The sequence below is a fragment of the Tenebrio molitor genome, chromosome 2 (genome assembly GCF_963966145.1).
Source record: "Tenebrio molitor chromosome 2, icTenMoli1.1, whole genome shotgun sequence".
NCBI lineage: Eukaryota > Metazoa > Arthropoda > Insecta > Coleoptera > Tenebrionidae > Tenebrio > Tenebrio molitor.
Window position 1 is genome coordinate 26,383,236 of NC_091047.1, and position 232,613 is coordinate 26,615,848.

Sequence of the window (232,613 nt, forward strand, 5' to 3'; positions counted from 1 at the left end):
GCGTATATTGTGTCAAGTGTCAGCAATGGTGCCATAAGAGTTGTGCCAATCGAAAAATATGCTGTGACGATCAACAGCTTATGTGTGATTATGTGAACGATGAAGAAAACAAAAATGAAATACTCCATGTGAAAATCGAAAATTTAACAAGAAAAGTAGATTCAATTAAGGAATTGCTACCACATGAAAATTCTAGAACTTTTTGTCAAAACTGCGTCGACCCCGATAAGGCGCAAACAAAAAACAAAAACCTTATCGCCAACCATTTGAATCTGCAGTCACAAGTAAACAATAACATAACCAACAAACCAGCAGCGATTAACGCCAAACAACAGAGTTCCAGTAATGGCTCCGACAGTCAACGGAAACAAAATTTCTCTTCTTTTATTGAAATACAAAAAAAAAACAGCAGGACTTAATGAATGAAATAATCAATCTGGAAAATCATACATCATCTCAAAGTGACTCAAATCAAGATAACAACTCAGCAAGTGAACCCAAGTTTAAGACAGTACAACGAAGAAAACCGCGACAGAAATACAACATCGGTGAATCTGATGAAAACATTAATAAACGCGAAGCTTTTGTAGGTACAGTTAAGAAAAAAAACAAAAACAAGAAAATCTGGTTGTTCATCGCCGGTGCAAAAAGCCACGTAACCGAGAATATGGTTAAACAGCATATTTCCCCGAAACTAAAAAGTGATAGCTCAGAATGTAACGTTAAAGAACTACAAATATTCTATCAAAAATCTGACAATAAATGTTTTCTCAATGGTGTACAACCCGCATATAAAGAAGCTGTCTATGACAAAAATTTTTGGCCAAGAGGCAAATAAACAGACAATAAAACATGGCATCCCCCAGGGATCCATACTAGGGCCGCTTCTTTTTTTAATATATGTATATATAAATGATTTCCCTGCCACCTTTAGTGATACTGATGTAACACTCTACGCAGACGACACCACCTTGGGTATTCCGGGTGCAGAGCATAAAACCCTGTTTACTAAAACAGAAACAGTATTATTCACTTTAAAAACAGTAGGGGCCACGACAGACGGTATTAGTAACACCACCAAGTTCCTGGGAGTGCATCTAGACAGCACACTAACCTGGCAAAACCACGGATCTTATCTAGCTAGCAAAATATCAATAAACATATATATACTTCGTCGCCTGAGTGAAACGGTTACGAAAGTCATCCTGAGGATGGCCTATTTTTCTTTGATCAACTCTCATCTTAACTATGAGTTATTGTTGTAATATTAAATTTATATTTGATATTAATTAGTGAGCGGTTGTTATAAAAACAAACGAATGTTATAAATAGTTTTGAATAAAACATATAAGCAGAAAATCTGTCAATAGTTTATTGAATTAAACGGATTCTTCTAATAATACTACAAAGGGTTATGGGCCCAGGAGAATATTAAAAGAAAGAAGATTTAATAGAAGAAGATGAGTGGAAATGTAATAAGAATTGAACCACTGGGAAAAGAAAATTATGATACATGGAAACTTCAGATGGAGGCAGTTCTCGTAAAGAACGAAATGTGGGGATATGTAAATGGATCAATTGAGAAACCAAATAATGAAGAAAATACGATTTGGGAAGAAAACGACAAAAAGGCAAGAGCAGATTTAATCTTAGCGATAAATCCCAATGAATTAAGGCAAATAAAAAATTGTGTAACTTCAAATGGAATATGGAAAAAATTAAAGGAGCTTTATGAATCAAAAGGTCCTGCAAGAAAAGCTACATTGTTAAAACAACTGATAATGTCCAAAATGAATGAAGGAGAAACTATGAAAAATCACTTAAATAATTTCTTTAATATCATCGATAAATTAGAAGAAATGGAACTAAAAATTGTAGATGATCTCGTAACAATATTGTTACTGTATAGCATTCCAGATTCATATGAAAATTTCCGGATCGCAGTAGAATCTCGTGATGACGATGAGTTACCGAAGCCAGAAACACTGAAAATAAAGCTTACGGAAGAATATGAAGCAAGAAAAAGTAGAGAAAATCCAAATTCTCCAGGTGCTCTATTAATTAAAAAAATGTTATAAGAAAGAAGATGGACCAAAATCATCAAAGGAAAATTTAAGAAAAAAATAATTTGAAAGAAGCATTCAAATTTAAATGTCATTATTGCAAGAAAATAGGACATAAAGCTGAAAATTGTTGGTCAAAAGCCAAAGCAAGAAATGAAACTTCGAAAAAGGCAGAAGTTACCGAAACAGTTCTTCAAATCAATGGAGCCAAATCAGAAAGCCAATGGTGGTGTGTGGACTCAGGAGCGTCTTCGCACATGTGTTCATCAAAAGATCAATTTCAAAATATCGCTCAAAATGATCAAGTTCTAAATTTGGCAAATCACAGTTTCACAAAAATAAGAGGAACGGGAAATGTGAAAATAAAAGTGTCAAATGAAAATAATTTACGATCTGTCAATTTGAATAATGTCATGTATGTTCCTGATTTACGTTCAAATTTGTTATATATATATATATATATATATGTATGTGGAAAGGGACTTTCGGGGAGCTTTTTTATTCGTTGTCGTACGAAGGTGAGGATTTCACTAAAATTCATCTAATTTTTACCTGAAGCCATTTTTATAAAGAAAAGTAAAGAAAAGACAATTTTTGCAAAAAAAGTATGCAAAGATACTTATGGGGTGTTTTTTTTGGTTTGTAGCAAAGCTAGACGTTTGAAGGAATTTTGGGGAACCTTCAGGACTTTCGAGGACTTTCGCAGTAAAATTGGTTGCCTAAAATTTCAGAACTTTTTATTCTCTATTGGGACTTTCGAAGAACTTAAGTTAAAGCGAAAATAGTTGCTTAGCATATGCAGTCTTATCATCAAGAAAAAAATCAGCAGTATTAATTAGCCTCTCAATTAATTAAAAATACGTGAGGCAATTCTCTGCCTATACCGCATTACATTTCGGCCAACTTTATAAAAAAAAATATTCCTCTTTGTGAATTCACTTTAAAAAAAGATACTTTTATCAATTAATATCAATTTTAAGGTTATATTCTATTGGAAATGATGTTACAGACTATTTGGCCTTTCTCAGCCTTTTTAAAAAGATCTAATTATTTTGGAGACAAAGCTGACATTAACTTGCTATCCACAGGAATCCCGCTGCAACCCCATTCGTAAAAATGTAAAATATGAACCGGTTATAACCGATTTTACTTGATTGGTGATTAAAAAATATTCAAAATTCCTTGAAATTATCCCTATCACAAACGAATAAAAAAGCCGGATTCCGAATCATTCTTCAATTCCCGCAAAGATACTTTTGGGGAATTCGTGTTCCTCAAAAGTACCTTTACGTGATATGCGTTTTAGGAGTATGTTCAATTGGAAATGATGTTACAGACTATCCTGGCCTTGCTGAGCCTTTTTAAAAAGACCTAATTATATTGAAGACAAAGTTGTTATTAAATTATTATCAATAGCTTTACGTGATATCTGTTCTATTGGAAATTGTGTTACAGACTATGCTGGCCTTTCTGAACCTTTTTAAAAAGTCCTAATTATTTTGAAGACAAAGTTGTCATTAAATTATTATCAATAGGAATCCCGCTGAACCCTATTCGTAAAAATGTAAAATATGAAACGGAATAGGGTGACCCCTCTAGTATTTGGTGAAATATTTTTATAACCGATTTTACTTGATTGGTGATTAAAAAATACTCAAAATTCCTTGAAATTATCCAAATCACAAACGAATAAAAAAGCCGGATTCCGAATCATTCTTCAATTCCCGCAAAGGTACATTTGGGGAATTCGTGTTCCTCAAAAGTACCTTTACGTGATATCTGTTCTATTGGAAATTGTGTTACAGACTATGCTGGCCTTTCTGAACTTTAAAAAGTCCTAATTATTTTGAAGACAAAGTTGTCATTAAATTATTATCAATAGGAATCCCGCTGCAATCCCATTCGTAAAAATGTAAAATATGAAACGGAATCGGGTGACCCCTCTAGTATTTGGTGAAATATTTTTATAACCGATTTTACTTGGTTGGTGATTAAAAAATACTCAAAATTCCTTCCAATTATCCAAATCACAAACGAATAAAAAAGCCGGATTCCGAATCATTCTTCAATTCCCGTAAAGGTACTTTTGGGGAATTCGTGTTCCTCAAAAGTACCTTTACGTGATATCAATTTTAAGGTTATGTTCTATTGGAAATTGTGTTACAGACTATGCTGGGCTTTCTGAAACTTTTTAAAAATTGCTAATTATTTTGAAGACAAAGTTGTCATTAAATTATTATCAATAGGAATCCCGCTGCAACCCCATTCGTAAAAATGTAAAATATGAAACGGAATCTGGTGACCCCTTTAGTATTTGGCGAAATATTTTTATAACCGATTTTACTTGATGGGCGGTTAAAAAATATTCAAAATTCCTTGAAATTATCCCAATCACAAACGAATAAACAAGCTGGCTTCCGAATAATTCTTCAATTCCCGCAAAGGTACTTTTGGGGAATTCGTGTTCCTCAAAAGTACCTTTACGTGATATCAATTTTAAGGTTATGTTCATTTGGAAATTGTGTTACAGACTATGCTGGCCTTTCTGAACCTTTTTAAAAAGTCCTAATTATTTTGAAGACAAAGTTGTCATTAAATTATTATCAATAGGAATCCCGCTGCAACCCCATTCGTAAAAACGTAAAATATGAAACGGAATCGGGTGACCCCTCTAGTATTTGGCGAAATATTTTTATAACCGATTTTACTTGATTGGTGATTAAAAAATACTCAAAATTCCTTGAAATTATCCCAATCACAAACGAATAAACAAGCTGGATTCCGAATAATTCTTCAATTCCCGCAAAGGTACTTTTGGGGAATTCGTGTTCCTCAAAAGTACCTTTACGTGATATCAATCTTAAGGTTATGTTCTATTGGAAATTGTGTTACAGACTATGCTGGCCTTTCTGAACCTTTTTAAAAAGTCCTAATTATTTTGAAGACAAAGTTGTCATTAAATTATTATCAATAGGAATCCCGCTGCAACCCCATTCGTAAAAACGTAAAATATGAAACGGAATCGGGTGACGCCTCTAGTATTTGGCGAAATATTTTTATAACCGATTTTACTTGATTGGTGATTAAAAAATACTCAAGATTCCTTGAAATTATCCCAATCATAAACGTATAAACAAGCCGGATTCCGTATAATTCTTCAATTCCCGCAAAGGTAGTTTTGGGGAATTCGTGTTCCTCAAAAGTACCTTTACGTGATATCAATTTTAAGGTTATGTTCATTTGGAAATTGTGTTACAGACTATGCTGGCCTTTCTGAACCTTTTTAAAAAGTCCTAATTATTTTGAAGACAAAGTTGTCATTAAATTATTATCAATAGGAATCCCGCTGCAACCCCATTCGTAAAAATGTAAAATATGACACGGAATAGGGTAACCCCTCTAGTATTTGGTGAAATATTTTTATAACCGATTTTACTTGATTGGTGATTAAAAAATACTCAAAATTCCTTGAAATTATCCAAATCACAAACGAATAAAAAAGCCGGATTCCGAATCATTCTTCAATTCCCGCAAAGATACATTTGGGGAATTCGTGTTCCTCAAAAGTACCTTTACGTGATATCTGTTCTATTGGAAATTGTGTTACAGACTATGCTGGCCTTTCTGAACTTTAAAAAGTCCTAATTATTTTGAAGACAAAGTTGTCATTAAATTATTATCAATAGGAATCCCGCTGCAACCCCATTCGTAAAAATGTAAAATATGAAACGGAATCGGGTGACCCCCCTAGTATTTGGTGAATTATTTTTATAACCGATTTTACTTGATTGGTGATTAAAAATTAATCAAAATTCCTTCCAATTATCAAAATCACAAACGAATAAAAAAGCCGGTTTCCGAATCATTCTTCAATTCCCGCAAAGGTACTTTTGGGGAATTCGTGTTCCTCAAAAGTACCTATACGTGATATCAATTTTAAGGTTATGTTCATTTGGAAATTGTGTTACAGACAATGCTGGGCTTTCTGAACCTTTTCAAAAAGTCCTAATTACTTTGAAGACAAAGTAGTCATTAAATTATTATCAATAGGAATCCCGCTGCAACCCCATTCTTAAAAATCTAAAATATGAAACGGAATCGGGTGACCCCTCTAGTATTTGGCGAAATATCTTTATAACCGATTTTACTTGATTGGTGATTAAAAAATACTCAAAATTCCTTGAAATTATCCAAATCACAAACGAATAAAAAAGCCGGATTCCGAATCATTCTTCAATTCCCGCAAAGATACTTTTGGGGAATTCGTGTTCCTCAAAAGTACCTTTACGTGATATCAATTTTAAGGTTATGTTGTATTGGAAATTGTGTTACAGACTATGCTGGGCTTTCTGAACCTTTTTAAAAAGTCCTAATTATTTTGAAGACAAAGTTGTCATTAAATTATTATCAATAGGAATCCCGCTGCAACCCCATTCGTAAAAACGTAAAATATGAAACGGAATCGGGTGACCCCAATAGTATTTGGTGAAATATTTTTATAACCGATTTTACTTGATTGGTGATTAAAAAATACTCAAAATTCCTTGAAATTATCCCAATCACAAACGAATAAACAAGCTGGATTCCGAATAATTCTTCAATTCCCGCAAAGGTACTTTTGGGGAATTCGTGTTCCTCAAAAGTACCTTTACGTGATATCAATCTTAAGGTTATGTTCTATTGGAAATTGTGTTACAGACTATGCTGGCCTTTCTGAACCTTTTTAAAAAGTCCTAATTATTTTGAAGACAAAGTTGTCATTAAATTATTATCAATAGGAATCCCGCTGCAACCCCATTCGTAAAAACGTAAAATATGAAACGGAATCGGGTGACCCCAATAGTATTTGGTGAAATATTTTTATAACCGATTTTACTTGATTGGTGATTAAAAAATACTCAAATTCCTTGAAATTATCCCAATCACAAACGAATAATCAAGCCGGAATCCGAATTATTCTTCAATTCCCGCAAAGGTACTTTTGGGGAATTCGTGTTCCTCAAAAGTACATTTACGTGATATCTGTTCTATTGGAAATTGTGTTACAGACTATGCTGGCCTTTCTGAACTTTAAAAAGTCCTAATTATTTTGAAGACAAAGTTGTCATTAAATTATTATCAATAGGAATCCCGCTGCAACCCTATTCGTAAAAATGTAAAATATGAAACGGAATAGGGTGACCCCTCTAGTATTTGGTGAAATATTTTTATAACCGATTTTACTTGATTGGTGATTAAAAAATACTCAAAATTCCTTGAAATTATCCAAATCACAAACGAATAAAAAAGCCGGATTCCGAATCATTCTTCAATTCCCGCAAAGGTACTTTTGGGGAATTCGTGTTCCTCAAAAGTACCTTTACGTGATATGCGTTTTAGGAGTATGTTCAATTGGAAATCATGTTACAGACTATTCTGGCCTTTCTGAGCGTTTTTAAAAAGACCTAATTATTTTGAAGACAAAGTTGTCATTACATTATTATCAATAGGAATCCCGCTGCAATCCCATTCGTAAAAATGTAAAATATGAAACGGAATCGGGTGACCCCTCTAGTATTTGGTGAAATATTTTTATAACCGATTTTACTTGGTTGGTGATTAAAAAATACTCAAAATTCCTTCCAATTATCCAAATCACAAACGAATAAAAAAGCCGGATTCCGAATCATTCTTCAATTCCCGCAAAGGTACTTTTGGGGAATTCGTGTTCCTCAAAAGTACCTTTACCTGATATCAATTTTAAGGTTATATTCTATTGGAAATTGTGTTACAGACTATGCTGGGCTTTCTGACCCTTTTTAAAAAGTCCTAATTATTTTGAAGACAAAGTTGTCATTAAATTATTATCAATAGGAATCCCGCTGCAACCCCATTCGTAAAAATGTAAAATATGAAACGGAATCGGGTGACCCCAATAGTATTTGGTGAAATATTTTTATAACCGATTTTACTTGACTGGTGATTAAAAAATACTCAAATTCCTTGAAATTATCCCAATCACAAACGAATAAAAAAGCCGGATTCCGAATCATTCTTCAATTCCCGCAAAGGTACTTTTGGGGAATTCGTGTTCCTCAAAAGTACCTTTACGTGATATGCGTTTTAGGAGTATGTTCAATTGGAAATCATGTTACAGACTATTCTGGCCTTTCTGAGCGTTTTTAAAAAGACCTAATTATTTTGAAGACAAAGTTGTCATTACATTATTATCAATAGGAATCCCGCTGCAATCCCATTCGTAAAAATGTAAAATATGAAACGGAATCGGGTGACCCCTCTAGTATTTGGTGAAATATTTTTATAACCGATTTTACTTGGTTGGTGATTAAAAAATACTCAAAATTCCTTCCAATTATCCAAATCACAAACGAATAAAAAAGCCGGATTCCGAATCATTCTTCAATTCCCGCAAAGGTACTTTTGGGGAATTCGTGTTCCTCAAAAGTACCTTTACGTGATATCAATTTTAAGGTTATATTCTATTGGAAATTGTGTTACAGACTATGCTGGGCTTTCTGAACCTTTTTAAAAAGTCCTAATTATTTTGAAGACAAAGTTGTCATTAAATTATTATCAATAGGAATCCCGCTGCAACCCCATTCGTAAAAATGTAAAATATGAAACGGAATCGGGTGACCCCTCTAGTATTTGGCGAAATATTTTTATAACCGATTTTACTTGATTGGTGATTAAAAAATACTCAAAATTCCTTGAAATTATCCCAATCACAAACGAATAAACAAGCTGGATTCCGAATAATTCTTCAATTCCCGCAAAGGTACTTTTGGGGAATTCGTGTTCCTCAAAAGTACCTTTACGTGATATCAATCTTAAGGTTATGTTCTATTGGAAATTGTGTTACAGACTATGCTGGCCTTTCTGAACCTTTTTAAAAAGTCCTAATTATTTTGAAGACAAAGTTGTCATTAAATTATTATCAATAGGAATCCCGCTGCAACCCCATTCGTAAAAATGTAAAATATGAAACGGAATAGGGTAACCCCTCTAGTATTTGGTAAAATATTTTTAAAACCGATTTTACTTGATTGGTGATTAAAAAATACTCAAAATTCCTTGAAATTATCCAAATCACAAACGAATAAAAAAGCCGGATTCCGAATCATTCTTCAATTCCCGCAAAGATACTTTTGGGGAATTCGTGTTCCTCAAAAGTACCTTTACGTGATATCTGTTCTATTGGAAATTGTGTTACAGACTATGCTGGCCTTTCTGAACTTTAAAAAGTCCTAATTATTTTGAAGACAAAGTTGTCATTAAATTATTATCAATAGGAATCCCGCTGCAATCCCATTCGTAAAAATGTAAAATATGAAACGGAATCGGGTGACCCCTCTAGTATTTGGTGAAATATTTTTATAACCGATTTTACTTGATTGGTGATTAAAAAATACTCAAAATTCCTTCCAATTATCAAAATCACAAACGAATAAAAAAGCCGGATTCCGAATCATTCTTCAATTCCCGCAAAGGTACTTTTGGGGAATTCGTGTTCCTCAAAAGTACCTTTACGTGAGATCAATTTTAAGGTTATGTTCTATTGGAAATTGTGTTGCAGACTATGCTGGCCTTTCTGAGCGTTTTTAAAAAGACCTAATTATTTTGAAGACAAAGTTGTCTTTAAATTATTATCAATAGGAATCCCGCTGCAACCCCATTCGTAAAATTGTAGAATATGGAACGGAATCGGGTGACTCCTCTGGTATTTGGCGAAATATTTTTATAACCGATTTTACTTAATTGGTGATTAAAAAATACTCAAAACTCCTTGAAATTATCCCAATCATAAACGTATAAACAAGCCGGATTCCGAATAATTCTTCAATTCCCGCAAAGGTCCTTTTGGGGAATTCGTGCTCCTCAAAAGTACCTTTACGTGATATCAATTTTAAGGTTATGTTCTATTGGAAATTGCGTTACAGACTATGCTGGGCTTTCTGAACCTTTTTAAAAATTCCTAATTATTTTGAAGACAAAGTTGTCATTAAATTATTATCAATAGGAATCCCGCTGCAACTCCATTCGTAAAAATGTAAAATATGAAACGGAATCGGGTGACCCCCCTAGTATTTGGTGAAATATTTTTATAACCGATTTTACTGGATTGGTAATTAAAAAATACTCAAAATTCCTTCCAATTATCCAAATCACAAACGAATAAAAAAGCCGAATTCCGAATCATTCTTCAATTCCCGCAAAGGTACTTTTGGGGAATTCGTGTTCCTCAAAAGTACCTTTACGTGATATCAATTTTAAGGTTATGTTCTAGTGGAAATTGTGTTACAGACTATGCTGGCCTTTCTGAACCTTTTAAAAAGTCCTAATTATTTTGAAGACAAAGTTGTCATTAAATTATTATCAATAGGAATCCCGCTGCAACCCCATTCGTAAAAATGTAAATTATGAAACGGAATCTGGTGACCCCTCTAGTATTTGGCGAAATATTTTTATAACCGATTTTACTTGATTGGTGATTAAAAAATATTCAAAATTCCTTGAAATTATCCCAATCACAAAAGAATAAACAAGCTGGATTCCGAATAATTCTTCAATTCCCGCAAAGGTACTTTTGGGAAATTCGTGTTCCTCAAAAGTACCTTTACGTGATATCAATTTTAAGGTTATGTTCTATTGGAAATTGTGTTACAGACTGTGCTGGGCTTTCTGAACCTTTTTAAAAAGTCCTAATTATTTTGAAGACAAAGTTGTCATTAAATTATTATCAATAGGAATCCCGCTGTAACCCCATTCGTAAAAATGTAAAATATGAAACGGAATAGGGTCACCCCTCTAGGATTTGGTGAAATATTTTTATAACCGATTTTACTTGATTGGTGATTAAAAAATACTCAAAACTCCCTGAAATTATCCCAATCATAAACGTATAAACAAGCCGGATTCCGAATAATTTTTCAATTCCCGCAAAGGTCCTTTTGGGGAATTCGTGTTCCTCAAAATTACCTTTACGTGATATCTGTTCTATTGAAAATTGTGTTACAGACTATGCTGGCATTTCTGAACTTTAAAAAGTCCTAATTATTTTGAAGACAAAGTTGTCATTAAATTGTTATCAATAGGAATCCCGCTGCAACCCCATTCGTAAAAATGTAAAATATGAAACGGAATAGGGTGACCCCTCTAGTATTTGGTGAAATATTTTTATAACCGATTTTACTTGATTGGTGATTAAAAAATACTCAAAATTCCTTGAAATTATCCAAATCACAAACGAATAAAAAAGCCGGATTCCGAATTATTCTTCAATTCTCGCAAAGGTACTTTTGGGGAATTCGTGTTCCTCAAAAGTACCTTTTCGTGATATGCGTTTTAGGAGTATGTTCAATTGGAAATGATGTTACAGACTATTCTGGCCTTTCTGAGCGTTTTTAAAAAGACCTAATTATTTTGAAGACAAAGTTGTCATTAAATTATTATCAATAGAAATCCCGCTGCAACCCCATTCGTAAAATTGTAAAATATGAAACGGAATCGGGTGACCCCTCTAGTATTTGGCGAAATATTTTTATAACCGATTTTACTTGATTGGTGATTAAAAAATACTCAAAATTCCTTGAAATTATCCCAATCATAAACGTATAAACAATCCGGATTCCGAATAATTCTTCAATTCCCGCAAAGGTAGTTTTGGGGAATTCGTGTTCCTCAAAAGTACCTTTACGTGATATCAATTTTAAGGTTATGTTCTATTGGAAATTGTGTTACAAACTATGCTGGGCTTTCTGAACCTTTTTAAAAATTCCTAATTATTTTGAAGAAAAAGTTGTCATTAAATTATTATCAATAGGAATCCCGCTGCAACCCCATTCGTAAAAACGTAAAATATGAAACGGAATCGGGTGACCCCTCTAGTATTTGGCGAAATATTTTTATAACCGATTTTACTTGATTGGTGATTAAAAAATACTCAAAATTCCTTGAAATTATCCCAATCACAAACGAATAAACAAGCCGGATTCCGAATCATTCTTCAATTCCCGCAAAGGTACTTTTGGGGAATTTGTGTTCCTCAAAAGTACCTTTACGTGATATCAATTTTAAGGTTATGTTCATTTGGAAATTGTGTTACAGACTATGCTGGGCTTTCTGAACCTTTTCAAAAAGTCCTAATTATTTTGAAGATAAAGTTGTCATTAAATTATTATCAATAGGAATCCCGCTGCAACCCCATTCGTAAAAATCTAAAATATGAAACGGAATCTGGCAACCCCTCTAGTATTTGGCAAAATATTTTTATAACCGATTTTACTTGATTGGTGATTAAAAAATACTCAACATTCTTTGAAATTATCACAATAAGCTGGATTCCGGATCATTCTTCAATTCCCGCAAAGGTACTTTTGGGGAATTCGTGTTCCTCAAAAGTACCTTTACGTGATATCACTTGTAAGGTTATGTTCTATTGGAAATTGTGTTACAGACTATGCTGGCATTTCTGAGCCTTTTTAAAAAAAGCCTATAATATTGTAATTAGCATGTAGAACATCTCTTCGGTGCAGGCGATTTTTTTTTTATTTTTTTTTTTTTTCATTATCGTGTGGATGACAGACACTTTTTTTTTCTTTATCCTCGAACGCTACACTTCCGGATTGGCAATTTTTCAAGTTCGTACATTGTCAAAGAGAAATCCTTTAATTCGGTAATTAAATACATAGGATGCTGCAGTTCCGGATATTTTAATCATTTTACGGTAATATTCAATAAAATTCTGGGAGTGCCACGTTCACGAAGACAAAGTTAACATTAAATTATTATCAACAGGAATTCCGCTGAAACCCCATTCTTAAAATTATTAAATATGAAAGAAAATCGGGTGACCCCTAATTTAAAATATCCTTTCAAAGGTATAAGAGAATGCATGTTTTTTGTAACAGGTATTGGCTCCCATTTGCTATATAAATTCTTTAAAATGAAAGTTGCCAATTGCTTCCTAATGATAATGACATTTTATCAACTTTCTCATTAAAATATGTCTTCTAGAAAATAGAATTTGATCTGTCCGAAGTTTGTTTTTTCAAAAATTGTTTGTTTGCATTTTTTCGGATTTAATCCACCTTTTATGGGCGCACTATACATCCAACGATACTTTCAAGGAGTTCTTGTTTCTCAACAGTACCAATCTGTATCTAGGGGTCGCCTAACAAATTTCGAAAATATAATTTTATGTAAAATTTAATATTTTATAAATTGACGGGGAATGGGGTGTGGAACGTGTGCGGTGGAAGTCCTAAAATACTTTTCATTTTGTTCGTGTCATCTCCAATTAGACAGTTAATAAGCGTGGTACAAAAATAAATCAACAATACCACATCAACGGGAGTGGTGAGAATAGCGTAAACAGCGGGAAAGGCTCCATTTCAAGCGTTCCCTCCAGCGAAACAAAAAAATCGCGCGGGAAAGTTTTACAACTTCGGCGAAAACTGATCGTTTGATTTAATGACTCTGGCTATACAATATGTACTTATCAGGCCTGGAATGAAGATTACGTTTTTAAGATAAACGGAAAACACGATCTTAATATTACTTGAAGAGCCGATTCTATGCACTAACATTTTTGTCGAATTACTTTAATAAAAATAAATAAATTAGTCCAAACACATTAAAACACCATCTTGTCCGGGTTAATTATACAACTAGTAATACTTCTTATAATAATGAATTAATAATTAATTGAGAACGAAAAACCAACAATCCCACAATTTCAGAAGAATTGGGATAATATCAATACCAAACGAATAATTGCCAATGACTTAATCTTTAAATCACCTAGGACAGGTTGCACCAACGCCAGTTAAAGTTAACTGTAGGTTAAAATGTTTCATTACTTTAGTTACCTATTGCTATAACAATGTTTTCGTATATTTTAATCTATAGTTAAATTTAACTCTTATGGCCGGTTGCACCAACGTGAGTTAAATTTAACTACAGATTAAAATATACAAAAACATTGTTATAACAATAGGTAACTAAAGTAACGAAGCATTTTAACCTACAGTTAACTTTAACTGGCGTTGGTGCAACCGGCCCTTAGAGACGTGGCTCGTTATAAGGCTTTGCAATGCAGAAAATCTAAGTTACATGCAATACCTTCTCCTAATATTGGTACTCTTTTAGATAACACTTCCTTCCAAGTTTGTATTCGTTTAAGATTGGGTTGTAATCTTTGTACACCTCATATTTGCAAATGCAATACGAAAGTTGACGAAATTGGCATCCACGGTCTAAGTTGTTCAAAAAGCAGTGGTAGATTTTCCAGACACACTGAAATTAATTCTATTGTCAACCGGGCTTTGACTTCTATTCATGTTAATTCAACTTTAGAACCAAACGGACTGTCTCGGGATGATGGAAAACGCCCAGATGGGATGACTTTACTACCATGGATTAATAAAGGTCAACCTTTAGTTTGGGACATTACTATTGTAGATAGTTACGTTTTGAAAACTTCTGAGGTTTCAGGTTTTACCACTGAAATGGCTTGCAAACGCAAACATAGCAAATATAGTTCAATTATTTAATCAAATTACGTATTTAAAGGTTTAGCCTTTGAAACCTTAGACCCTCGGTCCAAAGAAGCCATCGATTTCATTAATGTCATCGGAATCCGCAAAGGTACTTTTGGGGAATTCGTATTCTTCAAAAGTACCTTTACGAGATATCAATTTTAAGGTTATGTTCTATTGGAAATGATGTTACAGAGTATGTTGGCCTCTCTGAACCTTTTTATAAAGACCTAATTATCTTGAAGACAAAGTTGACATTAAATTATTATCAACAGGAATCCCGCTTCAACACCTCTAGTATTTGGCGAAGTATTGCTTATAACCGATCCTACTTGATTAGTGATTAAAAAATACTAAAAATTCCTTGAAATTATTCCAATCACAAACAAATAATTCATTCTTCAGTTCTCGCAAAGGTACTTTTGGGGAATTCGTGTTCTTCAAAAGTACCTTTACGTGATATCAAATTTGAGGTTATGTTCTATTGGAAATGATATTACAGAGTATGTTGCCCTTTGTGAGCCTTTTTAAAAAGACCTAATTATCTTGAAGACAAAGTTGACATTAAATTATTATCAAAATTAATCCCGCTACAGCCCCATTCTTAAAAATGAATGAATGAAAGGGAATCTGATTGGAATAGCATAAACATAACCGGCATAACCAAAAATGTATTTAATGTCATCTCAAGTTAAAAAATCCGGTCAGTGCCAATTACGAGACAAAAAAACACCAGTACTTTTCAACTGTTTCATTGCCAACAGACTCAGTCATTGTTCATCACGTGAAAATAGAAATTGATCTTTCCGAAGATTTGTTTCACAAATTGTTTGTTTGCATTTTATCGAATTTAATCCACGGTTTATGGGTGCACTTTACATCGAAAGGAGTCCAGGGGTTGTTTTTTCTCGACAGTACCAGTCTGAATGCGCATTTCAACACCTTACTGTACATTATATAAAATAACACACCGATACGTTTTAATAAAAAAAATAAATAAAAATAACACCCTGTATAAAATAACACACCGATACGTTTTAATTGTTATTATTTAAATAAAACAAAATGCAAATTTTATTTTCAGTAAACAATCAACTGCTTGTAAGAAATACTGCTCAAAACCTACAAAATTAACATTTATTTCATCAGAGTACAAGATCGTTCCTAAGAATCTTGCCCGACTTACTCCTCCTTACAACACCTAATTAGGCCCCACATTTTAAACAAAGGCTACATTACATTTCGATTCTAAATCTATAAATAGTTCATTCTCTCGAAACCAGGGTCAAGCACCGATCAGGTGTTCAACATCGCCGTCCTTGCAATGGCTCGCAAGGTACTTTTGGGGAACTCGTGTTCCTCAAAAGTACCTTTACGTGATATGCGTTTTAGGAATATGTTCAATTGGAAATGATGTTATAGACTGTGCTGGCCTTTTTGATCCTTTTTAAAAATACCTAATTATTTTGAAGACCAAGTTGACATTAAATTATTATCAACAGGAATGCCGCTGCAAAACCCCATTCTTAAAAATATTAAATATGACAGGGAATCGGGTGACCCCTCTAGTATTTGGGAAATGTTTTTTACAACGGATGTTAATTGATTAGTGAAAAGAAAAATACTTGAAATTATCCGAATCACAAACGAATTAAAAAGCCGGATTCCGAATCATTCTTCAATTCTCGCAAAGGTACTTTTGGGGAATTTATGTTCTTCAAAAGTACTTTTACATCATATCAATTTTGAGGTTATATAGGTATGTTCTAGTGGAAATGATGTTACAGAGTATGTCGGCCTCTCTGAGTCTTTTTAAAAAGACCTAATTATCTTGAGGGCAAAGTTGACATTAAATTATTATCAACAGGAATCCCGCAGTAACCCCATTTTAAAAAATATTAAATATGAAATGGAATCGAGTGACTCTTCTAGTATTTGGCGAAATATTTTTTACAACCGATTTTACTTCATTAGTGATTATTAAACAGTACTAAAAATACTTGCAATTGTCCAAATCACAAACGAATTAAAAAGCACTGATTCCGAATATACCGATTCAATTCTCGCAAAGGTACTTTTGGGGAATTCGTGCTCTTCAAAAGTATCTTTACGTGATATCAATTTTTTAAGGTTATGTTCTATTGGAAATGATGTTACATAAACATGAATTTATATTATTAAAAAAACAAATCTTGAAGACAAAATTGACCCTAAAATGATATTAGGAACTAAAAATTATAAATAGAAAATGGAGTCGACTAACCTTTCGTTTAAAAAGTCTTTTCAAAGTTTTTGATTCAAATCATTTTTGTAAGTATAGACCACCCGGAGTCTCCTTGACATAGATTAAAGATTGCAAAAGTGGATAAAGTGTCCTTCAATAATTGAAATTTATTTTAATTCTTTACTTGCATTTTTTATTTTCTTAAGTTTTCACAAAAATAATTTTTACTTTTACAAAATTTACAAAAGGAGTAGTTTTTCAAATGGTTGAACGCAAAACGGCAAAAAAATATCATTTCCCGTAAGGGAACAGAAACTCCTTGAAAGGATCATTAGATACATAGTCAATGAAGATTATGTACCTAATGAAACTTTCAGGGAGTTTCTGTTTCTCAAAAGTGCCAATTCGTATGTAGGGGGTTACGGCACAGATTAGTAAGCCAGTTATGAGGAAAACAAAATTTTTGATTAGCCATTAATGTTGTGACAGTTTTTAAGATGATCGCATCATTTTAAAAAACTTCTACGAGATTTTGGATTTTGAAAGGAAAAGTTGTAGCGTTACGAAACGCCACAATGGCGATTGGCCGGAGTAGGAGGCCACGAGGTCCTACTTATGCTCGCGGGGCTAATAGATCGCAGTTCGAAGACCCGGAACTAGCAGTTAACGCACGGCATTTGGCAACGCGACGCGCCCACCCTGCCTTCAAGTTTTTTACGTCGCTCATTCCGGAAGCGGAAAGTTTCAATTTAGAGTCATTTGTGCCAGCCACCACGGGGGGGCTGGAAGAACACATGTTACCCCCGCAAATGTCAGGCTGAGGTGGCCTCACGCCTCTAGGTTGGCGAGCTGCAACCTATCTTTCAGAACCCCACTTTCACTTTCTCTTTCTCTTCACTTTCTCTTCTTCTCTTCTCAGCGATAGGTGACCGTACGGCAATGTTGGGTCCCTTTTCCTCTTTAGTAACTTGCCGGAAAGTCATCTCCTTCTTTTCAACCCCATCTTTCTTCCTGTCCCTTTTTTGACCTGCGAGTTACGGCAATTAACATCAGGATAGACGTGCACGACTTACCGACACAATACCGTCCAAAATCTGAATTCTCCCGCTCGGTATAATTTCGAGGTAAACAAACCGACGCCATGACGGTCCACCTGTCATGACACGCGCACGTGTAGTACCACCGGAAATGCACATTTTTGATTGCGCAGTACCACGCAAGCGCAGCCCGCCTTATAGCACAACTGAATAAGGTCGAGAATCGCGCGCGTGACGATTTTCGCGATTTATGGGACTGCGGTACCGAGATTAAAAATGCGGAAGTCGGACACTTCGTCGAGAGCCGTCGAAGCGACGCCAGCGAAGCGCCTTTTAGAGTTCGTGGTCGAGTGACCCCTCGCACTATAGAGGTAATTATCGTTCAATTTTGAATTCATTTCACTAAGACCATGTATTAGGGGTGGTTCGATCCAGTTTAGAGTCAATCCCGTTTGGATGAATTGATCCAGTACCGTATCGCAACTTTAGAGTACCGAAAATTTTTGAGTAAAGGAGTGCCGGAAGGACTTCGATTTAGCGCCAAGAACCCCCTTTTTCGCTGAAAGGTAATTACCGAATCTTCCGATTTTCACAACACTAACGACAATTCGTTAGGGGTCGTTCGCAGGGCGATTCGTAGCCAGATCGTTCGCAGGGCGATTCGTAGCCAGATCGTTCGCAGGGCGATTCGTAGCCAGATCGTTCGAAGAGGCGATCATTTTTTGGAACATCGTTCGCAGAGGCGATCATTTTTTTGGAGAACATCGTTCGCAGAGGCGATCGTTTATTTTGAGCACCGTATCGCCAAGGTCACACCGCAAGTCAAAAGGACGCGATTCGAGGAGACAACAGACCCGTCATAAAGCTAAGTCGCCATAATTTTTTTACCGCGGCATTGCAAAATTTAGGAACGCCTCGAATTTCTCGCTTCTCGCTTTCATAATTTTTGTATGTTCACTAATTTTTTTGAAACTTTGCAAATGTTTAGAATTTTTTTGTAAGAACCTTTTCATTCAATTTCCAATGTCAATTTAAAGGAATTTCAGTCAAATTTAACGTTCGGAACTTCACCGATTTAAACTTTCCTATCAGGATCAATTTTAATTTTTTTGTCAAGGTGACACCCCAATCTTGACCTTGGGTTCCATTAAGTTTACATTTAATAATTAGCTCGATCAGAAGGAAGTCTAAGTTCGGGAGGTTTCTCATCAGGAATCAAAACATCTTTTATTTCGTCGAAGAATATCATGTTTAGTTTAAGATTCGGTCACATGTGAAAGAAAAGCTTTTCTGGTTACGACCAAAGTAGATATTAAGGCCACCTAAAAGTACTGGTTCCGCATCTTTCAATTTTCATCTAGTAGTTACAAGCGAACCATTATCGCATTCGTGTGAACCAGTACCGAACCACCAAATACTGTTCTGTGGATAATTTTGCAGTAACCGAATAAACCAAAATTTGTTTAACGATCTAAAAGCGTTTGCTTTTAACTACCTTCGACGAGTAAGATCAGAGCACTTGTCCCGGCAGCTGGACAAGCAACAACCAGCTCAAGACAATAGCTGCCTGGCGCCCATTTTTTTAAAATCCGAACCCACGCCCTCTGCCCCGAAAAACCCCCTGGGAGCCCGGAGCTGTCACTGGCCAACTTTTGGTCACAAAGTGGAGGGTGAAAATTGAAAAAAAGTTACTGTTTGTTCGTCATCTGAAATTAGACAGTTAAGGTTTGTAGTATTTTGCTTTTTTGTACATAAAAAAAGTTTGCGGGTTGAAAGAGGGTGGGGGGGTATTTTCTTGTCACACTCTTAACATTAAAACTAATAATTCTTAGCGTGAACAATCAATGCTAAAAAACAAAAAAATTATGGGAGCAAATTTAAAAAAGGGGGTAGTTTTTCAAAGGTTTGAGGGTAAAAGAACAAAAAAATATCATTGCCCTTGATAATAGAGTTTATGTATCTAATGATACTTTCAAGGAGTTACGGTTTCTCAAAAGTACCAATTCGTGTGTAGGGGGTTGCGGCACAGATTTGTAAATAAGCCAGTTATGAGCAAAACAAAATTTTTGATTAGCCATTAGTGTTGTGACAGTTTTTAAGATGATCACAACACTTTAAAAAACTTTTACGACATTTAGAATTGTAAAAGTAAACGCAGGGGGTGAAAATTAAAAAAAATACCGTTGATCATTATCCGAAATTAGACAGTTAACGTTTGTGGTATTTTGCTTTCACAAACATAAAAAAAGGTTGGAGGGTAACTTCTTATCAAAATTGTTAACATTAGAACTAAAAATTCTTGGATTTACAAATTGTTGATTAAAACGGGATGAAGGATATGATTGATCATGTGGAAGAACTTATTTAAAGGCAGATTTTTATTATGCCAAAATAAGGATTGAAAAGCTAATTTAGAGTAATAATAATAATTTATAAACATTTTGTCAATTAAAATAAGGGTTGAAAACGAGTTTTATGGCAATGAAATTGCTGTCTATATTTGAAAATAATTTCGTAATGTACTTCACCACCTAGGGGACAATAGTCTAGTTAAACTCATTACAGTGTCGATACAGTGTTAGTTCATGTAGTGGGCAGCACATCCCAATGAGATCTTGATACCTCAAAGGTACCTTTCCGTTGCATGGAATTTCGAGGAGCTCCTCGAAATTCCCAAATTCTCCTCGAAAGTACCATTCCGTGCTAGAAATCTCCTCAAAAGTATCTTTCCCCATACATATATATATATGTATCATACTTTTTATTGTGACAAGTGTAAATACAGGTTTTGTATAGTGACACGAATAAAGATTTATTTATGTATTAAATATTGGTAGTGAGTGATCTTGTACTTTGTGATAATAGGTACGATTAGAGGTAGCTGTCATGACAATTTCATACATAGGTATATTTCAAAATAATTGACGTGTTAAGTGCCACTTTCAAAGACTGCCAAATCAGCAAGTAAGTGAAATAGAATTTTTTTTACATTTTTCTGACGTTTAAGGTAATCTCTTCTACACCGTAGTGCACCGTTAGTACGCCATTTTTGGGACACCCCTATATAGCATATAGTTTCTTGTACCACTGCCTGTCTGATTGTTTCAGGCAATAAAGTGACTTTCCAACCAAACACACTTTGTTTCCTTTGAATTTTCGTAACTCCTCTTCATTTAATATGTCGTTGAATTCACTTGGAACCTCCGTAAACACTTTGACCCGAGTCTTGCCACGGGAGCAAACGTTTTGTTAAAATCAATACCATGTTTTTGGCATTTTGGCACGAATCTGGTTTTGCGATGATCGACCGATCCGTCCTTCTTGAGTTTTGTTTGGTTTTGTTCGTAGAACCCACCTGGACTCGACTCAGTTTTCTTTCCCTGGGGACGATCTACAATTATCCAGGTTTTATTTCTTTTTAGAGCTTCGTATTCTGCGTTCGTTGATCTTTTTCAGTCGGCAGCTTCTGAGCTGGATAGAGCTTCTGAAACCGTCAGCGGTTCGGCAAACTCGATCAGACCAACTACATCATGTAATTTTCGTTCTCGTGATTTTCTTCTTCTTCTTAAAGCTCTGTCTCGTGTTTCATTGACCTCTATCATGTTGAACAGTTTTCGCGGTCTCCCCCGTTTGCCGGTAAGAACCTTCTTTGGTCGTTATAGATCTCTCAACATCATCACTGGGATTTCTTCTCCGTTTTCTTCTTCCACGAGAGTCTCTCCATCTTCTTCTAGATCGCAGATTGCTGCTTCTTTTTGCGTTTCGGGTACGTTGAATTCAATGACGTTTTCTGTGTTTTTCTTGAAATTTTACTCGTCGATGAAATCAGTAAAATAATTTTCGCGTTGATTACGTCCTGTGAACGTAATGTCTCTGCTTCGAATAACTTTTCTTGCATCTGGATCCCAAAGCCTCTACGCCTTCGAGTATCTGATAAAAATGCATTTCTTCCATTCTTTCCAGGCTTTTTATCAAGTGCAAAGGCTGTTGTCGCAAACTTTCGGAAGTAGCTGACAACTGGAGTTCTTCTCGTCCACATTTTAAATGGAATTTCACCTCCCAGGCTTCGAGAAGGACACCTATTCCCGATATGATTTGCGGTTAAAAGTGCTTCAGCCCAAAAACTTGCGGAGAGCCCCGATTGGATCATCTCCCCTATTAAATTTACTCCTAAAAAATAAAAAGGAAAAGTGTCAACAGACTTATGAGAATCTTATCTCATCTATCACCTGCTTGTCAACGATCCCTTTTCCTTTCAAAGGTGGCGTGGCTGCATTTTGTGCTCTGCGCCGGACTATAGCTACTTGCATATGATGAACACTAGAGGAGCTTCCCCGGCTACGAGAGCTCCAAGGAACGAATGATGAATGAAAAATATCTTAAAATTTGTTTTTAAAAAGGTCGCCTTGGCGAAAACGCCTACCCATTAAATGCAAAGGTATTACATACTTCGATGTGATGCATTTAAAACAAAATAAATCAAAGATTTTGAAAAGAAAGTTTTTTCTTATTCATTCTCAAAGAAAATAAATATTTCGAATCAGACAAAAGTTACATAATATTTTGTTGTTAGTTGTACCAGTTTTGTTCCATGGACGTCGAGAAATTTCATTTGAGTACTGCATTACCGCTTACAAGGATTTTGAGAAACATAAAAATTTACAGCTAACAAATCTCACACCCTTAATAAATGACTGTTACGGGCATTTCCTAGAAATTACTAAAAAAATAATTATTCTTAATTTAACACACCTATTTAGATTATTAGACTATTACAATACTCCTGGAATTTTGCTAGCGAGAACAACACTTCTATTAAATAATTCTGATTTCTTGTGTATAAATGGGTAAGGCCTCTTTCTTATTTCTCTTATTTTTATGTTTATTGTTAGCCAGCATAACCACGCCTTTAGTTCCATATCCCTAAAAATGTTAAATCTTGGCTACCTTCTTAGTGGACCCCACTTAGGATATCGACCACTTGCTCCAACAGCAAATGTTGTCGCGCCTTTCCAGAGTGAAGCCTACCGTGGTTTATTACTTTATTATTATGATTTCCCCTTCCGAATATTTAAAAATTCTGTCTGTCGGGGGGTTTTAGCCCGTCGTACCCTACAGTCATAGATGACCTAACCTGAAGCCAGAAATTTCTCAATAGTTATGATATAAATTTTTAAGACTCTCTTGTTATTTGTAACCGTTTTTATTAAATTCAAAATGAAAGCCATGCGTTTTCTTCTCTATTATCTCTGTAATTTCTTTATCTCGTTGCGGCACAGATGGCGGAAACTAAATCATTCCTTCCGGGTATATTAAAAGAAATCTAAAATTGAACAGTCTCTCCCCGACTTAACCTTACCGGTCGGGATATAAAACTGACGTGAAATATTAAACTGGTTCGCAGGACGACCAACAAAAGTGCAAACTAGTTGAAACTTTGCGTTTTGTTTAACAACATTCGATTAGCCATCCATCGTTCGATGAATAGAAGGATTTCAATTAAAAATTCCAACTGATTTGTTGACAAAGGCGACTCAAAAGGTGTTCTGTTTAAAATAGGTAATCCGTTTTCAGTAACTATGAGTATAATCCATAATTTGAGTGCTCGTATATTAATTACAACCATCGTAGAATCAAAGAGCATTACAAAATGTAGTCAAGTGGACTGGTGCTTGCTTTGGTAAAGTGTAGCTTCATCAGCTGTCAAAGGACAGGTGTCAAACATTACTTGTTCAGTGAGCATCAGTAGTGTGAATTACTTCTTTTTTGGAAAAGTACTCCATTTTACCATCCAGTGAGAGTTTTCCTGGATTTCGTAGTGATTTTAATTTAACGTAATAGTTTAATTTACGTTACGATCACGATCAAAGTGAGGTTATGTATCTGAAGGAAATGTCAAAGCATGCGTTTGTACAAGAAAGAAAAAGCACGGCTTACTTGACCAGATTTTTTCTTGAACACTTAATGCTTGCTTTCACTGCTGAAATGTGGCAAAAGTGTATCGACTGGCTCATAACTAATGATATCTGCATTTGCAGAGAGCTTTGTTGCGGTCAGTTCCATCCGCAGTATTTTGGCATTTGTGATCGATAATTTTTATTGAACAGATTTGGAAATTAATTCAAGCTTAGGTGACCATAGAGCCCACATCCAGCCTCCGGTTAAAATGTAGGTGAAAATGCGGTCGATCCTGTCATCGAGCATCGCGGTTTTGGGGTCAACCGGCCGCGAACAGCGTCATTTAATCCCCAAACAAACTGAAAAATATTTAAATTACACGTCGCTTCCATTTCCCATCAAGCAATGCAGTCAGATGACGTTTAATGGAAGGATAATCTGCGCGCTCTGCACGAGTATTTCTAACGGAGGCGGTTTTTACCTTTACAGCGGGCTCACCAGTTCGTAAAGTATTCCTATCGCACGTCTTGTATTTTTCTGTTAGAGAAACCATATTTGACATGCGAATTTCAGAAATTCGTTTTATATATCTTAACCTCGAGCGCCAGTAAAGCGACTTGGTTGTATTTTAAAGCTATGCGCGAACCCAGGTACATGAATATTTTCGAGCTTTGTACATTCTATGGGCCATACTTCAAACGGATTTTTCGTTGAAAGGATTTCATGTTTGTCAATATTTTACTTGGAAATTCGCCGAGTAGGGTTTCATGTGTGGAGTTCTATTCGCTCATTTGTTTTCCTATTTTTATTCGAACTTATTAAATGGCATCGAAAAAGAAATTGGTCGATGCGTTCCAAAGTTATGAAAGCAACACAAATTTTCATAACAAACATTTGAGGCAAAACAGGAATACTGAGTGCGCAGTCGTTTCATAACGTTCCACAATACCTATTTATAAAATATGAAAACTATTAACATTAAACATTTTTGTAAATGTCCGAACAAAAATATCCGAGCAGAGAAAAGTCAGTTATGTTTCGGTAAATTGATTTTATTCAGACTCGCTGCATTGTCAGTACCAATTAGATTAATGATATGTTATTACAAAACTGTCCATCATGATTATACAAATTGAAAGACAGTGGTGTGGAGCCTGACAGTTTAACTAGTTCATCACTAGCCGTTGGGGCTGCATGAATTCAACACCTATAAGTATTTTAATATTAAAATTTAAGAAAATCTATTTTGAAAAGTTTCTTGTCTCATTTCTTTCTCAAATATTAAACTAAAAATAAAATAAAATCTTCTAATCAAAAATAAGAATGAAAGGAAACTCAACTTAGCATTGAAATTATTTGCTCTTTAAAAACCGTGCTGTGGGAAATCTTTACTAGTGTTTCAACAAAGTTAGTTTAATTGATAAACACACCTTACGTCATCACCATGGTGTGTTGTAAGTGTAACATACCATTTGTACGGAACGTAATACTGTTTGGTCCAATTCCAATAATATTACATTTCACAGAGAATTTATCTCGTTGTATTATTATTATTATGTCCAAGGACAATCTAGTTGACAATAATTACAAATGAGAGAATCGATTTTGACAATCTATCTAGAATAATTACAATTATGTGAAATTGCAATGCTCTCCACGAGTAATTTGAAAAGCGTCTAAAAAGCGAAATAACAAAATTATTAACCGGTGCTACTGTGGTCCATGTGCATGGATGACAGATGTCAAAATCAAAAATAGCAAGATGGCTGTACAACGTTAAAAAGTAAACTTTAGTAGACTTTACTAATCTCATTGAACCTTCAAGTACTAATAATATTGCAACAAGAGAATTAGGATTTACTGATGAAAATTGTCTGTAACTGCAGCAGCAGCAACTGCAGAAGAAAATAAATGAGTTCATGTCCGATTTTTTGTATAATCCGCTTGAAGATAAAATAGTATATATCATTCAGAGTAAAAAGTCTTTTTGTGCTTCGCCCTGTTGCGACCTCGACTTCGTCTTGGTCTTCAATCGCTTAGCACAAAGAGACTCACTTCTACTCTTACTGATATAATCTACTATTGATCTGTACCTGCAACTTTTAAGAAACGGAAAGTAAACAATTTTTTGCTTAATCGGTAAACAAATCAGTGTATCAAGCCAATTGAAGGACAATAATGATACCGATATGACAAATAAGAGGCGACCACTTCAATTGCCGCTTTTACGATTCGACCGGCAAACATGTTTGGTAAGCGTAACATTATTTAAAGCAAGATTACATCGTCGAGTTCATAAAGAGAGAATAGGGTGGAAGACAATGTTATGAAATTTCGTATTCTGTTCAAGGGTGTGTAAAAAATTTTATCTTATAGAACATTAAGCGCCTTGCATACGTATCGGCTGTATTGTTTCGACAAGTGAGACGTAATTCCATTGTGGCAGGGGGATGGGCCAATGGCGGACTAATTCTGTTGACTAAGGGAGAGGAATGTTAAAAAGCGACAGTGTTAAACAGGAGATGCCCCAAGAGATGCAGGTACTGACTCGGCCCCTCTGTACAGACTGGCACGCAGGGATTTCGCCCGTGACGGGAATTTTGAATTTTTATTTTCGACACATAAGTACGTCCTGGGAAAACCGTGAATAATCACATTGTCCTTACAGGGATTAAAATAAAGAACAAACAACAAAGACACCGTTAGTATTGAAATATTTTCAAGCGCTGCTAAACTTCGTTTATTTTTTTGCCAAATCAAATTACACTTGACAACTTCACCCTTAAAGAAGTAACAAATTAAATTATTTATTACAAAAATTATATCTTGCTACATTTTTTAGTAACATACATTTTTCTGGAGAATCTTCAACATTCGTAAACTAATTGCTTTAAAAAAATGTGGAAATAAGCGTCCGAAAAAATTGCATCCGCAAAAGAGTTACTTTTCGTCCGCTCGGGAGTACGTAAAATTACCTTTTTCATTGAGGGTGCCTAAAAAATAAATTTGTAATTTTTCCAATGATGTCTTTTGCTTTGTAGTTCGTGCTGTCACCTAAAAATTTAATGTGCACCTCTGCCAAAAAGTGCCTGTTTTCAAGCCTCGGCTGCACCTCGGCCAGAAAACTCAGACTCGGAAGAAAAAGATTTGACCTTGATAGACAAATAACTCTTATTGATACATAGTCATAGCAATTTTATTGTGAACGGTACCTACCGCAAATCAAGAAGAAATAAGAAGAATTTCAATGTAAATATAGATATTATTTTAATGTTCTGTTGCAAAATTTATGCCACATTAACATTGGGTCAAGTTTAATCCCCCGCCTTTACAGCCACTCAGTGCATTAGTCCCATGCCCAGAATCCAGCGCACTTTTGTTGGTGTATTATTTTTGGATTATCATGTAAATGCGCCAGGACATTACCGGCCAACCTGACGAATATTACAATGATTGCTTGGCACGTTACAGGATTTGTTGTTTAAAAGCAAGGATACGATTCGGGGTGTTTCCTGGCGCACACAGTCGTCCTTCCGGTAGCATTGTCCCGGATTTATGTCCTGGCCGAGTACATTGTCCTGCTCCACTGTCTGTCTAGTGCACATACAATGGCCGCATTGCAGTACCGAGACTTGTTCCTCTCTAACCTCACATGTACATGTATTATTTAAGTAAGGCGTTCATACGCAGGCTGGTTATCCTGGACGGACGTAGATGGGTTGCGAGCGATACGTCCTCCACTCCTGGACATTATCTGCATCGCAGAGCTGCCATCAGGTAACTACAAATGCTCTGTTATTTCCCACAAGATAATTCGAGTGTGTGCTAGATTTGTATTCAAAGGAGGAGGCAGACAACAGCTACGTTTTAATCTAAATTAGAGTGGACGGCTCATTAATAAATTAAATGCTAATGTACCTGCTTGACTAAATATTCAGTTCTGTCGGCTTTGCTTGCGCAAGGAATTTCAGGCTCTCAATCATCCGGTCCTCTCGCCTCAGACGGAAACAAAATTTAAAACCAGGGGACGCTTTTCGTGAAGTGCTAGAATATGAAAAGATCAAGAAAAACGCTGATTTCCTTGTGTGTTTCACAAAATTGAAAAATCCTAGTTTGGAGATCATTTTACGCGCTTCAGTGTGGAAAAACATTGTAGGGTACAGTGATGGTACATTGATAAGTTACCGATGAAATATCCATACGATTGCACTTTTCAATTTTTACCGATCCAGATATTCGGTGGGGGAATCCATTGTGTTGCTGCACATAATGGAGGACGCGGGCCGGCGGCATAAAGCCAGAAATTATGAAAACTACAAATCAAAACGAGAACAAACAGAGCGGACGATAAAGTATGGTTACATTAAAAGGGAAGTGTCATAAAGGTGGTGGGGGAAGGCCGGACTACCGGAAGGTCGCTAAAATATTATCAGCGAAACAATAGGGGAACTTCCTGCTCACTATACAACAGCGCTACAATAAAACAAATTAAAAATATTACAGCTCTTAACTTGTGTTGCTGAAAGCGAGAAAGGGTGAAATACGCGAACATAAAACTGCACTGTCAGTTGTGCGAATGTTAATAAATGAGACGTGATGGGGATGACCGGAGAGGTTGTTTTCGGCAGGGGTGCTCCGACGGAGGCGTTTATTTAAACAATTCTCTTGTAAAGATAGTCTAATTAATGAAACGCCGCTTATTCTACCGGAAAACAGGTGATAATGATATAAGCTTTGTTGCCAACAGCTCAAAAATTCTGTTTGGATCGTGTTTGTTTTTTAACGCGGTGTATAAATACAAACAAAATTTCTGCAAACTTCAACAAATTAATTAGATTCGCCCGGGTACCTCCGTCATAACCGTAAATTTTGCCAAAAATTTATCGCCACCAATTCAGAGCGAAGCACTTTACATTATCTGCCTACTACAGAATGAAGACGTTTTATTGTGAGTACTCTTTTCGCCATAATTAAACACATCTTCATTTTTCCTGTACTCAGCAAATGTTGTGATCGAAAATTACTTATTCCATTATTCGAAAACCGATAGGTTTTCTAGTCGGTATGTTTTCCAAAAATTTAACAAAGTTTAAAAAAAATGCGAATCCCAATAACTTAAAAATTATGTTCTTCCCAACTAACGATAATAATGGTATAGTATTCATTGAGTGGATAATGAAAGCTATTACTCGTGCGAATGATTTTGTGTCACGAGCCGTAGGCGAGTGGCGTAATTCATTCGAGCGAGTAATACCGTCATCCGCGAGTAGAATACTATAGGTACTTTTTCTATGACTACGAAGAGAAATAAGTTTCATTATTAGACAAACTGAAACTGACGTTTTAAGATTGTTGCTTTGTATACTTTGTATACTTTGTATACCTTTGCATTAAAATTTGCGATTGGACTTCATAAACTAGTTGCATTGATATTTTCAGTGGGTTTTGAATTTTTTTATTATTCAACGGGCCGTAGGCAATGAGTCCCATTATCTAGTGAAAAACACTTTAATAATTACTGCATTATACAATAGGAGTAGAAAAAGATTGTTTCTTGAATGTTACTACTTCATATAACAACTTATAAACTAATCAAAATAAATAAGAAAATATTTCATTTATTTTCCAGAACTGGCTAAATAGCGATTTTTAGAGAATCTCTGAAGAAGGACAGTTTAGTAGTTCCACAAACTTAAAATCTGTAAATTTTACATTTTATGAGAATAGTAAATGATGTAGTGCATAGGAGTTTCTCACAAACACAGACAGAATAACATTTCTGATTTATTGACAGCTTACTGATAGAATCTACATTACAGATTTATTTGTAAGTTAATTAAATAATAATAATTATCGCCCGTTACCTTTCACGGGCTTTCGTAAATAGGCTTGTTTGATCTTTGATGCAAATTTATCAATTTTGAATGATAATTTGGTAATCCCATCCAATTACTGGTCATTAAAATGCAAAGCAGAACCTCGTTAGCGAATATGTGCATTATTTCGGGGAACAAGAACCGTCAGAAATTCAGCAAGTTCCTCGTCACTTTACAAACTTCACCAGGGAGTACCTGTATTGAACAATTCTATACAAATTACGATATCGCAGAGTTTGACTTGACTTCCCATTTTGTCAATAATTCTATCCTGCGGGAGAAACTTTAAGGAGCTTAATCAGTTACAGTAAGTTCTCTTGTAATTAACATATGGAATCAGCTTGCAGTGCAAACTTTCTCAAGAACCAAATAAACAAAATTTAACTGGAACGCTAACATATAATTACCGCCCTTACCGCAAATATAAAATGGAAATTAATTTTAAACAACCCACGGGCCATACTTTGACTGGATTTCTGTCTCACCACCGCGAATTTCCGATTAATTTCCTCACCATTATTTACCTAGCAAGTATTAGGAAGTCGCCACGATATTGCACTTGCACTAAATTATTATTGGGAATTTTCCGTATCACCAATCTGCATGATCCATAGTTTTAGAATTTGGTACGACCTAGGAAAAATTAAAAAAAATTATTTGACGAGCTAATAATGCTTATCTTATCATAATCCACGAGGGTGAAAGTTAAAAAACGAGCAGCAGGCGACTTTTTTAATCACCAGAGATAAGCATTATTTGCGAGTTAAATACTTAAATACGACGTTTTATCTACGACCTACGACTTTTTTCATAAAACACTTAGCTTACAAAATTTTTAAGATGATCTGTGACTTATGATAAATCACAAGTGACTTATAATAACTCACGGTTGTAATTTATGACTAGCATAATGTATCTGTAGTTACGTAAATAATAAACGTATTATTTAATGGTCGTAGATAAAATAAAATAATATTTAAGAAACATGCACGGTATAAGCAATTGTCTAATCATGTGCGTTGCAGAAATCCAACTCGAGTTGGCAAAATTAGCTTTCCAAACAAAATTCTCCCAGCTTTTACGCTTCCTTGTCTTGTCCGTGGAGTTTTTAATGAAAGGGGGATTAGAACGGTTGCTTGGCTCTTTGACGGTGCTGGTGGTGGAATACAGCGGATAGGTTTGCGTAATGTATGGATATTAAACGTCACAGGCTGCGAGTCATTTATAAAAAGGATGCGGGCTGGTGCTTCACAGTTCTAGACCTAAAACTCCCTTACATCCTCGACAGTGGTCTCATGTGAATTATAACGAGGATTAGCGCAATTTGAAGCTTAGATTATTGGCAGACATTGCTCACAACAGAGCGATGGTGCAATATATACTGGTAGATCCCTCCGATTTGACGTGATCCAACCCGCCCTTACGTGGCCCAAACAAATTACCCAAATTTGTACATGAGGGTGGAAATTAAATAATTGTTGATCAATGACAAGACATGGATGTGCGTATTACCGGTGCATCTCGTGGACACTTCTACTGGATCATTTCTCTGAGTGAGATAATTTACAAGGTGGAGGAGCGAGTAATGAAAAAACAAAAACAGTATTTTTTATGTCCCCAAAATTTATATCTCGACGTTTTAAGTACTGTCCGTGGGGTGGTCCTTAACTGAGATTCAAACAAGGCCGGAATAACCCCGACCTGCTCAAATGCGGGGTGCTTAGGGAAAAGAATCAAATGATACAAGGGTTACCGCGTTTATGTTGTCAACCCTCCGTTTTATTTCTTATGAGAACGTGTGTTTTTATATAAATAATGTATGACGTCGGCGACGCCAGCGCTATAATAATATTTTGAATTATTCACCTTTTTTGCAACATCCCCAAATGAAGGGGTAATCGCGACAATAAAAACAACGCTTTTATTAACGGAATTATTTCTCCCTCGTCTGATAATTTTTTATTGGAGCCGGTCGAGTCGGATTTCGCGAACGACGCACGTTTCGATTAATAAAAAATGCACACTTGCAGAAAAGTAATTAATGCGGAGATATTATTCATTTTGGTTTTTGATTAATGCCCACTCCAAAAATATTAATCAAAACACATGCGCTAGATTACTTTCGGTTCTGCCATTGACCCGTTATTTATTAGCTGCGTGTGAATTATGACGGATATGTATCATTTCCGATGAATTACTTTGCGCAAATATGAAATTAGCGATTATTCGAATATTAGTTTCATTAGCTTAATTGGCTGCTAATTGCGAGCTTTCCTGAATGGGGCCGATCGCTCAGTGTAAGGTGATGGAATCGAACCAACGAAATCTTCACCACCCAACATCGAAATTAATTGGGTGCCAATGATCCTCTTTCGTGATTGACTCCAAAATAGCATCGCATTAAGTACTGCAATGTTTCGATCACGAAGATACGTATTTTGGTTTGGGACAAATTTGTGTGAAAACAAAAACAAATTAATTATGAGAAGAACTGAAATGAATTTGACTACAATCATTTATAATGATTCTGTGTATGCCATCTATCCATCGCAAGGAAAAAGCTTTACGCTGCATAAAAAGTATCAAAAATATATTTTTTTTGTAAATGTCTTCTTATCTAATCACATATTGATAAATTATTTTATCTACGATCATCGGATAAAAGCAATTTTATTGATGTGAAAGCTCTAGTGTAAATTGTCATTTTATCCACCGATAAATTAAAAGAGAGCTCTTATTGGTTCCCAGCCATAGATATAATTGACAAGATCTTTTATCTATCGGACTTGGACCAATCAAATTTAGACATTGCAGTAACCTAACCAAATATGTACAGTGTGTCCCCGGATAGGTGAAACGACTCTTGTAAAAGATAAACAAATTTCGATTTATATTTTAATTTTTTGGGGTTTAGCACTGCTTGGTTAAAGACTAACTTTTAACATAATTTTAGTTTTAAAAAGTCAAGTATGCCTTGGAAAATTTCAAAAAACCTATGTTTCTGTAGAGTAAAGTGTCTTTTATGTGGTAAATACGACAAAAAGTTATTAGCAAAAGTTGTTTAGAATCAACATCTAGGCCCCTAGACAAAATTTCAAAATCATAGGCAAACTATGATTTTTCATTTTATTATTCAATGAGATTTCAATCAGATTTCTCTGCTACATTGAAAGCTCTGTAGGAGAAAAGCAAAAGATTCTCAAAAGAAGAGATTGATTTGGTCGAAAGACAATTATTAATAATCGAGCTTAATTTATCTGCAACTAAATGTCTACAAACTTTTGGTAATCTTCTAAATAGTTAGTAACTAAAGTGTTAAATTAATTATATTAGATTTTGTTTCATTATTTGTATAGTATTATACTGGCAAGTAAAGGTTTTTATCCACTCAAATGAATACAGCACAAGCCGCAGGCTTCTTTACTTGCTCATGTAATAATATACTATTTTCCACTCTCTACATGGTAAATACCTACGTTGTTATGACATAGATTTGATGGATATGGGTATAACTTTTTTGACCTAGCATTGGTTACTATTAACGAGGGATGTAAGTAACCACTTACCACCCTAGGGGATGTATATAACAAAAATTAAACGAAACAAAACACTTATATGCCATCTGGTAACGTTCCTTCGGTTTTTTTGGCAGGAGGAAGGAACAAGCAGCGTTTGCAGCCTCAGCAACTAACATTTCTCTTTCACTTTTGTTCAAATTCATTTTACAAACTTTCGACACGACGGCGACGCTTTTAATATTCACATTTTGTGTGATGAAAGCCTTAGCAACCAGCAACAGACATACTAATATTTTATTCAAATATTTAATAAATTAATAAAAAAAAACTATGCAATTTAAAATAGCTTTGAGAGTGGAAAAAGTGAATAAACAATTCGGGCGGTAAATATTTACCAGTCTGGGACTCTATTGCTAACCCTCGTTGTCTATCGGGTGCAAACACGTCACCGACTGGTAAATATTACTTACCCGGCTTAATGTTTAAATAACTTTTTTTTGTTGCACAATTATTGTATAAAGCCTGAAATTTAAGGTCATTTTCAGATTTGTAATCCAACAAAAAATTATGTAAATTCGGTCTGGTTCTAATAAAATTCAAGTTTGGTGTAAAAATCTAAGACACATGAAATTCTTGAAATATTAACGCAGAAAAATTAACGTAACGTAACACATTTCGAATCTGACAGAACTGATTGGCCGTTTGGTCAAGAAGGGTGTGAGACAGTGAAGTGTTGTCTAGGTGTAAATTCTAATTCTATAGCTATTTGTGTATTAAGAGGGCAAAGTGATACATTGTCGATTGAGAGATTTTCTCGAAATCGACAATGTACATTTGCGCTCGCAACACACACAAGATTTTTTCTACAATCGCAACTATGACTACTACATATTGTTTTATTTGGACCAAATCAATGTAATACCTTCTTAAAATCAGAAACTAATTATTCACAATATTGACATTAAAAGTACAAAATTACGGTTTTTGAAAAGTAATCCATGCTCTGGAAGTGTGCATTCTGGTTCTTTTGCTGCACTTACAATTTCGGGAGGTGTACACGAAAACGCTTCCTCAACAGTTTCCCTTTCTTCTACAGGCTTTTGAGCAATGTTTTTTGTAAAAGCACAAAGAACACCAACACAAACTGACACAACAATTTTTTCTGTTTATTCGTTGTCACTAGTTACAATAATCACTGCACATCTGATTTTGACAAAAAAATTCGAAGAGCGAGCGTTTTGTACATTTTTTCGCGCGTGAGCGACAAAGTGACAGTCCTCGGAAAACGTCTACTTTGCGTTGTCAAATGCAAGCGCAAAGACCTACTCTCTACATCGATTGTAGAAAAAATGATTTTTCTTTAACTTTTATTTGTATTCAAGATTTAATTTCACAACCATTATTAGTTCTTTTCTTGCACTAAACTTAGAATAAATTATTTTCTTTCAGAAATAATTTAAAAAAAACCAATTTATTCATAAATATCTGCACAAAATTGATTTTTATTTTTTTAGCACGTAGAAATTGAAAATATTCAGGAAACAAATAGTGCGTTGTATTCCTTGCGAAGGGGCCTTTCAAAGGAGGTGTTACTTGAACACCTTTACGTTTGAAAAAAAAGTTAGGGGTGGTCGTGCACTTCCAGGACCAGATATGCAAAAACCATATGCGCCAAAATGTGGGCAACGAAAACGAAAAACAATTTTTTAGAAAAATGTCCAAGTTACGAATTTTTTTCCATTTAAAGTTTCCTCACTGCATAGAACTGATGGTCATTATAACGGGTGTTTTTTTAAATTTGGCGTCGAAGTTGGCGTTGAAGAGTCGATTGTGAACGCACCACCGGATTACAACTCTGATCAGTTGTTTAAATGTAACCTCACTTTTTGCGTGTTTTTAATATTCAGTTTGAAAAATCAGTCATTTTTACGACGAATGGTTCATTCACAATCGACTCTTCAACGTCAACTTCGACGCTAAATTTAAAAAAACACCCTTTATTGATTTAACACTTAGATGCATGAAAAAGACTAACAATCATTTCTTATTTAGCTGTTGGTCCACCAGTTTTATTAGTGCTCTCAAAAACGTAATGCCGCCCCATAGAAAACAGGCATGTTCCGAAAGCAGAAGAGACTCCAAGATGACTAAAATAAATTTTCCTACGGCTCACATAGCCGAGTTATAAAGTCTTCCATTTCACCAATTCTAGAAGTTTGCCCTCAGGTTTACTAAAAAATCGGATAAGTTGCTAGCCAGCAGAAATAATTATTGAAATCGCAACAAAATTCGAAATTCAAAATCCCGACAACGCAAAATTGTGATTATCACTTGAGATAGGACTTTCTTTCTTTGAAATTCAGATTATCACATTACCCCTTATTTCTTTGGGGAGGAAGTTCTGGTACACCTCTATACATACATTTTTTAAAATTTCATTAAAAAAAGTTGACTATTTTTCATTGATTTAAGTGTTAGAAGTATCACTTTTTTTCACTTAGTGAAAAAAAGTTATGATGTCAGCAACTTTTTTTAACTGCTTGGTTTTAATCCATTAATGAACGATATACCTACGTATTCTACAGAGAAGTGATTTATCAAAATGAAAATTGATATAACGATTAGAACAACTAGTAACATTAAACCCACCTTTCTTTAGTCCACTAGTAATTTCAGGATCTTCATCTGAATCACCCATTTTGACTTTTATTGAGACTGACATAAAACTGACAAATTAATTTTACAACAATTAACATATAATGTTTCCTTAGTTACCACAACCGGCCACCGCACTTGACAAAATGGAAGCACAAATTACAGTTAAAATAGGTTTTGATTTATGAAATTTAAAATTTTTTTATAGACAACTCGTGTTAGCGTGCTTTTTTTTCATGCGTGTGGATTATTTAACTCGTCTACGACTCGTTTAATAAACTTCCACACTTATGAAAAAAAGTTGCACTTCTAACACTCGTTGTCTAAATAACTATTTTTAACCTCCTCACATTCATTGGTACGATTCTTCTTTTTCAAAACCTTGCCGATTAAATACTTGTGATTGTGAAAGTTGTCATCATTCAGAGCGCTGGTTATAACTGAATAAGTTATAATGTCTCCACTCTTATACAGGTTTATCGACCATTCTAACCTTACTTAAATTATTCAAATGGCACTGCCTTCCCCTTCCAACTTCTCCATCACCCCCTAATTTCTTCTTCAAGATCCCAGTCCGCATCATCGTCGTCCCTCGGACAAATTGCTTAGTGTCCGCGATCCCCCACAAATCGGTGCCGCATCGAAATTATTTATGCACTATTTTGGCCGCTTCCTGGAAACCGGTCCGATGGACCATCACCACGTGAATCCGTAAGTGGGTTTGGTAATTTTGAATGGAATTAAATGAATGTCGAGCGTGGTCCGGGCCTGGACGAGGGGTTGGCTTGTGTTCTTGACGGGCTAATTATTTTATTAATAAATCGAAAACAGAGCTTGCGGCTTTTGACTGGCGTCCAGGGCGCTGACCATTCCGGTTACTCCAGGTCCCCGCGCGTGTGTGTGAGTGTGTGTGTGTGTGCTGGGGGTTTGTATTCGACGTCTAATTAAGTGTGAAGCCAATATCAAAGTGTGCGTTGGGGTGAAGTAAAGACCGCTTCTGGTTATTTTGCTTACGCGGCTGCTACGCGTATCGCGCTCCAACGGTTTTCTCTTCTGCGGTTGGGCACTTGCGGGCCTGGACTGAGGCTGGTTCGCTTTGAAGTCGAACATATGGACGTTTCATATTCACCCGAAGTGAAGAAATTGAGCCAACGGCACACACTTATTACATACATTATCGAATTAATTATCAACTGTAATTAAGCGAACAAATTGTTAGGTGAACAAACATTTATAATAACAGTAATGGTCAAATTTACAGAACTGATTTGAAAATGAAAGTTAATTCTTGGAAGATGGAGAATCAAGTGAAATCAACGATGCATGCGATGATTGTACTCGTAGCATAAATAAAATATCTCATTACCTCATATGAATGTGTAATATTTATATAAAAATAAGAACAACAAATTTATACGTTTCGCCATTGGGGTCTTCTCATTTTCTCCTCCTAGAATATTGGAAGATAAAAATTGCAAAAAAAAATTGTGATACAAAAACAAATCGGTCAATGTTTACTTTAACTACTTCTGGAATTTTCCCGTTTTTTCTAGCTAAACAGCATCAGGGCTTCCTCCTGCATTGTTTTCCACCACTCAAACCTTGTGCAAATGAATTTTCCTTACCTTTTAGTTATACTAAGACATTGGCGCGACCTTGACGCGACCTTGAAACACAACAGGAGAGAAAAAAAAGGTATTTGCACAAGGTTTGAATGGTGGGAAACGATCTAGGAGGACGCCCTGAGGCTGTCTAGCCAGTAAAAACGCGAAAATTCCAGAAGTAGTTAAAGTGAACAATTACCAACAAATTTGTGGATTCTACCTTGTATTATTGTTTTTTTTTTGTAGTTTACTTCTATGAGAACCCATACCGTCAGAACTGTTATTTAAATGAGACGACTAAACACGCTTCACTTAAATTTTATTTAACATAACAAAACCCTGTTTTGGTAAAGTCTAGCCCCAACAAAACTTTATTTTACATAAAATTTAAAATCCAAAGAGATTTATTTCAAAATTATTTTTTTGTGAACATTTTACCCACTTTGTTTTCATCGTTAAAAATCAATATCGCACAAACGATCACTCCAAAGGTCATACTAGTGCATGGACATAAATTAGAATTTATTCTGTCTTCAAATTTGCAAAAAAATTAGGAGTTGCCTAAAAAATGGCTATTATTTCACTAGGTAACGATTGAGTCAATAATGTCCAGTGTCCGGACGAAATAGTACCGGACAAGTCGACCAGTACAACTTTGCGCAATCCCTCGCTCGCACATAAACACGATTCAGCTGGTTCGTTTTCAATAACAGGGAACCAGCTGAATCGTGTTTATGTGCGAGCGAGGGATTAAGCAAAGTTGTACTGGTCGACTTGTTCGGTACTATTTCGTCCGGACACTGATAATGTCTTATACAAATGTTGATATTTTTCGAGAAAAAGGGACTAAAAGTTTTTCAAAAAAAGTTTAGGAGCCACTGAATTTTATGAAGAAATGGGACAAAACAAAACATAGTAGACTTTTTTATTGTCATTTAATTCAAAATTAAGTCACTTTGACAAGAATCTCAATGTGATCTCAATCTTAACCTCTATTTAAATCACAAATGGCTTTCACCAATCTGCCACTTTTTTGATGTTTGATTTCATACTTTTACTCACAATTACAGTATTTTTACTTTGTCGTCTAGGTCACTGTTGTTTTCTGCATAATTTGCAGGCACAATTTTATCTTTACTTTATTAATTTTATCAAAAACTCTTCAAAGATGAAACTCAAAAAACTTTAACGATCAAAACTAAACATAACTTCGAATAACAGAAAAACGTGACATTTTAAGTTGGTCGTGCTCAAAACTACCCGGCAATTTTCAGCGGTTCCCAAATAAACTTTCATTATCTTGTAAATCATTAACATTTGTATAAGGCAAGTTGGGTTATTTTGCCTTCTTTTAACAGATACTACTTTAGGTTAAAATATCTGCAAATCTTTCAAAATCAGACTGTATACAGGGTGTATCTAAAATGCGTGTGTTAATTTTAACACGTAGCAGAGCCTGCTAAATAAAATTTCAATTTTTTTTACGAAAAAGCGTTACAAATTGCCTTAATTCAGCCTCCGAATAATTTTGATTTTGTCACAGGAACAAACAATCTCCAAGACAAACACTTCGAAGGGCTCGACACCGATCTGACAGTCTTGCGCGAACCGGTGGAAGTTTTAAATAGCTAATTTCGTTTAAAAAGTTCCGCGGACCTTAAACTTTGTTTAACGCTGTAAATTACTCTCTTTCAGACTTTAATAATACCCCAAGAATATGCATTGGAAGTGGAAAAATCTGCACGATTATAGGAAAGCACGTTCATTTTTAATATAAAGTCGAACATCAATTTAAATCACATTACACAACCTTAGTGGATTTACAAACGAGAACCAATTTATGAAAATCAAAACCACAAATTTATTTTTCGGGACTAGTCCGACATCCGTCTTCGTCCGCCGTCCTCGTCTGTCCCATGGATCCGCGTCCGTCGAGACGAGAGGAAAGATGCGTCGTGCACCTGCCATCAGCCATATTCTTATAAATGACGAGTCCATAAAGTAATCAGAACCCGACATCTGTATAATTTAAGAAATAATTCCCCAATATCGACAGAACTCCGCTCTTTTTATATATTCGTTTCCAACTTTGAACTTTCCCGGCCGACTTTAAGAAGTTATAAGAAAGCTTTATTACTTTTCTGTCGAAGAGTGGAGCTTTATATAAAATGCAAACACACGTACTTCGAAAATTTTCACAGGGATGGTTTTTGCTTTACACTTCATTGCCGCGGAAATTCGCGGATAAATAATGTTCCTGTGGTGGAAACTCAAAAACAATGTTGGCTTTTCAAATCGAATTTCCGCAGGGAGTTTAGGTCATCAACAGGAACTGGCCCCGCTTGCAATTATTGCTCTTTCTGGTTGGCGCTCTTGTCACATAAACTCGGATTTCTGCTTTGGATTTTGGAAATCGCCGAGCAATTTGCTTTCTGATATCTATACACTTTCTGAGAGAGATAAAGTTTCACTTGGAAAATTCAAATGAATTCCCAAGTTCTTACAATATTCTGACTTAATTTCAATACATTTCGTCAATCAAATTAGCACCAAAGAATAGTTATTTATGTAACCAGTTAGAAAATGCGTTATTTTGTGTAACGAGTGGAATATTTGCGGGACGAGCGCAGCGAGATCCCGCAAAATCACACGAGTTACACAAAATTGCATTTCCTAACGTGTTACATACAAGATTTTTTCTAATTTTGACAAAAAAAAGTTTCTCCAAACGTTAAACGAAGTAATGAATTTCATTAATAATAAATTATTATTGTGTTAAAATATCAAGTAGGTAAGTAGGCACGGTTATTTTGCTTAAAAACAAAAAATATGACAGTGTCAAATTGATGATACAATAAATTTTTCCTAACCAGTTAGGAAAGATTTTACTTTTCGTAACCAGTTACGAAAAGTGTGACGTTTCCCAACGTCAATTAATTTTGAAAAGTGTCACTTTATATGTCAAAATTAGAAAAAACGATTTTCTCTACAAGGAACAACAATTTTGATCACATTAGTTCATTTTCAAAAATAAACCGTATGCTATAATTTTAATTAATGTCATTCATTACAACTTACAAGTAATAAAAGCAAATCGTCTTTAAAATTATTCTCATGAAATTTATTGCACTTGAAAGTAGAAAAGAAGCCAAAATATAATAATATTGAATATAAACTATATTGTAATAAATTACGCAAATAGCCTGAAATTAATAATTTAACAAAATATGTTTTGGAAAAATTAATTTCTCATATCTGAATGAAAAGTAAACTGAATCTGAAGGAAATCATTGAACATCTGCGGAAAAAAATTAAAAGATAAGAAAATTAACAAATATACAGCGTGTCCCAGAATTGCAGAGGAATGCACATTTTCAAGAGAATGGATGTATAACACTCACAACTGGCCCTTATGGGCGGATGAAAATCCAAATATTATTGGAGTTAGAGGTTCTCAAGAAAAATTTAGTACTAATGTGTGGGCTGGAATAATTGATGATCGCTTGGTAATACTAATAACTTTAGTGATTTCACTTTAATCTAAGATTTGTAATGTTTGTATTTTTAGATAGGACCTTTTCGTCTTCCTCGACGTCTAAATGGTGAAGATTATTCAGATTTTCTTGAAAACAATCTTCCGGAATTATTAGAAGACATCGATTTAAACTTGAGGAGACAAATATGGTTTCAGCATGACGGTGTCCCTCCCCAAAATTCAAGGTTAACCCAGCAAGTACTGAATACATGGGATCCGCATAGCTGGCTCAGTCGAGGAATGGATTTTTTTCTGTGGAATCAATTTATAAAGACTACATACACCGTGAGCCATTGGACACTTTGGAAGAATTGAAAAACAGACTGCAGGAGTCTATTGCGGCTCTGATATCTGAGATGTTACGAAATGTTCAAAATAACTTGCTGCGACGAGCAACTCTGTGTATGAAGTGGGTGGAAGGCAGTTTGAACATCTTATGTGAAATTAATTGTTATTAAATACGATGGTTTCTAATAAAGGTTTTTATAGTTTTTTTTTTTGTGATCATGGAATTTCTTTAAAATAACCATCTATCTATGACATTTAGAAACGTCAGTATTGTCAAAAAAAATCATTCAAAGTTCGTTAACACTTGGATTTAGATTTTTTACATGGCTCACTTTCAACGACCTTAAGTTCAATTTGAAAAATTGTCTCCTCATTGGTCAATTTTAATAGTCTCTAACTCTTAAACCCTTGAAGCCTGGACATTTTTTTTTACAAATATGAGTTTCTTTAACGATTCTGTATCTGTCATACAAGGGTATGGCGCCAATTCTGGGACACGCTGTATAGATAATAATTAAGAGAGAAAAACGAAAAGAAAATAGCTATTTTCAATACAAGTGAGCAAAGTACTGCATTTAATCACGAGTACGGAAGTTGGGCGTCTGAGCCGAAGGCGAGGATCCCAACCGTAATTGCAGTAAGTGTATTTAAATCATCGCTTTCACCTGCTGCCTACCCCTTATTATGCCGAAAATCACTATTTTTTAATGTAAATAAATCAAAATGACAAAAACATGACAAGAGTAAAAAATGAGGTTATATTAACGTAAACTGTACATACCTATCATTATCTATCTGCATCACTATTTTTCATAACTGTTAAAATCACTGAAACAATAACTTCTACAAAATTAACCCAACAGGGAACTCACGAATACAGTTTTTCACAACAAAACGTGGAAACATTCACTTTGCTCACTAGTGAGAAAATATTTTTTCCTAACTAGTGATTCAATTGCCATCTTTGAACTGAACCACTGAAATTCAATGATCATGGAAAAAATAATTAACTGCAAGAATTTTTCTTTAAATGATTCTTAAAACAGTCATTGTCTTGTTTATTACTAAAAGATTCAACGTTTTTGAAGAATATTTTTTGCTGTTATACCAATAAAGTGTAGTTTAATTAATGAAAATAAGCCACGATTAAGCAGTTTTACTAATATATATCTTATAAAACAATAAAATCAAATACCTACTTAGTCCTTTTTATTGATCGTTTTATTTCTTTGAGTTACTGTTATATGTTTAGCAGGGTATTATTATAATTTAACTAAAGAGTTTATGCGTTTAATGAGAATTAATAAAAAATTTGAAAAATTAATAGAAAACCCCTTTCGCACATGTAAAATTCAAGTTCTGAGAATAACGTGAAAGATGCTAAAAAGCTGAATTTTTTTCCCTATAAATCATAATTTTTCAGACACTTTCTGCAGTAACATAGATTTCTCTTTTTATCACTGGCTCTCAGAACAATATTTTACAGATTTGCTGAACTAGAAACGAATATAAAATCACAAACTATGCCATAATTCATTCAAAACCATTTAACAAGTGAACAAGTGGGATAACTTGCGACACCTATCTGTTCTACTCTGAAAACTCCTCTCTCGTTAACTGCAAGAAAATATTACATTAAACATTTAAACATTAAACACATGAACAATTATTATATTAATCTTGATGTGGCAATATGTCTCGTGATAGATTTTAAATAAAGTAATATCAAATTAACAAATAGAATATGTGCCATCTGTCTGTCAGTGTTCGAAGGTAAAACATGTATTGATTTCTGTATTTAATTCACGAAACCTAATTTTTGTGTTTCTTGCTTACAGATTCCTGTAAATTTCTATAATTTTAATCACGACCTGCTGTATAATAACCGGCCTGTTCATTTCATTAAAAAAGCATTGCGAAAATGTTTCCGAGAAAGAGCCAATTTTTGCCGATGAGGGCGCCACAGTACGGGCGCTTCTGAAGAATAAAAATGCGGAAAAATAGGTTTAGACATGATGTTAGAGTTAAGATTGAGCACAGTAAGTTCATATTTTCTTTCTAAAACAATACTGAATACAATTGTATTTTCGTGTTTTTGATTTTAAATTCGAATGTCATTTGAACGAGAAAAACTCTCGGTGACAAAAACTTAAGATGAATAATATCCCCAAAAAGCGCCCGTACACTAGCGCTCTGCGGAGATCACTCAAATTACACTTTTGAACAGGCCGGTAATAATACAGCAGGTCGTGATTTTAATTTTACACGAGTGAAAAATGTAAAAAGATGGAGTTGCATTTATATGAAAAAGTGATATTATAAATTCTATTTTTTATTCCAGGAGCAAGAGACTAAAATAACCAAATAGATTATTAGCACAGACAATTAAACTATAATAAGACACTTCAATCCCATATAATAACTATGCCCATATAATAATGTTGGAATAGCTTCTACGGTGCTGCTCCGCACGCAGTTGGCCAAAACACTCCGTCGTATTTATTCGTAAAATTTCGACTATTACCGTTGTATTTAAAACAGTCAAAAAATATTTGTCAAATGTGACACTTTTCTGAGAAAAATAAAAATGTACTTTTTAAAGATATAAGACTTTCTGTGAATAAAAAGGTAGGAATTAGTGCCATTTATTAAATGAAAGTAATTACAATAGCCAACGTTTTCAGTATTGAGAAATTGTCAATAAGAAAACAATAAAGAAAGGAAAAAAATAACATTTTCTACTTTTTGGGCAATTTGTGAATCTGCTACGTATTTTATAAAGGTAAAAACTTAAGTGATGAAACTTCTTAATAAAGTTATACTTTCAGTTTCAATTCAAGACAAAAAGAAACCAAACAATAGTGTGTGCCCCCGGTACCTATTCTTTTAAGGAGCATGACAAGTTAAAATTGAAACTAAAATACACAGTGGGCCGAAAAAAACGGTACAAATTTTGTTCGTTCATATCTTCCTGAGTTATTAAGTTTTTTAAATGATTAATATACCAGTGAAAAACCCAATATTTATAGAAAAGATGAAGGCCTCTTGCTGTGCAGAGATAGTCCTAACTCAAAAGTTGTGCGTCATAACATGAAGACATGCAAAAATTCTGGTTTTGAAGATTACCTATCTCAACCAGATATGGTTCAATCAATATGCCCTCCATTTTTATTAGCTATCATTTGTAATCGTCTTTGTCCGTCCCCAATTGCAGAAGCTACATATTTGTCTCTGAGGTACCTGATTCCAGCATTCCGTTAATTGTTCAGGAGCCTTCAGCTCAAGGTATATGATATATTTATTAATTTTTGTATTATATGTCTGTGTTATATTGTGTGAATTTGGAACAGCTATATCTAAAAGATATGCTTGCTTTTGTTGTTTATTTAAAATAATAATGTCTGGTCTGTTATGCTGAATGTGAATGTCGGTTAAAACTGTGCGATCAAAATATAATTTGTAATTGTCATTTTCTAAAGAACTTTCTGGTTTATAAATGTAATGTGGTTGTGTATTCTTTAATAAATTGAATTTAACAGCTAAATTCATGTGTATAATTTTAGCGAATATATCATGACGTTTTTTATATTCGCTTTGAGCCAAAACGGTGCAAGAAGAAATGATGTGTTCAATGGTTTCCCCTTCAGTTCCGCAAATCCTACATTTATCGATGATCGATTGTAAACCGCATATGTGTTTTTTATAATTTCTTGTATTTATAACACGATCTTGTATTGCAAATATAAAACCCTCAGTCTCAGGATGAATATTTGATTTTTTAAGCCATGCATGAGAAGCTTGAATATTAATTTTTTCTACAGCCGTCAAAAAAACGTGACATTTTTTCATTGCTATCAAGTTGCAAACGACACTGTTTTTTAACATGATTAAAAAAAATTTTTTTGTTCGACACTGTCAGAATTTGAGAATTTTCTCCTGTGTGAACGGATTTTGATGAATTTGACAACTTGTTAAAACGAAACGTCAAGCTAATTTTAAAGATTTTAAGCGATTTGGAGCTTTTGGGGGGGCTCGTCGAACAAAAAAAACGTTGTATTCAACTCGTTCTTGTGTAATTTGCGCTTTTTTGACACTCCTAGAGCTTTAAAACTCTCGTTTCACTCGAGTTTTAAACTGGCCCACTCATGCCAAAAAAAGCCCAAATTACACACGAACTCGTTAAATAAATAACTATTTTTTAACAGTGAAAAAAAAATTTTTTTAACAGTGAAAAAAAATTTATGTTTTCTTCAATTAATTTTATTCAAACAGAATTACAGGCTATAGAACAAAACAAAGAGAACTATGGGTATAACTACAAATTGTTACAATCACTCAAACATCACTTATTATTGAAATAAATATTAATTGTGCATTTGGAGCCACTATTTCCTTCATTAATTCCAGAGGACTTCATTACAAATGATTCGTTCTTCTCACAGATGTTTTCGCACACTTCTTCGCACTCCTTTTTCACTTCCTCAGAAGTGCAAACCTGATTGTCTGAAATTTCGACAGCCATGTTCTGTTGATGGGAAGTGGAGGGTTGACAGTTTGAAATTTTATTTTGAAATTTTATCTTCTATGTCATCGATTGTCAATTTTACTAACTCTTCTCGACGACAAGCGCCACTTATGCCCAAAATGAGCACAACCTGTATCGAATCATTATTATTAACTTTGTTTATCTATAATATGATGTGTATATTCATTACCTTCTTCAATAACTTTTTTTCATCGGCAGCTTCTTCTATAAATTTACTAATATCTTCTTGTGTTCAAATTTTTGATTTTTTCCCTCGATAACCAACTGATTTGTTTTTGAGATAGGGCACATTGGTGGGAACTTTTCGGACATCGATGTTTTCCTTTACATTTAACATTGCTTTCAGCACGGAGAAGGTAGACCATTGTGTCGGTGGTTTTAGCTTTGCTGACTTTTCATCCAAATAAGCCAAAAGCACTTTCTCCGATATTCTTACTACATTTTTTGTCGTACACCATTCCCGAAATTGAATGTACGCTCTCTCATTTTGGATTTACGATTTTCCAGGTATTATGGTTGCAATTGCAGCATTTGCTCGCTCCGTTACTTCAGGCGGAGTATCGCTTTCCCTGTCATAGACACACTACGTTCTAAAAAATTATAAAATACGTGTAATTATAACGAAATTATAGGTAAATTCGTAATTCTTACCGAAGCAAATGTCAGATTTTTTCATAATAACAAAAAAACAGTTGCGCGTTCCCTATGTTACAAAATGTTTTCATGATAACTTTATATTTTGATGTTATTTCTGAATTATAATAATTTTATTTTCATAAATCTAGTTCTTTTTTTGACTGCTGTAGAAAAAATTTTTGTATTTCGTGCGCAATTCCTGTTTTAATGGCGCTTTCGAATGTCTTTTTTGTCTCGACCTGCGGTCTCGACAAAAAATTTGACATTCTCAAGCGCCATTAAAAAACACTCATTTTGCGCACTTAATACAAAAATAACTATTCTGGCTGTTCTAGCTGATTAAAATATCTCCCATGTAAAGACTTTTGTTTTATATTTGCTATAGTGTCAGGTATATTTGGCTCAACAATATCTGAAATTATATTATCACTTAAATTTAAAGGTGTGTAACCTTTATCCGCTGAAACCAAAGCATTAAAAAAAGTGTTATCACGAGCTCTATTGAGAAAATAATTTTTTAGTGAAGCAATTTGATTATGTTGTAGAATTTCTAGATTTGGAAAACCCCTACCACCATTTTCGCGTGGTAAATTAAATCTTTCAATAGCAGATTTGGGGTGATGTTTACAAAATTTTGTAAAGAGAACTCTAGTTTGAATATTTATACATATTATGTAAATTAGTTTTGGACCATTTTATAACACCAAAAGAATAGGTCAACAATGGAACAGCATATGTATTAACAGCTTTAATTAAATTATTACCGTTTAATTTTGATTTTAAAATAGATTTAATTCTTAAATAAAATTGTTTTTCTAAATTTTCTTTTATAATTGAATGTTGAATATGATTTGATTGATTAATATCTAAATATTTATAAAATTCTCCTTTATTTAAATTTTTAATGATTTCTCCTTCTTTAGTTATATATTCTAAATGTTCGTAATGACCGCGACATATTGATTGCGTTTTACACTTATCAATACCAAAACTCATGCCAATATCATTTGAGAAATTTTCAGTTATTGTTAGTAAAGATAAAATGTGATTCTTTTTAGATGCATAAAGTTTTATGTCATCCATATAAAGAAGGTGATTTAATTTGGATAGTGTGGTATTATTAACTCTAATATTGAAACCATATCCAGTGCTATTTAATAGATTTATCAAAGGATTAATGGCTAGACAAAACCATAAAGGACTTAAAGAATCTCCTTGATAAATTCCCCGTTTAATTTGAATAGGCTCGGATTTTAATTTAGTATTGTATATTGATAAATTTAAAGTAGTTTTCCAAAATGTCATAATATGGGATAAAAAGTTAATCAAATTCAAATTAATTTTATAAATTTTAAGAATTTTAATTAACCATGAATGTGGTACTAAATCATAGGCCTTTTTGTAGTCTATGAATGCGGTACAAATATTTCTATTATTTTTTCTAGCTTGTTCCATTATTACCGTATCTATTATGAGTTGTTCTTTACAACCAAAACACTCCTTAACACAACCTTTTTGTTCTTCATTAAGTATATTTAATTTTTGACAATGGTCGTAAATTATTACTTTAATGCAAGATGTCATAATTTTATAAATTGTAGGCAGACATGTGATTGGCCTATATTTTGATGGATTTTTAGTATCGGAATCTTTTGGTTTCAGATATATTATACCATGGGCCAAAAACTCTGGAAATGTGTTAGGTTCCCTAATAAATCCGTTAAAGTGATCAAGTAAGCATTTATGAATACAAGTAAATTTTTTTAACCAAAAGTTATGAATTTGGTCACCTCCAGGGAATTTCCAATTATGTGAACTATTAATATTTTTAACTAAAATTTCAAGGCTAATTTGAATATGATGTGGATTATTAATCTGGTATCTCATTTTCTAAATTAGGAATCCATTCTGCCTGATTATTAAATTGAACTTCATTTGACCATATGTTTGACCAGAATTCTTTAATTTCATTTATATTTGGTAGACCATTATTATTTTGAGTTTTATTATCTGCTAAATTTTTGTAAAACAACTTCTCATTATTTCTAAATAGTTTATTTTCAAATTTCCGTTGTTTATTATTTTTATATCTTTTTAATCGTTTAGAATAAATATTCAATTTTTGTAATAAAGTGTCTCTAATTTCTATTAATGTTTCATTATATTCGTTATATTTTAAACAATGTATTCTGTTTTTATTTAAAATCGATTTAATACAGTTATTTAGATGATTAGAATTTATACATTTAAATATTGAGTTATTCTACGTAAATCTCGTCTGATATTGTTAATGCGTTTAAATAAACGCATTAACAATATCTTCGTCTTCGTCTTCGTTCCCATTTTGGTAATTCTTTGGCTTTTATATTATTTGTCTGGTCAATTTCTTTTGAACCATTTAATCTGATAATTGTTAAAGCTCCACTATACAGGATGTTTTCGAAGTTGAGGTGTTCCTTTTAACATGTGATAGTATGCGTTGTTCTAAAGAATTTTAGCCAAAATCACCTTAGTAAAATGTGTACGGCAATGAAGATACAATAAGTTAATTTTTTTGAAATTTTTGAAACCGGTCCTGCTCAAATTTGCGCTGATTTGTTAAAAAAAAATCAAATGAGCATGGACGTTAATCAAAACTACTGTCAGAGTTGTCATCTAATTAGTTGAAATGGCTTTATTATTAGGAAAATAATGAGCTCACAGATATGTTGCAAATGCATGGGCAATGTTATCACGTTATCAGAATGCATCTGCAGCGTCCAGAGAGTATTGCAAAGCGATTTCCGGAAAGACACCATTCTGGGCCAGGTTAGTTATTAATCTAGTACAGCGGAGAAATGGACAGGACCGGACTTAAAATTTTAGAAAACAATAAAAATATACAATCGATTATCTCCGTTAATACAAACATTTTACTAAGAAGATTTAGGCTAAAATTTTTAAGAATAATGTGTAGTACCTCGTGTTACAAGGAACGCGTCAACTTCAAGAACACCGTGTATATGATACTGTGTAATTTTCTAAAACTTGTCGTGTTATTTACAAATTTAGGTAAAATGAATTGATTTAAAATTTCAATCATTGCAAAGAATTTTTTGGAGCTTTGTTGTTTAGGTAATAGTGGTCTATTAAATGGTTCTATATGTTCAAATTCGTTCAGAGTTCTATTAAATTCATCTTCAATTTGTTCTTTAAAATTTTGATGGGAGTAAAAATTTTGATTAATAACATGTATTGGGTGATTCAAAATGATTGTGGCCAAGTATGGCAACTATGTAGGAAAATTTATGTGGCAACTGTGTGGATGAGGTAGAGTTGTCATTTGTATGACATTTCATAAGCGCGCATTTGATTTTTTTGATATCATTACACATTGATTTGACAGTTTTCAAAATTGCGCGACTATGAACTGTCAAAGAAATATCACCTCTACCCTAGCCACACAGTTGCCACATAAATTTTCCTACACAGTTGCCATACTTGGCCACAATCATTTTGAATCACCCAATATATCATTATAACTCAAGTCTAAATTATTTATATCGTTTTGTATCGTGTTGTTTGGTGTTGAATTACTTTGATAACAGAAAGAGTCATTATGATTTGGTAAAGTTTGTAAACTTTGCGGTTCAACAGAATTTTCAACTAAATTATTAGAAACTTCATTATTGTCAGAATAATTAATTGACAATTCTAACTTTACATCATTTTTGATCTTTTCTAAAATTGCCGAAGGGATATAGTTTTTCTTCATAATGGCTCTCCTCTGGTCAGCTAAATTTTGAATAGTAACAGGAAACTGGGGGTACTTACTTTGGAACGCTTTAAATAAATCAAGCCTGTAAGTACTCACAACATCCTGTAGTTTCGTGATCCGAAAATATTCCCGTATAATGAAAATATTCATTTCCATAGTCCATTTTTTGCGTTTTCTAACTTCTGTAGCACCATTGGATTGCAGTGAAGCACTTGCAACAACATTTGGCGCGTTTTTATTAGAGAGCGAATTTATTGACATTTAGACAGTTGTCACGGCACTCTTATATTATATGAATATTACATTAAATAACATTACATTAATTTTTTTCACTATTTTATAAAAAAAAAAAAACGATCCTTACACTTCTAAATAATTTTTCTTAAGAATTAAAATAGTTATTTATTAAGTGTAAAAAGTGATCCTTTATTGGTATTTTAAAGGATGCGAGTGCAAAAAAGGAACTTTTTACACGTATGTCTTACAAGTAGGATGTAAAATGTTACTTCTGGACCAGGAGATTTGGAGTCTTAAAGAACAGGGTAGAAGCCTACAAATTTAGCTGTTTGCCCAAAATCAAACAACCGAAAAAGGCCTAAAACCTCTCAAAAAACATTAATTTTTATGCACCCCAAAAGTACACAAATATCTGTAGACCACCAAAAATTGGGCACAGGGAAAAACAGGGTAGTAACCTACAAATTTACCTGTTTACTTACAAAATGCTTTGTTTTTACACACTTTTTATTTCTGGACCAGGACATTTAGCGTCTTCAAAAAACAAGACAAAAACCCTAAAAATTTAGCTGTTCTCCCAAAAGAAAACAACTGAAAAAGGCGTAAAACCCTTTAAAAAGCTTTTATGCACCCCAAAGGTACCAAATATCTGTAGACCACCAAAAATTGGGCACATGAAAAACCGTTAAAAATCATGCAAAATTACCTCAAGAACGTCCTAAAAACTAACAAAATACCTTGTTTTTACACATCCCAAAATGGCTTTTTATTTCTGGACCAAGCCGTTTGGCGCATGCAAAAAAAGGAAAAACAACACCAAATCAAAGAGATATATTTGGCGCCTTACAAAACAAGGTAGAATCCTAAAAAATTGTATGTTTTTCCAGAAGTAAACAACCGAAAAAGACATGAAATGTTTAAAAAATCATAATTTTTTATGCACCCAAAAAATAGTCGAAAATCAATAGGCCACCAGAAAATGGGTACATGGGAGAACTGTTGAAAATCATCCACAATTGAACATAATTACATTAAAAGCACCCAAAAAACCTTACCGCATTACTTGTTTTTAGACACCCCAAAATAGATTTTTATTTCTGGACCAAGTATTACGCTCCCCATTTACGATTGCTACAATTTTGTTTTCTCTAGTATTAGTCATTTCTTTTATTTATTGTAAATAAAAAATTTACTCAGTTAATGAAATATTAATGATTAAAAATTAAGATATAATCTGTTTCAAAATCAAAAATCCACCAACACTGCATTCTACCTCGAAAACACAACCGACAACGTCGCCAACTTTTGTTTTTAGTGTGTCTGCAAGTGTCAGAAAAAAATGGGGTTATGAAAGAAAATTGTTGAGAGTCGTTTCGGGCGTAGTTCACAGTGTTTTTTTATTTTCATTTTATTATTTCACTCAAAAGGTATGATATGGTAGCTACCACCTTTTTGTACATAATAATTATTTTGTGTTACGTTACGTTTTTTAATGATTCAAACGAATTATTGTCCATATGCAAAAAATGTTAATAGGCAGATGGGTCTTCGATTAATAATTCTTCGTTTACCATGATTAATATGCGCTGATATATTGTATTATATCGGGTGTTCTTTTAAATTTCACCTCAAAGTAGGCGTTGAAGAGTCGACTGTGAACGCACCACTCGTGTGAAAACGTAAGATTTAAACAGCTGAAATTTTAAAAAACACCCTATATTTCACTTTACAGGGTGTTGCAAAGTTATGTAATATTGACACTGGACAGATTGTTTACATTCCCCTCCAAGGAGCCGTGACACCTTGTCGTTGGTGGAGGGGCTTAAGTAACCGAAGCGATGCTCGGGGCGATACCGGCGGGAGCTTCGTGCTCCTGGCAGGGTCACCCATGCCGGCAAGGCTCGAGCGGACCGGCGAAAAACAAAGGACGGCTCAACCTTCAGGATCCACAACGGAAGTCGTGGCACGGGAACTAGCGAACCCGGGGGAGATCCGAGCTACGGTTTTGGTCGAACGCGGACCAAACGTCACATACCGTAACTGCGGCTCACACCTCAACAACCCTTGCGAGCGTGGCAGGGGTACGTCGTATGAGGACTCGCAGCCGGGGGGCTTGCTTTAACCGGCCGGCCCGCGAGGAGACAACCTCCATAAACAACCGACAGCGAAGTCGCAAAAACCTACGGGGCGCCTGGCGCACCCCGCAGTATAAATGCCTTTCCCTGGGGATGGGCGTCACCCGGGGGGTGACCTTTTATATCGTCGTGGGTTAAACTTGAGCAAAAATGAAACAAATAAAATAGATAGCGAAAGCAACATGGACAAAACTTGTACACTAGTACCAAAAAAGACATTATCGTTGGTGACTCTGGCACCGAACAGGAAAGTTCCGAAACTCCGAAGACGCCAAATAGCAAAAATGTCACTATTGATCTGGCGTGGGATGAAAGCCAGGGTCTCTCAGTAAGGCAAAGGCGAGGCGAAACTCTGGAAATACCTAAAGACAAAGAAAAAGATAAAGCCCTGCAAATGCACCATAAGCTAGCAGAGCTTATAGGAAAGATTGACAAGGAGACAAAAACCCTAAATCAAATTGTTCTTGGAAATCACAATACGAAGAGAGAGATTAAGGAAAGCAATACTAAAATCGGGAGCTTGATGTGTCAAGTCATGACAGCCGAAATGCTGAGCATGCTTAAAACCCAAGGCGACAAGGCGGACGTGCAGGCTGAAGTGAAAGTGAATAAAAAAGACTATGCTACGCAGACCATGGAGGGGGAACGAAAGGACGACGATGCCAATAAAAAATACGGCGCCACGCAGACCACGGATTGGGAACAAAGGGACGACGAAGTGGAACTCTTAAGAGAGCGCATAAAGAACCCGGAAAGCGCGCTGGAGCTGTTCGAAACAGCCAAGAGAAAATGGTCCGAGGATGTGTTTCTAAAGACCAAACCTGTGCATGTCCACCTATTGAAGCAATGGGCAGATCCATTGGTGTTCTTTGTGGCTGACAAGAAAGCTGCTAAAACAGATGAGGTCCTGAAGAAATTGGGGGAAACACACATGGGCCTCAAAAAAGTAATTGAGGAAGAGCGCCTCAAAAATGGGAATATTATTGGCTCAAAGAGCGTGACCTATATGCTGAACGGAGACGAAAAGGTTGAAGAAACCAGGGCGAGGTGTCTCGTGGGGATGGACCACGAACTCACAGGGAAGGAAGCTTGAGACTAAGCGTTGAAGGCAGCACGGAAGGTTGTGGATACGATAACTAGCACCGGCCAAAAACATGCAGCACTAACAGTTCTGAACGGACAGGGCGAACTTTGGAGGAAGGCACTAGAGTGTGCGATGATTGACGTCGAGATGTCGATCGACGTCAATTACAAAAAGCCACTGGGCAGTGGGAAAACATTCACTAAAACGGAGGGGAAAAAAGAAAAGAGGACATATGCGTTGATCGTCGAAAAGAAAGGGACGCAGTACAAAGACGTGCTGAGCAGCGTTAAAACTGCGATTACAGACGATCCTGCGAGGGGCTCAATCCACGCAATGCGGAGCACCAGAGACGGAAGTCTGTTGATCACCCTCGACAAGGACGACGAGACGATCGAGGGCAGCAAGCGATCTCGCTGTGAGGAGGGCGAAATCGAACTCCGGGACGGAAGTACTACACGTTAGGGGCTTAGACGCGACCACTGAAAAAGGGGAAGTAATCGAAGCCCTGAAGGTAAGGCTGGGCGATGCGAAGGACAAAACGTGGAAGGTCAGTGACCTGCGGCCGAATCGAAATGACACACAGGCGGTCACTATCGTCCTCCAGAAGGAGGATGCCGAAGGATACCTAAGGATCGGTGCGGTGAGGTGTAGGGCTGAGAGGCGAGTAGAGACCGAAAGGTGTCGCAGGTGCTGGGCGTTTGACCATAAAACTGTGGGGTGCAAGGGTCCGGATAGGAGAAAGGCCTGTTACAAGTGTGGCAAAGCGGGACACCTGGCAAAGAATGCCAAAATAGTCTGGAATGTCCTCTCTGCTAAGAGGTCGGTCACCGTGCAGGAGAGGGCAGGTGCACAAAATTTAGGGCGGCTTTAACAGTTCAACGCAAGAAGGCGAGATTGGCCAGGTCGAGCAAGGTCACCCAGAACAGGCCAATCCAGGTCCCCTGGGACAGTTCGAGATGCCCAAGGTGCTGGCACAGCGGTCACAAGAAAAAAGAATGTAAAGGGATGGACAGGGAAAACCTTTGCCACCAATGCGCCGAGGAAGGGCACAAGGCTTCAGGATGCAAGAACAGACCGTACTGCCTGTTCTGTAACAACTATTATTTTCGTCAACAACATTTTTATTTCTTTATTTGAGCGAGGTTGGTATTGATAAAAGCGGTATCACAATCATTCAAATAAAAACGTATGCCCTCATTTCTGAACGCAAGTGATACGCCACTGGACAAAACTTCACGGACAGATGTGGATGACTCAACGTGTTCTCCTTAAAGTGTGCGGACTCTATCTTATTACTTCTCGCCTAAATTAGGAAGACAGTATTAGTAGTTTATTTAAATTTGGATAATTCGACATAATTAACGAAAAAAATACTCGAAATTTGTTCTAGATCTTCTACGGCTTTATTAAACCGAAACTGACAAAATAACATTTAGAATTCCATATTATTATTTTATTTGAAAGGAGACAAGTGTAAATGAAGATTAATCTACCCATTTTACTTATTTAACCCGCCATTAAAAATTTCCCGACATTTCCCCCGGGAGTAGGAGTAAAAAAATATCAGAAACGTGCTTGGCGCAAGTAAAATTTTAACATGGGTTCGACTGTTTCTTTACGAGGAACGGGGTCTCAATCTCTTATTTTAGTTCATTGTACACACTTTGATAATTAGAAAAACTAAAGAAAATTGTTTCCATGCCAAAACAGCATTAGTTGATTACAGTTGCGACACTTCTGGGCAATTATGAACTTTTGGTGGTTGAAACGAAATATCGGTGCAGTTTCATTACGAGACAAGCGTTGTTAAACTCAAGGTAGCAATCTTGAAATTAACAACTCGGAATTATTGCGTAATCTGTGATGAATCCCCACATCTGAAATGAGAGCGGGTTCTAATGGATTTCTAATTATTTTTGAATTTTAAATAAAATAAATTCGACGATTCGCTCCTAGTCCAGCAAGTAAAAATTAACTCAATTATGTCCAAATTATAGCCTCACAAGAGTAGAAACAAATCAACTTTTTTTCCGGGTGGCCACTACCTAATTATTTTCACATTATAAATTCCTATTTTAATTGAATATAATTAACTCCTATTATAAATAATAGATTTTGCGCAGAGTTTTGTCGACATTTATAGTCCACAACGTTCATAATTAGTTGACATTCAATCAGAAAATCTATTGAATCTTAAATGTAAACAAAATATTTAACCTGATTGACTTTTCCAGACAAATTTTGTGCAGACCACGTGCCTTCCGATGGTTATTATTTGCAGATGTCTAATAAATTATAATTCTAATTTTTAAATTGTGATTCATTCTCTTCCGACCGTCACAATTTGAAATTCATATCTTATTGCTAATGTGCTATACATATACTGAGGAACTGCGCATTAATGGCAAGAGCTACTTCAGTATGTGTTAACGTGAAAGCCATTGTAATAAAGATGATATAAGAGGATTTTCGACTTAGAGGAGGAATTGAGTAATGGTTGCACGCGTAACTCGGATCTTTTAAAACGAGATTAAAACCTGTTGGAAGTTTTAAGACTTAAATTGGATTTCTAATGTGTAGGAGGGATTTTTTGAAATTAGTATAAGTTACAATGAAGTGCTAAATACTGTAGATTTGGTTTTGTTAAAAATGTTATTTCTAAATTTATTCAGTGAAAAATAATAATCGCTCATGACATTCAAGAGCATTAAATTACTCTCATGTTTTATTTATGACTTTATGAGTTGAAAAGGCTTTTAAAAAATTAACTAGGTTAATTTAATATTAATACGTAATTTAATAAGACCTTTACTTGTTGGAAATTACGCCATTCCCTAACAGAGATTTATTACTAACTAGCTTTTGCATGCGGCTTCGCTTATGTTTAATAAAGAATGTGACAACAAAAGTAAATTGAATTTTTTGTTTGAATGTTTTTTCAAAGGTTTTTGCAACTCCCTACTTGAGCTGTAACCTATTAACTACAGAAAATTGGCTTATTTAACCCAAAAAATTAAGAAATGAAACTAATTAATAATAATCATTTACAAATTACAACAAATCCGACATACCTACATATATTTAATCCAATTAAGAAATTAAATAAGAATTAAATTTAAAATTAACTTCTGACATTTAGGATTATAACGTAAACAAGATAATATGTGAAGTGACACAAGCGCGTTTTATAAATAATGAAACTGACGTAAGTAAGGCGCGCTCACTAGATCGCAATATTCTAGCTGCCTGCCTTATTGATAAAATTCCTGCAATAAATAACTAAAATATTTGTATATCTCATATAGGTAGTAATGTTTCATTACGATTTCGTTGTAAAAATTAAAATGACAGAAATAATGCAGTTATATTTCTCTAAACAAAATTCACACCTAGAGACATTGTAGATCAACAATGTGTGCAAAAAGATATGAAATTCTAATAAAATATTAAACAATAACTAAAAGATTAAAATTAATTGTTCTAAAAAAGAGTTGTTGGACTAGATGAGCAAAATTTTACTGAATTCTTCTTTAATTTATTGCCAAATGAAAAAGAAGTGGAATTGGTCGCAAAGATAAATCTGAAAATTATGGATTTTACGTTTTACGAACAAGGTTCATTGCCCTATAACTTTCCCTACTACAAAAGCTCTGAACACCGCCCACACTACTTGTTAGTTATCAGGAAACTGCACAAAGTTGACTAACGTCTTCCGCTTCCGAGCACTGATTGAGATAATAATAGAAAGTGATCTCAGATCTAAGCTCAGAGTAAACAAAGCAAAGCTACTTTCGTAGGCCGTCCGGAGTTGGTTTCATTCAAGTGACACAGAACAATTTCCATCGATCATGTACCTGTCAACATCAAAACATGGCACGGAACCCAAAACTATTATGATTTAAGACAGAATTAATTCGCCGCAGGATTATCCTTAGTGTTACTGGTAAATACTTACCATCTATTATGAGAAAAAAAAACATTAAATTAAGTAATAGCCTTATCTGCGATCTGCAAAACATAATATTACAATTCTTAGTGCTTGTCCAATCAATAGGGAGTTTTACCTTGCAAAAGGTATAGAAAAGTTTATACTTGGCAGGTATCTTCTATCAGGCATATTATTAATATTGTTGAGTTTGCGATCTTGGGGGGTTGCCGCTCGCCCCGCCATACTGGAGAATAGGGGTGCAAAATCACATTTTTGCGATTATTTCATTATCCGTGCGAGATACCTCTATCTAAGTTAGTATAGAAAATGTAGAGCATGCAATTCTCTAAATTTTTTGTTCTTTATGTTTTTTTGTCAGATCAATAGTTTCGTAGTTACAGCGTGTAAAAATCGAGAATTTCTTTTATTTTTGTACTTTTTATTCTTTTCCACACCACCCCAGAGGTAGAGCAATAGGGTGCGTTTTTCTTTTGACGTGGTGTCCCCAGTGGGCATAGTCCACGATGCAGTAGAAGTTTACTGTTTTACTCTTTTTGATCTCTTTGTAACGTAGACGGACCCGAATGACCTGGATCGAAGGGTATAGATGAGCTGAATTGATCAGAGTTACGTTTTTTTTGTCAGATCAATAGTTTCGTAGTTACAGCCTGTAGAAATCGAGCATTTATTGTTTGTCCGTCTACGGACATATCGGACTCCAACGTGTATACAAATGAAACAGGTAAACGCCAAATGATCCTGACGATGATGATGATGATGACCCTGAGGAACAAGAGGAAAACTCTCAAGAGGAATTCCCGAATTCATAAACTATGATGAATTCAGCTCATCTCTATCGATCGATCCAGATTATTTGGATCCGTCTACGTTACAAAGAGATCAAAAAGAGTAAAACAGTAAACTTCTACTGCATCGTGGACTATGCCCACCGGGAACACTACGTAAAAAAAAAACGCACCCTATTGCTCTACCTCTGTGGTGGTGTGAAAAAGAATAAAAACTACAAAAACAATAGAAATTCTCAATTTATACACGCTGTAACTACGAAACTATTGATCTGACAAAAAAAACATAAAGGACAAAAAATGTAGAGAATAGTACGCTCTACATTTTCTATAATAACTTAGATAGACGTATCTCACACGGATAATGAAATAATCGCAGAAATGTGATTTTCCACCCCTATTCTCCAGTATGGCGGGGCGAGCGCCAACCCCCCAAGGTCGCAAACTCGGAAATATTAATAACATGCCTAATAGAAGATTCCTGCCAAGTATAAACTTTTCTGTACCTTTTGCAAGGTGGAGCCATTTTTATGTCTCTATTGACTGGACTATAAGGCATAAGAAATTCATGATGCATGCAGTGGATATACTATTAATTTTTACGTAACTTATGAGAAGTGACCTCAGTGAACAATATTGTTGTGTACAAAAAGGCATGAAGAATCATATTCGAGTTATATGGACACATAAATTATTTTCCAGTTGCCCAAATTTACAAATTATTTTTAGGTATCTCTTATGTATTTCTTATGTCTTATGTCCATTGTGAATAAGCACTTACATACATTATTGCATATAACGTAAAATCTAATCTCTAAATCATCACAATAGTTAAAAGTAATGCACTTTCTAAATAGCGCAACATACAGGTGTCCCTGAAATGCACGGCAAAATTTTAACCACGAGCTACTGGCTTCATGTAGAACTCGGAAATAGTAATTTACGTTGTAAGTCCGGTAGGTTACAAGTACTACCGGATGTATATCGTAATGTATTTTATTTTATACTGGAAGTCTCTTGTGCATCATAATTTTATTTCAAAAATTAAAAAATTACATTATTCTGTGAAAATAGCGTCACCTTTTTCCTGTGGCAACGGCCGTTGCTATTGTTTTTTAGACTGAATATTTTTTCACTTTTTCACTTTTCATTGTCAGATTTGATGGATAAAAATAAAACAGTCCTACCTATCGGAATCAAATTGATGATGCAATCGAACATCTACCGGACAGTATGAAATAATAGTTATTTACACAATTAGTGGGATAAAAGCAATATTACAGGATTCGAGTGTGAAGATTGCAGATGACGAGGGCGTTAGCCCGAGTTCATCTGTAATCACACGAGTTTCCTGTAATATGCTTAGCCCACGTGTTGTGTACAAAATTTTATCTAAGACCGCCCCGAATTAAAAAAAAAAGGTAAATCTAATTTATTTCCGCCAGTTTCATTACACCACTCAGTGGAATAATGACTTACTTATCCCACTGAGTGGGGTAATGAAGCTCACTTATCCCACTGAGTGGAGTAATGCAATGCGTCCGGTAATGAAGTTCCTTATTCCACTCAAATGAGTGGGATAAGTGTCATTTATCCCACGGGATTAGATAAAAATATTTAAAAAATTCGATGTAAAATGGCATTTAATTTTTGGGGTACATTTTTTTTTATTGCTTTTAGTCTTCTACGTTGTCCCACAACCTCGTAGATAAAATTTTGGTACATTTTAAAAATACACCCTTGTATATTGTAACGGTCCGAATAGGTTCGATAAATTAAGAATTTTAATTTTAAAAATAATTTCAACGAAATATTTTAAATACCGTTCATTTCCGACGGAAATGCTGGTCAGTTGTAAATTTTATTGTTGCTTTGTTCACAAGAGTGGCACCACACTCCTCAAGTGAAATCTGCCAACCTTTCTTTGAAAATGCAGGTACGCGTCCGGGGCAAAACAGCCCAAGGGGAACAAGTGTTCAGGGGAAAGGAAGCGTTGCAATAAATTTATTGTAATTACATGTTCGACAATTTGGGTGGTCCAGTTAAAATCAGGGGATAATTGAATTAATGAATTTGATGTTAGCAGGTTTCAAATTGAGAGAACAACAAAATTAATGTTCATTAGGTTAATTTACTTTTTTAGCATTCTCAAATTTGTGGCATATTTGTAATTAAAGGGCGAGAATTGCAAATTAAAAACAGAGCGCTTTATCGTAGAAAAGAACTAGAATCGTTTGCACTTTTAGTTAGAAAAGTAACAAAGCAAAGTAGAAAGGGAGTCGGTAGAAAACACAGAGGACCGGGTAACGATAAAGCCAGGTAGTCGTAGAAATCAGACGTGTGAGTGAGAGAGAGAGAATGAAATTTACGAAGTAATTATTAATTAGAACGGTTTTGGGGAATCAAACCAATGTAGAACAATTTTTAGAAGTAGCAGAACAACGGAACTTAGTTGCATGAAATGGCACTTGCGTAACAGCGTTTCAAGCCCAATTTAGGTTTCAAAATAAGGTTAATTTGTTTCATTTTAATTATGTTTGTTTCATTTTAATTGTGTTTGTTTTATTTTAATTATGTTTGTTGCATTTTAATTATGTTTGTTTCATTTAAATTCTGTTTAATTCTTGGTGCTGATTTTTATTATTGTATAGAGTCGGTAATTCAGTGTTCCTGTTAATTCGGTTTGTCCCATTTTAATTGTGTTTGTTTCTTGATGCTGATTTTTATTATTGTATAGAGTCAGTAATTTAGTGTTCTTTTTCAGAGTTCTAATTCAACAACAAATTATGTACATACGGTCTGGTCCTAACAAAAGTCTAAATTTAAACATTTAAAATAATGGTGGAAAAACGGAAACTGTAATTTCAAAAGTTTTAGAGATTTCGAAAAGGCGTCGCGATCGGCGTAAAGTAGAACCGAGCTGATTGGTCACGTTGGTCAAGTAGGGGTTGCGAAAGTGGGGTGCGCCAGAAATGATAAAACCGATTGCGGGACGGGAAACAAGGCTTTTTTGATTCACTCGGGGTTTGATCTACAAAGTAGCCGGGGGTACGTTCAGTACTTCCAGCAGCCATTTTGTGACCACGTTCTTTACATTCACAAGGTAAATTATTTCTCTAATTCTTGTACATTATTTGTAGTCGTGATTTAATTAGTCAAACAGCATTTAGTTCTTTATCGTTCTAAAGTAAAGATTATATTATTTTCTTTGAGCTTTGATGACCACGTGACTCTTTAGAATCGTATATTAATTTCTTTACCGCGAAGTATGTGATCTTCTTGCATTTACCGATTGGGGAAACGTGCTCTTGTCAAGGGGAACTAGTAGGCAATTATTATAAAACATTTCCATTCATTATTTATGTCTTGGATTCTCGAGTTCGGGAAGCTACCGCCAGTGTCCGTCGCACTCAATAAGCTGTGGTCCGGCGTAAGAGCACAAAATTAGCCGCGTCACCCCCAAGGGGGCCAGCGACCAAACTAGGCCAGCTGACACGCGAAGAGAGGTACCCTTTGGCCCTGTTAGAACCTTTTTTCCCTTTTATTTTCGACCACCGGAGTAGACCGGGGTGATCTATGAGATTCCAGGGCATCGCGTCGGGTTAAATTTAATTGGGGAAATAATTGTAATCTAAATCGGATCACATAGTTCGCATCTCAAACTCGTATAATGCTGTTCGCGCCATAAACTCATATATTTGCCCAGCTTAGTCATTTATTCATGAGTCAGATCTCAATTCGTGGGCCGAGAGTCAAATTTCATTGAGTCAAATTCATTTATTTATTTCTATAATTTGTTGGGACCAACCTTCCGAAGGTACGGCCTCTCGTTAGAACCTAATTAAACAAAATGAAAAATAAAACACAACGTAGGATCCGTAAATATTTCTTTCTCATTAATTTTGTTTCGTATTTTTCCGCAAAAATAACATCCGAAGGAATGCGGCAACCAACAATACAACAAATGAGGAAAAAAAAATCATGGAGGAAAAGTCAAGGAGGTCGAAAAGTTACAATATCATATTTTTTATTATACCTGAATCAGAATCCCTGTTTTTGACACTAAAATGCGTGCGAAAAGGGCCCTTAAAACACTAAACCTTTAAGGTCGCTTAGGTAACAACAAATAATAGCAACGAAACAACAACAATTGACCATTTCTATATCAACGATTAATGACACAGATTACTTCGGAAAAGGTATTTCAATTTGCTTTTTTTTGTTATAATTTTCAGATTTTAGTGCAGGTATAATAAAAATGAGTCCGGCCCTGGCCTGTGTTATGATAAGAAGTGAATATCGAAATTGCACGATTAAACAGAAAATAAGTGAATATCAATCCAAAAAAAGACTGGAGACAATCCAGGAAGGAAGTTAGGTATAAAATACAGAAATTTTGGTGCCTATATAGAGTGACAGATATAAATCAACATTTGTCGAAATATTATTAAGGTTAGCTGATAGTGCAAAGTCCGAGAAGTCGATTCGCTGTGCTGCTATCTCGCGCCACGTAGATAGACAACCCAAAATACTGTATTATCACACATGGACGTTACGGAACAAGAAAGGAAGAAGAAAGGAAATAAAAGAGACAAGCCGGAACACGACTCGCCAACAAACGAAGAACGTGTATCCCAAAGGAGTAAAGTAATAGATCGTACGCCGACTAAAACAGAGATAAACAGACAACAACAGAACACGAAGATGGAAGAAATCAAAACGATGATTCAACAACTGAGTCAAGACTTTAAGGAGGAGATGACCAAATTCAAAAGGGAGATTAAAGAGGACATCCAGGAAATAAAAGATGATATAAATATTTTGAAAACGGAAGCGAGACAAAATAGGGAAAAGGTAGAAGATTTAAATGGGAAGATTTGTAAAGTGGAAAGAGAATGGACCAGAGAAAAAAATGAAATGAATAAAAAATTAGCAGAAACCGAAGATAAAATTGAAAGGATGGAGAAGACTAGGATCCGCAATAACATAATAGTCACTGGAATAGAAATAAACACGAAAGAAAGTAAGCAATTAAAAGAGGCTGTTGCTCGCATACTAAATGAAGAACTAAATGTAAAAGCTGGCGTGAACAAGGCCTACAGAATTGGGGTCAAAAAATATGTAGTAGAACTCACAGACTGGGAAAGTAAAATCCAAATACTAAAAACAAAAAAGGTACTGAAAGGAAAAGACATGTACATTGAATCGGAGCTGACTAGAGAGGAGATGGCAATACAAAAGAAAATCAGGGATATAGCCCGAGAAGAACGGAAAAAGGGCGCTGCAGCCAAAGTGAGATACCAAAAGGCTGAAATAAATGGACAGATTATGGAATGGGACAAAAAGAACCACAAATTCGTTTCAAAAAACTAAGAGAACTCCCAGATGGATTCGATATGATAACGACCCGGCTACGTAAAAGGTATAGAAAAGGAAAAGTAACAAGAAAAACTGAAGACACACATACGGAAGAAAACTTAATAGATACAGGTCAGGAAGACTCTCGGGTGCAGAAGAGTGATTACCTCCTCACCTTAAACCAGCAAATCAATGAAACCGAAACAAAGCTAAAACACAGGAAGCATAAGGTAATTCTAGTAGCGACGTGGAACGTAAGAACCCTGTACCAGGCTGGAAAACTCAGGCAAGCTCTACATGAGATGGAAAACTATGGGGTGGAAATAATGGGAATAAGCGAGGCAAGATGGAAAGGTGTGGGTGAAATTTCAGTGGACAGATACAAGATAATATATTCAGGCCAAGACGAGACAACTGGGGAACATATGAATGGAGTTGCAATAATTCTGAATAACAAAGTTCGAGACTCACTGATATCTTGGGAACCAGTTAATGATAGAATTATCACAGCGAGGATAAATATGAAAAATAACAATTTTACAGTTGTACAGTGTTATGCCCCTACAAATGTTGCCGATATTGAAGATAAAGAGGTCTTTTATAGCACACTGAATCGCACAATGGGATCTATTCCTAAAGAAGATATCGTCCTGCTGATGGGTGACTTTAATGCTAAAGTTGGTACAGACAACAATGGCCTAGAAGATATAATGGGCAAAAATGGTATAGGAGAAAAAAATGAGAATGGTGAAATGATGGTGGAGCTCTGTGGACTGCATCAGCTCAAGATTGGAGGAACACTATTTAAACATAAAAACTGTCATAAAATAACTTGGGTATCTCCCGATAAGAAAGTCCAAAACCAAATTGATCACATATGCATAAGTGAAGCTTGGTGTAATAACCTACTTGATACACGTAATAAAAGGGGTGCTGATATTGAAACAGATCACTACTTAGTAGTTGCAAAAATTAGAGCTGAGCTACAAGTCATGAAGAAGAAATATAAACCTAGAGTGATGAAGATTTTTGATATACAAAAATTAAACAAAGAGAAGTTCAAAGAGAGATTTATAGACATGTTGAGGGAGAAAGAGGCATCCATAGACTATGACAACAAAGGAATACAAGATGTTTGGCAGCATTGCAAGGACGCATTCTTGGAAACTAGCAAGCAAGTACTCGGGTATAAATCAAGCAAGAAAAGAGAATGGATGAGCCAAGACACTTGGAATAAAATTAAAGAGAGAAGAGAATTAAAGAAAAGAGGACTATCAGCAAAAACGAGAGAGAACTACGACCAGATACAAAAAGAATATTCAAAAGTGGCAGCTGATATTAAAAAGAAGATAAAAAGAGACAAGAGAGCACACATGGAGAGCATAGCACAAGAAGCACAAAAGGCAGCTGAGAGGGGAGACACAAGAACACTATTTAATAATGTCCGAAGAATAAGTGGAACCAAAAGATCACAAAAATTAATTAAGGATAAAAATGGTAAAGTTTTAACTACAACCGAAGAACAATTACAAAGGTGGACAGAATATTTTAAAGAAACTTTGAACATGGCGAGAACTAATAGAGACGCTCTAACAACAGCGAAACAACCAGAGCTGCAAATAAATACAGAACCACCAACTATTGAGGAATTAAAGGAAGCAATACAAAGCTGTAAGAATGGAAAGGCACCAGGGATTGACCAAATCAGAAGTGAAATGCTTAAAGTCGACACAGACACCACTGCAAAAATGTTGTTACCACTGTTTAGAAGAGTATGGATAGAGGAAGTATTCCCTGACGAATGGAAGACCGGAGTGGTTGTAAAACTACCAAAGAAAGGTGATTTAAAACTCTGCAGCAGTTGGAGAGGTATAACACTACTCAGCATTGTTAGCAAGACCTTCAACAAGATAATATTAAATAGAATAGTAAAATTATTAGATAAAGAATTACGGAAAGAACAGAGTGGTTTCAGGTCGGGAAAAGCATGTAGAGATATGATTGTTTCGTTGAGGATAATAGTAGAACAATCGATGGAGTATCAATCTCCTCTATACCTTCTCTTTGTAGACTATGAAAGGGCCTTCGATTCCATAGACCGAAAATGTATGTGGACAGCACTTACGAATAAAGGCCTTCCCCAGAAGTTTGTCAATCTTATTAAAGAGGGATATAATGGCTACAAATGTAGGATATTGCATGAGGGTACACTATCCGAAGAGTTCGAGACCAGTACAGGGGTCCGCCAGGGCTGCATCCTTTCGCCACTTTTGTTTTTAGTGGTTATTGACGAAGTCCTAAAAACAACAGTCCAAGATAAGAAAAGAGGATTAATGTGGACCTTTGAGGAGAACCTAGAAGATCTCGATTTTGCCGACGACATATGCCTACTCTCCCAGAATGGGAAACAACTACAAGAAAAAATCGATCACCTAAGTAGAACGTCTGAAAAAGCGGGTCTAAAAATTAATAAAATCAAGACGAAGATCATGCGCTTGAACACAAAGGCAGCAACAAGTATAGAAGTAGACTCTGAAATCATAGAAGAGGTGGAGGATTTCACATATCTTGGAAGTATAATATCAGGAGAGGAAGGAGTCCTGAAGGATGTAACTTCACGTGTTTCAAAAGCACGTAGTGTATTTGTAAGACTAAGTAAAATTTGGCGATCCAGCAGTACTACTACAGAAACAAAGCTCAAAATTTTCTCGTCAATGGTGAAACCTGTTCTATTATATGGATGTGAGTCCTGGACAGTGACAGAAGGCATAAGACATAAACTTCAAGTATTCATAAACAGATGCTTAAGAACTGTATTGAAAATTTGGTGGCCCCGCACTATAACCAATGAAGAATTATGGATGAAGACCGGACAAGTAGAAATAGCACACGAAATTAGGAAAAGGAAACTGGGATGGATGGGGCACACGTTAAGAAAAGACGACAAAGAGATATGTAAAAGAGCACTCTACTGGAACCCAATAGGGAGAAGGAAGATCGGACGACCAAAAGAAACTTGGAAGAGATCCACGCTGAGGGAGACCAATAAATCTGTGGCAGAGATGGGGTATATTGCGAGAGACAGAAACGAATGGAGAAAATTTGTTTCTTCCCTATGTCCCAGCCGGGAATAAAGGGCTTAATATATATATATAATATAATAAAAAATAGCGTATGATACACGTTTATAAGGGCCTTTAAAGCATTTGCGACGTTAAAAGCACTCCGCTACGTGTCGTGCTCTTAAACTCGTCGCGCGTACTTTACAGGCTTCCTTATAAACTTGTATCATAATATGCTATTATAAAATGTACACCAATGCAGTTTCCTTGTTTTAAAACATATTTCCTAGAGGTTACTTCACATTGGCGTATATTTTACAAATATGATATACAAGTGTGTATTTTTAAAATGTGCCGAAATTTTGCCTACGAGGTAGTGGCACAACGTAGAAGACTAAAAGCAATTTAAAAAAAATTGTGCCTCAAAAATTAAATGCCATTTTATTTTATGACATGGCATTTTTTAAATATTCTTTACGAGTTCTACATGAAGGGCAGTAGCTCATGGTTAAAATTTTGCCGTGCATTTCAGGGACACCTGTAGTCAAAGATTTAAAAATGTAGATATTTAACAATAATTTAATACAACTTTTTTCATTTAGTTTAAGGCGATAATAAAAATTAAGTTATTATAAGTTTATTAGCGATATTATCAGCCTGCGGACACAACTGCCCAATAAAAAAAGCGGAAATGCAAGCGTGGGATTCCTCGGTGGAGCCTCGAGCTTTCTTCCTTCAAGGCAGAGATGCTCAGATCTTTCAATAGACCTAAAGAACAACGTAGCATATTGATTAAATAGAGTAATGCAATTTCTGTTACTGATTATATTGTGAAATATGTCGGTGTATAAACAATGGTCTCTCTTACCAAACAAACTACAATAAGAATATTAAAACAGCTATAAGCGTTGCTACAACGTCATTCGGGTCAAGCAAGTCATAGCTTAAGCTATAAATTACGAACAAATTTAATAATAAAATAAATTAAAATTTTTATAATGTAGTAAGTAGTGGTATTTTAACTTTAGTTAACATTAAAGTTACGACCTAATATTACAACTGTCCTCTGTCTCACCAAATTGTGGTAGGTACTTAATAAATATTGTAAAATCGAAGCTAGGCTGCTTTCATTTGATATCATCACATAAAGCTTTACACGATTTAAAGTTACAACGACATTTTGTAAATTTGACAAATAACCACTGAATCCTAGACAACAATGAATAGAATAATTATTCCATTGAATTGTCTGTATTATTCAACTGACAATGGTTACTACTGTCATTACTTGTCAAAATCCTCTTAGTAATGCATAGATTATGCGATAGTTGTAAATAAAATGATTTATCTCATGAAATAGAACTATTAAAAAAAATTGTACTCAATTTGCTTGTTTACCACGTCTGTTTCCAAGACGGTAAGCTGTGTTTACTCGTTGCTAACGATAAACTCGACGGTAAGTAAATTTTGCTGTTCTAGAACGGTAAGTACATTTATTCAAAATTAATCAATTGTTATAATAATTTTTATGTAGACAGAAGTTGAAGACAAACTGTTGGGGCACTTTCTGGAAACTTATACTTAAACAATATTGTCTTCGATCGGTACATTGTCCTTACCCTTCTTTATACTTAATATACTATAAACTAAATATAATCCACAATTTTGTTTATTAACTGTTCTTAATAAATTTAAAAGAAACATCAGTTTCTTTTAAATTTAAATTTCATGACAGATTGTACGGTGTAAGGCTGTAAACTGTGGTTAGTTGGTGTGTGGTGTTTAATCGATACTCTAATAAACAACATATCACTTTCCAAGGGGCAAATTTTCATGTGGTTTTGCTCGAGTTAGTTCTCTACTAATTTAGGCAAAACTTAGGTATTAATAATGTCAACTAGCATCCACTTTCTGAATAGTCAAACTTGGAAAGTTTTTTATACGAACGGGTCTACGCTAATTATATTTCTAATAGACTATTAAGTGGTCATTAAGACAATTAATATTGTCAAATTGTTCTCAAGTTACAAAATTTATCTGCAGGATCAGTTATGGTGTCTTTGTACTAGACAAAGATGGGCCAGGTCTCTAGTCTTCAAGAGTAGATATTATTACGCCGGTTTTTAAGAAGTATACCCTGCGTATATCCTTTTCTCTTCATTCTCTACTTTAAACCCCTATCAATAACAAAGAACATCATTTAAATAATTATTAATCCAATTTAATAATATCAACCACACGCTGCTGATATTTTGTTCAAGGAAAAAAGAACAATTTTGTTATTTAGCAACCACAGCATGTTATTTCATTTCTCCTGCGCTAAAAAATAGTTGTAGATCAATAACATATGATTAAACACTTCATATGTGCAATTACCTGATCTATTAGAGCCCCAACGTATCATTACTGTCAAAAAAAATTACAAACAAGGTCACGTTCATAATGTAATTTAAACTAATTCACAATAAAATGCACTAAATAATTAAATAAAAAAGTATCATGACTGGCCAACAATTGTAATAAATGTGTGATACCAAAATCATGAGATTTTATAATTTCAGAAATTATAGACTTGCAGTTTGTTGTTCAATGACATAACTTCCTCTGTTCGAATTCATATACAATTTACAATAAGATTTATCGTTTGCCTTACTGCTTTTAAAAATGAAATTAAAATAGGGCATTTTTTAAACACTACTTGCAGCGTCATTGTATTTAAAGTTAATGGTCTATTATTATTAATAAATATTTACTTTTGAGAGATACATATTATGTGCTTACTGGTGCGTTGTGGACGTCATTAAATAATTATTAAAACTCTAACGGATAAATTATTAGGGCCAGTTTATAGAAAGAGAATTAAATATTTAATTCGAATTAAATTTTAATGCGCGATTAACCCGTGAATCCGAAACTTCGATTGGTTCGATCTGATCACGTGTTCAGTTAATCTCGCATTTGATTACGATTAACTTAATTTCGCTTCTGTAAACTGGCCCTTAGTGTTTTATAATGAACAGCGAAAGTGGTGTCATAATATGCCGTTTTGAAAGCCGAAACATTTGACTGTTTAAGAATATTAAGAAATTAATTACATAGTGATCTTGTGATTTTCGCCTTTGATCTCATCGTTGATTATTATCATGTCGAAGTAATTTAATTGATCCGGCTGACTTAACTGATCTCGAGGATTTCACTAATCAATTCATCAATTTTTAATCAATCAATTGTACTTTTAATTTAATAATTGATTATCTCTCGATTTCGATGATTTAATTAATTTTATTGATCTCGCGAATTAAAAACATGTCTTGAAATTTGGAAATTTTATGAAAAAATATTTCTCCTCTCAGATGCAATTATAAAATCATAAGAGTTAAAATGTTATCTCCGACTTTCAAGAGCATGCCTTAATTGTGCTACGCATTCAGACCTACAGTATAATTAAGTTTTTCACAATTCTCCAAAGCTTTAAGACTTTCCCTTGGGAGAATTTGAAAGTTCAAAATAAATTAAAATTTGGGGCAGCCCAGCCGTGTCAAAAGGATATGCAGATGAGGTGGTTTATTCCATTTTAACTTCAATCATTTTTGATTGGTTTCCTGCCGTTACTTTTTTCGAACAGAGTTGATTCTGAACGATTCTCTTCAAGTATGTATTATCTTCATCTGATCCACTGAAAAGCAGTGTTAATTTTAACCACACGTACGCTTTGGTGGAAGCAAGTCTTCATAAATGGTTCCTCCCTAATCTCATCATAGATTCAATATGATGTTTCTAAAGACAGAGTCTCCCTTGTTGTGCACCTTGGGTTACTTTCAATAACAATTGAGATTTAAATACTAAATGCGGTACAGCCTCGAATGTATTTCCGGAAAATGCCAGTAATCGGTATATATCCTTGTTTTCCTTGTTGATACAAATATAAATTTCCCGAAGGTATTAGTAAATCAAACGCATCATTTGTCGTCGGTTTTAATACTCGGACATAACCCAGGACAAAAAGGAATCACGTTCCTTTGAACAAATAGTTCTCTTGACAAAGGGTTATCTGGATTTCAAACACCAGACCTAAACATCCCTTCTGCGACGTTACTAACACCTTTGTACTCACAGATTCCATGTCACCTTTACTGAAGTTTCCAAATCTGAATCTAAATGAGAAAATTTACTATCTCTATTTGCACATTATATGTATTATGTGTATGATATAAAATTGTACATTACAGATTTAAAATTATGACTATTCAACAATAATTCGAGGTTATGTGTTAATGAGCAAATTTTGTAATCGAGAAAATAAATTGAAATTTTTATAAACGATTCAGCATGGACTAGAAATTGTGCAGCATAATATCTACTATAATTTTTATGCCATCAAAAACAACAATTATGATGAAATAATAATCTATTTAGTACTATTGTTAGGATGGGATATTAAATTTCTGAGTAGGTAACGAACTAATCGATAAATCATCACCAAGAACGATCATTACTGACCGCTCTCGTAGAACTGTTATTATCACTAACCGGCAAAAAATTTAATTAACTTGTTTAACATTATTTATGTATGTAAATCTTGCAAGAAAACGTCAAGTGTGTGTTGTGTTGTTATTGTACCAGTGTAAATTTGCATTTGTAATTGCATGAAAGACTATTATATTCACAAACATAGCATTCAGTTTAAATTTACGATTACAAGTTAGTCACAAAAGATTGAGTAAAAATTGAATAACTCTAAACACATTCTTGCATTAGTTATAAAATTTGTCTTATCTAAAATCAGTCATTTCGAATTCTGAGAAAAGCAATAAGTATAAAAGTTACTTTTATTTTCATAAATATAGGGCCAGTTTATAGAAAGAGGATTAAATATTTAATTTGAATTTAAATTTTAATGCGAATCCGAAACTTCGATTGGTTCAATCTGATCACGTGTTCAGTTAATCTCGCATGTGATTACGATTAACTTAATTTCGCTTCTGTAAACTGGTCCTTAGTGTGATTAATGTTAATCAGGGTTAACAGTTTGGTTTTTGTTGAAAAAATTATAAATTTTGACATTTACCTATCTGTTACATAAATAATATGTGAAATTTATAATGACAATTTAATTCATGTATAAGAAAGAAATCTCATAAGGCACTGTGATTTTGTCATTTTGACAGCGCATAAAAGTTTGCCCTAACTTTTATCCGGCAAAAACACTCAGGTAACTTATACCTTTAGTTGCCATGCATCTAATACCTTTAATACCAAATAAAAAAATTAAATTTGTATTGCTCATTCATTAAATTGTCTCGCCGAATTACACTCGAGGTTTCATTTAGTCAGGAAAAATATTTATTTACAATTCAAACTACAACGTGATCAAGAATGACTGAATCTATTGGTAACAATGAAAATTTTAATAATTTTGGTACCACTGTAATTTAAACGCATTTCCGGTTGTCAGCTTTGACAGAGTTGACAGGCCAAATTCGCCAAACAATTTTAATAATAAATATTTTAAACTGACTCTAATGAAGCGCCTATAGACAAATAATGACAAAATGTCTCCTGAAATTAGTGTATTAATATGTAAAAATTCTCATGAAGTAATTAGAGTAACCAGTAATCACTAACCATTACAAGAAGTGTTCAAAATGACCGCCGTTATTGTCAATACAATAATGAAGGCGCCGACGAAGTGATTCTTCCACTCTTTCCAGCTGTTATTGCGAATTGTTGTGGCAGCATTTTCCATCCGTTTTCTTAAAAGTTCAATTGTGTCAATTGGGATCGAATATACCAAGTCCGTCATGTAGCCCCACAAGAAGTAGCAAGGAAATTCTCTAGATTCGAGGAGCACTCCCGACGCTTCATCATGCCATCAACACAATATCTATGTATTCACTGCTCGAAAATAAACTCGCCATTTTTACAAAATTTTAGTTTAAATCACAGAATCAAGGCGTAAACACCTGTCTAGTGGAGTCGGACAAAACTAACTAAAAACTACACTTTGGCCGCAGAGCGGAAAAACTGTATTCTAAAAACACAATGTTTTGCGTTGATTTTACAAAAAGTATTATTTCACGGTCACTGTCATTTGGTGAAATAAGTAGAAAATGCCAGTAAATAGACAGCTCGTTAATTTATGGGGGAAAAATACTGAAATGAAAATTATATTTCGAAAAAAAATTTGTTGTTCTTGACGAGAACTGTCACTGGTTAAAATTAATGTACTTATTTCTGAGACACGTTGTATATTACTTATTCATGAAGAAACTTCATTTGAGTATAGTTATTTCCAAATTTGCTGTACTGATAAATCATTAAATGAAATATATTTTCATACTATGGTTAGAAGGAAAAAAGGTGCTTTGCCACCATTATTTACAGAATTTTTAAAGGTGCAGCTTAAAATAATTATCTAAATTATGTCCTTTTGAAATAAATATTTTTTAATAAAACCTGATAATGAGATGGTTCATTTCCTAGTTGGATAACAAATTCCAAGTACATTACAATCGTTATGCAGCTCCTCCTTGCAACTGAGAAAGACAGGAAGCGTCACATTAATGACATTAATGTTTAGGTTGAATTTTGTAAAAATCCTTACAAGGCCCCACAAGTTTCAATTTTCCTTCTTTATGTTTTATTTTATACAACTACATATTATATTTACCGTCAGTTTTTTTATTGTTTGTTCATACCAAATTCTTTGAAAATGACACAACTGCAATTTAAAGATGCAAAATCATCATAATTTAACTCAATTTTCTGAGAACTGCAAAGTCTGCAAAAAGCCAAAGATATCGTATCATGGTCATGTCAGGAACACGAAAGTTAACGACACTTCTCACTCTAACATTATTTTAATTGTCCGACATTCAGAAAAAAAAATCATCAAGCTTATAAAATAATTCAGTAAATTAAGTAATTATGACCAACTTGATCAGAAACTCTGTTAATAATTCTGTTCAAAATAAACACTTTTTTTCTATCTGATTTGAATGGAATTATAGAAATGAGCTCTATTATTATAGTTCATGTGCGGGACTTTTTACCTTAGAGAAAATGTCAGATAAAAGACAAGAACTGGTTTAGCTTGAACATGTAATCATCAGTCTGTACTTTATAATGTGTTATTATGTTTTTAGAATTTGCGTTTATAATACGTCTATAAACGTCAGTCAGTAGGAGTCGTTTATGGCTTTATAAAAGTACACTGTACTTTAATAAAAATTTTATCAATATTTCAGTGTGTTACACCAAAAAACTTCCAATATTAATGTTCAAACTCTACTTTTTAACATCTGTTGCAAATGTAGTTGCATCCGTTACCTTGACTTACCAATTAATACGAAATTCCCTAGAATTTGAAGATTTATTTTTTTTATTTAAAAATTAAAACAAGGGTGCAAATTCTAAAAAATAACATAAAAACTGGTTTTTTAAGGGTACTGGCGCACTCGTCCCATAGAAAACTCCCCTACGGGTCGTTTTCTACACCTGGGACTCGTGCGCCAAATCAACCCTTATAAAACTCGTTCTTTAATATACTATTTTGACGTGGCCGATAAAAACTTCTCAGCAAATAAGTAGGTACTTTGATCTTGACAAAGTATTTTTTTAACGCTGCTTAACACGATTAAACGAATTAATTACCGATCCACGGAATGGAGTTATACCAGAAGTATTTCAAGAATAGATAACTAGGCACGATGGTCAATGCAATACTATCCACAATAAATCAAACCTATTAATCAATGAGTTCTAAAGTCGGCCTAAAGGTAACATTTTTTAGTAATGCCCGGCAACATTACTAAAAAATGTTGCAGGCAACATGCTGCCAATTGTTGCCTTGGTGTAAGGCCACCTTAACAATGCTCCATTGTAAGAAGTGCGATTCCTCAACGATTTGTAAACAGATAAATCGTCATCATTATTCTTCTATATTTATAGTTATTAAGGTATCAAGGCTGTTATAAGGTTGATAATGCGCGAGGTCGGCAGAGTGAAATCCGAGGGCCTCTGGCCCGAGGGGAGCACGCCGACCGAGGGCGTATCATTATAACACCCGTGGTGCCTGCAACGTTTTTAATGTCGACTAGTTTCGTGTGTTTTCGGATTGACAATGATTGACAATCAATCAAAAGTTATTTGCAAATACATTATACCTGGTTGTAACTAAGCAACAAAGAACTTATAACGCCCTCGAGCCTGTTATTTAAAGATAATGCCCTAGGGGATTATTTCTGTAGTAACGTATCAGAAAACTATCGTTCGATAACAATAAAGTCGTACATTAATAGTTATTTAATAAACTAGTTTGTTAATGAAGGCGATTAATAATCGAAACTGTTTAAACCACGAACGAGTGTAGCGAGTGAGTGGCTTTAATAGTTGAGATTATTAATCGCCCATTAACAAAAGAGTTGATTACAAAATTTTTTCGTTGACCGCAAACTTTTTTTTTGTTGACAAATTTTGAAATTAAAGCCAAATCAAAACCAATTTCATCTTTTTCTATAAAGATGAGACCTTATAAATTCATTCATTCATTCTTTTTTTGTCCTCAGGGTAGGCCATTTTTAAATTTTTCAACACTTTCTATTCACTTTTCCACAAAGAGTGTCAGAAGATGTCAACTCCATTCACATTCAATTTCACGTAAAAGTCACTGTTGCTACGGAAACCTAGTTACCTTTGAAAAATATGACATGCGAATTATAACCAAAAATGTCAGTTTTTGAAAAAGTGAATTTGTAGTTATTGTGCAGTTATGGAGCTATAAAATATAGAAAACCCTGCTGCACTACCTGCTGCAGTGTTGGTAAGTGCAAACAATGCATGTTCGATCATCAAAATTTAATCAAAACGTCAAAATCGCAAAAATCGTTGATTAATGAAAAATAGTGTATTAATGAGGTCCATTAATACACTATAATTTAGACAAAAGAATTAATTAATATTGAAATTAACAAGCGGTCAACGGAAAAGTTTATTATGTACTGTAGTGACCCAGTTTAAAATTTAAATTTAAATTTCCGGTACCGCCACAACAGCGCGCCAAATGTGAAGGTACTAGCGGCTAGACTAGGAACTGCGAGCGGAAATATAGCGGGGGGTTGAAGCTCTCTCGCGCGGGCGGTTGAAGGGGGTAGGTCACTTTTGTTTAGTTTTTCGAAACGAACACACCTTGCGAAGAGCGATCCAAGTTTCCCAAATTTGTAAGTTAAATCCGAACCAATTACACTACCGTCCCGAGTAGATATTTTCTGTCCCCGTGAAGAATCCGGCAGTTTCTTTTTTTTATCCACACGGGTAATTGTTTATCTCACGTTCGTTGTCCGTTGTTTTTGTTTTTGGGACCAGGACCACGTGGTAAGGGTATGTTGTAGATTTCATTTTGGTTGCATGCTGTTTCTTTAAGAAGCGCCCATTTGTTAATTTTAAGCGTTATCCCTAAGTTTCTCCCGGGAGGTTCATTTTTTTTTTGCAATCTGGTAATTTCGGAAATTAGTAGCCGTCGCCCGGACCGCGTGCGTCCATTTTGTTTTTCTTTCACTAACATTGTTTAACGGCACTCGACCCGATATATTTTTGTTAGTATTGCCAGCGAGTATTGTATTCCTGTTTAAAGCGTTTTTTTATTTTATCGTTATTTAACTTCACGCTTTGTTCTCTTTTATTTCCTCATTGTTTAATGTTGCGTTTTGTTTTGCTTATGTTATCCTTGTTTAATGTTGCGTTTGTTTTGCTTATTTTATCATTGTTTGATGTTGCGCTTTGTTTTGATGGATTTTCTCATCGTTTAATGTTACGCTTTGTTCGATAGAATTAAACTCGTTTTTTTTTCCTCCGTGCTGTTGCTAGATTTCGGAAAAGTTAAAGTAAAATGTTGTAAGTGCGCCCTGTGGGAGCTAGGTGACAATCAGGAAGTCGTGGGGTTTGTTTAGTAAATTTCTGTGGAAGCTACGGTTATTTAAAAAGCTTCCGTCGAGGTTATAGAGATTTCGGGGTTTTGTCCGGAAACGGTTGGTTGGGGACGGTGGAGCTAAATATTCGCTGATGCTGTTTAGTGATGCTAATCGTACAACCCCGAGACGCTCTGTCACTCTTACTTGGTCGGCGAAATAGTCTGACGTTCATTAATACTACGAATATCTATAAACGTCGCTGGATTTCAAGATGATTCAGATTATTCTTCTGAGTCCCCTCACGGCCGAAAGTTTGTTACCTCCAGCTCTAAGCTCCCGAAGGCGTACCTTGACCGCGTAGTTCCGCGTTAAACATTGTTTTTGTCATTAATCGAATTGTAAAATATGAGTAATACCTGGGATACGGTTTTTGAAGAGGGTTTTTCATCCGTCCCGGTCTGTAATAACTGCCTTATAATTTGTTTACTTGTCTTGCAAGCTTTCAACTGTCATTTTGTCAGTCATGTGCCCGTTTTTCTGTTATTTTAAATATTGTTGCATTCATCTTGTCGTTTATCTTTGTGATGTACTCAACTAGTTAATTTCTGGTACTTCGTTAACCTTAATTTCTGTCTTTTGTATGCGTTTCAATTTCTTTTTCATCAAAGTTATTACAGGCATTTTTAATAAAAGGTATTTTGCGTCCCTCACATGTGTGTTTTATTTGCGGCACTCTTCCAACTGGAACCCTCACCGTTTGCATTCCGAACTTTTTCCGCCAAGGGAAAGTCACAACGTAGGGCTCCTCCGATTCGATGACGATCACGACCACATTTGTTACCGTTTTGCGCAGGTTCAAATATTTGGCGGAAAAAGTAATGTATTCAAATCATTACAGTACTGACACCAATAAAATTGTAGACGTTGCACATTTATATTTATTCTCTATTCCCTTACAAATGTTTCATATTTTCAAACTTTCTTTTATTATTTTATTTTATAGGTAGGTACTCTTCATAGATCTCAATTCTGAAAAATACAAACAATGCGATGGGATCGTGAAATGGAAAAAAAAATTATTAAAACTTTTAAACAGAGTAGATGCTAGACTTCGATGAATCAGAGAGAGTTTATTATGATAGATAAACATAGCTGCAAGGTATCGTGCGTTCATTTAAATTCATCCTCAAAGATGGCGTTGAAGTCGATCGAGAATGTAAAAGCATAAGATTTAAACAGCTGATCCGTGATCCGTTATCCGTATAGTGCTTTCACAATCGACTCTTCAACGCCAACTTTGAGGGTAAATTTAAACGAACGTACGATATTATTTATACCAGACAAACCAATCTGATTTACATGTCCCAATACTCCTAAATGATAATAATTGCGATCTAGGAAAAATATAAAATGAGTAAATCAATGTAAAACATAATTAATATATAATTCGGACCAATTGCTGCACCTCTCGTCGACAAGATTAACGATTTTTCGGTAAACAAATTATTATATTTCCGATTTTGTTTAGATAATTTATTTATCGTTTAATAAATCGCTAAACATCACGGAGATAAGTACCCTCTTACTACAATTCAGAAGAATAAAATTCCCTACGATTGTCCTCTTTCTATGTGAAGTAGGTATTTTGAAAGATAGTAAGAGAGGAACGTTTGAATGTTAAAATAGTATTGAAGAAAGTATTCACATATTTTGGTGAGGTACAGTGCAAAGAAAAAATCAGTTTATCCTCTCTGCTTATTTGGGTTATATCGGGTGTTCATGTAAAGTTTCCGTCAACGTTGGCGTTGAAGAGTCGATTGTGAACGCACCACGGATTACAAACTCTGATCAGCTGTTTAAATCTAACTTCACTGTTTGCTTTTTTGTTGTTAATCTGCAGATTGACGAGCGTTCACAATCGACTCTTTAATGCCAACTTTGAACGGGAAATTTAAATGAAGTCCCGATACGTGGCGCATCGACGGAATGGACGAAAATATTTCCCTATATCCTCAAATCTTTATCGATGTTACCATTCGACATATGACATTTCAATTTTTGACTCGCTACCAGGTGCTTCCACTTACTGGAGGAAGATCTTCGACTTCCAAGGTAAATATTAGTGGATGGAGGTAAGTTAAAAGAAAAATGTTTGGATACTGTAACGGTCCGAATAGGTTCGATAAATTAAGAATTTTAATTTTAAAAATAATTTCAACGAAATATTTTAAATACCGTTCATTTGCGACGGAAATGCTGGTCAGTTGTAAATTTTATTGTTGCTTTGTTCACAAGAGTGGCACCACACTCCTCAAGTGAAATCTGCCAACCTTTCTTTGAAAAATGCAGGTACGCGTCCGGGGCAAAACATAGCCCAAGGGGAACAAGTGTTCAGGGGAAAGGAAGCGTTGCAATAAATTTATTGTAATTACATGTTCGACAATTTGGGTGGTCCAGTTAAAATCAGGGGATAATTGAATTAATGAATTTGATGTTAGCAGGTTTCAAATTGAGAGAACAACAAAATTAATGTTCATTAGGTTAATTTACTTTTTTAGCATTCTCAAATTTGTGGCATATTTGTAATTAAAGGGCGAGAATTGCAAATTAAAAACAGAGCGCTTTATCGTAGAAAAGAACTAGAATCGTTTGCACTTCTTGTAGTTAGAAAAGTAACAAAGCAAAGTAGAAAGGGAGTCGGTAGAAAACACAGAGGACCGGGTAACGGTAAAGCCAGGTAGTCGTAGAAATCAGACGTGTGAGTGAGAGAGAGAGAATGAAATTTACGAAGTAATCATTAATTAGAACGGTTTTGGGGAATCAAACCAATGTAGAACAATTTTTAGAAGTAGCAGAACAACGGAACTTAGTTGCATGAAATGGCATTTGCGTAACAGCGTTTCAAGCCCAATTTAGGTTTCAAAATAAGGTTAATTTGTTTCTTTTTAATTATGTTTGTTTCATGTTAATTGTGTTTGTTTTATTTTAATTAGGTTTGTTGCATTTTAATTATGTTTGTTTCATTTAAATTCTGTTTAATTCTCGGTGCTGATTTTTATTATTGTATAGAGTCGGTAATTCAGTGTTCCTGTTAATTCGGTTTGTCCCATTTTAATGGTGTTTGTTTCTTGATGCTGATTTTTATTATTGTATAGAGTCAGTAATTTAGTGTTCTTTTTCAGAGTTCTAATTCAACAACAAATTATGTATATACGGTCTGGTCCTAACAAAAGTCTAAATTTAAACATTTAAAATAATGGTGGAAAAAACGGAAACTGTAATTTCAAAAGTTTTAGAGATTTCGAAAAAGGCGTCGCGATCGGCGTAAAGTAGAACCGAGCTGATTGGTCACGTTGGTCAAGTAGGGGTTGCGAAAGTGGGGTGCGCCAGAAACGATAAAACCGATTGCGGGACGGGAAACTAGGCTTTTTGATTCACTCGGGGTTTGATCTCCAAAGTAGCCGGAGGTACGTTCAGTACTTCCAGCAACCATTTTGTGACCACGTTCTTTACATTTACAAGGTAAATTATTCCTCTAATTTTTGTACATTATTTGTAGCCGCGATTTAATTAGCCCAACAGCATTTAGTTCTTTATCGTTCTAACGTAAAGGTGATATTATTTTCTTGGAGCTTTTGATGACCACGTGACTCTTTAGAATCTTGAATTAAATTCCTTATAGCGAAGTATGTGATCTTCTTGCATTTACCGATTGGGGAAACGTGCTCTTGTCAAGGGGAACCACTATGCAATCATTATAAAACATTTCCATTCATTATTTATGTCTTGGATTCTCGAGTTCGGGAAGCTACCGCCAGTGTCCGTCGCACTCAATTAGCTGTGGTCCGGCATAAGTGCACAAACCGCCATGTCACCCGTAAACGGGACAGTGACCAAACTAGGCCAGCTGACACGTGAAGAGAGGTACCCTTTGGCCCTGTTAGAACCCTTTTTTCCCTTTTATTTTCGACCACCGGAGTAGACCGGGGTGATCTATGAGATTCCAGGGCATCGCGTCGGGTTCAATTTAATTGGGGTAATTGAAATCTAAATCGGATCACATAGTTCCCATCTCCAACTCGTATAATGCTGTTCGCGCCATAAACTCCTATATTTGCCCAGCTTAGTCATTTATTCATGAGTCAGATCTCAATTCGAGGGCCGCGAGTTAAATCTCATTGGGCCAAATTTCCGCCAACTTCTGTTATTAAAGTCATTTATTTATTTCTATCATTTGTTGGGACCAAACGCCACCATACCCGATTATTTGTTAAATAAAATTTAAGTGAAGTGTGCGCAATCGTTTTAATTTCATCTTTGAAAACCGTCCAAAGGTACGGCCTCTCATTAGAGCCTAATTAAAGAAAAATGGAAAATAATACACAACGTAGGATCCATAAATATTTCTTTCTCATTGTTTTTGTTTCGTATTTTTCCGCAAAATTTCATCTGAGGGAATGCGGCAACCAACAATACACCAAACGAGGGAGAAAAAAAATCACCGAGGAAAGTCAAGGAAGTCGAAAGGTTACAATACTAAACAAAAGACGTGGAAAGCTGCAGGTATGATAATCATATTGTATATTGTTTTGTTACTTATTTTTATGAAGTTTTTCGTTTCCAATGAATTAAGGGGGGGGGGTATTATTTGCACCCTCCATGGCTTGCCTTCACTCGTCTGTTTTGCTGTATATACTATTACACATCGTTTGCTTTGTTATTGTTTATGCAGGATTTCAGATGAACTGAACTTCGTTACGATAATATCATCGACCTGGGCGGGGCCACTTCTTAAGAAAGATTGCCAGGGCCAATAGCTTCGATAGTGTTGATAGATGTGCCTGCTCTAAAGACAATTAAAGTATCTTTGTTGGATATTTTATTTTCAACCATAAAAGATCCTAATTCGTTAATACTTGTAACTTTTATTTTTGAACATGTCAGAATTTTATCGAATTGCCTTGGTGTCAACTGGAGTTTCATACACAATCTGTTTTAAATGCTGTAAATGGACCCATAAAAAAGTCACAAGGGTTTAAGTCCGGTGAACGAGCTGGCGATAAAACTGGTCAATTACGACCTATTGAAGAAGCCATTGACAAACTGCAATTCGAGGTGGTGGATCTTCTGATTTTAAGTCTGGACGCGTTGAAGATGATACGGATGTAATCCCTCTTCGTGCAGTGTTCTCCAAATTGTAAAACTGGAAACGCCAATTCGTAATGCAAGTCGTCGGCAACTAACATTCGGTTTTTCGTCAACAGGACAGGACTAAAAGTCCCATAATGCCTTAAATGCTTGACAGCATTCACAAAGGTACGTGGACAGGGAACTTGGCGACCGGTAAATCTCTTCATGTACCTACTGTTACCACCGGCCCTCGAGGTGTTATCGGGACCGGTGTCGTTTTGTTGACCGATGCCTCTGCTTCGTCGGAACGACTCCCACAAGAGCCGATTCGTCCCGTCTCTCGAAGCGTTCTTACGTCGAAGAAGATCGCCGTCTCGTAGCCCAACTCACTTTTATCAGAGCCAGGCTCTGAAAAGAGCCGCAGTCTCGTTTTTTGGGGAGAGGAGTGAAATGACACGACGCTTGTTGAGTGTAAAAACTAACTTGTGACGTTTTTCGGCCGACGCCGCCTATTTGTTTAGAGAAGTGGGACTAAGCTGTCCTGACCAAACCGGGACGCAACCGGTGCCCGGTGACACTACATACATACATACATACATACAGGGTTATTCACGAGAGGGGTACTTCTGAATTTTTATTTTGCCACAACCAACAATACAATGGCAGTGACTACTAAATCAAATGTGTTATTTCTTTTAAATTACAAATCAAAGTAAGTTGAATAGATTTGTCAGAAATGTCAGATTGGCAGATAACCTGTATTTAATCAAAATTCAACAAATAAATTAACAAATTAAGTTAATGTAAAAGGTGTTCAAAGTGTCTACCATCAGCTTGGAAACATCCGCAGCGGCGACAGAATTCCTTCCACGCTCTCCAAAATGAGAATCATATCAGTCTTTTCGTCGTTATTGTAAAAACAATTTTTTCGAATTGACAAAAATTTTTTGCTTTCACGTCAAAGAGACAGGACTAAGAGCCGTCGTGGATTCAGTTATAATTATTTTCAAAAATTGAAATCAAGATATTGTTGCAATGTGTATAATGGGTTGCGGCAAAAAGAAATTCAGAAATACCCCTCTCGTGAATAACCCTGTACATACGTCTGGTTGCATCAGCATTTGATAAAGCTTCCCCGTAGATGAGCACCATGTGTGTTAACTCCGAATTAGTGTACTTCAACATTTTTAACGATAATTACGGGAAATTCACTTTTTAATAAATTCTAAACACGGCCGCATGCAGATGAAGGACGTGACTGAATTGTGTCAGTAAGTTTTTGCAAGACCTATCCACCTGGATTTTTGTCGTATTTACTTTTTTTGTGTTAACGTTTTTCGTACGAAGCCGTTGTTCTTTCACCGTCCCATCCATAAACGACTCGATGGCACGGAATACGGTGAAAGTAAAATCGAGCATAAATTTGAGTTTTCGAAAAAATGGTAAATAGAAAAGTAATTTGTTTTGATGAGTTCTATCACCGTTTGAATTTTCCTAACGCATTTCAATAACACGGTGTATTATGTTATATTGCTTCATTAAGTAGCCATGGGTAATAATTAACGAATTTTACGGCTATTTGATAATCATTTAAGTTTTTCAGTAACAAATTGAATACAAGACTTTAGACGAGAATCTAAAAAGAACTTCTGAATTTTGCATCCTTACAGAAACAGAATAATGTAATTTTCACCAGTGATAAGTTTAATGGAAGTAATGTAAAGTCACCGAAGTAGACCTAATAATAAAACAAAATAACATTTCTGACATGGAACAACAAAACATGTTTACAATTGCAAAGTACGTATGCGTACGTGCAGAAAAACAAGTCAGTCACACTACTCGCCTTAATAAACAACCCAAAATCTAAACGAAATACATATCTCAAATTTTGCAAATGTCTAGACATGATTTTAAAACTTTTATTATATTCTAGGGTAATAGCAATTTGGCAGAAACCACAAGATCGACAATATTATGGTTTTAGTTCCAAATTGCAACTCAGTTTTCTCATCAATACAGTAAAAAAGTAAAACAACAAATCGGTCAAATCCATTTCCTAAATCAAATAGACGGAAAATCCAATTAGTATGTAAATATGTATTTGCTGATTTGTAGGGCCCGGATTTTAGGCAATTAAAAAGTCGGAAATAGGTGCCTAAAATAGTCCCTTAAACTACTGCAAATAGTCCCTTAAAAACTGAAAATAAGCCATACTAGGTCCTTAAAGTTGTGGTTAATTAAATTAAAAAATGTGTTTTTAAAGTTTTAAGTAGGTACACACAACAAGATATTTACTAATTATTTTTTATTAATTAATATACAATACTACAAGTTTGTTAGTTATTTACATTGTTACGTATTTACATTGCATACAAGATATTGCTCTAAATTTTCTACTTTAAAACATTGTCGGTTATCCACCAAAATGGACTTATATTTTGAAAAACTTCTTTCTACCTCGCAAGAGGTAATGGGCGCAAATTTGTAATAAATTTCTTCCATTTTGGTGTCATGTTCCGGCACATCTTCACCTCTAAAAATTCTTGCCAATTCTAGAAGAAATTTGTATCCAGGATTTTTTTCAGTAACATCTTCAAGTTTTTTTAATGCTACTGCTGCTACAGGGCCTGGAGATTTTTTTAGGGAGGTAAATACGTTTTCAACAATTTTGATTGAATCGGTTAAAGGTAACCCATTTTTTTCCAATTGAGTAATACTTTCGCAGATTATTTTAAAATTACTGCGAACATAAATTAATTGGTTTTTTATTCCGGGTTTCTTCATTATAGACTGTGCTTTTTGAATAGCAACAGCAGAACTTCCATCAAAGGACATGACAACCTGTGAGTAGTTAAAAACAGTTTAACAATCAATTAATTTGCTTATCTTTTATATACTTACTTCTTTAATGGAATCAAAGTGTTCGCTGTAAAACATAGCAGCCTGAAGCCATGTTCCCCATCGTGTTAAAATTGGCTGTGGAGGCAGTGGCATTTCTTTTAGTTTTTCTTTGTACATTTCAACTCTCAAAGGTGCCTTAACGAAAATTTTTTTCACGTTCGAAATTAAATTATCCACATCTTCATATTGATAGCGAATTTTTTCAGCCACTAGATTTAAAGCATGCGCTAAGCATGTGACATGCACAATTTTTGGATAAAACACCTTAAGGTGTCTACCAGATTTTATCATATATGGTGCTCCATCCGTTACAAACAAAAGAAACTTTTCAGCAACAACTCTGGTACTCCACAAGATTTCTACGCATAGAAATTTTAAATCAAAATAAATTTAAAAAAGTGAAAAACCCTTACCTAAAGATTGATTTACGAATCTAGCTATTGTCTCATGATTTGTTCTTTCTAATTGTTTAGACGCCAAAAGATAAGATTTTCCAGGTTCATCTTCTGAAAGTTTCCCAACCAGACAATTCGCCACATATCGCCCAAGTGCATCTGTTGTTTCGTCAACTGAAACCCATATGTTAAAAGGATCCAGCTCATTTCGAATGCGGTCAATAGTCTAAAAGTGAAAATAATTTTAAATTAAATATTAAAAGATAGTATGTTCATACATCTTTGTAGCATTTTGGTAAATAATTTTTCCGTAAAGTAGACTCATCCGGAATTTTTCTACCACAATATTTTGTCAGAAAATTCTGAAACGCAGGATTTTGTAGTTTGTGCCATGGTATATTGGCAGCTAAAAAGACGTTACAAAGTTCCATATTGAATGTACTATTTGCCGATCCCTCCAAGTTCTGTGTCAGCAACGTTTGCCGAAGCGGTGTCATAATGTTCTCTTTATGGATGGCCGTTTGCTCATGCTGTTGCAAGTGACATTTTTTTTCGCATATAAACTACAAAAAATAAAATTTTCAAATAAGTAAAAAATATAAAATGACATATTTTTAATTATGCTTAACTTACCAGTTTACCACAAGCTTTACAAAACATTTCTCGGGTTGATTTTATTTCATATAAATCTTTCTTGCTTGTCCACTGTAATATTTTTTCGCGTAAACTAATTTTTTGTTTCGGCATTATGTTCACTTTAAACAGGTTCACAAGAAACACGACCACTGCACGGAGATAAAGTAAACGAGAAATGACAAATTTGTAATGCTTATATTTACGTCTCCCACCAAATTTCAGAGGAGATGGTTAATTTTATATTTCTTAAATTTTTAGAAAATGACACCCTTAAGGGTTCTCTTATTGTTTCACTTCGGGATTTTAATTTTCGTTTTTATGGCAAGGACCATTTTATAAACGTTAAAGCTTCTAACAATACCTAAGTATCAGAAAACATTAGACCGCGTATACCTGCACCCCTTCGAACAGAGGCAAACAGATAAACTCTGTAATTTATGCCAGTCCAGTCTAATGGTTTGTGGTACTTAGGTATTGTCGGAGTATTTACCGCTGACATCATGGTCCCAACCGTAAAAGCGAAAAAGTAATTCCTGTATTGTACTGCACTTTGTACATTTCAGTAATTACATCTCCTTAAATTTTAAAATCATAAAGCATTGTAAATTTTATTGAGGTACCACTTTTACATTTTCAATACCGTAAACTTCCCAGAATTCGAAAATTGGGAAAAAACCGCAAAAATGAAATTGATTTTTGGTCATTTTAGGCATGTTCAGGCAGTTAAAAGGTAAAATAGGTATTTAAAGGGCATTTTAGGCCGAATAGGCAGAATCAAATATGGCTCTAATTACTCTAATTAAGCCAGAAATCATTTATAGACAAGTTTCATACATGTGCCTTAAAAAATAAAAATAGTCCATTTTGCCTAAAATCCGGGCCCTACTGATTTGCAACATTTGAGATTGAGCGTAGGTTGCAATTAATGTTAGTATACTCGGGGTTTAAAAATAATAAAAAGCGTAAAGGTTAAAGGGTAACAAACATTTGACAATATAATGAAATAGTGTTTGTAGAAAATGTTGTTAATTTATTGGGCAAATTAAACAAACAAGGTGAAATTAAATAAGGTGATAAAAAAATTTAATTTATGCAATAGTATATTGTATATCAAGAGTTGTAAATGAAAGATTTCACACGAGTTTGCAGAATTGAGCCACAAGCCGTAGGCGCGTGGCTTAAGCAAACGAGTGTGAAATCGAATTTTCAACACGTGGTATACACGATATTTTTCCGACGACCACAAAAAGAAACGCTAATATTCGGCATCCCTTCAAACTTCAAATATTATTCGACAGAGCTGCGGACAAAATAATTATGCCGTTGCGCGGAGATAGACATCGTTAATCATCGGCCCGTGTACAATATAAAAACACACAGCTGTCGGCCAATCAGATTTCTCAAATTTTTCATTGTACACGGTTAGGCTGTTCGTTCGTGTTCGTGTTGAAATCGTTTGCAATTTTAAATTTTCACTAAGGAAAAACCGTGTGCAATGTGCCATATTTCACAGTGGTCGTCTGAAAAAATTGTTTTCCATATAGCTAATCAACTGATTGGAACTTAGAATGTTACAAAGTTTGTATGCTTGGTTTCCAAATAAATTCTCTAGAAATTGTCTACAAGGATATGCTGAACAAAAATATAATGATACTACCAATGTGGGTTCAAATTAATGAAACAGCCAATTACTACAAAATGTGATTACAGAAACGTGCTTGTTTTCAATAAAAGGAAGGCAACTTCACTAAATATCATTAACATTCAATTTTGTTGGGTGAATTTTACCTTTGAAGTGACATTTAATGTTTGTTTACATTTTCATGTGTGTTTAGTTAATAATGCAGTTTAAAAAGCAATTCCAAATTAATGTTTCTTAATGAGAGATATAATAATTAAAGTGGATTTTTAATACTTTGTAGCAGAATTTATAAACTGGTTTAGTTGTAAAAATAATAATAGTTAAAGAACGTCGTAAAAGAAAGATTTATTATTCCGAAAGGGAAATACAAGCGATAACCCAGACAACTCTAAAAGACGCCACACTGTCCCTTTTTAAATTTGATTCTGGAAAGGTTATCTACAAAACTACTTCGTCCCGGGCGACAATAAAATTGGATTTGTAAAAAACTAAGAGATGGTGATATTGTCCACTGACCAGATTTTCGTGTTTTATAAGAAAAATAATTGCAGTCGAAATTCAATGTTTATTTTGTCGTTTGGTCTTTTGTTAACGAGGATGATTGTAGTTGTTATAAGAAACTAGTGTTTTTACTTTTCCCACAGTTTTTTCGATCAAAGTCAGGTATTAGATAATGTTGTATAACTAACTGTATAAACTTTGGCGTGAGAACTATCCGTAATTATTATGATTTAACTCCACAATTTTAAGAAACAATCTTTGCTGAAGATGTATCCTAGTAAAATCGCTTCTTGTAAATATTGTGATTTTATTAAAGAATAAACAGTTACTTCAATAAATGATGTTTCAACTTTTGTTTGCATATCAAAAATTTCATTATTTACTAAAAAATAATTATAATGATTTCACTGTTCGAAAATTAATAGTTATTTATGTGACGCGCTTAGTAAATTAATCTTTACGGGGGCGCTGGCACTTGTGATACGAGTGACGTAAGGAACGAGTCTCCATAAGCCAATAAACCCAGTAAAGATTAATTGTTAATCGAGTTGCATACAAACTTTTATTTCGACCTTCAGCCTTTAAATTTCATTTTTTTAATTGTTATTTATGTTTATAAAAATGTTGTAATAAAAGGCGGTGGGGCAATTATACCTACGTCGTCATGGTGTTGAGATAAACAACAGCAATACTGTCAGAAGTTTTGTGAAAATTGTTGCAAAAAGAAAGAAAAGAAAGAAGACTTTGAAGGCGATTTTCTTGAAATGCAAGAAAATACCCACGGAATTACCAACGCTGCAAGTGCGGTTCTTCTCTACTGTTTCGATCCCAAGAGCGATATGAAAATGACTTTCGAAACGGATTACAATGCATTATTAACGTATGTAATTGCAACAATTGACAGTTAAATTTGTTTGTGTTTATAATATTAAACTTTTTCAAAAATCATTCAATTAGTTTTGATTAATTATTACACAGGAGAACACTGATTCTGCGGCATGGAGTTTGAAAGTCAATATTGGGTAATTTTAATCTTGTGAATACGAAAAGTCTATCATATCTGCCGAACTGACTCTAGTTTTTGAGATAAAGGCACCCTCTTATGATGAACACAGAATAAAATAAAAATATTCGATATGTTTTAAAACTTTAATTTTCCAACGGCAGCAGCGTTATAAATAATAATTTAAATAGAATTAATCGTATAAAAAAAATTCACGAAAATAAATTAAGAAAAATGTGTTTTATGCGATCGTCTAGGTACTGTGTTTTTGGTTGGCAGTAGTCCACCATCATATGGCGGTCCCACTAGCCTTGATATTTCTAATTTCTTCCATATTTCTTCCATAAATTTAAATCTCCAACCAAGTCATTGAGCTCTCCTTGAGAAAAACCCTAAAGTGTAGGATTGCACCCTTCAAATTCACTTTCGCTTCTGTTTTGACTCTCAAGAGTCTAACATTTCAACATCATCATAGGAAACGTTTGATAAGGCAGTAAATATCGGCACTGGCAAATCTTCACTGTGCAACATTGATGGTTTAGCCGATTGTATATTCGGAAAAAATATGCTTCGTAAGCTTGTTTTACAAAATCGGTAATATTTCTTCGTTCTAGTTGTTGACAATATTTACCACATATATAGCAAAAATTTTTGAGATCGTTAACACAAAACTTACGGGAAGAACTCATATTTTTTTCTGACATAAAAACACCCAATAAAACAAATGAATAAGCCAACTGATATTTTAGCAATCAAAATAATGAGCAAGACAGGAGAGATTATTAAAGTTTTTTATTTCCACCTTCTAAGTAAATGACACTTTATAGGCATTTGTGGTAACTAAGTAAATGGGTAGTTACAGGCAGAGTCCTGTAATATTTAACAGGCACGTAGAAGAGACCTGTAAAGACTTTACAAGGCTCATCAAAAAATAACACTGGGGAACAAAAAAAATAATTTTTCTGCGGCATTAACTTTTGTAGTGAATTTGGATGTAACTCAAGCAACAATTACTCGGGATGTAGTTTTTTTTGTTTAAATTGACTCTACTTCTCACAATAAACCCTACTATCCAAAATGATAAAATTTTTAATTAAGTAAGTACTAATATTTTTTCAAACATTTATTTTTTCTTTACCACCATATTTGATAAAAATGAACAGAAAGGCAACATGTACCGATATATGTTTTATATTTTTTACATTTATTATTTTTGCCAAAATTAATTAAGTATTTTGATTTTCAACTTTGACAAGCAAAAGTGTATCTGATAGTGATAAGCTCTACATTAAACCGAAAATACGAGTACTTGATCATATGATGATAAGCAACTAATCATTCCTAACAAAGGAAAGATGTCTAGAATAGTTTTGTTAATTTTGAAAATATCAGTTTTTACCAAGATAATGCTTAATCATTGTTTGAAATATCAAAAATCATCAGTGATGACATCATCCATAACAGGTACAATCGGAATGGAGAACGTCCACGTCAAAATACTTAAATCAATGTTTTCAGTCTAAATTAAATAAAATAAACGCCACACAATCTCACATAATAAACTTCCATCTAAAATTACACAAAGGTATGTTAAAGCAACTTAAAAAAATACAGCAATCTAAAAAGGTACATTATCAGCACTTATAGTACAAGTATAAAAGCACAAGTTGCACAGAAATTTATATCAATTTTCAAAATGAAGTATGTCGGTGTATTATGTCTTTGCCTTTCTGTGGTTTGGGCTTCGCCTCTTCAAGAAAGCTCAGCTAAAGCAGTTCCACTGAAGAATATAAGTAAATAGAAGTTGTCTTTCAGACATTCTAAGTTTGAATAAATATAATAAATTATAGGTAGCCGAATTATCAATGGGGATAAAGCCGTTCTAGGTCAGTTTCCTTGGCAGGCAGCTCTGCGTGTAACAGGTAACTCTAGAAACTGGTTTTGCGGTGGTAGCATAATCAGTGAAGAATGGATTCTCACTGCAGGACATTGTGTCTCTGGGTACTGTATCAATTAATAAAAGAATAACAATTTTACTAAATCATGGTTTAAAGGGGTTTATCTGCAATCATCGAGACTGGTTTGGTAGATCTAGATGGAAATATTGGTTTAGAATCAACTTCATCTGATCTGGTCTTGCACGAAGGTTACGACATTGACACACTTTCAAATGATATTGGACTTATAAAACTCAGTAAACCACTACAATTTGATGGTAGGTTCTATATTCACTTATTATGCTGAAAGTTTCTGATGGCACCTTGTCCCAACAGAAAACACTGCTGCCATATCTCTTTCTTCTGAACCTCTCAGTGAAAACGAAGAAGTTACAGTAAGTGGCTGGGGTCTCACAAGTGACGGTAAAGTAGACAAAATGTACATTAACCGCATCGAGAGGAATAAGAGAGTTTTGTTTTAAAGGAGGCACTGTCGTAAGTCCAGTTCTCAACTACGTTAAATTGGTAACTATTGCCAACTCCGATTGTGAGAAAACTTTCGGAAGTATCATTCACGACACCACACTCTGTGCCGTTTCTGACGCGAATCCAGTGAAGAGTCCTTGCAATGTAAGTGTTTGGTTATTGTCTTGCCAGACAGTACAGTTTGTTAACTCACAGGGAGATAGTGGTGGACCAGTGGTAATCAATGTCGATTCTAATCCTGAACATGTGGCTATTGCTAGTTTTGTCAGTGACAGCGGTTGTGAAAGCGACAATCCTTCTGGGTACACAAGGACTGCCCCTTACAGAGACTGGATTCGAGAGAAAACAGGTGTTTAAGTGTTACCATTTAACGCTTTTTCATCAAGACTAATAAATTCGAAGCAGCAAATTTGTTTTTTTTTTTTCTGAAATATTACATCACTATGAGAAAACCACTTTGTGGAAAACTGTGAGTTAAAATAAAGGACTTGGAAGAGTGTTAATTTTTTTTTATTGTGCCAAGAATTGCGAATCTAGAGATATTCCCGGTGAAGGCAAAAAATAACAAGTACAAATACAAGTGATCAAAAAGAAAACCAATCAAGAGTGCTATTTCATCTTTTGTTTTATCGAAACGTTTGTCTTGGTTTGAGTAGCAATAATTATACTTCCTATCGACAGTTGTTTTATTAGTTGCCTACTTCTCGAAAAATCTATTAATAATTAATGCTTTCTCTTCAATGGTAAAACCCATTTTACCACTTATTCTGGGATAATTGTTGCTGACAATTACAGTAAACGCCTGAAAGCTGTCGAAACAGAAAAGTTGTTTTTTAAGTTAACAACACCACATCGTTGACGTTTCTTTGACATTTCCGTGAAAAATCTGCTTACGGGTGGCGTCGCGTTTGGCGATAAAGCTGGTACATTACACATTGTTACGAATGTAAGATGTTGCTCTTGTTTATTGCATAAATTGTCTACGCCCATGCATTGAACACTTATTTGCGCAGGATTCCGCTACGACATAACCGATAATTTACAACGCCTGCTCTAATCTCTATTCTTTTCTTTTGTTCACATTGTAGTAAAGTTAGAGAAAATATGTGGTTAATAAGGTGAGTACCTGCTCCTGCTAACGGTGTGAAGATTTTTCTGATGTAGTGAAGCAATCTTACCATTAGACAGATTATGGAACCATGTAGATCGGAACTGTAATGAGTTGTATACAAGGCAAATTTTATTCAGATTATCAAATGATATTCACTGATACATTAATAAAAAATCTAAACCCACTTAGGTTCTTATTAAATTACGTTCAAACGCCAGTTTTATTTTTAATCCAATCTCTGTAAAAAGCAGTTCTTGTGTACCCAGAAGGACTGTCGGCTTCGCATCCGTCATTGCTAACAAAACTGACAACCGCGACATGGATGGGGTTGGTGTCAGCATTAACCACTCCTGGACCACCACTGTCACCCTATTTACATAGTTACTTGTATATGATGTAAGTCAAAAAGAAAGTAGTTCCAGAACTTACACTGCAAGGACTTTTTACAGAATCTGACCCTGAAATGGCGCAAACCATTCCATCAAATATCTCATCTCCATAAGCTTTCGCACACTCACTGTTCGTGATAGTGAGCAAATCAACATAATTCAACATCTGGCTGATAACCCCACTGTCTAAAAAAAAACTGATGGACACCACGCGATTTGCAGTTATTTTAAGCTACCGTCGCTTGTTGTGCCCCATCCACTTACTGTAATTTCCACATTTGTGTCCAAGATCTCTTCAGATAGCGTGATCGGTTTAAGAAAGTCTATGAAAGTAGGAAATTAGTAATGATTTTATAAAACATGAAACCAGTAGGTACTGTCGAAAGATAGTAGTTTGCTGAGCCTGACCAGGCCAATATCATTCTCGAGAGTTTCAGAATTATAGCCTTCGTGCAAGAAAAATGCTGTCGATTCTGAGACAGCTCCAACGTTTCCGTCCAGTTTTACTAACCCTGCAAATATTCTCACAGACTGTGCCCTTTGAGATTCACATTAATAAAAATAACCACAAACCATCACTCGTTTATTACCCATCGACGCAATGTCCCGCAGTGAGGATCCATTCTTCGCTGATGACGCTGCCGCTGCAAAACCACATGTAATTTCCGTCGAAGTACATTGCTACCTGCCACGGAAACTGACCTAAGACAGCTTGTTCTCCGTTGATAATTCTTGATTCTGCAAAAAATTGTTTGAAATAAAGGACAGAAGGGGCAGCTTCCTCTTACCAATATCTTTTAAAGGAGTTGACTTGAAAGAACTCATTTGAAAGGGCGAACCCCAAACTAAAGGAATACAAAGAAGAATAATATTGAAGCGTTTCATTTTGGATTGAATGTAGACTATGATTTTGTTATTGTGGACTGTTTTTATATTTTTGAACGATATTTGTTATCCGTAAAATGATTAACCTGGATATTTGATAAAATTTTATTTCAAAACAGATGACAAAATACTGACAAGGACGATAGTGTCTTAAAGTATTAGTAAATACGATTATTGTTTTGATCACAGTTTATCGTTTTGTTAAATTTAAAATGGATTTTTTGCATTCGTTTCTAAAGCTTTCATTTATTTCTTTTGGGCTGTAAAAAGAGAAGCAGTTAAAACAACTCAATTATCTTTTATTGCTTCTTTTTTGTTTATATTTTTACGAATATTGTAAATATTAGACGCCCGTACTGCTTTTCATCCAATTTCTATAGTAAGCAGTTCTGGTAAATCCAAATATATTGTCGCTTTTACACCCTGAGTCACCAACACAGCTAATTATGGCCACATGTACAGGACTAGCAAACTCATTGGTTATAACAGGACCTCCACTGTCGCCCTAAATGACAATAAATAATAATAAGCATATAAAAGAAAATCTTTCTAATTTTGAAATACCTCAAATACGAACTGGTTCTAAGAAACGTACAAATTTATCATTAGCTAAGAAAGTAGAAGCAAAAGTAGCCGACTTTGATATCAGAGGAGCTGTTAAATTATTGTCCTCGGATGACTCATTAGCTTCATTCAACAAAGATGTTGCCGAAGAACTTAAAAAAAAACATCCTTCACCATCTCGCGAATATTTTTTCCCAGACCCTTCCAAACCTGGAGACATTAGTTTTATAGTCAATGAGCAAAACGTTCGAGAAGCTATCAATTCATTTCCTGCCGGTTCTTCACCAGGTTTAGATGGGATGAGACCACAATACTTGAAAGATATCATATCTTTGTCAGCGGGTGAAGCAGGTCAGAAGGCACTAAGAGCTTTAACCAAACTGTGCAATTTTTTATTATCTGGGCAAGTTCCTTCAGAAATCTGCCATTTACTGTATGGTGCGTCTTTATGTGCCCTTAACAAGAAAGATGGAGGACTTAGACCGATCGCTATCGGAAACTGTTTGCGAAGATTGACCTCAAAGCTAGCCTGTTTTCAAAGTCGTAATATTGTAAATTCGTATTTATCTCCACACCAACTTGGAGTTGCAACTAAACTAGGATGCGAAGCAGCAATTCATACCACACGAACCTTTGTTAATAACGATCAAAACCGTGGCAAAGTTCTTCTTAAATTAGATTTCAAAAATGCCTTTAACTCAGTCGAACGGGATTGTATTCTGAAAGAAGTCCAATGTCATACCCCACTTCTGTACCCTTATCTTTATCAATGCTATAGAAATCCTTCAACTTTATTTTTCGGTAATCATTTAATTTCTTCTTCTGTTGGAGCCCAGCAAGGAGATCCCTGCGGTCCCATGATTTTTAGTCTTGCCATTCAACCAATTATTTTATCTTTGGATTCTCAAATGAATATATGGTATTTAGATGATGGAACCTTAGCTGATTACCCGGAAGTAGTTTTATCAGACTTTAAGAAAGTTATAAATTTATCTCAGGAAATTGGCCTTGAATTAAACTTTAACAAATGCGAGATCTTTTGCTGTTCTGGAGACACAGATTTAAAAGTCATAAAGGAATTTCAAAATTTAGCACCAGGCATTAAAATCTGTGACCGAGAAAGTTTATCTCTTTTAGGTTCTCCAATCTTTGACCAAGGTTTCAAAAACACCGTCGAAAAAACTATAATTACAGTTGAAAATCTTTTAAACAACGCTGAACTCCTTAACAGACACGTGGCTTATACTTTAATCAAAAACTGTCTTTTTATACCAAAATTTAATTTTTTATTAAGAACAACTCCATTTTGGAAATTTTCTAATTATGTTAATTCAATTGATTCTTTTTTAAAGTCTTGTTTAGAGAGAATACTTAATTTACGTTTAACTGATTTACAATGGCATCAGTCCACTTTACCGATTAGATTTGGTGGTCTGGGAATTCGTCGCATTTTCGATATTTGCCTCCCTGCTTTCCTATCTTCAATTAATGGGGTTAAAAAGCTTGTTTCTTTATTACTAAACTCAAAGGATAATGAGCTTCATATTCACCATTATGATGAAGCTTTAGCAGTCTGGGGTGTAGCAAATGAGAACGAAATACCAACAATCCCACAATTTCAGAAGAATTGGGATAATATTAATATCAAAGGAATAATTGCCAATGACTTAATCTTTAATTCACTTAGAGACTTGGCTCGTTTTAAGGCTTTGCAATGCAGAGAATCAGGATCTTGGTTACATGCAATACCTTTTCCTAATATTGGTACTCTTTTAGATAACACTTCCTTCCAAGTTTGTATTGGTTTAAGATTGGGTTGTAATCTTTGTACAACTCATATTTGCAAATGCAACGCGAAAGTTGACGAAATTGGCACCCACGGTATAAGTTGTTTCAAAAGCAGTGGTAGATTTTCAAGACACACTGAAATTAATTCCATTATCAACCGGTCTTTAACTTCAATTCATGTGAATTCAACTTTAGAACCAAACGGACTGTCTCGGGATGACGGAAAACGCCCAGATGGGATGACTTTAGTACCGTGGATTAAAGGTCAACCTTTGGTTTGGGACGTTACTGTTGTAGATACACTTGCAGACAGTTACGTTTTGAAATCATCTGAAGTCTCAGGTTCTGCCGCTGAAATGGCTTGCAAACGCAAACATAGCAAATATAGTTCAATCATTTCGTCAAACTACGTGTTTAAAGGTTTAGCATTTGAAACCTTAGGCCCTTGGTGCAAAGAAGCCATCGATTTCATTAATGTCATCGGAAACCGACTTATCGCGGAATCAGGCGATTCAAAATCAAAGAAATTCCTTTTCGAGAGGATTTCCCTTGCCATTCAACGTGGAAACGCTGCAAGCATTCGGGGCACTTTTCCAGATTCCGCAATATTATCGGAAATTTTTGTATTATAAAACAAAAATGTTTATGTAATTATGTTATTAATATAGCACTATTTCTTAATAAATTAATATATAATAATTAATAAAATATCATTAAAAAATATGTAAGATATCTTAGACTGCAAGTACTCTTCACTGATGTGGTACCAGAAGAAGCACAAATCATTTCATCACGAATACCTAGTACCTTCATCGTAAGTTTTTCCACATTCGCTTTTCGTAATGGTTCTTGCAGAAATAAATTTTAAAAGATCGCTAACTTCTTCAGTGTCTACAAATGCAATTTAAATTTGGAATAGTATAACTATTAATTATTTGCAAATTACAGTCATTATTGTGTCCCCAATCACTCACTGTAACTTCCACATTTGGATTTAGAACATTTGAAGCTAAAGCTATCGCTTTAACATAGTCTAAAATGAAACCAAAACTAAGTAATCATTTCTAAAAGTTTTAATGAGAATCAGTACCATTAAATTCTAGAGATTTCGCGAGTTTTATGAGTCCAATGTCATTCGCAAGAACCGATTTTTTGTAATTTTCATGGACTACAAACTCAGTTGCTAGTACTTACTTTGTTAGTAGCGGTTTTTAGATCTACTATACCCGCATAGACTTCAGCAAATAAAGCCCTTTAAATAAGTGTCAATTATTATAACATTATAACATAACAATTGAATATGAAAGATTTTGAAAAAAAAGTATAGCTAGTACTCTTATGTATCATAGTATTTAGGCGCGCAAGTACTACGCGAGTTGATGACAGTTCATCTATTTAATCTGGATTAGTGTTAAAGCTCGTGCCAACTCTCATGATCGATGACGCAGAAACCAAAATGCGTACCGAAGCGGCTGTACTATTCGAACTAAAAACGCCGGTACCATTTTGTCACACTACAGATTTGTGAGCTAATTTATATTGATATTTATTTGGCGGCAGGTCCCTAGATAATGTCGGGCATTGTAATCCAAACCGTTGGAGAGTATAAAATGCAAATTTGGAACCACCCTGAAAATTCTAACCAAACGACCGATGTTTTTACGTTTCACTTATCAAAATTGGGCTCTGCCTTCGCGCAGCTTTTGTCAAGGTCATCGATCATGACAGTTGGCACAAGCTCTACCTTTGAATGCAATGTCCTGCTGTCAGAATCCATTCTTCAGCAATTATGCTACCTCCACAGAACGAAGTAGTACTACCATGAAAAACTACCAAAGCTGCTTGCCAGGGAAATTGGCCTAAGATTGCTGTTTTCCAAATTATCTTAAATATTTGAAATTAGAAAACCCATGTGCTTTGGAAATATTTTTCCACGGCAAACTAGAGCCAAAAGTAACGGTATACGTAAATGGAAAAAGTTAAAATGTCTCATTGCGACTGCTGAATATGATTAATTCTAATTGTTAGGTAGTGGGTGATAAGATATTTTTTTTCATTATCGAGGAATTAACCTATTACTACAGTAATTTTTCAATTGAAATATGTATTATCTGCTCTAATAAAATTGAACAGAAGCTACAAAACGAGATAAGAGATAACTGTTTTATCGAATTCTATTTATTTCTCTACAAAATGAATGTGTTCACAAACCCCTGCACTATTTTAAGTAGTAATTTCTTTCATTTGATAGCTTGCAGTGGTAGCGTCATCTAGGGTTGCTATTGTCGAAATCGTGGTTTTCTTAACATAACAGCTAAACCACTAGCCTGACTAATGCCCCATTAAAGACTAGGACTGAAGAGGTCGTCAACTATTCCTTAACTTTAAAAGATTCTTCATTCATTGTTCGTAGTCGTAGCGAGGTTCCGCCAGTGTCCATTGTGTTCAAAGAGTTGTGGTACGGCGCAGAGCACAAAATGAAGCCACGCCACCCAGTGATATGGATCGTTGCCAAACAGCTGACACGTGAAAAGAGTTTCTCATAAGTGTGATGACTGATGAGATGACACCTTTCTTTTTTATTCTGACCGATACTTTCCCAGACTTGTCCGAAAGGTTTCATGAAGATCCGCGAGGGGTTAATTTAACAGGGGAAACAATTCAAATGTTAACATAATCACCTCTTTCGCAGCTCAAATTAATTTCACGTTGTTTCATTACTTTATTAAAATTATTTATTTAGCTTATTGACTTATAAATTAGTCAAATTTCAATTCATTCGCCGCAAATCAAAATTGATTCCCTCGAAACTTTATCTAAACGTCCATCAAAAAGTGATTTATCAAATCCATTGATTTATTCATACATTTTGTTGGGACCAAACACCTGCAAAACATGATTCACTGTAAAATAAAATGTAATTGAAGTGTCCTCAATCGTTTCATTTAAAATTCTTATAACAAAATATGTAATACAACCCAATGTAGGGTCAATACACATTTTTTTTTCGTATTTTTCCCAATATGTCATCCAATGAAAACACGTGAAGAACAACTCTAAAATCATCACACATCAAAAGACAAAATGTTTCATTGGTGCCGTGACCAGGATAGGGAAATTCCAGGGAAAAATTACACTATCAATAAATCACAATTTCTCTGAAAGCACAGTTTTTTAAATTTATTACATTACACCCATTTTTCACACGGCATCTCTGTCGGAATGTGTTCATACGACATTGTGGATTACAGATAATAATGAAAGTAGTAAAGCTATGAACTGCTAAAGTTAGAGAGGAATGCAATTTCCCCGACAGTCACCCATCCAAACGCTGACTACTCCACAGACCCTGCTAAACTTCTGTGATCGAATGATAATAGTGCTTCCATAGTAATGGGTCCGCCATATGAAACTATTTTTATTTTTAAAACCTAAATTATTATATTTCTATTATAGGTAAGTCTCGGATCAAATTTCTGAAAATATAATTTTATTTCGTAGTGGTAGGACAGGGTCATTATAAATTATTGTAGTCGAAGCAAGCCATGCCTATGTAATAAAATTTTTGCCGCTCTATGCAAACATAACTGTATTCACATAATTTTGATCATTTTCATATGGAGCGGCAACCATACATTTTAGATTCAGTTTTCACGCCAGTTTGGACTACAATCATTTATAATGACCCTCTATAAATTTAAAAAATTAAGTACCTATCTCAAAATCAAACACCAGTGATATTCTTAATCCAGTTTCTGTAAGGAGCAGTTCTCGTAAAACCTGAAGGATAACCGCTTTCGCATCCCATAAGACTCGCAAAGCTCACAAATGCTACCAGAACAGGATCCTCTACAGCATCAGTTACCACTGGACCACCACTGTCTCCCTGTATAAAACTTAATTAATAAAAATATAAAAATGTGAGTAGTAAACATTACGCTGCAAGATCCCTGATTTGAGTTTGCCCACAAACCATTTCGTCAGAAATAATTTGTTTGCCATAAACCAGTTCGCAGTCGCTATTATCAATTATTGCTACGGTAACATAATTAAGAACGTTACTTATGTATTGATCATCTAGAATTGAAATATATTTTATGGTCGAAATTAGAAATCACTTGAACATGTTTACCGTCGCTCGTAAAACCAAAACCACTCACAGTCACTCCCATACCTGATTCAAGCTCTTCAGAAGCCAGAGCTATTGGCTTGACGTAGTCTAAAAGATAGTTGTTTAATAAGAAATGTATTTTATGAGTGATAATGTACCGTTCAATGTTAAACTTTCGCTTAACTTGACCAGTCCTATGTCATTTGAAATAGATGAAGGATTGTAACTCTCATGGAGAATGAACTCTTTGCTTATTATTATCTCAACGGCTGTTGACAATTGCACAACTCCAACGTAGACTGCGGCTGCTGAGGCTCTTTAAATTTCAAACATCAACAAAGAAAAAAGTAAATTATAGTTCTTACCCATCTATACAGTGACCGGCTGTTAGAATCCATTCTCTGCTAATTATGCTACCGCCACAAAACCAATTATTTTCTTCACCTTCAAATGTGATACCTGCTTGCCAAGGTAGTTGGCCCAAAGATGCTTCATAACCGCTGATGATTCGTGGTCCTAAAATATAATTATTAAAACTAGAATCGATAACGCAAATTCGATTACCAAGAGTTTTTTGAGGAACTATTTTATTTTGACATTTTTGAAGAGGAGAGGCACGAATTAATAGAAGAAAGAAACAAAAAGCACAAAGTCTCTTCATTTTGAAAATCGGCTAATTACTACCTAAACGTCAATAGTTTGAGAAGCGATAAAGGCATTGAATCAAATTATCATTTAATCACTTACAGTTTAGCAACCGCACGTTTATTGATAAAGAATTAGTCAACTTGAAACAAAGGATTTATTTGTTTCCAGCATCGGAGGATTTTGAAAGTCGGAACCAAAGATATTGATAAACCATAAAGATAAATTATTTGTGAAACTAGGAAATTGCACTACAAAAAGAGAACAACGATGGAGGCAAAGTACTTTGCTTTACAAACAATCAATCAATATTCCGTATCTAAAAATGTTTTCCGTAAATTTTAATTAATATGGCTACATTTTGGGCTTATTTAGATAAGACTCTCAATTGGGTTTTATCTTTAAAAATATCATATCAGTTTTGTAGATAAGATTATTTCTGATATGAATATTGTGTACATCTTCTTTGTGATGAATAAGATGACACTTGATATTTAAGATTTTGTCAAAAAATGAGATTACATTCAATAACAAACAATAAACTGAAAAATCTTTTCTCACGTAGTCATTACTCATTATTATTAGTCGGCAACTTATCTGTCTATTTTTAATTAATCATTTACCGTCTTTCTAAAACTACCAATTACTAACGGTTCTATAAATAGTAAAACATCAATCCAATTACTAAAATTTGAATTGCAACAAAGATTATTTGGTTACGTCTTTATAAATATTTGTTACATGTGAAGCGAGTTCTACTTCCTTCGTAGTACTAACAACTTCAAAGAAAATTTTATTGTACCTAGAGTACAAAGGGTTTTGACTAAATATGTCCAACACATGGCAGTGAGTTTCGTTATAAAGGTGGATTTTATAACTTCAGTGCGTTTCCTGTTTTATGTAATTTGGAAATTTACTGGAACGTACTATAATTATAAATTACTCAACTAAAAAATTAATTTCACCTTAAGCAAACGTTAGTTTCTCAAGTTCACATCAAAGAAAATTAAATTAAACTATTTACGTACTTTGATAGAAAACTTAATAGTATATTAATTATGGAGAACGGTAAGGACAATGTACCGATCGAAGATAATTGTTTGGAGGAGCGCAGCGACGACTCCAATTACTATCTGAGATCGGTACGTTGTCCTCGACGTTCGTGATGCTTATGACTTTTTTTGCGCGATTGATTATTTATTACCAAGCATTCATATCTAAAATAGGCGATATGTGTTACCCTTCACATCATGTTGCCATAATGTCGATTGTAGTATTGCGTTTCTATAGCAATCTGCAAACAGTTACCGCCATTGCAGTTTTTTGTGAAAACATTATTAACACCACTCGTGTTGAAAAAGAAGTAAATGTTGTAGAAGAAACTTGGAATGTGGGGTGCGTTTGGCTCTGATTTCTGAGAAATCCAGAGGCGTTCTAGAAGTCACTCGTTTCCTCGAAGTTCAGCTACATTGAATCGGCAAGGAAAGCCGATTACAAAAGCCGTATGAGTTTCCAGAAAGTGCTAACATCTTGTCTTCAACTTATTCTGTCTACATAAAAATTATTATAATAAATGTTTAATTTTGAATAAATTTTCTTACCGTTAAAGATCACCAAAATTACTTACCGTCGAGTTTATTGTTAGCAATGAGTAAACACAACTTACCGTCGTGGAAACAGACGTGGTAAACATGCGAGTACAATCGCGCAAGAAAGAATGAAAGTTGTTTATACATACAAACATTTGAAATAAACAATTTAAAAAATACATTAATTAATTATGCATTAATGAAGCACGTTTTAAAGGAATTCTGTAATTCAGAAATAAAACATTTACCCGCAATTATTTTCATTTTCTTTATAAACTTATGATACAAAAGTTTGTAAAAAATTTCCCATTATTACTTATACTCCAGAATTATCCTTGATCCAGTTTCTGTAATGAGCTGTTCTTGTATATCCATCAGGTCGACCACTTTCGCAACCCAGAGTACTGACAAAACTGATAATTCCTACGTGAACAGGATTGGTGTCAGTATTGATTACTGCTGGACCACCACTGTCACCCTAAACAATAACCATTCAATAACAGCCGGTCACAAACTTATAGCACTTACGTGGCAAGTACCCAGGATTACACCTAGTACCGTCATTGCACAAAACATCCCGTCAAAAATAGCGTTACCTTCGTAATATTCCTGACAAATGTCATTCGATATAACAGTCATCGTTATAAATCGTAGAACCTGACTTAATTCTACTTCATCTAGAAATCAACAAATTTTTGTTTCGAACACTTAAACTAAGTTCGACTTCGACATACCCTCATGAGTCGTACCCCAACCACTCACCGTAACTCTATAACCGGAATCAAGATGTTCTGTCCCTAAAGTCACAGCTTTGGTGTTATCTACAGAAAAATATACTTATTTTGGTAACGTTCTATTCAGCAAATTAGCAAATACCATCAAATTTTAGCGGAGTTGTTAAAGCAATAAGAGCAATATCATTTTCCAGAGTACTCGAATTGAACGCTTCGTGTAGAATCATCTCATATATTTCATTGCCAGTAGTATGGTCAGATATATTAACTACTCCTGTTATAGCTGTACCTCTTTGAGCTCTTTACGTAGAATGTCTATTAAATTAGAAGTAACAGTACGTGCAGTATTTACCCTTCTACACAATGTCCAGCAGTTAAAATCCAAACTTTGCTTATTACACTTCCACCGCAAAACCAAGTGTCAGTACCATTAGTGAAGTAAAGTGCTGCCTGCCATGGAAGCTGACCCAAAGATGCCACACTACCAGCGACAATATGCGGATCTACAAATTTGTTCCTGAAATTAGAAATATAATAACGTAATACTTACCGAGGTCCTTTAATGGAGCTATTTTGGATGGACTTTCCTCCAAGCGCCAGGCCCAGATTGAAGAAATCGAAAGACAAATTAAACACACAAGTCTCATCATGACCATGAGTACTCCCATAATTGCGCCTGAAGTTGAAGTTTTTATATTTCCTAGTGTTTCTGATAAGTTAAATTTGATAACCAGTTTTATTTTTATAACTGTATTATAAACATTTCCACTTCCAGTAAGTTTAAAATGTGATATAATATATTTGTTATACAAGGTGATTCTGAAATAAGTTTGGAAAAAAAAGGTAATTGGTGATGATGAGAAGACAACAAAATTTCTTATACAGGGTCATTACAAATTATTGTCCCAACCGAGGTCCTAACGCAGTAGGCGTTGGTGACGTAATTGAATGTGCCGCAAGCCTCATAACATGAGTGAGACTAGTATCGTCGATAGGTGGCGCTAACGGCGTTAGTGGAAATCTGTCTACTAGTTTGTCTAACGTTCCGAGGCTGGCAGCATATCCAAAATTTGTGTGGGTTTTCAACGCCAACTGCAATAGGACAATCATTTATAATAAGAATGACCCTGTAGAAGTTTTTTCCTTTTCATAATTAATTGATTATCCTGGTAGTTTAGCAAGAATAAATCAAAAGTAAAAGGTGTCCGTCAGTCACAAACGTCACATTACTACTTTCGACCATTTCCATTTGAACATTTACAAAGCAGTGTGCTGCATCTACTACTTTATTGTGGAGTTGATGTAACAATGGTTGCTAATGAAGTGAACAAATTCGGACAAATTTTCCCTATTCATTTCAGTTTTTTAACTCCTCCCCATGTACAGTTATGGCCACGGAATTCGTCAGCAATTCGAAAAAACGTGTGTAGCCTAAGCTTTATTGTCATTATGAATGACATTTAAAATTTTTGTGACAGAAATTCTGTAACGCATAATAAAAATTGATTGACAAATAGACATTCATGTCAAAAATTCCAATGTGGGGTTAGAAATATATAAAACATGTTTTACAGCTAATGTCAGTTGAATGACAACGACTGACGAAATTCCGTGGCCGTGACTGTACATCTCAATGAAATAAGCTCTGCGAGGTAATTCTTTCATGGTACATATAAAAATGACATTAGCAGACGTTATTCTTAGTAAAATATATTACAATAAGCATTGCAATATATCGAGTGATCAAATTCATTTCATTCATTGTAATCAAGTTATCCATTAATCCGAAATCGTTTGTCGTTACTTAAACAAAAAACACAGCTTAAAATGCAGGTTAGATCTGGGCATATCAATCGAAAAGACATACGGATTCAAATCCATGGATGACTCGATTACTAATTAATTTGATCGCTCTTTATTTTTATAATACACTAGGTACATTTTACAGTTCTTGGCAATGTTGGTGCTTTATGAACCAAACGATTACATTCGCCGGCAAGAGTTTTGTGAGTGGGTGATTCCAATCTGCTTCGATGAACTTGATTTTTTGCGAATAGTTTTGTTTATCGTCGTAGCACGTTATGCAAAGGTTCGGGACAATCTACATCGAATGGCGTATTAGAAGGGTGTATTAGAAATCACGATCGATATTTTATACAATGTTTCTAAGTACGGTAGGTAGCGTTTAGTTATGGTTTTTGCTTTGACTTTTCCTTTCACTTGGTTTTCACTCTTAATCTTACGCGTTTTTGGGGCTGTGTTTTTCGGCTATTTCATTCATAGTAAGGTTTTGTCACTCTCGGTTTTTAAAGCGTTTTTGCGGATATTCTTGTTTCCATACATTAGAGCTTTCTTAAGCGTCTCGTTCGAGATGGAATTAAGTTAAATAGGACTTTATCTCCTTCGAATTACAAATAGGCTCATTATTAAGTATACCCGAAAACAGTTTAATAATGAAGCCTATTATTAAACTGGTTTTGGTAACTTTTAGCTTTTGTTATATTGATAACATCAGCCGTTTCACGTCAGGCGTCAAGGTAACGAACGAAGCTACGAGGTTAAATTAGTAAATATAACCTTACATTTTTGTGACAAGTGTCTGTTGCCAACCCACGCGAAAGTCCCTAGTCTACTATGAAAGCTTGAGCAGCCGAAATTTCAGGGATTAGTAAAGCAAAGTAGATAAAATGGTATATTATACTGGTTTCACAAGACGTATTATCACATTCGTTCCATTAAACCACTTCTCGCTACGCTCGTCGTGCTTTAAACACACTTATGTGGTAATACAACGTCTTGTTAAACTCGTGTAATAATATACTATTATACAGGGTGTTTTTGAAATAAGTGCAGAAATTTTAACCACGAGCTACCGGCTTCATGTAGAACGCGGAAAAAATATCTAAAAAATTCTATGTCAAAAAATAAAATGACATTTATTTTTTGAGCTACAATTTTTTTTAATTGCTTTTGGTCTTCTACGTTGTCAAACAACCTCGTAGGTAAAATTTCGGCACATTTTAAAAATACACCCTGTATATCATATTTTATAAAACGTACACCAATGCGGTTTCCTTGTTTTAAAGCATATTTCCTATAGGTTACTTTGCATTGGCGTACATTTTATAAAACATGATATACAGGGTGTATTTTTAAAATGTGTCAAAATTTTACCTACGAGGTTGTAGGACAATGTAGAAATATATTTACTTACTGAAGATACTATGGTTTACATAATTACATGAAATAAATTTTCCATTTTATAATTTGTAAGATAAATAATTTTTTTTTTTTGTAAATTTCATCAACAAATCCATTGTTATTTTTGTTTGCATATTTGGATGTTTGCATGCACTAGATTTTTATATAATTCTGTCACTAACGTCAAAAATAGTTTTTTTTTGGTACATTTGTGACTAAGTAATAATAAAAACAAGAATTTAATCTGTTCCTCAAAAGCTTTTTGTTGCTGAAAATGATAATACCTAGCATTATCTTCAAAATTATGTCGTGTGTTATGGTTTCTGCCTTTCACCATTGATATCGTTAATGATATTATCACAACTGCTTTTATTTAGTGAAACCAAAAAAGCTAATGTATTTTTTAAGTTACAGATAACCTACTGTGAATAAAATACCTAATATTAAATATCTTCTTAAAACGAAAATAAACCTCTTTCTGCTCCGAACTCATGGATTTTGTTAGTGTTATAACGAACCAAGGATAATCGACACGTGTCTTGAATTGCCTGAGTTGCGAACGAAGGTGATGTCCCTGCTCTGTTTCCAGGAGTGCTTTAGTAACATGACTTGGTCAGATAAAAGAAGACCACACTCGTGACAAAGAGCCAGTGATAGTAAAAGGTGTGAACTTATTTTATTTTGTGCTTGCTGACGAACGAAAATAAGACTCATAATTTCGAATCAGTTTAATTTTCAATAATAAACGCCTCATTTGTCTTAAGAAATTTACAACTGATTATATTTAGTCGTAAAAAATCATTGACGTCATCTAATTCTTGTCATTTTTTAAGATTAGATTTAAAGAGTGAGTTGTCCTTTTTTTTCATGTACGAGTATCTAATAACAATAGATCTTAAGCACGACTAATCAGTCTGTTCTATCTAAAAGTTACTAATTCTATGTTATTTTAACATCTGTGGAAGAAATTATTATAAAACGATTATTGGCAGTAAAGTTTATTTGTCATTCTAACACATCTGGTTTTATTTTGTTGCAACCTAAACACCAGTTTGCTCTCGTATCCAGTCTCTGTAAGAAGCTGTTCTTATATACCCAGAAGGAGTATCAGATTCACAACCATCATCACTAACGAAACTGACAATCGCAACGTGTACAGGATTGGTATCAGCATTAATCACAACTGGACCCCCACTGTCACCCTAAAATGCAACACCTGTAGTACAAATTAAAATATGCTTGAGCTGCTTACATTGCAAGGGCTCTTCACGGAACTAGTTCCTGATGACGCACATACAAAAGTATCTACGATAAAATCGGGATAGTATTTGCTACATTCGTCGTTCGTAACTATCAACAGCTCGACATAATTCAAAACTGGATTTACGTTAGGACTGTCTCAAATTAAGAAATATATAATTGATAACATGCTTGTGAAAATTGTGTACTAAGTTACCATCACTTGTTGTTCCCCATCCACTCACTGTCACGTGAACTCCATCTTCGAGAAAATCTTCAGAAAGAGCTATCGCAGCTTGGTTTTCTGTTAGAACAGGTCACAGTTAATGATATGATCATAATATAAGAATTATATCTCTATCTACCATCAAACTTAAGCGGTTCTTTCAATTTAATAAGACCAATGTCGTTCTCAAGAGTGTCGGCGTTATAACCTGGATGCAGTACAAAGTCAGATATTTTTGACATCACACCAATGTGTTCATATAAGCCTACTAGTCCTGTGGACGCAGTTGCATTTTCAGCTCTTGAAATTGTAACAAATAAATATTAAATGTTTCAAATTTATTCGCATCTTATTACTCATAAACACAATGGCCAGCGGTGAGAATCCATTCTTCACTTATTATGCTACCACCACAAAACCAGATGAAGCCCTGACCTGAAAAGTGCACAGCTGCTTGCCAAGGAAATTGACCTAAAGCAGCTACTTCACCGTTGATTATTCTGGGACCTTAAAAATACTTTATGTAAAGTTGTACGAGTCAAGAAACTACTTAACGTACTTACCAATATTTTTGAGAGGTACTGGTTTGGATCGCCCTTTCTGGAGAGGCGTACCCCACACTAAAGAAAGGCAAAGACAAATAACGATGAAGCATCTCATCTTGACTACTCATGGGTGCATGCTGGTTGTTGTTGTTTTATATTTTGCTTGAGTGATAACTGAATTATAATATAAGATAAAATAAAACTGTATATAAAGATAATACCTAATACTTCATGTTTATCTGTGACAGGAACTTTCCTTAAGCAGATTGTTAATATAAGCACGTTTTTATTATTTTTCTAGATTGATCTAGTTATACATGAAATTTTAAACTTCAAACTTCTCTTTTGTTTGTGTCAGTAAAGAAGGAAAAAATTAAAATAATACATAATATTCAAAAGATAAGTGATATTGTTTCTACTGAAATAAAGAAAATCTCTTAATTAAGATAATTAATTAATTATTAAAAATGACAATTTGATTATTTTTATAATGAAAATATTTCATTACGATAAAAATTAAATTTTTTGCATATCGTAATGAAAATGGCACATTTTTACACGCAAAATCGTAGTGAAAGTTGTATTTTTTTGTATCATTTTATTCCATTTCCTTGGAGATGATTGTCTAAGCATACCTATTTTTTTTTTGTAATTTTTCATAAATCCTTCTAGACCAAATTTCTCAACTTACATCGATATGCAAAAAATAGTGTCTACAACACGTTATGAAAGTCCCTTTTTTCACTTCTTTGCTTGATTAACGAAGGCTACGCCCTCGTTAATCAATCAGCAAATTTATTTAAAAATAAATTGTAGATTGTTTTACAAGTAAAGAAAAGTGAAGGTTTACAAGCGAGTGAAAAATATGATTCACGAACTTCAAATTTAACATCTACATCTATGAGAAACAATCCGGATTAGAAGATAGTCAACCTGATGGATCTCAACGATTATGTTGTAATCTGTGTCCTGGAAAATCATTTAAGGATAACAACAGATTGAAAATTCACGTAGATAAGTATCATGTCGATAATAATCTATCAACTTCTTCTACTTATTCTTCAACCGATTCAATAACAAAATTGCTAATTAATTTGAAACTTCAGTTACCAACTATTAGACGAATTCCAAAAGCTTGTAGACATTTAGCTGCAGATAAATTAAGTTCCATTATTAATAACTGTGTTTCGACCAAATCATTATCATCCTTTGAGAATCTTTTGCTTTTTTCGTATAGAGCTTTCAATGTAGCAGAGAAATCTGATAAGTCGTTGAATAAGCATATAAAAGAAAATCTTTCTAATTTTGAAGAACCTCAAATACGAACTGGTTCTAAGAAACGTACAAATTTATCATTAGCTAAGAAAGTTGAAGCAAAAGTAGCCGATTTTGATATCAGAGGAGCTGTTAAATTATTGTCCTCGGATGACTCATTAGCTTCATTCAACGAAGATGTTGCTGAAGAACTTAAAAAAAAACATCCTTCACCATCTCGCGAACTTTTTTTCCCAGACCCTTTCAAACCAGGAGACATTAGTTTAATAGTCAATGAGCAAAACGTTCGAGAAGCTATAAATTCATTTCCTGCCGGTTCTTCACCAGGTTTAGATGGCATGAGACCACAATACTTGAAAGATATCATATCTTTGTCAGCGGGTGAAGCAGGTCAGAAGGCACTAAGAGCTTTAACCAAACTGTGCAATTTTTTATTATCTGGGCAACTTCCTTCAGAAATCTGCCATTTATTGTATGGTGCGTCTTTATGTGCCCTTAACAAGAAAGATGGAGGACTTAGACCGATCGCTATCGGAAACTGTTTGCGAAGATTGACCTCAAAGCTAGCCTGTTTTCAAAGTCGAAATATTGTAAATTCGTATTTATCTCCACACCAACTTGGAGTTGCAACTAAACTAGGATGCGAAGCAGCAATTCATACCACACGAACCTTTGTTAATAACGATCAAAACCGTGGCAAAGTTCTTCTTAAATTAGATTTCAAAAATGCCTTTAACTCAGTCGAACGGGATTGTATTCTGAAAGAAGTCCAATGTCATACCCCACTTCTGTACCCTTATCTTTATCAATGCTATAGAAATCCTTCAACTTTATTTTTCGGTAATCATTTAATTTCTTCTTCTGTTGGAGCCCAGCAAGGAGATCCCTGCGGTCCCATGATTTTTAGTCTTGCCATTCAACCAATTATTTAGAACCAAGTATTTAGATGATGGAACCTTAGCTGATTACCCAGAAGTAGTTTTATCCGACTTTAAACAAGTTATAAATTTATCTCAGGAAATTGGCCTTGAATTAAACTTTAAGAAATGCGAGATCTTTTGCTGTTCTGGAGACACAGATTTAAAAGTCATAAAGGAATTTCAAAATTTAGCACCAGGCATTAAAATCTGTGACCGAGAAAGTTTATCTCTTTTAGGCTCTCCAATCTTTGACCAAGGTTTCAAAAACACCGTCGAAAAAACTATAATTACAGTTGAAAATCTTTTAAACAAAGCTGAACTCCTTAACAGACACGTGGCTTATACTTTAATCAAAAACTGTCTTTTCATACCAAAATTTAATTTTTTATTAAGAACAACTCCATTTTGGAAATTTTCTAATTATGTTAATTCAATTGATTCTTCTTTAAACTCTTGTTTAGAGAGAATACTTAATTTACGTTTAACTGATTTACAATGGCGTCAGTTCACTTTACCGATTATATTTGGTGGTCTGGGAATTCGTCGCATTTCCGATATTTGTCTCCCTGCTTTCCTATCTTCAATTAATGGGGTTAAAAAGCTTGTTTCTTTATTACTAAACTCAAAGGATAATGAGCTTAATATTCACCATTATGATGAAGCTTTAGCAGTCTGGGGTGTAGCAAATGAGAACGAAATACCAACAATTCCACAATTTCAGAAGAATTGGGATAATATTAATATCAAAGGAATAATTGCCAATGACTTAATCTTTAATTCACCTAGAGACTTGGCTCGTTTTAAAGCTTTGCAATGCAGAGAATCAGGATCTTGGTTACATGCAATACCTTCTCCTAATATTGGTACTCTTTTAGATAACACTTCCTTCCAAGTTTGTATTGGTTTAAGATTGGGTTGTAATCTTTGTACACCTCATATTTGCAAATGCAATGCGAAAGTTGACGAAATTGGCACCCACGGTCTAAGCTGTTTCAAAAGCAGTGGTAGATTTTCAAGACACACTGAAATTAATTCCATTATCAACCGGTCTTTAACTTCTATTCATGTGAATTCAACTTTAGAACCAAACGGACTGTCTCGGGATGACGGAAAACGCCCAGATGGGATGACTTTAGTACCGTGGATTAAAGGTCAACCTTTGGTTTGGGATGTCACTGTTGTAGATACACTTGCAGACAGTTACGTATTGAAATCATCTGAAGTCTCAGGTTCTGCCGCTGAAATGGCTTGCAAACGCAAACATAGCAAATATAGTTCAATCATTTCGTCAAACTACGTGTTTAAAGGTTTAGCATTTGAAACCTTAGGCCCTTGGTGCAAAGAAGCCATCGATTTCATTAATGTCATCGGAAACCGACTTATCGCGGAATCAGACGATTCAAAATCAAAGAAATTCCTTTTCGAGAGGATTTCCCTTGCCATTCAACGTGGAAACGCTGCAAGCATTCGGGGCACTTTTCCAGATTCCGCAATATTATCGGAAATTTTTGTATTATAAAACAAAAATGTTTATGTAATTATGTTATTAATATAAGCTCTTCTTACATCTACATTATAAAAATATTACTTGACTTTACTGATTTTTAGATTTCCTTTTGAATGCGCCTTTACCTGCCATAATAAACGTTTACAGTTAATTTTGGATAACACAACAAACAAAACTCGCAAAAATTATTCCAAAAGGCTCACCTGGTAGAATAAAAAATAAGAAAACCAGAACACAATTAATTTTTACTAAATATTTTATTAAATCTGATATAATTTGGATTCAACCGAATGTGCAAATATAATAGCCACTTATACAGTATCTGTCATCTAGTTCTATTGATACGTATTTACTGATTACTGATACAAAAACACAATGAAATCGAAAGTTTAATCTGTAAATTTACTTTGTCTTTCCAGCTTCCATCTTCCTCTAATCCTATGTAATAAATATATTATCGAAATAATCGAGGCTTTTCATTGGTTGAAGAATGTGGGGAGTGTGCGGATTTTATCTGTCATCTTATTTGGGCAAGATAACACTCAAACTCGAAATATTTTTAAATTATTTCACGAAAACTGTGGTTCCCAGATTAATTGTAAACATTTTTCTTGTTTTCTTAATTTTTATTTACTGCAAACGAAAGTTTTTCCAAATTAATTTTTGACGTCAACTATCATTATGTAGGGGTATACTACGCTCACAGCTGTTAAACTAAGCATCGCAATTATAAAATGTGGTGTCACAATTTTCGTCTCACAGTCTTGTTGATGAATATATAAAATAATTCGACGTAGGGTAAATAGTATCGAAGAAATTGTTTCCCAAAGACTGTTGTGTACCTCGGTAAGCTCTACATTTCTAATGTACTCGTACATCGTTTTCGTCTAGCGCTCATAAAATAATCATGGCGCGCATTTAAACTGTAAAATTAGGAAGCGCAAATTAGCATTCTCGTCAAAGACGAGAATTCGTAGACTGGATTATCACAATGTTCAATAATGTCAAACCTTCTGCTTGGCGACGTCCAGATGCCGCTCGTTTATTAATATAAACTGTTTCAACTTCATTACAGATTACGACAGATCAATATTCAGTTCAATTTGCAAGCCAGATATAGTTATTTGTATCACAAGACTAGAAAATGCTATTTTGCAAGTGCAAGCACTGTTTGTGGAGCAGAGGCGCCAGTCGAGGCGGCACTAGAGCGAGCACTTGCAAAACGTTTTCTAGCTCTGTAATACACAAAAAATTTTCGACCGACAATTTATTTAAAGCAAAATATAATAATTTTTGTTAAAAAATTACCGGCTGCGGAATTTACTTTTCTTTCATTGACAACATGAAACAACAGGATCCAAGAAGCGACAGTCACGACCAAAGTCAATCAATTCTTCAAATATTCAAAACCGTCGTCGTCCTCTCTGTTATTTTATTACTAATACGTCGCTTGATACCCTCTCGGCCTCTACTGCTAAACATAGACAATGTACAGCTTGAGATAAAGGATACAAATTTGCCCAACATCAATATTTTACACTTAAAAAATTGTACAAAAATTCCACATGACATTGACATTTTGTGCTGCCAACCTAAAATTTTTCATTTAAAATTCCTGTTTCGATTTTCTTGGCTAGGCAGGGAAATCCTAGCTTCCAGACGATTTAGACGAATGGAAAATCAGTGTTTCTAGACGGGGGGCCGAAAAATAGTTATTTTTATATTAAGCGCGTGAAGAGAGTGTTTTTTGTTGTGTTTTTTAAGCCGAGACGCAGGTCGAGGCAGTAAAAGCATTTGAATGCACAAAAAACATCTTCACGCACGAAATATAAAGAATATTTTGTCTATAATTGCTTTCAAAAGTTAATTTTAAAATTCAAATTTTTGAAGGAAATCTGACGTATATCAATCAGTGACCATGTTGCTGGGTAACTAATAAAAACAATGCGTCAAGTGAAAAACAGAAACAGTTATATGCCATTCACGATGTTTTGGCATAAGGGGAGGCTATGGAAAAACTGCATTTAAGTTGGCAGTAAAGCTGTCTGTTGAATTAGGTTATGTTTTTCTATGTTTGAGGTTAAAACTGCGTCATTGTCTAGTGCATTGTTGTCAGTTTTACTAGTTTGTAATAGAACACTACTCACACATTTTTAATCCAATTTAACAAAACAGGAAACTGACTTGAACAAACTACAGAATAGTAGGGATCGGGACCGAAAAACGAAGTGGCTCCTGTTAATTTATGCACCACTTAGATAACCCACCTATACAGTGTCTTAACCAACCAGTTAGTAGTAACTTCTCAATGAATTTTTCATTTTAACCAAAACATTCCTAGAATTAGATTGTATGAAATCTTGTACCTTCTTATTAAGCCTTACTTTATTCGAATCTTTCTGCAAAATATTTACAAACCCATCGTCCATGACAAAAAAGAACAAAACTATTCAACTTCCATAATTTCATTAGAAAATTCTGAATCTTCATTACCTGCATCAAAATCCCAATCAAATTCCGAGTCAGATTCTCCTAATGAAATTAATAAGGGAAGAACGTTTTCAAATGAAAGATTTTTCATTAACTTTGCCCAATCTTCCGAAATAAGTTCTTCACAATATTTACAAAAATGTTGGCAAATTTCAGGAGTACATTTCAAAATAGACTCAAGCCATAAATTCACAACTCTATCGCGAAGTTATAATAGGTCTTACAAAACCCCTGTGCTATTTCAATTGGGTCGTTGTTTCTTCCTTCACTATCCGTGCTACATATTTATCTTGTACTCACCTACGATTCAATTTATACACAAAAAGAACTTGACTTCATTGTAACTTACTGAAAATATGTTCTGCAGTCTAATACAAACACCATCAATACGTTTTAAAGTCGCTTAATAAATTGTGATTACGGTAGATTCGGCAACATGTTACGTTCATTTTGATAGGTCCGATTGTTAGGCACTTTAATGACAGCAGAGATGACAGAAATCAAACATGTATCCAACGTTAAAAAATGAAATCATAGCCTCCCCTTATGCCAAAACATCGTGAATGGTATATACAGAGTGATCAACAAGAAACCAAATCAAGAGTGCTACCTCATCTTTTGTTTTATCGAAACGTATTTCTATCATGGATCAGCCGCTTTTATTTGCTTGCTGTGCACACTCCTTTTTTGGTTGCCTACCTCTCAAAAATCTATTCTATTATTAATTGCCTTTATAAATTTTTTGTAATTCATTAATAATAGATTTAAAAGAAAGTTATAATTAATTATTATTTTTTATTGATAAAGGAAAAAACACACAGTTACACAAAATTCCTTCATAAGGCACAATCTTTAGTTACAACATTTTAAAAATAATTATTTTTCACAATTCTTTGTTTTGTTGTTTTCTGTAAGAAAAGGGCAAAAGTTATTGTTCTCTAATTTTTGGGTAATTGAGAACTTACTCGTATCTTTTCTAGCAGTGTTTAAAACATTTTTTCCACTCTCTACATGGTAAGTACGTTGTTATGACATTGATTTGGTGGATGTAGGTACAACTTTTTTGACCTACCGTTGGTTACTATTAACGACGGGATGTAAGTAACCACTTACCTCCCTCGGGGAAATAAGTGACAAAAATTAAACCAAACAAAACACTAATATGCCTTATGGTAACGTTTATTCGATTTCTGTGGCAGGGGGAAGGAACATGAAGCGTTTGCAGCCTCAGCAACTTCCATTTCTCTTTTAATTTTGTTCAAATTCATTTTACAAACTTTTGACACGACGCTTTTAATATTGACGTTTTGTGTGATGAAAGTCGTAGCAACCGGCAACAGACATGCTAATATTTTATTCAAATATTTCAAATAAATTCATCAAAAAGAAAGTATGCAGTTCAAAATAACTTTGAGAGTGGAAAAAATATTATAAACAATTCGGGAGGTAACTAATTTAACCAGTCTCGGACTCTATTGCTACCCCTCGCTATCGCTCGGGGGCAAACTTGTCCTCGACAGGTAAATATTAGTTACCTCCCTTAATGTTTAAATAACTATAAATTACTCCAAGGTCAAAAAATAAGTTTTCACAAAAACTGCTCAAAATGTTCTCCATTGTGGTTCAGACAGAATCAAACTCGCCTCTCATAATTTCAAAAACCCTTATGAAGCTGTCAATTTGTTTAGGGTAATGTGTGGGTTTTATTTTTTGCAACACACAAAGGGAAACAAATTAATATCCTTCTTAAAAATTTTCTGATAAGTGCCATAATACAATTTAACTTGTTGTCTTAAACGCCTTATGGAAGTTGAGGGATGTTCCTTAATAATTTGTTGAACATTTCTAAAATTTGAACTAAGGACTGACCTGACTTCTTCTTAATGATGAATTATGATTTGCTAAAATTAGGCACTGTAATTTTAAGACATTGATAAACTTGTTGATAACCAATACCATCAGGTTCGGACATCTGGCTTGAAATTCTTCAGTGTAAGGGGGTTCAAAGTAAGGCCAGTCTTCATTTTCTTGTTTCACCCTCTTTTGAAAATAATCTAATAAAAATGCCTTCTCTTTAATGGTAAAACCCATTTTACAACTTATTCTGGGATAATTATTGCTTACAACTTCAATAAACGTCTGTAAACTTTGCCGAAATCGAAGATTTGTTTTCTAGGTTAAATCACTTAAATTGTCAACAACAACAACCTTGAATTTTGAAATGTGACATTTCAACGAAGCATCTCCGTACCAGTGGCGTCGCGTTTGGCAATAAAGATGATAATTTACTTACTCTTACAAATGTAAAATGTTGCTCTTGTTAATCTTATAAATTGTTTCCCTTATCTTATAATAATAATAAAATGCACAATTATAATTCCAACGTCTAAAATTCATAAGGTATCATTTTTTATTAAGTAGCGTTTAAGACCATAAATTGTCTACGCCCATGTTTTGACCGCTTATGTGCATATGATTTTGCTACGACGTGACCGATAATTTGCAACGCTAGCTCTGATTTGGATTCTTGTTGATCACTCTGTATGTGAGTGAAATCGCATTTCACACACTGTTATGTATTGTTTCTATAGTTACTATCGTACTAACAATGTAAAAAAAATACACGTAAGAAAATGACCTACTTCACGCATGGATAACTATGCGTGAATATCAATTTTTTGAATCAATTATAGAAACAAATTATTTAAGGTAATCTCAAACGTTGATCCATTGAGTTGTCAAGAACTCGCAAAACTCTCAGATAGCTCTTCTAGTTTTTCAAACTGCTAACGGACGCCTCTCTCTACTCTAGATAAACATTTTTTCTAAGGGCAAATTTTTAGTTTTTTCTACTCTGTCCCTATTAAATAAGAGCTATACAAATTAAATAAATAATTCTCATCATTCTGAATCTGCTTGACTCTGGCTATCTCAAGTATTCATCTTTCAAGATTAGGTATAAAGACTGAGCTGTCATTTTTTCCATTTAATATTAAGAGATTAAAATCATGATGAATCTGTTCTATTTTGATATCATAAGTTCAATGGCCAATTTGGACCCTTTTCAGATTATATATTTTTGTCAAAAGTTTTTTGATTTGAACCAAAATTTACAAATTCCAACTAAAGTTTATTTTCTACATTTCACATTTATTTATTTATTTTGTTCTAAATCAAACACCAGTGTTTTCTTGTATCCACTTTCTGTAAGCTGCTGTTCTTACATATCCAGAGGGAATACCTACTTCACAACCTTGATCACTAACAAAACTGACAATTGCAACATGGACAGGCTCGTCCTCTGCATTAATCACAACTGGACCCCCACTGTCCCCCTAAAATGCAGCAACTGTAGTTCAAATTAAAATCTTCTTTAAGAACTTACGTTGCAAGGACTCTTCACCGTATCAGATGCTGATTTCGCACACACCATTTGATCCGGGACAGAACCTGCGTAATATTCGTTACACTCGTCGTTTGTGATGATCATCACGCCGACATAATTCAAAAATTGGGTGACGGTACCGCTCGCTTAAATTGAGAAAAATATATTTGATAATAAGAGTATGTTTGCGCAAAAAATCGTTTTAAATTACCATCACTTGTTACTCCCCATCCACTTACTGTAACGTTAACACCGTCTTCCAGGAAGTCCCCTGAAAGGGCTATGGGGGCTTGGTTTTCTGTAGGAACAACTCATAGTTCATGGAATGATTGTTACAGAAGAATGAATTTTCTATTACCGTTCAACTCAAGTGGTACTTTCAGTTTCACAAGACCAATGTCGTTGTCAAGGGTCTCGGCATTGAAACCTTCATGTAACACAAAGTCACCTTTGTCTGACGTCACACCGACATCTCCATCTAGATCTACTAGTCCTGTGAGGACAGTTGCTTGTTCAGCTCTTAAATTTGTAACGAAGAGTTATTAAAAGTTTTTAAACCCACCCTGCATGTGTTATTACCCGTTAACACAATGTCCAGCGGTGAGAATCCATTCTTCGCTTATTATGCTGCCACCGCAAAACCAGGCGAAGCCTTGACCTGAAAAGTGCACAGCTGCTTGCCAAGGGATTTGACCTAAACCTGCTTCTTCACCATTGATTATTCTAGGACCTAAAATATACTTCCTTAAAATGCTTAGGACAAAAAATAACTACCAAACATACCAATATTCTTGAGAGGTACTGCTTTGGATCGGCTTTTCTGGAGGGGTGTGGCCCATACCAGTGAAAAGCAAAGACAAATAACGCCAAAGTACTTCATTATGACTACTGAGAAATATTTGGATGCTGTTGATGTTTTATACTTTGGTTGGAAGTGGTTGATTACTGAATTATGATCATACGATAAAACAACTTGTCCACAGCAACAATGTTTCATGTTTATCTCGGACAGAAACTTTCCTAATCCAATTCTTAAATATCAGCAAATTCATTTTGGTACTCGAAGATTATCCACGTCATAAATCAAATTTTAAAACTGTTATTTCAAAGTTTTGTTGGAGCTTTAGAAGAGTTTATGTATTACAATCGGTCCGCAGATATGAAAAAAATTAGATAATTCAAATATGATATTTTTTAACTCATCTATCACAGACTTTGCAGTTATAACAAAAGAAGTCGTTATCTAACTGTATTTTGAAAATTTCTGTAAATGCGGACACACGTTTTGAAAGTTCCCTTTACGTAAAATATTACTATTCCAAAGTAATCTTAATTAAGTACTTTGATTTAAGTTAACTTAATTTTATCACATTTATTAAGACTACAAGCTTAAATAATAACGGAAAACAAAACTAATACGTATATCAAACAGGAGAGTTAAAATACGTATTTATGCAACATGTGTATAAAGCACTATTTTTTTAAGGGGGGAGTTAACACACACAGCGCAGCGAGTGTTGTAATTGCATGCATAATTTCTGGCAACATTATCGTCTTTGTAAATTATTAGCATTAAGTGTCTTATACGAACTTAAGTAATCAGGTAAGAGTCAAAAGCGTCACCATGTTGTAATGTGCATATTTAACATTATTTTCATAAAATGATTAGATACACAATCAAAGTGGTAAAGGAGCACTGCTAGATAATTGAGCAGAAATTGATTTTGTATTTTCTTTATTTCTCAAGTACCTAAGCTAAGCAAAATTTGGTCATGTGTAAACTAATGGTAACTAAAATGGAAAATACAGTTCTCCAAATTGTGAAATAATAGTAATTTATGTAACAAGTACTGATTTTTCATTTTTTTAATGTTTTTTCGCAAATCAAAATTATACAGACCTAAGATTTTGATTTAAAGCAACTTTTCTCAATAACTTTTTGTCGTATCTGTCACATAAAAGGCACTTTACTCTACAGAAAGATAGGTTTTTGTTTTTTTTTTAATTCCAAGGCATACTTGATATTTCAAAACTAAAATTTTCCTAGAAATTAGCCAAGCAGGGCTAATGAAAATGAAAATTTAAAATGAGAATTTTTTATCTTTTACAAGAGTCGTTTCACCTAGCCGGGAACACACTCTATTAGCGCCAGAGAAGGTTTTTTGATCCACACCATTTCCTTTATTCTTTTAAATACTTGAAAGTGTAAATTACATTTTTTAACGATCATATCAGCCTGACCCCATGTCTCAAATAGACAAGTTAGGTGTGATTCCAAAAGTTTTGGCTTGAAATTGTGTCTTTTAGGTATTCTTTTCAACCATTAGCAACTTACGGGTTTAATTGCCCACCAAATACCCTTCCGAAATAATTAAGCCAAAATATTTACTCATTTTAAGAGGAAACAAGGAAGCATTAAAACTGATATTAACTAAACATTGCTGGAGAGTGAAGGACCACTTTTAAAGGTGTGAATACTGTAACCGTCCGAATAGGTTCGATAAATTAAGAATTTTAATTTTAAAATAATTTCAGCGAAATATTTTAAATACCGTTCTTTTGCGACGTAAATGCTGGTCAGTTGTAAATTTTATTGTTGCTTTGTCGGCAAGAGTGGTACCACATTCCTCAAGTGAAATCTGCCAACCTTTCTTTGAAAATGCAGGTACGCTCCCGGTCCGAACACAACAAAAACATAAGTTTTCATGGGAAAAGAAACATTGCAAAATTTACTCGTTCGACAATTTGGGGAGTCCAGTTAAAATCAGGGGATAATTGAATTAATGAATTTGATATTAGCAGGTTTCAAATTGAGAGAACCACCAAATCAATGTTCATCAGGTTAATTTACTTTTTTAGCATTCTCAAATTTGTGGCATATTTGTAATTAAACAGAGCGCTTAATCGTAGAAAATAGCTAGAATCGTTTGCACTTTTGGTTAGAAAAGTAACAAAGCAAAGTAGAAAGGGAATCGGTAGAAAACAGAGACAACAGGATAACGGTAAAGCCAGGTAGTCGTAGAAATCAGAGGTGTGAGTGCGAGAGAGAGTATGAAAATTAGGAATTAATTATTAATTAGAACAGTTTTGGAGAATCAAACCAATGTAGAACAATTTTTAGAAGTAGCAGATCAACGGAATTTAGCTGCATGACATGACTCTTACGTAACAGCGTTTCAAGCCCAGGTTACACATTTATTCATGAGTCAGATCTCAATTCATGGGCCACGAGTCAAATTTCATTGGGTCAAATTTCCACCAACTTCTGTTATTAAATTCATTTATTTATTTCTACCATTTGTTGGGACCAAACACTACCATACACGATTAGGTATTTGTTAAATAAAATTTAAGTGAAGTGTGCTCAATCGTTTTAATTCCATTTAATGAAAAACCTTCCGAAGGTACGGCCTCTCGTTAGAACCTAATTAAACAAAATGAATAATAAAACACAACGTAGGATCCATAAATACAGGGTGATTTACGAGGAATAATGAGCCCGACGGAATAGAAAATGCAACCCACAATACATTGCAACAAAAAGCCGGACATCGAAACGGTAAATGTCCGGGTTTTTCTCCTGATGAATTGCGGGTTGCATTTTCTATTCCGTCGGGCTCATTATTCCTCGTAAATCACCCTGTATTTCTTTTCTCATTATTTTTGTTTCGTATTTTTCCGCAAAAATTACATCCGAGGGAATGCGGCAACCAACAATACACCAAATGAGGGAGGAAAGTTTCATCTAGGAAAAGTCAAGGAAGTCGAAACGTTTCAATATAATCTGATTCAAAATCAAAAATCCACCACCTGTTGAATTATGTTGGCAGAAAAAAGAAATCTCTAGAATAAGTTTGAACACAACATCCCGCCAAAATTTGACTTTCGTTTGTCACAAATATCGAATTACAAAAATGGCTCGAAAAACGAGGAATCTTTTAACCGCTAAATTGAAACGAGCGCTCATTACGTGCTTCGAAGAATTTAAAAAACACAATGAACTACGACCAAAACAACTGTCAACAGTTTCCTTTCATAACCCCGCTTTTTTCTGACACTTGCAAATACACTAAAAACAAAAGTTGGCGACGTTGTCGGATGTATTTTCGAGGTAAAATGCAGTGTTGGTGGATTTTTGATTTTGAAACAGATTATACTATGGCGGCCAAAAAATTTTGGCCGTCACTTTCTTGACATTCAAGTAAAGTGTAAATAAACCTTTAGGAATCGTAACCCCATTTTCGATTCTTGTCATTTTGACAATCAATTTAAACTGTTTGAAGCTCAGATATTCCAAAAATATGACATGAATGAACAAAATTAGAGCAATCGTACGAGTATGTTACATAGATAACCTGAGGTAAACGTTCTGTGTAGTAGAAATGACAAAATAATGTTGAGTTTTAAAATTTACCACCCAAAAAATAACGTTCATAATCAAGACAGTAATCATGATGACAATAAAGTACGGATTACATTTTTTTTTTTTTTTGAATTGACAGACAATGACGGCCAAAATTTTTTGACCGGCATAGTACATATAATAACATTTTTTTCCCAAAAGCATAATTTTATTTGTTATAACTATGTTTGTAAAAAGATATCTCGTTGTTATTTATATTCCAGAATTGGCGTTGATCCAGTCTCTGTAATATACTGTCCTTGTACAGGGTCATTATAAATTATTGTAGTGGAAGCCATGCCCATGTTTTGAAATTTTTGCCGCCTCACTGTGAACTCTCAATTTTTGTCGTTGTCAGTTAATTTTTTAGGTGAAAAGTGCGGTAATGAGAATTTTATTTCTTTCTTTCTAAATTAACGATTGAATCTAAATATATTGAGTTGTTTTCAACCAAGTTTACTCATGTGTGTGAACAGTGTGTATACACTTATTCATCATTTTTTATATGGAGCGGCAACCATAAATTTTAGATTCAGTTTTTACGCCAACTTGGACTACAATCATTTATAATGACCCTGTATATCCTAACGGACGGCAACTGAATTTATTTACTTCTCCTATACACCAGTTTCTTCTCGTATCCAGTCTCTGTAAGAAGCTGTTCTTATGTACCCCGAAGGAAGATTGGATTCACAACCTTGATCACTGATAAAACTAACAATTGCAACGAGTACTGGATTTGTGGTAGCATTAATTACTACTGGACCACCATTGTCCCCCTTAAATACAACGACTGTAGCACATATTAAAATATATTTTAAGTACTTGCATTGCAAGGTCCCTTTACGGTACTAGTTCCTGATGAGGCACACACCATGTTATCCGTAACAAAATCCCCGTAGTATTCGTTACATTCATTATTTGAAATGACCACCAAGTTAACATAGTTCAAATTGGCAGTTTCAGTATCACCCTCTCAAATTGAAATAAAAGTAGTTAATTACTTACTTTTTAAAACAATATACTGATTTACCATCATTTAGCACACCCCATCCGCTAAGAGTAACATCAGTTCCATCTTCGAGAAAATCTTCTGATAGAGCTATCGGGGCTTGGTTTTCTAAATAACACGTTATAATTAGTGGTATGATTGGAAGAAATCTCTACGTACCATCAAACTTGAGTGGTACTTTGATTTTAACAAGACCAATATCATTATCAAGTGTGGTAGCGTTATAATTTGGATGCAATACAAAATATGATGCATCTGTCGATACACCAACGTCTAGATTATTTAAATCCACTAGTCCCGTAAAGGCATATCCTTCTTGAACTCTTTAAATTCTAATTAAGTAATGTCAATATATCTACGTGCACACGTACACTTACTCAACAAGACAATGTGCAGCGGTGAGAATCCATTCTTCGCTTATCACGCTACCACCACAAAACCAATAGGTGATGTTGTTTCCTAGAAAGTATAGACCTGCTTGCCAGGGAATTTGACCTAATGCAGCTTCTTCACCGTTGATAATTCTAGGCCCTAAATTATGTTCTGTTTAAAAGTATACCAAAGAAAAACCTACATACCAATGTTTTTGAGAGGTACTGTTTTGGACTGAACTTTCTGCAAGGGCGTAGCCCATACTAAAGCAAAGCAAAAGCCAATGACACCGATGTGTTTCATCTTGAGTACTGATGAATATTGTTTGCTGTTGGTGTCTTAAAGTTTGATTGAAAGGATTGAATAAGTGAATTACACTTAAGTGATAAAAGATAACTTGGATAAAAGAATAGTACTTTACAGTTATCTCAAACAAAATATTTTCCTAAAGCAGATTCTCAAAATCAAAGTTTGCTATAAAAATTGCCGTTACAACAGTTTTCTCGTCTACAGGAACGAGTTCGACAACATGTCTTGTAAAACGAGTATAACATGTTATTTTTTCTATTTCGCCTTCATTATTTTTTTTTTAATTAAAAATAGATCTTGACCACGCCATATATTTTAAAGATTAATTAAACCAAAATATAATTTTAAATCATTCTTGGATTATTTTAGAACGATTATTCCCGCAACCGTATCTTTATTTGTTTATACACATGTCATAAATGTTTGTAAAAAACATCTCACTATTATTTATATTCCAGAATTGGCCTTGATCCAGTCCCTGTAATGGGCTGTCCTTGTATACCCTGATGGACGACCACTTTCACAACCGTGAGCACTGACAAAACTGATAATTCCTACATGAACAGGATTGGTTTCAGCATCAATTACTGCAGGACCACCACTGTCACCCTAAACAATAACCATACAATAATAATCCGGCATCAGACAATAGCACTTACCTGACAAGTACCCATGATTATACCCCTGGAAGTCATTGCACAAAACATCCCATCCAAAATAGCACCTTCTTCATAATATTCTTGACATCTCTCATTCGAAATGACCGTTATTGTCACATATCGTAGAACTTGACTTAATTCTACTTCATCTAGAACTCAACAAAATTTAGATTTTGAAGGTTTAAGCTCATTTTGGCTCCGACTTACCGTCATGTTTCGTACCCCAACCACTCACCGTAATTCTAAAGTTGGGATCAAGGTATTCCGTTCCTAAAGTAACAGCTTTGATGTTGTCTGCAATAAAATATAATTGGTTGTGTTTATTTTTATTCAACAAATTATAAAATACCATCAAATTTTAGCGGACTGCTCAATGCAACAAGAGCAATATCGTTTTCCAAAGTACTAGAATTAAACTCTTCGTGAACGATCATGTCGTAGATTTCGTTCGCTGTACTGTGGTCAGATACGTTAACAACTCCTGTTAAAGCTAGACCCGTTGTGGCTCTTTAAATTGTTAGAAAATGTCTATTGAATTTGAAATAAGAGTGTACCGCAGTAATTACCCTTCAACACAATGTCCAGCAGTTAGGATCCAAACCTTGCTAATTATACTTCCACCACAAAACCAAGAGTCAGTACCATTACTCAAGTAAAGAGCTGCCTGCCATGGAAGTTGACCCAAAGATGCGTCACTACCCAATATAATATGTGGACCTGTAAAAATTAAACTCCCTAAATTAAAAGTGTGAAATTTTGATTACATACCAATGTCCTTTAGTGGAACCAGTGTGGACCCTCCTTCTTCCAAGGGCAAAGCCCAGGGTACAGACATCAAAAAACAAATAAAACCCAGAAATTGCATCATGAGTACTACTAGAACTTGTTTTGGAGTAGCGGCTTTTATACTTTTCTAGTGGTTCTGATAAGTTTAATTTGATAACTATTTCTATTTTTGTAATTGATTTTATTTTTTGACTGTAATATATCAATATATTAATTCTCTAGCAACCAAAAAGGCAAAAATAGAACAGTAGTTTAACAGTAAATCAAATTTTCTGCAAACTAATGATTAAAAAATGTATACAAAACATTTAAAGTAAGTAATTTAATAAATGCACTAAATTGAATTTTATGCATTGCATCAGAAAAAATTTAATGAACATATGATTTTTTAAATTAATTCGCTTGCTATCTTTGCCTCCAATGCAAGTAAGAGTTCAAGACCCGGTAATTAATTAAATTGGATTAAAACTTTCTTGAATTAATCAAATTAAATTCAAATATAAAAATTATTTCCTTAGATAGGTAGGTACCAAATTATGAATTAATTGTTGACTTCCTAGTTCCTCGCATACTTCTTTGATCACATACTTTTCCTTCAGTTAAAGAACAATGAAACCATATAAAAATCTACAAGTATTAAACAATTAATCAATAATCACGAGAGGAAATTATCGAAAAATTGATATGCACGAGGGTATTTTGGTGTTTTTTTCTGAAAAAAAATGAGACAAAAGTGTATGCGTTTAATACTTTTTTTTGTATTTTTTTATTATTGTTTCTTCAAAACATTTAATCCAATCCTAAACGCACTGAATTTTGCCAATGGTTTCAGCACCAACAGGACCGTAATGACGTATTTTCACGAAACATTTTGGCTTGCGATGAGTGATGGTATGATGAATTACTACAATGCACATGTATGGGCTGATGCTAATCCTCACGTAATTCGTCAGGGCCGGTTTGAGTCAGGCTTTAGCATACATTTGTGGACTGGAATCTTGGATGGAAGACGTTACCTTCGTTTTCTACACAGTGATCTTCCCCAATTTTGTTGTGGAGAACATGGTCCTAGAGAGACTCGATCAAGTTTGGTTTCTGTATGATGGGGCACCCCCTCATTTCAGCCGAAACGTACGGGACTATTTAAATAGCAAATATCCAAATCGCTGAATTGGCCGTAATTGTCCAATACGATGGCCTCCCAGATCCCCCGATTTAACCCCTTTGGATTTTTATTTCTGGGGCCACATGAAAGATTTCATGTACGAAGTTGAAGTAAATAGAGAAGACCAACTCTGGGAACGTATAGCAGACGCTGCGAACCAGATTCGTACCTGACTAAACTATATTTTTTCCTGGTTACTCTATTTCACAAACCAATAGGGAGGTCGCATTTCGTTGCAGGATTTCGTAAATGAACCAGGAAAAATATACTATAGGTAATTATTTTTGTGGTCAGTACCGTCGAATGTGTGTGGATAGGGGTTAATTTATTTTGGACCTAATAAAAAGGGATATTCCGAATTTGTTGGATGTTCTAATGACCCAACTATTTTTTGCAGGTTATATCGGAACCACCTTGTATAGAAAGAATTCTTATGTTTTACATCAGAAAATATATTTGTTAGCATCTCTAGATTTAAGATCCTTATGTAACAGTGTGATAAGATTTTTTATAGATTAGTGAACTACATCTTTAGCTAAGTAAGTGCAAGTGGAACACATCGTTGATATTTGTTTGTATTGCATCAGCAAACTTCGGAATTCTGTATTAAGTATATTATTTCATCTGAATAGTTCGTTTCCTTTGGAATTATATCTAACTAGCTTTTACCCGCGGCTTCGCCCGCAAATTTCAGAATGTTTTAAAATTATGTTTCTACTTTCATGTATTGTGTACACGCAGTAATTTCAATATGAAGTTTGTCTTTTTACGAAGAACAATTAAAACTTTACTGTAGACTACTTTTTTCTTCGACTATATAAACAAAAAGAACAATAGATAAGAAACTAGCACTATTATCACTTACCAATTCATGAAAATACGCCAACATAACACTTTTATTTTCAGTTGTAACCTATTGTTTGATTGTCTCGTTTGATTTCAGATACCTGCCTTTCCGGTATTAAGCTATTTGAAGCTTGTTCTGCTTCATTTAAGACATCTTCCGGTAATATCGAAAAGCTATCGCGATTGGCTTAAAGTAATAAGTAAAATCTTACCGAGCTGATTGGCCATTTTGGTCCAGTTGGGGTTGCGAAAGTGGGGTGTTGGAAAATAATAAAACTGGACGTGGAACAAGGCTTTTTTCATTCTCTCGGGGTTTGAACTCCAAAGCAATCGGAGGTAATGTAATTCTTGAAATATAATATAATAATGTTCAGTACTGCCAGCAGTTAATTTTGTGACCACTTGTTTTACAATTACAAGGTAAATTATTCCTCTAATTCTTGTACTTTAATTATTGTAGTCAAGGTTTGATTATTCAAACAACATTAGTCCTTTATCATTCTAAAGTCAAGGTAAATTACTTTCTTTGTGAATATGATTATAACAGGACTCTCTAGAATCTTGGAATGACAGAATTCAACTGCGTGCGTGAACAGTCGTGTTTGAGAAGCTCTCGTAATTAATATGGAAATTTCATTGGTTTTTGAGTTGGTAAAATTTCAAAATAAGCCTTGAAAGTGAACATTATCTTTCTGACCCCTTTCAGAGGGTTAGTGAGTGTTTTTTTTTTTTGTCGGTGAAGTAGTTCTATACACACTTCTTTACGCGACGGAGGTCGCACTTTTTGACTTGTACGATTGTCTTATCATCTTTTTGCTGGGACACTTAACACAAATAATACACTCTCCCCCCAAACGGGGGCAGTGTAAATTCCTGTGGCACTACTACGTTTCTCAAAGTGTATCATATAATTTTTTACGATGGCAATTAAATGTGGTAAATGCAATCGAAATATCAACATACGTAATGATAGCCATATATCATGTACAAAACAATGCAATATGTGTTTTCACATTTCCTGTGTTGGAATTGACAACGATCTATTTTGCACATTAATTAAACAGAACAAAATTTCATCTTGGTCATGCTCTTTTTGCGCTGTAAAATCTTCCACTGAATCTTTATCTGATTCACCCCTTACTTCAAACAAGAATCAATGTGAAAATCAAACAATTACAATTTCCACGGTGGAATTAAAAGACTTAATTAAGGCAACACTTGACGAACAAATAATACCTTTAACTGCACATATTTCTGAACTTCAGATACTGATTCAAAACTCAGCTGCTGAAAACTCTTTACTTCGTTCTGAATTCTCAAAGCTAAATAGTAATTTTCAGGTTCTGAAGTCTAACGAAGTAAAAACAGTTAATGAAATTATTTGTAACGACCAGCAAGTTAAAATATTCTATGCAGAATGTGTCTCAAAAAATAGTCAAAAAACGATCATAGTTAGACCTAAGAATAAGAGTCAATCAACAGCAAAGACTAAGGCAGATTTGATGAACAATGCTGATCTAGTTGAAACTTTGGCGAAAATAGGCAAGGTGAAAAATCTTAAAGATGAAGGCATCTTGTTGGGTTGCGACAATAACAGCAACCTTGAACAAGAAGTTAAAGGTAGACTTTCGAAGAATTATGAGATCCACGAAGTTAAGCCCTACCGGCCACGTATTACAATCTCAGGTCTTTCACAGAATATCAACCACACGATATGGTCACTCCATAAAGATGAATCAACGAACAAAACAGTGTTTAACAATTAAACATTTCATTATTTTAGTGATTTTTAATGATTTTAGATTTCCACATTCGACTATACAACCCTATACCGTTGGAAAGCTTGTCAAAAAAGCTTTCGACCTGTGCAATAATAAATGCGGGGTGCCATTTGAAAAAAATAAGTTTTTGACATTTTTAGTTTGTTACATTTAAAAAATCGCAGTAGGCATATGCAACTAAGGACGTTATCGAGTAAACACTTAACAGATACGGCAAACATTCAGGAATCAAACAGCGTTAATTATTTTAATTTATGTGCAACTATTTGGAAGATACGAATTTTCGAAAGGACCCCTGCAATTCGGAATTCTGGTAAAAAAAAGCGCCACTGATCAAAAACGATGGCAGATAAGTAAAAACGACCTGTGTAGATTTGATTCACAATTTAGCATAGAATCCAAAAATGAAATTAAACTGGGTAGGTTCCATTTAAAAAAACTTAACTTTAGTGTTTTATAATATTGGGACACTCTGTATATATACCGAAATATTTTCCGAATATGCAGTAGAAGCGTAGCTATCATCTAGAAAAAAGAAAAAGTTGATATCTTTAATAACAAACAAGTTGTGGAGTTTTTTCGCAACTCTGGGACACCTGTATATGACGCAATAGATGTTTATGGCTCAAAATCACCAAGGTGGCAAATTTGCTTCGCCAGCAAATAAATTACAAAAAATTACCATTTTATTGCACAAGTGAACATTAGTAAATACTAAAATTTATTTGTTTTAACTGTACATCATACAATATACTTAAAAAGCAAATAATAGTTAATATTATTTCAAGATATATGTATGGAAAGTCATTTCGAGAACGCGTCCCAAGGATCGATCCTTAGAAACATACACCAGGAATTCCCATAAAATAAACGATATTTAACAGTTTCCACTACTTATCAGCGGCCAATTTTATTTAACATCTAATTTTTTAAACTATTATTCAAAAAATCTAATTAATAACATAATTACATAAACATTTTTGTTTTATAATACAAAAATTTCCGATAATATTGCGGAATCTGGAAAAGTGCCCCGAATGCTTGCAGCGTTTCCACGTTGAATGGCAAGGGAAATCCAAAAATCTAATTAATTTAAATAGAAATATGCTTAAATATTTTGTACGACAAAGTATGCATCATTTCAGTGAACGCAGTTGTAATTAGCTGAAAAGAATTTATAATGAACACAGCCTTTAGGTGCTAGCCGCAGTTTGTGGTACGAGATGATATTATAACCGGCTGTCAAAAGTGTTTTTCGCCAAATTAATTATAATTAAGTGATAAGTACCTTTCAATTCATTATTTACAGAGCGTACATCAACAGGTCATCATTCCGGGAATGCGTTTATAAGTTTGGAATATTGAATAAATACCTTTTAGATTACAACATTAAAACAATAACCTGAAATATTTTACACTAACCATGGCTGCCGTCAAAAAAAAAACAGCGTTTAGTTGAAAACGTCATTTCGTGAACGGTCATTTTGGGAACGTTCCCGGACATGATGGCATGTTCTCAAAATGATAATGATGTTCCCAGGATGACTGTTTCATTCCTGGAGTGATATCTGCTATTGCAAATTCCCAATAAATGTATTGTTTATGTTGTGTTTACACAATTTTCAACAAGATATTATACCAAAAAAAGGCCGAAAAAGTTACTAAAAAAAGATATTTCGTCTTATTTGCGCTAATTTGCACCGAAGAAAAAAAGCTAATGCTAGAAAAAGAAAGTTCTCGAAATGACGATTTTTTGCGATGGCTTTTTTGAAAAACAAATTACAAGAAAATTAATGTGTTTTGTGCTTGCCCAATTTAAATATTATTTATACACAAGTTTAGTGACGATTTAAGCTAATTTTCATAATCATAGCTTCCAAGTTTTTTCATCATAAAACCAAACTTGTAATTTGCCACCTTGGTGATTTTTACCCTTATAGGTGTTTCAAGTGTAACGGTTTGGTCATTCAGCTCGCGATCGTGCCCTAGATGTGGAGAATCTCATGCTGTTAATAATTGCAATGCAGAAAACTTGAAATGCATAAATTGTCTTAACAGTAACTCCAAAACTAAGTCGAACACTCGCAACTCGGAACATGCTGCCTGGGACTATCAAAAATGCGGAGTACATAAGCAAATGATAGATAAAACTAAGCAGGACGTCTTTGGTCCTATGTTGTAGCAACCACAGTTTGTATCAACTTGCATATCTTTGATCAAACTCTCTCCGTATAATGAAACAGGTTATGCTAACAGTTTTAGTCAGTTTTCTTCAATTACCACTAACTAGGATTCAAACTGTCCGTCAAATGACATAATTTCCAATTTTCTTGTTATGTACACTAATATTGCGTCACTTATAGCAAAACTTCCTAGTTTTTAAGTCTACTTACAAAATACGAGTCCTGCATGTGTGTTAGGTACCTACTCACAGAAACATGGTTATCATCTCCTATAAACAACTCAATTTTAGGCATAGATAAGTGGACAATCAACTTCAAAGTTTTTATTTTTGCGCGGGAGCTAATAGATCATCACTGATCTCCGCTCCGCTCAATGTTAATAATAATAATAAAATTGTTTATTTTAAAACATCTTCATTCATTATTCGTTCATTGAGGTTTCTCGCTGTCGGGGAAGCTACCACCAGTGTTCGTCGCATTCAATTAAACTCTATTTTTTCCTGGTAGGCGGATGCGCGCGCCATTTACGAAATCCTGCAACGAAATGCGACCTCCCTATTGGTTAGTGGAATAAAATAACCAATAGCATTTTGTTGCAGGATTTCGTAAATGGCGCGCGCATCCGCCTACCAGGAAAAAATACACTTTAGCTCTAGTCCGGCGTAAGAGTACCAACAGCCGCGTCACCCATAAGTGGGATAGTGATCAAATTAGGCCAGCTGACACGTGAAGAGAGGTGCCGTATAAGACTGTTAGTACTTTCTTCCCTTCTATTTTTCTTCACCGGATTAGACCAGGCTTGACTGAGATGTTCCAGAGGTAATCGCGTCGGGTTCACTTTAATAGGGGAAATTACAAATCTAAACCGGATCACATAGTTGCATCTCAAATTCTTATAATGCTGTTCACAGTCATAAATTTATGTACTTATTTAACTTAGTGATTTATCCATGAGTCCCATTTCAATTCACGGACCGCAAGTCAAATTTCATTCACGCAAACGTCCACCAAAAGACGTTATTAAATTCCCTTATTTCTTTACACCGTTTGTTGGGATCATGCACCATCATACACGATTCCTTGTTAAATAAAAATTATATAAGTGAAGTGTGTTCCATCGTTTTAATTCCATTTGAAATCATCACAAAGTTCAGGTCAGGTCAGGTCAGGTCAGGAGTATGAACAAAACACACCGTAGGACCAACAATACACCAAGTAAGGGAGAAAAGTTACATTGAAGAAGTCGAAACGTTTCAATATTATCACACTTACCTATGTTCATTTTTTTAATATAAATAATGAAACAAACTTCTCAAATAAATTAATTTTGTTATGTTATGAAGCTACAGACAGGAAAATTTATTTTAGTTATCTTGGAGTCTCTTTTTCTGTCAGTAGGTACATGCCTGTTTTCTATGGGGAGGCAGTTCTGGGACAGGTTGTATTTGAGAAAAATTTTAGGATGCTAGAAAAGTTACTTAATCTATTGAACATTATAATTTGGTGTTTGTCTGAATTTGAAATTTGCTAACATCAAATTCATTAATTCCAAAATTCCTTGTTATTCACTGGAATTCACAAAATATGGAATGAGTGTTTTATTGTAACGTTTTTTGCCTTGAACATTTATTACCTTTGTACCTAGGTTTGTCCCAAACGCGTATAGTGGTCCTAGAACTGTATCGATTTTATGGCAGGGTACCATTGTATAAAAGTTTGTTTTCGATGTTATGTCCAAGGATCAAAATGAATAGTCGTGTATTTCGTAACACTAACGAAGTACAAGTGCGTTATGTTTCTTGGTTAAGAGTTGAATCTTCTTCTTCTTCCGACTGGACGTCATTACCCCTCTAACAGAGGGTGTGCGCCGAAAGTGATTGGACGAAGTACCGACAGCGTTAACGACACGGATATTAGGTTTAAAAACCTCAGGTACAACCCCCTAATCGTAAATAAACTTAACTTAAAATTCTTAATTTAGCGATCCATTTCGAATCATTACAATATTTCCCTAAGAAAAACCTACAAAATTGGCAATTGAAGTGGTCATTCATAATAATTACACATATTAACCAAGATTATGTCTGGACATTCAAAGTTTTTCTCAGTTTATAACAAATGTTGTAATATGCACATACGCGATCTCGCTAATCACGGCTGTAATGTGATATCTTTCTCATTCCGTTGATAAAAGTTCTCTATTTAAAGATATTTTCTCCCACATAAGAGAAAAATAAATTAATCATATAAAACAATTACGACTGAAAAAGTGAAAATATAAATATAATTCACGGCAACCCAATTTTATTATATTTTTGATTACAGTTAATTGGAGTTTGTTCTCGTATAATCTACACACGGTTTCATCTCGTATCCAGTTTCTGAAAGAAGCTGTTCTTGTAAATCCAGCAGGATAACCAGCCTCACAACTGCCCTCGCTGAAGAAAACTAAGAACACCAACGAGTACAGGATTGGTATCAACATCAAGGACTAATGGATCACCAGCGTCACCCTAAAATTCCACAACTGCATTCAAATAATAAATTTTGTAAGAAACTTACATCGCAAGCGTTCGTCACGGTAGCCGTTACTGATTCTACACAAACAGTAGAGTCTAGAATATTTCCATAAATTGCTGAACATTCACTGTTGCGAATAGTTACTAAATCCGCATAAAGCAAAAATTGGGTTAGAGAATCGCCTAAAATCAAAATAACAGCGTTCACTTTAATAATTACAAGAATTTAAATTACCGTCTTTTGTCGCGCCCCATCCACTTATTGTAACATCGGCTCCGTCTTCAAGAAGGTTTTCTGCTAGAGTTATTGGGGCTAGGTACGAGTGAAAGTGAGTGGTGTGCTTAGTTGAATAAGACCAATATCGTTAAAAAAAATATCTGGACTGTAATCTTTGTGAAGGATAAGTTGATCTGACTGTACCAGCGCACCCTCATTGCTAATCACATTTACCACTCCTGCCAGAATGGTTACATTATCGAGTCTTAAAATTATAAGCGATTAAACAACGTCTAGATTTCGTGAATGTGTTATTACTGGTAAATACATGTGCCAGAGGTAAGAACCCATTGTTCGCTTATTATGCTACCACTACAATAAAACAAATACTCAGTGGGACTTGAAGGAACGAGCACAGCTGCTTGCCATGGAAACTGACCTAAGCCCGCTAGATCGCCATTGATAATTCTAGAATCTAAGACATACCATTTTAGATTAAATGATTTTGATGAAAAAAACCTTACCTACGTCCTTTGCTAATATTTTTTTCAATGGACTTTTCTGCAATGGCAAAGCAGAGAATAAAAGTCGCGATATGTTTCATTTTGCAACTGATGCAGGCTTGCTTGCTTGTAGTGTTTTATACCTTTGTTGCAAGTGGGTGATATCATTTTTTTGCGATTAACAATAAATAAACAAGTCGTATCATCAATTTGATTGTCAGATGCACGATTGATATCTGAAGAGAACAAAACAAACTGATGAAGAGAGATTAACAAATTAATTTTAAAAAAGCTCCAAAAGTATGGTATATTTATTTCTGCTATTTTGGGTTTTGCAAGTAACGACAAAATCGAATATCTCTGAAAAAATCGTACTAAAGGCTGAAAAGCTGTAACTTAATTTGAAAAAGACCTACTTGAAAGGATCTGCCAATTCTGACGATATCTCCGATCGCCAATAACAATGCATATCTACAAATATATAACAAGTGTTCAATTGAAATGTTCATCAAGTTGGCTTTGACTTTATTTTTTAAAAGACAACAACATCGCAAATTAAGTTGGTTAGACAAAGATAGCGATAAAGATCAAAGCCAACTTGATGAACTTTTCAATTGAACACATGTTAGTATATTATTATACGAGTTTAACAAGACGCTTTATTATCACATGAGTGTGTTTAAAGCACGACGAGCGTAGCGAGAGATTTTCATTTTAGACTAGGAACTTTCGATTGGGTTGGTAACAGACATTTTTCACAAAAATGTAAGGTCATATTTACTAAATTTACTTCGTAACTTCACTCGTTACCTTGACGCCTGACGTCAAACATCTTATGTTGCCAATATAACAAAACCTAAAAGTTACGAAAAACAGTTTAATAATATGATTCATTATTAAACTGTTTTAGATATAAAAATGTAATGTGAAGTAGATAATAGTTATTTGTGTATCAAGGCCAAGAAAGTGCATCTTTTCCGTCCGAGCCTAGGTTTTCCATTCGAAGCCCAGCCGAGACTTGAAAACAGGCGAGGAGAAAATAATATTTTTCTACTTCCTTCTCTAAACTGTCACATTTTGCATTGACAAAGTACGAATCGTATCTATATAAAACCTGACTTTAAACACGATTGTTCATTACTTTATTAGTCACGACTTGAAATATGGCATGCCATTGATGTGTATATCTTATTGTTAGATTAAAAAATTCTCCGTACCAGTTTTTCAAATTTTACATTTATGATAAATAGTATATTTTAAACCAAGGTAAGAAAGTGGTTTCTTGCAGACCGCAGGCAAAGATTATAAACCGAGTCGTAGACGAGGTTTGTAAGTGCCTAAGGTCTGCAAGGACACTTTCTTAACAAGGTTTGAATACAATTTTTTCCCTACCGGCACAACTTTGTTGAAAAAAGTCAAAAAAGATGGTTATATTCGTGATTAAAACGAAAATTTTGAGAATTGAATAGTAGGCTGTGTTATTTGTTTAATTAACTTGTCATCGCATTTGAAGATTTGAGGTTTGTTCGAAAATTTGATATAAACAGGGTAAAGTAATCTACCTACCTAGCTTATCTGTTTATTTTCCAGATTATATGATTGACCTACCAACTTACTTCATTGAATTGGCTTTCATTTATCAATAACTTATTTCACTTTTGACACTTTTGACATTTGTATTTTGGTACAGTTTTACCATAAACATTTCATAATTAACTTTCTTACCTTAGCGAGAAAGTTGAATTTTCTCACCTCAAATGAGGTATCCACAGCCTACATTTCTAACCGGTAGGGAAAAAAATTTGTTACACAGTCTAGGACTGGTTCACAAATCTATGAGGGGCATGATGACCAACTCAATAGACCGGGACCAATGGCTTAACGTGACTTCCGAATCACGAGACAGAATATAGCCTTTTATTTTCATTTTTTAATTTCGCCCTGGGTCGGAATCGAACCCGCGACCCTCGCGTCCCTGAGCCGAAACGGACTCCCTTAGGCTATATTCTGCCTATTATTATTTATTATTATTCATTAAAATGATTAATTCAATAAGTTTTGTTATTTATTATCGAAAAAAAATATATCTGTTAACTATTGTTCGGTATTTGGGCGATAAACCAATAAAACACAGATTCTGAAAACAAGTAGTTTTAATCTCGGGAGCATCTGATACAGGACTCGGCTCTTAGGTGGTAGATTTGTCTCTCTCTTTTTCCGCGCGGTACTTCGTCCTGCTCGGATGGTACATATTTTGCAAAAAAATACGAAACAAAAATACATACATACAGGGTGTCCCAAAAATGGCGTACAAACTACTTACTACCCTATCGAGGATGTTTAAATGTACATGAAAAAAATATGCAAAAAATGTTTCCGACAAAAAAATCAATTATGTTTATTATAATTATTAACGATAATACAATGTATACCGGGTGTCCCAACGGTTTGGCAAAGTAGATTTACTACGTTAATATAAGTTCTTTGAAAAATGTTATTATTTCATGTTATACATACAAGTTATGAGCACGGTTTAAAAATATTTTAGATTATATAGGGTGTTTGGTGTATCGGTGGCATCACAAACTTATATTTTTTTAAATGGAACACCCAGTATTTTTTTGCGTTTTTGGAAAGCTCTCGTCAAAACAAAGAGGAAGATATCACATTTGATGGGTCTAACTTCTAGTGTTAGTAAACTATTGGCTCTTTTGTGTCCGGACAAACCAAACTTTGAAAGTTTGTAAAAAATATACAGATGATAATTATTTAGATTAGGTTTTTTTAAAACTTTTTAAATATCGTCAACTTTATTGCCCTGTTGAAAAACATTAAGATTTTTACTTAATTACGTAGAGGGCGCTTTAAACGCAAACTCTTTATAACAGAACAGTGGTGGTTGTACACTTTCCAAAAAAAAACACAATAAACAAGTTATCCAAATTTGTGGAAAAACAATTGATTTTAGATGCCAAACACCTTATATATTTTGAGCGCTCATTGAAAGAGCTATCCAACGGTATATCGAAATACAGGTGGTTCCATTTCAAAAAATTGACTAAATAAAAAATTTGCGTTTGAAGCGCCCTCTACGTAATTAAGTAAAAATCTTAATGTTTTTCAACAAGACAAAAAAATTGACGATATTTACAATGTTCTAAAAAAACTTAATCTAAATAATTATCATCTGTTATAATTTTTTACAAATTTTCAAAGTTTGGTTTGTCCGGACACAAAAGAGCGAATACTTTACTAACAGTAGAAGTTAAACCCATCAAATGTGGTATCTTCCTCTTTGTTTTGACGAGAGCTTTCCAAAAACGCAAAAAATACTGGGTGTTTCATTTAAAAAAATATAAGTTTGTGTTGCCACCGATACACCAAACACCCTGTATAATCTAAAATATTTTTAAACCGTGCTCATAACTTGTATGTATAACATGAAATAACAACATTTTTCAAAGAACTTATATTAACTTAGTAAATCTACTTTGCCAAACCGTTGGGACACCCGGTATATACAGGGTCGCTACAAAGTATGGCAACAGTTAAATATCTCGAGAATGGTTTCTTGGAAATCCTTGAGATTTGGTATGGAGTTAAGAGCATTTAAATTCTATTCTTTGCAATTTTTTTCAGTTTTATACCGTCATTTGTTTTCGAGATACAAAGCTAACTAGAATTTTTTTAAATGGCAACAGGGATCAATTTTATAATTTTTGAAAAGAGATTTTTTTTCTGAATTCAACTATGTATCACATGTAATAATAGTTTACATAACAACCCTAAAAAATGTTTTTTTGTTCGACACTGTCAGAATTTAAGTATTTTCTCCTGTGTGAACGGATTTTGATAAATTTGACAACTTGTCAAAACGAAACGTCAAGCTAATTTTAAAGATTTTCAGCGATCTGGAGCCTTTGGGGGGCTCGTCGAACAAAAAAACGTTGTATTCAACTCGTTCTTGTGTAATTTGGGCTTTTTTTGCCACTCGTGGGCCTTTAAAACTCTCGTTTCACTCGAGTTTTAAACTGGCCCACTCATGCCAAAAAAAGCCCAAATTACACACGAACTCGTTAAATAAACTACTATTGTAATTCAAAAATAAATAAACGTAGCTACCGTTTGAGGCTCTTTTTATTAAACCTATTAAACCGTTTGTTGGAATTCTTTGAAATTTGCTACGGAGTTAAGGGCATTTAAATTCTATAATTTGTAATTTTTTTTGAGTTTAATACCTTCATTTGTTTTCGAGATACCTACAAAGCTTATTTGAATTTTTTTAAATGGCAACAGGGGTTAATTTCATGATAAAGAGTGTTTTTTTTAATTCAACACTGTATCACATTTTTTGTGTCATCAAAAGTGTTTCAAAAAATTTCTGGTCAAGTAGGTTCTGAAAAACAAAAAACGTATGGCGTAACTTGAATATTCAGGTGGAAATGTGTTTATCCAAGGCGATCTACATTTACCAGGCCATGACACTGACCAAAGACAGTGTGCTATGGAATGGCCTACCACAGTCTGACAACATTGCTTCACCAACATTTAGTGAAAAAATTCGAAATCCACTAAATCTGTCATTGTATTTACATTTGTCAAATATGAGTGATCTAATTTTACGACAGTTCAAAAATGCGTAATCGCATTGTAACATATAGTTTAAAACCACCTTAGGAACAGAAAAATAACGGTGCTCATTCCTGATAAAATTTCAGATGCTCTGCTGTGTTCCGGACTATTGAAACTGTTTGGTTATAAACTAACGCGAGGTGGGCATTTCCAACTTAAATATAACAATTTGTTCTCCCTATTGCCTAAATCCAATCCCATTTCTTGTAACTTGCTTCCCAGTCTCATTTCAATATTCGTTTTTAAAACCAAAAGATTTTCTCCAGTGATTGTCTCGTCATTACTAATTTTGATTATTTCTTCCCAAAGTGTAATTTCTTCGTAATTAAAAGTTATTGGAACCGCGTTTGGCACAAGTCGCTTCATTTTGTCCCCATTGATAAATAACTGTTCCGCTAAAATCTTTAGCACAAGCATGGCTACTTTTGCGAATTCTTCACCTTCGATTTTTAAAATCTCTTTCCAAATTGGCTTCGTTTCCTCATTTGATGGAAACTTAAATAAAAGTAATTTGAAGAAGAAGACGCATAATTTGAGTTGTAATTTGGTACGCAACACTTAAATGACATTTTTAATTCAGTTTGACGAATTTGACCAAGGACTTGTCAAAATTTATTTTAAACGTCGAATTCGTTTCAAAATTTTTGGAACACCGTAGGTCATGGAATGGCCTACCAGGGAATGTGGCAACACAGCCAGTGTCCAGGTCTGTAACTTAAGACCGCCTTGGTTTATCACAATAATTGTTTTCAATGAACTGTCATAAAATGGCAATTTTTCTTTTCCCCTACGATTCTACGAGAATTGGGGTTGGCCGTTGGCGTTGGCGCCAAGATTTCATACTGCAGTACTGCGGAGACGCAGACGATCGCTTATTTGCTTCGGATTAAAGTTAGGTTATGTACCCGGCACGGCCGCGCAACAACAACATCAACAAAAGCCAATAAACCCGGGCAATATGTGTAAACAAGTAATGTAACAACAATAAATAAATAAATAAACAACAGTTAACAATAATGTGTTTTAAATTACTCTAGAGCAAGTGTTAAAAATGATAGCCTTGAGCTTCGATGCACATTGGAAGACTCCTCTTTATCAAGCAGCATAGGTGCAAAAAATTGCCACAAATAACGAAGAGTCTCGCGTGCTGTAGCCCCGTCTTATTGAAAATAAATACCCTTGAGCCAGTTGGAGTTGATTGTGAAAACATCAAGAATGTTGTTCCGGTATATTTCAGCTGTTACTGAATCTTCAAGGTCCTTTCGAACAATCCTTTGACAAATTGACACTGATAACTCAGTCTCCTGGGACAGTTGTCTGAGAGATAATTGGGGTTCGTCTTCCACGTTTGACAGTCTCAATATTTTCCTCAGTACGAACTTTGGGTCGAGCACTTCTGCTGAACACTGTCACTTTCTCGAAATGTATGAAGTGTGTGACCATTGGAAAAATAAGGTTCAATCATGAATATCTGTTGTTCAGGAGTGAAAATCATACTCATAGATAACATTTTGCGAACAAAATTATTACGGCAATTAATGACGTTTTTGACAGTTCAGTTATTGTTTGACAAGCTACGCCATACGTTTTTAATGCTTTTGTTTTGCAGGACCTACTTGACCAGAAATTTTTTGAAACATACGGTATATATTTATTATATTATAGTAATTTTTACTTTAATGTTGGTGCAAACATTTGAAATTTCAATTTGAGGTTAAATTTAAAGCATTACTTACACGAAATGGCTGAACAAGAAGAAGATATGAAACGTAAAAGAATACTGTTAACAGGCCAGAGAGAAGCAGGGTATTGTTAATTATTGTTTGGAAGGACGAGAATTAACTCCATTAACATAATCCAACTTTTCTTGTTGACTTTTTTATAACTAAATTTTGTGTACAAGCAACTGAAAAGGTATGACACCATAGGTACACTCCAAAAAAAAGTCAAAAATTTTACACTGACAGCGCGGGAGTTTAATAAATGGATAGTATGTACGACTGCTCTAATTTTGTTCATTCATGTCGGATTTTTGGAATATCTGAGCTTTAAACAGTTTAAATTGATTGTCAGAATAACAATATGCATGTCAAAATGACGAGAATCGAAAGTGGGGTTACGGTTCCTAAATGTTTATTTACACTTTACATGAATGTCAAGACAGTGACGGCTAAAAATTTTTTGGCCGCCATAGTACACGTACGTAAGGAAGCGTTTATTAGAGGGGTTGTTGGTGCGATTTCCGCTATTTACACTAGCGGTCGTAGAACAAAATTTTTGCGGCATTTTCCTGAAACATTTGGTGTAATGAAAACACCAGTCCATATTCAAGAAGTGGCTCAAAACGTAATTAATCAATTTTAGTTAAATATTGCTTCTTTGTAGTTTTTACGTTATTGTAAATAGAAAAACATTTTTTTGAAAAATCGTATCAAAATGAAGTCATTTACCAGTATACAGTAATTTGCGGGCGTAAATAATGCCTTTTGCGCCCTAACGCCTAAAAGAACAACAATTAATTTTAATAGATATTTTATTTGTTGCATCACATTGGCAACCAACAACATAACTCTTGATTTTTGAGAACGAATCATCTCATTTATTTTTTCAAAGCTTTAAGGTGGATTTAAATGATTTTACAAAAAATAATGTTTGCATTTCGGGCGTGAACGGCGATTTTGGCCCTTTGGCGTCTTATAATCCCTCGGCCCTGCGGGCCTCGTGCTTATAATTCCGCCGCGAGCCAAAATCACCTCCTTCACGCCCTTAATACAAAAAAATCTATTTTGTAATATCTAGTTGTTAAAGGTGGCTTTTCGGGCTGTTTGTCACCATGTAAACAACCTCATAACGACCGGAGGGCCACCGTTATGAGCGGGAGAGGTCGTTATGAATGACTAAATAACTATAGCGGTGTGTCCCAGTTGGGCCCGCGCCTTAATGCCCTGTAATCCGATGTCCGAGTTGGGCCCGGCTACCTGAAATAATCCTCCGCCGCGCCGCGCCGTCTTGACGGCATCGGAGTTCGGTAGCTACTGTTACCACCGGGGCTTCTGGTGGTCAAGCTACGACCACTGTGGGTACCGGTGATAGGTGCGATGTCTCTTATCGTTCCCGGCTCGGGGACACTGACGCGGTTGAAAAGTCGTGCACTTACTTGTTAGAGGGAAATCAGTTAGGTATAACGAACACAAGACAAGGCCGATTTGCGGACGGTGATGCCAATTTACGTAAGTTGGGACCGTTCAGTCAACAACTAAAAAAAACTTCCGTCACTGTCATTCCCCTTTCGCCCACTTTTTTTTATTTATTTATTTTTTTTTTTTAATCAAAATCGATCAAATCATCTCGGTCCGGAAGTAACACTACCTACTTGAGGTAATTCTTTAACAATTCTATCCATTTACATTCTTCAGCGCACGATCCACGTCTATAGCAACGTAGATCTAAACTTTATTTTTCAACTTTTTTACCTGCTCTTTGAAGAGAAGGTTGTTTTTTTCGACCACAGTTAAGTTGCGCACAGCGGCAAAGCTTGTCCCAAACCAGCAGGGGGTCGGGGATTATCGAGAGGTAAGTTGCGCACGGACGTCAAGTTATTATCGCTGTAGGGGGTGGAGATTAAAAATTGTGGGTTTACTCAAAGTATCTTGAGATACCCGCTTTTGAATTCACACTAACCGCCAATAAAAGCTATGGGGTCGGTACCGTCGGCGACCGCTTGGGGGCGGGGGTGAAAGTCGACAGGGGATGAACGGCCATGTTTTTTTTTGGAGACACTTTTGTCTTGGCTACAGAGTAGTGCAGAAGTACGGTGTATTTGTCTGTTTTCAAATTGTGCGATTTAATTTTTTTTTTATTATTGAACTGTGCCAAATGTTGCTGTATAGCTTGCGTTTTTGTACAAGGTATGTGTTTGGGGTACTAAAATTATTTCTGGTTCGTGCGAAATGTAGTTTAACAATAATAAGATACAAATAGGTCGCACGTGGGTTTCCACCATGCTTTACAAAATCCACAATTATCTCGACCATCCCCATGTATTACGCTTTTAACATTTATAAGCTTGCGAAGGAGCGTAAGGCAGCTTGGTTCTAGCTTTGCAAATTTTATAAAATTGTACGGCTCATGTTTTTTTTTTGTAAACTCAGATGGAACTATTCACTACCGTTCCTAAAAGAAAAAGGGCACCAAGTTTTAGCGTGGGTCTGTGGCTTTCACTTTTATAAGCGCACTCCCTCATTTTTGATCCCCTTTTAATTATTCCGAGTGACGCTTTTGGTGTGATAAGTATTTACCTAGTTATTGTTCAACACTTTAATCAAAATTTCAAAGTTTCCACTTTCCATCCCAGTAGCAACCAAATGTATTTATATTTCAGGTGTCTCCGTGGGTTTTTCCTTAGCTAGGGATCTACTACATTTAGTCCCGGGGCGCCCTCCATGTTATTCAGGGCGCCCCCCTTGTCGATGAACCGGCTCTAATATGCTAGGGTCGACCGGACTATGGTTTTAAATTTTTATCCATCCCAATTTGAAAGTGTTCTTAGATAACTCTGTCAACAAATATTTGTCGCGTTTCTTTTTTTGTTTGCTTTTTCCAGTTTGCTGTAAATGTAAATTCTTGACCTTACCGCGAGGGTCTCTCTCTCTGTTTGAGGAGTTTTGTTTCCTCTAACCTCCAAGCGTTGAACACGACCTCGCGGCCCTCATAAAAATTGCACCCCAAGGGAGACCCAAAACCTAACGCTTGGCAGGACTTGTTGAATGCTGGGGTTATACCCGAGCTCCATGGCACACTTCCGGAAATGTGATCAGGTCTACTTTCCCTGAGTCTGTGTAGCCTGACAAGCGCGTGTTGTTTTTCTTTTGCTCGGAAAAGTCATGTTCTCTTCAACCGATGAACTTAGAGTACCTCAATTTGTTGACTTAACGTAAAGCAAATAGGACTTTTCCCCTTAGCACTAAATCACGGGTAGGCGGGAAATGTTAAAGTCGTAAGGATAGGTGCCACAGACCACCGGACCACACAAAGCCACTCGCTCCTTCTATAGCGTATCTGCCGCCCATTGTAAATTAACTTGAAAAAAAAAACATGCTAAAGTTCTCGTCTAGTGCCCGCTCCCGCTCGAACGGTCCGAAGTAACTGATTTGTTTGTAATGTACATGACCCTTCTGTTTTTTTCTGAATTTTGAATTGTGTTGTTTATGAAATCAGGTTTGCTCAACTTACAATAACTGTCCCGTTCACGTAGTCACTTCGGATTTGTTCGTATTTTCAGGAGAGGTTTTTAGCGGAGCCTCATTCGGGGGTCTAGGGGAATGGCCAGAGCTCACCATTTTTCTAGAGTTCTAAATGAGCAGTCTTCTCACATTTGGGGAGACTTGGGTGCCCTATCCCGAGACGTTTTATTATTCAATAATCCCGGCGTTAACAAAAATCATAACATTGAATAAATAGCTGGTTATAATTATTATGTTGTTTTATTTGCACTCTTCTGTGTGGTTCACAAACCCTGTTGGAACAAATCTGGTAATGTTTAATTTGTATTAAAAAAAAACACAACTTAGGGAAATTAACGATGTACGATCACGCGCTCTTGGCCATTTTTTTGAATTTCGCGGGTTTTATTTTCATTGTGTATGTTGGTAGAAAAAAAAAATGAGATGGCCGCTTGGTGGGATTTTTTGAATTACCCACTGGGTTCATCACAATCTTATTTTGACCTGTGCCTCTAATTTAATATCCAAATAAATAGAAGTAAATAGCAAATTAGAACTAGGTTTATATTTTTATTTTATTATTTTATTTCATCCTGTGGCAAATTTCAATACTTTACGTCATCAGTTTGAATCCGGGAAAACGCAAAAAACGGCCGGACGCCGGTTATGTGTTGCTATTGGAAACACAAAAGTAACAATCGCAATTACAATTATTCAGGTTTAAGAAATGTTTTATTCAAAACTACATCTAAATACAAATTAACAATTTAATTATTTCGGCCACAAAGACGATGCACTTACTTTCTCATACTAAAAACGTTAATTCACAAATAAAATAATACAACCATTTAAACCAAATCCAAAAAATAGGCCAGCCACCATAATCTCTTCCGTAGTTTTCTTCACATTATTTTCTAATTTCCATTTATAAAAATGCCTGAATTGTTTTTAATACCTTTCACCAGACTTGCTAGGTATTAATTCGACACAGGCTTCTGCAGATTTTCTTTCAATTTCTGGAGAATTTGCTTTAGAAGTCATTTTGACGCACCAAATTATTTCAAGAAAATAAACAATTGCCAAACAGCCATTGCAATCATGTTCCAAAAATGTGACTAGATGGGGAGCATTAGTTGAATTATTTTGAAATTAATTTCAATGTTTCTTTCAAACGAAATTTGAGGCAGGATGAAATAAAATACGTAACGACATTTATCCGTGAACTCTTTCTACAGTACTCGTTTCGAGTTTCAAGACTCGGCTCCTTCGTCGCCTCGTCCTTAAACGTCTCACGCGTACTGTAAACTATGAGTTCCCGGACTTATAACGTTAATTATAATTACTATAGTAAGTATTTACATACATATCATAAAATCTACAACTACATACATGTAAATAAAATACAAAACTAGACTGAAACATGTTTTGAAACATTTTTTTTTTGCTGTAGTTATTTTTATGTAGGTGCTTGTCTGAAATGTTAGCAAAGTATCTACAAACACATAAATATTTGGGTGCGCAAAATAAAAACTTTTATTAAAATGCGAATGAAATGACTCGAAAACGTTTGTCGTACGAGTTTGTTCGCTCTTAACTTGGCTCCATAAATATGGTGGAAACCTAGATGACTCTTCGACATAATTTGTTACCAAATAGTCACAAAATTTGGTAAAAATGTCATTATCTGGTTTAGACGCCATAAGTTCAAAGCAAAAAATATCACCAATTTCATTGCTTGGAGAAAAAGGCAAATCAAGTATTTTTTAAGCCACAGTCCTTCTTCAGAACTCGGATTTTTGTATTTGATTGATAAGCCCAATTTCAATTTTTTTTTTGTACCAAGTTTGTTTCAAATGAAAGAAACATCCTTTTATTTGAGCTTGCGGAAACGAGTGCTGAATGGCAAGGTGGATTCCATTTTCAAAGTCGACAACAATTTTAATTGGGTTTAAAGTTAATCCAAATTTTGAACATTCTATATTAATGTGTTCAAACAACTTGCTATAGGTGTGGACGGTTTTATTCGGCAGTAAGGCAAACACGACTGGCACATAAAGACCATTTTTGAAACCGTCCATTAAAATTACGTCCGCATTACAAAGAAAATGCAAATTTACAAAACAAGAAAAAATGACAATATTATTTTCCTTATCGTTTACCAGTAAAAACTGATCCTGTTTTGTTGTTTTAACAGAAATACTGTCTAAAGCTCCATGAGTGTCGGCCATGTTCTTTGGTAGAGGAGGCAATTTTGCTCTTTTTGCTTTGTAAATGTTTTTCCGAACATACTGCATGTCTTTCAGAGTAAAATCCTCCAAAATCTCAACATTTTCTGCAAATAATTAAATTTTATAATAAACAAGTTTATAATTTTACAACTAATGTTTATACCTTTCAGTTCTTGATCAATTTCGACGGCCGTGTAGAAATGTCATCTTCTGCCTTTCTTTTTACACTATTACTAATTTTCTGCCGGTTTAGTGTCTCAACGTTGAGGTCGTGACTGTGTTCTAAGTAATTTTATTGTCACTATTCACATATAATTTTGCTCTGCAAAATTTATTTACACATCACCAGTGCGTTTCCCTAGATTGCAATCTCCGACCTTTACAAAACTTGGCACCTTCCACTACTAACAACATTTTCCCTTTTTCACTAGTCATATGTTGCACTTCCATCTTCGGAAACCACGAACTAATAACATTTAGAACGATGTTACATTCGGAGTTACCTCTCTCTCCTTAAATTTTTCGAATGATGACAAGTACCTAGTTCAGCCCTTTTTTGAAGTTACTTTGAAGCTACTGACCACCTCGGGTGGCTTGGTGTTTAATCCCTTGCGGTAAAATAATCCCTCCGTCTTCTCTACCTGATTAAAATCCTCTCAATTCTAGGCAGTATTTTGACCGTGTGCGCAACTAACCAAATATCTTTTTTTCGTGCTCCTCTCCTTCTGCACAAAAAAGAGCCTGACGGTCCGGGTAAACCGACTGGATTACGAAACGGTTATCTTCTTCGACAGGATGCATCTGCTACCCCGGCGTTAATAAAGACATCGGTCAACAAGTCTCGACACCGGGCTGATTGGTTCTAAAATGAACTATTATTTACAAAAGCAATAACTCACACCACTGCTTGGAGTAGCTTCTTCGCGATTCCTCATCTATTCAACGAGGTATGCTTTCAATGTAATCTATGTGAGCCTTAGGTCGATGTCATTCTTAATCTTCTCTAATATGTTGTGGAAGTTGTTCCAAATCCCTAAAGGGCCTCCAGTAAGTTATTCAATCGAACTCCAGGATTGTCACGCGCACAAAACGGATGTCGGGGACGCGCATAAAACGGGGCACCTGTCTCTGGCACGCCGGAGTCGATGTGGTCTCCAACCGTTGGCTCCTTGGGACGGACGTGGGACCCTCGGTGGCGGCTGTGGTGCCTCTGGGACTCAGCAATCGTAGAAATCAGAGGTGTGAGTGAGAGAGAGAGAGAGAGAGAGAGAGAGAGAGAGAGAGAGAGAAAATGAAAATTACGAATTAATTAGAACAGTTTTGGGGAATCAAACCAATGTAGAACAATTTTTAGAAGTAGCAGATCGACGGAATTTAGTTGCATGACATGGCACTTGCGTAACAGCGTTTCAAGCCCAATTTAGGTTTCAAAATAATGTTAATTTGTTTCATTTTAATTCTGTTTGTTTCATTTTGATTCTGTTTAATTCTTCGTGCTGATTTTTATTATTGTATAGAGTCAGTAATTCAGTGTCCCTGTTTAATTCTGTTTGTTCCATTTTTAATTGTGTTTGTTTCTTGATGTTGAGGTTAATTATTGTATAGAGTCAGTAATTTAGTGTTCTTTTTCAGAGTTCTAATTCAACAACAAATTATGTACATTCGGTCTGGTCCTAACAAAAATCTAAATTTAAACATTCAAAATTATGGTGGAAAACGGAAACTGTCATTTCAAAAGTTCTAGAGATATCGAAAAGGTGTCGCGATCGGCGTAAGTACAAAGTAAAGAAATGATAAAACCGAATGTGGAACGGGAAACGAGGCTTTTTGATTCACTCGGGGTTTGATCTCCAAAGTAGCCGGAGGTACGTTCGGTACCTCCAGCAGCCCTTTTGTGACCACGTGCTTTACATTTACAAGGTAAATTATTTTTCTAATTCTTGTACTTAAATTGTAGTCGCGGTTTAATTATTCACACAACATTAGTTCATTATCGTGTTAAAATAAAGATTATGTCATTTTCTTTGAGCATTTGATGCCCACGTGACTCTTTAGAATCTTGAATTAAATTCTTTATCGCGAAGTATGTGATCTTTTTGCATTTACCGATTGGGGAAACGTGCTTTCGCCAAGGAGAAGTATTGTACATTCACTATAAAACATTTTCATTTATTATTTGTGTCTTGTCGTCTCGAGTTCGGGAAGCTACCGCCAGTGTCCGTCGCACTCAATTAGCTGTGGTCCGGCGTAAGAGCACAAAATTAGCTGCGTCACCCCCAAGGGGGTCAGTGACCAAACTAGGTCAGCTGACACGTGAAGAGAGGTACCCTTTGGCCCTGTTAGAACCTTTTTCTCTTTTATTTTCAACCACCGGAGTAGACCAGGGTGATCTATGAGATTTCAGGGCATCACGTCGGGTTCAATTTAATTGGGGAAATAATTCAAGTCTAAATCGGATCACATAGTTCGCATCTCAAACTCGTATAATGCTGTCCCGCCCGAAACTTGTGTATTTGCCCAGCTCAGTCATTTATTCATGAGTCATATCTCAATTCACGGGACGAAAACTAATAGAGTCAAATATCCACCAACGTCTTTATTAAATTCAGTGATTTATTTACACTGTTTGTTGGGACCAAACGCCACCACACTAGATTATTTGTTAAATAAAATTTAAGTGAAGTGTGTTCAATCTATTCTATTTTCTGAAAAACCTTCCGAAGGTACGACCTCTCGTTAGAACCTAATTAAGCTAAATAATAAACAAAACACAACGTAGAATAAATTAACAAAATTTGGGAAACTGGTTTAGAGAATTTTTTTATTGTAACAATGTAACACACTCAATATTATTTTGTAAATATGTATTCTTACTGCCCATCGGAGATATCGTCGCAACTGAGAGATTTTTTTGAATTTGCTTTTTTTTTCTAGCCAAATCCAATAGTAGTAAAGCGTAGGTAAACAAAATAACAATTTAAAACAACACTCACAATAGTATATTATTATTCGAGTTTTATAAGACGCTTGATTGTGACACGGTTGGTTGACGCAGTGGAGTACTCCAACAGAACGAGTGTCACAGTGCGTCTTATGAAACGAGTGTAATATCCTATTTTTTCTACTTTGGTCGCATTAATTTGATAAAAACTCAAAAATCTAATTATGAAATAATCTAGGGACTCGCTAGAGATGCCGGACGCCGTCGTCGGCAAACGTGCTATTACAGCAATACCAACGCAATACGTATAAAAAAACAAAAACAGTTGCACAAAAAGTTTCTTTGTGACACTACTTTTAGTTTCACAAACACTCATTTATGATACTAAAGTAGAAAAATTCATTAAATTTATCTCTAAGGTCACAATTTTCAAGTATGAAAATTAAGGACTCGCTTTTAAGTAGGTAGGTGCGATTTAGCAATATTGTTATTGAACAACATTGATTTTGCATAGATCCAACCAATCAGGAGCTTCACATCATAGCAACTACAACCTTGTTATATAGCAATATTGGCAAATTTTAAAACAGAATCGCACCATTTATCGTTGTTTGCGAAACAATAGATAGCAAATAAGAATATGTTAGAAAAGTACTGGATTGTGCATAATTTTGAAGCTTGTTCAAATATCTCCAAAATGTTAATCTCTCTTCATCAGTTTATTTCGTTCTCTTCAGATACTAACCATACAGGGCATAAAGTTCGGAAGTGGAAGATTTGTTGATTAAATTGATTACATTTATCACATACGTGTATTTGGAAATTTGGAGTGATTTGTTTATTTATTATTTATCGTAAAAAATATTACATCACCCACTTGCAACAAAGGTATAAAACACCACCAGCAAACAAGTCTACATCAGTTCCAAAATGAAACATATCGCCATTTTTTGTCTATGCTTTGTGCTAGTGTGGACTACGCCCTTGCAGAAAAGTCCATTGAAAAAGGTCTCTGTAAAGGACATAGGTAAGTTTTTTTTTATCAAAATGATTTCATCTAAAAGGTGTCTTAGATTCTCGAATTATCAATGGCGATCAAGCGGGCTTAGCTCAGTTTCCTTGGCAAGCAGCACTATTCATTGGTTCGTATTTTGTTTGCAGTGGTAGCATAATAAGCGAAGAATGGATTCTCACCGCTGCCCAATGTATTGAAGGGTAATAGTAATAACAAATCCACAAAATATAAAGGTTGTTAATTGACTTAATAATTTTAAGAACCAGTACTGTAACCGTTCTGGCAGGAATTGTAGATTTGAATGGCACTGGTGCAGTGGTTCAGTCATCTGAACTTATACTTCACAAGGATTACGATCCCTATAATTTTATAAACGATATTGGTCTTGTTCAACTAAGCACACCACTCACTTTCACTCGTACGTATGAAGTCTAACGTTTCAAATAAATTAGTAACCATTATTTATTGTAATTTTTGTCAATAGGATATCTAGCCCCAATAGCTCTCGCAGATAACCTTCTTGAAGACGGACTCGATGTTACAGTAAGTGGATGGGGCGCAACAGTCAGCGGTACTTAAAATTCTTGTTGTAATTATTAAATCGAATCCTGTTAGTTTGTTTGTAGGCGGTAATGAAAGCCAGTTGTTGCTTTATGCGGATTTAGTAACTATTCGCAACAGCGAATGTACAGCAATTTACGGAAATACTATTCTGGATTCTATTGTTTGTGCAGAATCAGGAACGGCTGTCTTGAAGAACATTTGCACTGTAAGTTTGTAACAAATTTTTTTATTTGAATGCAGTTGTGAGATTTTAGGGTGACGGTGGTGCGGCACTAGTCCTTGATGTTGAGACCGATCCTGTACACGTTGGTCTTGTAAGTTTCTTCGGTGGTGGCAGTTGTGAGTCTGGGTATCCTTTTGGATCTACAAGAACAGCTTCTTTCAGAATCTGGATACGGGATGAAACCGGTGTGTAGATTATACGAGAACAAATTCCAATTAACTGTAATCATAAAGATAATAAAATTGGGTTGCCGTAAATTGCAATATTATTTTCAGTCATAAATGTTTTATTTGAATTAATCAGAAATATTTATTAATCTCATTAATTTATTTTTTCTTGTATGTGGAACAAAATATTTTATTTTATTTTAAATAACGAAATTTCATCATCGGAATGAGAAAGATATCACATCGTTACAGCCGTGATTAGGCAGATAGCATATGTGCATATTACAACAACTGAGAAAAACTTTGAACGTCCAGACGTAATTTTAGTTAATATACATAATTAATTACCATTTCAACTGCCAATTTTGTAGGTTTTTCTTAAGAAAATGTTGTAAATGCTCGATTTGGTCCCCTAAATTAAGAATTTTAAGTTTATTTAAGATTAGGGGTTGTACCTGCGGTTTAAACTCTCAACCAAGAAACATAACGCACTTGTACTTTAAAACTTTAAACCCAAAAACGCAGTTGTACTTCAAACTCAATAAATCGTTAGTGCTAGTTAATACACGACTATTCATTTTGATCCTTCGACATAACATCGAAAACAAACGTTTAATAATACCTACCCTGCGATAAAGTCGATGCAGTTCTAGGACCACCATACGCGTTTGGGATAAATCCAGGTACAAAGGAAATAAATATTCAAGACGAAAAACTTTATAATAAAACACTCATTCCATATTTTGTGAATTCCAGTTAATAACAAGGATTTTTGGAATTTCAAATTCAGACAAACGCCAAATTATAATTAGACTAAGATAGATTAAGTAACTTTTCTATAGTCAGAATCACAAAGCAATGCGTGTACGTCATCGATGAAGGTTTTGCAGTACCAACTTGAAACTGTAAAACTGCGAATTCTATCGTTCAATTGGTGGTAATTTTTATCAATTTACATCATCTTGTTGATCGATAACGATTAAAGTAAATTGTGAGGTTAGAAGAAGTCGTCGCTGTTGTTTAGTGTTTACGTTCCTTTTGTTAAACATATTGTCGGCTTATTCTGTATTTTCTGATATATTGAGTCTATTAGAAATTTCATGTAACATTATACTGTTCATATTTTTTTTTACAGCTAATATTATATTTTTAGTGTACTTCTCATTAAATGGTACTATTACGATCATAAAATTTTGGACATCAAACTTCTGTGACATTAGTGTCATCGTGCTGTCATACATACATTCTAAAACGACCCTTATGTATAAATAACCTTAATTTTGATTGCGTCAATTTTGAAAATGTGAATGTCAGATTTACCGAGAAAATATTAAAAAAGTTGTAAAAATCAGACAAATGGAATAGAACGAGGTTTTAATTAATAAAAAATATAAAACAAATACCCAAATGTACTCGCATATTAAAAAAATTATATTTTAAACCGGTGTCAAATTGACAACAATTTCATCTTTCATGTGACAGTTTCAATAAAGCATGATTTAGAGTAAATTTTTTAATGTGACAGAAGTTTGATGTCCAAAATTTTATGATCGTAATAGTACTTACAGTAAAGACTATAAAATGATGATATTTAAATTTAAATTTAACATTGCCATTCTCTATTGCACTTGTCCATTGTAACTGTGTTTTTGACTAACAATAAGATAAAGTCCACTTTTTGTTCTTTTCAAAAATTTACTAACAATGTAACATTTTACAAGGTTCGGTTTCTATCACAACAGAAAATTTTCGCCCTTACATCCATAAGTGGGTATAAACTTTGATGGCTAATGTATTACAAATTTTAAATCATGTAATGTTTTCTCGTAAAAGTGTTATAGAGAAAAGTTTCATGAATTGTCGAGCTCTTCCACTGGTTAAAATTAACATACGTATTTCAGATACACCCTGTGCAGGTACTTACTAATTAGATGGTGATTATCAATTTGCAAAAAAGGCATAGGCATTCGGGAGTGAAAAGATTAAAGTGTTGACCATTGGAGCATTCAGATAGGAGGGCCCAGAGGGGCGCCAATAAAAAAATTCAGAATGCTGCTGCAAGGAGTGGTAAGGAGTTGAGAAAAAGTTATAAATAAGCAAGTTATTTGTGAATTTTAGTTTTATTGAAAGCAAACATGGAAACATTTGATACTATGTTAAGCCAACGTAGACAGTTAACTTTTGAAAAATACAAGTTTCGAAAATACAGAGGGTTCAAGAGAAAATGGTACTCATAATCACAATTTTGAAGAAGAATTAGTGGTATGACAAAAAATCGGTTATGCCGTCAAGAGAAAAGCCGAAGAAGATATTTCTGCCAAAAGTGAGCTTAGTTCAGGTGTTAGTAAAGGTCAGTTCAGGTGGAGAAAATTTCTTGAGCGCAGTTCGAGTGTTGGATTAAGTCTCTAATGAGTTATGTGCGCAGTTGAGTTGTCTCGGATGGTTTGTTCACTGGTTTAGGTGGTTTATCGTAAAGCCATATGAGTAATAAGTTATTAGTTAATATCAAAGCTGATATGCAAAGCGAACAAATATCTCGGCTAACTGGAATGGAGAGAGAGATTTCACTTGTAAAATGTTAAGTTATACTATTTGTAAGTAAAGAGTTATTTATTATATTAAAATTAGAAACCAGTCAGTTTTTTAATTTTTAATTAGGTATAATACGGAATTCCGAAGTTTGCTGATGCAGTACAAATAAATATGAATGATGTGTTTTCCACTTCCACATCTACTTAGTTCAAAATGTCTCAGACCATACAATACTTAATATTTAGTTCACTAATCTATAAAAATTCTTATACATACATATAAGGGTGTTAAATGTGCAGATGTTAACAAGTATCTATATTTCTGATGTAATCTAGAAAAATAGAAGAAGTATTCTTTCTATACAAGCTGGTCCCGATATAACTTGCGAAAAAAATTCTGGGTCATTAGAAGGATCCAACAAATCCGGAAAATCCATTTTTATTAGGTCCAAAATAATAATAATTAACCCCTTTCTACATACATATCGTGCGTTTATTTACATTTATCCGAACCGTTGATTGAGAAAGCACCACTCGTGTAAAAGCGTAAGATTGAAACAGCTGATCCGTGATCCGTTACCCGTATAGTGCGTTCACAATCGAGTCTTCAACGCCTACTTTGAGGATAAATTTAAATGAACGCACCATATATTCGACACTATAGTTTATTCACGATGAATGTAGATAAGGGATGGCTATCTGGTAACATTGTTGGTAGTAGCTACAGAACAAATAAAATTTCCTAATAGAAATTCATAGCTTTAGTGTTAGGTCAGGTTGATTTCAACTAAGGTCACATGATGTGATGGAAACGGTAACATCGTTGTCAGCTTGAAGGTATTTCGAGTTGAATAATAATAATTTGAGTATGAATGAAATTTGAATTTAAATATTTATAAAAACAAATATGCAAGGTTTATTAAAGTTATATGTATAAAATAGGTACTTGCAAATTATCTGAGTTTCGTGAATCTACCCCTAAGAAAATAATTTTTAAATGCTATAGGAATCCTTCAACTTTATTTTTCGGTGATCATTTAATTTCTTCTTCTGTTAGAGCCCAGCAAGGAGATCCTTGCGGTCCTATGATTTTTAGTCTTGCCATTCAAACAATAATTTTATCTTTGGATTCTCAACTGAATACATATTTGGTATTTAGATGATGGAACCTTAGCTGATTTACCCAGAAGTAGTTTTGTCCGACTTTAAGAAAGTTATCAATTTATCCAGAAAAATTAATCTTGAATTTTGGAAATTTTCTAATTATGTTAATTCCATTGATTCTTCTTTAAAGTCTTCTTTAGAAAGTATACCTACTTAATTTACGTTTAACTGATTTACAATGGTGTCAGTCCACTTTACCGATTGGATTTGGTGGTCTGGAAATTCGCCGCATTTCCGATATTTGCCTCCCTGCTTTCCTATTTTCAGTTCCTGGTGTTAAAAAGCTTGTTTCTCTATTATTAAATTCAAAGGATAATGAGCTTAGTATTCACCATTATGATGAAGCTTTAGCAGTGTGGGATGTAGAAAATGAGAACGAAAGACCAACAATCCCACAATATCAAACGAATAATTGCCAATGACTTAATCTTTAATTCAACTAGACTTGGCTCATTTTAAGGTTTTACAATGCAGAGAATCACGATCTTGGTTACATGCTATGTTCTCCTAATATTGGTACTTCTTTTTTTTTTTAATTAAATTAAGTTCAATTGCGGAGGCATTTTAGTCATGATTCCCCTTGTGTTGATCATAACGCTTTTTAAACTGGCTAACATTTTCAGCATTGACAATCAAACTTGGAAGAGCGTTCCAATTTCCAAAAGCACGGTTTGTTAAGAAATGTTGCCTGGTAGTTGTTTTAAATTATTCCTTGGCAACTTTAAATTCATGCCCACGTAATCGTCTTCCTTCACTAAATAAACAAAAGTTTTCCACTTCTTCAGGAAAGAGATTATGCGTTAATAGAAACATTTGAATCAAATCAGCTCTATCGAATCTCTCTTCAAGTTGCGGAATTTTTAATATTTTTAAACGTTCTTCGTATGGCAGGTGACAAATCGGGCGACCATCTAGTTACTGCATGTTGCACTCTTTCTAATAAAAGTTGGTCTTTCTTGTAAAGGGGACGCCAGACTGATATGGCAAAGTCCATTTGAGGTCGTATATAGGTGCTATATAAATTACTCACTTTTAGATAACACTTCCTTCCAATTTTGTATTGCTTTAAGATTGGGTTGTAATCTTTGTACACCTCATATTTGCAAATGATAATGGAAAACGCCCAGATGGGATGACTTTAATACCGCGGATTAAAGGTCAACCTTTAGTTTGGGACGTTACTATTGTAGATACACTTGCAGACAGTTGCGTTTTGAAAACTTCTGAAGTTTCATGTTTTGCCGCTGAAATGGCTTGCAGACGCAAACAATGTTTTCGTATATTTTAATCTGTAGTGTAGTTTAACTCACGTTGGTGAAACCGGCCACATATGCCAAAAAACATTCCATTTATAAGAAATATGACTTAAAACAGAAAAATAAAAATTTCACGTTTACCGATAAGTTAACACGTTTTGCAAAAACTCTCTGTTAATATCTTTGTGGACGAAGTTAAACATCAGGGTGTGTTTTCTGAATAAAATGATATATTTTTTTTTAACAGGGTGGGTTTTTCTGAATAAAATTATTATTATTATTATTATTATTATATCGACGACATCAAGATTTGATGACCTGTTCTCTTCTCCCAAGTTATTGTCAATACTTGTTATGGCAAATCTGTACCTTAGAGTGACAATTCTTAGGTAATGTTCTTCTTTGGCTTTTCGCCGACGCGACGTCTAGACGCCAGCTGACTTCTACGAACGCCTTCCTCGGACCACATAGACCACCACCTCACTATTGTCGCGTAACTCCGAGTGAAGGATCAATAATTTTTCTTCGCTTATAATAAGTCATTTAGCGATTGTTTGTACGGTGATGAAAATAGCTGATTGGTTATTTCGGTCAAAAAGATGACTTGACCGAGAGGTTTCACGAGGATCCACGAGAGATCGATCCAACAGGGGAGATAATTCAAATGTTAACAGGATCACATATTTCTCAGCTCAAATTTATTTCAAGTTGTTTCATTACTTTATAAATTTATTTATTTATCTTACGGACGTATCTATTACTTAGTTAAATGTAATGCATCCACCAAAAGTTATTTCTCAAATTCATTCATTTATTTATAAATTTTGTTGGCACCAAATACCACCAAGCACGATTTTACATGTGAAATAAAATCGACTAACGTCTCGATCAAAAATCCCATGCCTAATACGGAAAAAAATTACATTTCCTAACTTATTGCACAAATAGCTATTGAAAGCTCATGGACATTTTTGTTTTTGTTTTTAATTTGATACGTAGCTTTTAATGAGTCCTAAGTACGAGTACATTTAAAATTTCAAGGTTCTAGCGTAAACCATTTTAGCAGCACGGAGCCGGTTCCATACATAATCGCAACCCTGTATACATATTTTACAAATAATAATTAACACGTGCAAATCCATTTTTTCACTTTGTTTGTACACGTACAGTACAGTACAGAGTACAGTGTCCTACAATGTACAATATTACAATAAAATTTTCTAATATTTTTCATTAAAATTAATTGTGGTTTGTTCTCGTGTAATCTATAGACTGGTTTCATCTCGTATCCAGTTTCTGAAAGAAGCGATTCTTGTAAACGCAGCAGGATGTTCAGATTCACAATCGTCGGTGCTGATAAAACTAACAAGACTAACTTGTACCCTGAAATACACCCTGAAATACCAAAACAGCATTCAAATCAAAAGTTTTTTAAGAAACTTACATTGCAAGAGTTCTTAACGATACCCGTTCCTGATTCTGCACAAACAATAGAACCCACAATGATTTTTTCGTACTTTGCTGTACATTCATTGTTGCGAATAGTTAGTAGATTCACGTAACTCAAAAATGTGATAGTACCGACTAAAGTTAAAATAACAACATTTGATTTTAGAATGACAACAAAAAATGTTATTACTGTCTCCTGTTGCGCCCCATCCACTTAATGTAACATTGACTCCTTCTTCAAGAAGGGTTTCTGCAAGACTTATTGCGGATAGGTTGGCTGTTGATAAAAATTACAATTGATAATAAATGTTAATTTGTTTAAGACATTAAATTTCCTACGTACCATTAAAAGTAAATGGTGTCATTAATTTAATAAGACCAATGTCGTTTTTAATATCACTGCTAGTATAATCCTTATGAATGATAAGTTTAGAAGATTGTGCCAACACACCAGAGGATGAATCTACCCCTCCTGCCCTAACGGTTACATAGTCCATACTTAAAATTACAAGTGAATACACAAACTCTATATTTTGTGAATATGTTATTACTCATTAAGACAATGGGCAGAGGTAAGAATCCATTCTTCGTTTATTATGCTACCACTACAGTAATGGATACCGGCCCCAACAATAATATATAGAGATGCCTGCCAAGGAAACTGACCAATGACCGCTTTAGTACCATTAATAATTCTAGGATCTAGAACCCCTTTTTAGTTACTTAATTTGATAAAAGAAGCTTTATCTTCTCCAATTGGCTTTTCTGCAAGGACGTAGCCCACACTAGCACAAAGCATACACAAACAATGGCGATACGTTTCATTTTGGAACTGATGTAGACTTGTTTGCTATTGGTCTTTTATACTTTTGTTGCAAGTGGGTGATATCATATTTTTTAAGATAATCAAAAAATAAATAAGTCCTACGAGTACACTCAAAATTTGAGAAATAAGTGATAAATTTAATCACATATTATATCGCAAGTGCAAAATTTTTTATCGGAAAATTTTTTGCTAATGAACGAAAGCATCCATAAATGAGGTCAGAAGACCAATTATTATCAAATAAAAGCCCTCGACTTCGTCTCGTGCTCTTGGTATTATAATTGGTCTTCTGACCGAATAATTTATGAATGTTTGAGTTCATTAGCAAAAAATTTGCCGATATTAAAATTTTGCACAAGGGTATACGGCAGATTATTTCCTGAATAGAATGAAAACAAACGCATTATTGCCAATCCTTTTTATTCAAAATAATTAAAAAAAAAATCAGGTACCGACACTTTTTATCTGACTATCTGACAATATTTGTCACGCAATTGGTTGCTAGACACATGAAGGAAATAATCAATTTAATTAACAAATGTTTTGCTTCTGAAGTAATAAATACCCTGTGTGATTGGTATTTGAAGAGAACGACACGAACTGATGAAGAGGCTCCAAAATTATGTACAATCCGCTATTTTTATACCATAATTTTTTTGCGATTTTGGGTTTCGCAAATATCGATAAATCTAATTTGTATCTGAGATAATAGTTATTTACGAACCGACTGCGAGAAGACATTTTTCGCACATGAGCACATTATTTGAGGCACAAGCGACGAAGGAGCGAGTGTGCCGAATACGTCTTCTCGCATCGATGTTTGTACAATATTTTTTGAAACGAACATTAGCATTTTTAAATTATTACCCAATAGTTCCGAATTTAGTGAATAGATGGCGCTTGCCCAGGTGACAATCGAATTAATAGCGATGTATTTTCATTCTTTCGAAATTTTCAACATCCAAATTGGAGAAATGACATTTTGTAAACCAGATTTTATTATTATCAAGTCAAATTATTTTCAGAATGCTCAAAAAGGCCAATGCTTTTTGAATAATTTTGAAGCACTAGTGCGCGAAATCTACGTTCGCGGTTAACTGTTGCGTTTGAGAAATGTCATTTTGAAGTTAGTGAGTTCAAAATAGTAGTTTATTTGACGAGTTTGTGTGCTCCAAATCGCTTAAAACCTTTTTTCTAACACTAATATCTTATACTGTTTCCATGGTGCATGTGAGCTCATACCTTATGTTTCCCATAAAATACGCTTTTCTCTATAAGACACGTCGTCAATAGCAACGTATCTTATAGAGTCATAAAATACGTTCACACATATTCAAGTATCATTTTATTCATCATTTTTACAGTAATTATCACAAAAGTGAAAAGTACAATTATTGAATTGGAACTGCCACATTAGCTTCGTGCTCTTGTTCCTAACATCTTCTTGCCCCTTTTTTCTTATTTCTTCTGGAACGTTTTGGCACATTTCAACGATGAAAATTGTTTTTTTCCAAATTTGTTGATATTATTACCATAGTACCCACGGCAACCTCCGAATTTTGTGTATTGTGACGCGCCTCGAATAATTTCTGAATTTATTAAAATTTCTGATAAGATGTTAGTGTTAGAAAAAATCTTGAAGACAACGCGTGTTTTATAGTTTAAAAATCTCGATCTATTAAATCCTCGCTCCCTGCGGTCGCTCTGATTTAAACTACGATCTCGATTTTTAAATCGTCTATAAAACACTTGTTGTCTTAATAGCTATAAAATTAGCTTGACGTTGCACATAGGAGAAAATTCTCAAATTCTGATAGTGTCGAACAAAAAAAAGTTTTATTGGTACCAAATACTTAAAGACTGAAATTTCACCTCATACTTGAAAATTGTGCCTTAAGATATAAATTTAATTGAATTGAATATCGTTATAAACTTCAATTTTGTTTACCTTCGCCTTATAATAGTAGAATATTATCATAAAGAGTAGAAGTGAGTCTTTTTGTGCTAAGCCCAGAGATTGAAGACCGAGATGAAGTCAAGGTCGGCAACTGAGCGAAGCACAAAAAAACCTTCTACTCTGAATGATATCCTTATACTATTTTATTTACTATTAAAAAAAGTTTCTCGAAGCAAATGGGTCCTCCGTCTTGGTTCTCTGTCAGGGTGTTCCTGAGGGAACGGTGCAGCTGATGTCGATTACTCTAATCCACGGGGTGGATGGTCGGCTACTCCGGACGCGGAGTTTCTGTGGCGGAAGCACTTCGGGGGAAGAAAGGTCCTCGGATGAGGGTTCCCGGTTGGCGAAAAACGGGACCGGCTCGTCGCGCTCCGGTGTGTCCACTCCAGGCCCGAAGGTTTCTCGTGAGGTAGTGGAGTCCTGTCTCTGCGATTTGGACTGCTGAAAATTGGTTCGTGTTCGACCTAACCGCGTATTTTCCGTAGATCAGCTCGAGGTACTACTTGCTACCGAAAGGGATAACGTAAGGCGTGGCGATTTTCTTACCTAGCCGGACGTCGTGCTCTGAGTTTTGATCCGCCCTAGGCGCACGGTTCACGAGTGAACCCTTTTTTTTAGTGCGGCACAATCGGTTATTGATTGTATATGCGAATTATTGAGGATCGGTACTCACCACTTTTACGACAACCAATTAAGGAATCAAAAGGTCATTTTAAAATATCGATAGACGGACTATACTTAAAGTTTCGATAATATGTATTATCTGATGTACTTTTTGCAAATTTCCAAGTAAAACTTTCCAAAAATGGTGAATGATGGCGATTTGTAATTTTTAGTATTCTGAACTTTTACTAAGATAGCAGAGCCCAAATCTTCGATATCTCCCATTGTCAAATTAGTGATTTCATCACATCGACAAGCGCTGGTCACACCTAGTATTAATATAACCTACAACAATGATAATAATTGATAATTCTTCCTCTGGGGAACTGAGAAATTTTACCTTTGTAGCCAGATACTTTTCATCTGGAACATTATGTAGAAATCATACACATGCAATGTATTTCGTTTTAAATGCATCGGACGTACTTCAGTTATTCGCTAAATATGTACAGTGTGAACATAAAGTTTAGAACAAAATTCATGTGACGATTTTAGGAAAATCCCTCGGACAGGTCGATTTTATTTAGAAAAATGCCATTGACGTGCAACTTGTTTCAATGACATCGCTTTTTGCGCAATGACGTTATCACATTTTTTTTAAATAACTCATTTTTTCTTCTTTTTCTGTTAGACCTTCCTACTACCTAAACGATGAATGAAAAGAATTGGTACCTTACATAACAATTTTTTTTTTGAGAAAATGACAAATTTTAATTCAAAAATTTAGTTTTACATATTTTTAATGTAATTCTTATTTCTTGTATGGGTTTATTTAGAATAGAAGATTTGTTTTAATAAACCAAACAATTTAAAAGATTTAGGGCAGAGAATTCGCGCTTAGATGAAACAAATAAGCCCTGACATTATTGAGCGCAGTGTACAAAGTATCGGTGAGTGCCAAATGATTGGCGGGGGACAATTTCAACACTTGCATTAAATTTTATTGTTAACCTTATGTGTTTGTTTGTTTTTGTTTGAAGTTAATTAAAATTTTTACATTAAAAATTAAATTACATTTTTGAAGTATATGTCATTTTCTCACAAAAAAAATGTTATGTAAAGTACCAATTTTTTTCATTCATCGTTTAGATAGTAGAAAAGTATATCAGAAAGAGAAGAAAAAAGTGGGGGTTGCCATTTAAAAAAAATTATGATGACGTCATTGCGCAAAAACCAATAAGGTCATTTAAGCAGGGTGCACGGTGCACGTCACAGGATGGCATTCTTTTAAATACCGTGCGATCCAAAAGTCTTTCTATCAAGTAGGTCATGACAGTGGAAACGAATGCCGTTGGGCTGCAGCATATTTGGCACATATTTAAATGAAAATTAAAAATATGTTTTATTAGTCTGTCTGTATCCTTTGATATTTTTAATTTCACATTTTTTTTATTTTATGGTGTAATTATAATAATGTCATGGTTCACTTGATAGAAAGACTTTTGGATCGCTCGGTATAATCGATTTTCTTAAAAACATCATATAACGCTATTATGAATTTTGTTCCAAACTTTATGTTCACACTGTACGGGGTGATTCTGAAATAAGTTTGGAAAAAAAGCGGTAATTGGTGATGATGAGAAGAAGTCATTGACAAAAAAATTTTCTTATAAAAGTGTTTTCGTTTTCAAGATACAAATGATTGAAAATTTGGTCAAAATGGCTAGTACGCTGCTGAGTTAAAGGTGATTACCTGATTATCTTGGTAATTTAGCAACAATAAGAATCAAAGGTGCCCGTCAGTCACAAACGCAACCTTATTCCTCTCGATCATTTCCATAGAAACATTTACAAAGCAGTGTGCTTGCACCTACGACTTTATTATAGAGTTGATGTAACAATGGTTGCTAATGAAGTGAACAAATTCGGACAAATTTTCCCTATTCATAGGCGTTGGAAATACAAAGATATAGGGTAATTTCCATCCTTTTGATTTCACCTCCAAAAGTCATTTACGCAGAATTATTTTGTATCAAGGATACTCCACATTTTTTTTCCAAACTTATTTCAGAATCACCTGTATAACAAAAAATATCCAAATGTGAGTAACAAACAATTACAACTTACAACTGTTCACTTTTTAACACTGAACGGTCTCTTGCGCTATTTTTTATTCTGACATCGACATCCATGCCATAGTCACGCCCACAACGGGCGACTCGTGCAATCGTATGGAAAATAAGGAAGTTACAGCACCAAAGATTTTTCATAATACACCCGGTATATTGCGTTATACAGTGCAGTTACATACAGAGCTGCTTGCCAAGGAAACTGTCCTAAGCCACTTGATCACCATTGATAATTCTAGAACCTAAGGCATATGTACATACCTTAATTTTAGATGAAATAACTTTGATGAAAAAGAAACTTATCTAAGTTTTTTACAGGTACCTTTTTCACTGGAGTTTTCTGCAAGGGCGTAACACACACTAGCACAAAGCATAGTCAAAAAATAAAGATATGTTTTATTTTGGAACTGATGCTAATATTTTTTGAAAAAGCTTCAGAAATATGTAATTTTTCTTTCTGCAATTTTGGATGTCGCAAGTAACGATAAAATTTCTGATAAAAAAATTTCTTTGAACCAAACACTTAAAGCCACAATTTCATATTTGAAAATTGTAAACCTGCGAGATAAATTTGATTTATCCAATATTCAACAGTAATATCGTGTTTTACTAGTTAGTTTTAATTAAGTAAACTGGGCTATACTAGTCAGTTGTTAAAAATAACCCACGTTGCTATTAGCACAGTGGGTTATTAACATTCATAACCCACTAATGCACTAAGCATTGACGCTATTTATAACCTCGAACTTAGAAAAACATAACCTAATTCAACAGACAGCTTCGAACTTTACTACCAATTAAATGCAAAATTTCCATGGCCTCTCATTATGCCAAGATAACATGAATGCATTTTAAAATATGTAAAGTTGAGCTGAGAAATTTGTGATCCTGTTAACATTTGAATTATCTCCTCTGTTGGATTGACCCTTCGTGTATCCCTTTTGGATACCTCTTTGACCGAAACAACAATCAGCCATTTCGCCACCGCGCAAATCATGGCTAAATGAGTGATTATGAGCGAAGAAAAATTATTCACCCTTCAATCGGAGTCAGGCAACAATAGTGAGACGGTGGTCTATCTAGTCCGAGGAAGGGGTTCATGAAAATCAGCCCATAGACATCGGCAAAAAACCAAAGTAGAAAGTTGCCTAAGAATTGTGGCTCTAAGGTACAAATCTGCCACAACAAGTATTGATAATAATAATAACTAAATTATTAAATTATTTTTTTATAACTTCGGAGAAGCTATGGGGCATCAGATCTTGATGTCGCAGATATAACGTAGGATAATAACATTTTTAGAATCTACGTCTCTAATAGAAATATTATTGTATTCAAGTTGGAGTCGTTTATGGCTATCTATTAAAGAACTCGTGGTCTAATAGATCTCTAAGATAATGTTTATCAATATTTCAGAGTATTATTGTCATTTACACAAAAAAAAACTTCCAATATTAATGTTCAAACTCCACTTTTTAACATCTGTTGTAAATGTAGTTGTATCCGTTACCTTAAATTACCAATTAATACAAAATTCCCTAGAATTTAAAAATTTAAATTTTTTATTTAAAAATTTAAAAAATGGTGCAAATTCGAAAAAATAACATAAAAAACTCGTTTTACAAGGGCATTGGCACACTCGTCCCATAGAAAACTCCCCTACGGCTCGTTTTCTTCACCTGGAACTCGTGCGCCTTACGAGTATAAATCCTGTTCTTTAATATACTATTTATTTGAATTTTTATCGTCCAATGTTAATCCTACTCCTGACTCGAAAATATAGTACTCCGAGATTGGAATGATGCAAGCAGCGTAGCAAAGGAATGCAAAAATGAAATCAGGTGGTGTGCCATGGCATAAGTCCCCTTTAGTTTTCATTCCTAGCTATTTAAATGTTGATCGCTACATTGCCGAAGTGCTGCAGTCGTTGTTTTTTCATATCTCAAAGGGTTAAACAACCATAATTCCCAGCAGGATAACCATCATTCAATAAGAGTGACCACAACATACCTAGAACACGCTAACGTAGCAGTGTTGCCATGGCCTTTTCATTCCCCCGATTTATCATCAATTTATTTGTGTCGGGACATTATGGGAGTTCGGTTGAATAACTTACTGCCGGCCTCAAGAAACTGGAAACAACTTCCACAACGTGATAGAGAAGATATTGAATGACATACACCTCAGGCTGACATAAACAATCCCATTTAAAACATACTTCGTCGAATTAACAAGGAATCGTTAAGAAGCTACTCCAAGAAGTGGTATGAGTTATTTCATTTGCAAATAATAGGTACCATTAAACGTTTGTTTTCCATGTCGAAGGATCAAAATGAATAGTCGTGTAATAAGTAGCACAAACGATTTATTGAGTTTGAAGAACAAGTGCGTTATGTTTCTTGGTTGAGAATTTAAACCGCAGGTACAACCCCTAAACTTAAATAAACTTAAAATTCTTAATTTAGGGAACCAATTCGAGCATTTACAATATTTCCTTAAGAAAACCCTACAAAATTGGCAGTTGAAATGGTAATTATGCATATTAACTAAGATTACGTCTGGACGTTCAAAGTTTTTCTCAGTTTACAACAAATGTTGTAATATGCACATATGCTATCTTCCTAATCACGGCTGTAACGATGTGATATCTTTCTCTTTCCGGTGATAAAATTTCGAAATTTAAAATAAAATAAAATATTTTCTTCCACATAAGAGAAAAAATAAATTAATGAGATTAATAAATATTTCTGATTAATTCAAATAAAACATTTATGACTGAAAATATTACTGCAAATTACGGCAACCCAATTTTATTATTTTTTTGATTACATTTAATTGGAATTTGTTCTCGTGTAATTTACACACCGGCTTCATCTCGTATCCAGATTCTGAAAGCAGCTGTTCTTGTAAATCCAGAAGGATACCCAGACTCACAAGTGTCACCACCGATGAAACTAAGAAGACCAACGTGTACAGGATCAGTCTCAACATCAAGGACTAGTGGCGCTCCACCGTCACCCTAAAATCTCACAACTGCATTCAAATCAAAAGTTTTATTACAAACTTACATAGCAAGCGTTCTGCACAGTAGCCATTTCTGATTCTGCACAAACAATAGAATCCAGAATAGTATTTCCGTAAATTGCTATACATTCGCTGTTGCGAATAGTTACTAGATCCGCATAAAGCAAAAATTGGCTTTCATCACCGTCTAAAAACAAAATAACAGGATTTGATATTTAATAATTACAACAAGAATTTTAATTACCGCTAACTGTTGCGCCCCATCCACTTATTGTAACATCGAGTCCGTCTTCAAGAAGGTTATCTGCAAGAGCTATTGGGGCTAGATATCCTATTGACAAAAATTCCAATAAATATTAGATGTTAATTTATTTGAAACATTAAACTTCATACGTACGAGTAAAAGTGAGTGGTGACCTTAGTTGAACAAGACCAATATCGTTTAGAAAATTATCGTGATCGTAATCCTTGTGAACTATAAGGTCAGATGACTGAACCACCGCACCAGAGCCATTCAAATCTACAATTCCTGCCAGAACGGTTACAGCACCGACTCTTAAAATTATAAGTCAATTAACAACCTCTATATTGTGTGGATGTGTTATTATTATTACCCATCAATACATTGGGCAGCGGTGAGAATCCATTCTTCGCTTATTATGCTACCACTGCAAACAAAATACGAACCAATGAATAGTGCTGCTTGCCAAGGAAACTGAGCTAAGCCCGCTTGATCGCCATTGATAATTCTAGAATCTAAGACACCTTTTAGATGAAATGATTTGGATAAAATAAAACTTACCTATGTCCTTTACAGAGACCTTTTTCAATGGATTTTTCTGCAAGGGCGTAGACCACACTAGCACAAAGCACAGACAAAAAATGGCGATATGTTTCATTTTGGAACTGATGTAGACTTGTTTACTGTCTTTTATACTTTTGTTGCAAGTGCGTGATGTCATATTCTTTACGATAAATAATACATAAACAAATCACTCCAAATCTCCAAATTTAATCAATTAAATTTAATCAATTTAATTAACAAAACTTCCACTACTGAACTTTATGCCCTGTATCTGAAGAGAACGAAACAAACTGATGAAGAGAGATTAACATTTTGGAAATATTTGAACAAGCTTCAAAATTATGCGCAATCCAGTACTTTTCTAGCATATTCTTATTTGCTATTTATTGTTTCGCAAACAATGATAAATGGTGCGATTCTGTTTTAAAATTTACCAATATTGCTATATAACAAGGTTGTAGTTGTTATGATATCAAGCTGTTGATTAGTTGGATCTATGCAAAATCAATGTTGTTCAATAACAATATTGCTAAACTTTGAAACAGAATCGCACTGATTATAAGATATGCATCTCTGATCAAATGTTTTCTTCGAGCAAATACCTACTTAAAAGCGACGACTTAATTTTCATACTCGAAAATTGTGACCTTAGAGATTTAACTTAATTAATTTTTTCTACTTTGGTATCATAAATGAGTCTTTGTGAAATTAAAAGTAGTGTCACAAAAGAACTTTTTGTGAAATTGTTTTTGTTTTTTTTATACGTATTGCGTTGGTATTGCTGTAATAGCACGTTGGCCGGCGGCGGCATCCGACATCTCTAGCAAGCTCCTGTTAACATTTGATATTTGACATAAATTTCACAGAAATGCCACACAAAAGTCCCTAGAAAAAATAGTATATTACACTCGTTTTATAAGATGCACTGTGACACTCGTTCTGTTGGAGCACTCCTCACTGCGTCAACCAACGCATGTCACAATCGAGCCTCTTATAAAACTCGTATAATAATATACTATTGTGACTGTTGTTTTAAATTGCTATTTTGTTTACCTAGCTTTACTACTATTGCATTTGGCTAGAAAAAAAAACAGAATGTGTCGTAAAGACGCACGAGAGAAGTGAAACTTTTGTATTACAGGGAAACATTGTAATTATTCATCAATCACTTTTAAATAGCATATTCACAACAAAATTGTATATTTTAATGAAGAAAATAAATTATAAACAACGATAACACTTAACAATATCGAAATGCGTAACTCATTGTTCATTTTTAAGCCTCCAAATTAAAGAGAGGACATTATCGATAAATGCCGTGAGTGTGACAAAGACAGAAGAATACACAATTTTAAGGGATGTTTGTATCGTGTCAAGCAGATTAATTTACATTTAAGTGAGATGGAAATATTGGCGCAACCGTTGTGCGAGACACTACTCCCACTCGACCCGACAGTGTTTACCCCCACCACTTTTCGTCACACAAAAAGGTTGCCCTCCCATAAAGAGTTTCACTTCAAAAAAGCTAATTCAAAAAAATCTCTCAGTTGGGACGATATCTCCGATGGGCAGTAAGAATACATACATATTTACAAAATAATATTTTCCGTTGACCGCTTGTTAATTTCAATATTAATGAATTATTTTGTCTAAAATATAGTGTATTACCTCATTAATACACTATTTTTCATTAATCAACGATTCTTGCGATTTTGACGTTTTGATGATATTTTGATGTATAAACAACCTCGAACATGCATTGTTTGCACTTACCAACACTGCAGGAGGTAGTGCAGCAGGGTTTTCTATATTTTATAGCTCCATAACTGCACAATTACGAATTCACTTTTTCAAAAGCCGACCTTTTCGGTTATAATTCGCATGTCATATTTTTCAAAGGTAACTAGGTTTTCTTAGCAACCGTGATTTTTACGTGAAATTGAATGTAAATGGAGTTGACGTCTTCTGACATTCTTTGTGGAAAAGTGAATAGAAAGTGATGAAAAATTTAAAAATAGTCTACCCTGAGGACACAAACAAAATGAAGGTATTTTATAAGGTCTCATCTTTATCGAAAAAGATGAAATTGGTTTTGATTTGGCTTTAATTTGAAATTTTGTCACAAAAAAAAAGTTTGCGGTCAACGAAAAAATTTTGTAATCAACTCATTTGTTAATGGGCAATTAATAATCTCAACTATTAAAGGCACTCACTCGCTGCACTCGTTCGTGCTTTAAACAGTTTCGATTATTAATCGCCTTCATTAACAAACTAGTTTATTAAATTTTTCGTATCCCACCTCCACCCGGCGGCACGGCAATTTTGCCGGAGTACATACACTATTACGGATAATACTATCAAGTAATAGTGCAGTGCTTATCAACATAATTACCGGCGTCTCGCCTCCACATTTTGACTTTTTTGTGTTTTATGTTCTGTGTCAATGTTAAGGAATTTCCTCACGATGTGACATGAGTATAATAATATACCTTTTTGAATTTCAACCACCAATGTGTTCTCTAAGTCCAAAATTTTTAAATTTTTAAAAAGAGATTGCGGTACTATTCCTGTTGCTGAAATTATAAATAGTAAAATCGAAATAAAAAAATAAATAAATTTAAATAACTATTGTTACATTGTGTTACATTGTTACAATAAAAAAATTCTCTAAACCAGTTTCCCAAATTTTGTAAATTTATCATTATCATTTAAATAATGAATTCGAACTGACCCTACTTTTTGTTGTGTTACTTATTCCTATACAGTGTGAACATAAAGTTTGGAACAAAATTCATACTAGCGTTATGATAGGTCGATTTTATTTCGAAAAGTGCCATCCCATGACGTGCAATTTGTTTAAATAACGTCATTAGTTTTTGCGCAATGACGTAATCACCAATTTTTTTACATGGCAACCCCCGTTTTTTTATTTTCTTTCTAATAGATTTTCTTACTACCTAAGAGATGAATGAAAAAAATTGGTACCTACCTTACATAACAATTTTTTTGGAAACATGCCATTTTTTTTTTATTCATTCGCAAGCGAGTAGAAATGTTCTTGTGCTAGCGGCTGCACGAAAAGACATTGAGTACAGCAAACAATAAATTAATCAGAAACGCAAAAAAGCTCTTAGTTGTGCCCTGAACATTGTGTACGTAAAAAAAGTTGTGTGCTTCAATAATATTTTTCTATTTTGCACCTTTAATTTAAAATTTCAAATAGGGGCAAAAAAAAACGTATCGCCATTTTTTATCTATGCTTTTAAAACACTCGTTTTATAAGCCATTTTGTCGCACTGTTTGCTTCATAGCACTTCTCGCACTTGTTTGCTTCATAGCACTTCTCGCTGCGCTCCTCGTGCTCAAAAAAAACCCGTGCGACAAAATGGTGTCTTATAAAACTCGCATAATAAATTATGATTTTCTATTTTGCACCCTTAACACAGTCATTATAATATCTCTTTGATACCGGTTTCAGGAACATTTACTAAATTTTTAATATCGTCAGTGACTCACAGTGAGTAGTTGCTACGTGATCACTGCACTTCACGGCACTTTAAATTCAAAACTTGCAATTGTTCGTCTAGTTACCGGCGTTAGTCGTTACCAACCCTTATATTTGCCAAATATAATTTTCCTAGCAATATGTTTTGAACTTTTTTTAAATTTAAAATTTAAAATAGGGGCAAAATAGAAAAAATATTGTATTACACTCGTTTTATAAGCCTTTTTGTCGCACTTGTTTGTTTATAGCACTTCTTGCTGCGCTCGTCGTGCTCTAAAAAACGCATGCGACAAAATAATGGTGTCTTATAAAACTTGTATAATAAATTACTATCGTGTAAAATAGTATATTATGATACAAGTTTATAAGGAAGCCTTTAAAGCACGCGCGACGAGTTTAAGAGCACGACGCGTAGCGGAGTGCTTTTAACGTCGCAAGTGCTTTAAAGGCCCTTATAAACGTTTATCATACGCTATTTTTTATTATACCTGCACTAAAATTATAACAAAAAAAAGCAAATTGAAATACCTTTTCCGAGGTAATCTGTGTCATTAATCGTTGATATAGAAATGGTCAATTGTTGCTATCATAAATCGTGTATCAATGTCTATTTATCATTGTTCAAAATTTAGGTGAATTTGTTGTTACTATTGCGGCAAAATACTTTGGTCGTCAGTTTTTGACACTTCAAATGTAAATCAAGTATTAATGTCAATATACATGACAATTTCAAATTATTCTTGTCAAAAATATGGTACCTTCAGTTTTTGATAAATATAGAATCGTCTTACTTGCTTCTGAAGGTTGTCTAAACCGCGACCATGTTGATCTTTTGCTTTTGAACCCTGCCTCCGCAGCTGGGATTTCCCCACCCGTATGACACTGATAGATTAAAATAATTTTGACAGTAGTAAAAAATAAGGTTAAACATCCTAAAGTTTGCTTTACAATTGAATGTCATTTATGTCACATTGACGACCAAAGTATTTTGGCCGCGATAGTACCTAAGCAACCCTTAAAGCTTTAGTGTTTTAAAGGCCCTTTTTCGCACGCATTTTAGTGTCAAAAACAGTGATTATGATTCAGGTATAATAAAAAAAAATGGAAATTCGCCGGTGTAAAAACGGATTCAAAACAGCGATCTCTGTAATCGTTACCACATATTGAAAGTACAAATGAGCAAGTTCAACGACAAAATTTCGATTCGGAACGTTTTTACTTGATTTTTGAATTTTGCCAATATAAAAACCTATTTACAGAAAAGTTGGTACCTTAAAACAGCGATTTCTGTAATTGTTGCCACATTTTAATTACAAATGAGGAAGTTCAACGCGAAAATTTCGGATCGTAGCGTTTTTACAGTGGTTTTTGAAATTTGTGGGTGAAAAATGGATTTGGAGAAAAGTTGCCGCCTGAAAACAGCGATTTCTGTAATTGTTCCCACATACTAAATACAAATGAGCAAGTTCAACGACAAAATTTTGAATCGGATCGTTTTTACAGTGATTTTTTTAAATTCCATTCATGTTTCATTTAAAATTGAAAGATATTCTATATAATCCATGTGTACACAACGATTAATTGTTGTCTTAGCGTATTAAAAAATGTAGAAGCACAATTTACTAATACTTTATTTAAACACACAATAAATTAACTCGATATTTTCCATAAAGCACGTGTTGTATGCGCAGACCAATGGTACGATGGCGTGCCGCCAGACGGGGCCACCCGTTGACATTGACCATGGCCAGCTCCATTAATAGTTATTTGGATCACAAGTCCAGAAAATGATATTTTGCGAGTGTGAGTGATATTACATAGCCGAGGCGAAGCAACACGAGCACTCGCAAAACATTTTCTGGACGTGTAATCCATAAAATTTTTCATGCCGACAAATTTAAATCATTTTTAAAAAGTAAAAAGTTTTTTTCACAAGCGGAATCGAACCCGCGACCCTCGCGTCCCTGAGCCGAAACGGAGTCCGTTGGCTATATTCAATGCTGCCTGCCCATTCTCTAGCGAATTTTTCGTCAAGGTCACTTTTGTAAGTACTAGGCCGGGAATTTTACGTTCCCGGCGGATTTTGAATCATGCAAAATGGTCCATAACGGCTGGCGGCATAAAAACCTATTGTTCGTGACTAGGACCGTAATGAGGTGCTGGTATTTGTGATTTTGTCTAAATTGTTCGAAGGACCTGATGATTAAAACTCAATGTTTTAATTTTAACAATATATATTCCAACAACAATGAAAGTGGACCGAACTGTCCGCTGGTTAATACAGAAGTCGTTGTCTTTGAATGTTTGTCTAGCGAGGTAAGCTACCTGGAGGGTAGTGCCCACCCTTGAGGGACCAAACTACCTGCAGATGCACCAACACCTATGATAGGTTTAATGGAGCTGGCCATGCATGGACTAGCCTATAGACAATAATTAAACGATCAAAAGAACTTACCTGAAGTTCGATCGTAATTATATTAGGCATCCATTCCGAAGATATCACCTGTTTACCACGTAGTTCGGTATCCGAGCTCCTACGTCACAAGTTTTAAAGAGCTAAACCGAAATCCCCACTTCTCCTCTCCTGGTGCACTCCCGCTCGCCTGGGGTCCCGCTATTCATTCGGTTTAACCCGGACAGTTTTATTTGCATGGGGAGGGACGGGAGGGTGGTGATATCTTCGGAATGGATGCCTAATATAATTACGATCGAACTTCAGGTAAGTTCTTTTGATCGTTTAATTATATAACGGCATCCATTCCTTCAGATATCACCTGTTTACCACGTAGATGTTTAGAGATTCTGATGCAAAATGAAACTTTAATGTTGGTAACCATTTAAACTACATAGTAACCATAATAAGAAAAAATTAAGTACCAGGCTCAAGTCGCAGAACTTAAGATTTTGGTAACATATTGTCCCGGCTCGACCACCGGGCGATTGTAAAACCGAGCAAATGTTTCGGAATTGGGACTCCATCCGGCACACTGTTTGATCTGGTCTATGGAGATTCCGAGACGATGTGCTGACGATGTGGAAGCATGCCTGGTGGAGTGTGGCTTAAATTGAGCGACGTCGACACCAGCCATTTGAAGCGTGTCTTTTACCCATCGGCTGATGGTTTGTTTTGACGCTGCAGAGTGAGGTTTGGTAGTAGTAAGGAAGAGAAAATCTTCATCTTGCCGCATAGATGCGGTCATGTTTACGTAATGTAGAATCGTAGTCGCCACGCAGAGTTTGGGTTTCTCTTGGAAATATGGGATTGATAATACTGGCTGATTTTTCTTAATGCCTGATGTTTTCAGCCAGTCTTTAATAAAGATGCGTAGGCCGGATGTGCTTTGTTGGAGGCCAGATAATCTGATTAAGGAAATCGTTTGTAGACGTTGTCCTGTGGCAAGGACTAGCAAGGTGGTCAGTTTTTTAGACAACGTCTTTAAATTGGGCGTATCCATTTGCTCCAAGAACCGCAATACAGGAGAGGGGTCCCAAGTTACTGTATAGCGTGGAGCAGGAGGTCGAATTCGCGACACCCCTTTTAAAAATCTACTGAGCACAGGGTCCGCTCCGATGTTTCCAGGAAGAAGAAGAGAAAGGGTCGCTCTGTGAGAACCAAAGGTTCCGTATTTGTGACTACCACTGTCTAACAGTTCTTGAAGGAACAAGATGACGTCCTCTGGTTTCGCCTGTTGAAACCAAGTCAAGTTAGAAGGCTAACGGTCAGATCTACGCTTTGAGAGCATTCCTCAAATGTTTCACCTATAATGAAAAAGTCGTCCAAATAATTAACGCAAACTACCCCCTTTTTCCTGAGAGCATGCGTAACGGGTTTCATAATTTTGGTAAAAGTATATGGGGCCGATGACAGGCCAAATGGGAGGCAATTAAACTCGAACAGTTGATTCTCGAGGCTGAATCTTAGATATTTTCTATCCTTACCAGAAAATACGCATCTTTGAGGTCTATTGACGCCGCAAAACAATTTTTTGTTACTAATCGCTGTGCCGTGCGAATGTCTTCCATTTTGAAATGCGGCGCTGCGATACATTTGTTTAAGTGCTTAAGGTTTAGAATGAACCGCTTTTGACCATTTGGTTTATCGGCCAAAAATACCTGTGACAAATATTGGCCTGGTCTTGGTGAACACGGGGACATTGCGCCGATTATTAAAAGTTCCTGCACCGCTTTTGACATAGACTCGCAGTCTTTCGCTGCCGGAGCCTGCGCTTGTAATGGTGTTTTTGTAAATGGCAGTTTATGGCCTTTCACGCAGCTCAAGACCCAAGGGTTAGAGGTGAGTTGGCGCCATTTGGGATAAAACGATTTGAGTCTGCCGGCGTAGGAAGAATTCTTTACCTGCGTTAATGTCGATGACGGTAACGCCTCTCCTTGGACTCTTTGGTTGCATACGATTTCGGGGTTTGCCCTTTGTAGCATCTCGTCTCCCCCCGACGGACCGGGCGCTGCCTGTTTAACGATCTACTTCCCTGGAAAGTTGTCCCCCCTCCCTTTTTTGGCTGCGGATTTTTGATGGACGGTGCATAGGTAGCTTTAATGCTGGAACTGGCGGCTTGAAGAGTTTTGGCGTCTTTAATTTTTTCGGGAAGGTCGGCGCCAAACAGGTACCCAGTAGGTACTGTTTTTTCCAGTACGGCCTTGATTTCTTTGTTTACCAAAGGGAAGATAAGAGACCGTCTCAAGGTTGTGAGCGTATAAAATAAGTGTGTTAAAAGCCGGCCGCTATCGCCTAAAAATTGTAACATTGACTCCTTCAGTTCCGTGGAACCGTTCTGCTGAGTTATGTCGAGCATACGAGTAATTGCTTGCCCCAACGCCGATGAAGCAGTCGTTAATTGCTTCTGCGAACTGCACAATGTTTGGTCGCGATTTTTATTGCCTCCCGACATGACCTGTGCGACCATCTCGTTGATTTCCGGAGGTTCGAGTTGTTCGCAATTGATTGGCCTTTTGTATTTTTCCGTTAAGCGGGAAAGCTCATCGGAAGCTAGACCTTGAACCAAACTATTTTGCCAAATAGATGCTAACTGGGCGTGGAGCGTAACGTCGGGGCCGTTTACATTTGCGGGGGTTCCCCCCAGTAACAAAAGGACGTTATCGCGCAAATCATCCACCGCATGAAGGCTTAGGATGTCATCGGTCTCGCTGGGCGCCTCTACACCCTGTAGGCTAGACGCAGAGGTCTGGGGCCCCAGATAGTGTTGTGGCGACGCTAAGCCGCTCGAGCTGTAGACATCACGACGATCAGCAGATGACGGACCGTGCAGGTCTCGTATTTCGCAGTAAGAGTGTTGCCTTTAGCGACCGGTACTAACAGCGCGGGGCTTGCGTCCCGCCGCTGTTCGGCGGTGCCGAGAGGGACTGTGGCTACGATCCCGGGACGGTGTGCGAGAAGCCGAGGTCCTGGAGTACGAGTCCCTTTTGCGAGTGCGACGGTGACAAGACCCCGACCGGTCCCTACTTCGACTCCGGGGAACGTGACGGTCCAGTCGGTGTTCCAGTTCAGCGATACGCTGGAGGAGTTTTCGTTTTCCGCCCATTGCTAGAACGCTGTAAGTAAATAACGTAGGCCTTGATGGCCCGTTACTTGTACCTACCAGAGTGCGAACGATGTGACGTTGTAACGCAGTGAAGCACAAGAAACCGAATGAATAGCGGGACCCCAGGCGAGAGGGAGTGCACCAGGAGAGGAGAAGTGGGGGTTACGGTTTAGCTCTTTAAAACTTGTGACGTAGGAGCTCGGATACCAAACTACGTGGTAAACAGGTGATATCTGAAGGAATGGATGCCGTTATATAAATACCGTCTTCCAAGTTTAGTTAACAAAAGTAATTTCCGTGATTAGCAAAACCTCCCTACCTATTTATAATATTTTTTCAGTTGTACAATCCAAGTTCAGATTTGACTCATGACAGCTGTAATGACGTCATACGTTTCTCATTCTTTTGATACAATTTCTCTATTTGAAGATATGTTAATTTATTTAAATTTAAAAAAAATAAGTTGGCTTATGGACATGGACATATTTTTTTTAATTTGATACGTAGCTTTTAACGAGTCCTAAGTACACAAATTTCAAGGTTCTAGCGTAAACCATTTTAGCAGGACAGAGAAAAATAATTGTGGATTTCATTGTTTGTGCAGAATCAGGAACGGGTATCGTGAAGAACCTTTTTGATTTGAATGCTGTTTTGGTATTTCAGGGTGACGGTGGGGTGCCATTAGTGGTTAATGCTGGCACCAATCCTGTACAAGTTGGTCTTGTTAGTTTTATCAGCACCGACGTTTGTGAATCTGAACATCCTGCTTCGTTTACAAGAATCGCTTCTTTCAGAAACTGGATACGAGGTGAAACCGGTCTATAGATTACACGAGAACAAACCACAATTAATTTTAATGAAAAATATAAGAAAGTTTTATTGTAATATTGTACATTGTAGGACACTGTACTCTGTATTGCACTGTACGTGTGAAAACAAAATGGAAAAATGGATTTGCACGCGTTAATTATTTGTAAAGTATGTTTATACAGGGTTGTGATTATGTATGGAACCTTTCGTCCTTTGCTGTACATTCACTGTTGCGAATAGTTAGTAGATCCACGTAACTCAAAAATGTGCTCGTAGTAGCGACTAAGGTAAAAATAACAACTTTTGATTTAACAATGACAAGAATTTTTTTTATTACTGTCTCCTGTTGCGCCCCATTCAGTCAATGTAACATTGACTCCATCTTCAAGAGTAAGAGTTATTGCGGATATGTGGCCTGTTGACAAAAATTACAATTGATAATAAATGTTAATTTGTTTGCAACATTAAATTCCCTACGTACTCGTACCATTAAAGTGTCATTAGTTTAATAAGATCATTGCTAGTATAATCCCTGTGAATGATAAGTTTAGAAGATTGTGCCAACACACCAGAGGATGTATCTACCCCTTCTGCCCTAACGGTTACAGAGCCTATACTTAAAATTACAATGGAATAAGTATATTTCATGGACAAGTTATTACTTGGGGAGAGGTGAGAATCCATTCTTCGCTTATTATGCTACCACTACAGTAATGGATACCGGCCCCAACAATAATACATAGAGATGCCTGCCAAGAAAACTGTCCTTCGCACGCTCTAAAACCATTAATAATTCTAGGATCTAAGACAGGCTTTTTTAGTTACTTAATTTGGTAAAAGAAACTTATCTATGTCCTTTGCATTTATCTTCTCCAATGGGCTTTTCTGCAAGGACGTAGCCCACACTAGCACAAAGCATACACAAAAAATGGCGATACGTTTCATTCTGGAACTGATGTAAACTTGTTTGCTGGTGATGTTTTACACGTTTGTTGCAAGTGTGTGATATCATATTTTTTTACGATAAACAGGAAATAAATAAGTCCTACGAGTAGGTACACTCAAAATTTGAGAAATAAATGATAAATTTGATTAATTTAATTAACAAATGTTTCGCTTCTGAAATACCCTGTATGATTCATATCTGAAGAGAACGACATGAACTGATGAAGAGAGATTAACATTTTGGAAATCTTAGAATAGGCTCCAAAATTATGTACAATCCGGTACTTTTTTACCATAGTTTTTTCTGCTATTTTGGGTTTCGCAAATAACGATAAATCGGATCTCTGATTGTGTGTCTCCAGGGCACTTATATCAACCGATTGTTGATAATAATAAGCCTACCTAAGCGAAGAGCTATGTTACGAGATTCGCGATTCAATAAATTCAAAAACGACTTACCGTTGGGGCTGGACGTCTGAATTTTGTTCGTGTCTCTGTACGCGGTGGAACTCACTTCGTGTTCGAGATGTTACTTGTTTGCTAGTTACCGACGAACTCGATTGGACGAACTATTTTCTTCTTTGGGCCTCCCCGAGAGGGAGGGTTTTATTGTTGTTTTCGAACAGACTAATCGTGAATCGAAAAACGCGCCAATGACACACGATAGTAGAGTGCAACCACTTTCAAGGAAACTACCTAAATGCTAAGATCTAATAGATAAAGAACTAAACTAACTAAAATGTAAGGAACAACAAAAGAAAAAGTAAAGAGAGAAGATGAAAAAAGATCAACTATGTACAAATTCAAACAGTGCCTCTCCTGCAAATCTCCAGAAAACCCCGGGAAGACTGCGGGAAACTCCGGGCGAAGGTAGGAGATCGGCGGATCTTACCTTCCGGACGCCACTTGACCGCCGAGGACGCGTTTCATGTGACATTAGATTACGTTTTGGCGACACTGCACAACAACGACGCCGTTTACATCAACGTCACCATACTGGGCTCGGAGATGTTAGGTTTTCTTGATTCTGGCCCTTCCCACGTCTTCGTGAACACGACCGGCTGCGACAGACTGCTAGCTTTAGGATTGAGACTGAAAGCGACACCCGTGAATTCTTATTTGCTCGCCGACGACACCCTTGTCGAGTGTCTAGGTGTAATTTCGAGCTACACGTGGAAATTTTGAGCAAGGACTTGCGCCGAATTCGTGAAGCCGGGTTGACGCTGAAGGAGAGCAAATGCGAGTTCTGCAAGCCAGAGCTCAAGTATCTTGGTTAGGCAAGGCCTGAACATCGATTTGGACAAGGTCAAGGCCATCATAGACATGCCGCGCCCCAAAAACGTGCGTGGAGTTAGGCGTCTTCTCGGGACGATTTCGTGGTTTCGGAAGTTCGTGAAAGATTTCTTCACCATCGTAGAACCGATTATCGGATTGACTCGGAAGAACGCCAGCTTCAAGACGCCCTCGTGAGTGCGCCGATTCTGGCCTGTCCCGACTTCAACCCTCCCTTCAAACTTCACACGGACGTCAGTAACGTGGGTTTAGGCGGAATCTTGACACAGGAGTTCGACAGAGACGAGCGCGTGATTTGCTACGTCTCGAAGGCTCTGAGCAACGCTGAACTCGAGTACAGCGCGACCGAGAAGGAGTGCTTAGCCGTGATCTTCGCCGTCGAAAAGCTCCGGTGTTACCTGGAGTTCACCGTCGTCACCGACTGTTACGCGCTCAAGTGGCTGCACTCACTCAAGAATCCGGTCGGCAGATTGGAAAGATGGGTCCTGCGGTTGCAAAAATTTGATTTCGAAGTCGTTCACCGACCCGGAAAGGACAACGTCGACCCAGATTTTCTCAGTAGGGCCGTACCGGAAGCGAACGCTCTCGACGCGAATCCGTTCGACGACATCGAACGCGGACGAGATCTGTGGTTCGAGAGATGCCGAGTCTGCTCCGCCGTGAAACCGGAACAGCGTTTTCCTCCGGGCACTGTTTGGGCCGCTGCCCAAATCCGGAAACGGAAATGAATATGTCCTCATGATCACCGATTATTTCAGCAAGTTCCCGTTTTTCATACCGCTTCCTCAGGCTACCGCTCGCAAGGTCATAGCGGAGATCGAGGAAAACGTGTTCCTGGTATTCGGCGTCCCGGAGTACTGTATCGTGGACAACGGAGTCCAATTGGGTCAAAGTTGTGAGTTCAACGAGTTCCTGAACAACTATGGGGTTAGGACGTACTACAATTCGCTGTACACTCAACAGAATAACCCCACCGAACGCGTGAATCGAACGATGAAAACCATTATCATGTCCTACATCCGCGACGATTAGAGACGATGGGACGCACACCTGAGCCATGTGGCCTGCGCCCTGAGAACTGCGAAGCACGAAGCGACGCGAAAGACATCGTACTTCGTGAATTTTGGCCACGAGATGATCGACGACGGACGTCAGGTGTGTTCTGTGGACGTCAGTACGCTCGGATCCGCGAATAGGCACGTTTTGCGCCCAGTTCGGACAGCGACGACGACGACCACAACGACCACCTGACTAGACTGGCTCGCATTCGGCACGAGGTCGAAAATTTTGCGAAAATTTTCGTTCTCACCTCGGTAGAGATTTTGGTTTAATTGATTGATTTGTTGCTCTCACCGTGGTGGAGATTTTTGATGGTTTGACTGAATCGCGTGACGTCCAGACTGACATCGTGTCGTCGCGGTGGAGGACAAAACTGACAAAACTGATTATTCCTACGTGAACAGGATTGGTTTCAACATCGGTTACTGCTGGACCACCAGTGTCACCATAAACAATAACCACTCAATAACAATCCGTCATCAAGCAATAGCACTTACCTGACAAGTATTGCAATGGTCCGAGTAGGTTCAATAAATTGAGAATTTTAATAACATAACTTCAACAAAATATATTGAGAACCGTTTATTTTGGGGCGGAAATGCTAGTCAGTTGTAAATTTTATCGATGCCTTTGTCGGCAAGAGTGGTACCACATTTCTCAAGTGAAATCTACAAACCTTTCTTTGAAAATGCAGGTACGCATCCCGTCCAAACGCAACACAAAGATAACAGTTTTCATGGGAAAAGAAACATTGCAAAAATTACTCGTTCCACAATTTGGGGAGTCTAGTTAAAATAATTGAATTAATGAATTTGATGTTAGCAGGTTTCAAATTGAGAGAACCACCAAATCAATGTTTATTAGGTTAATTTACCTTTTTAGCATTCTCAAATTTGTAGCATATTTGTAACTAAAGGGCGAGAATTACAAATTAGAAACAGCGCTTTATCGTAGAAAATAACTAGAATCGTTTGCACTAGTAGTTAGAAAGTAACAAAGCAAAGTAGAAAAGCCGTGGGTAGAAAACACAGACAAGAAGGTAACGGTAAAGCCAGGTAGTCGTAGAAATTAGAGGTGTGAGTGAGAGAGAACGAATGAAAATTACTAATTGAAGTGTTGGGGAATCAAACCAATGAATGTAGAACAATTTTTAGAAGTAGCAGATCAACGGAATTTAGTTGCATGGCATGGCACTTGCGTAACGGCGTTTCAAGCCCAATTTAGGTTTCAAAATAATGTTAATTTGTTTCATTTTTAATTCTGTTTGTTTCTTGTATAGAATCAGTGTCCTTTTTCAGAGTGGAAATTCAACTGGTCCTAACAAAAGTCTAAATTTAAACATTTAAAATGATGGTGGGAAATGGAAACGGTTAAATCGGAAGGAAGTTCTAGAAATATCAAAAAGATGTCGCGATTGGCTGAAGTAACAAGTAAAGCCGTACCGAGCTGATTGGTCCTTTTGGTCAAGTAGGGGTTACGAAACTGGGGTGTTGGAAAAATGATAAAACCGAACCCGGGACGGAAAACGAGGCTTTTTTTATTCACTCGGGGTTTGCACTCCAAAGTAGCCGGAGATACGTTCAGTATTGCCAGCAGCCATTTTTGTGACCATGTGCTTTACATTTACTAGGTAAATTATCTTTTCTAATTCTTGAACTTGCATTGTAGTCGCGTTGTAATTATTCACACAACATTAGTTTATTATCGTATTAAAATAAAGATTATATTCTTTTCTTTGAGCATTTGATTACCACGTAACTCTTTAGAATTTTGAATTAAATTTTTTATCGCGAAGTATGTGATCTTCGTGCATTTACCGATTGGGGAAACGTGCTCTCGCCAAGGCGAGCTATTATAACACCATTATAAAACATTTTCATTCATTATTTGTGTCTTGGAGTCTCGAGTTGGGGAAGCTACTGCCAGTGTTTGTCGCACTCAGTTAGCTGTGGTCCGGCGTGAGAGCACAAAATTAGCCGCGTCACCTCCAAGGGGGCCAGTGACCAAACTAGGCCAGGTGACACGTGAAGAGAGGTACCCTTTGACCCTGTTAGAACCTTTTTCCCTTTTATTTTCAACCACCGAAGTAGAGCAGGGTGATCTATGAGATTCCAGGGCTATCGCGTCGGGTTCAATTTAATTGGGGAAACAAGTCAAATCTAAATCGCATCTCAAACTCATATAATGCTGTGGCGCCAGAAACTTCTGTATTTGCCCAGCTTAGTCATTTATTCATGAGTCAGCTCTCAATTCGCGGGCCGCGAATCAAATCTACTTGAGTCAAATGTCCACCAATTTCTGTGATTAAATTCATTTATTTATTTATACCATTTGTTGCGACCAAGCCCCACCAGAAACTATTTCTTGTTCAATAAAATTTAAGTGAAGTGTATTCAATCGTATTAATTCCATTTTCTGAAAACCTTTCGAAGGTACGGCCTCTCGTTAAATTTTATTAAATTAAATTAAATTATAAACAAAACACAACGTAGGATTCATAAACATTTCTTTTCTCATTATTTTTATCTCGTATTTTTCCGCAAAAATATCATCCGAGGCAATGTGGCAACCAACAATACACCAAATGAGGGAGGAAAGTTTCATTGAGGAGGAACCAAAAAAGTCGAATAAACGTTTCAGTATCCATAATAATACCCCTGGAAGTCATTGCACAAAACATCCCATGCAAAATAGCATTTTCTTCATAATATTCTTGACATCTCTCATTCGAAATAACCGTTATTGTCACATATCGTAGAACTTGGCTTAATTCATCTTATGTAAATGCTTTGCAATGTGATGCACATGTAATTCTGTTGATTTGCTATTTCTAAGAACTATTGTTCTACTTTTGTTTGAATTTCTCAAAACGGTCATAATTAATTTGTAATATTCATTCACTCTCTCTCACTCACCCATTTGGTTCCTACAAAAGTAAATAATGTTATTTTCAATCAACCCTGTTTCTATGTATTTAGTTTTGTTACTGTAAGAAATTATTATAAAACACTTTGTTACTTTCAAAACCATTTTTATTGATGACACATTTACTGATGATACATTTGCTAATGACACATTAGACGACTTTGAGGGAGAGAGTCAATGTATGAATGCATCTGACTGAATCTCCCTCTCTTAACATTTTGACTTATATACTACCCCCAACCCCCATATTTCATCATCATGACCGCGTACTCGGACCATAGAGGCGACCATATATGGTCATACCAACGATCACACCGCCTCGTTTTCATACTTCGTCATCGGGGGTGAAAGGGGCAAGGGTATCCTGGTGGGGCCATCGCGAGGCATGACGATACGAAATCGTCCCGAATTGTGGCGCAACTTTATGAATTCGAATATTTTCTTACATTACTTTTCTAAGGGCAAACGATTTTTTCTACAATGAGACGTTTCATTTCTAATTTATAATTTAAGAATGCTAGAAAGGCCACTTAATCTATTGAACATTAATTTGCTGTTTGTCTCAATTTGAAATTTGCTAACATCAAACTTATTACTAATTCCTTGTAATTAACTTGAATTCACAAAATATCGGACGAATGTTTTCTTGCAACGTTTTTCGCCATGAACATTAATTGTTACCCTTGTACAGTCGGCAAATTCCATTTGACTATTTCATTACCACCATTTAAGGATTATTATGCTGACAAAGATACTGAGACACGTACAATTTTCAACTAACAAAATTTCGTCCCCGGTAAATGGTTGTCAAGGACGTTTCGTTGAAATGTTTGAAAATTTAAAATTCTTAATTTAAAAAACCAATTCGAACCATTACAATATTTCTTCAAGACAAATTCCCTCATGTTATGAAAACAGTAGTGTGCCGAATATCGCGAAAAAATCTAGTCATGGTCAGAAAATGCGTCTTCCGTCGACAAAAATCTCCCTTCCGGTGAAAAACAACGTTGACAAGGCTTTTGTTTTTGTTGGTAACACAAATTAATGAACAAAATGTCAGAAAATTATTTTGACGTTTTCCGAAATGGATTTAAAAAATCGTTTTAGAAACGACTGCAGCAGTGATATTGACTACAGTGTGAAAACAATTTGGAATACGACAGGTAGGTAAATTGTTGCAGGAAAAGTACCACGAAGAATATAAACTAACCTTTAATCCGTTTTGTGATGTTGTTCCGAATGTTTGTTTGAATTGTTCATTCGGGAATTTTTCTAGACAAATATAACTCGACTTCCCATTTTTTTTTTTGGAATATTTTGATTTTATTAGACTCAAAGTTTGTTGCCAGGCAACAAACTTTTCGTGATAAAATCAAAATTTTCCGAAAAAATGGGAAGTCTTGTGATATTGTTTTTGATTAATTCCCATATACATCAAACGTGCGTGTTCAGACAGTCAGAGCGCTTGCTTTCATCCAATCAAAAATGTTTATCGCGAATAAATCATCCTCCTAGTCTGTCTTCTGTCAAAAGCGGATACAATTTCATGTTACTCCTGTCAGATTCTCAAATTGTTTTTAATAATTGTGTTTTTAATAACTGTAAGTATTATAAATAAATAATTAACGTTAAAGTTTGTATTCTGGAATTAATCTTACCAAAAATAACGCGACCTAAATTTTAAATCTGATAAAAAAATTAGATTTTGTTATTTTACCTTCGAGAAAACAAAAAATTGCCAGTTGAAATGATGATGCTGCATATTAACCAAGATTAGGTCTAGACGTTCAAAGTTTTTCTCACTTAACAAACAACAAATGTTGTAATATGCTAATATGCACACCTGCGCTGATTTGGCTAATCACGCCCTTAACGACGTGATACCTTTCTCATTCCGTTGATAAAATTTCTTTATTTAAAGAGATGTTCTTCCATATCAGTCATCAATAAATCAATGAGATTATTAAATTGTTCTGACTAATTCAAATAAAAAATTTAAGACTGTGAAATAATACTACAATTCACCGCAACCCAATTTTATTATCTTTTGTCATTACAGTTATTTGGCATTTGTTATCGTGTAATCTACACACCGGTTGTATCTCGTATCCAGTTTCTGAAAGAAGCTGTTCTAGTATATCCAGAAGGATGCCCAGAATCACAACCGTTGCCGCTCATAAAAATGGAAACGCCAACGTGTACAGGATTGGTGTTAACATCAACGACCATTGGATTACCACCGTCAGCCTAAAATCCCACAACTGCATTCAAATCATAAATTTTATTAGCAACTTACATTGCAAGCGTTCTTCACGGGAGTCGTTACTGATTCTGCACAAACAACAGACTCCAGAATAGAATTTCCGTAAATTGCTGTACATTCGCTGTTGCGAATAGTTACTAGATCCGCATAACGCAAAAATTGGCTTTTTTCACCGTCTAAAAACAAAATAACAGCATTCACATTAATTACAATAAGAATTTTAATTACTGGTGATTGTTGAGCCCCATCCACTTATTGTAACATCGGTTCCGTCTTCAAGAAGGTTTTCTGCAAGAGCTATTGCGGCCACGTATCCTATTGACAAAAATTACAATAAATAATAGATGTTAATTTGTTTGAAACATTAAATTTCATACGTACGATTGAAAACGAGTGGTGTGCTTAGTTGGATAAGACCAATATTGTAATTATGATAATCATTGGAATCGTAATCGTAGTAAGGGATAATTTCACTTGACTGTGCCAACACACCAGAGCCATTCAAATCTACCACTCCTACCAGAACGGTGAAAGTATCGTATCTTAAAATTATAAGTAAACAAACAACATCTATATTTCGTGGATGTCTTATTATTATTACCCATAAATACACGAGGCAGAGGTAAGAATCCATTGTTCGCTTATTATGCTACCACTACAACGAAAAAATGTAGTAGACCCTGAATTAGCGTACAGAGCTGCTTGCCAAGGAAATTGACCCAAACCCGCTAGATCACCATTGATAATTCTAGAATCTACGATATGCCATTTTAGATTAAATGATGTTAATGAAAAAAACCTTACCTATGTCCGTTGTTGGTACCTTATTCAATGGACTTTTCTGCAAGGGCGTAGCCCACACTAGCACAAAGCATAGAATAAAAGTCGCAATATGTTTCATTTTGGAACTGATGCAGACTTGCTTGCTGGTGGTGTTTTATACCTTTGTTGCAAGTGGGTGATGTCATATTTTTTGCGATAAACAATAAATAAATAAGTCATGCACTCAAAATTTGCGAAATATATGATAATATCATCAATTTGATTAACAAATATATGATTGGTATCTGAAGGGAATGAAATAAACTGATGAAGAGAGATTAACATTTTGGAAAATTTTGAAAAATCTCCAAAAGTATATGTACAGCGTTATTGTAAATGTTTCTAACATCGTAGGTGTAATAACCCCGTATAATCGAGTAGTTCTGTGGCATATTTCTTTCGCAAGTAACGATAAAATCGAATGTTTCCCATAAAAAAAAATCGAACTAAATGTTTAAAAGCTGCAACTTCGTTTGCATACTTGAAAATTGTGACCTGCGAGATGGATTTAATTAATTTTATAGATGCCATTTTAAACTACAATTTTCTTCAGCTACGCTTTACACAATGCATTGCTTAATCTACTACTGCTCTCGGCAAGGAAAATGATCTAATTGAAAGGATCTGTCAATTGTGATGATATCTCCAATGGCCAATAATAATGCATAACTAGAAAATAATATTTTTCTACTCTCTTCTGTAAAGTGCCATATTTTGCACTGACAAATAGTATATAAAACGTCACTTTAAATACGATTGTTCATTAGTCACGACTTGATAATTATCCATTCGGGCGTTTTCGGCATATTAAAGACGCTCGAAGCTTATTTAAACACGGCTAGAATTTTTTGGACACATATCAAGTTGGTAATTTAATCTTTCGTAAAAAAAATATAGTATGCCATTGATGTATATCTTATCATTAGGTAGATTAAAAAGTTCTCCGAAACAGATTCTCAAATTTGTCATTTATCATTATCATTTAATGGTAATAGTTATTTTCTTATGAGTAGCGCTGTCAGATAACTTTTCAGGTATGAGGCCGAAATTTGAATCACGAGCCGAGGCGTTAGCCAAGTGATGTAAAACAGGCCGAATACCTGAAAATTGACAGCGCACGTTGAGCAAAGTCTTAAAAAACATTAATTAATTGTAATTTGACAGATGTCAAGTTAGGTACTGTTACGTTTTAAAAAATTCCTGATCACACCAAATTGAATAGTCCGCGCAAACCCAAGCATTTCCCCCGACAACTCTTTGCGGAAAGCGCTCGCGCGTTCGAAAAGGAAAATTTTTTGCGGGAAAAAAGAGGTATATTATAATTTAGAATAAGTGGCATCGCGATAGGCGTTGGAAATTCAGATTTACGTTGGCAGCAAGACCCTTGCTAATAATCCCCTAGTTTCGATGCCTTTGGTAACCTTCGCTTTTAATTTGGCCTTGATATTATCATTGTAATCATTTTGTGTTTATTTTCTTGTTATATAAGTATTTGGAATTTCCTTGTTTCATTTATGAAAAGTGTATTATTTGTCTGGGGGTTATCTCTGCTGTGGGTGAAAACCATGTCAAAATTATGTAACGCATAACCTCAGAATAAAGTAATGACGGTTTCACATGTTTACTAAATTTTTTGACATAACATAAAGCTCACTTTAGAGAATCAACGCCTACCGCGATGCCACTTATTCTGAATTATACTATACGCGAGTTTCGTTGAGGAAGCCGAGAAGCCGTGGGTAAAGAGGGTGAAGGTTGGTGCGGTCAAACAGGGGTGTCGTTTCCGGTGCAGTTCCAGTCAGATAGGAACCACCCCGCTCGTCACGGACGGATAAAGAGACCGCGCCGCCAAGAGGTTCCCTTGTGGGACAAATCGCTCTGTGCGGATCGAAATCACTCTCCCCTTTCGGCCTGGTAAGAAATTTAGCTTAACATTTTCTCCCCTTTCAGGTGCAAGCGGTGCCTCATATTAAAACGCATGTGTACGCGTACAGGTCGACGGAAAACGATCGGTGGCAGCTCCACCCCCGCGGCGGATCTCCTCCAGGTCCTCAAAAATCGCCAGATTATCTACCACGAGGTTCTCTTGCTGATCCAAGTCCTCCCCTTCTCCGGAGCTGAGCCTGTGCGAGGAGGGTCACGGATTCAAGGGGTGGTACTCTGGTGCAGACCCCATCCAGTCATCCCCGCCGTCTCCAGAGGGACAGCACTCGCCAGCAGTTAAACAGCGAGGCCTTGTCCCGCGATAAGACGGATCAGTTCTTTGTCATATTCCACTATCTTTTTATACTGTTAAATTATTTATTTGGTTTCATTTTCAACTCATTGTAATTAAGTCATTTTCGTACAGTTCGTTAGTCAATTTATAACTTTATTGTCAAAATTTATCATCATTACACAAAACTTTGTTTAAATTCATTATATATGTCAATAATTTTTCATTTTTACATTTTGTTATAATTATCTTCCATTTTATTTTTATTATAGCGAGGTCTTGAGTAAGTTTGTTGTCATTCACCCTCTCGTTCGGTTTGCGTTCCAGCGGTGCCGTCTTCTGTCAACTCCTGGTCTCGACGCTAACGCCTAAATCGTTATTTTATTCAGCCATTGGGCTGGAGTAAAAATAAATAACGTAACAGTACATACTCGTAATTGGAAAAGTTTATATCGAGCGATCAAATTAATTTGTAATCGAGTTATCCATGAATCCAAAATCGTATGTCATTACTTGAACTCCACGCTCCAATAAACACAGCTTGAAACATAGGTTAGATCTGGCCATACCAATCGCAAAAGACATATGGATTCAAATCCGTGAATGACTCGATTACAAATTAATTTGATCGCTCGATATATTTACATACAGGTGTCCCAAAAATGGCGTACTAACGGTGCACTACGGTGTAGAAGAGATTACCGTAAACGTCAGAAAAATTAAAAAAAAATTCTATTGGACTTATTTGCTGATTTGACAGTCTTTGAAAGTGGCACTTAACAGGTCAATTATTTTGAAATATATGTATGAAATTGTCATGACAGCTACCTCTAATTGTACATATTATCACAAAGTACAAGATCACTCACTACCAATATCTAATCCTGCATAATAGAGAATTTAGAAGCTTTGGAAATCGAAAAAAATATTTTAAATCCACTACGGCAACATTGCAAGGTAATGATGTACGAATATATCTTTTTCTAATTTTGACATATAAAGTGACACTTTTCAAAATTATTTGAGGTTGGGAAACGTCACACTTTTCGTAACTGGTTACGAAAAGTAAAATCTTTCCTAACTGGTTAGGAAAAATTTATTGTATCATCAATTTGACACTGTCATATTTTTTGTTTTTAAGCAAAATAACCGTGCCTACTTACCTACTTGATATTTTAACACAATAATAATTCATTATTAATGAAATTCATTACTTCGTTTAACGTTTGAAGAAACTTTTTTTTTGTCAAAATTAGAAAAAATCTTGTATGTAACACTTTAGGAAATGCAATTTTGTGTAACTCGTGTGATTTTGCGGGATCTCGCTGCGCTCGTCCCGCAAATATTCCACTCGTTACACAAAATAACGCATTTCCTAACTGGTTACATAAATAGCTATTGTTTACACTGTATTACCCTTAATAATAATTATAAAAATAATTGATTTTTTGTCGGAAACATTTTCTCCATATTTTTTCATGTGCATTTAAACATCCTCGATAAGGTAGTAAGTAGTTTGTACGCCAATTTTGGGACACCCTGTATATGTAGATATATTGTCACAGGACAATTGTCAGAAGTTCGAAAAAAAAACGAGAAAATGAAGTTTCCTTTCTTTTTTATTCAACAACGAAAACCAAAACCGTCAACACAAAAAAATTAGAACCGTCAACTTGACAGCTACTTGATCGGTGCCTAGCGTCTCGCTTACTGGTAACAATCGTCCCTACTCGCAAAGACGCTAGACACCTACTCGTAATGTTGCTCGCCAATCGCCATCTCTCTATTAATAAGGAAACCTTTATGTTGGGCGCCACTGAAGGTTTACCCTCCTCCAGAAGGGTTGTTGATGGTGATTATCAGACCTCAGGCGGTCGACGTAATGGGTTCGACCGTCCGTCCTCGGTCTCCACCAGGTAGGCGTAACCGATGCGGAAGACGACCTGGTGTTCTGGAGCTTGACGAACACCAGGTTCTAGGGGTCGTCGTTGACGTATGGTGTGTATCATGTTGTGGTTGCGGTGAACACCACAGTTGAGGTTGGACGTGGTGTTTTTGGTTGTGATGAACAGCAGGTCCTGCGGGTCGTGGTTGATGTTGTTGAACAGCTGAGTCCTGTTGTGGCAGCGGCAGTCGGAGCTGATGTCGACGTTTTGCATCAGGAGGTTGTTCTCGTGGTGGCTTTTCTTGCGCGTGTTGTGCACCTGATGTTAGGAGTCGTGGTTGACACCGTCGAGGTGCTGGATCGTATTGTGGTTGTGGTGGTCGAGGCTGCTGTTGACGGTCTGCTCGGTGAGGTCGCGTCGAGATCACAGCTACGTCCCGGTTCTGATGGGAGAGTGGCCGAAAGCACGAGCTTCCCTTGCCGTTGCGGGTGTTTTTCAGCGGTCGTTTCGGCGGGTGGAAGTTGAAGATCATCGTCGTGTTTCTTACCAGATCGTTCAGCTGAAACTGCAGGTGCATCTCCTTGTGGCGGAGCTACAGTTGTCATTTCTCCACGTTCACGCTTGAGTGCAGGTTGTGCACGTTGATAAAATTTTCGGTCGCCGATGGGTTCGATGTCAACTTGGCCAGCGTGTTCGTCGTCTCGACCAGTTTGAAGATCGGGTTCTCGGTCCTCGATGAGTTCTTGAGAATGTAGTAGGTCTCCAGTCTTTTGAGGAGGAAATTCCTCTGCTGCGTCGCCAGCTGTCATATCATTGGCAGCATCTTTTTCGTCAAGGTAAGCTCCACCTGGAGCTTGGCGATCAGCTGGCCCTTGGGCTCGTTCTGGGACTGGATCTGGTGGGTGTTGTGGTCGCTGATGGTGGCCCTGGTTCGGCCCATCGGCGAAGGGCACGTGGTGGTCAACAAGGTGGCGTGGTTGCGGTGGTTCTTGTACAGCGTTTGGAGTCTCAAGATCACCGGCGCGTTTCTGGTCGATCAGCTCTGTAGGCACGTCTTCTGGTCGGACGGCTGCGGTCGTTGATTCTCCACGTTCGCGCTCGAGGAGGGGATGTGTACACCGGTCGCGGTGTACGTCCTGAGCGTGGCGCAGGCCTCCGGCTTCTTGGGAAGGAACTCCGGCTGCGTCGCCAGTCGTTGTGTCTTGGGGAGCGTCTTCTTCGTTGAAATGGGGTTCATCTAAAGTTTGGTGTTCGACTGGCTGCTGGTCTCGTGGTTGATGTAGTCGTTCGTGGTAGCGCGTGGCCGGCTCACCAGCGAACGGCGCTGGTGGCACCACGTTATTTGCGGCATGACGTGGTTCTTCGAGGAGATTGTGACCGTCTCTCAACCAGATTCGGCAAAACCCGTTGAAATCTGCCTTCGTCATGTGTATCGTCTCGGCGATACAAAGTCGCTGGCGTTTCCAAACGACTTAGTTAAATGTGAAATGTGATGTGAATAAAACAAAACGTGTGATTTTTCGATATTTACTTAGACCTTACTAAGTACAGCAACACTGACCAACTCTGACACTCAGGGGACGCCCACCCTTATATACAAGTGGGTGGGGATGCTAATCCCCTGAGGTGCAGAGAGAAAGAGAGGTATCTACAGAATAACAAAAAATAGACGGTATTGAACGTCATGTGCGGTGCGATTCGTGTTGCGCAGTTTTTTTTTTGTGATGAAGGCATCGGCTGGCTCGCCGACGGCCTGTGTGATTCCGTAGAATTTCATCCGAAGCTTCGTTAGGATCTCGAAGTCGAGGGCCTGCTCCCCTGGTCATGGAGTGATGGTGCGTACGGCGCTTCGTAGCTCCACCATCGAGTTTGTTCGAACCGGAACTGGGCCGCGATTTGGTCTCGCCAATGCGCGTGGTTGGAGTTGGCGAGGATGTTTTTGCATTCGGTGATGAATTTCTTTGGGTCCTCGTGGTCGAGGCCTGCGAAAGTTGGTAGCGAACATACCTCCTCCACCGTAGGAGGGCTGAGTCGTCTCCAGAGAGTTTCGAACGTATGGATGTCGATCATCTGATCCCGTAACATGTTTGTTAGTTCCGCTGGAATTGGGTAGTTGAGTTTTTCTTCAAGGCGGTCTTGATCGTCTCGAGGTCGACCATCTGATTCGGTGTCTCGGACATGTTGCCCCTGGTTAGCTCAGGTACTTTCTTCAGGGTGTTGGTGTTTTCCGTCCGGAAAACTTGGTGGGCCCCACGCTGGGCGCCAAATTGTCACAGGACAATTGTCAGAAGTTCGAAAAAAAAACGAGAAAATGAAATATCCTTTCTTTTTTATTCAACAACAACGAAAACCAAAACCGTTAACACAAAAAAATTAGAACCGTCAACTTGACAGCTACTTGATCGGTGCCTAGCGTCTCGCTTACTGGTAACAAAATAGTCCAATTTTTACCCTTTTGTCTAGTAACTTCACGTATGTTTGCGTTAGGATCAGAAACAAATTTTAATTGATCATAAATAACTATTATGTTTCAAATTTGTTGACAATTGCTTCGAAAGGTTATGTTTGTAATCAATGTAATAAGTGAAAGAAATTAAAAATTGTCAAATTGACGGAAGCATAAAATAACCACAAAGTAACCAACAATAAATAAACGTGCCACTTTTTTTGTTTTTTTTTCTGTTTCCGTCGAGGAAGGAAATCGTGACGTCAATTCAAAAGGGTAAAAATAGAACTATAACTATACCACTGTGAGTGAGTTATTGCTTTTGTAAATAATAGTTAATTTTAGAACCAATCAGTTACAATTTTTCTGGTATCATGTGTTGCCACCGGTCCTCTGGAGCGATCGAACTGTGGAGTCCATCTTCGAGCACGATGTCTAGATTTGTTGACCGATGCCTTTATTAACGCCGGGGTAGCAGATGCATCCCGTCGAAGAAGATAGCTGTTTCGTAATCAACTCGGGTTACCCGGACCGTCAGGCTCTTTTGTGCAGAAGGAGAGGAGCACGAAAAAATCAACCTTCTCTTCAAAGAGCAGGTAAAGAAGTGCCATTCCCGGCCGGCGTCAACTATTTAGAAAGTTGGGATCTAACGCGACAAAAGAACGAGCGGCGGTGGTTCATGAAGGCCGCAACCAAACGACCCACGCGCTTGTTTTAGTGTTAAAATTGTGAAGCATCATCTTCGATCTCGTCTACATCTGCTAGTGGCATACGGATTTCGATTAATTGAAGGTGTGTACTGTTACTTGATAGTAATATCCGTAATAGTGTATGCACTCCGGCAAAATTGCCGTGCCACCGGGTGGCGGAGGGATACTATAATTCCATCTCGACATAGCAGTAATTGATATTTAAATTTATTTATTTTATTTATTGTTTATTTATTTTTAAATAAGTTAACGTTTACCGATAAGTTAAAACGTTTTGCAAAAACTCTTTTTAAAGACGCACGACATTAAATGACGTTGTCGTTAAAGCTAAACGGGCATAATCAAACGGTTTGAAAAAACTCTCTATTTTTGAATTAAGGGCGTGAAGGAGGCGATTTTGACTGGCGGCGGAATTATAAGCACGAGACCCGCAGGGCCTAGAGATTATAAGGCGCCAAAGGGCCAAAATCGCCGTTCACGCCCGAAATGCAAACATTATTTTTTGTAAAATCATTTAAATCCACCTTAAAGCTTCGAAAAAAAAATGACATGATTCGTTCTCAAAAATCAAGAGTTATGTTGTTGGTTGCCAATGTGGTGCAACAAATAAAATAGCTATTAAAATTAATTGTTGTTCTTTTAGGCCTTAGGGCGCAAAAGGCATTATTTACTCCCGAAAATTACTGTATACTAGTAAATGACTTCATTTTGATACGACTTTTCAAAAAAAAATTTTGAAGTGAAACTTTTTATGGGAGGGTCTTGAAATTCTGATCGGCAACCTTTTTGTGTGACGAAAAGTGGTGGGGGTAAACACTATTGGATCGAGTGAAAGCAGTGTCTCTGTCTTTGTCACACTCACGGCATTTATCGATAATGTGATTTGGAGGCTTAAAAATGAACAATGAGTTACGCATTTCGATATTGTTTAGTGTTATCGTTGTTTATAATTTATTTTCTTCATTAAAATATACAATTTTGTTGTGAATATGCTATTTAAAAGTGATTGATGAATAATTACAATGTTTCCCTGTAATACAAAAGTTTCACTTCTATCGTGCGTCTTTACGACACATTCTGTTTTTTTCTATTTACAATAACGTAAAAACTACAAAGAAGCAATACAACACTATCTAAATTATCTGATGTACTTTTTGCAAATTTCCAAGTAAAACTTTCCAAAAATGGTGAATGATGGCGATATGTAATTTTTAGTATTCTGAACTTTTACTAAGATAGCAGAGCCCAAATCTTCGATATCTCCCATTGTCAAATTGGGGATTTCATCGCATCGACAAGCACTGGTCACACCTAATATTAATATAACCTACAACAATAATAATAATAATTGATAATTCTTCCTCTGGGGAACTGAAAATTTTACCTTTGTAGCCAGATACTTTTCATCTGGAGCATTATGTAGAAATCATACACTTTTTGGGACTTTTGTGGCATTAAATCCTGCATACAGTTTGCAACCATCTGTGTCAATTCTAGAAGCGTGCAATGTATTTCGTTTTAAATGCATCGGACGTACTTCAGTTATTCGCTAAATATGTACAATCTGAACATAAAGTTTGGAACAAAATTCATGTGACGATTTTAGGAAAATCCCTCGGACCGGTCGATTTTATTTAGAAAAATGCCATTGACGTGCAACTTGTTTCAATGACGACATTGCGTTTTGCGCAATGACGTCATCACATTTTTTTTTGAACGACAACGCTCATTTTTTTCTTCTTTTTCCATTAGACCTCCCTACTACCTAAATGATGATTGAAAATAATTGGTACCTTACATAATAACAAATTTTACTTCAAAAATTTAATTTTACATATCTTTAATATAATTGTTATTTTTTGTATGGGTTTATTTAGAATAGAAGATTTGTTTTAATAAACCAAACAATTTAAAAGATTTATAGCAGAGAATTCGCGTTTAAATGAAACAAATAAGCCCTGACATTATTGAGCGCAGTGTACAAAGTATCGGTGAGTGCCAAATGATTGGCGGGGGACAATTTCAACACTTGCATTAATTTTTATTGTTAACCTTATGTGTTTGTTTGTTTTTGTTTGAAGTCAATTAAAATTTTTACATTAATAATTAAATTACATTTTTGAGGTAAGCTTTGTCATTTTCTCAAAAAAAAAATGTTATGTAAAGTACCAATTTTTTTCATTCATCGTTTAGATAGTAGAAAAGTCTATCAGAAAGAGAAGAAAAAAGTGGGGGTTGCCATTTAAAAAAAAGTTATGATGACGTCATTGTGCAAAAACCAACAAGGTCATTGAAGCTAGGTGCACGGTGCACGTCACAGGATGGCATTCTTTTAAATACCGTGCGATCCAAAAGTCTTTCTATCAAGTGGGTCATGACAGTGGAAACGAATGCCGTTGGGCTGCAGCATATTTGGCGCATATTTAAATGAAAATTAAAAATATGTTTTATTAGTCTGTCCGTATCCTTTGATATTTTTAATTTCACATTTTTTTTTATTTTATGGTGTAATTATAATAATGTAATGGTTCACTTGATAGAAAGACTTTTGGATCGGTCGGTATAATCGACGGGTCCGAGCGATTTTCTTAAGAACATCATATAACGCTATTATGAATTTTGTTCCAAACTTTATGTTCACACTGTATAACAAAAAATATCCAAACGTGAATAACAAACAATTACAAGTTACAACTGTTCACTTTTTAACACTGAACGGTCTCTTGCGCTATTTTTTATTCTGACATCAACATCCATGCCATAGTCACGCCCACAACGGGCGACTCGTGAAACACCAAAAACGATTTTGTTTGACACATCATTTATTAAAATCGTATGAAAAATAAGGAAGTTACAGCACCAAAGATTTTTCATAATACACCCGGTATATTGCGTTATACACTGCAGTTACATACAGAGCTGCTTGCCAAGGAAACTGTCCTAAGCCACTTGATCACCACTGATAATTCTAGAACCTAAGGCATATGTACGTACCTTAATTTTAGATGAAATAACTTTGATGAAAAAGAAACTTATGTAAGTTCTTTACAGGTACCTTTTTCACTGGACTTTTCTGCTAGTAACACACTAGCACAAAGCATAGACAAAAAATAAAGATATGTTTTATTTTGGAACTGATGCTAATATTTTTTGAAAAAGCTTCAGAAATATGTATAATCAGTAGTTCTCTAGCATTTTTCTTTCTGCAATTTTGAGTGTCGCAAGTAACGATAAAATTTCCGATAAAAAAATTTCTTTGAACCAAACACTTAAAGGCATAATTTCATACTTGAAAATTGTAAACCTGCGAGATAAATTTGATTTATCCAATATTCAATAGTAATATCGTGTTTCACTAGTTAGTTTTAATTAAGTAAACTGGACTATAACTAGTCAGTTGTTTTAAATAACCCACGTTGCTATTAGCACAGTGAGTTATTAACATCCATAACCCACTAATGCACTAAGAATTGACAATATTTATAACCTCGAACTTAGAAAAACATAACCTAATTCAACACACAGCTTTGAACTTTACTACCAATTAAATGCAAAATTTCCATGGCCTCTCCATTATGCCAAAATAACATAAATGAATTTTAAAATATGTAAAGTTGAGCTGAGAAATTTGTGATCCTGTTAACATTTGAATTATCTCCTCTGTTGGAATGACCCCTCATGAGTGATTGAGTGATTATGAGCGAAGAAAAATTATTCACCCTTCAATCGGAGTCAGGCAACAATAGTGAGACGGTGGTTCACGTAGTCCGAGGAAGGGGTTCATGAAAATCAGCGGGGATATAGACGTCGGCAGAAAACCAAAGTAGAAAATTGCCTAAGAATTTTGGCTCTAAGGTACAGATCTGCCACAACAAATATTGATAATAATAACTTCGGAGGAGACTGTGGGCCATCAGATCTTGATGTTGCAGATATAACGTAGGATAATAACATTTTTAGAATCTGCGTCTCTAATAGGTCTATTATTGTATTCAAGTTGGAGTCGTTTATGGCTATCTATTAAAGCACTCGTGGTCTAATAGATCTCTAAGAAAATGTTTATCAATATTTCAGTGTATTATTGTCATTTACACCAAAAAAACCTCCAACATTAACGTTCAAACTCTACTTTTTAACATCTGTTGCAGATGTAGTTACCTTAAATTACCAATTATGTAATACAAAATTCCCTAGAATTTAAAAGTTTAATTTTTTTATTTAAAGGTTGAAAAAGGGTGCAAATTCGAAAAAATAACATAAAAACTCGTCTTATAAGGGCATTGGCGCATAGGAAACTCCCCTACGACTCGTTTTCTACACCTGGGACTCGTGCGCCAAATCAACCCTTATAAAACTTGTTCTTTAATATACTATTTATTTGAATTTTTATCATCCAATGTTAATCCTACTCCTGACTCGAAAACATCGTACTCGGAGACTGGAATGATGCAATTGCAAACAGCGTAGCAAAGGGATGCAAAAATGAAATCAGGTGGTGTGCCATGGCATAGGTCCCCTTTAGTTTTCATTCCTAGCTATTTAAATGTTGCCCGCTACATTGCCGAAGTGCCGCAGTCTGTGGTATTTTCATATCTTCAAGGGTTAAACAACCATAATTCCCAGCAGGATAACCCTCATTCAGTAAGAGTGACCACGCTAACGTAGCAGTGTTGCCATGGCCTTTTCATTCCCCCGATTTATCATCAGTTTATTTGTGTCGGGACATTATTGGAGTTCGGTTGAACTGCCGGCCTCAAGAACTTGAAACAACTTCCACAACGTGATAGAGAAGATATTGAATGACATAGACCTCAGGCTGACATAAACAATCCCATTGAAAACATACTTCGGCGAATAAACAAGGAATCGTTAAGAATAATAGGTACCATTAAACGTTTGTTTTCGATGTTATGTCGAAGGATCAAAATGAATAGTCGTGCATTAAGTAGCACTAACGATTTAGTGAGTTTAATAATAATAATAATAATAATAATAATAATAATTGTTTATTCGTGTTAATATACAAAATAGTATTTACACATGTCCCAAAACGAAAGAAAAATTAATTACATAAAGAATAGTAATGAGAGAAGAAAAAAAAAATAAATAAATAAACAAAAAAGAACAAATAAAACAAATTTGACTATTTCAAATCATTAGATGAATTGTTTAAAAATTCATCAAAAGAGTAAATTATTTTATTTGATAAGTAAGTTTTTATATGCTTTAAAAATTGGTTTGGAGGTAAATTTTTATGAGAGTCCGGAAGTGAGTTGAAAAATTTAATGCAATAATAGTGGATTCCATCTTGTGATTTAGTTAAACGTAGAGATATATGATCAATGTCTTGAGACCTAGTACTGTATTGATGATAAGATGATAGTTTGGGGTATAGTTTCGGATTTTTAATAATATATTCCAAACATCTATATATAAATATGGCGGGAAGAGTCAAGATTTTCAATTTAGCAAAATGTTGCCGACAATCGTCTCTAAAACCAAGGTTGGCAATAACCCTAACAGCCCTTCTTTGCAACCGGAAAATTCTGTACAGAGTACCTGAGTGACCCCAGATTAAAATACCGTATTCAATATGGCAATGCACTAATGCAAAATATGCTAGTCTAAGACTTTGGAGAGGAAGATTGTTAGCTAGATTACGTAATAGATATATATTTCTAGATATTTTAGAAGCCATTTGTTCACCGTGTGCATTCCAGGTTAACTGCATATCGACATATATTCCTAAATATTTTGTTTGTTCTGAGTATTCTACTCCTCCAACAAATTGTTTTAAAGTAAACATCATATGTACAGTTTTATCTTTGTTTAAATTTAGTCGATTTGCCAGGAACCATTCTTCGGTTAATGAAATACTATAATTTTTTTTAAGTAAAAGATTCTCCATGGATATTTCCGCATTGCTCACAGTAGTGTCATCGGCAAACAATGTAATATCAGCACACGAAACATAAGAAGATAGATCGTTAATATAAATTAAAAACAAAATCGGGCCAAGGATAGAACCTTGTGGCACTCCATAAACAATGCGTGAAAAATCAGATAATACTTCGTTTATTCTAACACACTGACTGCGGTCACTCAAATATGATAAAATTAATCGTGTACTCGACGGATGAAAATTATACGTATAGAGTTTCCTCAATAGGATGTCATGTGATACACAATCGAAAGCCTTGCTCAAGTCCAGGAAAGATGTTGAATAATATTCTTTGCGTGCAAAACAGTCTATTATTTTCTCTACCAAATTTGTAACTGCTTTTACGGGGGAAGATCCTGTACGAAAACCAAATTGCTGAGGAGACAATAAATTGTTATCATGCAAAAAATTTAAAATTTGTTCAAATAATAATTTTTCAAAAATTTTTGATATAGCGGGCAAGAGAGAAATAGGTCTATAGTTATTCATATCAGCTGGATTTCCTTTTTTATGCAGTGGAATGACAACGGCCTTTTTTAAGCAATTAGGAAAAATATTTTCTTTAATGCAGTAATTACATAATTTAGTAAGAGGTGGAATTAGAATATTTTTAACACATTTTATAATCGGTACAGAAAGACCATAAATATCTTTTGAATGAGTATTACGTAACTTGGTGATTGCATCCCGTACTTGAACTTCCGATACCCCTTTAAAACAAAAAATATTATTTGTACTATTCTCATTAGTCATAATAGAAATCGGATCTCTGCTTCCACTGGGTAATGAATTACATAATTATATTTTCAGCAACTCTCGAAAAAAAATTATTAAAATCATTGGGATTTATCTCACAATTGTTGTGTTTGTTCTTTGATGTTCGATTATTGTTGATAAGGTTCCATAGGACTCTGGGATTGTTTTTATTATCAGAAATAAACTTGGCATTTGCTTCAATTTTAGCATCTCTAATAGCAAGATGGTCACGCTTCTTATAATCTGTTAGAAGTGATTTCAATTCCGGAGTCCTATGTAAATTGTAAGCGTCACATATAAGACCTAGTGTATTACGCATCTTATCTAGTACAGGTGTAAACCACTTCACAGAAGTGTTAGATCTGGAACCAGTTTTACAGAAAATTTGTTTTTGTGGGAAAGCTAAATTGTAATAGTACATAATAGTGTTCATAAACATTTGAAACCTAACATTGAGATCAAAAGATAAATCTACAAAATTCCAGTTTACATTTTCTAAGAATTTAAAGAACATAAATTTACCCTCATCAGACAAAGGTCTAACAATTTTTACTTTAGACTTTCTCGTGATAAAATGATTGGTACGTAAATTAACTGATATTCCTAAATGGTCTGATATGTGAAAATTTACTGGAGTAACGTCTATGTCTTCAGTAATTATATTAGAAAATACATTGTCAATTGCGGATAACCCTCTAGTAGGGAATTTAACATGCGAATATAGACCATAACTTTGAAGTAAATCAGAGAACGATTGTGCATATTTGTTGTTAGTATTAAAGTGCATGTTAAAATCCCCTCCAATTATTAGATTTTTATTTTTATAATCGATTTTACCCAAAAGCTTGTGCATAGTTTCAATAAACATGTTAAAGTCACCCAGAGGTGACCTATACACCGTAATGATGTACACATCTAATGAAGGAATAAATGTCCCTACTAATTCACAGTCTATTTCTATGGATAAAGTTTTAACAGTAGGAAGAGGTATACATTCAAAACTGGAGTTAACAAACTGTATTACTCCTCCATGGATATGATTTTTTCGAGCAAAGTATTCAGCTACTGAATAACTACCTACTGTAAAACAACTCGCCTCAGACTCGACCAGCCAGTGTTCTTCGAAACATAAAATATCAAATTTATTAGTTTCTAATACAACCTCAAGTTCCTGAATTTTGTTTCTTAAACACTGGATGTTCAAAAAAAGGATACCTGTTTTTACAACACTGCAGCACTTTGATTGCTACATGGAGTAGCGCGTTTTGCTTTTACTAATTGACACTTGTTTTTTATATACTTCACATGAGTAATTGAATCGCGAATGATCAACTTTCAAATTTAAATTGTTGGATTTGTTTAACTTCAAACAGTTAACACACACGGAATTATTATTACAATCCTTCTCGTCGTGACCTTCCTCGCAACAATTCAAACATTTAGAAACATCTTCTTTGCACTTTTCACTAGTGTGATTAAATCCTCCGCATTTAAAACACCGTAAAACATTTACGTGTTCATAAACTTTACAGATATTCCATCCGATACACACAGATTCCATTTTCATAAAGTCGGCGAAAGTAAGAGGATCAACTTCGATAATTGCTAAATAATTTTTTTTCATTTTCTTGCAGGTAATCAGTTTAAAAGTACCGCTGATGTTTTTAAGAGATAAATTCTGTTGAATTAAACAGTTTCTCAGGTTTTCCTCGTTGAGTTCCTCGCTAAAACCTACAATTTTGATTTTTGGGTTGTACAGGATTGTTTTCTTAACACTGTACGCATCTCCAAGTTTTTTTTTTGCCTCAGTCTCCAATTTAATCCTTTCATCAGCATTGTTGCATGCGACTGAAATTCCTCCATTTTTGAGATGCTTAATCTTTGTTATTCCTACTCCAACTTCAGCTAAATTAATTTGTTCTTTTAAATTTTTCATAGTAGAAAGAGAGTCTTGAAGAACCTTTGGTTGGAGAATTACTACATCCTTGGGTTGTTTAGCAATTTCGCTGTAAGTTTTTGGCGAAGATATTGACGGCGATAACCCAGTTCCCAGGTCATTAAACTTCTGACTAACGTGTACGTTTATATCATTTTTTAGCGAAGAGAAGTACTCCGTTAAATCAGCCTTAAATTTATCTGTAATCGTTTTTATAACGGTGATATCAGTACTATTTTCCTTCAACTCGGAACTGTTATCGCAATTTTTTAACTTATTAATCTCCATTCCAAGGGCTTCGATTTCGGAGCTTAGACTACAATTTTCAGTTATTAACTTACTATTTTCGTTTTTCAGAGCCAAATTTTCCTGCTTGAGTTCTTTCACTACTCTTTGAAAGGTCTCCTCGACGCAACTTATCTGCCTGCAGTGTTCCTCGCACAACATCATGCTGTCGGTTATCACACAAAACTTTTTACCCTTGCCAACTAATATTTGAAAACACCTTTCGTGATATATCTCATTACATTTTGCACACTTAACTGATGCATGTAACACTTTTCGCCTGCATTTTCTGCACTTTTCATTACTTTGTTCGGAGCTCGAGTCGGAATCGTCATCCCGCCCAGGCGACATGGCGACATAGTTAGTGTTAGTTTGAAGTACAAGTGCGTTTTTGGGTTTAAAGTTTTAAAGTACAAGTGCGTAATGTTTCTTGGTTGAGAATTTAAACCGCAGGTACAACCCCTAATCTTAAATAAACTTAAAATTCTTAATTTAGGGAACCAATTCGAGCATTTACAATATTTCCTTAAGAAAAACCTACAAAATTGGCAGTTGAAATGGTAATTATGCATATTAACTAAGATTAGGTCTGGACGTTCAAAGTTTTTCTCAGTTTACAACAAATGTTGTAATAATCACGGCTGTAACGATGTGATATCTTCCTCATTCCGTTGATAAAATTTAAAATAAAATAAAATAAAATATTTTCTTCCACATAAGAGAAAAACTAAATTAATGAGATTTATAAATATTTCTGATTAATTCAAATAAAACATTTATGACTGAAAATATTACTGCAAATTACGGCAACTCAATTTTATTATTTTTTTGATTACAGTTAATTGAATTTGTTCTCGTGTAATTTACACACCGGTTTCATCTCGTATCCAGATTCTGAAAGAAGCTGTTCTTGTAAATCCAGAAGGATACCCAGACTCACAAGTGTCACCACCGATGAAACTAAGAAGACCAACGTGTACAGGATCGGTCTCAACATCAAGGACTAGTGGCGCTCCACCGTCACCCTAAAATCTCACAACTGCATTCAAATCAAAAGTTTTATTACAAGCTTACATAGCAAGCGTTCTGCACAGTAGCCGTTTCTGATTTTGCACAAACACTAGAATCCTGAATATTTCCATAAATTGCTGTACATTCGCTGTTGCGAATAGTTACTAGATCCGCATAATTCAAAAATTGGCTTTCATCACCGTCTAAAAACAAAATGACAGGATTTGATTTAATAATTACAACAAGAATTTTAATTACCGCTATCTGTTGCGCCCCATCCACTTATTGTAACATCGAGTCCGTCTTCAAGAAGGTTATCTGCAAGAGCTATTGGGGCTAGATATCCTATTGACAAAAATTTCAATAAATATTAGATGTTAATTTATTTGAAACATTAAACTTCATACGTACGAGTAAAAGTGAGTGGTGTCCTTAGCTGAACAAGACCAATATCGTTTAGAAAATAATCGGGATCGTAATCCTTGTGAAGTATAAGGTCAGATGACTGAACCACCGCACCAGAGCCATTCAAATCTACAATTCCTGCCAGAACGGTTACAGTACCGACTCTTAAAATTATAAGTCAATTAACAACCCCTATATTTTGTGGATGTGTTATTATTATTACCCATCAATACATTGGGCAGCGGTGAGAATCCATTCTTCGCTTATTATGCTACCACTGCAAACAAAATACGAACCAATGTATAGAGCTGCTTGCCAAGGAAACTGAGCTAAGCCCGCTTGATCGCCATTGATAATTCTAGAATCTAAGACACCTTTTAGAGGAAATGAGTTGGATAAAATAAAACTTACCTATGTCCTTTACAGAGACCTTTTTCAATGGACTTTTCTGCAAGGGCGTAGCCCACACTAGCACAAAGCATAGACAAAAAATGGCGATATGTTTCATTTTGGAACTGATGCAGACTTGTTTTGCTGTCTTTTATACTTTTGTTGCAAGTGAGTGATGTCATATTCTTTACGATAAATAATACATAAACAAATCACTCCAAATCTCCAAATACACGTAGCTATGTGATAAATTTAATCAATTTAATTAACAAATGTTTCGCTTCTGAAATATCCTGTATGATTCATATCTGAAGAGAACGACATGAATTGATGAAGAGAGATTAACATTTTGGAAATCTTGGAAAAGGCTCCAAAATTATGTACAATCCGGTACTTTTCTGTCATAGTTTTTTCTGCTATTTTGGGTTTTTTTTCTAAATCTAATGATGTATTAAAAGTTATCATTTGGTTGATAGCTAACTGAAAAAAATAAAACAATTTTTAATTGTGATTCAACTTATTATGAAATTTTCAAGTGTGTCGTCGATAATAACATTTGGTGTTGAATTTTTATCCTCCAATGCTAATCCTACCCCTGACTCGAAAACTCGCAGACTGGAATGATACAAGCAGCGTAGCAAAGGGATGCAAAAATGAAATCAGGTGGTGTTCAATGATTAATTCCGTTTTCGTTTATGGTCTAGAGGTGCCGTCGTTCAGACTTTGCTTTTGATCGCCACAGTGCACCAAGGAAGTCCTAGTTTGGGGGTTATGTGCCATGGTAGATATCTCCTTCAGTTTTTATTCCTTGCTATTTAAATGTTGCTCGCTACATTGCCGAAGTGCTGCAGTCGGTTGTATTTCCGTATCTTCAAGGGTTAAATAACCATCATTCCCTTCCCAGCAGAACAACCCTCATTCAGTAAGACTCACTACAACATACCTAGAACACGCCAACGTACCAGTGTTGCTGTGGCCTTTTCATTCCCCCGATTTATCATCAATTGATGTGTGTCGGCCCCAAGGGACTTGAAACAACTTTGATAACGTAATAGAGAAGATACTAAGAATGACATAGACCTCAGGCTGACATAAACAATCCCATTGAAAGAGTACCTCGTCGAATAACTCAAGAATTACGAAGAAGCTACTCTAAGCAGTGGTGTGAGTTATTTCATTTGTCATTTTAGAACTAATCAATTACAATTCTTCTGGTATCATGGAATTCTATTTTCATAATGGGACAAAAATTGGTGGAGCATCAAAGGAATGCTTGGGTGAATACCAGATGCGACCGTTTACTACAAATTATTTCGAGACTGTGTAGATCGAAGTGTTCAAACTATGTCGTGAAAAAGTAATAATGAGCTCAAGGAATGGAAGTGAACGGCCATCAATACGTTCTCCAAAAATTATTTAAACAGTTGGGAATATAAGAGAAAAAAGATGTCATAATAAATGAAGGTACTTTCAAGGAATCTGTTGTGCTATAATTACACAAAGATTAGCAACTTTATCTTATCGAATAACTTCAGTTGAAGAGCTACACTCAGCTAGTCTAGCACAATATTTACAGTTCTGAGAATAATTCATAGACACTCGATAAAATGTTTTTGTAATACTTATCTAGTTGTTAAAGGTGGCTTCCGGACTGTTTGTCACCATGTAAACAAACTCATAATGGCCGGAGTCCGTTAAGGGTGTCCGTTATGAGCGGGAGTAGCCGTTATGAATGACTAAATAACTATAGCAACGCAGATCTAAACTTTATTTTTCAACTTTTTTACAATTGATACAATAATTAATGTTTAATATTATGGGACACACCTTGAATTAATCTAAATCCGTATGCCACTAGCAGATATAGACGAGATCGAAGATGATGCTTCAGAATTTTAACACCAACACAAGCGCGATTTTGCAGGGAATAATGATGTCCTCACTTGCTCTGCAGCCATCCGGACAGCAGCAAATGTAGACAAGATCGAAGATGATGCTTCACAATTTTAACACTAATACAAGCGCGATTTTGCAGGCAATAACGATGACCTCACTTCCGGATATGATTGCGATTTTTTATTGGTTTCATTCATTCATTTTCAACGGAAAGTTAAGCGTTGAACAAATCTGACAAACAACATTGAAACAATTTTTTTTCACAAACAACGGTTGACATGACGACGTCCTCCGCACACTTATTAATCATTCGGTTTTTTCGATGGCGTTAAAAAAAATATATTTCAAAAAGATAATTGTGAACGAATCGTAGAGATATTACAAAAACTATTGTACAATACACGTCCGTTAGGGCCTTTACAGCCTCGCCAGTATTATTCGACTCGCTCTGCGAGCTCGCCTCACAAAATTTCTGGCTCGGCAGTAAAGGCTATCCTAACGGACTTCAACTGTAAAATACTATAATATTATAGAAATATTTTTGAAGGGATGAGACATAGTTTTATGTAATAGGAATTGTTAATTCACAGAATAATAGAAATAATAATAAGCTTCTTTGAATACCAACAAAAGAAATATGTCAGTAGCAGTTAATGCAAGGAGAATAATTGTGTCTTTATTTTTTTGAACGTAATGAATACTTTTATTGAAAATTAACTGTATGCTAATTAATTTTTATTTTAAGATGATATCAATGCAATAACTATCGTATTCATTTAAATTTATCCTCAAAGTTGGCGTTGAAGAGTCGATTGTGAACGCACCACTCGTCAGTCTGCAGAAGTGCAGAGTAAAAACCACCTAAAACTTGAGGTTAGATTTAAGCAGTGATCCGTGATCTGTAATCGGTGGTGCGTTCACAATTGACTCTTCAACGCCTACTTTGAGGATAAATTTAAATAAACACCCGTAATATCAAGAAGAAATTTTGTGACCATTCTTGAATGAATTACAAAATGAAGAATGATCAATGATCATACTCATCCAATAAGATTGTACAACTCTTTACTGTACTAATGGTTTCGACGTTGTGGATGCAATCCTGGTCACTGCTTGTTCCCTCGATTGATATTTTGGCGGAAAAATACGAAACAAAAATTGTGAATTGTGAATTTTATTTAATTACGGTTCAACGAGAGGCCGTACCGTTGGCGGACGTTTGGGTTTGATTAAAGATTTGAGTAAATGAAATTCCACTTGCGGTCCGTGAATTGTGAAATTTGATTAATAGATAAATGACTAAGCTAATTATTTATGAACATGAACAACATTATAAGAATTTGAGATGCGAACTATGGGATCGTGTTAAGATTGGAATTGTTTCCCCCGTTAAATTGAATCCCACGCGATACTCATAGAACCTCTCGTTCAAGCCTGGTTAATATTCTGTCCGCAGACTTATGAGGATCTCTTTTCACGTTCAGCTGTTTTGTCAACGATTCATATTAATGGGTGGCGTGGCTCCATTTTGTGCACTGCGCCGGAACACAGCTAATTGAGGGCGGTGGACTATCCTCGACAGCGAGGAAACAAATACATAATGACGATGTCTTAAACTACTTTAGAAAGGTGGTCGCCTTGGTGAGAAGTCATTTCCACCAATCGTTAGATGTAAGAAGATTACATATTGCACGATAAAGAATTATAGAAATTATCTTAATTACTGACTCTAGACAATAATACTTGTGCAATAAGAGAACAAAGAGAAATAAGATGAAGTAAATTTGTATTATACCGTATGTTTCAAAAATTTTCTGGTCAAGTAGGGCATGAAAAACAAAAGCATTAAAAACGTATGGCTCAGCTTGTCAAATAATAATTGAACTGTCAAAAATGTCATTAATCGCCATAATAATTTTGTTCGCAAAATTTTATCTGCGAAAATGGTTTTCACTTCTGAACAATAGATATTCATAATTATTTCCTTCATGTGTTTAGCAACCAATTGCCTGACAAATATGGACCAATCAAAACGAGAAAACAAAAAATAACCCGATAAAATTTCTCTAAAATGCACATATGCAATAATCTGATAAAAAATGTCGGTACCTGATTTTTTTTTTAATTATTTTGAATAAAAAGAATTGGAAATAATGCGTTTGGTTTCATTCTATTCCGGAAATAATCAGCCGTATACCCCTCGTGCAAGATTTTAATATCGGCAATTTTTTTGCTAATGAACTCAAACATCCATAAATGAGGTCAGAAGACCAATTATTAGCAAATAAGAGCACGAGACGAACTCGAGGATGTTTTCGTTCATTAGCAAAAAAAATTTCGATAACAAATTTTGCACTTGGGATATAATATGTGATTAAATCTTATTTTCGCAATGATCACAGAGTTCACACATTTCGAGAAAGTCACAGTGTTTAGCGGAAACCTGGAAACCCACGGTTCGTACTGACAAAAATATGACACTGTCTAACGTCAAATGGAAGACGGACGCCAATTATCTTTCGGGCAACTGTCGCAGCAGACTGAGCTGACAGTGTCAACTTGTCAAAAAATTGTTCAAAAGGATCTTGATTCTTGATGATTCAGTAACAGCTGAAAGGTACGGAAACAACATTCTTGATGTTTTCATCAATCAACTCAACTGGTTCAGGGGTATTTTCAACAAGACAGGGCTACAGACGGGAGGCTCTTCGTTATTTGTGGTAATTTTTTGACGATAGGTTAATCGATGGAGAAAATATAATTTTATTTGAAGGCCGGTTATATTTATGCATTTTCAGCAATATACAGGGTGGTCCCGATATAACCTGCCAGAAGAAATCCAGTAATAGGTGACGATGAGTAGAACTCATATACAAAAAATGTTTCTAATAAAAGTCTTTTCGTTTTCTAGATAAAAATAATTGAAAATTTGGTCACAATTTGCTGTACGCTAATGAGTTAATCAGTGGGTTTAAAAATGTAATTCTGGTTGCTTGGCTGCAATTTCTTTAGCAACACCTATGACATTTATCATTTTTTAATTTTAAATTTGCGAATCTTACAAAAAGTTATGAAGTTCACAAAACAAGAATACGTCGATGTGCATTTACTCTATGGCGAAACACCTGGTAATTCAAGAGCGGCAAGGCGACTATAGGACGAGCGTTTTACTGAAGGAGTCCTTCCGTGCCGTTGTACTTTTGTGGAGGTACATCTGCGTTTATGTGGGATATTTCTGATTAATTCGAATAAAAAATGTATGACTGAAAATATAACTGCAATTTACGGCAACCCAATTTTATTATCTTTTTGATTACAGTTAATTGGAATTTATACTCCTGTAATCTACACACCGGTTTTCTCTTGTATCCACATTCTGAAAGAAGCTGTTCTTGTAAATCCAGAAGGATACCCAGACTCACAAGTGTCACCACCGATGAAACTAACAATACCAACTTGTACAGGATCGGTTTCAACATCAAAGACTAGTGGCGCACCACCGTCACCCTAAAATCTCACAACTGCATTCAAATAAAACATTTTGTTACAAACTTACAGTGCAAACGTTCTTCAAGATAACCGTTCCTGATGCTGCACAAACAATAGAATCCAGAATAGAATTTCCGTAAATTGCTGTACATTCGCTGTTGCGAATAGTTACTAGATCCGCATAATTCAAAAATTGGCTTTCATCACCGTCTAAAAACAAAATAACAGCATTCGATTTAATAATCTAATAATTACAACAAGAATTTCAATTACCGCTGACTGTTGCGCCACTTACTGTAACAACGAGTCCGTCTTCAAGAAGGTAATTTGCAAGAGCTATTGGGGCTAGATATCCTATTGACAAAAATTACAATAAATCTTGGATGTTAATTTATTTCAAACATTAAACTTCATACGTACAAGTGAAAGTGAGTGGTGTCCTTAGCTGAACAAGACCAATATCGTTTAGAAAATTTTCAGGATCGTAATCCTTGTGAAGGATAAGGTCAGATGACTGAGCCACCGCACCAGAGGCATTCAAATCTACAATTCCTGCCAGAACGGTTACAATACCGACTCTTAAAATTATAAGTCAATTAACAACGTCTATATTTCGTGGATGTGTTATTATTATTACCCATCAATACATTGGGCAGCGGTGAGAATCCATTCTTCACTTATTATGCTACCACTGCAAACAAAATGCGAACTAACGAATAGAGTTGCTTGCCAAGGAAACTGAGCTAAGCCCGCTTGATAACCATTGATAATTCTAGAATCTAAGACACTTTTCAGATGAAATGATTTGGATTAAAAAAAAATTACCTATATCCTTTACAGAGACCTTTTTCAATGGACTTTTCTGCAAGGGCGTAGCCCATACTAGCACAAAGCATAGACAAAAAATGGTGATATGTTTCATTTTGGAACTGATGTAGACTTGTTTGTTGTCTTTTATACTTTTGTTGGAAGTGGGTGATGTCATATTCTTTACAATAAATAATAAATAAACAAATCACTCCAAATCTCCAAATACACGTCTTTGATAAATTTAATCAAGTAAATTCAAGTAAATTTATCTGGCGAGTAGTTGCTATGATTTAGAATCTGCTATTGGTAGATCCATGGTAATTACTAATTAATTACCGTTCAAATAAAGTTACTTGAAAGTGAATAAACCGGGCCTTAATTAACAAATCATCCACTTCTGATCTGTCCGCAGACTTATGAGGATCTCTTTTCACGTGTCAGCTGTTTTGTCAACGATCCATATCACTGGGTGGCGTGGCTTCATTTTGTGCATTGCACCGAACTACAGCTAATTGAGAGCGGTGGACACGGGCGGAGTATCCCCGACAGCGAGGGCTCCAAGGAACAAATAATGAATAAAAATATTTTAGACTATTTTAGAAAAGGTGGTCGCCTTGGTGAGAATGCATTTCCCCAATCGTTAGATGTAAGAAGATCACACCGCACGATAAAGAATTTAAAATAATTTATGTGAAAGAAAATGGAATTATTGAATAGAAATCAAGTTAAAGAATTCGAGAAATTATCTTAATTACTGACTCTAGACAATAATACTTGAGCTCCAAGAGAACAAAGGGAAATAAGATGAAACAAGTTTGTATTATATTATAATCCTAAATTGAACTTGAAACGTTTATGTAAACGTTAAGAATTTAACCTTTGCAATACCATCCACATGCAATTCTTTTGAACTGCTACTTCCAAGAATTGTTCTACTTTTGTTTGAATTTCCCAAAATTGTCATAACGAGTTTGCAATCTTTCTTTACTTTCTCTCACTCACATATTTGGTTTCTACGAACCTAAATGATATTACTATTACCTTTTTTTCTGTGTTTTCTACCAACCCTGTTTCTACTTAGTTTTGTTACTTTTCTAAGTGCAAGTGCAAACAATTTTTGTTATTTTCTACGATGAAATGTTTTGTTTGTAAATTACAATCCCCGCCCTTCGATTTGACACAAATTTAAGAGTGCTAGAGACAAACACCAAATTAATGTTCAATAAATCAAGTGATTTATTGAACATTAATTTGGTGTTTGTCTCAATTTGAAATTTGCCAAAATCAAATTCGTTAATTCCATTATTCCTTCTTATTCAGTTCCCGGTAAATGGTTGTTAAGGACGTTTCCTTGAAATTTTTGAAAATTAAAAATTCTCAATTTAGCAAACCAATTCGAATCATTACAATATTTTTTTTTAAGAACAACCTACAAAATTGTTAGTTGGAATGGTAATTATGCATATGTTACAAAAGACTTGAATCGAGCCATTATGCTTTGCATTCAAGAAATTGGCTAGAAGAGCACAGAATACCTTTTGTACTAAGAAACGACAACCCCCAAATCTTCCTCAAGCACGACCAATCGAAAATTTTTGGGCTCTACTAAGCAGAAGAGTTTATAACAATGGTTGGAACGCTCAAAACGAACAGCAGATAAGAAGGAGAATAATGCAGAAAATCAGAGAAGTTGATTTAGTATCTGTCCAAAATCTAATGAGGAACATTAAGAGGAAGTTGTGAGCCATCGAAGACCATGGCCCATTAGCAATTATATAACATCATTTTTATGTTAAAAAATATTGTTGTTTTTAGTTGTTCTTGTTACATTTTAAATAAATTATTGCAAACATTTTTTTTAGGTTTTGAAAAAATTCTCAAAACTTATGCAACGTACCTACGTTATTAACCAAGATTACGTCGATAAAGGGTGTTGAAGTAGGCGTTGGAGAGTCGATTGAGATCGCACCACTTGTGTAAAAGCGTAAAATTTAAACAGCTGATCCGTGATCCGTAACCTGTATAGTGCGTTCACAATCGACAGTTCAACGCCTACTTCGACGCCAAATTTAAAAAAAAAACACCCGTTATGTACATACGCTGATCTGGCTAATCACGGCTGTAATGACGTGGTACCTTTCTCATTCCGTTGATACAGTTTCTCTATTTAAAGATATTTTCTTCCATATCAGTCATCAATAAACTAATGAGAGAAATACATTTTTTTATTAATTTAAATAAAAAATTCAAGACTAAAAATTCTACTACAATTCACGGCAACCCAATTTGATTATCTTTTTTTATTACAGACAATTGGAGTTTGTTCTCGTGTAATCTACACATCGGTTATATCTCGTATCCAGTTTCTGAAAGAAGCTGTTCTTGTAAATCCAGAAGGATACCTAGACTCACAACGGTCGCCACCGAGAAAACTAAGAAGACCAACGTGTACAGGATTGGTCTCAACATCAAGGACTAATGGATCACCACCGTCACCCTAAAATCTTACAACTGCATTCAAATCAAAAGTTTTATTACAAGCTTACATAGCAAGCGTTCTTCACAGTAGCCGTTCCTGATTCTGCACAAACACTAGAATCCTGAATACTTCCATAAATTGCTGTACATTCACTGTTGCGAATCGTTACTAGATCCACATAATACAAAAGTTGGTTTTCATCATCATCTAAAGTGAAAATAACAACATTCGCTTTAATAATTACAACAAAAAATGTAATTACTGTCGCTTGTTGCACCCCATCCACTTACTGTAACATTAACTCCGTCTTCAAGAAGGTTTTCTGCAAGAGTTATTGCGGCTACGTATTCTATTGATAAAAATTACAATAGGTGTTATTTGTTTTAAACGTTAAACTTCATACGTACGATTGAAAGTGAGTGGTGTGCTTAGTTGAACAAGACCAATATCATTATCAGGAATATCGAGTTTGTAGTCATTGTGAACAATTAGTTTAGATGACTGTGCCGACGCACCAGAGCCATTCAAATCTACCACTCCTGCCAGAATGGTTACAGAATCGACTCTTCAAATTATAATTTATTAAACAACGTCTATATTTCGTGAATGTATTATTACCCGTAAATACATTGGGCAGCGGTGAGAATCCATTGTTCGCTTATAATGCTACCACCACAAACAAAATACGAAGACCCTAAAGGAACGTACAGAGCTGCTTGCCAAGGAAATTGACCTAAGCCTGCCAGATCTCCATTGATAATTCTAGAATCTTGGATATACCTTTTTAGATGAAATTATTTTGATGACAAATTCCCTCATGTTATGAAAACAGTTGATATTGACCAATAGTGTGCCAAATATCGCGAAAAAATCTAGTCATGGTCAGAAAATGCGTCTTCCGCCGACAAAAATCTCCCTTCCGGTGAAAAACAACGTTGACAAGGCTTTTGTTTTTGTTGGTAACACAAATTAATGAACAGAATGTCAGAAAATTATTTTGACGTTTTCCGAAATTGATTTAAAAAATCGTTTTAGAAACGACTCCAGCAGTGATATTGACTACAGTGTGAAAACAATTTGGAATACAACAGGTAAATTGTTGCAGGAAAAGTGCCACGATGAATATAAACTAACCTTTAATCCGTTTTGTGATGTTGTTCCGAATGTTTGTTTGAATTGTTCATTCGGGAATTTGTCTAGACAAATATAACTCGACTTCCCATTTTTTTTCGGAAAATTTTGATTTTATTAGACTCAAAGTTTGTTGCTTTAGGCAACAAAGTTTTCGTCATAAAATCAAAATTTTCCGAAAAAATGAGAAGTCTTGTGATATTGTTTCTGAAAAAATAAACTTACCTAAGTCCCTTACAGGAACCTTTTTCAATGGACTTTTTTGCAAGGGCGTAGCCCACACTAGCACATAGCATAGACAAAAAATGGCGATATGTTTCATTTTGACTGACTGATGTAAACTTGTTTGCTGAAAAATGATTCATATATTTTTACGATAAACAAGAAATCAGCAAGCCATACACACAAAATTACGAAATAAATGATAAGTTTAATCTATTTCATCAATAAATTTTTCGCTTTTGTATGATTCGAAGAGAATGAAATGAACTGATAGTGACAGATTAACATTTTGGAAATCATTAAAGAAGCTCCTAAATTATGTACAATCCAGTATTTTTCTACTATTTTGGGTTTTGCAAGTAACAAAGTACCTCGGAGTCCCGCCGCACATAAAAGGAAAAAGAGGAAAAAGCCGACCGCAAGGTACCAGTACGGTGAAAAGGGAAAGGCTATTACTTTTTTTAAAAAAGTAGCGAATTCAGAAAGTAAAATTAAGCAGAAGAATATATGTAAATGTAGACAATTATTACTGATGAAGCATTTATTTAGAGAAGCAGAAAATAATTACTATTTTTGATATATTCTTTTTTGTGTTACAAACTATTTTCACTCGCTTCTTTCACGTGGGTTGTTACAGAAAAAACGAAATAACAAAACACTCATGGGTAACAGCTGACCTTTTATGGATTAGAGGCTATAGCGGTACAAGATGCTGTTATGAACAGGAAAAAAGAATTAAATTCAACAAAATTTTGAATTGGTAGCGAAAAAAATATTATACGATATCGCTCTTTAAGTACCTACTAAAAGCAGATCTTGTAACATAATATAGTATTGTGAAAGTAAGCAAGCGAATGTTTTTTTTACAAATATTTCATTTCCTGTTAGGATACAATATCATTATCGACATATTTGAAAACATTTGATTAGCTTGAAAAACGTTATCTTTACTATCGGTCGTTCAAATGAAATTCTGAGCTGAGTAGGCGTTGGAAAAACTAAACCGTTTAGAACAGTGTAAAGTTTGAAATTCCCGCCGTTTACACGAATGACATTTGTTTGTGTTTAATCGGCAGTTCGGCACATAATTAAACATGTTTGTTTTCAGTAATGGTGCTCTTGGATATTTGCTTCGAGAATAGGAATCGCTAGTTATTACATTTTCAATCTAAAACATTGCAAAAAAGAAAAAAAAGAAAGATTTTTTTGTTTCTAAATTTTAAGTTAGCTGTCAACATTCACCAATTAATTTACACTTTAAAAGAGCACAACAATTATTGACGGTTTCCAAAGCCTCCCCAGCCCAGGACTTCATTTGAACGCGCGATAGTACATGTTTTAGGACGTACTTACCGTGGGATCGAAAAAAAAATTAGAGTTGGCTGTGACCAAAAATTTCAGTTGGCAATTCGTTAAAAATTCAACCATCAGATGTCAGTCTTAAAAGTTAGGTTAGTGATTTTGAGAACGTTGAAATATTGATTTTCATAAAGGTGTGAATTATGTGTGACCTGTCGGTTGTAAAAGGAGCTCCAATCGTAAACACGAACTAGAGTAAATGTTCGAAATGTCTGCCTTCAGCTTCAAAACATAATGCTACTCTCTTCGCTTCATGTTTCCAAATGACCTTCGCAAAGTCGGGACATACATTAAATTGCAGTTATTAGTAATTACTTGCATTAATTCAGGAATTGTGCCAGGCCTGTTTTTGAACACGTTGTTTTTCATGTATGGAAAAACAAAATAATCAAGGCAAGTTGTTGGTGAGTGCCTTAAAAGTCGGGAATGACAGTTACTATTGTAATTAATGACATCTGATGACATTTGAATTAAATTTTTACGTGCTCCCAACTGAAGTGTATTAATCACGGCCGTCTCGATTTTTTTTTATTTTCGATCGCACGATACTAATGTGGGACGAATTTTATCTACTCTTCATCTGGCTTGGTAATGATTCAATTCAATATGTATTATTAAGTTATAATAATTTATTTGTTCATAAAACCTTTAGCCTTTAGCCACAGACCATCAACAGAATTAAGACTTTCAAAACCCGTATAAAACATGGGAAACACGACAACACTAGCGCTGCTCTAGCGTTAGGCCAAACTAAATTACCGAATTTACTCGTTAATCCGATCGGGAATTTCCGTTTAAAAAGAAGGTTGATTTGAATATTAATTAATAATGTCATCAGTAATTTTGAATTTTCTAATTTCTGTCAAGGTTTAGTCAATAAATTTTATAAATTGTTCTACAAAATAAATTACTCCAAACCAGTACCTATCTTGAGATAATTTTTCGTTATCTTTTTATTTGGTAAGTTATCTTTTTCTTTTTGAAAAAGTACGAAATATGGTTTTTCAGATCGTAATTTTTATTTTATTTATTTGGATATGCTTTGTAAACAACAAGATCGGCGATAAAAAATAAACATTTTAAATATCCAAAATTAGAAGAACAAAGGAAACGATACTTTAGGTAAATGTTGCACCACCCTTCAAAACAGATAATGCCTTTATTTGCGAGAAACATTTTAGCAACAATTTCTTTACTCAAAAAACAAAACTCCATAAATACGCCCTGCCGTCGATTTTTCTTCGTGAAGACAAACAAACTTCAATAAACAATGTTAGACCAGCTGAACAAATTGAAAATTCTACGATTACTGAAAATCCCACTGTAGAGAATCTAATCCTTCCTGTTATGCCCAAGGCCCAAAATAGACACCCAACAAAATCTTCTAGTGTGTTGCAAGTACTTGAATGCAAGAAAGTTAGTAGTCGTACTTCAAAAGGTAGAAACATTTATTATATGGACCGATATCAGCGAAAAACAATTTCAAAATTAAAAAATCTTTTGCACGATTCTAAAATTATCTCCAGAAATTTTAGAAGTTAACGCAAAATCAAATTATTGAACTAGATCTACCCTTCAATTCAGTTTCACTCGCCTTAAACTAGTCCACTCATGCCCAAAAAATCCCAATTTACACACAAACTCGTTTAATGAACTACTGTTGTATATGTTAGAATTTGTATTAAAATGTTTAATACTTATTTAGTCGTTTCTATTTTTTTTTAAATAAGTATCAATTTAAATCAAATTGAAAAAAAATAGGCAACTAGGTATACAGAAAGTCAGATATGCAACTTGTTATACATTAGTTTGGCCTAACGCTCGGGCAGCGCCACTTGAGCACGTCCTCGAAAATGTAATCCCACTTGACAGTCTTACTATAGTTTAATTGTCTGTGCCTTTAGCCTTGTTACAGATATCAATAAAATAATACTGAATTATTTATAAACATACATGGAAACATTTTTACATATTTTGCAACTTTAAAATCTATCTAAATGCTAAAATACAGTCATTGGATAGTTTTTAGTTTTCAATATTCGTGCGAATCCAGTCTATGTAGTCTGCAACTCTTACAAAACCTGAGGGATCCCCATGATCACAACCATTGTCGCTCACAAAACTAATGACACCGACCAGAAGAGGATTAGTGTCGGCTTTAGTTACTACAGAACCACCAATGTCACCCTGCAATTCCAACATCTCAGTATAAATTCCACACTTTTTAAATCCTTACAAAGCATGACCCCATCTTGTCATCAGTTTCTGAAACCGCACAACCATTTGAATCTCTAATAAGATCAAACGTTTCTTTACATTCTTCATTTGAAATGGTTACCAATTCAGTGTAATATGAAATTGCGTCAGCGCTGCCTTCTAATGAGAGAAGCAAATTAATTATAATATGGAAAAAATTGTTTATCTTACCGGCACTGGTAGATCCGGGACCGATTATGGTAACTTCTACACCAGCTTCTACAGGTTCTTCTGAAAGACCTATAGCACTGACGTACTCTGTTAACACAAAACTTTATTAATATCAACGAGCAAATACTACAAAAAATCTAGTTAATATTGTCATGATGAACTCTTTTCATCTACTTTTAATAGATAATAATTAATTACCGTCAAATGTCACTGGTTCCTCGAGTTCCGCAAGTCCAATATTATTTGATAGACTCATCGAGTCAAATGTGTCATGCGTAATCATGTTCAGAGACATAGAACTACTTGTGTCATTAATGGTAATATAAGCAGAGATGGCCCTGAAATTGTTTAAAGTAATACGAAGGAATCTGCGATGGTGAATGATGGTATTACCTCTCAAGACAACTTGCTGCTGTTAATACCCATTTCTCACTTATCAGACTGCCACCACATATCCACTCCGAGCGATCTCCACTAATTTGCAGTACTGCTTTCCAAGGAAATTGACCAGGATCAGCTCTATGGCCACCAATAATCCTAGGATCTGAAATATTGTTATTTTATGCGAACTAGTACAATTAAAATCTTAAACTTACGTGTAGATTTTAAAGGTATGGTTTTAGACGGATCTTGGTAAGAGGCCAAAGCTAATGGTACAGATAAACAAAGAAAAGCGTAATATTTCATTTTGATACACAGCTGCTGATTTTTAGTTTATACTGAAATCAGTGTAAGATAAATAAATGATAATATGATAACAGATAAGCCAGATTCATTATCAAACTTGAGATAAATGTTTTTTAATTGAAGGGCATTATACAGAAATTATTTTTGATTGCGAAATTGAAACTACGTCAAAAATTATCTAGTTGCTTTAGGCTAGGTCATATAGCATGAATGATTAATAACAGAAAATTAAAAGCAATATGTAAAGCAGGAAGCTACAAGAAAGGAAAAAGACGGCACCCTACAAGAACATGGAATTCCGAAATTGGGAAACTACTGGAATAAAGAGAATAAGAACCGAAAAGAAATGGAACAAGATAGAAAAGAACCTGGAGGAATTTCTACTTCCGCGTCTTGACACCATTTGCGGTGTGTAGATGGGGAAGGATTATGTATGGATGCATGATAACGCCATTATTTGCTAATTAATGACTAATGAGATAGGATTATAAAAATAAGTCGAATTGATCAAAAATAACTATTAAGTTTCTCATTTGTTGACAATGACAATTGTTTTGAGAAGTTGTCTTTGTAATCAATTTCATAGTTAATAGTTATTTATTGTATAAGTGTTTTAGATAGCATTTTATCCAGGCAAGAATATTTAAACGCGAGACGATAGTCGAGCCTTTAATATCCTTAAGTGGATAAAATGCGACTAAAACACGAATGCAATATAACGTTTTTTGCATATCGTAAGGAAAGTGGCATTTTTTTACACGCAAAATCATAGTGAAAGTAGCACTTTTTTACACGAAAAATCGTAGTGAAAGTAGTACTTTTTTGCATCACTTTATTCCATCTCCTTGGAGATGATTGACAAAGCATACGTATTTTTTTTTGTTGTCGATAGGTATGTAAAAAAATAGTGTGTACAACACGTTATGAAAGTCTCTTTTTTTCATTTATTTGCTTGATTAACTCGGGCTACGCCCTCTTTAATCAATCTGCAAATTCATGAAAAAAAGTGTGACTTTCATAACTAGTTGTACAAATAACTATTTATCCACAATCACAAGCCCAAATGATTATTTAAAATATCACAAAGAACGTTCTTCCTTCTGAAACTCGGTGAAACTCAGAACGCGAGGTGTTGGTTGCTAAGGTTATTTGTTGTTTATTTTTTCATTTTACACGAAAAAGTGTCGAAAATAGAAGAAGCTGAGTCTATTCCTCAAGAAATGTTTGAAGAAGCCCAAGAAGCAACTCACCGTTTATTACCAGAATCGTGTCAAGAACAATCATTACGAAAAAAAATTCGCTGAATTCAACAAGTGAAGAGAACAACGCCAAGTAGGGGTAATCAATGAGAAAGTCATGCTCTCGTATTTTTTGAAGATCAAGAAAAAGTACGCCGCTTCATCAATGTGGAGCAAGTATTCTATGCTGAAGACTACAATAAAAATTCACAAAAAAATAAGTAATTCAATAAATTTCAAATGATTTGTATTAATTAATCTTCCATTTTCCCTTATCTAATAGTTTATTCCACTAGTGGATAAAATGCTAGTTAATACGGTTCATAAGAGTGAATAAAAGTCGTTTTAAAATGTGATTGTGGATAATAGTATATTATTTGACCAGCTAATAATGCCCAGCATAATCCACGAGGGTGAAAATTAAAAAAAGAGCCGCAGGAGAGTTTTTTAATCACCAGAGTGGATTATAGGCATTATTCGCGAGTTAAATACGACGTTTTATCTACGACCTACGACTTTTATGACTTATAATAAGTCACGGGTATAGTTTATGACTAGCATAATGTATTTATCGTTACGTAAATAATAAACGTATTATTTAATAGTCCTAGATAAAAGAAATTATTGTCAATTGTAGAAGCACAGGTAAATAAACAAATTAGGTTAACAGTGTTTCCCAAAAAAAAATGCAGTGTTGTGTTAGGTGAATGTAGTGTGTGATGTTCAACAAGGTCTCGAACAGATAACATTTTGTTAAATTTCGAAACATAGGTACAGTGTTTTTCTTTTGGTTTTCCTCTTTTGTCAATTGTATTTCACTATTTCTCAAAACTATTTCCTATTTCTATTAAATGTCGAAGTGACGTAAATATGAAATAGTTTTGAGAAATAGTGAAATGAAATTGACAAAAGAGGAAAACCAAAAGAAAAACAGTGGAGGTATATTTTGTTCTGTTCTGAAGCATGAAATAATAGTGTTAAATTACATTGCCTCGTCTTTTTTTCTATTTCTGTCTTTCACTAACAAGAAAATGAAAAAGGAAATCGTGACATCATCTCAAAATAGTAAAAAACAACTATAGCTACGAGTATTTTTGTATTTGACGACGTGTAAAATCGGCTTTTTGTAAATAAGAAATTCAAATTTCACGTGTTTGCTGTGTTGCGGGTTGCAAAAATAACGACAAAAGGAGTCGGTAATTGAAATTTTAATAATGTATTTGACATGCGTAGGTTGCTAGCAACAAAGAACCTTTTATTCGTAAGAATTAAAAAAAAACAATTAATTGTTACTTTTTATACAATAAATAAACAGTTGACGCATCACGCAGTTAATTTCAAATTGCATTAATAATTTACACGTTACATATACTGGACAAAGTACGTGAAGTAAAACCATTGAATGTTAGGAATTATCGTCATCAAAACATTTTTATTTCGTTGCACCTTAACATGCACTTGATCTTTAGGTGAATAGACAAAAAAATTACAATTTTGTGTATGAAACTGCTCTTTGGCAATGAAAATGTTCCAAATAATATTATTAAAATCGCGCTAGTTTCTCTCTAAGTATGTATCGCCACATCTCAAAAATCACGGTAAAAACGTTCTTGCTCATTTTTATTTAAAATATAGCAACAATTACAGAGATTGCTTTTTTGAGGCGCCAACCTTTCTCTAAATAGGTTTTTACACCGGCAAATTTCAAGATAGTATATTAAAGAACGAGTTTTATAAGGGTTGATTTGACGCACGATGCCCAAGTGTAGAAAACGAGGCGTAGGGGAGTTTTCTATGGGACGAGTGTGCCAATTCCCTTAGAAGACGAGTTTTTAATGTTATTTTTTAGAATTTGCAACCTTGTTATAATTTTTAAATAAAAAAATTAAATTCTCAAATTCTAGGGATTTTGTATTAATTGGTAATTCAAGGTAACGGATGCAACTACATCTGCAACAGATGTTAATAATTAATATTGGAAGTTTTTTGGTGTAAATGACAATAATACACTGAAATATTGATACAAATTTTCTTAGAGATCTATTAAACTACGAGTGCTTTAATAGGTAGCCATAAACGACTCCAAATTGAATACAATAATGGACCTATTAGAGACGCAAATTTTAAAAATCACTGTAAAAAACGTTCCGAATCGAAAATGTGTCATTTAACTTGCTCATTTGTACCTACGTCGATTACTTCTTTTACGTCACTGACATGGTAACTTTCTAACAGTTTTTTACCTTTAGACAAGCTTTTTTCCGAAAACAGCAGTATCAATCGATTGAAGGTCGCAAGTTAGAATTATTTGCATGATTTACTGTACACTTGCTTTCAAAACTTTCGCGTACACATTCAAAATCAAGTAACAACGATTTTGCAAAATTTAAGCAGTGTGAACGGGTAATTTTGAGATTGGGTTAAAGGTGACATTGACAGCAATTAAAAAAATTATTATCGGTCTTCTACTCACGGTTCCTTCTTGTTTTCCACCTCTTCTTTACTCATTACCTGTAGAACAGTGCTTTTATTTAGCCCATTATGTGTAGCAACCCTTCTTATGGACCACTCTTCTTCTAATTTGGAAAGCATCAAAACTTTGTCTTGCTCTGTCAGTCGAGTCATTTTGACTTTTTAAAGGTTTAAATGTCAGAGTTGATTAATTACAGTCCTGATTTAAAACAGCGAAAAATAGGTGTACGCGAAAGTTTTGAAAGCAAGTGTACATTTGAATGCGAGAATTACAAAAAATCGTGTGTTTTAACGAGTGAAATTACATGTCAAGACAGGCATAATTTGGAAAATACCACCTGAGAACTGCACGCTGCCTCCAGGAGGCGGCGCTGCAGTCGTCAGTAAACGATATCGGACAAGCATATAAGCACTTTCTAACTTGCTTTCAGTTTTTTACTTAATCAATTACGCCTCTGTAGCGATAGGTTTGAAATGGTTATTTCCTAGTACCTAGAAAACTTTTCCAAAATTGACATCTAAGCAAAAGCAATCATTGTTAATTAATTATCTAGTACTATGCATTTTACATTTCACGTTTCTTAACATAATTTTGAGGCTCTTTGTAATCAACTATGTTTATCCTAAAAGTTGCCGTTGAAGAGTCGATTGTGAACGCACCACTCGTCAGTCTGCAGAGTAAAAACACAAACAACCTAAAAAGTGAGGTTAGATAAACAGCTGATCCGTGATCTCTAATCCGTGATGCGTTCACAATCGACTCTTCAACGCCAACTTTGAGGATAAGTTTAAATGAACACCTATATATTCATAATGAATATTTTGACATGCATTCAATTTGAAGCAACCATAAATAAAACTCGAGAGTTAAAGAATGCAATATTTAATGAATAATGTCTAAATGTAGTTCAATCCAATTTTATATTACCTATAATTTAAGCATAGACAGTATGTACGCTGATTCATAAAGTGTCAAAAAAATGTGGTTTAGTGGCCTAGTGCTTGCTTTGTTTTCCGTTAACGAATGGCATAACTCTATCAGCTGTCATACCAGTGCGATGCACAATTTAAGAAGAATTTTCCTGGTTCTCTTGTTGCGCCACATAATGACTAAAAAGATGACATGCAATTGTAAAAGAGAAAACATTACGACTCACTTGACTAGAAATTTTTAAATTTTTTTGAACGCTCGTTATTTATGGTACAATTTCATTGACAGAGAACGTATATTACAAGTTTGCATAAATTTGATCGGAATTTATGAAAAGTGTAGAAATTATACAGTTTAAATTGATGTTCCTAGAAAATCTTGCCAATCTTCTTTAAACAACTTATTTTACAATAATACTCAAAAATGCTTATTATTAAAAACCTCAGAGTAGTTATTTTTAGTTCGCTCAAATTCGGTTAAAAAAATTAAAAAAGAAATTTAACAAGAAAACTATCTCCATATTTACTTATCACGAATCATATGTATTATAAATATACATGAGCAACCTACATGATCTAATTTTTATTAGATATTGGACTTGTGTTACCTGAATACTTATAAACCATAAAACTTTCAAGGAAAAATATTCAATAAGAATTTAGCCACATATTATTCGTATTTAAGTGAGAGCTTTTCCAGAGCAAGGCGCTAAGTTATCTTTCAATTAATCTTGGTGGCCTTAGAGAATATTTGACCCAAATACCAAAATAAGGTAAAATAACTTGATAAACTCGGGGCGTGCAGAGGACGTAAAACGGGTAAAAAATTGATGAAAGGTGGTAAACTGTAGTGGCCGGAAAGGTTTAAGCGGACGACAAAAGAGACCAGCACGTGATGTTAATTTTAAGATAATCAGGGAGAAAAAACAAAATAGTAAATATCTGCGCAGATAGACATGTGCCCCGAGCGAGACACCTGTTTAAATGAGGGTGAAGATAGTTTCTGTCAGCTATTTATGCAGACTAGCCGATGACGTGACAAACCAAAAGAATTCCCTTACCGTCAATATCCTTCAGGACCAGATGAACTATCTGGAGAAACTCCTGGACAATCAAACCCAACCCATTGAAGTCCCAACTGATTTTGATGATCTACCCCTGAGCAACCCGTTCCAGATTCCAGCTCCAAAACTCAAACGTCTCCCTAAACGACCTGCCGATTCCGAAACTCCCAAACATCCGCTACCTTTTCTCAAACTTACACCACATCCAGGACGTCAAAGAAACACCTGAGAAGTCGGTTCCTTAACCGCATCGTCAAATAACCCCCATGCTCTGATCAGCTGCGACGGCAGGAGACACCCAGGAACATCATATCATTCCTTGAGTATATCCTTCCTCCTTTTATTTCGTATTTCCTCTTCCAAATGCCAGAACATAGAATCACAGGGACAACCAAGACATTCAGCATTCACAAAAGCCAGGAGCCGAGGCAGTCATGACCCAAAACTCCTAAACTACCAGGACGAAGACCAAGGAAGATTAAGATGACAAGGACACAAAAACATAGAAGAAACAAGAGTAATCCTAGTTTGCACAAGAAGTATTGTTTGTCATGTTAAAGTTGAAATATTGTCAAAGCATGACTGTAAAATTCCCACCGTCAAAAAGCTCTTGAGCCTCAGCACCGTTCTTGCTAATGTTATAATTTTAAGGCAAACATTGTAATGTATCACACCAAGCTAGGAAATAAATGTATAGTCCAATTTTTACCCTTTTGCGATGACGTCATTATCTAGTAACTCTACGTATGTTTGAGCTAGGATCAGAAAGGTTATGTTTGTAATCAATGTAATAAGTGAAAGAAATTAAAAATTGTCAAATTGACAGGAGCATAAAATAACCTCAAAGTGACCATCAATAAATAAACGTGCCTTTTTTTTTGTTTTTTTTCTGTTTCTGTCGTTTCAATAAAGAGAAAGTGAGGAAGGAAATTGTGACGTCACCTCAAAAGGGTAAAAATTGGACTATACATTTGATTTTATTTGCAGTGGCATGGTGGAACATAAGCCAATTAATGCGGTGATATCGCAATAGTTATTTTCATATGAGTCAGATCACTTTTCAGGTATGAGGCCGAAATTTGAAGCACGAGGCGTCAGCCAAGTGCTGCAAAACAGGCCGAATGCCTGAAAACTGACAGCGCACGAATATTGAATAACATTTTTCGTGTTCGTTTGGGCAAAGTCTTAAAAAACATTGATTTATTGTAAATTTTGAGGTTATCTTTGACAGATGTCAAGTTAGGTATATAACCGGGAAAGTTTATATATTTAGTTATATATGTACCATTTTCCCGGTTATACATACCGTGAGTTTTTTTTTAAGACTGGCCATAGGGTTTTACATGCTAATTTTTCAACCCCCTGTTAACTTTTGTTCCGATGAAAATATTCAAACCATTTTTGGAACAAAGTTGGAAGATTTTTTAAACTGTCGGATAGATTACAATTCAATATCCCAAACTGTCGAAAAAGTTGTGAAAAAAATATTTTTTAGTGCGCCGAAAGCGTTCAAAATACAAGATCGTCAGGTGCTGGTTGAGCCGACAATGGCGCTACTCTGGCGGCCGCTCGACGTACCTACTATTATTCCGGCGCCCTAAAAAATATTTTTTCACAACTTTTTCGACGGTTTGGGATATTAAATTGTAATCTATCCGATAGTTTAAAAAATCTTCCAACTTTGTTCCAAAAATGGTTTGTATATTTTTATCGGAACAAAAGTTAACAGGGGGTTGAAAAATTAGCATGTAAAACCCTATGGCCAGTCTTAAAAAAAACTCACTGTATATGTATCTCAGGAAACGAACACGAAAAAAATGTTTTTCATGTACTTGAAAATCCCTGTATCTAGAAATTCAACTTTAAATACTTATTTTACAAATGAAAGATATTGAACTAATGATGCTAATAAGAAAATAGTGCAATATTTGGTAAAAATAAAAAACTGAACAAACAATTAATTTAACACATTAACACGTGGAAATACATTTTTTCACTTTGTTTTCACACGTACATATTTAGTGAATGTAATTTTGTGAGAGTATCAGCGTACTCTACTAGGTAATATAAAAATAGATTAATTTTTCGGTTTCCGTGACTGGTAAACACACCTTTACTTTTCAATTTATCCAGACGGATGTTGTAAACTTCTGGAGAAGTAAGGCAAATTTACGGTTAATTTACTCTTTTTACAGTTATGTACTTTAAAATTAAAGTGTTCATACGTTTCGTTAATTTTGTATTATTCTTCCGATAAATGTGTTTCTTTAATTTTTATTGACTAAATAAATAATCATAATCATATACAACTTTTTTACATACAGAGCTGCCAACCCGATATGTTGCATTTTCCCTAAAAAAAAAAAAAAAATTATTAGGGAAAATGCAACATATCGGGTTGGCAGCTCTGTATGTAAAAAAGTTGTACATTAGTTATTTCATAAAAATCTGCAAAACGTTTGGTCAGCCGAAAATTTTAATACAAATGTCGTACGATAAGTATTTTACAGCGCTCAAACTAATCAGGCCTCGGCTTCGCCTCGAGTAAACAAAATACCCCTACCGCACTCTAATGTAAACAACTAATTCGAGTATACGGTATCGTAAAACAGCACTTTTTTTCTGATAATTAAACGTTAAATTTTTTGTTATTAAACCGAGGGAGTTGATTGACTGGCAGAGCATTTACATTTGGAACTGCTTTCGAAAAAAATCCAATATTCTAGTGTTCACGTTTCACCGAACACTAACCAACCATACTTGATCAATTACCAATAAATAGGACAACGAACCGCAACGGTTCATTGGTAAGTTCTTTAACAGAAATGAAAAAATCCCACAATTCAAGTGATGACAGTATTAAACTCCTTGATCGCTACTAGCTAAGAGAAGTGAGTGGTGACTAATTAATTGATGTACACCTGTAATAATCCTTTAACTTTGGATGGGTTTACTAACTCACTTACTGTTTGCACTACTACACCTAATAAATTTTCGCTCCGTTAATGCACAGTTAGCAGAGAAAGAATTCATCAAGGATGAATTAAACGGAACGAGACGGAAAATGAATAATTTCACTTGAACTAAGTTCAAGTTCATGTTGGGTGTTTTTGTCATGGTCGCCTTTGCTAACCGCACCAAGTAATCTTTTGCTTTTTATAGAGCGAGAAAATTGGTGTGATTAATGGCTACCGCGACTATTAGATCAGTGTCAATGAAACTTGAAAGGGAAACGAACATTGTTACATTAAAGTTAAAAGTATTATATGTATTAGAAAATTTTATTGTTACAAATGAACTAACTTTAAAGTGTCAGACAGAGCAAATCGTAATTAATAGAAGTACAAAAAAGTGTTAGATATTAAATTGCTTTTAAATAATGCATTGACAAGATATATATGCGTTTACTAGCAAGTAATGCTACTGATTTTGCACGGCAATGAGTAATATAATGCACATTATTACACGGGTTGTGACCAATCGCAAAATTGTATTTTAAAATCATCATTGTAATAAAACGAAAAGCAATTTTATTTAAGAATTAAATCTATTTTAAAATCAAAATTAAACGGTAATAATTTAATTAAAGCAGTTAATACATATGCTGTTCCATTACTGACCTATTCTTTCGGTGTTATAAAATGGTCCAAAACCAAATATACCTGACACTATAGCAAATATAAAACAGAAGTCTTTACATGGGAGATATGTACTTTAAAGCACTGGAACAACCAGAAGTTAATATTCAGGCCTCTCATGCATGGCTTAAGAAATCAAATATTCACCCTGAGACGGAGGGTTTTATATTTGCAATACAAGATCGTGTTATAATTACAAGAAATTATAAAAAACACATATGCGGTTTAAAATCGATCATTGATAAATGTAGGATTTGCGGAACTGAAGGGGAAACAATTGAACACATCATTTCTTCTTGCACCGTTTTGGCTCAAAGCGAATATAAAATACGTCACGATATATTCGCTAAACTTATACACATGAATTTAGCTGTTAAATTCAATTTATTAAAGAATACACAACCACATTATAGTTATACACCAGAAAGTTGTTTGGAAAATGACAGTTACAAGTTATATTTTGATATAACAATTTTAACTGACATTCATATTAAGCATAACAGACCAGACATTATAATTTTAAATAAACAAAAAAAGCAAGCATATCTTTTAGATATAGCTGTTCCAAATTCACATAATATAACACAGACATATAACACAAAAATTAATAAATATTTAGAGCTCTCCGTTGCTATGAGAAATCTTTGGTGTTTAGAAAAAAATTCGATTTTACAACTTGTAATTTCAGCAACGGGAATAGTACCGCAATCTCTTTTTAAAAATTTAAAAATTCTGGATTTAGATAACACATTGGTAGTTGAAATTCAAAAAGGTATATTATTATACTCATGTCACATCGTGAGGAAGTTCCTTAACATTGACACAGAACATAATACACAACAAAGTCAAAATGCGGAGGCGAGACGCCGGTAATTATGTTGATAAGCACTGCACTATTACTTGATAGTAATATCCGTAATAGTGTATGTACTCCGGCAAAATTGCCGTGCCGCCGGGTAGAGGTGGGATACGAAAAAAAAACGTTATACATCTTTTATGAATAAATAGGAAATACAAATAAAATAAACCTATCTGCAAGTGAAAATTATGACATTAAAGTAGGAAATCTATCGCATTCTATTCCTGTATATTAGCTACAGGGTTTTCGTGTGACTCTGAAGGGGCGATCTGTAAAAGTAATACATTCAAATGATCATTTATTTACTGCTTTTATCACTGCTTTATCGTCTGGACAATAGATATGTAATGTGTTAGAAGTTAAAGATTACCTATCACTGGGTGAGTGGGTTATGGTGAAGATATTTTATGGAAATTATTGGTGACAGAGTAATCTTTTAAAATGTTGTTTCAATACTAAAGTTATACTGCCAACCTCTGTCGAAGTTCTTGCAATTTCATGAATATTATAATTTTATAACTAGACACGTCAGAGTCACATGAAAACGCTGTATCACCAACTCGGATGGTTATAATTACACTCGTGTATGGCTCGTGCCGCGTCCAGCTAATAGCCATGATTGCACTCATTGTACGTTGTATTTTCTTAACTATGTGTGGAAAGTGACGTCATGTCCGTGACCCACATTTTCCGCTTCATAAGCGCGGACACTTTCAAGGACATTTTTCACAACTCGCAACATGTCTGGTCCCAGCGCTTAAATTTTTTTCCGAATTTTGGTTGTAAGCTGCTGGTTGCATTCGTCTGGTGACTCCAAAGGAAAAAGCCTGATACTGTTAAATCTATTGAACGTGAAAATCAATTGGATAGAGGTGTGAAAAAACCTTTCAGAAAATATTACATCGGCCTCTCTTACCCTTTGAAAGTTTTAAGTTATCCCCACTTGCCCCGCCACTGTGTCGAACAAAGAAGTGTAAATAGGTACAAGAATTTTGACCTGTCCGAGGATTTTTGGTAAAAATTAACGACATAAATTTATATGACTAATATTATGTTATTTATACAGAGTGGATGACAAAATCCAAGCTGAAGAGCCTTTATTATAGATGGCATCGAGACGATACATTAGCCAATCGAAATGCTTTAATAACAATTTTAACAATAATTGCAACAATTTCATTGCACACTAAAATTTAGCAGTAATCTGAAGACCAATTGTGAAAATCATGTGCATTTAATTTTGCGCATAACGACAGAAATACCATGTACAGTTTAAGCACAAAAATTGAGTACGCCACTGATATCACGTTACACGTAACAATCACGGGCCTTCAAATAAATTTATATTTAGAGCAACCTATGGAAATTCAATTGTTTGCAACATTTTTCCAGCGTAGAAAATGACACAAGAAACGTCTGACATTTTAACGAAATAAAATTAGGTTAGAAAATATTTTTAATTTTTGTAGTGCATTCTCCCTCCACGGAATATGACAATATGAAATTGGGAAAAAGCTTACTATGTAAACTGTGTAACTCCGGAGAATAATTAGTTACCTTCAAAAATTACTTTACACTGTGCCTACGCCTACTCTAAATATGTATATATTTATTTGAAGGGCCGATAGTAAGATTAAAAAGTTTTGTTACACGGAAAATTATACCAACAGTGAAATGACCTATATGATACTTTGTTACGGAAGTGCAGTGGTGTTGCCTTAAGGGCATAAGCTTTGTATCACGAAAAGTTTCCGGTGCACCTTGTTCCGCATTCGCAACATTTCTGGCTGTACAGCGCCTACGGGAAAATCGTACTTTTCGATTGAGAAGTGTGGATAGGTGCCAAGAACGTACGCCAGTACCCGGCAGTTAGTTCGTGAATTTCAGGTTTCTCGTTTGTGATAATTATGTCGCACTCTTAAAGAGCAACGGTTACACCACTACCATGTTCAGCGGGTGCAAGCATTGCAACCAGACGATTACATTAGCCTGCAAGAGTTTTGTGAGTGGGCAATTAATAGTTTTGTTTGCCGTGCAAACGTAAAATGCTTAAATTGAGTCAAAACATTGTTAATTAATTAATCTTTTCGGTTGCCATATCGATGGTTCCAATGTGGCCTAGAATAAAATGGCAACGACGTCTCTCATTGAGCACAAAGGAAAATGAGTATCTTAAAATGTTTCTTTTAAAAAATTCAATTCATAGGTATGTCTTACGGCCGGTTTCATAATGTATTTTAAAAGCGGTTTTAAATTTAAAACCACCTTTAACTAAAAATTGTGTTTCATATTCATTAAAGGCGTCTTTAAATCCTTAAAACCCCCTTTAACTTTAAAAGCTCGTTGTCGGCCTTTTATCTCGTTAAAGGTGGATTTAAATGGGGAACATAACCTCAATTACATGACAAGTGACATTTCGCTAGGCTAGTGCATTGCCACAAATTGCTGCTTTTTTTTTGAATTAGTAGGTACTTACCGAATAATTAAATCAACATATCGGAAACTTATAGGTATTCAGAAAATAAAGATATTCCATGAATTCATTAGTTTTTATTGCTCAGTTGTTTTCTTGCTAATTCAATCTAAGTCTAATAGGTAACAGTTTTTTCCTTTCATGTTCTTCTCTTTCCTCTCTTCTCTTTAAGTGTAGGATCTTATTTTATACAAGTTTTGTTTTAGATTTATAAAATTCCTCCTTCACTTGAAAGGTTGGATTTGGCATTTTTGGTCGCAATCTTTTATTAATCGGATGTTTTAATTTGGCGCTGCTCCACTAGCAAAATGTAAAATGCAGAATGTAAACAAAAATTAAAATACCTACTCGAAATACAATTCAAAGTCCGAGGGAAACAGTTGCGAGTTACCAAAACTTAAACGTTTACTGTAAAATTCCCTAGAATTCCCTAGGAAAATGACTACGTACCGTGGAGGGAGAAAAGACTGGAGATGGCACTAATTCAAATACGTGTACCAGCCCGCGAAAACTACAGAGTCATAAAAGGTTTCTGAATATAGATGCTGGGCCAATGGCTTCCTTCGCCTTCCTTCCACACGCATTGTGCTTCTTTATCTAGCGCATTGTGGACTGGGTCATAAAAGGTTGTTGCACGTGCTTTTAGAGGGTACGGATTTTTAACATGGGAAACATAGGAAATGCCATCTCCAGTCTTTTCTCCCTCCATGCTACGTACACACGATGAATGATTCGTTTTCGAACTAATGCAAATTTTAACTAATGTTTCGATAGTCCGTGTTTATGAAATGCAGTCTCCTTTATTTTAGATTTAAAGTCGCATTGACCTTAAAGGCGCATTTTATTAAAGGAGACT

At 35.1% G+C, this 232,613-nt stretch overlaps 15 protein-coding genes, 3 long non-coding RNA genes and 2 pseudogenes across 21 annotated transcripts; 4 read left to right on the forward strand and 16 right to left on the reverse strand.

Moving 5' to 3' along the window:
- Positions 1-17,417: 17,417 nt before the first annotated feature.
- On the forward strand, positions 17,418-228,993 carry LOC138123103 (uncharacterized). Of its 2 annotated transcripts, none has more exons than XR_011156718.1 (3): positions 17,418-18,234; positions 18,283-19,526; positions 228,979-228,993. It is a non-coding gene; the product is annotated as an uncharacterized lncRNA (long non-coding RNA). The 2 variants fall into 2 exon arrangements; XR_011156719.1 differs by having other exon boundaries at positions 17,426-18,480; positions 18,535-19,526.
- LOC138124932 (uncharacterized) lies at positions 42,634-44,511 on the forward strand. The gene is made up of 3 exons (XR_011157308.1): positions 42,634-43,865; positions 43,922-44,006; positions 44,066-44,511. It is a non-coding gene; the product is annotated as an uncharacterized lncRNA (long non-coding RNA).
- LOC138123100 (uncharacterized) lies at positions 84,116-86,647 on the reverse strand. Its single transcript, XM_069037628.1, has 5 exons — positions 85,757-86,647; positions 85,402-85,686; positions 85,142-85,349; positions 84,729-85,087; positions 84,116-84,668 (listed from the first exon to the last, which is right to left on the reverse strand). The coding sequence occupies exons 1-5, from the start codon at positions 85,868-85,870 to the stop codon at positions 84,180-84,182; spliced, it is 1,455 nt and encodes a 484-aa protein (XP_068893729.1). The 5' UTR covers positions 85,871-86,647; the 3' UTR covers positions 84,116-84,179.
- LOC138123101 (brachyurin-like) lies at positions 89,093-91,824 on the forward strand. Of its 2 annotated transcripts, XM_069037630.1 has the most exons (7): positions 89,093-90,490; positions 90,544-90,698; positions 90,756-90,906; positions 90,960-91,120; positions 91,179-91,265; positions 91,327-91,472; positions 91,524-91,824. In XM_069037630.1, the coding sequence occupies exons 2-7, from the start codon at positions 90,602-90,604 to the stop codon at positions 91,683-91,685; spliced, it is 804 nt and encodes a 267-aa protein (XP_068893731.1). In that variant the 5' UTR covers positions 89,093-90,490; positions 90,544-90,601; the 3' UTR covers positions 91,686-91,824. The 2 variants fall into 2 exon arrangements, with proteins under 2 accessions (XP_068893731.1, XP_068893730.1); XM_069037629.1 differs by having other exon boundaries at positions 89,093-90,698.
- On the reverse strand, positions 92,551-93,777 carry LOC138123102 (brachyurin-like). Its single transcript, XM_069037631.1, has 6 exons — positions 93,617-93,777; positions 93,419-93,566; positions 93,206-93,366; positions 93,065-93,151; positions 92,869-93,014; positions 92,551-92,808 (listed from the first exon to the last, which is right to left on the reverse strand). The coding sequence occupies exons 1-6, from the start codon at positions 93,711-93,713 to the stop codon at positions 92,647-92,649; spliced, it is 801 nt and encodes a 266-aa protein (XP_068893732.1). The 5' UTR covers positions 93,714-93,777; the 3' UTR covers positions 92,551-92,646.
- LOC138123925 (brachyurin-like) lies at positions 99,219-100,908 on the reverse strand (annotated as a pseudogene).
- Positions 102,654-103,812, reverse strand: LOC138123776 (brachyurin-like). The gene is made up of 6 exons (XM_069038572.1): positions 103,695-103,812; positions 103,497-103,647; positions 103,287-103,444; positions 103,145-103,231; positions 102,939-103,087; positions 102,654-102,888 (listed from the first exon to the last, which is right to left on the reverse strand). The coding sequence occupies exons 1-6, from the start codon at positions 103,810-103,812 to the stop codon at positions 102,727-102,729; spliced, it is 825 nt and encodes a 274-aa protein (XP_068894673.1). The 3' UTR covers positions 102,654-102,726.
- Positions 107,328-112,417, reverse strand: LOC138123745 (collagenase-like). Its single transcript, XM_069038533.1, has 7 exons — positions 112,261-112,417; positions 108,374-108,529; positions 108,167-108,317; positions 107,950-108,110; positions 107,802-107,888; positions 107,598-107,743; positions 107,328-107,547 (listed from the first exon to the last, which is right to left on the reverse strand). Exons 2-7 carry the CDS (start codon positions 108,468-108,470, stop codon positions 107,386-107,388), a joined length of 804 nt encoding a protein of 267 aa, XP_068894634.1. The 5' UTR covers positions 108,471-108,529; positions 112,261-112,417; the 3' UTR covers positions 107,328-107,385.
- Positions 117,657-118,874, reverse strand: LOC138124591 (brachyurin-like). Its single transcript, XM_069039681.1, has 6 exons — positions 118,716-118,874; positions 118,512-118,662; positions 118,291-118,451; positions 118,144-118,230; positions 117,933-118,078; positions 117,657-117,882 (listed from the first exon to the last, which is right to left on the reverse strand). The coding sequence occupies exons 1-6, from the start codon at positions 118,810-118,812 to the stop codon at positions 117,721-117,723; spliced, it is 804 nt and encodes a 267-aa protein (XP_068895782.1). The 5' UTR covers positions 118,813-118,874; the 3' UTR covers positions 117,657-117,720.
- On the reverse strand, positions 122,686-124,163 carry LOC138123052 (brachyurin-like). The gene is made up of 6 exons (XM_069037567.1): positions 123,925-124,163; positions 123,724-123,877; positions 123,506-123,669; positions 123,368-123,454; positions 123,164-123,309; positions 122,686-123,113 (listed from the first exon to the last, which is right to left on the reverse strand). Exons 1-6 carry the CDS (start codon positions 124,019-124,021, stop codon positions 122,952-122,954), a joined length of 810 nt encoding a protein of 269 aa, XP_068893668.1. The 5' UTR covers positions 124,022-124,163; the 3' UTR covers positions 122,686-122,951.
- On the reverse strand, positions 124,331-127,981 carry LOC138123053 (brachyurin-like). The gene is made up of 7 exons (XM_069037568.1): positions 127,696-127,981; positions 125,455-126,099; positions 125,253-125,403; positions 125,036-125,193; positions 124,894-124,980; positions 124,687-124,835; positions 124,331-124,636 (listed from the first exon to the last, which is right to left on the reverse strand). Exons 2-7 carry the CDS (start codon positions 125,552-125,554, stop codon positions 124,475-124,477), a joined length of 807 nt encoding a protein of 268 aa, XP_068893669.1. The 5' UTR covers positions 125,555-126,099; positions 127,696-127,981; the 3' UTR covers positions 124,331-124,474.
- Positions 133,739-134,813, reverse strand: LOC138123058 (chymotrypsin-2-like; annotated as a pseudogene).
- Positions 147,061-149,496, reverse strand: LOC138123059 (uncharacterized). The gene is made up of 3 exons (XR_011156692.1): positions 147,464-149,496; positions 147,309-147,409; positions 147,061-147,234 (listed from the first exon to the last, which is right to left on the reverse strand). It is a non-coding gene; the product is annotated as an uncharacterized lncRNA (long non-coding RNA).
- Positions 148,580-151,768, forward strand: LOC138123055 (brachyurin-like). 2 transcript variants are annotated; one of them, XM_069037570.1, is made up of 7 exons: positions 148,580-148,688; positions 150,447-150,736; positions 150,783-150,924; positions 150,985-151,142; positions 151,209-151,295; positions 151,351-151,493; positions 151,543-151,768. In XM_069037570.1, the coding sequence occupies exons 2-7, from the start codon at positions 150,640-150,642 to the stop codon at positions 151,702-151,704; spliced, it is 789 nt and encodes a 262-aa protein (XP_068893671.1). In that variant the 5' UTR covers positions 148,580-148,688; positions 150,447-150,639; the 3' UTR covers positions 151,705-151,768. The 2 variants fall into 2 exon arrangements, with proteins under 2 accessions (XP_068893671.1, XP_068893672.1); XM_069037571.1 differs by having other exon boundaries at positions 150,871-150,924.
- On the reverse strand, positions 156,884-164,570 carry LOC138124913 (chymotrypsin-like protease CTRL-1). Its single transcript, XM_069040107.1, has 5 exons — positions 164,543-164,570; positions 158,634-158,789; positions 158,422-158,589; positions 158,269-158,355; positions 156,884-158,213 (listed from the first exon to the last, which is right to left on the reverse strand). Exons 1-5 carry the CDS (start codon positions 164,568-164,570, stop codon positions 158,050-158,052), a joined length of 603 nt encoding a protein of 200 aa, XP_068896208.1. The 3' UTR covers positions 156,884-158,049.
- Positions 166,388-167,594, reverse strand: LOC138124666 (brachyurin-like). The gene is made up of 6 exons (XM_069039784.1): positions 167,420-167,594; positions 167,232-167,373; positions 167,015-167,172; positions 166,862-166,948; positions 166,662-166,804; positions 166,388-166,612 (listed from the first exon to the last, which is right to left on the reverse strand). The coding sequence occupies exons 1-6, from the start codon at positions 167,577-167,579 to the stop codon at positions 166,451-166,453; spliced, it is 852 nt and encodes a 283-aa protein (XP_068895885.1). The 5' UTR covers positions 167,580-167,594; the 3' UTR covers positions 166,388-166,450.
- On the reverse strand, positions 185,538-186,747 carry LOC138123054 (brachyurin-like). Its single transcript, XM_069037569.1, has 6 exons — positions 186,585-186,747; positions 186,382-186,535; positions 186,162-186,322; positions 186,009-186,095; positions 185,814-185,956; positions 185,538-185,764 (listed from the first exon to the last, which is right to left on the reverse strand). The coding sequence occupies exons 1-6, from the start codon at positions 186,679-186,681 to the stop codon at positions 185,603-185,605; spliced, it is 804 nt and encodes a 267-aa protein (XP_068893670.1). The 5' UTR covers positions 186,682-186,747; the 3' UTR covers positions 185,538-185,602.
- Positions 203,579-204,765, reverse strand: LOC138123057 (brachyurin-like). The gene is made up of 6 exons (XM_069037572.1): positions 204,605-204,765; positions 204,417-204,558; positions 204,200-204,357; positions 204,047-204,133; positions 203,852-203,991; positions 203,579-203,802 (listed from the first exon to the last, which is right to left on the reverse strand). Exons 1-6 carry the CDS (start codon positions 204,699-204,701, stop codon positions 203,641-203,643), a joined length of 786 nt encoding a protein of 261 aa, XP_068893673.1. The 5' UTR covers positions 204,702-204,765; the 3' UTR covers positions 203,579-203,640.
- Positions 209,761-219,150, reverse strand: LOC138124917 (collagenase-like). Its single transcript, XM_069040108.1, has 11 exons — positions 218,993-219,150; positions 218,790-218,940; positions 218,595-218,734; positions 218,397-218,483; positions 218,206-218,345; positions 217,996-218,156; positions 210,606-210,659; positions 210,425-210,546; positions 210,242-210,322; positions 210,036-210,178; positions 209,761-209,986 (listed from the first exon to the last, which is right to left on the reverse strand). Exons 1-11 carry the CDS (start codon positions 219,081-219,083, stop codon positions 209,825-209,827), a joined length of 1,332 nt encoding a protein of 443 aa, XP_068896209.1. The 5' UTR covers positions 219,084-219,150; the 3' UTR covers positions 209,761-209,824.
- Positions 213,024-214,775, reverse strand: LOC138123558 (brachyurin-like). Its single transcript, XM_069038311.1, has 6 exons — positions 214,614-214,775; positions 213,876-214,026; positions 213,665-213,822; positions 213,520-213,606; positions 213,325-213,464; positions 213,024-213,275 (listed from the first exon to the last, which is right to left on the reverse strand). Exons 1-6 carry the CDS (start codon positions 214,708-214,710, stop codon positions 213,114-213,116), a joined length of 795 nt encoding a protein of 264 aa, XP_068894412.1. The 5' UTR covers positions 214,711-214,775; the 3' UTR covers positions 213,024-213,113.
- Positions 228,994-232,613: the final 3,620 nt, after the last annotated feature.

Coding starts and splice junctions, on each gene's coding strand:
- LOC138123100 (XM_069037628.1), bottom strand. CDS start 85,870: ATGCCGAAACAAAAAATTAGTTTACGCGAAAAAATATTACAGTGGACA. Junction 85,687..85,756: donor GTAAAGCTTGTGGTAAACTG/GTAAGTTAAGCA, acceptor TATTTTTTGTAG/TTTATATGCGAAAAAAAATG. Junction 85,350..85,401: donor TACCAAAATGCTACAAAGAT/GTATGAACATAC, acceptor TTTCACTTTTAG/ACTATTGACCGCATTCGAAA.
- LOC138123101 (XM_069037629.1), top strand. CDS start 90,602: ATGAAGTATGTCGGTGTATTATGTCTTTGCCTTTCTGTGGTTTGGGCT. Junction 91,121..91,178: donor TAAACCACTACAATTTGATG/GTAGGTTCTATA, acceptor TTGTCCCAACAG/AAAACACTGCTGCCATATCT. Junction 91,473..91,523: donor CAGTGAAGAGTCCTTGCAAT/GTAAGTGTTTGG, acceptor GTTAACTCACAG/GGAGATAGTGGTGGACCAGT.
- LOC138123102 (XM_069037631.1), bottom strand. CDS start 93,713: ATGAAACGCTTCAATATTATTCTTCTTTGTATTCCTTTAGTTTGGGGT. Junction 93,152..93,205: donor CAAACTACTATCTTTCGACA/GTACCTACTGGT, acceptor CTACTTTCATAG/ACTTTCTTAAACCGATCACG. Junction 93,015..93,064: donor ATGGGGCACAACAAGCGACG/GTAGCTTAAAAT, acceptor GTTTTTTTTTAG/ACAGTGGGGTTATCAGCCAG.
- LOC138123776 (XM_069038572.1), bottom strand. CDS start 103,812: ATGGGAGTACTCATGGTCATGATGAGACTTGTGTGTTTAATTTGTCTT. Junction 103,232..103,286: donor AACTCCGCTAAAATTTGATG/GTATTTGCTAAT, acceptor ATTTTTCTGTAG/ATAACACCAAAGCTGTGACT. Junction 102,889..102,938: donor TAATCCTGGGTACTTGCCAC/GTAAGTGCTATA, acceptor GTTATTGTTTAG/GGTGACAGTGGTGGTCCAGC.
- LOC138123745 (XM_069038533.1), bottom strand. CDS start 108,470: ATGAGATGCTTCATCGTTATTTGTCTTTGCCTTTCTTTAGTGTGGGGT. Junction 108,111..108,166: donor GCTGGCCATTGTGTTTATGA/GTAATAAGATGC, acceptor TACAATTTCAAG/AGCTGAAAATGCAACTGCGT. Junction 107,889..107,949: donor AGAACCGCTTAAGTTTGATG/GTAGATAGAGAT, acceptor CTGTTCTAACAG/AAAACCAAGCTGCGATAGCT.
- LOC138124591 (XM_069039681.1), bottom strand. CDS start 118,812: ATGAAGTACTTTGGCGTTATTTGTCTTTGCTTTTCACTGGTATGGGCC. Junction 118,231..118,290: donor AGTACCACTTGAGTTGAACG/GTAATAGAAAAT, acceptor TTGTTCCTACAG/AAAACCAAGCCCCCATAGCC. Junction 118,079..118,143: donor ATGGGGAGTAACAAGTGATG/GTAATTTAAAAC, acceptor TCTCAATTTAAG/CGAGCGGTACCGTCACCCAA.
- LOC138123052 (XM_069037567.1), bottom strand. CDS start 124,021: ATGAAACACATCGGTGTCATTGGCTTTTGCTTTGCTTTAGTATGGGCT. Junction 123,455..123,505: donor AGTACCACTCAAGTTTGATG/GTACGTAGAGAT, acceptor CGTGTTATTTAG/AAAACCAAGCCCCGATAGCT. Junction 123,114..123,163: donor CCGTAAAGGGACCTTGCAAT/GCAAGTACTTAA, acceptor GTTGTATTTAAG/GGGGACAATGGTGGTCCAGT.
- LOC138123053 (XM_069037568.1), bottom strand. CDS start 125,554: ATGATGCAATTTCTGGGTTTTATTTGTTTTTTGATGTCTGTACCCTGG. Junction 125,194..125,252: donor GCTGGACATTGTGTTGAAGG/GTAATTACTGCG, acceptor AACAATTTAAAG/AGCCACAACGGGTCTAGCTT. Junction 124,981..125,035: donor CAGTCCGCTAAAATTTGATG/GTATTTTATAAT, acceptor ATTTTATTGCAG/ACAACATCAAAGCTGTTACT.
- LOC138123055 (XM_069037570.1), top strand. CDS start 150,640: ATGAAACATATCGCCATTTTTTGTCTATGCTTTGTGCTAGTGTGGACT. Junction 151,296..151,350: donor ATGGGGCGCAACAGTCAGCG/GTACTTAAAATT, acceptor GTTTGTTTGTAG/GCGGTAATGAAAGCCAGTTG. Junction 151,494..151,542: donor TCTTGAAGAACATTTGCACT/GTAAGTTTGTAA, acceptor GTGAGATTTTAG/GGTGACGGTGGTGCGGCACT.
- LOC138124913 (XM_069040107.1), bottom strand. CDS start 164,570: ATGGCTGATTGTTGTTTCGGTCAAAGAG. Junction 158,356..158,421: donor GACACCATTTACTTTTAATG/GTACGTAGGAAA, acceptor TTTTATCAACAG/CCAACCTATCCGCAATAAGT. Junction 158,214..158,268: donor ATGGGGCGCAACAGGAGACA/GTAATAACATTT, acceptor TTTTAACTTTAG/TCGGTACTATCACATTTTTG.
- LOC138124666 (XM_069039784.1), bottom strand. CDS start 167,579: ATGACATCACGCACTTGCAACAAAAGTATAAAAGACAGTAAACAAGTC. Junction 167,374..167,419: donor GGTCTCTGTAAAGGACATAG/GTAAGTTTTATT, acceptor AAGGTGTCTTAG/ATTCTAGAATTATCAATGGC. Junction 166,949..167,014: donor GTCACCACTCACTTTTACTC/GTACGTATGAAG, acceptor TTTTGTCAATAG/GATATCTAGCCCCAATAGCT.
- LOC138123054 (XM_069037569.1), bottom strand. CDS start 186,681: ATGAAACATATTGCGACTTTTATTCTATGCTTTGTGCTAGTGTGGGCT. Junction 186,096..186,161: donor CACACCACTCGTTTTCAATC/GTACGTATGAAA, acceptor TTTTGTCAATAG/GATACGTGGCCGCAATAGCT. Junction 185,765..185,813: donor CCGTGAAGAACGCTTGCAAT/GTAAGTTGCTAA, acceptor GTGGGATTTTAG/GCTGACGGTGGTAATCCAAT.
- LOC138123057 (XM_069037572.1), bottom strand. CDS start 204,701: ATGAAACATATCGCCATTTTTTGTCTATGCTTTGTGCTAGTGTGGGCT. Junction 204,559..204,604: donor GGTCTCTGTAAAGGACATAG/GTAAGTTTTATT, acceptor AAGGTGTCTTAG/ATTCTAGAATTATCAATGGC. Junction 203,803..203,851: donor CTGTGCAGAACGCTTGCTAT/GTAAGCTTGTAA, acceptor GTGAGATTTTAG/GGTGACGGTGGAGCGCCACT.
- LOC138123558 (XM_069038311.1), bottom strand. CDS start 214,710: ATGAAACATATCGCCATTTTTTGTCTATGCTATGTGCTAGTGTGGGCT. Junction 214,027..214,613: donor GGTTCCTGTAAGGGACTTAG/GTAAGTTTATTT, acceptor GGTATATCCAAG/ATTCTAGAATTATCAATGGA. Junction 213,607..213,664: donor CACACCACTCACTTTCAATC/GTACGTATGAAG, acceptor TTTTATCAATAG/AATACGTAGCCGCAATAACT.
- LOC138124917 (XM_069040108.1), bottom strand. CDS start 219,083: ATGAAATATTACGCTTTTCTTTGTTTATCTGTACCATTAGCTTTGGCC. Junction 210,660..217,995: donor CGCACGAATATTGAAAACTA/AAAACTATCCAA, acceptor TTTTGTTTGCAG/TGGTAGCATAATAAGTGAAG. Junction 209,987..210,035: donor TCTTGAAGAACGTTTGCACT/GTAAGTTTGTAA, acceptor GTGAGATTTTAG/GGTGACGGTGGTGCGCCACT.